At 46.3% G+C, this 288,358-nt stretch overlaps 2 protein-coding genes across 8 annotated transcripts in view; one reads left to right on the top strand and one right to left on the bottom strand.

The window, feature by feature from the left end:
- The first annotated feature begins 5,482 nt into the window (after window positions 1-5,482).
- DENND1C (DENN domain containing 1C) lies at window positions 5,483-243,258 on the top strand. Of its 4 annotated transcripts, XM_086963582.1 has the most exons (23): window positions 5,483-5,640; window positions 49,129-49,193; window positions 77,108-77,151; window positions 78,187-78,236; window positions 78,916-79,035; window positions 102,178-102,247; window positions 105,280-105,360; window positions 131,724-131,807; window positions 144,833-144,886; window positions 148,769-148,879; window positions 154,990-155,090; window positions 158,694-158,739; window positions 160,401-160,502; window positions 161,254-161,379; window positions 171,901-172,002; window positions 172,124-172,214; window positions 196,849-196,889; window positions 197,409-197,480; window positions 205,206-205,262; window positions 207,046-207,174; window positions 214,329-214,396; window positions 215,255-215,462; window positions 241,190-243,258. In XM_086963582.1, the coding sequence occupies exons 1-23, from the start codon at window positions 5,624-5,626 to the stop codon at window positions 241,997-241,999; spliced, it is 2,649 nt and encodes an 882-aa protein (XP_086819708.1). In that variant the 5' UTR covers window positions 5,483-5,623; the 3' UTR covers window positions 242,000-243,258. The 4 variants fall into 4 exon arrangements, with proteins under 4 accessions (XP_086819708.1, XP_086819711.1, XP_086819717.1 ...); XM_086963585.1 differs by lacking the exon at window positions 207,046-207,174 and having other exon boundaries at window positions 5,499-5,640; XM_086963583.1 differs by lacking the exon at window positions 131,724-131,807 and having other exon boundaries at window positions 5,510-5,640.
- A 13,055-nt stretch (window positions 243,259-256,313) lies between these two features.
- Window positions 256,314-288,358, bottom strand: part of CRB3 (crumbs cell polarity complex component 3) — an 80,078-nt gene continuing 48,033 nt past the window's right edge. For 3 of the 4 annotated variants that reach the window (XM_086963597.1, XM_086963601.1, XM_086963598.1), the window contains 4 exons: window positions 261,545-261,594; window positions 259,396-259,536; window positions 257,893-258,215; window positions 256,314-257,800 (listed from right to left, as the gene is read on the bottom strand). In XM_086963597.1, the coding sequence (XP_086819723.1) occupies window positions 258,120-258,215; window positions 259,396-259,536; window positions 261,545-261,594 (287 nt within the window). In that variant the 3' untranslated portion in view covers window positions 256,314-257,800; window positions 257,893-258,119. Of the gene's footprint in view, window positions 257,801-257,892; window positions 258,216-259,200; window positions 259,537-261,544; window positions 261,595-288,358 lie in introns of those variants that run through there. The other variant, XM_086963603.1, reaches the window with a different exon arrangement.

The following is a 288,358-nucleotide window of genomic DNA, read 5'->3' on the forward strand; positions in this document are numbered from 1 at the left end:
GCACACAGCCCCTGAACAGCGCCCTGCACAACACCCCGCACAGCCTCTGCACTGCCCCCTGCACAGCCCCCCACTGCCCCCTGCACTGCCCCCCCGCACAGCCCCCCGCACAGCCGCCTGCCTCTTCGCCCTCCTTTCACCCCGTCCTCCTCCTCCCTCTGCAGGCCGCGCTCTGTCCCTGCAGCTCGCAGGAACTGTCAGCTGGGAGAGTCACTCCGACCCCGCGGACTGTCCTTGGGCTTTCATCTTGTAACTGCTGCTCCTGTAAAGCTCTGCAGTCGCTCCGGGTGAAGTCTGGGCTACATTAAACAGCAAACAAATATATTGCTTTTACTATTCAAAGGTCAAGCAGCTTTTTTTACTGGATGTGGCGTGCATGTTATACCCGCTCAATAAAGCTACCAGCACCACTGTGCTGTCGTGAAATACATTGTTTTTGTCATTTTGCTAACGTTTAATGTGAAACTCTCAGAAAACCTACCTCACCTACTTGTCTCGTCTAAGTGTTAAACTTATTTGCGCTACTCACAATTTTTACTACCTCATCTATTTTGTTTGCTACCTCATGTATTTTTGTTTGCTCACAATTTTTACTACCTCATGTATTTTGTTTGCTCACAATTGTCACTTTACAGTATGTAACGTAGCGTCTGCCTTTGTAATCTGTTCTCGTGTAATGTTCTCATCTTGTATCATTTCTGTTCATATTGTGAAGCCTCCGACGCCTTCGGGTAAAGTCCGCGCTATATAAAAATGCATAAATAAATAAATTAAATAAATAAATTCGTGTGTGTCTTGGCGCGATCAACAAATCCAGCCTCTGCCTCACAGAATGAGCCGTGTTTACAGAATGTTGATCATTGTAACCACCCGCTGAATAACGCACAGCAGGAATTAACACATCTGGGCAAGGCTGGGCAAATCACTTAATCTCCCCGTGCCTTATAAAAATGAATGTGTCTCTTGTAACATTACTGGTGCTTGTGTAAAGCGCTCTGATACTCTATACCTTTGAGTCAAGTTTGCGCTATATAAAACGCAAAAAAAAACCACCAACATTTCCATGAGACCTGTCCCGGTGTGTGCATTATCATGCAGTTAAGGTATAGAAGATGCATGCACAGTACCGCTGTCTGTCGCATGGTTTTCTCTTGTCCATCTTCCCGTTTTGAAATCCGTACCACCTTCTTCATTGCGCTTTATGCACTTTATGTACTTTCGGCAGTGCAAAGATAATACGTCTCCTCTATCACAATGTGTGTGCTGGTGTTAGGATGTGCCACACTGACATTCCAGGCCTATTTTACCCAGTGTGCAAACAACAACTGGTTTAAATATGTTCTCTCAATGTTTCAAGTTTTATTACAAATGTCACAAAAAGATGTTAATATTTCACTTCTGTTCTTGGATTTTCATAGCAATAAAATACACTGAACATAATCTTCACAAAAGTTATTTACAAAAGTTTAAGCTATTGCCATTATGAATTACAATAACTTTTATTTAAGTATTAATTATTTTAAAAAATTAAAAGCCATTGTTATTTGTAATATCAATACATCTAAGTCACGTAAATAAAACACATATTGCATTACAAATGCTATAGGTGCCACATTTGTGAAAGTTATAACTATTGGCATTGTAAATGACAAAGCTATTAATTTTGCTATTTCCAAAACCAACACATACATAAAAAATGTGTCATTTACAATACCAATAGCTCAATCTTTCCTAATGCGAGACCTATTGCATTGCAAATGCTTGTTTGAAAAGGTGCTATAAGTTGCCTGAGCCTCCATCTTCTTTCCACTGTGGCGTGTGCAAAGTCTAGTTTTGCGAAGAAGTAGAAATTCTCCCAATTCCATTTCATGTTGGGTCTGGCCAGATCGTAAATGGCCTATTGGAGCAGAAAATGTCCAAAATAGATTAATATTACATGTGGTTACGACTGACCGCTCGTGGGGCGCTTGGATATTGTTAAGGGAAATCTATGTACCCGTTGGATTTCTTTATCCCAATCCCAGTGTGCTAGGTCTGGCAGAGAGTTTTTCGGCATATTTATTGTGAACTTCCTGATGTTGCTGCCTTCACTGTTCTTTGGTATCCCTATCAGCCTTAGGTTGTTGTGACAATGGCGATTTTCTGCTTCTTCTAGCTTCCACATCACATCCTTTAATGTACTCTCTTGTGAGGTAGCCTGTATTTTCAATGTGTCCACTGTATTTTCTAGCACCTCTGTGCGATTTTCCACCATGCTGAGCCTCTCTGCTATTTGTGTACAGGTTGTTCCAATTTTGCGCATTGAGCCTTGTAGTTTTTTTTAAGTCAGCCGTGCTTGTCGATCTTCCATTTTGACCTCATCTTGGAACGATCTTAAGGATTGGAAGATCAGTGAGAGGGAAGGCTCTACAGACATTTTGTAAGTTTTCTATGGGGCCCTACCCACCGGTTGTTCTATGGAGATCCTCCCTTTCTCATTTGAGCCAATAGGGGGTAATAATTGTGGCTGAGTAGTCCAATCCAAGTTCTCCCTCTTCCTCTCCCAGATTTCTCTTACGGCTGCTCCTTTTTCCTTCAGATATCCGCTTTGTTCTCCTAGGTATCCTTCTCCCCCCTTGTTGGCTTTAGTTGCTCGTGGAAGAATCCCCACAATCATCATCGCTACTACTTGACACCTCAATATCCTACTCGCCGGATTCCTCGTTAAAAAGAGAATAATTTTTCCAGGGGGGGGGGGGGGGGGGGGTGGGGAGAGGTATCCCGCCTCCTGGCTCTTTTTCTGTGCACACCCTTCTGTGGGAGCATGTTGTTTTATCTCGTTTATCAACTCAGGTCTGCTTATCACTTTTGTAGTTATTGCTGGATTACATATACTTTCCTTGGGGGAGCTGTCCTTGTCTGGGATATTTTCCTTAATACTGTCCTCTTTTTGGTGGGCGCTGATTAGTACCTCTGAAGTTCCCAGCACAGTGTTATCGCAGTTTGAGCCCCACGAGACTCGCTCCTCCCGTAGATTTGACATTATATCCTGTGAGATGCTTTGAGGGTTCATTATGTTGGCTGTTTCCTCGCCAGTAAGTATACCGCTTTGGTCAACCAGCTTTCCTCATGCCCCCGTCTCCATCCCCTTTTTTTCAATTTCCGCATATGTCCAAAGGTAAAAACAAGCTTGTTATAGTGACCTGTTTTTTCCTCTGCTCTCCCTATGTTATGCCTCTCTGGACAGTGCTTTTATTAAGCTCCATCTTATCCCTGTCCAGTTTGTTTCCCTTACCGGTGCGCGGTTTACTTTTCTTTGAGTCTGTGTCAGTTTTCGGGTCAGTTTCCCGTTGTGCTGGTGCCGGCTGCGCACTCGAGCGCGCCTTGCCTCGACCTCCTCTTGCTGCTATAGCCTCTGTTGAATGATCTCTGGGATCTCCACCAGTGTCTTTGTCACTAGGCAACCCTAACCAGCAGTCGTCACTGATTCTCCATCCGGAAACTGCAGTCAGCAAAAGCCGGGCAAGGGATTCCAACCGTGCACAGCAGCCCTTACTTTTTCCCCTGGGCCGGTGGTCACCTTGTCTCTGGCCTCCGTCATGCCATCGGGTCCATCGATCACTTTCCACTCGCATAATCTGTTTTATGCTCGGAGGAGAACCCGGTGAGGATCGGAGTGAAGCGGAGGTGAGTGATAGCGATCTCACTCAGACGCCATCGTGCCTCAGACTTACATGGTTCTTCAGATAGAATTGCATTCAACAGTAAGAAAAACATTGCTGAGCTTTTCTGAGAAAGTGTCCTCCACTATTTATATACTACTGACCTTCACATGTATCTTAATACTCTTACACACAACCTGAAAATGACCGGTATTGCTTTTTTACACAAGATACATTTCCCAAGCTCCAGACATCCTGAGTGCTTACTATGACATCGGTAGTAAATGCAAGTAGATTTTTTTATTGGGGTTTTTCCAAATTTTGCCACACGTATTAACGAGACAAACAGGATCCATGTGCAGGTCAGACTCAGAAAGACATACAGAATTTACAGCATCTTCTGTGTTTAAAACCTTTGAGGAAACCATGGATCTTTAAATTCGTTTAGCCAAATCAATGACTTCTAAAAGTGTTGGGGTTCTACAACTCAACTATAGCTCCTGGATTTTCCTTCAATGGCAGGTAAAAACAAATTTGTCTCAAATATAAATATCCAGGTGTGTACCAAATTCACACATTGAAGCTAACACTCTCAACACTGACACATATTCTTCTACACTTTCCTCTGCATGATTTTTACATTTGAAGACGTTGTGTCTGTCAAGCGTAATACCTGGTTCATCTGAATATTGTTTACATAACCTTACAATTGCTTTCTATAAATGTTCCAATTCACATCACCAGATTGACCTTGTGGAACAGGTACCATGGGTAGATTGTCAAAAACCTGCTGAGCAGTCTGACCTAAACTGCCAAATAATAATGCAGATGTACATGCAGGACTATACTCTGTAGAATCTATGGCTACCAGATGGTTCTCAAAATGTCTCAACCGCTGAGACCATTTGATCTGAGGCTTGCCAGGATGTGACAAAAAAGAAGGTGGCTGAGTAATGTGTTGAAAATTCGGTATATCAACTAAGAATTCTCACAGAATATCAAAGGGTTAATCAAAGTAATCACCACAAGGTGATAGTCAAGAAAGTTACTCACAAAATAATATGCAGTCTTTATAGATAGGGTAAATAACTTGTTTCAGTACCAGATTTTCGTGATGTCCTTAGTTGATGCGCACAAATATGTGTGGTTAAATCGTGTTGCATGAATGCAATTCACAAACAAATGTACCAAACCGAAATGGCAGAGGTATAAAGTTTCTGCTTGAAAACACAAGTTATAATGCACTCGTTCATAAACTACCATACATGGAGTGTGCATATGGAATGAGACCCCTCACCACAAACTTATGTGCCACCAAATTGGAAATATAACATTAGAAGCTTTAATTTTAAAAAAACACATCATAAAAACACCATTGTTTATATCCTTAAAAAACATTCAATAATATAAAATGCATATACAGCAAACAATATGCAATGTAAAAACCAATGTGTCCAATGTTAAAAAAACATCACTCTAGATCAAGCCCTAAATCTTGAGACTATACAGAGTAAGTAAGAGGGAAATTTAAATCATGGTCTCCATACACTCCATCCCCGAACTCCACTCAAGCTTCTGAAATAGATGCAGATCTCGGTGTAAAGTCAAGGATGTGGCCCCTGGCCCCATAGAGGCGCGTGGGGTGGGGGTGGGGGGGGCATGGCCTCTTGTTTCCCATGGTGCAGAGTGCGTGAGCCCCCGGATACTGCTTTGCACAGCTATGGTTTTATCGAGCACAGAAGGAGTCAGGCCAGACAGCACTCTGCAGCCTAGCGCCAGATTGGGTACTCACGTCACCTATACTTCCTCTACGAGAAAACCCACACAGGAAGCCCTGAAGCAATAGTGAAAAAAAGTACATTTGAATGCCTAATCTGCCAAAAGCCGATGTTTTCCGACTCTGTTGAAGGTCTGTAGCTGGCTGGAGAGGTGAAAACGGCATCAAGCTGAGGATTTGTAAAGATGTTCTCCTGAAGAAGACCATGGGCTGCCGAATCAAGTAAGTCCAAGTTTGACCCCGCTCCCCTGATCGTGCTGCTGGGCTTTGTGACTTTTTGCTGAGCTGTAGAGCTGCAACGACCACTTCCTTCTTCTGAGAGATGGGGAGTGTAACTGGGCAGACTCCTAGCCCGTGCCTCGCTGAACACGGTGCCTTCGACTGTAGAAAGCTCAGATGCACCATTGCGGGCATGGAAAATTGGGTTTACACTTGGCGTACAGTCATGGAGGGGGTCCTGGCTAGTACTGCATTAGATTTGAAAGCTGGCACTCTGAGGAGTGTTTTTAATGTAGGACACAAGGTTCAGGGCGCTAGTGTCGTGAAGCATTTTGCTACTCAAACCATACCATTTAAATCCATACCCCAAAACATGAGCATCTCACTGTACTTGCAAGTGACCTCTCCAGGTTTCAAGGTCACCGGCTCACCTTGAGGGATACAGACACTATATCCACTCTTTATACTGCATGAAAGTAATATTGCATCCACAGCATCAACATAACCACTTCCACGTTGTTGCCACTGTAACTATCACTTCCATGACCAATATCTTATATAGATCTGTTATTTGTCGCTCGTATCATAACTATCTATATGTATATTATTGCGCAGCTCTCTGATACCCAAAAGGGTCATCTTCACGCTATATAAAACTCTATAAATAAATGCTGTGGTCGATATTATCATCCTTGATATAGTGGCAGTCAACCCCCTGAAATGGCTACTCCAGAACCTGGGATCACAGGGCTCTTAATGCTCACTGTCTCCAAGCCACAGCCCAGGACTACTGACTCACCACGGCCAGGTGTCAGGCTGATTCTTACATTCCCCAATCCTAGCAGACTTGAGCTCAACCGCAGAGGACTGAAAGGTGTATGTTCATGTTAGGGAGCCTAGAGGATTGTAGTCCGGCTTTACCTCTATCTCCTGCACCCCGTTCCTCTCCCTCCGTTGTCGTTGAATATTTCTCCAGCTACAGAAGGGGGTCAAAAGACTTTGCACAGCAAAGATCAGCACTCTGCCCATGGCTCGCAACAGGTCTGTCAGGTTCCAAATCCCCTGGATGTTGAAGTGATATAGGCTTTTTTTGCCTGAGAATTCTTCGTCGCCCTCCACATGGATAAGGTAGTCGATGATACCAAAGGATTGGCTGATTACAAGTTGCATGGTACTGGTGGGGTGGTAAATCTCCATATGAAATTTATCTGGCCATGCAGTAACACGGTGCCATTTACGGTGCAATTTTGATGAGTTGAACCCCTGGATTGGGGAATTATCATGTGGTACCAGATTTACGAATCATAGAACCACACATAAGTCCCAATTCTGTGGGTTTTTATGCATGTATTTACCACCTGTTCCGGGCAGATGGTAAATGTATGTGGAGACCGCTGTGTGGAGTGTGAGGTAGGTGAGGTGGGTGTGAGGAGCAGGATAGGTATGTGGCACTGAATGCTTGTCCCGCCAGGAGCAAAAATCAGGGGACAAGGCTTGACGCTGCTGCCAAAGCCTCATGTGATTTTACTAGCTGAAATTACCCCCTTGCAAAATCAGGTCCAGTGGTCCAACACCCAGGGAAACCGGCAGGAACCAGTGCTAAGTTTGAGCTGGCAGTTGCCATTGGGGCCTGTAAAATTCAGGGGTAAGGCCTAACACGTGGCAATACTATGCATATATATATTGGACACAGACTCTCGTACTCGGTTAGCCGGAAAGACCCCGAGCGGTCTTCCGCATCTTTATTTATACCCCGGCGCGAGCCCGCCCCCGGGTTGTGCGTGCGTGCGTGGGGGAAAGGATACAATGTAGGAGAGAGCCCGGGTGGCTCTCTACATCCCTCCTTTGTTTTAGTTCTTTCTGCTCCCACACACTAGGACCACAGTTCAGGGAGATGTCCATGCAAAGTCTCTTAGCCATTGGCTGGACTTCGGATTGGGCCTCAGGCTGTAGCGATGATTCCGGGTCCCTGACGGTTCGACAACCCCAGCCGGGGTTGTCCTTGGATCTGCGCTCGCCTCTACGGCCCGTGGTTGACTCGGCTCGATGCCGAGGCCGGGTGACATTGGCCTCGGTTGAACATCTCCTCGTGACGGTCCTGGCAAAGAACTCGGGAGACTGTGGTAGTCTAAGTCTTCCAGCACCAGCTCCTCTGGTTCCGTTCCTTCTCCTCGCTGGTGTCCGGCAGCTGTTTCAGTCGCCTTCCTGAAGCACGAGATGTTTCGTGTCACGGTCTGACCGTTTCTCATTGCGGTGACCATTGTCCCTTGGATCTTGTCCACTCTCCACACTTCGGGCTCAAATGGCGTTCGAAACTTCCACCCGGGATGGCGATCCTTGACAACCACGGCATCCCCATCTTTGATATCTGGTTCTTTGGCACGGCGATGCAGGCTCGCTTTGGCGTTGGTGGTCTGCCTCCGGGCTTGGATAGCCTCAGCGTCCCTCTCTTCAGGCACCACGTGCTCGTGGTGGGTATACCGTCCCTGGGAGCCCGCTTGAACAGCACGTGGGCCGGGGCACACTTGGTCGTCGAGTGCGGTGTCTGTCGGTATGCTCCTAGAAATTGGTCCAGGGCCATCTCCAGGTCTTCCCCATTGTCCACCGCTATCCGAAGGGCTCTGTTTATGGTTCGCATCAGTCTCTCCACTTCTCCGTTGGCTTGAGGCCACAGCGGGGTGATCTTTCTGTGTTTGATTCGGAGGGCCTCCAGGTACGACTGGAACTCTCTCCCTTGAAAGGGGGGTCCGTTGTCGGACTTGATTTCCTCGGGGAGCCCCATTGTGGCGAACACACGGTTTAGCACCTTCTTGACTTGTGGGAATGCTGTGGATGCTATGACTTCCACGATTGGGAACTTTGAGAACTAATCTACCAGCACCAACATGTGCCTTCCGTCCGGGAAGCTGCCGAAGTCGATACTGAGTTGAGCCCAGGGAGCTCGAGGTGCTTCTTCCGTGATTACGGGTGCTGGGATGGGTTCACCCCCGGTGATCGGCAGGCGTGGCAGGACCGTATCATCGCTTCCACTTGGCTGTCCATCGCCGGAAACCACAGCTTACTCCTTAGGCGTGCTTTTGTTTTAGCTATGCCTTGATGTCCCACATGGGCGAGGCTCAGAGCTCGTTGTTGGAGGCTTTCTGGCATGACAATGAGGTGCCCTCGCAGGATCACTCCTTCGTCTCCCACACTGAGCTCACTGCGTATTTGCAATAGCTGCTGTCTAGCATGGCTCACTTCTGGTCGGAGGCTAGAGGCGCCGTCGAAGAAACGGGCCCAGCGGTTTTCCTCGAGGGCTTGGCGGACTTTCATCAGAGTCTCATCCTTTGCAGTGGCGTCTCCGATCTCTCTGAGCGACATGTTCTCTGGACACGCGGCCTGCGTGACCATGTGTACAATCTCTTCCACCTCTTCTCCGTCCTCGGCGGGTTTCTGCTGTGAGGTGACATCCGGGTGCCGTGACAGATAGTCGGCGGGGTTGTGAGCCCCAGGCCGGAACATGACCTTGAATCGGTAGCCCTGCAGCTGGACAGCCCACAGCTCGATCCGTGGGGGAGCTAACCGTGAGGTCCCGGCAAAGAGGGGCAGGAGAGGCTTGTGGTCCGTGACCACCGTGAATTCTTGTCCACAGAGGTAGAGATGGAAATGCTGGCATGCCCACTTGATGGCCAGGGCCTCCCTCTCTATCTGTGCATACCTGGTCTCCGTGTCCGTCAGTGCCTTGCTGGCGTAGGCGACTGGTTTCCACTCCTCCGGCCCATACTCTTGCAAGAGAACGGCTCCTAGTCCCACGGGACTGGCGTCCACGATCAGCTCGGTCTTTCTCCGTGGCTGGAAGTAGGCCATTGTGGTGTTGTCCAGAAGACCAGCCTTGACATTCTGGAACGCTTTGTTTGCGGCTGCAGTCCAGTCCCATTTCTGATCAGCTCGGGTGAGGGCCCGGAGGGGTTCCGCGATGGCCGCCAGGTTCAGAATGAACCGGCCACAGTACGTGGCCATGCCCAAGAAACTGCGCACTTCAGTTGGGTTTCGAGGTGTGCTGGCAGCTTTGATCGCCTCCGCTTTCTTAGGGTCCACTTTCAGGCCTTCCCTTGTGAAGGTGTATCCAAAGAAGTCCACCGACTCTTGGTAGAAGGCACACTTGGCTCGGTGCAAGGTCAGTCCACTGTCAGCAAGCCTCTGTAGGGTCGCCCTCAGGTTAACGTGGTGCTCTTCGAGGGTTGTGGAATAAACGAGAATATCATCGCTGAGGTTAATTACTCCTGTCAGACCTGATAGCACCTCGCGAATGGCGTTTTGAAAAACCTCGGCCGCAGATGAGACGCCGAAGCTGAGCCGGGTGTAGCGACGCAGCCCTACGTGCGTCGAAAAGGTGGTGATGTACCTGCTGGCCGGCTCCAACTCCAGCTGGTGGTAGCCTGAGTTAAGGTCCAGCTTTGACAACCATTTTGCCCCCCGGCACGAGCCCGCCCCGGGGTTGTGCGTGCGTGCGTGGGGGAAAGGATACAATGTAGGAGAGAGCCCGGGTGGCTCTCTACAGGGCCCACCCGCACTTATTCTTGGGGACCAGCACTTCATTTTCCTAAGCAGACATTTACCGAGAGCTAGAGAGGAAAACACACAAAAAGGGGAAAAGGAGGTAGACAGCAGAAACCTGCAAGAATGAGGTTAAGAGGCAGGCAGTGTCTGGCAGCGGATGAAAAAGCCCTGAGGTTGATTCCGGACTACGCAGCCTTGATATTCAGCGTGCTGACATTTAATAGCAGCAGCCGGGCTTCTAAGCAGTGCTTTGGGTACCGGCACTCATTATTTCACAAATTAAGCACTGGGAGGAACACTGGCCCACTCTTGATCAGACAGAGACGAATTCAATACAGTAATTCAACTCCGTCTGACTAACAATCAGACCTTGTAGGAATATCTAAGCTGTGTTGTATGTGCAATCGCTGTTCTTTCTAATGTGCTCTGTTGCATGTTCTCTGATGTTACTATGACATCTAATAACCATGCAAAACTTAAGGCCAACTTCAGAGTAATGTAGGTCATGTTATAGAAAATCAGCCCTATACACTTACCTTTCATAAGGAGAATATTTGTCTGTAGTTTTGTGTTCTGTGAGACCTCTCTGAGGCCCGGTGAACTCCCAAATGTGGTGTGCAACACAGAGCTGCATTGAAACAAGATAAAAGGATATATCAGTCAAATTAAACCCTTGCAGACCCTATATATTTATATGTCAGGACTGGCATTATTTGATATCACAACTCAGAATCAGTTTCCTCCAAAGTCGTTCACTGTTTGTGCTACACAATTCCCTTAATTATTCAGCTATGGTAAAGAAGCATTGGCAAAGCCAATCTGTCTCGCATTTGCAAGAGCTCTTGGCTTTGTCAATGTGTTTAGCCATGTTGTATCCCAGTGTGGCTGATGCTCAGCGTGGTTAAAAGGTATTGGTGTAGCAGAGAGTGGGGTGGAGCTTCTAAGAGTGGAGTAGGGTGTCGTAGAGCAGAGTGGAGTGTTATGGAGTGTCGTGGAGCGGAGTGTCGTGGAGTGGAATGTTGTGGAGTGTCATGGAGTAGTACAGTACATTGGAGTACAGTAGCACAGAGTGAAGTGGCGTAGAGTGGAGCGGACTGCCATAGACTGGAGTGGGAAGAGTGTCATAGAGTCGAGTGTCATAAAGTGGAGTTGCGTACAGTGCAGAGGAGTACAGTAGAGTGGAGTAAAGTAGCACAGAGAGAGTTGTGAAGATTGGAGTAGAGTGTCATGGAGTGGCATAGAATAGCGTAGCGTACTGTGAGTAAAGTGTCGTAGAGTGGAGGGGCATAGAGTAAATACAGAGGTGTGGTGTAGAGTAGAGTGTTGTGGAGTGGCATAGAGTGGCGTACAGTGGACTGATGTTGAGTATAGTGTTGTAGAGTGGACTGTCGTAGAGTGTAGTGGGTAAAGTGAAGTGGCATTGAGTGGAGGGGCATAACGTGGAATAGAGTCATGAAGTGGAGTGGCATAAAGTGTAATATTGTGGAGTGGCATAGAGAGGCACATAGTGGTGTGCAGTGGAGTGACATAGAGTACAGTAATGGAGTGGAGTAGAGTGTCAGAGTGGAGTGGCATACGTGTTGTAGAGTGGAATGTTATGGAGTGTCCTAGAGTTGAGTGTCCTAAAGTGGAGTGGTGTAGATTGAAGGGGTGTAGAATTGACTAGAATGTCATAGAGGGGAATGGCATAGTGCAGGGGTCTCCAAACCGGTCCTAGAGGGCCGGATCCATGCCAGATTTTTAAAATAACTACATGTATCTCAATGGGGATATCCAAAAAATCTGGCATGGATCCGGCCCTCCAGGGCCAGTTTGGAGACCCCTGGCATAGTGTGTCAAAGAGTGGAGTGGCATAGAGTGGCGAACAGTGGACTGATGTAGCATGCAGTAGAGTGAAGTAAAATGTGGTAGAGTAGAGTGGCATAGAGTGGAGTATAGTGTTGTAGAGTGGAGTGGAATAGAGTGGGGTGGTGTAGAGTGGAGTGGCATAGAGTGGGGTGGTGTAAAGTGGAGTAAAGTGATATAGAGGGATTTACATAGAGTGGAGTAGAGTGTTGTTGATTCAATCAATCAATCAATCAATCAACCAATCAATCAATCAGGGGTTTGTAAAGCTTAACTACTGACCTGTGAGGTTCTCAAGGCACTGGGAGTGGGAGGGTGGCTCGGTTGAGTGCTAGGATCATTCGAAGAGCCAGGTCTTGAGGTCCTTCCTAAACTGGGGCAGTGTGGGGGTTTACCAGAGGTAGAGGGGGAGGTTGTTCCAGGCCTTGGCTACGAGGTAGCAGAAGGACTTTCTTGTAGATACGTGTGATGGTAGCCAGAGAGAGATCAACTGATCGGAGGTGTGTCTTGGGTGCGTGGAAGGAGATGTGGTCATTTAGGTATGCTGCTCCAATGTTGTGGAGGGCTTGTAAGTGTGAGTGAGTAGCTTTAAGGGTATTCTTCATTCGATGGGGAGCCAGTGGAGATCGCGGAGGTGTTGGGTGATGTGGTGGTGGTGGGGGATGTCTAAGATCAGTCTGGCTGAGGTGTTCTGGATGGTCTGGAGCTTGTGAAGTAGTTTCTTGTTGATTCCGGCATAGAGAGCGTTGCCGTAGTCCAGTCTTCTACTGATGAGGGCGTGCATGACCATTTTCTGGATTCAGGTGGGATTCATCTGAATGTTTTTCGGAGTATGCGGAGGGTGTTGATGCAGGCCGAGGATAGGGTGTTGATCTGGCAGTTTATCATGAGCAGTAAGTCTAGTATGATGCCAAGGTTTCGTGCGTGGTCCGTCGGGAGTGGGGGTTTTCAAGGGCAGGGGGCCACCAGGTGTTGTCCCAGGTTGATGGGGTGGAGCCAGCGATGAGGACTTCTGTTTTCTGGGAGTTGAGTTTTAGCCATGTTTGGTTCTTTTTAGTGAGGGAAAGGATGAGATGGATGTCGTCGGCATTGGAGGCGATGTTGAGCCCATGGTTTCTGACGATGGTTGCGAGGGGGGCCATGTAGACGTTGAAGAGGGTGGGGCTGAGGGAGGTTCCCTGGGGCACTCCACATCTGGTCTCTGATGGTTCCGAGAGGAAGGGTGGGAATCTGACTCGCTGAGTTCTGCCTGTGAGAAATGAGCATATCCAGTCAAGGGCCTTTCCACGGATGTCGGAGTCATGTAGTTTGATGGCTAGTGTGCGGTGGGAGATGGTGTCAAAGGCCACTGAGAGGTCCAGGACGATGAGGACTGCCATATTGCCCTGGTCAATGAGGGAGCAGATTTCGTCGGTGGCTGCGAAGAGGGTGGTCTCAGTGCTGTGGTTGCTGAGGAATCTGGATTAGGAGGTATCTAGGACGTTGCTGGCTTCAATGAAGTTTTCTAACCGGGTGTTGACGGCCTTTTGCTGCGGACTTTGGCTGCGAACTTTGGCTGCGAATGGTAGCAAGGAGATGGGCCTGAAGTTCTTGAGATGTGTTGGGTCTGCAGAGGGTTTCTTCAGGAGGGGGTTGACTTTGGTGTATTTCCAGTCATCAGGGAATGTGGAGGTTTCGAGAGAGCAGTTGAGCTTTTGGCATAGTTCGGGTGCAATGGCCGCGGTGGCTGTGTGGAAGATGTGGGGGGTAGGAATTGAGGCTGCTCTTCACTGTGTTCAAGGTGTCTTCTGTCTTGAGCGGGGTCCAGGAGAGCAGGGTCTGTTGGGTGGTGTCACTGGGGGTAGGAGCTAAGGTGACCTAGAGGTCTTGGTTGTCGAAGTTGTCGTAGATCGTCTTAATCTTGAGGTGGAAAAAGGTGCTGAGTCGGTTGCAGAGGTCTTGGGAGGGTGGGGCGTCTGTTGTTTCACTGCCGAGGTTGGCGAAATCCTTGATGATGTAGAAGAGTTCCTTGGAGTTGTGGGCATTGGCGAGAATTCCATCTCGGAGGAAGTTCTTTTTTGTGGATTTGATGAGGTGGTGATGTGCTGTGTAGGTAGCCCTGTAGGTGGTGCGTGTTTCTGAGGTTTTGTTGTTCCTCCATTTCTTTTTGAGTCGTCGGCAGGAGCGCTTGGTTTCTTGAAGTAAAGGAGTGAACCAGCTTGCTTTCTTGGTGTGTCACCCTGTAGCTTTCTTGAGGGGGTGAGGGCATCGGCGCAGGTTGTGATCCAGCGGTGGAGGGTGCATGCCATGGTGTTGGCTTCTGGCGTCATCAGTGGTGGGGGGCTGGTGAGAGCAGAGGTGAGCTGGTCTTCAGTGACTTTATTACAACTTAAATGGGGGTGACAGTGGGTGTGCTTGTGTACAGTGGGTATTCTGGAGGAGATGTTGATGCAGTGGTGGTCTTTCTTGAGGAGTTCCGTTGTGTAGCTGTAGAAGATTGTGCTTTCTTCTGCGAAGACGGGGTTGAGTGTGTCCCGCTGTGTGTGTGGGGGCAGTGACAAGTTGCTTCAGTCCTATGTTGGTGAGGTTCTCAAGGAGAGCGTGATGTTAGGGTCGTCGTGGTTGGATTCGAGTGGCTTAGAGTGGCGTAAAGTGGCATATAGTGCCATAGAGTGGAATCTAGTGTCATAGAATGGAGGATCCTAGAATAAAGGGTCATAGAGTGGAGGGGCATAGAGTGGAAGGGCGTAGAATATCGTGGAGTGCAGTGTTGTGGAATTTAGTTTCATAGAGAATGTCGTAGAGTGGAGGGTCATAGAGTGGAGTAGTGTGGAGTTCTAGAGTGGAATTAAACTGTCATAGAGTGGTGTAGATTACAGCAAAGTGGAATTTTGTAGAGTGGGGTGTAATGATGGGCATAAAGTGGAGTAGTGTTGAGTGGCCTTGAGTGAAGTAGGTAGAGTGGCATAGAAATGAGTAGAGTGTCATAAGGTGGCGTGGCCTAGAGTGGAGTAGAGTAGACTGTCTTAGAGTGGAGTGCCATAGAGTGGACTGTGGGCAAATGGAGTGGCATAGCATGGCGTAGAGTGGAATAAAGTGGCATGGAGTGTTGTGGAGTGGAGTGGCATAGAGTGTTGTGGAGTGTCATGGAGTGAAATGGCCTAGAGTGAATTGTTGTAGAGTGGAGTGCATAGTGTCGCTGTATGACGCAGAGTGGAGTACAGTGGCCTAGAGTGAAGCGGCATAGAGTGAAGTGGAGTAGAGTAGAGTGTCAGAAAGTGCCATAGAGTTGAGTGTTGTGTCATTGATTTGAGCGTTGTGGAGTGGAGTTTCATAGACCGGAGTGCCATGGAGCGGAGTGCCATAGAGCGAGTGCCATAGAGCGAGTGCCATAGAGCGAGTGCCATAGAGCGAGTGCCATAGAGCAGAGTGGCACAGAGTGGAGTGGCACAGAGTGGAGTATCATAGAGTTTCATAGAGTATAGTGGCGTAGAGTGTTGTTGAGTGGAAGGGCATAGTTGAGTGCAGATTGGATGGGCATAGAATGGAGCAGAGTGTCGTTGAGTGTCATAGAGTGGCATAGAGTGGCATACAGTGGATTGGTGTACAGTGGAGTAAAGTGTCATAGAATGGTGTTGCACAGACTGGTGTAGAGTGCTGCAGACTAGAGTGGAGGGCCGTAGAGTGGAAGGGCATAGAGTGGAGGGGCATAAAGTGATGTAGAGTGGAGTGGCACAGAGTGGAGCAGCATATAGTGTCATAGAGTGGAATGGCATAGAGTGGTGTACAGTGCAGTGGTGTAAGGTGGAGTATTGGAGTAGAATGACATAGAGTGTTGTGGAGTGGCATAGAGTGGAATAAAATGGTATGGACTGGTATAGAGGGAATTGTGTAGAGTGGGGTAGAGTGGGGTAGAGTGTTGTGATATAGAGTTGCATACAGTGGAGTAACGTAAAGTTGAGGAGTGGAGTAAAGTGACGTGGCATAGAGTGGTGTAGAGGATTGTAGAGTGCAGTGGAATGTTGTGGAGTGTCCTAGAGTAGAGTGTGGTAGAGTGGAGTGGAGAAGAAAGTTGTAGAGTGGCATAGGGTGGAGTAGTGTCATGGAGGGTCATAGAGTGGAGGGGTTTAGAGTGGTGTGGAGTGTCATGGAACTGAGTGTTGTAAAATTGAGTCAAGGGTCATAGAGTGGAGGGGTGAAGAGTTGAGTAAAGTGTTGTAGAGTGGTGTGGAGTAGCATAGAGTGGAGTAAAGTGTCATAGAGTAGAGGAGCCTAGAGTGTAGGGGCATACAGTGAAAGGGGTAGAGTAGAGTGGCATGGAGTAGAGTGGAATGCCACAGGGGAGTAGTGTAGCATAGATTGTCAGAGTGAAGTGGCATAGACTGTCATAGAGTGGACTGTTGTAGAGTTAAATAGTGAGAGTGAAGTGCTGGAGAATATGGTAAAGTGTCGTAGAGTGGACTGGCATGGAGTGGAGTAAATGGCCCAGAATGATGTGGCTTAGAGTGGAGTGGCGCAGAGTGACAAAGATTGGAGTGTCACGCCATGGCATGGGATGCCGTAGAGTAAAGTGTTGTTGAGAGAAGTGGGATAGAGTGGGGTGTCGTAGAGTGAAGTAGAGGAGTGGCATAGAGTGAAGTAGAGTGTTGTAGAATGGAGTGGTGTTAAGTGGAGTATGTATGGTGTGGTAGCGCCCACCATTACAGACAACACATTTTCAAATGAAATGGCCATTACATTTGCTGATACAGTTTTACTGACAAAACTATAAAGTGCACAAACGATAATGTGTGGAAATGGCATCACCTAGTGTATTGATTGTTTTGATCATATTAAAATATTTGTTTCCATGATACTTCAGAATTACAAAAAATTGTGCTTCATTTATGCTTCTAATATATTCTGAAATATTTGCACAGTTAATTTACAGTCATTTAAATGTTGTTGTGTGCTAGGAAAGGAACCTTTTCTTTGCCACCACCAGTATCCGGCAAGATTGTCACATAATTGCACTCACTTTGAAGTCAGGGAAAGAAAAGTAAACACTAGGCTACCTTGGAAGACAGAGCCTGACATTTGACTACTGTCTTTGATGCACATTAAATGTGACAAGATAGGATTAACATTTAAAGGCCTGTTTATAGGAAGCGAGCACTCATGGATGAACAGATGAAGCAGTGGTAAACAGGCAATGCTCCACTGAAGGGACAAAGACATGCTGGACTGCCACCCTAAAACAAATAAAGTCAACAGATAGAAAACAAGCAAATGTTAGTTACAAACAACAAAGCCAATGGTAAGCAGTACGTGGAATGCATTCCCAGGGAAGCTTTCAGAATGTCCCCAAGATTTCTTGTCAGAAACTGAAAGCTGTGCTGCCTGGTAGGCTTTGACCTAAAAATGTGCATGTTCTAATCTACACAAGTTCTTCTCCTTATGAAAAGATCCACATCTTTGAATCATTACATCAAAGCACCCTGAAATCTTCTTAAACAAAATCACTCTAATTTGAATTATGTCTCCTAGGGTAGTCATGAAATCCAGTGTTGACTTGTAAAAACCGTCAACAAAGCATTTCAGTCGAAGTTCTAGTTTGAGTGAGGCTCTTAGATGTGGCTAGTTCGTTGGTTTGCCAAGGTGCTCCATCTGACACTCAAGGTGCCTTGCTATATAGTATTACTCAGGAGATTTTAATCACTTACATATTCTCTTTCTATGGAGAGCTGCTTATCATTATGGATTGCAGCATTTTTTTTTTTTTTAGTAAAGCCTCTTCAATGCCACCAGCACTGCGTCCAACGAGCCATTTATCCAATAGCCAGAACCACAATCTCCTGATCTAATACTTTTTCATTGCTAAAATCAGAAAGGAGTGTCTATGAAGGTTATTTGGAACCTCCAACTTTGACACCTATAGTACTTCAATAACAAAACAGGGGCGGCTCTAGGCTCATGGCGGCCCTGAGCAGGGAGCGTAGGTAGGGGGCCCCGAAGAGGGGGTCCGGGTGGGGCGGAGCGGAGCACGGAGGCCAGTGAAGGGGGTGGGGGGGTCAGGGTGTTTCGAAGTGGAACAGAGCCGGAGGCCGCCAAATCCCTGCCAGGGGCCGCTACGCAAATATGTATCCATCCTCAGAGGATTAATATATTAAGGATATATATTGGCGTGGTGGCCCCTGGGGTTTGGTGGCCCTGTGCAGGTGCAGAGCTTGCACATGCCTAAGGCCGCCCCTGAACAAAAGATGTTTCCGATGGCTCATAACACTGTCTCACAGCTACTCTGATTACATTTGCTAAAAGCACAGCATTGTTTTCGCCATGATGTTTGCAGCGGCGGCTGCCATAAAAACAAGCATTTACAATGCAATGGTTTCGCCTTTTGAAAAGTTTGAGCTATTGGCATTGTAAATGACAACATTTGTATTTATGTGTTGGTTTTGAAAACAGATAAATAAATGGCATTGTCATTTACAATGCCAATAGTTTAATCTCTGGCAAATGCCACACAAAAACACACAGACCCACACACACACACAGACCCACACACACAGACCCACACACAGACCCACACACAGAGAGAGCCACACACAGAGAAAGCCACACACAGAGAGAGCCACACACAGAGAGAGCCACGCAGAGAGAGAGACACACACACAGAGCCACACACACACACCCAGAGCCACACACACCCACCCAGAGCCACACACACCCACCCAGAGCCACACACACCCACCCAGAGCCACACACACCCACCCAAAGCCACACACACCCACCCAAAGCCACACACAGACTCAGGAGAGCAAGGACAGCGAGGGGGCAGGGAAGCAAGCACAGCGAGGGGGTAGGGAAGCAAGCACAGCGAGGGGGCAGGGAAGCAAGCACAGCGAGGGGGCAGGGAAGCAAGCACAGCGAGGGGTCAGGGAAGCAAGCACAGCGAGGGGGCAGGGAAGCAAGCACAGCGAGGGGGCAGGGGAGCAAGCACAGCCAGGTGGCAGGGTAGCAAGCACAGCCAGGTGGCAGGGGAGCAAGCACAGCCAGGGGGCAGGGAGGCAAGCACAGCCGTGCACGAGGGCCGCCCTTGGTCCCAGACCCCCTGGGCGCAGGGGTGGCAATGCCAGCACTTGACTGGCTCCTGCCTGCAGCTTCCGCGGCAATGCCCAGCTCACACCCCCAATTCACCAGGACGTCTTTCTAGCTGTCGAAATAAGTCAACTTAACATCTCAAGAAACATGACAGTGATGAACAGCAGCCGGTGAGCTGCATGCTGCAAGAGTCCGAACCCCTTGAGTGTAACTCAGCCTTTCATCGTCCAAGGGGCGATAACATGAGTAACGCCGACTGGCAATAGCAAGCATAATTTAAGCGCCAGGAGAAATACGAGGCTCGGACTCCGGAAGTGCTCCACATTAACATTATGTGTGGTTGTTTACCAAAAGGACACATTTCATTTGCTCGGTGACTAAACCCACGCAACCTGCTGTGGTACGAGCGGAAGCGCGTCATTGGGTGCCTGTCCATGCCATAGGTGCGCGGGCAGAGGTCAACACTCTCCCAAAGTTTGTTCCGCTGCAGCAGGGGCAACAGCTTTCACCACCAAACAATAACCCTGTTAATTAGATTGACTTCTTATAACAGCTGCAAACTATCCCAACTATCCCTGCTTTGCAAAACCTAAAAAATACCTCCCACAGTTTTCAGTCGACCCTCTCTAAAACTAGGACTGTGCCGGCAAATCCGGGACGCCTGGTCACCCTATATAACAAAGGCCAGTCTAGTATACAGGAATACGGGATTGTGAGAGGGCCCAATATGAACGAACCCGTCTGTTCATGAAAAGGTGCTACGGCCCATCCCTAGTTTATCGCTTTCAAGTAACCGGCGCTCAAAATGTATTCGTTTGTGGACCGTCATCATGGTTGCTTCTGACCCGTTAAACTTCCTTTAGCACAATGCAGAATTTCCCCAAGATTGGTAGATATGGGGTTAAAAGGAATGCGCCGAGAAGTCGCTGGCTGCTCACGTGTCCTAACTTCACGCGTATCATTTAGTAGTTGTTTATGACCTAAACTCCAGGTCTGTAAGAAAATAAAAAATAAAAAGTTCAAAAGATTAGAAAATCTGCTTTCACTTTTGACACCGACGTGTTTTTGTTTTTTTTAGCTTTGGGCTTTATTGGCAGACTTCAACTCCCACAATGCAGCGTCTGAGTCCGTAAAACCAAGAGCCTGAAAATGAGGGTTGGAATTCTCGTTGAATGCACCCCCCCTCCTTTTCAGCCATCCGACCCGAGATCATCTTTTAGTATGTGTCCCGAAACTGGGCTAATGTATACATATGTACTAATGGAGACGTGTTGCAATAGGCATGCAGAGGATAATCCGCTCATCCTGTCTCTCATGTTGAGAAGAAACGCTCGAAGTGTAGAAAATGTGTGTGGAAGTATTAAGACAAAGGGGCGGTTGGTTCCAGGAGGCGCGGGCGCAGTGTTGGAGCCGTGACTAAACACACATAGAACAAACGTGCAGCGGGTGAGCAGTGTTTGAATAAGTGTGCACTTTGTGCGTACGTAATGAAAGTGCTGTTACTACGGAGTAGGTAGGCCTTTTATTCACGTAGGAGGCAGTGTATCGTCCTTCGCCTCTAGGCTGGCTCGCCACGGGACCCGCTCAGGGGGAGGGGCCCAGTGTCTGCCCCAGAGAGGTCACATAAATGCATTTGAGGGCAGTGGTGGGCGAGCACACCTGGAGCCGGACCCCTCCCCTCTCAGCCCGCTGGAGCGGGGGCCCAGAGATCAGCGGACGAGCCCACCAAGGACCAGGCTCTGCGTGGGTCACCACGGGATATGTATGCGCAGGTGCACGGGGGAGGGGAGGGTCACTGGAGGCCATCAGGCCAAGTAAACAGGTTCGAGAGCGGGAGCAAGTGAGGCAGATAGCACTTACTGCCGCCGGCCTTGCAGTGCGAGCTACCGCCTTGTTTACAGGCGAATTGTTACTCGTCAGGGGAAGTATAGTCCTTCATTCAGTATAGCGTGGGCGGCTTGTTTGCACTGAGAGCCTGGCTACTTAAGTGCACCATGGATGTCTCCTTAGTGCATTTCCACGACTCCCACGCCTTCAGTCTTTCCCTTGCACTGCGATGTTTGCAGCCCTCGAGGCGAGGGAAGCCACTCAAGCCATGCCGTTGTTATCTGTTTGGATTGGAAGTGATCCAATGAGAGGGTCCTGCCCCACTTTCCTCTTAGGTACTCACGCAAAGATTACAACTTAATTCTAACTGCGAAGGGGCATTAACCGTAAATTCACTGTCGGATGTTCCAATTCTATCTCAGGACGAGAAAGAAGTGATTTTCATGCATCTATGCAAGACATAATCTCTACCGTAAATAAAGACCAAAGAAAATGTGGGCGGGCAGGTAGATTCAGGTGGGCGGCTGGTGGTGGCAGGGATGGAAGGCAAGCAGAGAAAAGCGTGGGTGGCACAAGTTTTATATCGGGTTGTGGTGGCGCGAGAGTTGCTTCCAGAAAGCCAGGAAAGGAGCAGGTAATGAAAGTGTAAATGGGGAGAAAAAATAGGCCAGGCCATCGGGAAGATTTGTAGATATTGAGCATTCAACAGTCAGGGCAGACAGAAAACGGCAGGGGGTGTGCAGAAGAGGCGAGGTAATGTAGGGGATGTTTTAATGGCGCGTTATGGAAACTGTTGGGGGAAGCAGAACGAGAAAGAAACGCGAAGACCGTTTGGAATTAACAGACAGTTTTTTACCCCCTGGTTAGCTCTATAGAATTGGTGTTTAAACTCACAACGAAACATATGGGGCCAGATGTAGGTAAATCCGATTTACCGACTCTTAAATACCGAGTCATACCGATTCGGTATTTAAAAGTCTGTAAATTGGAAGGAGGCAGATGTAGGTAAAAAATTACCGAATCTGTAAGAGTCGGTATTTACCGATTCTGTAAATACCAAATCTGTATTTCCCATTGATTCCTATGGGCCTTGAAGCCCATAGGAATCAATGTGAAATACAGATTCGGTATTTACAGAATCGGTAAATACCGAATCCTGCAAGGGTGCAGGGGGTGTCACATTGACACCCTCTAGCACCCCAATTCTGGACTTGTATGCCATGTGGCACACAGACATGCCCTAAGGGCATGTCTGTGTATCACATTGCACAGGTGTGCATGCACACCTGAATTCGGTATTTTACCACCCAATAGGATTGGGTGATATAATACCGATTTTTAAGGGCCTGTGGCACTCTTAGGAGTGCCACCTACATGTGGTTTTTCCGAATCTGTAAATATACCGATTCAGTATTTTACTGATTCTGTAAATTTACCGATTCGGTAACTTTACAGAATCGGTAAAATGTAGGCCCCCTACATCTGGAAACCCTAATACCGGTCGGTAACGGCCGAATTCGGCTGTTACCGACCGGTATTAGGGCTCCTACATCTGGCCCATGGTGCCCAAATTGTGATTGGTTACGCCACTTGTCAGCAGTACCGTTAGACGCCTCAGTATAGCCTGCTCTCCGGTATGTTTTGACACGAGCGGGGAGTGCTGGCCGTTGTCTGTTTCGTATGGTAATGAAACGCACACAGACGGAAGTTGGGGTAAGCTTAAAAACTGTTGGCTCTGCCAAAGAGTGCCTCGATCTTTTGTTCACTGCCGACCAGTGTTAGTTAGCAAGGCGCAGTAGGAGGGCTTTATGCTAAATCGCACATTCCATTAGGTGGCCTGGAGAGAAAGCGCCCAGAGTCTAGGCTAAGGCATAGACAGAGAAAATCACATGATGCACAGACACAGCAGCACCCGAGCAACCACACATACGCTCGGTATTCTGGAAGCACGTGGTAAACGTTTCGTTTCGTTTTTTTCGTTTCAATGCTTTATTCGGTTTGTATAACACAACCGTACAAGCAAACATTAAAAACAAGCATTTACATGTGGGGCGGGAACGGGCACACGGACAGCGGGAGGGGGGGCGGGAACGGGAACGGGCACACGGACAGCGGGAGGGGAGGGGAGCACTCACCAGGACATCTTCCGGCGGCGGTCGGCCTGGAGGAATGACCCCAAAAAAACAAAAAAAAAAAATACACCGCTCACCGCCGCATGATGATCGCAAGGGGGCGGGATGAGTGAAAGTCGCGGGAACGCCCACGAATCTGCTCCGGCAATAATGGACAGATCGCTCTTCCAATGGCTAGCCTCCATTTATGGAGCTAGCCAATGGAAGAGAAGGCGGGACAAAGTGCCCATACTGTTAAAACATGAGATTTCGCCTGCGCGAACGCTGCTGCGCAGCGGATCGCGGGGCAAAACCTAAAAGGGTAGTCGGGCGGGGCGTGGCCTGACAAGATGGCCTGCTAGTCGCACTTGAGCTGAGCTCCAGCCCCTAGCTGTGAAATCTCTCACTAATCCTGGCGGAATCATCATGAATTTACAAGAAACTGAGCCGCATTGTCCTTAAAGCTTAAACCCTAGAGGGAAGAACAATTGCTGGCCTTGGCTCGACGGAAAATAGAGAAACGACCACCGTGAGCAGAGTGCCTTATGTGCTGATGGTGGTGCCTGACCTTCGTGCAGTTACAGCCTCTAGAGGTTGTGGTCGAATCCACCATGGTGGGTAAGAACAGCGGCCCCCACTGCTGCAAATCCCAGGTCCCGACAAGGCTGGACCTCGTAACTGTCCTGTCTATGATGGTAGATGGAAAGCTGAAGAAATCCCAGTCTTAAGTGGGAGTATCCCAACAGTGCATGTGTGAGATGGGCGGAGCCCGGGTCGTAGACCGGGCCCGACCGAGCAGTGGCGGAAGCGGGAGGGTCCCTGGAAACATCCTACTGGTTGTAATAAAAGGGAAGGAAAACACAAAATCACAGCAGTAGAACATAGAGCTGTAATTCAAAAGGACCACCAGAGCCTACATAACTGGAAAGGGCTTCATAGAAAGCTGTGCATCCAGGGGTCTACATTGATGTTGGCCGTGCCATAGAAAAACCCAGTGTGTGGAGTCTACGCAGTGAAAGGCACAATAGAGTGCAGAGCGCGTCTGGATATCCGTGAAGGTGTAAAAGAGGAGGGTGAGGAGCGGAGCGTCCAGCATGCCAACTTTGCCTCGCTGGAGGCCAATAGATGATTGAACTGGATACTATCGGATGAACACTACCGAGGGGTAATGAAACAACAGACAAGAAGGCCGCTTTTTGAGTCCTCTCCTTTATAGCTGCTGGATGCCAGAGAGGGACACTAAAACCTGCGTTGTGGTGACTAGGCTTAGTAGGGAATAACTAGACTAGTGAGCTAACAAACTAAAAATCCCCCCCCCCCCCCACCCCCCACGGGACTTGTCTTGCCCCAGGAATAATTTTGAATATGTTACCAAATGGGGGTAATTCAGAGAAAATTCGACAGAGAGGTGAACTGTGCCATCATAACAGCGTCACCAATGCACAGCCGGTGAATGGTAAAAGATAAGCCGTCGAGGGGAGGTCAATCCATTAAAATAGCACAATACACAGTATCTAGTCCAGATCCACTGGAACAGCCCGGGAGGGACCCGGAACGTGGGACGGATCAAGGAGGGATGGCTTGAGACAAAGTGGCCATTTTAGAGGCCATCAGAGACTCCCAAGTGGCACTAGAGACGAAGATGGACACAATCGCAATGGATATAAACCACTTACGACTAGATCTGCGGATGGTGTCACAAACACGTAGGAAGAGGTGGTGACACTGCGAGATGCAGTCCAGAGGCTCCGTATAACTGTATCCTCATTGCAGGAACAGTCAAATCGTATGACAGAGTGGAAGATGCGGAAGGGCAATCGAGGAGGAATAACCTCAGATTCTGAGGTTTCTGAGGTTTTCCTGAAAAAGCAGAAGGGCCAGCAGCGGATATATTCTTGAAAGACTGGATAGGAAAGGTCTTTGATGGTATCAGACTCTCCAAATTTTTTGCTATAGAAAGAGTCCATCAGGCCCTCGGGCCCCCTCTGAGCCCTGGTTCGCCACCTAGAGCCCTGATAGCACATCTGTTTAATTATAGAGACAGAGACACAATACTGCAACATATTTGTGCTAAAGGTCTGCCCAAATATGAAGATCGCGACATCCAGATTTACCCAGATTATACTAGAAAAGTGCAAGACCTCAGAAATGGATTTCTAGGAGTCAAATGACGACTGAGAGTCAATAATATTAACTATAGTATTCTATAGAACAAGCAGCTGGGTTTTTAGAGGACTGCACTTCCAGGACTAGTCACAAGATTTAAGGATCTATATTGCCCACCTCAAATGATCTGCTGCCCATAGATCACAAAAATAAGTAATAGAGCTAGGTGACCTATGGGTATAAGTCACATATATACATTCAATCAGACGACATTAGTTTTGTGCTGTTATTGGTCTTTTATTTCCAGATGTTATTGCTATGCAAAGGATGAGACCATCCAACGCATTTCTCCCAAACGTGGGCTTTTTCAGGGCTGTAATGGAATACAATATGAACAAACTTTAGTAAATTTTGAAAAAGATCATAAAGAGATGTTGCATAAAAAACAGCAGTTATATTTAAAAAGAGCTCCACTGGAAAGGTGATGATGAGAGAAGAAAGAAAAAGAGTTTTTTCAGGAATACTAGCGCCAGGAGGCATAGAGTGCTCAGGTAGGTCTAAGAGAGGAATCAAACTTCCCCTAAAAGAAAAGTAGGTGGTGCATGAGCTGTTGTGAGAACCATCCTGTCATGGTTCCACCCCGGAGGACTAGCAGGATGCATGTGGTGGGTTCCGGTACATTTGAAAAAACAACACTGCTAAACAGGTCAGCTGTCTAGCGCTCTAACCAGGCAGCACACCTGAGCGGACAAGAAGCACGTCTGGGTGAGACCGCTTATAGCAGCGGCGCTCATCCCCATCAGTGCTTCTAGTACTGTGCTACGCCTGATGCCTGCCGCTGACTTCGACGACACAGATACCTTGTCTCCACCAGACGCGCTGAAGCGCCTTTTGGACCGTCAGACCCTCCCCTTCAGGAGTACCCTCTCTAGCCGGTAACCTGCGACACGCATTGGGAAGCGTGGTCACTGCATTTTGCTTCTACAGCTCCCGGCTCCTTCGCGGCATTGAAACGCCGACTACCTCTTTACCCGCGACACGCATTGGGAAGCATGATCGTGGCCGCACCTTGTTTTCCTCGGCGCAGGAGCGCCTGTTACTACTGGCATCCTCGACACACATTGGGAAGCGTGATAGCGGCTGCACCTTGTTTTCCTTGGCGCAGGAGCGCCTGTTACTACTGGCACCCGCGACACGTATTGGGAAGCGTGATCGCGGCTGCACCTTGTTTTCCTCGGTGCAGGAGCGCCTGTTACTACTGGCATCCGCGACACGCACAGGGAAGCGGGATTGTCGCTGCACTTTGTTTTCCTCGGCGCAGGAGCGCCTGTTGATTTACTTAACCCGTGACACGCACAGGGAAGCATGCTCACGGTTCTTTCTTTTATACTCTCATTATCGCGCAGGAGCGCCCTTGTTTATTTCACAAACTGCCCAGCTACCACGCAGGAATACGTGTCTTTCCCTTTACCTTCCTGGCACAGATGTCGGGAACACCGATACCACCCTCTTCTGGCGTGGCAGGAACTAAAGCTGGTTCTGCCCGCTTTTCTGTCCTAACAGAGAACCAGTCTTCGTTTTCCAGGTGACTATACAACCTTGTATCGCTTTCGTGTGCTGTATGAATTCTCTATGTGCATGATCGAGTAAGAAGGGAGGGCAGACGCACTAACCACTTGATTGTTCCTTGTCTAGTGAGGCTCCCCACCTGGTCTTCGCAGACGATGTCCCGTCCAAACACCATTGGGCACCTTCCACTGGTCCCATCCTTGCCTTGGTCTGTATAGCCATCTTTGATCGGGTAAGGAGGGGGACGGTGGAGGTTGCTCACGTCGTCCCTGCGAGATAACTCCACAAGTATATCAGGTAAAACTTGTGGGGACACAACACATCCGGGGTCTCATATTATTGCATGGTAGTGGAAAGGTGAACAAACAGCTGATCAAGATCGTGAATGTGGTGAAGAGATATACTATAGAACTGTGTGAGAAACACAGGAAGCAGTGAGTCACACGTGAATGTCTCAAAAGATAAAAAAGTGCTCATAGAATCCAAAGAAGAAAAAGGCTAAAAAGAACAATGACACAATCGTGTCCGACGCGTCAGCACCAAAGCCCATGCCAGGTGCATACCGATAACATCTGGAATTTAAAGACCAATAACGGCACAAAACTATTGTCGTCTGATTAAATGTGTATATGTGACTTATAACCATATGTTGCCTCTCATCCAACTAGCAATATATATATATATTTTTTTAACTTTATTTTCGAGCTTTTTCAGTTACATTACAGAATGACAGCGCAATCAACACATAGAAATCTCAGTACAATATCTGGTACTTTCTCAGCTGACCGTGAGCAGAGTGGTAATTCATCATACATGGTATTTACATACTTATATCGTAATCAGTTCTTACGGGGTCCTTGAATCAGAGACGTGCGGCAAATAGTATCACATTATGCACAATGTATTGGCTCATTCTTTTCCAACATAAAAGATCTTTAGGCATCAGCTCTAGCACTCATCCCTAACTTAAACAATCAGAACGATGATCTGGTACTCTGCAGTGCAAACCATTGGCATCCCCAGCCTCACCTTCCCCTCCCTTTACGTCAACGTGTCTCTGTTGTAATATGTAGGCCTGTAGTGGTCCCCATATGTCATTGGGCCTCGAGGTCACTGGTTGTGTTTCAGCATATATTCTAACCTGTTCCTGACAATGTGTCATATCCCGTAACCATTCCTTTAACTTAGGTGCTCCCCCCTCCCCCATCAGCATGCAATTTTTCGTTTAGCTAATAGTAAAGCGATATCCATGAGTTTCCTGCTGCCTGTTGGTATATGTGCCGTGTAGCCTAGGAGCATAATGAGAGGGTCTTTCTCAAAGCTAACATTCAGCATGTTCGTCAGTGCTTTATGTATCTGCTCCCAGTATTGCCATATCAGTGGACACTCCCAGGCGATAAAATCCAGCCCGCGGTCATTTGCATCTTTCACACTGATCTGTGTCCGATAGCTTGAATCTATACTTCCTGGCTGGCGTGTAATAAACTCTGTGCAAGAATTTATAATGTATAATCTTAAATCGGCTGCTGGAAGTGATACGTACCGTTATTTCACAACAATACTCCCATTGGTCGTCCGTTATCTCTTGCCCCAGGTCTTCACTCCAATGTCACCTGGCCGAACCCGTCACCTCTGGGGTGTGAGTACGGAGACTACCATATATTCCAGAGATTAGGTGCGTGCCGTCAGTGCTACCCAACAGAACGTTTTTGGGGCGGTATACCGCCCGGTTCCCGTGGGTAAACGGAGAGGAGAGTTTTCATGCCCTCCCATAACCGTATGTAAAAGAGGTCTAGGGGACTATGAACAGTATCTCCAAAGAATTGTTCCATAGTCCGAAGCTCTCCATTTACAAACGAGTCTCCCCAAGTTGACCACTGAAGACGTTTGCAAATTTTTTGGAAGCTAGTTTCTTGTATCACAGTCACTTTGGGGTGATACGTCAATGGCATAGGCAGCGCATACAGCAGGGAAATCCGTAACTTGTGCAATATCTTCTGCCAAACCTCGATAGTGCAAGACACAGTTGTTGGCGGTGTCTCAAGAACATTGGCGGGTCCGTGAATGATCCCCCTTAGTGGCAAAGGTTGTACAATCCAGTCTTCAGCTGCTAATTGCGGCATATACCGCGTGGGTTTGACCCAGTGATAGAGATAATGCGCTTGAGTGCTCAGATAATATGCCTCAAAATCAGGGATATCAAAGCCCCCTTTGCTATACGGCTGTGTCATAACTGCCCATTGGAGCCTCAGTTGCTTCCCTCCCCAGACCAGCCTAATCAGTTCTGATTTCATAGTTTTAAAGAAGAAAGGGTGGTACAGTATATTAAGGAAAAAGTACAAGAACCTAGGTAGCACAACCATTTTAATTAGCGAGGCTCTTCCTGCCATAGATAAGGGTAGCGCATTCCAGCGGGTAATGGTGTCCTTAAGCTTCATCATAGCCGTGCCATAGTTCATCCGTAACGTCTCATCCTTGTCTCTTAAAACCCGGATCCCCAGGTATTTAAGGTCGGAATGGCACCATTCGATAGGATAATCTAATGGAAATTCGGACACTGCTGGGGTCAGTGGAAAAATCTGCGATTTGCTCCAATTCACAGTGATGCCTGACAGTCTGCCAAAAGCTAAGAATTCCCTCAATAAGGCGTTTAGTCTGTGTTGCTGGTCAGTGACATACAGCGTCACGTCATCCGCGTAGAGCGAGATCGAGACCTGACGTTGGAGGCATCGGAATGCACTGTCCCTATGTAATTGCCGTATTCTGCAGGCCAATGGTTCTATTGCAATGGCGAAAAGAAGGGGGGATAGTGGACCCCCCTGCCGTGTGCCTCTGGTTATAGACACCGCGGTTGAGAGGCGACCATTCACTAGTATCCTGGCCGTAGGTTTATTATATAATAGTTGGACCCACGCAAGAAATATAGGTGGGAAGCCCATCTTTTGCAACACAGTAAAAAGGTAACACCACTCTACAGAATCAAACGCCTTGGAGGCGTCCAAGAACACAGCAGCAAGAGGAAATTCCGGTGCTTCAGTTTGCGTGAGAGAAAACAGGGTACGGAGGTTATGACTAGTCGCTCTGGTCGGGACAAACCTGATTGATCCGGCAGTACTATTTGAGTCATCAGTAATGACAGTCTTGTAGCCAGTACTTTGGCCAATATCTTTGCATCACAGTTTATTAGGGATAGGGGGTGGTAGGAATCACACTCCGTGGGCTCTTTACCTGGTTTTAGAAGAGAGGTGATCACCACCTCCCGCATGGATTGTGGAAGTGTACCCACCTCCATTGAGTCTTCGAATACTTCGCATAGCACCTGTGCCATAATGTCTATATAACATTTGTAGAATTCCGCCAGTATACCGTCTAGCCCCGGCGCCTTCCCATTTTTTAAGGACATAATCGCCTCTCTGATTTCGTCTAACTCCAGTGGAACACTCAGAAACTGCCTGTGCACATCGCATAGCCAACATAAGGCCACGTCTCCCAGGAAACCATCCAAGTCTAAATCACCTGAGACCTGTGTAGTGCATAATCCTTGGTAATGCCTGGTAAGTACTTCCATTATGCGGGCATTGTCCCTACATATCTCCCCATTACTGTCGGAAAGTTCAAGTATAGTATTGGTGCCTCGCGCATGTCTTATGATTCCAGATAAGGCCTTTCCTGGGCGTTCACCCTCCCCATATTTCCGAGCTACCCAGTATTTACTTCGGAATTTCGATTCCCGGTTCGCTTCCTCCTCATATTCCGACAGCTTGGTTCGAAATTCTGTTTGCGCCTCGGCCTTATCTCCCTTCTGTATTCTTTTCTCTAGTTCTTTTAGGTCAACCTCTATTTTTTGTATTGTGCGTTGGATATCCCGCAGTACTCCAAACCCTTTTGCTATGCACCACCCGCGTACCGTAACCTTAAAGGCCTCCCAGACCATTTCAACACTGTCGACAGTACCCTTATTGCGGGGGGAAAAGTCCTGTATGTCTTCGCGTAGCTCCTCTCTAAAGGCTGCATCAAGCAAGACAGTGGGCTGTAATCGCCAGGTTGGTCAAAACCAGGCACCGTCAGTGTGACTAGTACAGGACAGTGATCAGAGTAAGTGCGGGCTAGATGTTTCGCAGCCGTCACACCAGCCGCTAAGCCCCATGTCATGAAACAATATTCCAGACGTGCCCATGTTCCTGTGTAGGATGTGAAGTGTGTGCCCTCCAGCTTCGTAGGATGTTTATGTCTCCAGCTGTCTACCAATGAGCCTTCCCCCACTATACCCTGCATGACTTCCCTGGCTTTAGGATGATAGTGTGCCAGCCCGTCCGCCCTATCCAGTGAAGGTGTTAATGCCACGTTAAAGTCCCCTCCCCAGATGACGTGAGTGGAGCCAATATCCAGGATCTTAGCCCATAGCATTGTAAAAAATTCGGGAGCATCAACATTGGGAGCATAACAATTCACAATGCTAACCGTCCCGTCACCCAGTCTCCCCCATACTATGACATACCTCCCTGCTGTATCTGTCAGGTGACCAAGGGATGTGAATGGGACAGCTTGTTTAATTAGTATTGCAACACCCCTGGAGTAGGAGGAATAGGCTGAAAAGAATCTACCACCAGCCCATCTGTTGGCAAAGGAAGGACTGGTCTGCTCGGGAATGTGCGTTTCTTGCAGTAATACCACTTGTGCTTGTGCCGATCTAGGTAAGACAATACATTTCTACACTTACGAGTGTCGTTAAGGCCCCTAATGTTCCAGGATATGACCACTAAAGAGTTGTTAGGTAATTCGCCAGTGACAGAGAGTGGCAATAATGTGCAGGCAGTACCACCCATTTCATATATCATCAACTTCAGCCCACATAGCATCCTGTATAGTGTCCTCTTGTGCATCTGCGCTGTCTAGAACTAAGCTAACATTACCCTCCCCCACCCCCTACCCAACCACAATCCAACCCTCCACCCACTTAAGCAGCCCCAACTTCCCAGACCAGTCTACCCACCCACTGCCCCTTTCCAAAACCAGAAACGTAGTCCCTCCCCAACAAACACAATCCAATTCAGGGGAATACCCGTAGGGGGCCATTCTAGAGGGTTACACCGCCACCTTCCCCACCTCAAGCCTCTGGACCTGTGCGACCTCTAGGCTCCAATTGAGGGGGGGGTGGCGGGTCCTGGAATACATTACCATCGGAACATCTGCAGTCCTTCTGGGATACGTATCCACGCTTCGGTTGCAGTTGCAGTCTCTCATCAAGCGTTAGTATTACCAACAGCAATAATTAGGAAGTGAAAACAAGTGGTGGTTGCCACAGTTCAGGCTTCTTCGTCCGTGCCTTGGTCATGTTCCTGTTGGCATGCATTGCGTCCATTTCCTCCCCGCTGCGTCCGTTTCAGCGATCGTAAGTAGTCCTCAGCCTGTTGCGGGTTCGTGAAGAATCGTTGTTTCCCTTGATGAGTCACACGAAGTCGTGCTGGATATGATAAGGCATAATCGATCTGTGCTGCACGCAGTTTATTTTTGACCTCGATGAACTTGCGCCGCTCCGCCTGTACCATCGGAGTAAAGTCCGGAAAGATCAAGAAGGACACCCTATTGTACACCAGATTTTGTTTGGCGCGTGGTGCCCGCAGTGCCACATCGCGGTCGCAGTAATTCAGTATGCGCGCAATGATGGGCCTCGGAGGGGCACCTGGTTTCGGCCTCAGCCCAAGGGAGTGATGCGCACGTTCCACGATAAGATGTGCGGAGAATGCCTCAGCCCCTATGGCAGTTATGAGCAGTTTTTCGATTAAATCTTCCATACGCCCAGTGTCTGTGGATTTCGGAATGCCCGTCACGCGGATGTTGTTGCGTCTACTGCGGGCCTCCAATTCCTCATTCTTCGCAGCGATGATACGTAGCAACTTATCCATTCTCGTCAATTGCGTCTCATGACTAGCGGTGGTGTCATCGTTGTCCGATATTCGCCTCTCGGTCTCCTTTATTCTCTCCTCATGCTTGTCTACCTTATGTACAATAGCGTCCATCCTTGAGGACATGCAATCCACCTTATCGACGATTGTGGCAAAGCCTTGTCGCATTTCCTGCAGTATCTGCCGCATGTCCCGGTCTTGAGATGACGCATTGCCACCTGACATATCCCTATTATATAAGTCAGCATCCGTCATAGTCTGTTTAGCCCCTTTTTTTGCGGCTTCAAGGTTAAGTTTCGGCTGGCGGGTGTCTGGCTTTCCCATACCTCCGTCTGCACCCAGTGATCCGATAGCATGCTGCGCCTCTCGGGGCCGGTAGTGTGTTAATACCTCGTTGTCTGCACCCTGCGTCGTTGGACTGAAGCGATAATGGAGGTGTCCGTCACAAAGGCTCTTATTCCCGGTTTCGATGTTGCCCCCGGGTCACACCACACTGCTAGGCCTTTTCATCAATATGTCCAATGTTGTGCGTTGTGGGCGAGCTCAACTACTGGCTGGTGTTCGATTGCTTACATCTCCGCAACGCCGCCGCAATTCTTGTAAATAGCGCCACCCCTCCTTCGGGTTAATTGCCCTGTAGCTGAGTCATTCAGTGCAAAGCGTCGGATACTGCCGCCCACAACTGCAGCTTGTGTCTCACTGCGGGGGTTTAGCGCCCAAGGCTGCCTGAGTTTCCGAAGGCGCAGTGCGTTTGGCGCCCTGTCCAGCAGTCCGCTCCAAGAAGTACCACCCCCTTCGCAGTTAGCGCGTCGTGTCCCTCGACGCCTCAAGAAGCGCTATATGGTCATAAAATAAGTTTCCCCCTCTGTGGAATGAAGGATAAGGGCCAGAGTCAGAGTGCTGCACCGAGAGGCAGGTCTAGATCCGGTTTTCCATTGCGTCTTGCCGGTGAAAATGTCGACCGTTAGGTCATTTGGGTCCGCACTTCATTAAGCAGGTCGCGTGGGGCTTTACTCTCTAGTTGGAAGCAGCGCGTGCGGAGGCAAATGTTATAGCCCACCTCCTCAAGCTCTTCGGCAGTATTGGCACAGCATCTCGAGTCTCCGGGCGAAGGTCTCAGCAGTTTCGTCCCAGATCACAGAGGCCTGCTCACCTCATGCGATCCCCGGACTTTCCTGCCACCTGACGCCGCCGACGCCGACCCCTCTGTCACCAAGGCAGCTCTCGGCAGGGAAATCAGCACTGCGTTTCTCAGCCTCTGAGACTCGGATCGCCTCTAGATTTTCACAGTGTGTGGAGCTAGTAGTCTTAAGCACGCAGGCTTCAGAAAAGCGATTTTCGTTCCGATTTAGCAGGATAAATACCGGATAATTATTCCGGGTAGCAGGAGCCTCACCACAGGGCAGCCATTCTGCTTGTGCGCCCTCTAGCGCCCCATCCAACTAGTAATATTAAATATAACCTGCTTTTTTCAGCGAAGCTCCAAGTGCAATATGGGGGCAGAGTCCTGTTCTATGAACCTCCTCAAGAGGCAGCAGACTGGATGGATTCAGTAGGATTGATTGGGCAGGATCATAATCGGGGATGGAGAGAACAGCCGAGAAAGAATAGAAGGCAAAGAAGCCCATGTTGAGATTCCGGCGAATGAGGATCCACGTCGCTAGAAGTAACGGATCTCATTCATATCCTGGTTGGAGCCAATGGAACTCTTCAGAACGAAACGTTAATGATAGCGCTTCAGAATCAGTTTTTCCCACTCTGTTTGGTACAAGAGACCCAATCTCAGTCCGAAGATACCCCCGGATGAGGAATAAAGACTCACCAAAGCAGACACGTCAGGCCAGTATGAAGCAGCCAGAAATTGTGAGTACATGGGATGAGGGGAGACACTAGATACCGCAATGACTGATTGAACTGCAAATGTAGCTGTGGGATGAGGGGTGGAGAGGAGGGAGGAAAAAAAGGAAAATATACGGTCTGGGGAATAGGACTACGAAAACTTTGACATTGTGGGATTTCGCCATTTGAACTTAGAGGACACCCCAGCGGCTGTGGGCATGTGCTGCCTTGCAGAGTCCTTGAGGTCCGGCGAGGTAGTGTGCTGAATGGCTGGTCGGCCACATAGTAGATCAGTATACTAAACCCACAACAAAAACTCTTGGTTGTGAAACAATAGGGAGGTAAGTGTATTAGGGAGGTGGGAGGTGATTGTTTTGGGGTGGAGTCCCCGATCCTTAGGCCATTTTGTTGAGCAAGAGGAATGGGGAATTTATGCTTGTGGGTTGGGGGAGGGGGGAACAGGTAAAATTACAGTTTTGATGTTGTGTTCAAAACTGGTGTTAGAAATGGGATCCCTGGCTGGCCAGGGCTTGCGCCAAAGTCAGTCAGAGACCACCACTCCTAAGTCAGGGCAAGGGAGTTACACGCCAAGATAACCCCTGCTCACCCTCTAGGTAACGTGGCGCGAGCAGCAAGGCTAAACTCGGAGGCAATGTGAGTTAAGTGTTTGCGCACGCACCCCAGCAACAACACCCAAGGCCCACCACAAAGGAAACTCCACACAAGGTTATATATAAAAATAGCCTTTGTATTACAGCAAAACACATTAGATAGTACACACACTTTACAATGTGCCAACAGGCATGGGCGGAATTTACAGGGGATATGTACAAGACAGGGCCACATGGACCACTGTCAGGAATATGCACTTTCAGACTTTAGCACTGGGTAGAATTAGCACTTAGAACATAGAATATAAAATTACTGTAGCACAAACTATAAAAATAGAGCACACAACCAGCAACTACTGGTAACAGGTAAGTACCACCTACGCAACCCTAACCACCTTAGGAACAGGTCACGCAGGGAACCAGGACCTCACTAGCACCACCTGTACTAGGGGAAAAACAACCACCTAAGTATCACAATACCTGTAGGGGTATAAGCACATTACACATGATGCATCACAACACATTCAGAGGTGTAGGGAAGGAAAACACATGATGCAGAACCTACATTCTGAGGTGTAAAAACAAGGCACATGACGCATAAAAACACATTCAGAGGTGCAGCAAAAGAACAATTGCGCCAAACTCACATAAGTCACCACCTGTGACTGTCCCTAGGCCCTCTGGCCATGTTGGGGCTAGGACGCCCTGTGTCCCAATGTCCGGGGCCTAAACGTGGCAGCTGCGGAACTACTGGCAGGACAATGCTGGGGCCAACTTTGGAGCCTCACAGGCTCTGAAACGACAACGTGGGTAGGGAGCCTCTCTGGGCTCTGAAATAAAGATGTGCCCCCGGATCCCTCTTAGGGCTTTAAACAATAAAGATGCCGCCTTGAGTCTTTCTGGGCTCTAAACCAATGGGGCCTTTGAGCCTCTCTGGGCTCGGAGTATCAAATATGCCCCTGAGCCTCTCAGGGCTCGAAACCAATAATGCGGGCCGGAAGCCTCTCGGGGCTTCTCAGAGCAAATAGCGCCCTGAGCCTCTCAGGGGCTCGGGCAACAAATGCGGAGCTGTGAGCCTCTCGGGGCTCTGAGAGCAAAGGGTGCCTTGAGGGTGGAGTCCCCCCTCTGGGGGACTTAAGAACAGCGGAGTGCCCTGGAGCCCTCGTGGTTCCGCAACGCTGCGGTAGGAGGGGGTTGGGCACTGGCAATGTGCCCCGACGCCCCCCTCTCTGTAGCACAGCCCCAGGTCCCACTCACCGGGTCTTGTCTCTGGCTCCGGTCCGGTCGAACCTTTCTTCTGGCTCCAGTGCGGGGCTCCGGGGACGCGCTTGAGCAGGTCTCTTCTTCTTCCTGCTTCCACCGGAGCACTTCCGGGTGTCTCGTCGTCCCGCCCCCGGCCTGCCTGACTTCCGGTTCGGCCGGGCGGCGACGGGGACTATCTCGGGGCAATGCTGGGTGGGCACCGGCTTGTAATTATCAATAAAGCGCTCCCAAAGCGCTTGTATAGGAGTACGCAATTTTGCTGGCGATGTCGGGTGTGCACTCAATCAATCAATCAATGACATTTATAGAGCGCGCTACATACCCGTAGGGTCTCAAGGCGCTGGGGTTGGGGGGGGGGTGCCGCTACTGCTCGAACAGCCAGGTCTTCAGCTTCTTCCTGAAGGAGAGGTGGTCTTGGGTCAGGCGCAGGTCGGTCGGGAGGGAGTTCCAGGTCTTGGCGGCCAGGTAGGAGAAGGACCTTCCTCCTGTAGTCGCTCTTCGGATGCGGGGGACGGCTGCGAGGGCGTGGTTGGCTGATCGGAGGTGGCGTTTGGGAGCGTAGAAGTTGATTCGGCTGTTGAGGTAGCTCGGGCCTTGGTCGTGTAGGGCTTTGTGTGTGTGGGTGAGGAGGCGGAAGGTGATTCTTTTGTTGACGGGGAGCCAGTGAAGGTCTCTCAGATGTCCGGAGATGTGGCTGGTTCGTGGGATGTCGAGGATGAGTCTGGCTGAGGCGTTCTGGATCAGCTGGAGTCTCTTCTGGAGCTTGGCGGTGGTACCGGCGTAGAGGGCGTTGCCGTAGTCCAGTCGGCTAGTGACGAGGGCCTGGGTGACGGTCTTCCTGGTCTCGGTGGGGATCCACCAGAAGATCTTCCGTAGCATGCGTAGGATGTTGAAGCATGCCGAGGAGACGTTGTTGACTTGCCTGGTCATGGAGAGGGAGGAGTCCAGGATGAAGCCCAGGTTGCGTGCATGGTCTGTCGGTTTGGGTGCGGTGCCCAGGGCGGGAGGCCACCAGGAGTCGTCCCAGGCGGAGGGTGAGGAGCCCAGGATGAGGACCTCCGTCTTGTCCGAGTTCAGTTTCAGGCGGCTGGTCGTCATCCACTCGGCTACCTCTTTCATCCCCTCGTGTAGGTTGGCTCTGGCGGCGGCGGGGTCGTTGGTCAGGGAGAGGATCAGCTGGGTGTCGTCGGCGTAGGAGATTATGTTGAGGTTGTGTTGGCGTGCGATGGCCGCGAGGGGGCTCATGTAGACGTTGAAGAGGGTGGGGCTCAGAGAGGATCCTTGAGGGACGACCTTCAAGCAGGCCACCCGGAAGCACCACCAGCTGATCCGCGCCGCCAAGAAAACTGCTTTCAAGGACCGGCTGGACAACAACGCACACAACTGCAAGGAACTCTTCAACATCGTGAAAGAGCTATCCAACCCCAGCGCAGGAAACAACGACATCACCCCATCGCAAGACCTCTGCAACTCCCTCGCTTCATACTTCCACAACAAGATCGCGGACATACACAACAGCTTCAACAACCAACCAACGCACACCAAGACCGAACAACCACCCCCCACCACCACCCTCCATGCCTGGACCCCGATCAGCACCGAAGACACCATCCGCACGATGAACTCCATCCACTCCGGATCACCGACCGACCCCTGCCCTCACCACGTCTTCAACAAGGCTGACGCTGTCATCGCACCCCACCTGCGAGACATCATCAACACATCCTTCGACACCGCCACCTTCCCTGAGAGCTGGAAGCATGCCGAACTCAGCGCTCTACTCAAGAAACCCACAGCGGACCCCACCGAACTCAAGAATTACCGCCCCATCTCGCTCCTCCCGTTTCCAGCCAAAGTCATCGAGAAGACAGTCAACAAGCAGATGGCCGCCTTCCTCGAGACGAATGGATCCCTCGACCCCTCACAGTCCGGCTTCCGAGCCAATCACAGCACCGAGACCGCCCTCATCGCCGCCACCGATGACATCCGAGCTCTGATGGACAACGGAGAAACAGCGGCCCTCATCCTCCTAGACCTCTCCGCGGCATTCGACACTGTCTGCCACCGCACCCTAGTACAGCGCCTCAGCAACGTCGGAATCCAGGACAAGGCGCTGGAATGGATCATCTCCTTCCTCGACGGAAGAACACAGAGAGTCCGCCTACCACCGTACAAGTCAGAGGCCACTGAAGTCATCTGCGGCGTCCCTCAAGGATCCTCTCTGAGCCCCACCCTCTTCAACGTCTACATGAGCCCCCTCGCGGCCATCGCACGCCAACACAACCTCAACATAATCTCCTACGCCGACGACACCCAGCTGATCCTCTCCCTGACCAACGACCCCGCCGCCGCCAGAGCCAACCTGCACGAAGGGATGAAAGAGGTAGCCGAGTGGATGACGACCAGCCGCCTGAAACTGAACTCGGACAAGACGGAGGTCCTCATCCTGGGCTCCTCACCCTCCGCCTGGGACGACTCCTGGTGGCCTCCCGCCCTGGGCACCGCACCCAAACCGACAGACCATGCACGCAACCTGGGCTTCATCCTGGACTCCTCCCTCTCCATGACCAGGCAAGTCAACAACGTCTCCTCGGCATGCTTCAACATCCTACGCATGCTACGGAAGATCTTCTGGTGGATCCCCACCGAGACCAGGAAGACCGTCACCCAGGCCCTCGTCGCTAGCCGACTGGACTACGGCAACGCCCTCTACGCCGGTACCACCGCCAAGCTCCAGAAGAGACTCCAGCGGATCCAGAACGCCTCAGCCAGACTCATCCTCGACATCCCACGAACCAGCCACATCTCCGGACATCTGAGAGACCTTCACTGGCTCCCCGTCAACAAAAGAATCACCTTCCGCCTCCTCACCCACGCACACAAAGCCCTACACGACCAAGGCCCGAGCTACCTCAACAGCCGAATCAACTTCTACGCTCCCAAACGCCACCTCCGATCAGCCAACCACGCCCTCGCCGCCGTCCCCCGCATCCGAAGAGCGACTACAGGAGGAAGGTCCTTCTCCTACCTGGCCGCCAAGACCTGGAACTCCCTCCCGACCGACCTGCGCCTGACCCAAGACCACCTCTCCTTCAGGAAGAAGCTGAAGACCTGGCTGTTCGAGCAGTAGCGGCACCCCCCCCACCCCCAGCGCCTTGAGACCCTACGGGTATGTAGCGCGCTCTATAAATGTCATTGATTGATTTATTGATAAGGCATTGACGGAGGAAAAACGAGGTAAATCCCTTAAGAATGAACAGAAGTGACAAGAGGTCAGCGACCAATCGCTAATGCTGACTGACTGGAAAAAAATTCTTGATGAGTTCCGCAGTGTCAATTTGTGCCAGGTTTAAACAATTACAATACAATATTGTTCACATGACATACCTCTACCATATGCGACTACATTCTATAAACGCAGCACCTGACCCGCTGTGTCCCCTGGGTCTATATGTTCAGGCCGACTTTGTACATATGGTCTGGCATTGCCCCAAAATACAAACATATTGGACTGACGTAATAATTCAGCTGAAAAGAGTGATGGAATGGTTGATAGCACTTGAAATACGGACTGACCTGTTTCCTGGGACTGATTCCAAGAAATGCCAAACAATGCTTGGACTGGTGATTGCTAAGAGACGAATAGCTATACACTGGCTAACAATATAAAGAGAAAGAGAGTAACCCTTTTAATACCAAGGGAACAGGGTAAATAATATCAACAAACACAAAGGTTCCCTTGATTTTCTGTACTACAAGTTATTCTGGAATCTAACTTCAATCCAAATATCCAAAGAGATTCAATAGATGTCTAATATGGATTTTAATCATCCAGTTTCTCATTCACTCAAACCTCCCCCATCTCAAGTGGAACCACAAAAGCACTTACAATCTAAAACTATATATTACGTTGCCAAGGCATGTATGCTGTTCAAGTATTTTTATTTATAAAAAGAAATTAAAAATTAAAAAGATCAGATGTATGTATACTTTTTTTGTAGATGTTCACTGTATATTTATACACAATAATCCAAATTGTTTGCAACATATTATTCAAACACTCAAATGAAACCAAATCAATATAGGCTTATACAATACATTATTAAAACATTCAAATGAATCCAAGTTGACGCGTTTCGGTGGATCCTGCTGTGCGCACCACCTTCCTCAGGACAATTAAAAGCAATTCTTGATCTTAGTTACCATTCACCCTAGTTGATTACTGTGAAGGTGATTACGGACAGCTTTTTCTCATTATCTATAAAATCTAAGGTTGTAAATCGACTATAAGGTTTTCTTTTTTCAATTATGGGCAAAAATTACTCCGCTTTGTGGACGTTCCTTCCTGTTCTCTAAGGATATGTGATGGCACCAGTCTATATGTCAGTATTTTTCCGCAGTATTCTCATCTTCACATTAAAGGATTTTCCTTTCTTTTTATCCTTTCTATGGGGAATTCTTCAATTATCCCGATCTAAGTGTGCTGGTGCTTCCTTGCTCGTGTTACCGCAACCGAAGTAAAAACACTGCCTACTCCCACAGGGCCCAGCCATAGATAAGTGGAAAGCAAACCTGACTGAAGGAATGGGTAATGGCAGAATAGACCTATAGAGGAAAACAAGACAGGACAAGAAACTGCCGGAGGTGCTGCAGGCATGGGGGTTGATGATCCAAGAACTAGAGGATCAATCCTCCACTACACAACAAGAACTCCCCGCAGGGGAACCAAGTGAATGGGAGAAGACACATAGTCAGGAAAGGCGAGTCAGTGACAGTTAAGGATATGCAAAAGTTATACATTAAGTGGAAATGGCACACAGGAAGCTGGTAGGGGGAGGGAGGATGGCGCTGGTGATGTTAATAACAATGTTTTATTGCATAGCAACTTTAATACCTGCCTGGAAGTGGAAAATGTTTTATTTCAACTGAAAGAATAAAGAAATATTTTTTTTAAAAAGATTGGTGGGTCAGGGGGAGAGGGTCGCGCACTGGGGGGGTTAGAAATACATTTTAAATATTTTTTTTAAACGTGCCGCCAACCGCTTCCAGTGTCGCGGGCGTCCCAGCAGTCCCTGGGACAGACTTCTATCCAATCCCCGTGCCACAGAGCAGAACAAGGATTAGCCTGAGCGGGCTAGAAAAACGCCCTGCTCAGGTAATGGAGTATGTGAGATTTCTCCAGCCCGACTGCTCAATGCAGCTGGGTTGGAGAAAACCTAAGTGCGCATGTGTGTTTGGGTCCGCCTGTGGTGGCCAGCAAAACACACATGAGCACTTAGGGAGTGGAGTGCATGTAGCACTCCTCCTTCACTCTCCCATTCCTAGGCCCCGCCCCTCCCTACAGCACTGGCTAAGAGCCGGTAAATGCAAAATAGAATGATGTAACAACATAGTTTTATTTTACATTTGCTGGCTCTGAGCCAGGCAGTAGGGCGACGCTCCTCCGCCATTGCGGAGAAGCCACCACTGGATGTTTGTCCCTGTTCCCCAGGGACACAGCACTGCTCCTCTTGGTCAGAGACTAGGGCACACCAATAGGTCAATCCAGGCCTCCTCCAGGGAGGCCCGTCCTACTGTTTGAAGACCTTTGGTCCAGAGCATCTTCCACCCATCCTCAACATCAGTACCACTCTCCTTCTGGGAATTCTCATCCTCAATAAAACTGGTGAGATTCAACCCCTCACAAAAAGCCCCAAGTGAAACTGACAAGATCTTAACCCTTCGCCCAGTTCTGATTACTGTGTAAATGAATAGAGAGGGTTACCACCATCCACCTTCAAGAGCATATTAACCACCACCAGTTGCTGCAGTCCAACCAGCCTATGATCCCCAATACAGCTGTAAAACTGAGACAGCAGCCATTCACTGAGACATAGTACACCAAGGAACAACAGTGGCATAATCAAATCACTATCCCAACGCCCTACACCGTGTAATGTCCAGAAAGAGATGGGTGACTTAAAGTAGTTCACGAGAAGATGTACTGTTTGTGCCAGTAGCTACCAGGCTGCCAACAGCATATAGGAATGATAATCTGGTCACTCTCCCCTCATACACACAACTGTAAACATCTTAGGGAGTAAAGTCAGGACGCTATCATCAGGGCATTAAGTGGGCCGGGTCTCACCGGTGCTGAGCACCGCCAGTTTTTTAAAGGAGGCCTCGAAACGGGTCTCTATTGGGCTCTGTTTTGTGCCCTGGCACAGGCGGTCTGTTTTTTTTCCAGACTGCAGTGACAGCAGGCGCATTGATGTGCGTGTGCTCACAGTGCTCACTTCTCACTAGTGGGGAAGTTACAGCATGACGTCATGCCAGGTGAGCGCTGTAGGGGAAGGGAAATCCTTCAAAGATAGTCATTTTCTCTCTAGATTTCCCTTCCCTTTTTGAAACTCGGGAGCAGGAACATTGTCGTGGTGTCACCAGGGCTTTAAGTGGAAGCTTTTTCAATATTATATACAAGCCATAGTTGCTGCTTATTTATCTTATGCAACTAACAACCATTGACAAAGCCAATAGTCCTGACTTGGTGTAGGAATGAAGGAATGATGTTACTTGATGTATGATATATCTGGATGCAATGACAGAAACAGCAAAATACAAGTCGGGCGGCACACTATGCGAAGCACAGATTTTTAGCACACAGGTTTAAAGACACGAGACACGTCCTTAATTACATTGCCAACTCTCATTTGAGAGGAGACCAACCCGCCCCCCCCCCCCCCCCCCACCCCCCGAGTTTTTTTCATCCCACTTAAAGCCCTGCTGTCATACAGAACTTAAGAGAGACTGGTTTCACCTGAGGAGCCTCATGGCAACCCCTGAACCTGGGTGTGTTTGTCTCACTCTTGAAGGTTCACAACCCAGTGTTGTGGAGGCAGACGACAACCCATTGCTAAAAGAGAGGAACGCCATCTGCCACAGAGTAACTGACCAAGATTGACTTGAAACCTCGTACGTCCCGGCTACAATCAGATAACTTTGATGGGGAAAAAACTTGCCCACATTCAAGGTATCAACAGCATCTCTTGCTGTGAGCTCCAGGAAATGCCCCTCGCCCCATCCATCCAAGTCTTGAGTCCCAGCTTCACAATGGCACACATGGTGGCCTTGTACTTGTACAAGGACCAGTTGACGGGATGTTCCTGGCAGCACAATAGAGCATTTCCCAAAAGATGATTTCAGGGAAGACTTCACCAAGAATAGATGCCAGCCCGCCCCGAATGTCCTTTTCAGAAATGTATCCACATGAACTTTTTCATTTTGTATCAAATCTTCCAATAACCTGCAACCATTCCTCAGAAAAGGGACGCCACGAGAGACTCTCCAAATAAAGGAATGTAATGGCCCCGCTCTTATCGGAATTGTGATAGAATGTCGGTTCGGTTCCCGCTATGCTGCGACCCTCCCGGGGACTTAGAATTTGTTTTACCTAACTCAAGATTCATTTAAATCTTCCCCAACAAAGTCCGAAGAAATGCCCGGAGGTTTGACGTGCTAAGGTGGCCAGTCACAGTTCGCCGGAGAGGGCCGCGGCTCCGAGGAAATAAGCAAAACAAATATTAGCCAGCCAATAGAAGGCGCCAGAGCCAGTGCGGCGGTTGGAGGGTTCGCGAGGATAGATCGAGGCCGCGAGCAGAAAGACAGTGAGATTCAAAAGAAGTTTAAACTCGCACAAAGAGGCGGACCAGTCTAAAACTACTGAAAGCCACTACAGAAGTCAGCAACAGCAAGTAAGAAAAAAAAGAGAGCAAACTGGCAGCAGCGCATGGACCTCAAGCATTGAAAGGCAGGTAACAAAGAACAAAGCTGATTGGTAAAAACACAGACAACCAGAGAGGCGTTCATCTCTAAGCTGAAAGGCAGGTGGGAGACCCAAGAAACAAGACACAACAAAGATGGAGAGCGGACTGGATGCTGCTAGCGACGTAATAATGCGTCATGTGACAGAGCATGAAGGACAGCTGTAACGTAACGTTGGACTCCCTCCGTAGGCAGTAACATAGAAGCTGGTACAGCATTGTGTTGTGGCCTTGCAATCTGAAACGTGCGTTCAACCTTAAATGCGGGTGTCTCTTGCAGTGTGAGAAGGAGTAGGTAGACACTGGCTGAACGTCTCCATATTGAAAAAAATTAAACCTAGAGCCAAACAAGGTGCAGCTGAGCTGCCGTGCTGCCAAAGACTTGCCTTTCTTGACATTTGGGCCTGCCGTTGCATCTCAGAACTCCACGCAGCCAATGGGGAACTACGCACCAGGTCAAATGCCAACTGGGAAACGAGCGCCAGGTAACCTGCCAACAACAAAGGCATGCCAAGTAATCAACAAGAGGAAAACGTATACCAGGTAATTCAACAGGGAAATATGTGTCAGGTAACCTGGCAGCAGGGAGCACACACTAGGTAAAGGCCAGCAGGGAAGTTATCAGGTTCGCCCCGACAATGAAAAGTAAACCAGATAACCATCTCACAGAAAAAGGTGCACTGGGTAACTCGTCAACATTTGAATTTATCCTTGGTGATAGCTAAGTGGAGTTTCAACACCAGGGGCCTTATTACAGGGGGTACTTTGGTATCACAGAAGGGGCCACAGATGCTTTTGCAGTCCCTTCTGTAATACTGATAGCGCTGGCGCACATAAAGTGGCAGCGCTACCTTCAGTGGGCGTACACTCATTTGAATGGGGGCATGTCTCATGCAAATGAGGGAATCCCTTTGTCTCTGTGCCTGCGCCATATTACAGATGCGCGCTCAGAGACAAAGAAGCTCACATGAAGTCCACTGTCAGTGCATCCCCTGGTCAGGGCCGGGGAGCCTGGGAACCAACACTGGCCCTAGCAAAGATATTGGCTGGCCCCGGGGGGAGGGCGGGGAGGGTGTTGGTGGAAAGCTTTGTGCCGCTTTTCGCTTTTGTTGCAGGGACCGATATTGCAGCTATGCTGTAAAACCATCCCCCAGTAACAAAACGGCCCACCAGGGGTCTAAAAAACCGCCCACCCTCGCAGCCCACTGAGGAAACACCCAGTGCCCGCTACAGTCTAGTCCGGACCTGCCCTTGGGCCATAATATAAATGAGGCGCAATCTAGGAAAATGTGTCCCATTATGGAGTATGCGCTGCCCCCAGGGCAGCCGCAAGCTCGGGCAGCAGCAAACAGGCGCTGCCCTGGGGGCAGCGCATTCATGGGAAAAACAAAGGGGCTGCTTTGAAGCTGCTCCGTGTTTTTACAGTGCAGGCAGCAACCCACCTACACTTTTAAAGGGGATTAGAGATCCCCTTGCAGGCGTGGGCAGTCAGTGACGGCACCCACCTACAGGGGATGTCTGGGGGGTCCATGAGACCGCCTTTCCACCCCCACCAAGGGGCTGCTCCCAGTGGGGGCACTGACAGTGTGCCTCCTGAGAGCTTCTGTACCTCTGAGCCCGCGCCTCAGTGGTGGCTAATCCACTGAAGAGGAGGAGCATCGCCCCACTCTTCTACTGCAGCAAAAGAAAGGAACAAATCAAATGATAATAACTAATGTTATCATTTTATGTTGTCCTCCTGCTGCGGCAGCTTCTGTGAGGGGGTGGGGCTGCAGGGGAGGAGTGGTACAACCCTCCTAATTGCGCAATGACTGTTTGGTCGGCCCTCTTGCCTACACAAAACAGTCATGCGCACTGTTCCATGCAGGCTTCATTACAGCCTTAGTGGAGAACATGTACATCCTTCCAGCCCCTGGCTGAGTGTGTGTCACCGTGCTCAGACCAATCACAACGCTGCATTGCAGGGGAGCTTTGTTGTGCTTCCTGTTCATGAATTCGGTCACAGGAGAGCAGGAGCAGAGACATAGGACCCGCCAGCAAAGTAAGTTAAAATATGTTTTTAATTGCGGCCTACGCAGGCCCCCCTCCGCGTGCGCCCACCCCGTCACCCGCGCGACGTGCCGGCTGCCTCTGCAGTGCCTGTAATATGGCGCGGGCGCAAAGGCAGAGGGATTCCCTAATTTGCATGGGGCACACCCCCATGCATATGAGGGAATGCCCACTGAAGATAGCACTAGTGCTTAATGTGCGCCAGCGCTATCAGTATTGCAGAAGGGCCCTTCTGTAGTACCAAAGTGCACAGGGGGTGTGCAAAGCAGGTGCAAATGCCAGTTGTGCCCTCGGGGCACTTTCTGTAATACGCCCCCTTTGGAGCAGCCCTCTGGAGGGGGAAAGGGGTTCGTATGGGCCCCCCAGACATCCCTTTGCAGGCGGATGCAGTCACTGACTGCACCCACCTGCAAGGGAATCTCTAATCCCGCTTCAAAGTGCAGGTGGGTTGCCACCTGCACTGTGAAAATATGGAGCGGCTTTAGAGCAGCCACTCCATTTTTCACCTGAATGCGATGCCCTCGGGGCAGCGTGAGTGTGTGTCTGCCCTGGGGGCAGAGCATTCCATGTAATAGGGTGCAATTTACCTGTTTGTGCTCGGCACACCTGTTTTAAGTTGCACTGGCCGAAAACAGGGAAAGTGCGCCCTTTACATAATAGGGCCCCAGGTGCTCATGCGTACTGTAACTCAACCTGGGTACATTCCCAATGGAAACCCCACAACAGGTAACCAATCAACAGCTCAACACATTCAGGAAACCCACCAATGTGGAAACACTCACTTGGGTCCTAAGTACACAAGGTGCCCCGGGGGCACAGCAGGTGTTGCTCCCACTTTGCTTGCCCGGTGCAATTTTGTTTTACAGAAGGAGCTGCAGATGCATGCAATAATGCTGTAATACCGACAGCGCTGGTGCACATAAAACGCAAGCGCTATCTCCAGGGGGAATTCTCTCATTTGCATGGGGGAATGCCCCATGCAAAGGGGGGAATCCTTTTGAATCTGCTCCTGCACCGTATTACAGAGGCAAAGAAGCTGTCAAGAAGCGCACTGTCAGTGTGTCCCCTGATGGCAGCCCACTGGCGGTGGAAATGGGGTCCCATGGACCCCCCAGACAACCCCTTGCAGGCGAGTGCAGTCAGTGACTGCACCCGCCTGCAAGGAGTTCTCTAATCCCCTTTAAAAGTTCAGGCGGGTTGCCGCCTGCACAGTGAAAACACGGAGCAGCTTTAAAGCAGTCTCTCTCTTTTTCACTTGAATGCATTGCCCCATGTAGCACAACTTCACAGCAGCCCTGGGGGCGCACATTCACTAAAATGAGGCAAATTTTCCTGGACACCATTTGACAAATCGCCCAGAAATTTTCAAAACTACTACAGACCTGAATTCAACTTCTGTCTGGATTGTGTTGGAGTGATATGTCAAGCGGGGACCAAGAAATAGGGGAGGGGGGCAAATGTATTTTTTCCATGCAAATTTCCATTGGTGTTTTTGAACACGACTACAGCCTGAACCCCTAGAGGGAATTACACCGAATTTGGCATAAAGCTAGCTCTTGGTCCAGAAAGAGCCCTTTTCATGATTTGGGGTAAATCTATTCAGTAGTTTTGAAATTTTTAAAGGAAAAAAAACTGTAGAAATTCAGCTGATTTAGAGTTATTTAAAATACCCTACATATTACATAATTCATGACATCTTATAGAGTATTACTGATATTATCACTGCAACATTTACAATAAAATTATTGATAAGAAAATTGTGCATGACGGGGGAGTGAGTTATAGTTACCTTAGGGCACGAGTTTTAGTTACTTGAAATCACTCTAACTGTAATGAATTTATACAGTTTTGTGCGTATACATTCAGAACCTAACTCTAACTTTCCTGTAACCTTTGTATTTTTCAGTGGATTTTTTCATATATATAAATATATATATATACATCATATATATATATATATATATATATATATATATATATATATATATATATATATATATATATATATATATATATATATATATATACATATATCAAAATAATATATATTATATATATATACATATATATATTTACATTTTTATATGTAAAAAAATATATATATATTTTTGGAAATGTAGTTGTTGAAATACATTAATTGGTCTAACGAAATTCTTCCTTTCTATGTTGTATGATATGTGTTTCTATATGTGTGAATGTAATACAATGTAAAAAGCACTACGTGCTTGACATATTTCTACCAATTAAAGACATATATCTTTCTACCACTGTGGCATTCGTGTTTGCTATCTCTTTAGTAAGGGGCTTCATTCTGTAAGTTTATGGTGGCTGAGTGTGGTTTTTAGATTTAGGAGACCATATATTGATCTGGTGTAATAACCCGATCCCCTTTGTCTATGTGGTTCTTCTCTATTTTTTTGGATGTCCCTGGTTAGTCCCAGTCACTTTCCCAGTTACATCAGGTCCTGAAAATGGTTCCATATAGTCCCGGCATTTGTTAGTTTTGGTCATTTTCTTAGTTGTGGTGCTATCCCTAATTTTGGCTAGTATAGTCCATGATTTTGTCTCGACCTTGTTGCTAGATGTAGCCCAGCCATACGGCAAAAGCAGTGTGGTCCTGCTGTGGATTTGATCTGACAGTCCCTTGGGTTAGATCTCAAGTATGGACCAGCTCTAAGTTAGACGTGAGACTGCCCTGGGTTGAGCCTGGCTCTTCTCTGGGTTCGATCTGGTTCTATTGTGGGTTTGGTCTGGCCCTGCCCTGGGTTAGGTCTGGTCTGTTGGATTGTCTACACTGTCCTGGATTACATCTGGCTTTGTCCTTGGTTAGGTCTAGTCCGCAACTATGGCAGATCTATCTTGTCCCTTATTATATCTGGTCCTGCCCCAGGTTTGCCCCAGTTTGTACTTTATCTTGAATGATAACAATAGCAATGATTTTTACCCTTTTCTTTTCATTTGTTTACAGGGAAAATCCTGACAAGATATTTGATTGGTTCTTTGAAGTCACCATTCCCAAATCCTCAGATGATGGTAAGATCATTTTTTAACTGTCACCCAACAGATATGGATTCACCAAAATGTCAGTGATAGTGGAAGTGATGTCACACACCATCTGACACACATGACATCAAGGAGTTGACCTTTAGTCAGTCCTACTTCTTGCTGATGCTCTTGAAAAAAGGCAGCAAGCTAAAACTGAAGAAAGCAAATACCTAGTTTTTCTAAGGATTGTACAGATGCTTGTGTGCAGCTCATGCACGCCAAGTGTCCCAAAAGACAAGTTAAGGGGAGTTGTTTCTATGTGGGAAGAGATGTGGTGCAACGGCCAGGGCGGCTGACCCCGGAACATGGGGGCTCACGGTTTGATCCCCGGCGGAAGCTTTGCGCTCTACAAATGCTGATATTTAATTTATATTTCATTTTATTTCAACTATCAGTAGTATAACAAGTGCTTTAATGGGCAGGTATTGTCTGGTACTGAGTACCTGCACTTTAATAAAAGGGAGAGAACCTGCGCTTCTCAGCACTTATACCATACATTTAATGGGAGAGTACCAGCATTTCTAGGTTTTCCATTTATAGCAAGTATAACTGGTGCAGCGACACCCGGGCCTAAGGATTTGGGGGGCATCCAAGGCACTAATAATGGCTGTCTCTTTCTACCAACACAGGTGACAGGGGTCATTTTTTTCTTTCTTGCATTAGTGCCCCAGGCCAGCTTGCTACCTGGCTGCTTTCATCCTTAATGGACGCCTACTGAATAACTAGCCTCCGTTGTATGCACGTGTCTGTGTGGATCTGCGCACATAAGCCTCAGTTATAGCAACAGGTCTGTGAGGAGCTGTACCGTGGCCTCATTCCTTATCATTGGTCTGTGAGGTGCTGGGCACTGGCCTGTCAGACACTGGTATGAGTTGAGCTGTCCACATTGGGCTGTGAGGATCTGCGAGCAAGCAGTGCTTTAAAAGGGATTTGAGGGATGGTGTGTTCTTTGAAGAGGGCGTGCCCCACTAGGTGTTAAAAATAACCTATAAGAAATGTGGATGCATAAAACCTGCATACCACAGTACTATGTATGAGTGAATCTATAGGTAAGTGATTAGATGTGTGTATAGATCTAGGAATCACTGAGTGGGTTTTTAGAACCTTGTATTGGTGTGTCAATGGATTCAAATATGGTACTCTGTATTTTACAGTGAGTGATGAAAGGTTATACTAGTGTACGATGAGGTGTATCTGATTGTCACGTGGATAATGTCATCACTGATGTCATTTGAGATGTCATAAGTGATGTCAATGACCATGTCATGAATGATGTAATATGTGACATCATCAGCAGTGGATTGCGGGCGCGCGGGATATAGTGAGTACAACTAACTATATCGGAAGGAATTTCAATGGTTTTATATGAGTGAAATGTCCAGCTAACTATAACACCCCTAAAACCTATGGTTTTTTCAGTGAATTGCTAAGGTTTTTCAAATGCTAATTCCTAACTATATCAGGCCTGAAACCTATGTTTTTTTCAGTGAATTTTCAAAGTTTTTTTAAAATGCTAATTCCTAACTCTATCAGGCCTGAAACCTATGCTTTTTGCAGTGAATTTCGAAGGTTTTGTAAATGACATTTTTTAAATGTATTAATTGTTATATTTATTTTTTTGATACTGATTTAAACTATTTATTTTTAGATATTTTATTTTTTTAAACTACATTATAATTACATTATACATTACATTATAAAATATACTTTCTCAGGATGAATTACTTTAGTTAAATACTTTGCAAATAGGCAATAGACTTTTAAGTACAGTAGTTACAGTTGTTGCACTGGGCAACACAATTTTAAACACAATGCAACATTGACCTCACTGTGAATTTCTAGTTTATTGCAATTAGTTACTTTATGGATTACTTTTCTAACCACAGGACTGGATCCTAGATTCAGTCCTTGGACATCTCCTGTAAATGGTTGAGTAAAAGCGTTTTGGTTACAGTCGTGATTTTTAAGGAATATTATTGTATTTTAAAAGTTGACACTTGGAAATGTTTTCACATAGAATCATCAATGTTATCCTACGGCAGGAAATGTAGTGCTATTGTCACTTTTTCTTACTCAGTGGTGGATCCTGGATTCAGCACTGGTGCATCTCCTGTAAACAGTTGAAAGAATGCGTTTAAGTCATACAGGCAATTTTTTAGGAATATTTTTATTTGTGAAAATAAACACTGAAACTTTTCTGGTGAAAACCAGACAATGTATTCCTATTGGAAGGAAATACAAGTTACTGGTAAGTATGGTTAGAATTACTTTTCAGGGTCAGTGCTGGGCTAAAAGATGCAGCACTGGGTTCTTTCCTGATAACAGGTAAGTAAATCGGTATTCGTTGTTCGGATGATTTTAGGTGAATATTTTAAAGTTCCAAAACTCCCCACTTAGTATTTCCAAGTGAAACCAATCAATGTTAGCCTATGGGAGGAAATTCAAGTTACTGGTAAGTATGGTTAGAATTACTTTTCATGATTAGTTCTGGGCTCAAAGATGCAGCACTGAGGTCTCTCCTGATAACAGGTGAGTAAATCCGAATTCGTAGTTCTGCTGATTTTATAGTAATATTTTAAAGTTCCAAAACTCCACACTTCGAAGAATTTCCAAGTGAAACCAGTCATTGTTACCCTATGGAAGGAAATTCACTTAGCAAGTAAGTATTGTTATCGTTACCTTTTCTTACTCAGTGGTGGATCCTGGATCCAGCACTGCTGCATCTCCTGTAAACAGTTGAAAGAATGCGTTTAAGTCATACAGGCAATTTTTAAAGAATATTTCTAGTTTTTGAAAATAAGCACTGGTGAAAACCAGACAATGGATTCCTATGGAAGGAAATACAAGTTACTGATAAGTATGGTTAAAATTACTTTTTTCAGGGTCAGTGCTGGGCTAAAAGATGCAGCACTGGGTTCTCTCCTGATAACAGGTGAGTAAATCGGAATTCGTAGTTCGGCTGATTTTAGTAGAATATTTGTATGTTTCAAAAATCGAATTCCTCTCCAATCCACCGGTCCCCTGGGGGCCAACTAGCCCACCAGGCCCCCTACCTTCACCACTGTGCAAATGTACCCCATGGCGTGTTTAAGTTGGGGGATTAAGTCCCCTTGAATCCTAAGGGTCCCCTGGCGGCCAACTAGCCCACCAGGTACCTCCAGTATGCGCCAGGGAGCTGCATTGCAGAGAGGTGTTCAGAGACCACGCCCCTCTTTACAACACTGCAACGCAGCTCCGTGGCGCTTAGTGGAGGTACCTGGTGGGTTAGTTGGCCCCCAGGGGACCTCTGGATTGAAAAGGATTTAATTCCCCAACTTAAAACGCACCCCAGGGCGTGTTTGCACACATATCACCTCAGGCCCCGCCCCCTTCCTTCACCACTGTGCAAAGATAATTATAAACCTGTGTTTGATAGCACCTTGCTTAAGTGATCCACAGATTCATGCATGATTCCTGGCAAATGAGATTCAGCCTTTCATCTTGCCAGTAAAGTGAAAACCACAACGTTTGATAATAGAATTTGCTTTTATTTAGGTTATTATCTTGGCTAACATCTGCACAGTAGGTGTATATTAGGGAACACATTTGCTAGTTAGTTGAATAGGACATTTCATATGCTTATGTGATATATATATATATATATATATATATATATATATATATATATATATATATATATATATATATATATATATATTACCTACTGGCAGTCGCCAGTAGATAGTTATAGTTAGGACCTAGTTTCCATAGGAAATCCACAACATTCTATTTGGAAAAACTTTGGCGCCGGTTGATGAATCTTCGCGAATTTCTCAAAGAAGATGGCTCGCTCTGCTCCGCTCCTTCCCTGAAAGTTTTGGGGGGATTTGTCAAGTGGGGGCTGAGAAAAAAGGGGGGTCCCAAAACGTGTTTCCCCCATGTTATTTTCCATAAGACGATTAGACACGGCTACAGCCCGAACTGCTGAACGGAATAACAAGAAATTTGGCAAAATGGTAGAGTCTGATTCGCAGATCACGCTTTTGCTTAAATGGTATAAATCCCTCCAGTAGTTCCTGAGAAAATCAAAAGAAAAAATATATATATATCTATAAGCTCGTACGGGTCCGCGTACTGTACGCGTACGTACGCGTACCTTCCCTAGCACAAGCTGCATGCTGATTGGCTGTCAACTGTCTGTCAACACTCCAAACCAGAAATTATTGGCAGCCATCTTGTACCTCGGTAGACTGAGGCACAAGAAAGCAGAAAAACAAACGTTTAGAACTCAAAAAGGGGGCAGGGTAGAAGCACCCTGACACCCTAGGCCTGCTCAGAGGGTCCCACAAGGACCCCCAAGGCCCAAAATGTTTATTTTATTTTTTTCGAAAAATCGCGGGGTGCGCGTACCTTCCAGAGAAAGGTGCATGCTCATTGGCTGTCAACACTTCAAACCAGGAAGTGTTGGCAGCCATCTTGTGCTCGGTAGACCGAGGCACAAGAAAGCAGAAAAACAAACATGTAGAACACAAAAATGGGGCAGGGTAGAAATACCCTGACCCCCTAGGCCTGCCCAAGTGGTCCCACAAGGACCCCCAAGGCCCAATTTTTTTTTATTAAACCCGGTCTGTTTTTTTTCCAATTACCCCATCGGGGGGACCAAATCCCGGGGGCATAGTGATAAAGAAGTGTGGGGGGGCCCAATCCCCCCCACACTGCCCCGGGGACCGCCGCCCCCCGGGGCAAAGCAACGCAGCCCCTGGCGCATACTGGAGGCTCCTGGTGGGCTAGTTGGCCCCCAGGGACCGCCAGTATGCAAGGGGAATTAGTTCCCCCTCTGCAAACGCACCCGGGGGCTGCGTTGCAGAGAGGTATAAAAAAGGGTGTGGCCTCATTACACCTCTCTGCAATGCAGCTCCCTGGCACACACTGGAGGTTCCAGGTGTGCTAGTTGGCCCGCAGGGACCCCCAGTATTCAAGGGGAATTAGTTCCCCCTCTGCAAACGTGCATGGGGGCTGCGTTGCAGAGAGGTGTAAAAAGGGGCAAAGCCTCATTACACCTCTCTGCAATGCAGCCCCCTGGCGCATACTGGATGTTCCAGGTGGGCTAGTTGGCCCCCAGGGACCCCCAGTATGCAAGGGGAATTAGTTCCCCCTCTGCAAACGTGCATGGGGGCTGCGTTGCAGAGAGGTGTAAAAAGGGGCAAAGCCTCATTACACCTCTCTGCAATGCAGCCCCCTGGCACATAATGGAGGTTCCAGGGGGCTAGTTAGCCCCCAGGGACCCCCAGTATGCAAGGGGAATTAGTTCCCCCTCTGCAAACGCGCCAGGAGGCTGCTTTGCAGAGAGGTGTAAAAACATTTTTTTTTTCAATTTATTTTAAAAATATGTAATGTAATTTAGAAAATAAAATATCTAAAAATAAATAATTTAAAATAATGTAGGAAATCAGTATAAAAAATATAACAATTAATACATTTAAAAATTATCCTTAACAAAACCATTGAAATTCACTGAAAAAACCATAGGTTTCAGCCACGTTATAGTTAGGAATTACCATTTAATAAACCTTTGAAATTCACTGAAAAAACCATAGGTTTCAGCCATGTTATAGTTAGGAATTAGCATTTAAAAAACCTTGCAAATTCACTGAAAAAACCATAGGTTTCACACACGTTATAGTTAGGAATTAGCAATTAAAAAACCTTTGAAATTCACAGAAAAACTATAGGTTTCACACCATTTATAGTTAGCTGCTCATTTTACTCATACAAAACCTTTGAAATTCCCCCGTTATAGTTAGTTCAGCTAACTATAACTCGCGCGCCTGCAATGCACTGCTGATGACGTCATATATTACATCACTCATGACATGGTCAGTGACATCACTCATGACATCTCAAATGACATCACTGATGACATCATCCTTGTGAAAGAATGGCAGACCTCCTCTCACTCTTTGATACACACATTCAAAAATAGAAACAATAAATTTCAAGAAAATGGAGATACCAATACCAGTTACAAACAACCTATTCCAACATCTACTTCCACATCCACTCATTCACCAACAGTTCTATATAGTCACTCATACATGTACTCAATCATCATATGTACCAATACACCTATACATCCTGTTACACACCGATACTCATCCATAGAGTTACTTACACACATACTCACACATGCAAATAAACTATCAAACATCCATTTACTTGGTGTGAGAGCGAGGGCTTGATAAACAGGCGTGGAGGCTGCAATATGGGTTTAAAAGTGGGTTTATTGATTTTAGAGGAATGAGGAATTGGAGGGGGTTTAGGAATGTCTTCTTCGTCTGAGGTTTCCCGAGATGAGTTCGATGAGCCCGAAGTCGCTGTAGTTGTTCTCTTGCCTTCGAGGTCGTCTGGACCGGGTTGGGTGTTCCGGAGGCTCATAGAAAAAAGGAAATAGACAAAGGGGAACCGTCAGGTTGGAGTCCTTTTTACAAAATCATAACTTATACCGTCCACCACACCCTTGGTTGTCAGGATTCTCAAAACATGGACGAGTGGTTCTTTTAACTAATAACGGGCACGAAGTGTGCAAAATTAAGCATATAGGCAAGAATTCTGGTATTTACACTTTTTATAATGGTGAATCAATACTCTTGGAGGGATTCGTGTACCAACACTCGCCTACTGAGCAAAACAGCGTGGTACCGTTCCGATTTTCACATTTATGCTATGCAGTGGATTTTCCCGTTTCACAAGACTTTTACCCGCCCTACCCTTAGTGTCCCCGAGCCAGTTCACTCACCGACCCCGCCGTAACTCTCCTCCGAGTTACGGCCGCCTTCCAGCCTCCTCCGGACACCACCAGTCCTCCGACCAGCTTTCTTCTTCAGGGTTGTCAAGGCCGCTACTCTCGATACCGGGTCCCGCGTCTTCTCTCTCGGGTCCCGCGTCTTCTCTCTCGGGTCCCGCGTCTTCTCTCTCGGGTCCCGCGTCTTCTCTCTCGGGTCCCGCGTCTTCTCTCGTCCTCGCCGTCTCCGCGTCTCTCCTCCCTTCCCTCCAGAGCTGCCTGTGCTCGCAAGTTATTGGCTGACGCCACCCACTTCCGGGGTATGAGGGCTGGACTTCCGGGTTGTACGAACGTTCACCAGTCCCCTGCGAAAATATACGAGAGTCAGGCTGGGGAAGTAGTCCACGAGGGGTGTCGCGATACCATGTACGTCCCTGCAAGTTCCGGGTAGGTGTGGGTCCCTTCTCACATCCCCTTTCCCTTGCTGTCCTTCTTCTAGGGGAAATATCCTTAGGATATCGAGACAAATAGTCAGCGTTCCCTTGATCCTTCCCTTTTCTATGCTTAGTGAGAAATCGGTAGGGTTGCAAAGAAAGAAACCACCTCAAAACTCTTTCATTATGACCCTTATTCCTCGCTAGCCACTCTAGAGGGGCGTGATCAGTAAACAGCAAAAACTCCCTACCTTCGAGGTAGTATCTCAAAGTTTCTATCGCCCATTTAATGGCGAGTGCCTCTTTTTCGATGGTAGCATAATTCTTTTCCCTAGGGAAAAGTTTTCGACTTATATACAAGATAGGTTTTTCACCTTGTGATGTCTCCTGGGACAACACAGCTCCCAGACCTAAATCAGAAGCGTCCGTCTGTAAAATAAAGGGACGAGAATAGTCTGGACTGATCAATACTGACTCAGAGGTTAGGGAATTTTTTAAGGACTCGAATGACCGTACCACTGTAGGGGAAGGAGTTTGCAATACCTCTTCTGTTCTGATATTCTTTTGTAATAGATCCGTCAACGGAGCTGCTATTTGTGAAAAATTAGGGATGAACCGCCTGTAATATCCCAGTAACCCCAGGAAAGCTCGTAGATCCTTCTTTGTTCTAGGAAAGGGTATCTGTGCAATCGCGGATATTTTGGAATTTTGGGGTCTGATGACTCCTTCTCCTAAGAGGTATCCGAGATACTTAACGGTCTGGGCCGCCAAATGGCTTTTGGCTGGATTGATTTTTAATCCATGAACCCCGAGCGTCCTGATTACTTGTGAGAGATGGTTCACATGTTGTTCCCAGGAGTCGCTATAGATTATGATATCGTCTATGTATGCTCCAGCGTATTCCTCGTGCGGTCTGAGTACTGTATTCATGACTCGCTGGAATGTCGCAGGTGCTCCATGTAAACCAAAGGGCAACATTTTGAAATGATACAGCCCATCGGGGGTAGAAAATGCTGTTTTCTCTTTGTCCTCGGGTCTCAAAGGGATTTGCCAATATCCTTTACACAAATCTAATGTGCTAATGTATTTGGCCCTCCCTATCCTTTCTACCATCTCGTCTACCCTGGGTAAGGGATATGTATCAAACTCGGAAATTTTGTTTACTTCTCTGAAGTCAATGCAAAACCTTACCGAACCATCAGGTTTCGGAACTAGTACTATAGGTGAATTCCATTCACTTGTGGAGGGTTCTATGACATCTAGTTGTAGCATTTTCTCAACCTCCTCTCGTATAACCTGTCTACGAGACTCTGGGATTCGGTAGGGTCGTAGTCTTACTCGTTTACCCGGTGGAGTCTTTATCGGGTGTTCAACAAGTGTGGTTTTTCCCGGAGTAGTGGAAAATACCGTGGCTAAAGGTTGGAGAACTTGTACCAACTCCTGTGTATGCTCAACAGGCAATTCGCTGTCTATACAAGTTTGAAACAGGGGAGTTTGAGGCTCTACACTGTTTACAGATACAGGAGCAGGTCCCTCCCATTTCTTTAGTAAATTTACATGGTAAATTTGTGTTACCTTCTTCTGGGAGTCGGTTTCGATTTTATAGGTTACAGGAGTTACTTGTTGAAGGACTTTATAGGGACCCTGCCATTGTCCCAATAGTTTTTGGTCTGAAGAGGCCATCATTAGCAATACTAGATCGCCTACCTGAAAGGTCCGGGTCTTTGTTCCTCGGTCATATTGGTTTTTCTGTGCTACCTGTGCATTTTCTAAGTTGTTCCTGACAATACTCCGGATTTGTTTCAAATGAGTCTGAAGATTGGAAACATATTCGGGAAGAGGCCTAGCATCATTCTGTTCTGTTTCCCACTGTTCTTTTGCCATATCTAGCAGGGTACGGGGTTGATGTCCGTATAACAATTCAAAGGGGGAGTGTCCCGTACTCTTTTGCTCTTTACATCTGATGGCAAAGAGAGCTAGGGGAAGAATATCTTCCCATTTACGGGCTTCTAGCTCTAGAAGTTTTTTCAGTGTTGTTTTAATAGTGGCGTTATATCTTTCAACTAGACCATCCGTTTGGGGGTGGTAAGCTGAGGTACGGATTTGTTTCACACCTAACTGCTTGCAGATGTCTCGCATCATTTTAGAAGTAAAGGGAGTTCCCTGATCTGTGAGAATTTCTTTCGGAAATCCGACTCTGGAAAAAACACTAACCATTGCTTTGGCTATATTGGTGGTATCAGGTTTGCGTAGGGGTATGGCTTCTGGGAATCGAGTAGCGTAATCTACCAGAACCAGTACATATCGACACCCGCTTCTAGATGGCAATAAAGGACCAATAATATCCATGCCAACCTGTGAAAAGGGTTCATCTATGACAGGGAGTGGAATCAATGGCGCTCTTGGGGGTTGATAACGACTGTGTTTTTGACACACAGGACATTCCCTACAATATTTCTTCACTTGTTGATAGATACCTGGCCAATAGAAATTCTCTAAGATAGTTTTCTCTGTCTTGTCTGCTCCGAAGTGTCCCCCTAGTAGGTGACTGTGGGCTAAGTATAGAACTTTCTCCCTGAAGGGGCCTGGAACTAATAATTGAGCTTTCTGTTGCGGGGAGTGCTTTCTATACAATAATCCATTTTTCTCAAAGAAATATGAACCTACATGTTGTGGGTCTTCTCCAACAAGAGCCTTGTTCCAGGCTTCCCGAAGAACAGGGTCTTCTCTTTGAGCTGCATGGAAGTTACGATCCGTTTCCCAAGGATTTTCTACCGGAATTACAGGTGTCACTAAGGGCTCTTTGTGTTTCTCAGCCCGTCTTTGACTGCGGCTCTTCCGTTCCTTGGGAGTCGGCCATTCTTTATCAGTCTCTGTAGCAAATGGTGCAGAGGACAACCAGTCCTCGTTAGTCAGAGTCGTTTCTTGCAACAACTGAGGTAGTTTTTCATAATCATTCCCAAGGATCGCTTGTTCAGGGAGTCGAGGAATCAACCCCACAGTTAGTGATGTTCCTGAATCATTCGGGTGCTGTACTAATACCCGAGCAGTGGGGTAGGGTTTCACATCTCCATGAACGCATTTAATCGCTACCATTCCTTCAATGGGTCCAATGCTATTTCCTAAATCCTGGGGCCTAACCACGCTATGTAAACATCCAGTATCAGCCAAGGCAGTAACAGGACGACCATTCATGGATATGTTACACTTGTATGGGGGTAGCCTTTGATTTTCGGGAGAAGAACAAAAATAGTTACGAGCCAACCCTATCTCCATTGGTTCTTCTCTTTGAGGGCAAAATCTAGCTATGTGTCCTATACCTCCACATTGGAAGCATTGTGGTCCTGACATAGGCGATCTCACGATGGGTACACTGGGCAAAGGGTTATTGGGAAGGAGAGTCAACGGCTCAGGCTTTTTAAGGAGGGGCGGACGAGGTGAACGGTTTGGTACATGCCCACCTGTTTTCCCAGTAGATTCATCCCGGGATTTCTGAAAGTCCTGGGCCCGGTTATATGCGCTAGCTATTTCTACAGCCGTTGCTAGAGTAAGATTTGCTTGCTGTCTCACCCATCGTTGAATAGGGGGATGAAGGGATGTTAAATATTGTTCCAGATAGATTTTGGCCATAATACCGTCCTTATCTGTGGTTGCAGGTTTTAGCCAACGATCTGCCATATCCTTCACTCTAAAGTATAACGCCCGAGGAGTTTCCTGTGGCCCTTCTTTCATCTGTCTCAATTTAAGTCTATAAGTTTCGTCATCCACCCCTAGTCTTTCTAGAATACATTTCTTGATGTCCGCATAAGAAATTGTTCCGTTTAAGGTGGCTGCCTGGTAAGCTGCTTGCAGGTCACCGGACAATAAAGGACCTAAGTATTGTCCCCATTTATCGGCCGGCCATGATGCCGCTGTCGCCATCCTTTCAAAATTACTAAAGAAAAAATCGGGGTCCTCTCCTGCAACATAACGCTGTAGCACTACAGACGGCAAGGTAGTAGGACCTTTCTGGTTGCCTAAAGCTTCAGTAAGTTTACCCATTGCGGCTTCATGGGTCTGTCCCTGACCGGTGATAGCTTGTTGGAACTTGCCTCGGTCTTCCTCCACGACCGTTAAGAAACGTTCCATAACCTTGCTCAGATGTTCTTGATTTTCGGCCATTTTAGCAAGGGCAGCCTCCATTTCGCCTTTCTATCCCACTTCTGACACCACTTGTGAGAGCGAGGGCTTGATAAACAGGCGTGGAGGCTGCAATATGGGTTTAAAAGTGGGTTTATTGATTTTAGAGGAATGAGGAATTGGAGGGGGTTTAGGAATGTCTTCTTCGTCTGAGGTTTCCCGAGATGAGTTCGATGAGCCCGAAGTCGCTGTAGTTGTTCTCTTGCCTTCGAGGTCGTCTGGACCGGGTTGGGTGTTCCGGAGGCTCATAGAAAAAAGGAAATAGACAAAGGGGAACCGTCAGGTTGGAGTCCTTTTTACAAAATCATAACTTATACCGTCCACCACACCCTTGGTTGTCAGGATTCTCAAAACATGGACGAGTGGTTCTTTTAACTAATAACGTGGCACGAAGTGTGCAAAATTAAGCATATAGGCAAGAATTCTGGTATTTACACTTTTTATAATGGTGAATCAATACTCTTGGAGGGATTCGTGTACCAACACTCGCCTACTGAGCAAAACAGCGTGGTACCGTTCCGATTTTCACATTTATGCTATGCAGTGGATTTTCCCGTTTCACAAGACTTTTACCCGCCCTACCCTTAGTGTCCCCGAGCCAGTTCACTCACCGACCCCGCCGTAACTCTCCTCCGAGTTACGGCCGCCTTCCAGCCTCCTCCGGACACCACCAGTCCTCCGACCAGCTTTCTTCTTCAGGGTTGTCAAGGCCGCTACTCTCGATACCGGGTCCCGCGTCTTCTCTCTCGGGTCCCGCGTCTTCTCTCTCGGGTCCCGCGTCTTCTCTCTCGGGTCCCGCGTCTTCTCTCTCGGGTCCCGCGTCTTCTCTCGTCCTCGCCGTCTCCGCGTCTCTCCTCCCTTCCCTCCAGAGCTGCCTGTGCTCGCAAGTTATTGGCTGACGCCACCCACTTCCGGGGTATGAGGGCTGGAGTTCCGGGTTGTACGAACGTTCACCAGTCCCCTGCGAAAATATACGAGAGTCAGGCTGGGGAAGTAGTCCACGAGGGGTGTCGCGATACCATGTACGTCCCTGCAAGTTCCGGGTAGGTGTGGGTCCCTTCTCACACTTGGATATATAGCTATACACACAAACATACACATACTGACTTTCTTAAACAATCACTTATAGAAACACATACTTAGTTATACAGGAACTCTTTAAATCTCTAACTCTCATATATACTCACTTATATACACCAATACTCATATATAGTAGTTTAACAAATATGTACTTAGTCATAAAGACAGTATTGAGACAGTCATTCACTCACTAACACACCTATACACACACTCATCCACCCATACAGTCGTGCACACATGCTGTCTTCAAAACGCATACAAACAGTGAGTCACTCATTAATGCATCTATGTGCTAAGTAATATCCTCCACCAAACCATATAAACACTCAGACACTCATACTGATACTCAAAAAACTAACTAATAACCTATATAGACACTCATGTAGCTACTCAACAACCCATGCAGCCACTTATTCAAAAAATGTGTGAGACTGATACAGATATTTAGATATTTAAACATTACTCTCTAATCCATGTATTCACTAAGATACAATTAATCAGTCAGTTATACAATCAATTTTACAAAAAAGTCATCCATTTTGACACTTACTTACCCATTTATTTGACCATCGACCTTTAGATATACATATGTAAAAAATATTTATTTTTCAGAAAGACACACATCCACTGGATGATGTCATCAGTGATGTCATCAGTGATGTCATTTGAGATGTCATCAGTGATGCCATCAGTGATGTCACTGACCATGTCATGAGTGATGTAATATGTGACATCATCAGCCGTGCATTGTGGGCGAGCAAGTTATAGTTAGCTAAACTTACTATAACGGGGGAATTTTAAAGGTTTTGTATGAGTAAAATGATCAGCTAACTATAACTGGTGTGAAACCTATGGTTTTTTCAGTGAATTTCAAAGTTTTTTAAATGCTAATTCCCAACTATAACGTGTGTGAAACCTATGTTTTTTTCCAGTGAATATATATATAAATATAACCTTCTGGCATTCGTCAGTATGTAGGTATAGTTAGGACTTATTATCCATAGGAAATCAGCAACATTCTATTTGGAATAACTTTGCCGCCGATTGACGAATCTTCACGAAATTTTCAAAACTTTTGGCCAGCTCCGGTCTGCTCCTATCCTGAATGTTTTGCGGCGATACGTCAAGCGGGGGGCGAGAAAAAAGGGGGGTCCCCCAAAACGGGGGCAGCGAAACAGCTATGTCCTGGAAGGGGTGCAGGGGTGTAATGAATCAGAGAGGAGTGCCCCATGGCCTATCTCCCTTAAAGTGATCAGCTCTGGTGGAGGGCTCCTCAGGCCTTTATTGTCTTGGGGAGAGGGGTTGCGCGGCTCCACTCCCCATTTTGTTACATTTCATTGCTGGTGGCTGGCTTGATGGGGCCTCTGGAGGCTCAAGGAGGGGGTCATTTGCCCCCCTACCCCATGCGACCAGATTTCAGCCCCAGGGATGGTCCCTCCGGGACCTCTGAAGGCACAGGGATGGCTGTTGTGTGCCCCCCTTCCCATATAAATTGGTTTCAGCCTCAGTGGTGGGATCTCCGGGTCCTCTGAAAGTTCGGCGAGGTATACCATGCAGCCCCCTCCCCTTTATGACTACAACCCCAAAGGGGTCGTAGTCATAAACGGGGCATATGCTCATGAAACGCTCCCCGCCCCCTATTTTTGTTTTTGGTGTCGATCCTGCTCAGTCTCGCAGGGTTGTGGCATTTTTTGCTGATTTCTTTTCCTTTTTGGCCCCAGGGGTACCTTTGGGTCTTCCCCATGGGTCAATGGGTTCAGGGTATCCCTACCCTGTTTCCTTATATATTTGTTTTAATATGTTTAGGACAGGGGACTAAGGGCCATATGTCGGAAAGGATTTAGCATTTCTTAACGGACCAAATAGCAATTTAAGCCATTAAGAAATGCTAAATTGCCTTTCCTAATGTACAAAGGCATATATGTGGTGGCAAAATGTGATTTCTACCCAGTAGGGATTTCCTATTTGCAATTTCCTAAGCACATGTACAGAGCTTTTCCTAAATGCGAAATGGGCATTTAGGAAATGCCATTACCATCTGATCCAATCCAATGGTAACCATGTGCAATTTTGAAAAAGCACCCCGAAATGCTTTTTTTTAAAGTGCCATAAACGCACTTGCCCAAGGGCATTGGAGCGCTTGACATGAGCACCACTTACCTGAACATTATATTTAAGTGGGGGCCTAAGGCCCATGGGTTCAAATGCTTTTTCTTTTCCTAATTCCTAATTTGCAATTTCCTATTAGGAAATTGCAAATTTGGAAATGCAAAACCATTCGTACATTTGGCCCTTTGGCCCAAAGGAAGATTGGGTTTGCATTTCCTAAATAGCAGTTTCATAATAGCGACTCTGACTCTGTAGGAATCACTGTTAGGAAATCGCTAATTTAGTACATTCCACTTTGCATTTCCTAAATATCAATTTCTTAGTATTTGCTATTTAGAAATGCAAAATTGAAGTTTCTTACATATGGCCCGAAGTCGAAGTCCCTGAGTTCTGTAGTGACTGCTGCAAACATTTTTCTCATGTTGCTGGCAGTCAATCAGAGCACTCGCTCCTGAGTGACTCTCACTCCTAGCCTAAGGGAAATAAAGCTCCCGGGGCCAATCAGAATGCTCTATTTTTAAACTGGTGCTCCGGAGAGTCTCTCAAGATATACAATTATTTTTCAACATTAATTTCTCAAAGTATTGAACGTATTTACACCAAATTACAAAAAGCTAAATCTGTGTACCAAGCTCTAGCTTCCTGCCAAATTTGGTGTAATTCCGTTCAGCAGTTTTAGCAATAGCCTGTCTCAAAGAAGACTATGGAAAATGGATGGTGATTTTGTGTTTTGGGACACCCCTTTATTTCATTCCAGGCTTGAAGGATCACCCTACATTCCATGCACAAACAAGGCAAAAAGAGTACTTTTTTGGGAAAGTTTAGTGGAGATTCGTCAAACAATGTCAAAACTATTAGCAGCACAACAATGTACTTCCTCTGGGGCCAAGAAACAATGGGGCAGGGTCTCAAAACTCAAAATATCCATGCATTTTCAATAGACTTCTTTAAGAACTCCTACCACAAACACTATTGAACGAAATTACACCAAATTTGCCACAAAGGTACATCTTGGTCCATAGATTCTGCTTTTTGTGATTTGGTGTAAATTAGTTTGCTAGTTTTTGAAAAATTAAGGTACAAAAATATTTGCATATCTGGACAGTTGGACCCGTGAGAGTCTTGCAGGAGCACCATTTTAAAAATAGAGCGTTCTCATTGGCCAAGGGAGATTTTTTCCCTTGGGCCACCATGTGACTCTAGCTGGAGTGAACACTCTGATTGGCAGCCAACAAAATCAGAAAAAAGTTGCTTGCAACCATTACAGGACTCGGGGACTATGTCCCCTGTCCTGAACTTTAAATAAAAAAATAATATAAGGGGGCAGGGTACAAAACAAAATCTGCAAATTTAGCTGCAATCCCATGAGAGACAGCTGACGCTATTTTATTATATATAAGAAGGGGGCATTAGTAGGGCCCCCTCCCCAGCCCATTTAGGGGCCTGGAACCCCATTCCCCAGGACCCTAATCCATATTTAAGGAGAGGGGGCATGCAGCCACCCTCCCTGGGGCGGTTCCAGCCACTGGGACCCCATCCCTTGGGCCCAATTTAATTATTTAGAGGAAGGGGTGGTCCCATTCGGAGACGTTTTCTGCCCGCGATCATCAATGATATCATCATTGATGTAATTTGAGATGTCATCAGTGATGTCGTAAATAATGTCATAGAACAAATCATGAGTGATGCAATATGTGAGGTCATAAGCAATGCATGCCGGAGTCGAAAGTTATAGTTCGCTCTGCTCACTATAACTGGTGATTTTTTTTTTCTGTTCAATACATTAATGTTGTCTCTGACATAGTCAGCTAACAATAACCTTACTTTAATCTTTTTTTTTTCCAGTAAATATCTATGGTTTAAAAAAAAATATTTTTTTTATCGCATCTAACCATAACGTTACTTTAACCTCAGATTTTTTTCAGTGAATATAAATGTATGTATTTGTTTAGCGTTTTAACTGCTTTAAAAATCAACACCTTGTTTTTTAGATCTGAAGACCTGATAATTCAAGTTTCCTTGCCATAATGCCCGCCATGAAATAAACTCTCTCTCTCTCTTTTTTTTTTTTTTTAGTAATTCGTACAGCATTCCTTCACTGGTTTATGTAACGTACAAACGAACAGATTTGTGTTTCTTCTTTGCTTCTCATTCCCTCTTTCACTTCCTTGTTTTTGTGCCACAAGACAAAAAAGTACACTGGCTGCAAAATCTTAATCACGCGCAGTAAGTGGGCGAGTGCCATTTGAGGCAGAGGAGCTACGCGGCATGTCTATATTGTCCCAGCTCCAAGCTGACTGATGATGTGTGGACCTCACTGTACACTTGTGAACACGCACAGTTACATACAAAGAAGTAGGGACTCTGGAATTGTGTGACTCTGCATAACTATGGATTTGCAGCACTTGCAATCCTCTATGTGCTGCATTTTATGCAGTAATAAAGTATACACAAGGTGTAACCCAGCCCCCTAATCCCCTTCCTCGTATGATGCTAACCAAATTATAACTGGTGAAATTTCACCTCTTGATTTAAATATCTAGGAGTTAGAGAAAAATAGATGTTGCCCAGATTGTGTTAATCAGATGGCCGGGTAATTATGGAACTATGGGATTCTGCATAATTGCATTTGATAAATAATCCTCTACCAGCTGCATGAGCTACAAGTTTCAAAAGAAAAACTGGGGCTCAAAAGATCAATAGTTACTAAAAGTGCTGCACACAGAGTGCAACACAGCTCTCAACACATCCTTCCTCGTGTGAGGTGTTCCAAAAATTAACTGATGATGGAGGTAAAGAAGCATGAATGTTGCAATTGAGAACATTATGGGATTGGCAACTGTGGCCTTGTGAACCCGGCTTTAGCAGCTTGAGTGTGGGTAACGACTAAAAGTTGATTCGTTTTACATTGGCCTCTGCAGGTCTGCAGACAAAGCTCATGAAATGCGCCAAGGGCACGCAGGAGTAAGAGGTGGGGATGGAGCGCTGCTATGTGAGCCAAGTTTAGTAAAAGAGATAGAGAAATAAATGATACAAACAAAGAAAACGTGAAGAGAGGGAAGAAAATATTGTTGGAGAGAGAAGAGAAAGTCAGTAAGAAAAAAGTATGTGAGAAAAAGAAAGAATTGGCCTAGAAAGGAACCTGGACAGGAGAAAGGGGAGAAAGAAGAAAGGGTGAAATTAATGAAAGGCACAAAGAGGAAATATGGAAGCGGGGAAAGATAAAAGGAATGTTGGGTGAAGAGAAAAAGAAAGCGAGTGCAAGGATGGGCGGTTGAAAGGATTGATAAAAGGGTTGAAAGATCAGTTGGTGTAAGGATGGAAGAAAAGGGGAAGGATTGATGGGGATGGATAGGAAGGAGGGTGCAGAGATTACAAAAATGGATGGCTGGAAGAGTGAAAGGATGATAGATCTATGTGTGAAGTGAATGGCCATTGGATGGATGGCTGGATGGAAAAATGGAATGGTGATGGGTACAATGTTTAAAGGATATATGAAGAGATGGATGGGCGGAATGTCAACCGATGGTCAGGATAATGAGATGATGGTTGGAAAGATGGAAACGTGAAAGAATGATGAATGGGGAAAGAGTGACAGGATGGATGGACAGATTAGTGGGCTTAAAGGTGAAGGGAACTATGATAGGATGGGTGAGGCTCAATTTCTTTGCTCTATCGGTGTCATTAGAGGTTTGGTTCAAAGTGTGGGGTATTTGAATTTTCTAGCTACTCCCTTGATCCACACAATTATGGATCTGCAGCACGTGTAACATAACCCCCTATGAGCTGCATGCCCTGCAGGTGTCAAAGGAAAAGGTTGCAGCTCATAAAGACCAATAGTTGCTAAAAACCCTTCCTCACACAGAGTGTAAAACAGCTCTACTAACCCCGGGAAGTTTTGCAAAAAGTACATGGTGAAGTTTCACCTTTTGATGGCAGTATTTAAGAGCAACAGAAGCACACTTGTTGTCCAGACGGTGTTAATGTTAGGGATTTGCATAATAAAACCTTCACTTGTGAAGTCCAAAACCTTCTCCCTTTATGTAATTCCAGTTCTCAACTTGACCACAGAAAGGTTTATCTTCACTTGACTCACTGCTCTCTGTAATCAGACTCTTCTCCAAAATGTAAGGGACATCTCACTGCAGGGAATTGTCTGGTGGCCCTCAGTCTTCCCCACTTATTCTCAGGGTCGACCCCTTGCAGACAGCGGAGGGGGGGGGAGCAGTATGGGATGAGAGGGAACAACAGTTGCTGCTCAACAGTAGAGTAAGAATTCCTGGCCAATCACAAATGGGCTTTTTTTTTTTAAAAAAAAAACTTCGCCAGCTTTGCACCTCAAGAAATTGCAATTTAAAAAAAAATATATGTGAAAAATTTGAAGTGTTTGGCTTTGCATCTATACAGACCTTTAGTTAACAACAACACTTTCTTTTAGCGCTGGGACGCTCTAGGGCAGCCATGCGCTCTACAAATCAATTTTCATTTCATTTCATTTCATTTCATTCATTTCATTTCATTCATTTCACTTGGTGTACTGGAGTCCGTGTCTTCACAGCCGGAGAAAAACCTCTCTGCATGTTTCATAGTGGAAAGAATGATTCGTTGTATGTCATGAACTTGCAAATCATGCTTAATTCGCAGTGTTCTCAAAACAACAATTATTTTAAAAGGGCGCAAAAGTTTAGATAAATCAAAAATACTTTACTTTTTTTTAAAGTCCAGTCTTGAATGTTAGCTGCCCTATAGTGCAACACTTATGTAATAAATACGTACGGCACAATACTCTTTTTCAGAGTTGCTGTAAAGAGCTGTTTACATAATTTATATAGTAAGACCGAGTAAACTTGAAAATGAAAGCAATATTTTGTTGGAATTTTCTGAGATTCTTCGAGAAACCTAACTAAAAAAAGCTAAACCAATATTCTCCAGGAAGTTGGATAATTAATAACAGCAACACAATTACTACTAGAAGATTCAATTTTCAAACATTACAATAATGTTTCTACAAAAGAAAAAGTTATATTTTAGTATATAATAGCATGAGACTAAGAAACATCCCTGCCGCGTCAGGATTGCAGTACTATTTGTGAACTAAGAGACAAGTCAGGTTTTATGTGTACCCTATATGTGGCATAGATTCTTATTATAGATGGAGCAACACAGTTGTGGAACTAATGTTATTATCATTTTATTTTGTCCTCATGCTGAGGCAGCTTGCGTGAGGGGGCGGGCGGGGCTGAAGAGCAGGGGAGGAGTGGGTGCAACCCTCCTAAGTGCGCAATGACTGTTTGGTCGGCCCTCTCGGGCCGCCCAAACCAGCCATGCGCACTTTCCTCCTCCTCCATGCAGGCTCCATTACAGCCTGAATGGAGAACATGCCCACCCCTACAGCCTCAGACCAATCACAGCCCTGCATTACAGCGTTGTGATTGGCTGAGGGAGCGTGGGAGCCCTGGTGCTCCCTGTTTCTCACAAGAAGCCAGAGAGAGGATGCAGGAGAGGCGGCAGCAGCCAGTGAGCCTACCAGCCTTGCGGTAAGTGATTTATTTTTATAGTGATCACAGAGGGAGAGAGAGCAAGGGAGGGAGGGAGAGGGAGGGCGAGCAAGGGAGGGAGGTAAAGGGAGAGAGAGCATGGGAGGTAGGGAAAGGGAGGGAGGAAGGGAAAGGAAGGGAGAGCAAGGGAGGGAGGGAGAGCAAGGGAGGGAGGGAGGGAAAGGGAGGGAGAGCAAGGGAGGGAGGGAGGGAAAGGGAGGAGAGCAGTGGAGGGAGAGCAAGGGAGGGAGGGAAAGGGAGGGAGAGCAAGGGAGGGAGGGAAAGGGGGAGAGGGAGACCGAGGGAGGGGGGAGAGAGAGACAGAGAGGGAGGGAAAGGGAGGGAGGTAAAGGGAGGGAGAGGGAGACCGAGGGAGGGGGGAGAGGGAGACAGAGAGGGAGGGAGGGGGAGGGGGAGAGGTAGACAGAGGGAGGGAGGGGGAGGGGGGAGAGGGAGACAGAGTGAGGGAGACAGGGTGAGGGAGACCTCAGAGTGAGGGAGACAGAGTGAGGGAGACCTCAGAGTGAGGGATACCTCAGAGTGAGGGAGAGGGAAGGAGAGAGCGGGAGACAGAGGGAAGGAGGGAGAGGGAAGGAGAGAGAGGGAGACAGAGGGAAGGAGGGAAGGGGAAGGAGAGAGGGAGACAGAGGGAAGTAGGGAGAGGGAAGGAGAGAGAGGGAGACAGAGGGAAAGAGGGAAGGAGAGGGAGACAGAGGGAAGGAGGGAGAAGGAGACAGAGGGAAGGAGGGAGACAGAAAGAAGGAGGGAGAGGGAAATAGAGTGAGGGAGAGGGAAATAGAGTAAGGGAGAGGGAAATAGAGTGAGGGAGAGGGAAATAGAGTGGGGGAGAGGGAGACAGAGAGAGAGAAGGAAACAGAGAGTGAGGGAGACAGAGAGGAGAGAGAGTGAGACAGTCAGAGTGAGTGAGACAGAGGAAGAGAGGGAGAGAGACAGAGTGAGTGAGACTGTGGGAGAGATGGAGAGAGGGAGTGAGAGAGTCAGAGTGAGTGAGAGAGGGAGAGAGAGGGAGGGAGAGAGAGGGAGGGGGAGAGAGGGAGGGAGAGGGAGAAAGAGAGGGAAGGAGACAGAGACAGAGAGAGAGAGAGAGAGAGAGAGAGAGAGAGAGAGAAGTGTGTATGCCAGATCTGGTGGCTCAGTGGACGAAGGCGTCCGCTGCAGGGACCTGTGATCAACCTCATGGTCACAGTTTTTTTTGTTGCTCTAGCCCCGCCCCTCCCCCACCCCCACTGACACCGCCCCCACCGATGCGGGCCTCTAACACAAACCACACTGTTAATTTGGCGCCCGATAGAAAGTTTGTGAGTACCCACGTTATAGACTATAAGATCAAAAACAGTCATGGCTCATCCTAAACTCATGTATTTTGAAGGTGCTCTCATGTGATAATGAACAGACAGGAGGCTCAGTGAAATAAATAATTTGCCTATGATCACACAATTTGATCAAGCAGGGAAGATGAGATTGAGTACAGATTTTCTAGTTTCACACAGTGTAATTCAGTCACTAAATATATATTTAATTCTGACAAAGGTCAATGCTTTGTCTTTAACTATTGGAAGATAAGATTAGGGCTGTGTTCAACAGGCAGAATCCACAATTTATTTTTGGCAGTTTTATATTGTAGAATCCTTAGTTAGGGATATAAGAGCGCTTCACAACAAAGACACTGCATTACACCTTTTATTTTTGTTGCAAGAGTGAGATTTGCCAGTATTCACAGGAGAATGAGCTTATGTAGAGATTTAAACCTGGTTCCCCATGTTGCATGATTGACGGCTGTAGCCACATCGCCTCCCTTGAAAGCTTGGCTTGGCTTGAGCTTGAGATTCCAAGTGGATCTCGACCTGAGCCAGAGCCAGGCTTGCAGCTCGAGCTCGGTTCGAGCTTTCAGTGGCTCACCCACCTCTAAGAAAAGCATAGTAATGAGGACAGAGCAGCAAAACCACAATTCCAACCATAAAAGACAAAATGATGAAAGAATAAGGCTATCAGAGATAAACACTGAATGCCCTATACATATTGCAAAAGATACATTAAGATAAAATATATATTCGTTTCTGATCAGTCCATGAATGTTGACGTTTCAGTACCTTAGCATGTTTACAAAAGGAACATATTCAGGGCAACATGTGCATGTTTAATTCATTAGCACATCATTGCATTTCAGTTGTAAATGAGAAAAAAATCAGTCCCTTACTTTGGATTATATGAAGAATGTCAGGTCATAAATGTTTTAGCCTAATCTAGCTTTTGTAAATATGTATATGGTACCTGGGCCCCTTTCACAAATATAAATTAATAAATATATATGTCTAGAAATACTCATGTGTAGACCTACTCCTACAACGAGTTGTAACTCAGTACTTTTTTGACTATTCATCAGTTTCCAATTGGAGATTTCCACTAATGTGTAGATTTACATGTCTCCACCTTCTCAGATGAAGCGGTGAAGCTTCGTACAAAAGAATTTACAGTTGTAAAGTGACTGCTAATCACATTTCACCTGTTGGAGGGATCTCTGCCACAAGGGAAAGTATAGGGAAATGTCATCATGCTTATTATTGGTTATAATATCAAAATAAATTAATTTTTTATTATTCACCAGGAGCTAATAAAACGAAACTGTTACAGCACAACTCATCATATTAAATGTGCATTAAATAATAAAACAATTAAAAAATATAGATGTATATTATAAATATTTACTTTCTATTTTATTTTAGTTATCTACCCTCACATACATTTTTATCTAACTTTTAGTAAACTTGGTTACAAGTTATATATTTATGTACATTAAATAATTTTGGGGCCTGACTACGACCGCCATTTTCACGGGGGTGAGGTGGTGGCGGTCCAGCCACCACTGCACCGGTGATTAGACCGAGACTGCCCCATTACGAGTTGGGCAGTCGGACCGCCATTGCACCACTACAACTGCCAGTGATCAGAGATCCCTGGCAGTGGCACCGCAGTTCTGAGCTCGCATTATGCTTGGCGGGACCACCAAGGTCCCGCCAAACATATTACGAGTTTCCACTCTGCCACAGTTTTCACAGTGCTTCCTACTCCATGAAAACCATGGCAGAGTTGAAACAAAGAGGGCCCCAAAGGGCCCCCTCTTGCTTTGGGCCATTGGGTGCATGCAGAGGGGCACATGGTGTGCCCCCCTGTGTGCATTCACTCAGTACCTGCACGGTACTGCCTTTGATGTTCCCAATGTGGTACCTATTTTCCGAGGCACTATCATGGGACTGCAAAAGAAATGCCTGTCAGACAAGAGAAACACTCGTAATGTGGTGGGCGATGCACACGTGGCTTTGGCGGTGCAAGAGCGTGGGAGTGGCGTACAGCCAGCTCCCACACCGTCAAAAGTCACAATCAGGTCCTATGTAAGGCTCAGTTGGGATACATTTACACTAAGGGTAGGCAGAATGGTGGAGTTTGATTCCACAGAATCAAGCAGAATCACATTAATATGTTGCCATATTCCATGTTCGCAATCCTGCGAGGGGGTGGAGTGGGCATTTGCCGCTGTGTTCATAGTACAAAATGCACCCTCACTTCCAAAAAATAGATGGGAGGGTGCATTTTGTGCTATGAAAATAGCATGGCCAAATACCACTCTGTACCCTTGCATAGTCTGCAGTGATTCAAGGTTTTAATCACTGCAGACTATGTAAGGGCTCCAAGTGTTTGGTATGCCATGGTTTCTAAATTTAGAAACACCTGCATGTCACTTGGCGCCTACCCCTTACATACTTTGCAGTGATTAAAAGTTTGAATCACTGCAAAGTATGCCAGGATGCTAGTGAGTGGTATATGCAGTGGTTTCTAATCTTTAGAAACCACTGCATAGTTCAATTCTGCTGGCGGAGAGGCAGAATTCTAATTGATCAGTAATTCCATGTTACAGGAGTAACAAGGAATTACCAAAGTTCCTCGAATTGCGACCAGCGGAATTGAAACTTTCACTTGGGCCTAATTTTACATCTCTTTTGACAGCTTCAGGACCATAGTATCTTTAAAGGAGTATATAGTGAATTGCAATTGGCTTACTCATTTGTGGGTGTGTGTTTTGTATTAGTGTGTCCCTCCCAAACCTCTCTCAAATTTCTATTAACCCTATCCATTTTTTGAGTAATTGTTCACCATTTTTCCACCACTCCTCCAGTCCCTCATTTACTATAAAGAAATAAACTTATATATGTGGCTATTTCTGACATAGTGGAGGCGATCACCGCACGGAGAATATAGGAGAGGTTCAAATAGAGGTCTCCAGCCATAGGGTTGTGATTTTAATTTTGTAGTACTTGAGGGCTATGACTGTAGTACTACTTTACATACTGTAAAATGCAGATTATGAATTAGTCCTTCTATTTTTATGTCTGATAATCTTTTTATTTTATAAACATTTTGTCTTTTATTGTTGAAATGTTGCAATATTATTCATGTAATGTTCTATCCTAATTGTCATTTCTTTATTCAAACTGAGATTCGTGTGAGTAAAATTATTTTTTGTAATAACCATTATTGCACCATTCTATGACATACTAACAAATAATTGTTTAAGAAATTTTGCTGTAATCTTGGAAAATTGAAATGGACTCCGGCATGAGTGCCCTTGTTGATGAGTCCCCAAAATGCTAGGGTACTGGAAGTGACATCAAATACGCTTTGACCACTGATAGCATTTCAGGATTGACCCTGGTCGCACCCCTAACCCCATCAATGAGTTTCTTTCTCCTGCCTTCCAGCTAAGGGAAGGGACATTAGTGGAAATTGTATAAACAGCACTCTTATAGACGTTTTACTTTCTGCCTCCACCTCTACTTTTTGACTTTTATTGTAATGTAATTGCATTTATATATCGCTTACTACCCCTGATGTGACGTTAAAGTGCTTTTTCGGCGAGCAGCACACTACTCCAGAACCAAAAAAGGATAAGGGGTGAAATAGTTTAGGAAAATATGAAACTAATTTGAGCGGTGAACATATTAGTCTGTTATTTGGATTGAAAAGGATAGTGGAGGGATTGTAGAGTGACTGTGAGACCAGTGGTACCAGTCCAGAGGCAGTTCCATTGGTCCCCAAACAAAGGTTGCCGACACCCAGCTCATCCTCTCCTTCACCAAGGAACCAGACATCACCAGTCACAGTTTCCAGGAAGGAATGAAGGACGTTGCATCCTGGATGAGCAGCAGCTGTCTGAAGCTCAATTCGGAGAAGACAGAGGTCCTCGTCCTCAGATCCACCCCCACCGCGTGGGATGACACCTGGTGGCCCCCACCCTCGGCAACCCTCCCACCCCCTTGGACCATGCCTGCAACCTCGGCATCATACTCTACTTTTCCCTCAGCATGAACTGGCTGATCAACACTGTATCTTCCACGTGCTTCAACACCCTCCGTATACTCCACAAGACCTTCAAGTGGATCCCCCCAAATCCAGATAGACCATCACCCTCGCACTCATAACCAGCAGACTGGACTATGGGAACGCCCTCTGCGCCGTAATCAACACATTTATTCTGAACAAACTCCAGACCATCCAGAACACTGCAGCCAGACTCGTCCTCAGCATACCACGACAAGAACACCTACCAGACCGCCACTGGCTCCTCGTCGAAAAGAGAGTAACTTTCAAGCTGCTCACACACGTCTAAAAATCCCTCCACAACACCATACCCCAATACTTCAATGAAAGAATCTCCTCCCATGCCCCCAAGAGAAACCGCCGCTCTGCCGACCTCGCCCTGGCTGACATCCCTTCAATCCGGAGCACCAGAATGGGAGGAAGAGGCTTCTACTACATCGCAGCCAAGACTTGGAACAAACGCCCCCTCAGCATCAGATGAACCCCAACACTGCAAGTATTCAGGAAGAGCCTCAAGACCTGGCTTTTCGGATGAGTCATAGCTGCCCGATATCCGCCCAGTGCCTTGAGACCCTCACGAGTGAGTAGTGCGCTTTAGAAATCCCTGATTGATTGATTGACTGATTGATTCAGGGTTTGTGTTGGGAGTGCATTATGGCAATCGTAGTGTCCTCCAACATCTAACAGTGAAATCCAGTTAAAAGCAGGTCCTGTACCCACAAAAACTCAGAGGCAAAATTCTGATAGAACAAAGCTGAGTTTTCCAGCAACCACACAGTGGATACTCAAAAACAAGAATTTTGACACCCTGTCCTCGCCCTTTAAAGTGTGCCCCATGGGTTATATGTAGAAAACCCCAGCAAACTGTCAAGCAGGTTTTGGTTTTGAAACACCGACAGCCTTTGCCACAAATGTCAAAAAGATGCCCAGAATGATTAGAGTCTGCCTGGCTGGGAGGGAGGAACAGGAGAAGGGGGCAGGCCTAGGTGTTAGCTACATCTGCTTGTGACAGGGTAGCCCTCTTTGAAGTTAAACAAGTTCCTGCGATTAGCCATCCTGTCAAGGAAGCACTTGTCCCCCCACCCCCCTCCGCCACCCAACTGCCTTTGTCCCTGTCCTGCTAGCATCTTCACCCTCAACAAAGGGGCTATTTAGCTGCCAGGTGACAGTTGCAGCTCATGGAAATGGGCCTTGGGAAGCTTTAGGCAGGGTATATGTGACATTCTTAAAGTACTTTTTTTCTTAAAAGCAATTCAAAATTCGATTTTACCATTACATTAGATTTTGATGATCTATTAAAAAGAATCTTTAAAATATGTTTCTAGCTGCTTCCAAACCAAAATTAGCATTATTAAATGTAGTAAAGTATCCCAGTTTTTTCCTATGAAGCAGCCAGCCTTGTTACAGTGGCGTTGGGGCTTTTTACTCTAAGTACAAGTTTAACATTACATTCTTACATCCCATTCTTTTAGATACCATGCACCCTGCCTTATAGGAAATAAGGCCTACTTAGGTTGACTTATTAATATTTCAAAGGAAGGTTATAACCAGTCAAAGGGGTTTATTTTGACAGGTAAAAATCACAGTTTTGAACCGCAACAGCAAAGCCACACATGGTAGGCCTGCAGTCATGTTTGCATTGTCGCTGGAGTGGATGGCACAATGGGTGCTGCAGTCCACAAGTGAATATATTTTACTGATAGGCCCGGGGTACACTTTGTACCTTATACTAGGGATTTATAGGTCAGTCAAATATTCTAATTAGGGATATCCCAATTTCATCACGTTGAAAGGGGAAACACTGGCGCTTTACCAAACATTAGGGGTGTAAAGTGTACAGAGTTCTACAACCAGCAAAAATAGGGTTCAGCAAAATATCCAGGGTGACCCTGCAGAAAGGGCAAATTTCCAATAGCACTGAATTCTGAGGCAACAGGGATGACCTTAATAAAAGTACCTTCTCAGTGCAAAGCTCATTAACAGTAGATATCAGAGAGCTCAGGTGTCATTAGGAGCACCAGGTATCTGGGAAGAACATGACCTTAAAAAACGTGTTGAAAGGAATTACACAACCATGTGCATGTAAATATTAACAACTCGAGAAGTCCTTCTGGATTTCAACATTTGTCTGGCCAGTGGCTGAAAATCTCAGTTTTGTGTTGGGAAATCTATTTTTCAATAAGTCCTGCTATGGCCTTATTCATTAGGGTGCTCAGAGAGGTTTTGGGCACATCATTTATAGGTCCTAGAGCATTTGTGCAGACTCAGCAGAGGCTGTTGCTCAAGTTAAAGGATCATTAGAGCTGAGAGCCACCTTCACAAGATGCAAGTTAAGAGGCATGGGATGGCGCTGTAACTGAAAATGCTGTTTATGTCCTAAGTGCTTTCCTCCTCTCTTTTTCCTTACAGATCCCAAGGTCACGAGACAGTTCCCAGAGGAGTTCAATGACCAGGTATGACACCATCTTTCCATGCTAAAGTTAACAGAACCATACAGAGGTCAATAGAGACTGGTTAGAATAACCCACTTTTCTAACAATAGAGTCTTCTCCTGGGAAGAGGGAGGAGTATCCATGTTCTTGGATATAGACTTTGTGCATTCGCTTAACATCATGGTACACGTAGAACTGCTCACTCATTGACCTCTATAACCAATGGTCTTCTACTCCATTGCCCTTTACTGCCAATGGCCTGCTCCTTCATTGGCTTCTGTAATCAATTGCCTGAACCTTCATTGGCCTCTACAAATAATGACAACAACATGCTCCTCCAATGATCTTAGCAACCAGTGACCTGCACCTCCAATGATCTTTGCAATCAGCGTCTTGTTCCTCCATTGGTCTCCACAATCAATGACCTTACTTTTCATTTGCCTTTACGATAAAGGACCTGCTCCTCTGTTGGTCATTATGACAAACGGTTTGTTCACTCATTGCCCTCTACAGTCAATTGCCTGCTCCCCCATTGGCCTCTGCTATCAATGACCTGTTCATCCATTGAACAAAACTTCAGAGTTCTACTCACCCAATGACTTCTGCCGTCTGTTTCCTACCCTCCCATTGGGGCTGTTGTCATAAACCTCTCCACAACTGATTACCATGATCAATTAACTGGTTTCCCTCATGTCATTGATAAATGAAGTGCCTGCCTAAAGGCAAGATCAATTAATTCATTTCCATGTGGCTAGTTATAAATAAGATGCTACTGACTAGACACAATGATCAAATACCTCCCCCCCAGTAAGTCAATAAACTGCTCCCCCATTCAACACTGTGTTCAAGTTATTGCTTCCCATTTAAGTGCTAAAATTGAAGTCCTAAAATTGAAACATTGTTGCCTCCTTGGCCCTCAAGATCAGTGAAATGAACCTCAATTGAGCCAACGACCAATTACCTCTTCCCATTGGACCAACAACCAAGTACCTACTTCCCATTGGACAGAACTGATTCTAGCTTCTGAAAAGTAACATTTTCATTTTCCACCCCTAGGACTCTATTCAGAAGTTTCCGAAGTTCTGCTTCCCATTTGACAGAGACAGGTAAACATTTTAGGAACATTTTCTTCATTTTGTCTTGAAAGTTACAGGAATAACCTGCTCCTGAAGAGATGGCATGAGCTTAACCAGAGCATAGCTTTGCAGTCAGAGACCAGGGAGGTTAGTGTATCTAGAGAACACGAGATACCGGTCAGACAGAAAAATCTGTGCAAATAGAGTAACAGATCTGCTCTTAGCATTTGCAATATCCATGCATGTGGAAGGATAGCTCTGCAGTCCTAGGCCAGTAAGATAATTGTAAACTCAGACACAGTCCTACTTTATGAGCTCTGTAACATGAAGATTAAGTGCCTGGTGAAGCAAAATAAGTGTAACCTGAATGAAATCTCTGCAGTCTGGTCCCTTAATATATGTGTAGTCTAAGGAATGTTTCTGCTTTCTCTAGTCAATGATACATGTGTTGTGTTGCCTGAGAGATAACTCGGTTGTGGGAGGTAGGAAATCTATGGGCCTGATTTATAGATTGCCTTATGTGATCCTCTATCACAAACGTGGCAGAGTACCGAATCCATCGTATTACAAATGTCATAGGACATTATGCACTTACAGTACAGGGATAGGATATCTGTCATGTGTGTGGGTTGCTCAGCTTTCTTTGCCTTGAACCAAAAAATGTAATCATACTTTTTTGTAACATTTTGTTCCTATTCTTGTTTCTTAGGGTGAAGGAAAGCACGGTGGTCCAGAACTTCACCTTTGTATTGACTGACTTAGATGGGAACCAGCGATTTGGCTTCTGTCGCCTTTCTGTGGGATATAAGACCTGTATCTGCATCCTTAGGTGAGCGTTCCTGTTGTCAGCAGAAGTACCAAGACAAAGTGTAGCATGTAAAGGCCTGTTGCAGACTGATGCACTACCATCCTCTCCAAGATACAATTGCAAAACGTTTTGTGATTGATTCCTACTCTAAGTCACAACAAAACAATAGCACTCATATTCTCCAAAAAGTCACACAAGGTCACTCTCCTTGCTCAAATTACAAGAATTATAAAGGGTGTGCATGGGCTAAAGATTATTTAGTGGTAAACTAGGCCTACAGACGCGTCAAACTTGTCACCTGTAATTTCACCTACAAAAGAGCGAACAATAGCCAATAAACATAGTATATGGCAGAGGGTGCAGGAATGCTCAGTGGTGGAAATTCTTCTACCACTGTGCAAAACTAGCTCCTTGTTAGACACACACTTTTTCTCTAAGACTGCCTCATATAGCCCTTGGTGGTGCACAGCAGAGATGGAAGGTTACTTAAGAGAATATGTGTTAAGGGTTAGCCATACACTGGATGTTGAGTATCCATGCCGAGACTCGAACCAGTTTCCCCAGCTTCGAGGTCGACCGATCTAGCCGTTAGGCCACATCATCTCCCTTGGATAGGCAAAACTCTCTGTGAAGTTCTAGAACCAATTTCGTCAAATGAGAAAGTATTTCATGAATAATATAAGGTCAAAATAACAAAAAAGGAGTCACTGCAAAGTTCTAGCGATTTTAAAGCAACAGTTCAATTTCACATGGCTTCTCTGTTCAGAATAAACATCTGTTATTCAGTGCCAAGATGACCACTGGTGAACGTGCGCTTTACAAATGCAAGTTATGTTATATTTATGTTATGTTTAGAATGGCTAATCATTTAAAGTTCCTGTGCAGTACTTGGATGTGGCCACTGGAGTAGGGGTGAGTGGAATGTTTCATTCTGCCTGAGGAATTGGCAGCTATTTGTTCACTTCAAGTTACTCTTCAACACCAGCCAAATTCCGTCAATCGGAATTTGGCTGGTGAATTTTTGTCCCTCAGAGCGACAAAAATGTCGAGGGTCTCCTAGCGTGGTTTGCTAATGCAGGTGATCATGAGTGGTCGCAGTCAGAGGGATGCCGCTCAAGTAAATTTGCTGCAGCTCGAGTAGATTTTCTTCCTCAGTGACAGCAAAATCAACTCAAATGGTGGCATGCTCTGGTGCAATGCAAGGTGCCATTCGGGCTGATGTTTCACCGCGGCTCACGCTACCATTGATAAATTCCAGCACGAGTAACACTGGCTGAATATTTTCCACCCGTTAGTGGAACACGCAGTTTTTATGTAACTCTGTGAGTTCCACTGACCCCCTACACTGGAGGCTACTACCCTCTCCAGTCACACAGCATGACTCCTAGCCCTTTGTGCCTCTTTTCCTTCTGTCAAGCTAGAGGAGCTGGGTGAGAATATATAGGACCTCAAACATTCGCATATCCAGGCATGGATATGCGAATGATGGCTCAAATATGGTGCCATACCCATATCCCAGCAAACTGGAGCATCATAGTGCCCAATATCCAAGCTGTAACAGCCCTCATTTCTATTTTTAATCTTGTGGTCGTGCGTTTGAGCTATTCTGGAGAGGATGGCTCATACACCATCATGACCCCAATGGGGAAATGAATTACACATGATTCTAGCCACAACACTTTAAGTCTAACACTGTTGAAAATCTCACATAACACTCCCACTAACTATATGGTGGATTAAATTGTGGAATATACCATGGAAACGTTCACAGTTTATTCATAACATAATTGATCAATTTGAGAGGGTGTGGACCCCATTTCTTGACTATGTAAGGAACGAACCAGTGCTTGACGCAGCAGACTTGTCTGTACCCAAAATGAAAACGTGGTCAAGACTGGCCAAGATGCCCCTAATTTCTGACCTATCTGTACCACCATCAGATATGGCATAGTCTCTTCCCTCAGTGGCGGCTGCTGTGGCATTTAAGTGGTGAGGCAGAGCAGGGGAGGGCAGCACAGGGGGGCAGCGCGGGGGAGAAGAATAAAAAAATAATGCTTACCTGCATTCTGCAGTGTTGGTGCTCTTTTGGCCTCTTCTTCTCGACTCCCGGCATGCCACAGGGTCCCTTATGCCAATCCAGATGCTGCTCTCATGCTGGTATTACCTCGCATGAGAGAAGCGCTGTGATTGCTGTGAGAACCCGAGTTAGGCACTCACTAACGGACTATGACCATCTGCTTGTTCCGCACCCGGCTGTAAAGCACAGCTTGGGTGGAGAGATCTAAGTGCACATGACAGTTTGCCCATCCTAAGATGGTCGGCCAAACCATCATCCGCACTTGAAGCACTGCCACTACGCCTCCTCCTTCCTGCGGCTGTGTCGATATGTCAGAATAGATGGCCCCTCCCTCTGCTTGGCTGCAGGAAGTAAAGGAGGAAAAATAAAATGATAATAACCTTTATTATTATAATTTTATTTTTCACTACTCAATAGCAGTGGGGCGACGCTCCTCCGCCTAAGCAGAGGAGCCACCGCTGTCTTACCTTACAGTGAAAACTCTGCTTAGTGGGAGTCAGTTTAAAGCATTCAAAATGCTACAACAGTAATGAATAAGAAATAGGCCGTCCTTGCATAGGCCATTTACATGGATTCTCTTCGATTGGAGCGAGGAGGGGAAAGCATGATCTCGGTGCGTTAACCTTGCCCATGAGCTCACATGACCGGCAATCATCAACTGGATATTGTGTCAGTCAGATGGCTTCATTTCACCTGCAGACTTCAAAAAGTCCAAGGCAGAAGTGGCAATCTCTTTTCAGGCGAGATGGCGCAGAATAAACAAGCCAAAAGGCATCTTTAGTAGGACAACTTTCCACTGAACTTTCTAAACAATATTGTAACATTAAACAAACCCACCTCATTACTACAATGAGTCAGTCATTCTAGCCCCTCTCACCCTTAAACCTCCCCTAATGAGTACAAACTCCCACCCAAGGATCCCAGCATTCAACTTGCTCTCCCTTTGATTCCATTCACCGTACTTTCACACCTGACCCCAGCATCACTTTCCTGACCTCCTGTCAAGGACCCCCCCCCATTACGGCCCCATCCCTTCTGGCCTAGTGTGTGAGCCCTTGATAAATCAGTGGTCATAAATCATGGTCATAAATCATCGGAATGTCATAAATCATTCAGTCACAAATCTGTCATTATTTTGTTGTCATAAATCATTCTGCATGGGCATCATAAATCATTAGCCATAAATCATCAGCTGGCCATAAATCACTGGTTTGTCTTTTGCTCATTTGCATCTCCTATGGTCGTAAATCACCCTGACAGCTCGTAGATTGTTCTTTGTTGTTTTCCATGCCCCTTGCGTGTGGAGGTAGCCTTTCCCCGGAGTTAGGCCTCAACTTGCTACCTTGCTGGTCTCTTTTGTTCCTTGCCACTGGCTTGGGCTGGGCTGCGAGTAGCGGCTTCGTTTGCTAACCCGATTTTTGTCAGGCGTACTCACCCAGCTGTGAAGCATCCCAGAGTGAGTAGCCCTCCTTGTACACACCGCCCTGTTGGTAACCAAACCAATACAACTTTTGTTTCTGCCCCTCTTTGGTTGGATTTACACTATCTTCATGTGGAGGTAGCTTCTTCCTGGAGTTAGGCCCCAGCTCGCTACCTTGTTGGACTTTTGTGCCCTGCCGTCAGGCAGGGGCTGGGCTGCGAGTGCTGTCTCCGTTTGCTGCCCCCTTTTGCTAGACCAATTCACTTAGCCATGAGGCCTCCCAAAGTAACTGGCCTTACTCCTACACACCGCCCTGTGTGTCTCCATCGCCAACCATTGTACCATTAGTTCCTTTCGTCCCTGTCAGCGGTGCGATGCTGCTGTTGTAGGTGTGGGTGGGTGTGACTCGAAAATCTCTGGCGCCGCTCCCTCAGCTCCCTGATGTAAAGGTGAACTACCAAGGGGGAGCGTCTCCTTATATCCCCTCCCCCTTTCCTCTCTTCCCTTTGTTCTTGGAAGGGTGGGGAGAGAGCCTCTGCCGTGTTTCCCCGGGTGGCGCAAACTAGCGCAAACCGGATCAGTTCCTTGTGGGCTCTAGCGGCCGTTATGGCACCACTCAGGAAAAATCCTGCACAGTATTTTTTCCTGCCCCAGCACGTCCATATTTCTCGTGGCATTGGGTGTCGCTCAAACAAACCTTTTTTCCCTTTCTTTCTACAATAGGCTGTCTCCCAACAGCCTCATATTTGTTCTTGTGTGGCTGTTGCCTAACAGCCAACTTTCACTCACCACCACCGTTTTACTACCAGCATTTTTGCCAGTTGGTCACGTATCGCAAGTAAATAAAATGAATTCCCTTAAACGGATAAATGAATCCTGTTGTGGCAAAACAAGGCAAAAATCTTTTTTATGACAAAAACGCTGCACTTCCTTTGCATCTGCCTTTCTTAATTGTAGTATACTTGATCGCCCCGTTGCCCAACCTTTCTCGCCACCAGCGCTGTCCAAAACACAAAAAAACTAGACCTGAACTGTCCAATCACCTGCAGCTCTGCTTTCATTAACATGATAAGACCTAAACCTAACAGCTGTACTAAATCGTTCTCGCCTGGGTGAATTATCAACACATCTGGACAGGGTCTCATTCTCACTAACTCAGGTAGCCATGGAAGCAGTTGCCCCATTTCTTGCCCCCTTTTCCCCACCATTCTATTTTAAATTCAGTTGAAAGAAAGCCCAAATTCTTTCCACAAGGTCGACTCTCAGACTGCTTCGCTGCCCATTTAATAAAAGAATGCCATACTGGGACCAGAAACACAACCAGAAACAAAAAGGGGTAACATGTCAATCAATGCTTCCCTGATTCTCTCTTTGTGCCTAATGTATCGCAGGCAACAGTCGAAAGACCAACTTCCCAATCGTATACCATGTTTCAGAGAGAAACCCAATTTGTTAGCTTCCAAGGTAACCCCTCTTCTAAATGAGTGTGTGGCAAAATGTTCTACTTTTTCACCCTCTTTTGCCAATATTTTCCTCATTACACTCAACATCTGCGGCCTTTAAAGCTGTTCCATCCAAATGACAAAATATTCTGCCACCCCCTGCCCCCATTTCCCCACCTGCTGATCTGAAAACCTCCCACTGGGTACAACTCACACCCTATTCCATGCAACACAATGTGGGCACCTCTCCACATCAGATCTGTTTAGATTTGCGCAAAGTTCAAATCAATTAAGTTCCTTGCCACTCCAATTCACTGGTTTCCATCCCTTGTTCCCCTCCCTTGTTCCCCACCAACCTCCAAAACCTCAGAAATTCTAAAAGCTCCAAAACACAACCATAACATACACAGCTTCCTTGGCAGAACCTTCAAAACGACGAATACACATTGCTGGGAAACCACAAACCAACAACAATGACCTGGATATCATAATAGGTTCCCTTGGCCTGCTTCTCTTTAGCTCCTTAGCACAGCCCTGCAAAATTCTCCTGCCCATTGCTCCTGCAGTGGGTTTGTAACCCCAAAAGAATTTGCAATAAAAGGCAATACCTGACAATTTGCCTGCTAAGGTAGCTTCTGACATCCACTTCTCAATGTTAGACATAATTACATGGATAACATCCTCTCTCCTTCCTTCAACACTCATGTTATCCCAACCTCTTTACACAGCACCACAGCCTAGAAACTCATCCCAAGCCTGTCTGTAAGTTGACTAGGTATTCTGTGCAAATGAATTTTCTACCACGCCTTGAATCCTCAGTCTCTCAAGTACCAAATTTCTGCTGGTACCCTGATCTTCAGTGCGCCGCTCCAGGTGCCACACAACGGAATTTCTGCCACTGTGAGACAATGCATCTGTGATGTTATTAATGTATGGCACATGTTTAGCTCTAAAACCAATGTTGTTCATGAAGCAACCAAGAATAAAACATTGCATCAGCTTCAAAAGTCCTTTATCTCTAGCCTTCGGACCATTCACCAATACTACAACTGTTTCATTATCCATATTAAAAGCTACTGTCTTGTTCACTAAGTCTTTGTCCCACAGACCAAGGACCAAGAGTAGAGGAGAAAAAATTCCAAAAATGCAATGCTGCTGCTTTCTTCCATCCACTTCTGAGGCCACCTCTCAGAGCAGCCCCCCAACCCTCCATCTCACCTCTTCTTATGGCCTTGGAATTTTCATGCCATGCTGGAATCTCCCCCTCTTCTAGCTCTTCTTCCTCAGTGTTTTAGTCCAGTTCACTTATCTCACCATTGTCCCATAAACATCTTTCATCACTCACCCCTGGACATTCGTCATGATCAACACCACCATCAAATGTCCTCCATTCTATTGCTGTTTCAGATTCTCACCACCAGGGGTGTAGGTTCAGGGGAGGGTTTGGGGTGTAACACCTCCCTAATAAATGTATTTTTGGATCAATAGTTGGGTATAGGTGTTTTCAGTCAGGTATTGTGAGATGTCAGTCGAATTTCACCAGGGATGTTTACATTCACACAGACACAAATGCACACACATTCTGTTTGGAAAGTCCTCAAAATGTTAGTTATTTTACAAAATATTTTTAATCTCTCTTAGTGCCCCTACCAATCTGCATTTCTCTCCCTGTCTATTGTCCTTTTGGCCCCTCTCATGCATTCTGATTGTCATTTGATATATTTAAGCATTATAAAAGTCTGATTGTAAGCATATCTGAAGCTCACACACCCCCCCACTCTTACTGACCAAGCTATGCCCCTGCTCTCCACGCCTCTTCTTCTTGTTTATTTTCAGGATGGTTGTACTAAGGCTCTCCCTCTCTTCACTCCAGCACCTACAGGTTGTTCCCAACCCAACCAGTTTCTGCTCAGTTTGCCTCTCAGTCACCAGGGTTTTCGCCAACGTTGTCGCTCAGGTCATGACAACCTGAGAGAGCTGTGGTACTGTTCCCTAAAGTTACTTATTCCCTGCCTGTAGAAATACCTGACCTTCCATCCAGAATCCACACCCACTGACCTCATGCTACATCAGACTGACTATGCACTTGTTTTGTCCCGATGACAGAACAAACCAAATGCACACTTTTCCCTGGCAACACTGTAACACTGTAACTGGAGCTATGGTTATGCTGTCCTTCATTAAAACTGTCTTCATCCTCCTACTCTTCTTAAAGCTGTCCATCAAGTGTTCTTTCCTGAAAACAAAAGGTATATTCTTCCTCTGTCCCTGCAGAGTCCCAGAAACATTATTTTTGTGTGCTGGATTATGCAGTGTCTAGCGATTTAGAATAATGGAACTCTTTTGGCTCCTGATGGACTCCCTAAAACTGTGATGTAAGTGTTAGAGTGGAATGCACTGAAGGCTGGTTTAGAATGTTGAGTTTCAGTTACACGCAGGGGAATAAAGACGTTTAATATTAAGCTCCGTGTATGGCATAGTCATTGGTGGGTAAGCAGGCTGGGGAGGACGCAACAAATGGTGACGAGTTAGGGGATAAGTAACCCGAAACTCAACAGTGCTATCCCAGAGAGTTTGCTGAGGTCCAAGAAAACTGCTTGTGCGTGCCACATGTGTTGTAGTAGAAGTACAGAACCAATACATAATGCATATGGAGTCAAAGCGAACATCCAGCCGCTGTAAAGAAGTTGGAAACAATGAAAGCATTGAAAGGAAATCTACATATCACTGACCGAGAACCTGCTGGTCAGACTTTACAAAAAGGTACTGGGCTGCTATGCAATATACAGTTATACGTAACCTATAGCATTAATTCTGAAGGCAGATTACAACCAGGTTTTCAAAGAGCAGCAATTGATAATCATGAATTGCAAAATGAAGTTACTATTCAGTAAAGTGAGCCAGTACAACCTCAACCTTAGGGTCCGCTACCCAGACCAAGTACAGGGGTTGTGTTTGACAGCTGCGCAACAATCACCAAAGACTCCGATATCTTTGGAATAGTTAAATGCTGCTTTTCCAATGGAGGCAAAGACCAAGGCTGTCCTTCCAAAAGTCATCAAGGATGATCCAGAGGCCAGCACGTCCTTAGGCCTTAGAGACAGCTCCCACAAACAGGTTCAAGATGAACAACCTCGGGCGCTCCACCCTTAACATCAGTCACTTCCATAAATAGTTACAATGCTGCTGCTTTCGTAAAACAACCACCATCGTTTGATACTACCAAAAGCAAACTATTGGCGATAGATGGACTGCTTTGATATAATCATTTGATGATTTCACTGATGCACTTAAAGAGAATGATACCAAAAAGATATGAGTATCTAAAAATCGTGCTGGAGATGGTGTAAAAGAAGCAATAACGGAAATGCAGCGAACTAATGAAGGTGACACATATCATCAGATTAAAGAAGTGTTGAATTTCATATTTAATCCAATGGTAAATATCGATTACCAACTGTACATTTTAAACCAAGAACATCAGAGAGTTGGTGAAACCATTGATTAATTTGTGGAGAGACTCGACACATTCATCAGACATTGTAAAATCAATTAATTTAATGATGAAGAAGCTGTGCATCTGAGAGTTATTGATGGATGCCTGTCAGATTCATTCAGACGACGAATGCTGAGAGAAACTTTTAGTCTAGATGTTAATGGCTGCCAGAGCTGAAGTGCGTGCTGATAGACAAGCTGCTGACATGGAGGCCAGAGGTGCCCAGAAAAAATCCATCATGAGTGTGAAAAGTAAGCCAAAACAAAAGACAAGGACAGAAAGTGATATCTGTATATAAAAATAAGTAATGTTTTAGATGTGAAATTTTGTTTCCACACGAAGGTAAATGTCCTGATCTTGGACAAATATGTAAAGGCTGTGGGATGGAGAAACTCAAGAAAATGAAATTGCAAGCACCTATCCATGTGCTTCAAGGCACAGCATCAATTGCCTGTCTACTCAGTTTCAGCATAGCTGCTGATATGGGACTGATTTCCTTAAATTGCAACATGAATGCTCACCATGAAATAGTAAGTCAGTTCCCTCCATTATTTCATGGTTTGGGAAAGCGTAAGGCTAGGAATTTAAAGTGGCATATTGATGAGGATATATGTCCTGTTACTCAGAGATAAAGATGGATTGCTTTTCATTTGCAAGAAGTGGTTGAAAAAGAACTTGAAGCATTACTTAAGCATGATAATTTTGAGTGTTCAATGGTCCAATGCCATAGGCTACTCCCATAGTAGTAGTGCCTAAAAAGTAGAGTGAAGGAGTTGCATATGCATTGACATGCATCAGGCAAACAAGGTAAATTAACAAGAATGGCATCCAGGTCCACACATTGCAGACATGATAACACAATTAAATGGTGCAAAGGTCTTCTCTCGCCTTCATTTAAATAAAGGTTATCATCAGTTAGAACTTGTAGAAGATTGCAGGTACAGAATGACCTTTTCAACACATGTTGGTATATTTCGATACAAAAGACTGTGTTTTTGTGTGTCACCTCTTAGAACTGTTTCAAAATGTCGTTTGGCGATCTTACAGCCTGTTTTCAATGCGTTCAGTTACAGTGATGACAAATTGGTTTACTGAGTGACACAAAAACAACACAATCAAGCTCTTACACAAGTATGTTCTTTACTTGCTGAAGCAGGTTTGGCTCTGAATGCAGACAAATGTGACCTTCATAAGACAAAGCTAAAATATTTTGGCCATATCTTTTCTGATTTGGGTATTACACCAGATCTTGCTAAAGTACAAGTGCTGTCAAATGATGATCCCCCTAAGATGTTTCTATGGTGCATTCATTTCTCGGCATGGCCAGTTACTGTTCCAGATACTAACAAGACTTAGCCACTGTAAGTGCTCCGTTGTGAGACTTAACGAAAAAAAACTTTAATTTTATTGGTCATGTGAATGTGATAAAAGCTTTAAGAAAAACAAACAGGCTATTGAGAATGCTACTGAAATGGCATACTTCAATCCAAAACTTCATACAGAGGTTGTTGATGCTAGCCTAGTCGGGTTGGGTGCTATCCTTGCACAGCACCGTGGAAACCCCAAATGCTAGAAGGCAAATTGTGGCATATGCAAGTAGAAGTTTGTCCCAAACAAAGCGTGCTTACTCACAACCTGAAAAAGAAAGTTTAGCTGTGGTATGGGCTTTTGAACATTTCAATGTATTCCTTACTGAAAACGTTTAGGTTAGTAACTGATCGTCAAGCTTTACTGACTATATTTGTCAATCCAAAGGTCAAAATGCCTCCTCACATTAAACAATGGGCACTAAGGTTACAAGAGTACAATTATAGCATTGTTCATCATACAGGGAAGGATCAGAACCCTGCTGACTACTTTTCCAGAGTGCCTATACAAGGTCGTGGTACTCCATCCAAGACGGCTGAGGCCTATATCAATTAAACTGTAAAATCAAACACACCAGCTGCCATTTCATTAGCCCAGATTAGCACTGCCACAAGCCATGATAATGACATGCTAAAGTTGAAGGATATAATTACACATCACTCATGGAACCAACACACTCGACTGCTCACCAGTGATGGTGAATATCAAAAATACAAAAACGTTAAACATGAACCATCCATAAATCAAGAAGGAGTTATCCTAAGAAGGTCGAGAATTCTGATTCTAGAGCAGAGTTATTCAAACTGTGGGGCGCGCCCCCCTGGGGGGGCGCGACGCCATCTCAGGGGGGGCGCGCACTCCACCATAACATTTCACCTTTCATTGTTTCCCACGGCGGAGAGGCCGACTGCCACCTGATTGGAACTTGCTCTATATGCAGCTCCCTTCATTACTGAAGCCCGAAGTCTAGATACATATATTTGCATTCCATTCCACATGGAGTTTTTGTTAAGGCTCTGCTCGTTGCTGCAGATCTCCGATGATTTGCACAGTGACACACTCTGCTCGCGCCCCCCGTGTTTCTCAGACGTCCATTCCACGTCTGTCTCCGGAGGGCAGGGCATGTCAAAGATGAAATCCACGGTGCCCTGGTGCAAGGAGGCACAGCTGGACTCCGAGCATCTGTAATGGGCCACATTCTTCCAGCCCCCGCGGATACAGGTCTCAAAGCCCTTTCCCTGCTGGAGAGCGGTCTGTGTTGGGGGATGTCACGCATAAGACCTCTCACAAGGGATGTCTCGGTTTTCGTGTTCTTGGAAGCCCTTGGTGCAGAGAGAGAGAGCTGGGCTCTGAGACAGAGCGCTGCTCCGGCCCAAAGCGCTTTTTTGAGTTTAACACTCTCAGGAATCCTTCCCTCGTGCAATGAGTGGACCTGCCCAGAAGTGTAACTCCAGACGGCGCTACTTGTGCATGGGGACAGAGCTGGGCTCCGAAGTGTGAGGACTGAGCTCAGCCTGGAAGTGCCTATTTGAGAGGACATCTGCAGGCTGGCACTTAGGAGCCCTTCCCTGGTGCAGGAGAGTCACCAGCCATGGAGTTCCCCGCGTGGAGGCCATCTCCAGGCTGTCGCTCATAGAGGTCCTCACCTGGTGCAAGGTGACAGAGATCGGCTCCGAGGCTGGAGGACAGTGCACGAGCCCTGAAGTGGCCTCTTTCCGAGGGCAGCTCCAGGCTGGCGCTTCCTGGAGCCCTTGCCTGGCGCAGGATTTCCGAGCAGGGCTCCTATACGGTGGACATGGGCTGCCTAGAGGACGGGGGCGGCTCTCCTGCCCTTTCAATGCACAGTGGACGGGGCGACTGCTGCGTTGCAACTTGTGTGTGCACAGAGGATGAGTGCTGTCTGCACGTGTGTAGAGAAAAGTGTGAATTTGCTGTGCTGCACATGTACAAAGGAAAGATAGCTCCAGTACACCTCTCATGCATGGAAGGCGCGGCTCGTGGTACAGCACTGCACGTGAACACTGTTGTGCGTCGTTCTGCAGCGCTTCATATGCAGAAAGGACGCGGGGTTCCTCTTCGGCGCTGCGCATGCACAGATGAAGGATGGCTTTATTGCGCTGCTCGTGCACACAGAGACCGCTCGCAGTACCGTGCGCTGCGCACTTTGCTGCATGCACAGTTGGGCAGTGCTTCTCAGTAGAGACCATGGTCTTTGAATGGTACTCATTTTATTGGCCACAGAAGTTTCTTTGAGAATGCTTTGCAAGAATTAAGTGGAGAACCCGTAACAATTTGCACACATTTTATCTTGAAAAATGTAGTTTTGGACTGTGTAGTAAGCCACCAACTCGCAAACCTGCAGTTTTCTAAACACTCTTACTGTGTTTAACATTATTAGCCAGATATGGACTGGGAATTGCGGATACGGTCGATTTATGTAGAATACCAGGTTCCAGAATTTGTTGTCAAGTGGTGGGGGGGCCCGACATCTAAATAAATTCAGCTGGGGGGGCTCAACCTAAAAAAGTTTGAAGACCTCTGTTCTAGAGAGTCTGTGACAGAATGTAATTTGCAACATGTGGTGTTCCAGCCATAGGGAAGTCTGTCAATGGCCCACCATTAAACAGTTGAGAATTTAAAGATTTCTTTGAGCATTTAAATAGAAAGCATCACAAGAGCCCACCTTTGTGGCCGCAGGCCAACAGGCTTGTTGAGAGTTTTATGAGCATGTTAAAGGAAGTAGTGCTGTGTTCTACTCTTGAGAAACCCAATTTGAAAACTGTGTTGAATTCTACGTTGAGAGTTTATTGTTGAACACCCCACTTGACCACAGGTGAAAGTCCTGCCACATTGATGTTCTGTAGAGTAATGAACTGTGAACACCAAGTTACCTCAATGGACCAATCAGAGAAAGAAAGATGAGAAAGACTTCATGAACACACAAAAGATGAAAACATATGCTGACCAAAGACGATGTGCGATGAACGTTGTCTTTATGAAAGGAGATCGAGTGCTCGCACGACAGCTACGGAGAAGAAAATCTTGTGCTCCATTTGATGCAGGACCTTTTCAAGTGGTGTGCACCACGGGACACATGGTGACTGCCAAGCTTCTTGGGAAGTCTATTACCAAAGACTTTTCTCACTTCAGGCACCTAACTAATTGTTCATCAGATCTAACTGTTGAAGAGACTGGGTCTCAAACATCAGCAACTGCTGTCATGGCCAGACTGGGAACCAAAACCGGTCCTGGCAAAGTGCTCGGCCGACCCCCCTCCCCACTGGAGGGGGGGGATGGAGGTGCCGCCGAGCGCTTTGCTAGGGCCGGTTTTCGGCCGATTTTGTTGCAGGGCCGATTTTGCAGCTATGCTGCACAATCGGCCCTGTAACAAAATCGCCCCCCACCCTTGCGGCACACCAGGGGATTGCACGGTGCCCGCTATGGCCAGTCCGGGCCTGACTGCTGTTACTTCTACAACGCTGATGCAGATCCTAGGCATTGGTGATGATGGTTCTCAGTTTCCGAGAACAATATCAGGTCGAACAATTAAAGCGCCAAAAAGACTGTTTGAAGACATTTAATTGTATATGTCTATCTATATATATATTTTGTAAAAAGTTGTGATCTTTATTTAACAGAGTGGGAGATGTAGGGCCTGATTTAGTTCTTGGAGGATGGGTTACTCCATCACAACAGTGACGGATATCCTGTCTGCTGAAATATAAATCCCATTAAATCCTATGAGATTTATATTTTGGCAGATGGGATATTTGTCACCGTTGTGATGGAGTAACCCATTCGCCAAGATCTACATCAGACCCGTAGTGTCTTGCAAGTTAGAAAGGATGGAACCGTTTTGACTCCTGATGGACTCCATAAAACTGTGACATAATTATTAGAGTGGAATGCACTGAAGGCTGGTTTAGAACGCTGAGTTTGCAGTTACACACAGAGGAATAAAGACGTGTAATACTAAGCTCCGTGTGTAGCATAATCATTGGCGGGTAACCAGGTTGGGCAGCATGCTTAATCTCCAATGAATTTTCTCCTATCTGACTAACAGCACTTTCCACATAACTTACAGTGCACAGAGCCACCTGGTGCTCCTCATAGGCTTCTGCTGCCTCGTGCTCATTCAACTAGTTAGGCACCACCTGCTGGCCGCAAGGCCTAATCGTCTCCACACTTGGTGGGGGCCAACTCAGTCCTCATGTGAGATGACGGTGTATTCCCACCCCTGCCTGTATCTACTACATTTGTCGGCCTCCTCCCTTGCGAGGACAGCAGCTGCTCTCTACCCCACGCCAATGCCCAGGACTCACCCTCCTCATTCCGGCCCACCGGTAAGCTCTCGTTCACTCCGGTAGCCAAAGTTATTGTCTCCATTTTCTTCATGGTTGCCTGCCCATTCTTCAATTTGCCGCTCTTCCCTTTAGTGCATGGTGGTGAGCAAACCAAAACTGCGGCTGCCACCCCACTTGTTGCCTTACATCTCGGCCTATCAAAGCCAACCCACACCTTCTCTAGCACCCGGGCCTTATTAAATCATCCCTCCTGGCCAGATACATAGTTCTAAGCGCCTTCCTGACCGTTGCACTCTCCTCAGCCATTGTTCCTCCTTCCAATCAACTCAATAAGGCTTTATATATAGCCTAACTACGAAATACTATTGTACAAATTGCACTAACCATAAAACCAACAAGGAAACCTACCCTATCCTGATTGCAGGACCACAGCGCACCTAGAACTGCTCTCTCAGACTTGGAGAGACCTACATGCTGCCAAAGCCCACCCTGCCTATAGATTGTCCAATCCTTGACTTCCCTGGTACTGGAAATGCTACACTCACCCGAAAATCGCGGGGGCGGCCACCCTTCTGGGAGCCACCCACAGTACCCCAGTATCCTGCGATGTGCTGCCATGAAAGGAGGTGGTGTACACAAGTGAAAAACAAAGGGAAGCAGGCCCTCTGCAGCCCACTAACTCAAACAACAGGCAGAGCAACTAAATATTCTGAACAAATATGTTATAATGGAAACACATGCACTGGAAAGCCAGTGAGTGGGCTCTTCCATTCACAGAGTCAACATACTAGTAGTATCTAGAACACAAAAAGACGGGAACCACACATAAAGGTGGATTTTTTACATATGCAAGACAGGCAAAGACAAAGAAATGTTTAGTTGTCTGTGGACTTTGCTGAAGAGAGGGGTGGATTATTTGTTTCCCTGACAATTTGGTGCGTTACCTTTTGGGCTGTTTCACAAACTTGGTAAGGGGTTTCCCAAGTCCAATAGGTAACGCACCAAATTGTCGGAAAAAAGAAGTAATCTGGAGAGTTGCAGAGCTTTGTGCAGAAGACTTCGGCCTCAAACCCAATAGAAATCTCCTCATGGCGCACATTATAAAGGACAGAGGTGGAAGTGGTCTACAGTACTGTATATCCACCTTGTTGCATTTCCGGTAGGAGGTTGGGCTAAGGTAGTGAAAGTCCAGGGTTCAGTTTCTAGAAATAATAAAGTGAATATTAGAGCCGGCCCGTGCTGCTCTCCTCAAGTCACCATACAGAAAAAGGATAAGAGAAAAATAGGCAGTTAAAATTGACAAAAAAAAATGCATGGCGGAAAGAAAAGGCAGCGTGACCAATCAATGACCCGCGCTGTGAATGTATTAGAGGGCTCGGTAAGCGTTGCCTAATCAGCGCGGCTCTTCCCTTTAAATAGCAGGAACTCCTCACACCCTCGAATGTCATTCCCAGGGGGAAGGAGGGCATCGAGCAGTCTTTATCAATAATGCATACATGAGAATTGCAGGCTGAATTATTTACAGGCTCTGCTTACCGAAGCCAGCTTTGTCAGCCCAGGAATTACCTTGCAGTTTCAGCCTAACTGTTATGTAGCACGTGTTCCTGCTCAAAAAGACCCTCTACCCCCACAACATGGCACACGCCACATGTGTTGGGCCTCAATCCCCAGAGTCCTATGCTTTAAAGACCTTAAACTGGAGACACTCTTTCTAAACAAAAGAGTTTTCTTAGTGGCTAGAGGGGAAACTGAGCCCCACTACTTTTCCTCTCTACTTAGGGAGACCAACTGGCATAGGTGCAAATTCAGGACAGTGAGTGTAAGAACCTCTGTAGTGCACAACGCTCTTGCTGTCCTGACGCCGTTTTGAACTGTTGAGCCATCCGGATACTGGTGCTTGCCCTCCCGCCTCCCGCTGCCCGACTCCCCTGCCATCTCGGAGTACGGTGGTAGCCGAGAGGAGTGCGGTTGAGGGGGTAAAAAAACTTCAATACCCAGAATCCCAAGCGGCGCACGACGCGTCACCTGCTCGCCTGGAGGCGCTGAAATAGCGCGTCACCCCGGTCGAGGGGGGAACCTCTGTAGTGCACAACGCTCTTGCTGTCCTGACGCCGTTTTGAACTGTTGAGTCATCCGGATAATGGTGCTTGCCCCCCCGCCTCCCGCTGCCCGACTCCCCTGCCATCTCGGAGTACGGTGGTAGCCGAGAGGAGTGCGGTTGAGGGGGTAAAAAAACTTCAATACCCAGAATCCCAAGCGGCGCACGCCGCGTCACCTGCGCGCCTGGAGGCGCTGAAATAGCGTGTCACCCCGGTCGAGGGGGGAACCTCTGTAGTGCACAACGCTCTTGCTGTCCTGACGCCGTTTTGAACTGTTGAGCCATCCGGATACTGGTGCTTGCCCTCCCGCCTCCCGCTGCCCGACTCCCCTGCCATCTCGGAGTACGGTGGTAGCCGAGAGGAGTGCGGTTGAGGGGGTAAAAAAACTTCAATACCCAGAATCCCAAGCGGCGCACGCCGCGTCACCTGCGCGCCTGGAGGCGCTGAAATAGCGCGTCACCCCGGTCAAGGGGGGAACCTCTGTAGTGCACAACGCTCTTGCTGTCCTGACGCCGTTTTGAACTGTTGAGCCATCCGGATACTGGTGCTTGCCCTCCCGCCTCCCGCTGCCCGACTCCCCTGCCATCTCGGAGTACGGTGGTAGCCGAGAGGAGTGCGGTTGAGGGGGTAAAAAAACTTCAATACCCAGAATCCCAAGCGGCGCACGCCGCGTCACCTGCGCGCCTGGAGGCGCTGAAATAGCGCGTCACCCCCGTCTCGCGGGACGCCGGGCGAAGCCCGGGCCAAGGGCGGGCCCGTTTTAGCCCGTTCTAGACTGTGCAAGACTGGACTGGGCCACCCCCCTTGGCCCCCGTGCCCAAGTGAGACTGTGGTAAGGCGACATATATATCTTTGGGCTCCATATAAGTTTGTATATTACTCCTGCTTCATCTCAATTTAGCTGCTGTATTGAGCTTGATTGGTTAACATGTCGAGACAGAAAACCCCCGTCACTCCGGCCAATACCATGGACAATTATTTAGTCCAGGTGGTGGCTAAAATTAATTGCGATCGGAGGTCTTCATTGGGACTTATGGACTCTCCACCTTGTGCCCAACCTGAACCACTAGGTGTAACCCAATCTGTCTGTGATGATACAAACACTATTGACCTTATTGAGGAAAGTAATGATTGTTCAATGACAAATGTTTCTACGGCATCTATTGCTCTACAACCCGATACTATTGCCGACTCATTAACAGTGGAAGAGTTAAATATTTCTGGTAACGGTGTAGAGTTGGATACTGAGAGTAATGCCCCTCCTACTCCTGTCCCCGCACCAAGAGCTAAAAGAGGGACCACTAAGGCTCCTCCTAAAAGAGATGGATTGCGGTCCAGTAAGAACAAACCAGCAACCCCTCCTAGAAGAACACATAGAAGGGCTGTAGAAGGAACAAGGGAGGAAGGGAATGGAAGTATAGATTGGGAGGATATGATATCAAATAAGCTTATGGGTATGTTGGAGTCTAAGATATCTGGGTTATTAAAACCTCTTATATCCAAAATTGACCATCTTACTAATAAAGTCAATAAATTAGAGACCCTCCTGAACAAAACAAATGATGGTGTGGGGGAAATTCCAAATCGAATAATAAACAAACTTCAGGAAAAGCAAGATACAGGAGATATACTACGGGGGAATACGAATGAAGGTGCAGATGACATACTAGCCCCAAGTCAGCTAATTAGCTTCAGACCTGGTGAAAATCCCAATAACCCCCCAACCACAGAACCTGTGCAAATTTTAGGTAACACCCCAACCGTCGACTTTAACATAGAAACTAGTCCTGTCGAACTAATTGTAGAGGCCTCTCCACTGATTTTAGTACTTGCTAATGTTCCACCTCTGAAGCTAGGGCAGATCGAGTCTCCAGACTCGCTACTAAACAAGGCACTGCAGTGGCTGAGTAATAATATGCTTAAATCTCCCTGGGGCAAAGAAAAGCTATCAGATGATCTGCTAACAGCTAGACGGGTAAAGTGGATAGGGACTAAAATAAAGAAATTTCAAGGGGATTGTGTGGTTTTAAACTTCAAGGGCCCTGAAGTATTACCAGATGTTTTGCGAAATATTTTTCCTCCTCAGCACAGAACAGCGGAAATTATACCACTAACGTTGGACTTCTTTTATAGTAGAAGAGGACTTGTAGCAAAACCAAGTATATTGAGAACTAAGTGGACAGTCGTGGGAAACAGAAGGGCTAGGAATGGTGCCACATGTGAGTGGGGCTTAAACTTGGAAAATCATTATTCTGCCCTATCTGACCTAAACGAATGCGACTGACTCGCAAGCTGTGATCCTGCCCCTCTTGAAAGGCAGTTGCCCCTTAAGTGTGGAAGGACAGGAAACTCAAATGAGCACTTAGCAGGAAAGCAGACTATAGGTCCTGGGGAATTCCAATCTCCCGCTTCTGAAGACACAAATACAGAGATAGAGGGTCCAAATAGAGCAACAGAGGTGACCGATAGGATCTCAATATTGAGGGATGGTGAAATAGTAAATGTAGAAACTGAAGATGTTGCAAATGCTCCTGAGAAGGGCCAGACGCAACATCAACAAGAGACATTATTAATGTCCCTTGTCTCTTGGAATATAGCTGGCATAGTAAACAAGATAAATACTCCGGAATGGGTAGATTTCATTGATCAATACGATATTATTATGCTGCAAGAAACTTGGTCACTGACCCCAACCTTCCGGCAGGGGTATCTGAATTTCCATATGCCTGCAATTAGAAATCGAGTGGGTCGTCCCTCTGGGGGCCTGTTAATTTGGATACGTCAGACATTGAATTGCACAATTAAACAAAGGTCCATACCTTCCAACGACATCATAGCCCTCGATATCATTTGGGAAAATGGCCAACAACTTGCCCTGTTTAATGTCTATGCCAGGGGAGTTGGGGGGGTAAATCCTCAGATGTCTTAACAACTCTAGAGCAACACATCGAAATGTTATCACTAACACCTCATGTAATAGTAGGCGGGGATTTTAATACCACCTTCGAACCCTTGGGTGAAGAGGATAGGACCCTGGCCGAAGAGGAGGATGCTAAATGGGGAATACCTCACCTGGAGGTGCCTGCTATCAGGAAATGGAGTACAGTGGCAATTCAGCTAAAGAGTCTCTGTCTTTCAAGAGGGTTGAGAGCAGTAAATGGACGGTCACCCTCTGATCTAATAGGGAAAAATACATTTGATAATGGCCGAGCAGCTAGCAGAATTGACTACTTCTTGTTGGATGTAAGGGCTTGGAGCAAACTGGTAGATATGGTAGTGAAAGATAAAATAGAAAGTGACCATAATCCCCTATGCCTGACCCTTCACTCCTACCAAGAAGTCTTGGAGCTCCCTAGCAAAAATGAAATGGTGACGCAAGATGTTGTGTGCTCAAACAACTATCGCCACCTGAAGTGGAGTATGTTATTAGAAGATGTATCCAAATTGGAGGTCCTCAAACAACTAATAGCGGATGAAGTTAATAAGATTAAGTCCCACTGTGGGAAGTCTGACTTCAAACACTATATGATGGAGGCCCATGAGAAGTTATTCTGTAAAATCCAAAGTTTCTTTATTAAAACTGTAGTATCCAATAAAAAGAAAAAAGATCAAAATAGACAAGGATGGTACGACAAGAGTTGTAGGATAGCACGACATAACCTAAGTACGGAATTGAGAACTGGAAATGCAATAGCAGTGAGGTTGGCAAGAAATCATTATAGACAGACCCAAAAACAGGCCAAGAAACGCTGGGATGAGGATTGCTGGCATGAACTAAAGGAGGCCTGTGCCGCCAAGGACTCTAAACGTTTTTGGGCCTCAGTAAAATGGGAGAAGGGCGGGATAGCTGCCCAGCCTTTGAACCATGTTGCGAAAAATGACTGGATAGAGTTTTTCCGACCACAGTATGCCCGAAATCCAGCCTTCATACATGACCAACCCCCTCCACATGTGTATTTCAAAAATCCAATATTTGTTGAAAAGGATGTAAGTAATGTATTGGATTGTGTAGCAGGGGGAAAAGCGCCGGGCATGGATGGAATTCCGGCTGACATATTTCTATCGGACCGGAATTCATGGTGTAGTTACTTTACAATGTTGGCCAATGCTGTGGCAATGGGAGGGGAGGTTCCTGCTTCATGGAAGGGAGCTGAAATTATCCCTATATTCAAAAAAGGTGATAAAACTCTGGCTAAAAACTATAGACCCATTAGTCTGATTGACGCAGCCCAAAAACTGATGGGTCGCCTAGTCCAAAACAAACTGCAGCAATGGATCGATGAAAAGAACATACTTTCATCATACCAGGCAGGGTTTCGCCCCTTAACCAGTAGCGTAGACCAAGTCTTACACTTCTTAACCATCTATTGGAGAAACGTTACACTAAAGAAGGGGACATTGTATGCAGTTTTCGTGGATTTAAAAGCAGCTTTCGACCTGGTTCCCAGAGAAAAACTGTGGCAAACCCTGGCTGAAGCAGGCCTAAGTCAGGAACTCCTTACTCTCCTTGTTCGTCTCCATGAAAATAATTTCGCTAAAATCAGATGGGGCAAACAAGGAGAAGTAACAGATCCCTTTCCAGTAGAGCGTGGGGTGAGACAAGGGTGCGTCCTAGCGCCGACACTATTTTCAATTTACATAAACGGCATCGTTGAATACCTCCAGAAAACCCCTAGTGACGCCCCATTTATAGCAGGTTCCCGCGTCCCCGTTCTGATGTTCGCGGACGACACGCTCTTACTTTCACGCACCCCTAGCGGTCTTCAAAAAGTGGTTGATGCCTTTGGAGAATTTTGTGATGGCCGGGGCCTTGAATTGAATACTACTAAAACCAAATTCATGTGCCTTAATCAACAGTCCACCTTCAAAGGTGTAATAAAATATAAAGGTATTCCCTTAGAAAGGGTGGACTCTTTTTCCTACTTAGGCATCATCCTACAGGAAAATATGAATTGGAAATCGCACATTAATACAACAGTACTGAAGTTTAGACAGCTAGCAGGCGCAATTGCTTTAAAACATCGAGCCTCGCAAACTAAGCCGGTAAATTGTGTGCTTGAAATTTATAACATGAAAGTATTGGGGGCCTGTTTATATGGATCCGAACTATGGGGGTTCTCAAATCTGGGAGAACTGGGACGTGCAGAAAATAGATTTTTGAGAGGGCTTGTAATGGTCCCACAAAGCACACCCATATCTCCTTTAAAATTGGATCTTGGTAGGAAAAGTATAGAGGACATAGCTAGGCTACGGCCTCTTTTATACTGGAGACGTCTTATGGTGACCCCTGAACTAAGCCACTATGCTGCAGCCCTGAAGGATGTTGTTAAGTTCGATTGTTTTCATTGCATCCCATGGCTAAAGGAACTTCGGGGACTTCTTATAAACTTGAAATTGGAACATCTGTGGGATACTAATGATGTGGCTACTTTCCCCTTGAAGGCAAAGGTAAAAGAACTGTATTGGGAAATGGTGTATTTTACAATGATTTGTAATGGATCCAGGTCAAAACTAACAAATCACTTTCTGGATATATAATTGTACCCCTCATGCGAACTATTTTGGGACGTAATTGAACGACCGTACGATAGAAAACTATATTTCCAATTTCGCATAGGTACATTACCAGTGAATGCTTTTAAGAAACACTGGTCCCCAGCTTGGGATGAACATTGTCACCATTGTAAAGAGCAAACCGAGCACATATCCCATTTGTTGTTCTGTTGCCCACTGTATTCGAGTCCAAGACGCAAATGGATAAAGCCAGTGTGCCTAAACATGGGCACTCGTAGCCAATCGGTAGCCCTCAGGATACTTGAATCCGATTCTTCCACTCTGTTTGTGGTTGGTGTAGCAAAATTTTTGGCTTGGGCATGGTCAATCCGCACTCGTTCGCTAATGTCAATCACTCCATAATGAATTATGTCTATTACTATTCCCCCATTTCGTCATATGAATTATTATATTTTCTAAGAAAAATATCTTATATGAATTGTGGAAATGTTTTTGTATTTTAATATGTATTTTATTCGACTAGTTATGTTTAATATGTATTTTAGAAAGTATTTTATCTGTAGTATTTATTGTAATAGGGTTAGGTGAATGCTTTTATGACAAATGTCGAATAAAGCTTTGAAACTTGAACTTGAGTGTAAAAATTCAGGACAAAGGGTCAAAATTCACGACAAAAATTCAGGGCATAAGGTCAAAATTTAGGACAGAAATTCAGGGCATAAGGTCAAAATTTAGGACAGAAATTCGGGACAAAAGGTACTTTTTACAGACACATCAGAGGAGGTCGCTAAATAGTACATAAGTAAGTAAATAGACAACCAACATAAGTGCGTCAAAATAAGTTTATATTATGTTGAGACAATCGTGCACTTCACTTTCTGTCGCTGCTTTTAGCTACTTTGATACCCCTTAGCCCCCTCCCCACAGCTGCCTCAGGGTGATTATTCTGCTGTGTTTGTTTGTTATTCAGTCTTTTGCTGACCTGAGAGCCCCAGATCAAAGTCAGAAAGGGCCAAGAAACACCCTTATCTGACCCCGTGACACCCCCACTTAAGCAGATATAGTGGGTGCTTCACTACGCCTTTGGCCCATTGCCATTCTTTATGTGATAATCATCCACAGTCAGACAAAAGATTGTCGCACCGGCCGCCACCAGAGCTAAAGCCGGCCCTGATGGCATCAGTCTTAAAAGGGTATCAGCATCTACCGAACAAAAGTGATGCTCTCATAAACACCCTGTCTAAACAAGAGAAGCAGTACTCCCAATTTGAATAAAGACACATCAGTCTTACGTAAATCAAGAATGAAGATATTTAATTGAATTAGTACCGAATATGAAATACATTACTTGTTGTGTTTGTTCACTTCATTGGGCATCAGTAATGCGGTCCTTGATGCTCGCATGGCCACTGCTCTAACCCTCCTTTATACCTTTCCTTTCAGCTACCTGCCCTGGTTTGAGGTGTTTTACAAACTTCTGAACAACATCGCGGATCATTTGGCAAAGGATCAGGTGAGCATGCAACATGACCATGACTCCTGGTGCATGGGCCTGTGGCCGCTGAGGCTCCTGCTTTTACTATGGCGGTAACGCAGTCTTCGCACCTGTGCCGAAGGTGCTCACGGAGCACTTATCCACGATTGGACAGGTTGTAACTGAGAAGCCTTCCAGACTGTTCAAACGAGTTCAGATTTTGTTGCCGTGAGCCTTAAAGGACGTGGAACGTACAATAGACCTCATAAAGTAGTCTAGCAGGTATGGAGGCCTTCAAGCCTCCTTTTTGGTCAGCTCCCTCTGCTGGGGTTTTTTCAGACATTTATTGCACCCAGTACCACAACATTCCCTGATTTCCTAATAGACTGCAAGCCTTGAGCCTGCTTTTATGGCTAATAGTCTTCAATAATCCAGCTCTGAAAGCGTTTCACGAATTATGATGGGATATGCACCATTTGAATACATTTTTCTAATATTTTCTTTGGATGGAGTTTTTCCCTTCCTTCTCTCTTACCAACCCGCTGGATATGGTGAGGTTTGCTCCCCGTGCTCTGTTGTAAAGTGTAGTGCCTATTGTGAAGACCCGCTCATGTGTGTGAACGAGGTGACAGAGAAATGTTAATGGGAACCGCGGGATATTGTCTCCCTATCTAGAATCTGTGTTACGGAAGAGTATCCTACCACCTCTTTTTCTGTGCCTTAATGTAGATTTATCATCCTGCCCTTGAGAGGAGCATTTATGCTTATCATTTATGGACCTCTCACACACCCTGTGGTGTCATGCTACATCATCAGGTCACACCCTGGTCCATAAAACTAGTGTGGGCTCAACCATATTGTGGAAGCACTTTGCTTCCTAGATCCAACGGGGATTTCAAATATTATAAAATATCTATCTGGCACCCAGGTTTTCCTTTATTATGATTGTCGCCAGCTTGAGTAAAAACTATTGGTTAGGAGATTTTTAGGGAAGCTTTACTACCTCTGTACCCTAATACTGTGTCGACATGTTTCAGTCCTTCTAAACATCCATATATAGGTCCTGGGCTTTTAGCAGGTCTACTCCTATTTAATGCCCCATGTTTGTATGCAGAATGTCTACCGTCCCATCTATTGTGTCAAGTCAGTCGACTGTCTTTGTGAAGTAACACAGACCCACTTATACAATCACAATCATTGAAGTGTGAGCAGTCCTACTTGCCTGTTCCTCAGCTGGAAAGTCTTATATTAGTGCCCACCTCGTGCATAATGACATTTTGACCTGCAGGAGTGAACAGTGGCATTCTTAGATAAATACCAGCACACAACCCTTGGAGTGAGTGTAGCAACAGGGACGAGGCCCACCAACCAGTGTGATTACAACCTGGCGGTGCCCAAGTAAGTAAAGTGGTGTCAGTTGGAAAGGTAGGAGGAGAACCAGTGAAAGAAAATTGCCAGTGAATCCCATTCGAGACTCCAGGGTACATAAGAGGATGGGATGGTCAACTGTGTGCATGACTGTCTTTCTTGTGCATGCTCTCCTACGGTCAGTCATCCATTATGCACTTTCTTATTCACCAGACATTCTTTGTTGGGTATTCCTTTCCATTCACGTTCTATTATTCCTGGGAATTTTTTCTTACGTAATATCTGTCTTGTTCATGGTCTCCAAGTAGTTATTCACTCTTGCATGTTCTCTTTCTCTTGTATCTCTTGTGCTGTGTTATTCCTTGGGCATTTTAAGATCTGGCCAATCCCTTTTGATTTTACTAAATATATTACACTTTAGGGGCTTTCAGTCAGCCCTCTTCAACATTCAATTGTGTCATTCACACTTTTCTTCTACCCCCTAAAACATGCAACATGGGTTAATAGCTCATCCCACTTCAGTCATTGGCTAACGTCACAGCATTGTTCTGTGTTACAAGAGTACATCTACACACCTAGTTTCAGTGCCAGTGAGTGCAATGACAATGTGTGCTTTTTGACAGCAAAAAATATATAGTTGCCATTAGCGAATGCTTTTCTTTTTTATCTTGGCGAGGGCTTGGGGCGCTCCCAACAATACATTTCTAAAACATAGCAAAACAAAACGTCAATGACAAAGCCAGATGGCTGGCAGCCAGTCAGATCCGTTGTATTTGCTAATACTTGTTTTTTATTTATCAGTGTTCTGTCCACTATGTTCATTCCTCAGTAGTTCTTTCTTGTATGATCGTTATCTCGTGCGTTCGCTTATCCATCAGGTGCTCTTCCTTGTGTTTCCTTTTCTGTATGAGTTGTATTATTTCTTGGGCATTCTTCCTTGTTCATTATCTTTCTTATGCATGCACTCCTATTCCTCAGACTTACTTTCTTGTCTGCACCCTTTATGCGCTTTCTTATTCACCAGGCTTTCTTTGCGGGTGTTCTCTTTCTTATGCGTTCTATTCTTTCTTGGGCATTTTTTGTCTTGTGCATGCTCTCCTGCTGCGCTCTTCTATTTCGTAGGCATTCCCTTACTTCTTGTGATTTCTCTTGCTTGTGTTGTCTTCCTTATGAATTCTGGTACCACTTGGCCTTTCTCCCTTGTTCATTACATTTATCACACATGCCTCCTATTGGTCAGCCCTGTTTTATGCGTTCTCCTCATGTGCTTTCTCGTGGACCAGGCGTTCTTTCACGTATTTTCTTACTTATGAGGTATATCAGTCCGTGTTTTTTTCTTATTTATTATCTGAGATTTGTATGGTCGCATATATCTCTTCTCGGCTTTCTTTCCTGTGTGCTCTCTTCTGTATGCATTCTCTAATTCCTCGGGGACTCTGCCGTGTTAATTATCTTTCTTGTGTACTCTCCAAGTCTCAGTCGTTCTTTCTTGTGTGACTTCTCTTTTTGTGCGTGTTTTTATTCCTCGCGACAGCTTTCTTTTTCAAGCAATCTCTGTTGTGACACGTGTTTTTGTTCTTTTTTCCACAATGTTCAAGATTTCGTGGGCTCTCCCTCTGTCTCGTGCCCTCACTCCTCGGGCCACGCACTCTCTCTCTCCTCAGTGACTCTCAGTGACAGTCGTTTCTTGTGCTTATTTTCAGCTCAGTGACTTGGGCGAGCTCTTGACGTCTCTTTATCGCCATCCAGTGCCACAGCTGAACAGTGCAGTCAGCCTGGAGTTTGTAAGTACAGCAGAGCTGCCCCTCGCTGTGGGTATAGATATAAAATATATATATTTATATAGCGTGACGTCGCCAGAGACCATCCCTGGTGATGATGCGTTCTGCTTTACCGAGCCTTGTACCGATATCTCAGTGTCGGTACAGTGCCACCTAGCGGCCTCTTCTGCATTCCTCAGCTCTTGGTATCAATCCATAGGTGGGAATCTGTAAAACGCCGCCTAAGGGGCTCTTGCACAGTGTGTCCTGTTAATGCTGCCATGTCTGCGTATATGCAGGGGCGGATTGGCAAGGCGGGCATTCGGGAATGGGCCGAAGGGCCGGTGCCTCAGTGCCCTCTGTGGGCCGTTTTTTTTCTCCCCTGTCCCAGTCCACAGAGAGTGGACTAGGAAAGGGGAGAAAAAAAACGGCCCACAGAGTGCAGAGACTGAGAAAATGCAAGCAGCCTCCCTGTGCGGCCAGACAGCGATTGTTAGCTGTGTGGCCTCTCCTTCACCCCTGCCCTGCCAAGCAATCAAGCTGAGGCTGGGCTGGGGAGGGGTGATTGTTTGCAATAATCGGCCTCCCTGGGTGCCAGGTGTTTCTCAGGCCTTTGAGTCATTTGCACCTCGGCCCCCTGGCGCCCATGCAGCCCAGAAACGGTGTTAGTCTTAACACCTCGCCCACAGCCCTTCACATTCAGGGCAGAGTGGGCGAGGAAGAATGGGTCTTGCTGTGGGGGGCCTGGTGATGTTTGGAATTTTTTTGTTTTATTTATTTATTTATGCAATTTTATATAGCGCGGACTTTACCCGAAGGTGTCAGAGCGCTTCACACTAGGAACAGCAATAATACATGAGGAGAAAATTATAAGTGGACAAATTACAAAAGCAAACGTTAAGTTACATGAATCAAAAGTGACAATAGTGAGCAACCAAAATACAAGAGGAGCAAACGATAGAGATATGTGTGCAGGTTACAAAAGCGTACAAAATACAAGTAGAGGTATAAACCTGCAATTAATGGCAGACACTCCAGCACAAGAACAAACGTTATGTAGGCAATGGTGGCACTTGTGCAAGTATCTAAAGCAAACAAAAGTGAGAGGTAGCAAACAGTGTGTAACAAGAGAAAAGTGACTTGTGCAAGTTACAAAAGGGTACCATACACAGGTACAAGGGTAATACTACAGTAAATGGTAAATACTTAAACTGCCAGAACACACTGGGAAGGCACTTCCCATGCACCAGCTTCACCTCAGCCTCCCCCCTGGCTACCTGGCTACCTTGGATACCCAGAAAGCTGTGTTTTGTGCTCCCCTGCCAGGACATTTTCCCAAGGCCTGGAGGGTTGATTAATTTACTAATTGCAGGGGCCTTACCTCTGTTCATGTTCTCCTGAGCTGATTAGACCCCCCAGGATATAGCGGCATGGAATAGCAAATTTAGCGGCACAAAAATGGAAATTTGGCGGCACAAATATGGAAATTTAGCGGCAATTTTGCGGCATTTTATGTGGCCATTTTTCCTACAACAAACACAGATATCTTAGTTTTTTTTAGTTATTTAACAACGTGAAGCTATGTATATTTGGTTTCTTTACAATGTAGACACTTTGGGGCAGATTTACAAGCCCCTTGCGCTGCTTTTTTGCGCTTGGTGCCACTGTACCTGCTGCACTAATGATGGCTATACCTATCGCCCCTTTTATTAGTAAGCACGTTAAATAGTACAGTGTATTTTGAACACAACTTGATATCCCACCGGATGCCCGTTCCATCCATCTACCCACCCACTCTTCATCCATCCATCCTTCCCCTCATCATCCATCCATCCTTCCCCTCATCATCCATCCATCCTTTCACCCACCCCCTCATCATCCATCCATTCCCTCATCATCCATCCATCCATCCATCCACCCTTCCCCTCATCATCCATCCTTTCACCCACCCCCTCATCAAACATCCATCCATCCATCCCCTCATCATCCATCCATCCATCCCCTCATCATCCATCGTTCCCCTCATCATCCATCCATCCATCCTTTCAACCACCCATCCATCCATCCTTCCCCTCTATCCATCCCCTCATCCATCCATCCTTCCTCTCATCCATCCTTCCCTTCATCCATCCATCCTTCCCCTCATCCATCCTTCCTTTCATCCATCATCCATCCTTCCCCTCATTCATCTTTCCCCTCATCCATCATCCAGCTACCCTTCCACCCATACATCCAGCTATTTAAATTTTCTCTCCATCCTTCCCCTCTCATCAATCCATCCATCCTCTCTCATTATCCATTTATTCAATCTTTCATTCATCCATTCAGCCCATATCCTGGAGTACAGAAAGGTACCATTGCTTCTTTGCCTTCTATGGCCTGTAGTCCTTTTTTTAAATCGGAAAATTGATACTCTGCTAATTCTTTAATCTATAGAATAAAACCATGATTTCATAGTATGCTCATAGAGAGCCCAGCGTTTTTGCACTAAACTTCAGCTTTAAGGAGAAGCTTGCTACGATCCAATGCTAAAAATCGTACATGGATGGAGCACTTAGTGCAACATCTTTAAAGCAAGGTCAGACATTTTGCTAATACAATTCACATTAGAGTAGAAGTGCAAGCACATAGACAGTTCCGGGTGTGCATGCTGCAGATAATCTCTCAGCAATGCAAGATTCGAGTTAAAAAAAATATATTAACAGATTTAAGGTAGCGTGTCTTTTGTTTTCAATTTAAATTGTTCTCCGTTTCTTTCCCAAATTGACTTGCTGACTGTGTTTAAATTTGCCAGGTCAGTAAATGAGCCTTCTCACAGGCCTAAGACTCGAAGTTCCTATTCCTGTCACTGCAAACCCTTTCACATTACACTCGAAGGAGAACTGCTCTGTCCGATTCCTGCTCCATCCTCTGTGACAACAACCCATCCCCCCCTCCCCTTCTGTTGAAGTGCAAGGTGAGGGCTCCCATTGTCATTCTTGTGGGCCAGGAAGAGGTGCGAACGAGCGCAGTCCCGGGCAGCTCTGAATGACAAAGAGCCTAGACCTTCACACTGCCAGCTGCAGCCGAGCTGCTTTAACCCTCTGACCCCAGTGTCTGTAGATCATCTACAGGTGTGGGGCAACCGGTGCATGTCTTTGGATAAAGCAGACCCCCCCCAGGATATAGCGAAAAATGCCGCGATTTCTACAAAAATGCCGATTTCGCTGGCATTTTTGTAAAAATCGCGGCATTTTAAAAAAAGTGCCGATTTCGCGGCAAATTGCAAAATCGCAAAATCGCGATATCCTGGAGGGTCTGGCTGAAGGTCTGGGGAGGGCTGAGTAGGTTAGTAATAGCAGGGGCTTTGCTGTTTTTCAGGTGCTCCTGTGCTGGAGGGCTGGAATAATTTTGTGACAAAAAGGGGCCTTGCTATTTTTTTTAGTTGCTCAGCATGTAGGCCATTGTCACCTTGGCCCTGTGTCGTGTGCATCCTCCCACTTTCAATCCTTGTCTGTGCAATTGGTGTTTCATGAAAGGGCACACCCCTTGAATGTGGGCCACGCCCCTTAAATATGGGCCACGCCTCTTGAATGTGGGCCACTTTTTCGTCAGTGCCCGGGCCGAATTGTGATCCCAATCCGACCCTGCGTATATGTAGGTATCTTTCTAATGCCCCGAGCCTGCAACCAGCAGATAGACAGACAGCTTTGCAAGGCAGGTAGAAGTGCGCATGCAGGGGTGGTAGAAAGTGGGACTTAAAACAAAGGGCAATCCACAAATGCATGGCGTGGCTCAGAGAATTCCCTAACCACCTACCGGTCAGCTTCAGAGGCCGGTGGGGCTGGAATCGGCTCGATTACACCTTTGCTTTTAGTGCGAAGCGTGGCGTTCTGCTGAGCTGTGGTGAAAAGCTTAACAGGTGTGACGTCATGTGCTACCGCACCACAACAATTAAAGCTGAGTCATAATGAGGGCCACTGGAATGACGCGGCAGTAGAGGCATTCATTATGCTGACTAAATTACGAGGCAAGAAAAGGCAAATTATGCTGCGTCATTCGGCATATTTTGTGAGAGGATTACTTCATAATTTTCTATTTTTTTACCCTTGTAAGCTCTGTTTTAGCAACGTTTTCAGCTTATTAGTAGCACTTTCAAATTCAAATACAAAAATAAGTTCTGAAATGTAACCAGTGAATCTTAGTGCAGGACCTTTCACTGCGCGACAAATGTGCATTTTTACTAACTTTTGATCCATTTCAGCAAGAAACAATTTTTTGGTGTTAAAATCTGCAAATTATGCGGATATGAGGATTATGTGACAAATGTAGCAGATCCACAGTTAGGCGAAAATTGCAGCCGCTGCAGAATCTCATAATTCCAGTGGCTCTGTTCATAATCAAGCTCGTTTTGGGGTCGCAGAGCTGCAGACAAAGCTGTGGCCCAGCTTGTGACTTTACAGTCCTGCCTGAACCTCTGATCACACAGTACACTGCAGTGACATCACAAGACCCACGACTGACCGCACATCATTCTATTATGACATCACAGATCCTACCTACTAACAGCACACTGCAGTGACATCACAAGCCCCACCGACTGACACCACTTTTCTTTATCACAAGCTCCACTCTCTGACAACTCTTCATACTGTAATGTCATCTCACAATGTAAAACATCTCTTGGTTCATAGAGCATTTTATGCAAAGGCTTCAATATATTCTTTGTTTTTGGATAAGATGGGGCAAAAGCATTGGACCCCCCCCCCCGCTTCAGAGGGCATGTTCAGCTAGGGTAGCAGTAGTCAAGGTTTCTTCATCTCAGGTCACATACAAATCAGGCAGCAGCAAAGCAAGCTTTGCTCTCTTACAGTAGCAAAGCAAGCTTCACTTACTCACCAGTGACAGCTACCAATAAAAAAATGTGGCGGGCTCGGTGGCCCCAAACTCACCAGTACTGCTCCCTCTGGTGCAGCTCTTCTATGTCTATGTCCACGAGCTGGAAAGGAAAGGACTTCCTTCCTGCTTGTGGAACATAAATCCAACTAACCCTGGAGCAGCTGTCATGCTAAGAGCAGCTCCAGGATTGGTGGGAGCAGGCTAACTCAGTGCTCATTTTGAGGCTGGGGGTTGTGCCAGCAATCCCCTGGCTAATCCCCTGGCTGTTTTGCAGCCAGGTGATTGCTGGGTCTACAGTGCACATGTCAAGCTGGCCGCAGCAAGAGAGCGGGCCAGCCTAACATGCGCTGTTCAGGGGCAGCTGAAATCCTAGAATGCAGGATTCAGCCCTGCCCCTTGCCTTCACATTCGTGTGAGCCATTAGAAAACTAAAATGTATGCCATTTTATTTATTTGTGTGTTCCTGCTGTGCTGCAGCAGGCAGGGCAATGCTCCTCTGCTCCTGGGGAGGAGCTGTTCCCAGGGCCGGACTGGGAACAAAAACCGGCCCTGGCAAAGTGCTCGGCCGGCCCCCCCTCCCCACTCGGGAGGGGGGGTTGGAGGTGCCGCCGAGTGCTTTGCTAGGGCCGGTTTTCGGCCGATTTTGTTGCAGGGCCGATTTTACAGATATGCTGCAAATAGGTCCCTGTAACAAAATCGGCCCCCAGGGGCGCAAAACCGGCCCCGCCCTTTCGGCGCACCGGGGGATTGCCCGGTGCCCGCCCCCGGTGCGCCGCTATGGCCAGTCCGGGCCTGGCTGTTCCTGTTTCTCACAGAAGGTATCAAGTGCAATCTTACATTCCTCAGAGGCCAGTTTCAGCAGGGCAGACTAGTACTCACATTCAAGTACTCACAAAATGTGTACAGTCGAGGTACGCAACAAACTCCTCCTAGGAGTGGGAGCTTAACAAACAAAGAAGAATGTGCAGATGGATGAGTGAGTGAATATGTGAGTTCTGTACCTAAAGTGCACCTAAAGTGAGGCAGCTGGGTAACAAGGCATACTCTAAAGGCAAGCTCTCAATATCCCCAGAATCAAATACACCTACCTGCCTGCACTACTTCTGATCCTGCAGAATAGAAGCTGGCGAGCCACCAAAGCTTGAGCCTGAAGCCTGGTTCTTGCTCAGCTCCATGTCCTGTTTGAACCTCGAGCCCATAACGAGCCGAGCTTTCGAGTGCCTTCCACCTTGCTCCCTTCCTCTATCCGAGATGTGGTGTTACGGCAAGAGCTGAACTGGGGAACCAGGTTTGAGTCTCTGTATCATATCAGCATCCTGTGGTTTTGTGCAAATCACTTAATCTCCCCATGCTTATCAAGAATGCATGTGACGCTGTGTAATATAGCTGGTGTTCATATAAAGGGTTCCAATACCTTCGGGTCAAGTTTGAACTGTTTTCAAAAGCTGCAGAAAAATGTGCAAAGGAGTAAAAGCAAAGCCTTAACATAAGGGAAGAGAGACAGATACTCATTTACTGGATGATTTGCACAAAATGAATCAGAAAACCTGGAAAAATTGCGTTTTCCTGCTTAAATTGTGTGATCTTAGGAAAATATCTTATTTCAAGAAAACTCAATTTTCTTCATTATCGTCTATGAAAGTACTCTCAAATATGTAAGTTATGGGGGGGCGTGGCTAGCAGCCAAGCATGGCGGCCGCATAGTGTGAGAGCTCCCGAGGGCACTGCAGCCTTCCAACATATCCGTCACATTTATCCGCCACCAAGCACGCCTGAAGCGGCGGCGTTCGAGTCCGGGACCCAAGCGGTGTCACCGGTCCGAGTTTCAAAGAAATCGATGCACCGGAGCCTGAGCTACATCGTGTGGCGAGTTGGGGCCTACAGCCGGTGAAGAAGCACCGACCTTGCGTGACATCCGGACCCCGGCGGAAGTGCAGCGGAGCCGGCCTAAGGAAGAGATCGCACCCCGGTGCCTGCCGGAAAATTCTGAACAAGCCTGAAACTCCTGGCGGCGTCCTCCGGTGGCAAACGGGCTGCTACGACCACCAAGCGGGACCTGAACAACGCAGAGGTCAGTGCAACCCCAGCCTGGGCCGCGCGGAACGGGGACAACATCCTGCAACACCCCCCCCCCCGCGAGAACTTAACTGGCGGCACAACACTACGGGGGGCGATATCAGTCACCGCATGGGAGCGGGGGAGCAGTGGGCCCGCACAACATACCAGAACTGAAGCCAGTTAGACGGTGCCCCAGGGGGACGACGCCCTGCCGGACAGAAACACGGGAGCACAGGGGGACCCCCCGGGCCCACGCCCTACTGGACGCCACCGGCAGCGTCGACACAACGGCAGTGACCCAACACGCCGCGGCCTGTCCAGTGCACGAGAGAGGGCAGCAACCCGGGCCCGACATCTATATTAGCCGCTGTGATAGAGAGAGACGGTGCGGTGCAGAAGAGCGAGGGGGGATCACAGTGACCGCTCCATCCCGGAGAGAGACTACCGGGGGCAACGACACGAAACGCACCAGCGGCTCATCGACTCCCACGCTAACGACCAGTGAGACCTACTACTATCTGGCTGATACCGCCTACCAGAGACTTCAATCGACTCGCAGGCCACGGTCGCCTGGGACATATCTCTGGCACTCGCAGACCCCAACACCATGGCGGGAAAAGGCCTCAGGAGCGGATCCACGCAAGCCAAGCTGGATAAATTCGCCTATGGACACCAGGGACAACAGCAAACTACAGGGCGACCCTCCACAGGCCATGCCCAGGAAGCAGACAAGACGACGAAAATAACGCTAGAAGACATCATGAAAACACTCTCAGAAGTGAAAACTACAGTGGGCGCCATCTCCTCAGAAGTATCACTGCTGCGAGCGGACTTTCACAAAATGGCGGAGAGGGTGTCGCAGGTGGAAGTGGTCACGGAATCACTCGTGGAAGACACCTCAGAGCTCCAATTGGCCATGGAAAAGATGCAAAAAGTCACCAAACTCCTGCACGACAAGCTGGACGACCAGGAAGGGCGTTCACGCCGTAACAACGTACGTATCCTTGGGCTTCCAGAGACGGAGGGGAAGGGGGCCATGGACCTCTATGTAGAAGACCTCATCAAGAACAAACTCCAGCCCAAGGGCCTGTCGCACTTCTTTTCGGTGGAGAGAGCGCACAGAGTCCCGGGGGGCCCACCCAAGACGGGGGCGGCTCCGAGACCGGTGCTAGCCCGGCTCTTCAACTTCAGGGACAGGGACGCAATATTGCAGGCGGCGAGGAATTCACCACCAGTACGGATTCAAAATGCAACCTTAGCGTTCTTCCCAGACTACACGGCAGAGGTGGCCAGGCGACGTAAGTCCTTCACGGAGGTTAAGAAAGCACTGCGCGACAGGGAACTGCCGTATTCCATGATGTTCCCTGCTAAACTGCGGATAGTGGCCGAGGGGAAGACCTGGTTTTTTGACACGCCGGAGGTGGCTCAAGAATGGCTGGAGGGCTGGAGACCAGCGGGGCAACGGCACCGCTCACAGCGAGACCGACCGCGACACCGTACTGAACAGACACCACCCAGTCAGTCCTCCCACCTGCCACACCAGGGAGGCGAAACAGAAATAGAATCAGACCTTGAGAGAGATCCACTAGACTCTGGGCAATTGGCTCCGGTGTAACATTTAACTGTATTATTTTTCGAGACTGTGTGGGCCGCGGGACCGTGGCTCGGACGTGGCTGAGTAGGGTGGGCACAGGCAGTGCCCAGAGGGGACTCACCAACCCTACGAGCAAGTAAGATGAATAGGGGAGGGCTGAAGCACTCTGCACAGTTGGGGATGCGGGCGGGAGTTTGTCCGTGGAGCAGGGTAGCAGGGAGGGGGGATGGGATTGAAGTTTATATGTTGGAATGTTTACTCTTGTTTGTAGTCATCGTTCACCACCTACACTGTAGTATCACCCTGACATCTGCATGTCTCCTACACAGCACGACACTAGTCGACGCATGGGTTAAGCCACAGCACACGTTGTGTGCAAGACTCCCTCATCAGCCTAATGGCCAGGCCACTTAATCACACGCCCGCCGAGGGCCCCTCCACGGCCGGGAGGATTCCCCCACTACGCATACTGACATGGAATGTCCGGGGCCTGGGTGACAAAATCAAGAGAGGCTTGGTCCTCCAGGCCATAAAGTGGCAAAACCCAGATGTGGTCCTCCTACAAGAAACCCACCTCACGGGATCCACCTGCAAAGCACTAGACAGACGTGGGTACACAATGGCGGTCCACGCCGACTTCACTACTGGCTCCCGGGGAACAGGCATACTGATGAGAAGATCTTCCCCCCTTATGGTATCCCGCCGTGTGGCGGACGACCAAGGTCGCTTTGCCGCGATCCATGGGCAGTGGGAGGGCAGGGCCCTAAATGTGATTTCAGTATATATTCCCCCAGCCCTACACTCTGTGGCCCTACCAGCACTGGGCAAATTCCTTCTTGATCTCCCTGATGGCGACACGATTGTTGGGGGGGACTTTAACGCAGTCATGGATCCACTTAAGGACACTTTTCCCTCCAGAACCCGACCACGAGGTACTGCACCACTGTCAGACTTTGCGGAAGCACTAGGCCTTGTAGACCTCGGGCGGCAACTGCACGCTGAGACCACCCACTACACTTACTACTCAGCGGTACATAATAGCTTATCTCGCATAGACTACTTCATGACACTGGGTTTGGGACTTGATATGGTAGAAACAGTGGACACACTACCCAGGGGGGTCTCGGATCACTCTCCAATTGTCCTATCGCTGACCACCGGAGGGAAACGGAATGCTCGACTCTACCCAATCTACCCCAATTTCTTGAAAATCCCCAAGATTCGAAAGAAACTCAAACTGGTGACGTCGCTGTATTTTGCTGAAAACACAGGCACAGTAGAGTCGCCCTCCACCCTATGGGAGGCGTACAAAACTGTCCTCAGGGGGGCGGCCATTGCGGCGATTACGGGACACAAACGGGACTCACGAAAGGAACTCATAGACCTGGAACTTGCACTTGACACGGCCAATAACGCTCATATGACAGACCCCTCCCCGTCCGCGACACACACACTCATGCTCCGGCAGCAACAATACCTAGCCCACCTCAAAACGACAGAAAAGGGATACATCGCAAACACTAGACATAGAATCTACGATGTGGGCGACAAGGCGGGTCGTATGCTAGCATGGCTGGATAAGAGAGGGAATGGAGTGCGAGGTATTCATAGGCTCAACACAGAGGATGGGCGGACACTGGTACACCCAGAAGAAATAGTTGGCGAATTAGCACGACACTATCAGGCAATCTATACACCGGAACGGAGGGTCACACGACAAATGGCGACGGCAACACTCGCAGACATTACCATCCCCAGCATTACACAAGAGGATAGTGACACCCTAGAACTAGACCCGACGGGGGAAGAAATCCAGCTGGCGATCCAGGCGTTACAGTCAGGTAAAGCACTGGGCCCTAATGGGATACCGGTAGAGTGGTACAAGACCGTGGCTGCAGACCTCAGTGCCCCATTACTGGCCATGTATTTAGAGAGTAGGGACAGACTAGAGCTGCCGCTGGATCAACGCACGGCCACGATTGTAGCAATACCCAAGCCGGGGAAACCACCAACGGCGTGCACCTCGTACCACCCGATATCATTACTGAACATCGAGGCCAAAATACTACTAGACCCCTCCCCGTCGCGGACGGGGAGGGGTCTGTCATATGAGCGTTATTGGCCGTGTCAAGTGCAAGTTCCAGGTCTATGAGTTCCTTTCGTGAGTCCCGTTTGCTGCCCCATCTCAGTACCCTAATCCACCCTGATCAGTCGGGCTTTATGCCCCACCGGAGCACTGCGTTGAATCTCAGAAGAGTCCACGGAGTGCTGGCCCGTACACACCTCCTCACGGAACAGGCGGTAATCCTCTCTCTCGACGCCAAAATGGCGTTCGACTTAGTAGAGTGGGAATACCTCTTCGTGGTACTGGGACGCATGGGTTTTGGCCTGAAATACATATCGTGGATACGGCTGCTCTATACGAAACCCGTTGCACAAGTGGTGGCCAATGGCCACACGTCGCCAAGATTCCCACTGGGCAGGGGGACCAGGCAGGGCTGCCCCCTGTCCCCCCTGCTCTTCGCGCTGGTGCTTGAACCCTTGGCCATCCAAATCAGATCAACACCACTGTTCGCAGGCATCAAATGGGAGGAGGGATGGGAGGACAAAGTCTCGCTATACGCAGACGATATGCTCATATACATGACTGCACCCGAGACCGGCATCCCAGCCCTACTAGACCTCTGTGACACGCATGGGCGCACATCGGGTTACACTCTCAACTGGTCGAAATCCACCATATACACATTAAAAGGCCCAGAGCCAAGACTGCAGGGGAACTGTCATATGCTTACGACGTCAGCCTCTTTCAAGTACCTAGGTATTGTCATCTCGAGCGGGGAAGCAGACTTTTTTGTGAACAATCTAAAACCGCCCATAGATCGCCTGCGAGCAGATGTTAAGCACTGGGCGGCCCTCCCCCTGACCCTACTGGGCAGGGCGGCATTGTACAAGATGATGGCCCTCCCAAGACTCCTCTACGTCCTGGAAAATACTCCACACCTGGTACCACAGCGTTACTTCCAACAGATTGTGGCGCTGGTCACTGTCCTGCTCTGGAACACAGGCCCGGCGCGCATAGCGTATGACAAGCTGGTAAAGAGCTGGTACGAGGGAGGCATAGCGCTCCCCAACATTCAGCTATATTACTGGGCGGCCCAACTCAAGATTATAAACTACTGGATCCACACCCCGAAGGACGACCCGGCCTATCGGGCAGACTGGTCACAACTTGGGACGGACTGTATGCTGTCCGTGCTCTACAACAAATCGCAACTGAAGGCCCTAATCGGTCCGACCAAACACACAGCGGCGCTATGGCACGTGGCACAGGCCCGTCTGGGGTGGGTAGGCCGACTCACTAAAATGACGCCCTTGTGGGACACGAAGGCGTTGGGGAACCTGAGAGGCTGTAAGGGGTTTGAGCGGTGGGACTCAATAGGCATCTCTACAATAGGAGACCTCTGGGACAATGAATCAGTAATACCATTTCCACAGCTGCAACAGCAATATAACCTCGGACCCACAGAAACGTTTCGGTATGTCCAGATTAGGCATGCATTACTACAGGCAATCCCTGCCGGCACCACACTACCGGACTCCTCTCCTTTGGAAGATAGATTGCTAACAGATTTCATGCTCCAAAGCGCCACCTCCCTTACTTACAAAAAGCTGATCAACAATCTCAAAGACCCGACGCTAAAGCTTAAGGGAAAATGGGAAGGGGAACTTGGTGAGACAGACGAATTTGAATGGAATGAGGCCCTGGCCTCCCCGAAGGAGGTGGGAATCTCTAGTAAGCTCAGACTGGTACAACTTAAAATCTTGCACCGCATCTATTACACCAGGACACTGCTGCACAAAATACAAAGAGCAACACACCCCTTCTGTTTGCGAGGCTGCGGGGAGGAAGGGACACTGTTCCACACACTATGGGAATGCCTACAAATACGCGAATTCTGGAGACAGGTGCTCCGATCCATCTCCCAGGCCCTCAAACTTTCCATTTTACCCGAACCACGTAAGTGCCTTCTAAACATCTGGGACCCAAACGATCTGGGTAGATATGAGCTGATTTGGGCGTCACTGGCAATGACAGTGGCTAAACGGGATATAGCACAGAAATGGGGGGCGCCGGAAGTGCCCACCGCCAGTAGATGGGCTAAAAACATGGACATCCTAATGGTGACAGAGAGAGCGGTTTATGTGCTTCGAGCAGCGCCCCGGAAATGGAACAAAGTCTGGGCGGCATGGAACATGTACAGAGGGGAACTTTGTGAGCCCTTACCAGAGGGAGAGGAATCAGACTCAGAGGGGGAGGAGGAGTAACTGAACGGTTGCGGGGCGATGGCCTCGGGAACATGTCAAGGTTACATGGGCGGCAATGACCTGGCCTTTTACTGCAATACGAATAGCAACGCAGGCTATTGCGAGCTGTGGGAGACATCAAAGGGTTATGATGACACATGGTTGGGGGGGTATGTTGGGAAGTTTGTTCCTAATGGTTTAAATGGAAAGAGATGTAGCCATCACTGATGTTGGGGGGAGGGGTTATCAAGGGAATACACTTTGGGGGGAAAAATATCATACATTGGGTGCATAGACGAGACCCGTGACGCAGCAGAAACTCTGTCTTAATTACGAGAATGTAGCCCGTAAGTTACTGTGAAGATAACTTGTACGAAATGTAACGATTACCGATTGGATGTATGCAACTGATTAACCACTATTCCTTCCTAACAATAAAGTTTAAAAAAAAAAAAATATGTAAGTTCATAACGCCAGTTGTACAAAACTATCACTTTAATAAGTATTTTTGACAGCAATGCTATAATGTGCTTTAATAATGTCAAAGCTTCCACATATTCAAGAAACAGGGTGGTTCCTCTATTTGACCAGAGGAGTGTCACCCCACAAGCCCCAGAGCTAAAAAATAAAATGGTAATACATTTTATTTATTAACATCTTATTTTTCAGCAACCTATCCCGAACTGAGTGTCAGGATGGGGCGGGCCAGTGCAGCGGAGTGGCAGCAGTAGGGAGCTGGGTGCTTTAAAATGCACATGTCTTTTTTTCCAGCCATCTTGGGACGGCCAGCAAGACATGCACATTTTAAACTTCTCTAACCTAGCTTTCTTAGACAGCTTGGTTAGAGAAAGCGCAGAACTCCAGTGCTTTTAGGAGTGCTGAGAGAACCTGTACTATCCAATCCTGGCACTGCTCTCATGCTGTGAGAGCAGCGCCAGGATTGGGTAGTGCAGTTTCCTGCATCCGAAGCTTCCAGAAGACACCAGAGGTAGAAAGAAGAAGTGCTGCTAGTTAGGAAAGTTTATTTATTTTTGGTGGCCCTCGCCTCACCTGCCTCAGTACATGGCAGCCGCCACTGTAAAGAAATACACTTTTTTTAATTTTGAAAGAGACTTTATCATATTTTCGATTCTATTCTATTCTTTTCTATAGTCCTCTTGTATAACACATGGCTATCCGAAGGCCTCCCAGCGCTGTCAGTGCAAGGAAGCTATTCCGATACTTCAGAGGGGGCTGTTTCGAAATAGCCAGGTTTCAAGTAGTTTGTTGAATGGAAGTTCCTGCATGGTTAATGTCAGGGGAAGAGAGTTGCACAGTTTAGCAACATTAAACTGAAAAGGCCGTCTTTCTTATCTAGATCTTTTGATAGAGGAGCATTTGGCAAGGAAGGCAGTAGAAGAGCAAAGGGTTCACCCAGAGACATAAGGGGATAAGGCCCACAAATTAATCAGTTCTATAGTGAAGGATAGTTTGGTAGATATTATCTTCATCCTTTAAAATAGCGCTGAACATGAGAAGGTTTTAATCTCTTTCCTTGGTATTAATAATTCTATCGATGCCAGGTTCACCAAACATAATAGTGGACAGCATAGGAACGGACAGGGTTGGTTCGATCACTTATGTACTACCTCATTAACTGAACTTAAACAGGTGCTTGCAAAAAAAGCCCAGGGACACCACTTCCATTATTAAACTAAGAGTGGATTATAAGCTTGCACTGAAACAGAGGAAGAGTGAGTTACAGCAGCAGGCTTGGGACTCCCTTAATCAAGCAGAGGAGTTATCCAATAGTACTCTGTTTTGGGCCACAGTCAATTCTCCTTTCCTTAAAGATGAAAAGATACCAGAGTTTACCTCCAATATCCCGAGTGAAGGATGGGTCGCTCATTTTTCTAACATCTTTGATACTAATGGAAGTGTAGATATCGACCCTTGCAGGTGGATCGTTTTACCGTTGGATATAACAGTTGGTGAGGTTGAACTTGGCATATGTGCAAGTAAGGGGGCAAAGCCCAAGTCCCTGACGGGGTGCCAATTGATGTATATAAGGCAGCACCTGATATGTGGGGACCTCTTCTGGCCACTGTCTTTAATGCAGCTGTGTGTACCGAGGCCCCCAAAACCTGGGGAGAATCTATTATTGTCCCGATTTATAAAAAGGGCAGTAGGTCTGATGTGAAAAATTATCGTCCCATTTCTCTTCTTGACTCCTCAGTTAAGATCATGAGTAGAGTCATGCTTGTTAGGTTAGAGGAATGGGTCGAGCGAGAGGGCATTCTGGCTGACAGCCAGTATGGTTTTAGGAAGGGCAGGGGTACACTCGATCAGTGCATCAATCTTGATTTACTGATCGGGAAATACACTGAAGCAAAACCTGGCTCACTTTACCTCTGCTTTGCAGACCTAAGTAGTGCCTTTGACATGGTAGACCACTCTATTTTATGGCCAACCTTGTTACAGTTAGGAGCTCCTGAGGGCATAATCTTTTTTCTCGCCAGGTTGTATGGGAACCTACAAACATGTGTGCGCTTTGGCACCAAAGGAGAAGGCACCCCAAAATTCAGTGTTAAAAGAGGGATTAGGCAGGGCTGTGTATTGACCCCCTCCTTTTTATATTATTTATTAATGGAATCAACGCCATTTTGAAAAAGGTTAATGCAGATGCCCCCCAGATCAAAGGCGTCCCTGTACCGGTGTTATTATACGCCGATGACGCTGTTCTACTTTCTAGAACCCCCTTGGGATTACAGCGCTTGATTGACAGTTTTTCTTCCTTTATTAAGGATAGAAAACTAGTTATCAACAAGGGGAAAACAACACTATGACCTGTGGGGTAAAAAAAACATTTTTAAATGCCTTTTTTATTGATAGTGAAAAGGTGCAGCAGGTAGACAAATTCTGTTACCTTGGTATTACCTTCTCTAAAGACAGGAAATGGACCGAAGAATTTAATAATATCCGGAATAAAATGGCTAAAAATGCCCATGGAGTCTTTAGATTTGCTGCTAAGGTTGGGGACCGACGAACTAGGGATATGCTTAAGATCTATCAAGCAAGATGTGTTTCCATCGCATTATATGGGGCGGGTGTATGGGGCCACAGATGCGATCATAACTTGCAAATAGAGGAAAATTCTTTCCTAAAAAAGCTCCTGTCTCTACCAACTTCCGCTCCAACTGAGCTAATCCACCGAGAATTAGATACAAATTATTTAATTGATCTGTAATCCTTAAGGCCACTTATGATTTGGCGTTTCAATTTGGCTTAAGGCTGAAAAGTCTTTTAACAGGTCTATAATCGAGGATTGCTTATCGCTGGATAAACATCTAAAGATACCCGGGGTAAAATATGTTGTTGGTTGTTTTTCCGAGATATTTAACTTGAATCTTTTGCTTGATCCAAGTGCAGCATCTAGGATACCCAAAGCTGAGTTGAAAAGTAATTTCTTGACCTTTAGGGTGAGGAAGCGGGCATTAGCCTACGGATCCTTGACCACTGTCATGCTCTAAACCAGATATAGTATGGTAGAAGGTTTTCCTTTGTATTTAGCCATGGTGACTAGGCCATCTCATAAGTTTGTGCTCATTAGACTCAGGTTCGGTATGGCACACCATTTGGTGGCCCTTCCGACCCTCAAGAAACACCAGTCAGGGCCATGCATGTGTGATGGCGTTTCTATTCAGAGCACTTTGCACATTTTATTGTTTTGTAAACTGTACTCTAATTTATGTACTGCCTGTTTGAAACCGATGTTCGTAAAATATGGTGTACGTACAGTTAAGCAGGCAATGACTTTAATTTTTAATCTGCAAGCGGCCGATATTTGTTTTTATACAGCCACGTTTTTAAATCACTGTATTAATGCCAGGAAAAGTATGTGCTTTTAATGAATCATGTCTGTAATATTTCTCTGTAAACTTTTGGGGTATTGATGTATTTGTTATCATTATGTTTTTTCTTTGTGCTTTTATGGCCATTTTATATGTGCCAAATAAAGCTTCATGAATTGAGTTGACCCAGAGACATAAGGGGAAATCAAGGAATGGGTAATCAGAGGCCTGGTGTTTTAAAATGCCAGGTGGCAACGCAGAGGTCTTTGAACTTAATACGTTCCACTTCTGTGAGCTAATGAAGAGATCTGAGACTTTATGGCCGGTGGAGTGATGGTTATTAGGGACACTGTAGGGAATGCAAACAGCTGCATTCTGCACAACTTGCAGTTTCCTTAGGATAATTTTGGAGTCCCCTAAGTAGAGGGAATTCCTATAATCCAGGTGAGCGAGTATGACGGCCTGGACCACCAGCTTCCTGGAAAGTGGTGGAAGCAAAAGAAGGACATTTCTGAGCATCCCAATAATGCCAGAGCACAGTGCTGCAAGTTTTGTTGCCTGAGCCTCCAGATTTAATGAGGAGTCCAGCCATATATTCAGGATTTTTATGGCAGGTTTGGAAATAGGTGCAGGTCCAGGCAGTTTGCCCAACCCAAACCCTTCAGAGAGTTGGGGTTATTGCCAAGAACCAGGAGCTCAGTTTTGTTTCCATTCGATTTCAAACAGGAGTTATTGATCCAGGAGGCAACCGTCTCGAGGCAGGAGCCTAGAAAGGCAGAGTGAAGTTTGTGGTTCTGAGTGAGAGAAAAGGCCAATTGGGTGTCATTTGCATAGGTCCCAATTGAAATCCCGAAGGATTGAATGACATCTGCCAATGGTCTCATATATAAGTTAAAAAGTGTAGGGCTCAACGAAGAGCCCTGTGGAACATCGCATTTAAGAGGGACAGTGATAGAGGTACAGACACCCTCAAAGATCTGGAAGGATCTGTCCTCCAGAAAGGATTTGAGCCATGCAAGAGCGAGACCCAACATTCCAGCGCTATTCACTCACTTAATGAGGGTTTCGTGGTTAACAGTGTCAAATGCTGCACTGAGATCGAAGAGGATGATAACTACCATCCCTCCTTGATCCATAAGTCCTCCACCATTGCCAAAAGGGCAGTCTCAGTGCCATGGTGCGGGTGAAATTCGGTTTGAGTATGATGAAGAATGTCATGAATTTCTAGGATATCAACTAGCACAGAGTTGACATGCTTCTCCAAGAGCTTACTCAGGGCCAGGTGAAGAGAGATGGGTCTATCGTTTCCCAAGTCAAGGGCGTCTGAATTGTCTTCTTTCAGCACAGGATCCACGGGTGAGCCTAATTTTACTGTGGATAAAATGTCCCAGAGGTTGTCTAGCTTAAGGGTAGGAAATGCAGTAAGAGAGTTGGGAGGGGGGGGGGGTTGTTGTTTAATCCTCCAATGTCAAAACTTACTTGAGAGGTCGCTGAATAGATGGCATGAACTTTCTTCTGAAAGTATTCAGTGGGGTCATTACAACTCGGGGGGTAAAGGAGAAGTACCTTTGAAGGAGGGCTCTAATATTGTTTAACGTGATGTTTGTTGTATGATTTACTTAGCAAATATTTTCAGGGCTCGGCTCATGCTTGGGCTCAAAGATCCGAGGCAGACCCTTGACTCACCTCTTCCTCGGCTCTCCTTGTAAATTTGTTGCCCCGCCCACCAGAACTACAGTTTAGCAATCAGTAAAAGAACATTTTGAAATTTGTTTATTAGAGCGCCAGCCGCTCCATTAGAGCGGAGGAGCGCCGCCCCGCCACCACCAGCAAATAAAATAGTAATAAAAAGGGTTTTAAACCCATTGTATTATTGTTTTATTTTAATCCCCAGACCTGCCCCCAGGACTCTGACAAGTCTTGGGGCGGGTCCAGGGGATGACACTGCTGATGGGGGAGTGGTGGGCACTCCCTTCACTGTACATGAGGTGTATAGCGGGCAGTCTCAGGCCGGCCAAACACCTCATGCGCAGTGAAGCTCTCTCCATCCCCAGCTGCATTGCTGGTGCTAGAGAGAGCATGCACAGACTTCAAGTCTGCCTGGAATCACAAGTTGCCGGCGCTCAGGCTAATCGGGCTTTCCTGCAGCATCAGGATTGGCCGCAGTGCATTCTTGGATCATGTGGCCAGAACCAGAAAGAATGAAATGGGGCTGGAGACGGCAGCAGCGTGAAGGTAAGTTTTATTCTTTTTTTTTTTTTGTCCTCTGACTCACCCCTTCCTTTTCCCTCCTCTTGACAAGCCCGCCCGCCACTTTGGCAGGGGAGGAGCCGCTACTGGCGTATTACATTTTCAAGGAAAACTTGAAAGTCCCCTCACTCTACATTAATCCTCTGCTTCATTCTGCAGTTCTCCCTCCACGTATCTTGCATGGATAGGCAGCTTGCAGGCTTTTGCTTACTGTCCAACCCAGTCAACACCTCTACTGTCCGTGCACTCGCAGATGTCCAGTTGACCTGAGCTCCTCACAGCAATGTTTGTTTCTGTCTTAGACCAATACTCCACCTTGTTGTACAGACAGGCTGTCTGCGCTGCACCGCAAGACTCCGTTCTCAAGCAGTTTATTTCATGTTTACCTGGTCCCATGCAAGATTGTTGGTTGTCCCTAAAAATCAATTATACAGATGTGAGCCATCATTGACGTAGTTACGGTGGGCCACCCCTGATCCTCCAGTGGAAGACAGTTTAGACCGTGGGCAACGACTGAAACGGGGAGTCACTGGCACTGCACAGAAGAGTTCTATGCTACATTAATGCACTAACTGCATACTAGAAATCACATGTGCAACGCTCATGAGGCTAAACGGGGTTCAACCCCCCACCCCCACATCCCTAACAGCTTTTTGAGGAACACTGCAACCAAATTATTCTCACGAGTTGTTGTTACTTGTATCCAGTCTGTACTTTGGAGCGTCGTTAGATTTGGTGCTCCTCATTTTGTTGTTGGGGGGAAAAAAGGATGTGTGTTTGTGCTGGGATTCAAGCTTGTGATGCGGCGGCTACACACCAGATCGATGCGACATGCGCTCAACCCGCAGAGGCTTAACACATGGAAGCATGAGCCCACAGTGGTTGTAATTTGCTCTTTCATTGTGAGTTTCTAGTCCAGACGTATGCCTAGGTTCTTAACCACAGTTTTTGGGACAGGGCTGATGCCTAATTCAGGTGGCCACCACTCTGGGGACCAGAGCAGAGGGGATTCTCCGAACAGCATGATCTCAGTCTTCCCAACATTTAACTGTAGGAAATTATTCCTCATCCAGGTAGTGATGACAGACATGCCTTCCGAGAAAGTGGTCTGAGTGTTGTTGGAGTTTTTATCAAATGACAGTGGAAGCTGGATGATGCCACGGGTACCTGCCCCCAGTGTCTGCTGAGTGGGACAGACAGTGGCTCCATGGACGGGTGGTACTTGCAAGTGATGCTGTTGCAAAGCAGATCGTGGCCTCATTTCCAGTGAGTGGCTTTGAGGTAGTGGTACCCTGGCAAGTCCTTGCAAGAGATGCTGATGTGAAGCAGAACAAGCCCCCCTTATATGCTGAGTGTCCCCGGCCAGTGGTGCCACAGGTGGGGGCGGCCCCTGCCTGTGACGTCGATTGAAGCATATGGGGACCATTTCTAATACATCCAGTCAAGGGGTAGGTTGGTCTTTCTAAAGTAGCCTGCAGGACTGTAACGACAGATGATGTCCGCATATGTCTACCACGTCTTAAGTTTGGATCAGTAGTATGTGTACTGCAGACAGGTTCCTAAGTTGATTCATGGATTTTTAGTTTATTTTCACATTTTACTTCGATTAATCAACTATCTCAATAAAGACAGATAAAACCTGCCAATCTTAAACATTCACTGTGCTGTAATTCATTTGTTACACCATCATAAGGCACATTTTAAGATGCCTCTTGCAAGTAACTAGTAGTTCTTTGTGCTTTGTAGGAAAATATATTGAAGTGGGCTTTTAATTCAATTTTCAGTATGCTCTGTCCCTTTTTCATAGGACAATAGCATATAAATGCATGAACTTAACAAAAATGTGTGCTCTAATTGTTGTCCAGTTTCAAATGCAGAATTTGCCTCTTCTTTTTCTCAGCTTGGCCTGAGCATTACCCGATCTGCCATTTTAGCCCCTCCCCCATAGATTAACATGTTATCCACGCCCCTTTGTTTGCCATGTTACCCTCCCCCCTCCAGAGTTAAGACCTAGTTGCGCCCCTGCTAGGGATTAACGGCACGCTGAGAACTTCTTGAAAAGTTAACAGGAAATGGCAGCATGATTCAAGACTGACATCATATTCTATCACCACCTCTTCAGGGTAAGATGCGGAGAGGTGGGAAGGAAGGAAGGCTTCCAAGGCGGGGCGTGACTCAGTCCACTATCGTGACACAGAGCGAGGAAGGCAGTGGATGGGAAGCCTCTCACATGTAAGGCGGGCACATTTATCTGCCAAAAAGGAACCTTAAATTCCAACCTGCACAGTGATTAACCCTACTAGATGTTCTTGATTTAAAAAATGCAAGTCACTGAGGTCAGGTCTGGTTCGGAGACCATAGCAGGATTTGTGCCAGTGCAAGCATCTATAAATAATGTGTTTCAAAGTGCCAAAATACTAACCGAGGTCCTGAGGATACCCCCCCCCCCCCCACCCAGTCCTGGGATCGAAGGGGTGGTCTTCTGGGAGGGCAGGTAACAGCACCTCGAGGTCTGTGGTGGCTTGAGGTATATCCCTGATATATAAGGGTGTTCAGGATAAGATGCATACAATGATAGAATGTAACTGACGATCATGTGCAGGAGTGAATTATTCAAATTCTGTTGACTGTGGCTGGAAAGAAACAATGGTGTCTTGGTTATTCATGTCTGCATTGTCTTGAGACAGGATACTCTTTGAAAGATGCCCAAAATTGTCACTGACAAACAACAAGGCTTACATTAAACCACAATTATTTGCTGAGTTAGGCATTATGGTAGTCCCATCTTTTGAATAAGAATAGAGAGATTATGACCAAAGATGGCGGCCAAAAAATCCACTGGCTGAAGTCCATTCGGTCCCTACTATATAGGTTGGGATTGAGAGAACTATGGGACGACCTGATAAAAGCTGCCTTCCCATCCAAGAAAATTCTGAAAGAAAGCTATTGGAAGATGGTAAATGCCGAAGCATGTATAAGGGGTTCTTCATCACACCTAACAGGCCGTTTCCTAGAGTTTAACCCCTTCGATGCTCATGACGAGCTCAGCTCGTCATGAGGCACAGTTGAGCTGTGCTGATGACGAGCTGAGCTCGCCATGAACAATGATAAATCTGAGAATCCAGCGCTGGAGAAAAATATCCCTAGCAGCCAAGGTGTTAAGGCCCAACCGAAACTGGAAATATACTGGGATGCTATTGAAAAAAATCAGGATCGCAAACTCTACTTTCAATTTAGAGTAGGCTCCCTTCCAGTTAGGTGCTTTACAGCTAAATGGGCAGGGGAAAACGGAAAGGATAAATGCCCTAAGTGCGGGGAAGAACGAGAGACAATAAGCCATCTCCTCTTCTTTTGTCCCTTATACTCCGCACCTAGAGCTTTGTGGGTTAAGCCTATTTGCAGAGCAATTGGCATACGCAGGCATGCAGAGGCCTTAAGAATTTTATGTACTGACCCCAGCCCTTTAATTGCCATAGCTATGGCTAAATTCTTGAAATGGGCTTGGGTAATCCGTATGCGTCTTGTTGCGGCAGGGCTATGATTATTAATTAATTGTTACTGTTGATTAGGTGTAAATACGTGGGCTTATTCATTTTATATAACCTATGTGCAATACCCCCTCTTCTGTTTAAAAAATGATGGACTTTGTCTTATGATTTTAGATTTTATGAAATTGAAATAATTGATATTCGGCAATAGTCTAAATTAGTTTAATCTATTCTTAGATATTTATTGAACTGTTTTATTGGATTTTATATAGAAAAACTGCGGTTTTTTATGTATGTTTTATGAATGCTTTTATGACTTAATTGTCGAATAAAGTTAAGAAAAAAAAAAGAATAAGAATAGCATAAACAGTTTGCCATTGAAGTTAAATTGAGTGGGGGAACTGAAAATTAATTATAAGGAGAAATGGTAAGAAAAATATGTAGTGTTGTAGATGTAACTAAAGTAAATTAGCACCTACCTCTTCTAGTGTTACCTTTGTAGGAAGACGGCCCTGTATATACTATACTAAAAAAGGGTATAGTGTGCACAGAGTCCATTGAGTTCCCAAATGTACAATAGAGTATAAAGTAGATAATAACTTATTCTCAATTTAGTAGTAGCTGGGCTGAGCAGTTAGGCTTATCAGAGGGTAGTGTGAGTGCATTTGGTGTGCATACTCAGGCAGGAACACACACTCAATAACTGACTCCAGGCCAATGTTTATAAAGAAAATATTACTTTACTCACTTTTATTTCTAGGAATCAAGTTGAACTCAGTTACAGGTAGGTAATACTTTTAAAAAGGCAGTAGAAATACTTTATGGTCTTGGAGGTACTTTGATATTGCTGATTCAAAACAGTAACATTCAGTACTGGAACAAGATAGAAAGTTGCAAGTAATCAATGGACTGCAATGAAATCCTAAGGAAGGAAAACAGTGTTATGCATCAGCGGGTAAGTACATGACTTATGTTACCAGTCTTCGAAGATTAGTCTGACCCTCGACAAGGGTCAGTTTGAGCTGGGCACTGTACCACCAGCAGCACTGGGGTGGCCGGGTGCAGAGTTCAGTATCTACACTATGGCGGTCGATATCGGCACTGGGATTCCGCTCTCGTGGTCAGCGGAGAACAATGGGGGTGAAAGCGGCTCAGTAGGCCGCCAACACCAGGACCATTGTGGACGTCATCAGCAAGTTACTGTAGATCGAAGGGAGGCACCACCTGCCCAGCAGTCACGTTTGTGGGGATGGAGATGCGCAGGGGATGGAAGAGTCCAGCTGAGGTTGGGCCATCTCAGACAGGCCGCGGATGAGCAGGAGGGGTAGGAGGAAGCCAACAGGGCCGCTTGGAGGAGGATATAGGCTCTCAGGAACAGAGCTGTGAACAGCTTGGGATGTTCAGCCAAGAGGATCCCTCTAGGTCGTGGAGGCCGTCCAGCTGTGGAGCTTTCTTCTGGCAGGGCGGAGTCACGTTGACACATGTGTCAGGCTCTAATGCTGCAGTCTTGAGGTTCTTTTTGCAGTAGTGAGTCCCGTCGACACAAGTGTGGGTCCTCAACTATTGTGGTTCTTTTACAGGCGGACGCCGGGTAGTAGAGCCTCTAGCCCAAAGGGAGTTTTTGGGAGATTCTGTGAAGGCTGGAAGGTCTCCTGGGTTTCTTGGAGGCCTGTCTGGGTTTCTGGAAGGACAGCTGGTCCAGTTGTCAAACCAGCTACAGGTGGCAGGGTTCTTGACAGGTTCTGTCTGCAGCTGTTCAGTTCCTGGTCCGGCAGCATTTTTCTTCCGTCTTCTTCTTTGGTCCGTCGTATCTGAGGAACAAGGTTCAGGGAAGACCTTAAATACTAAATTTAAGGGTGTTACTGAGGTTGTGGGGCAGTAGCCATTGGCTACTGTCTCCTTGGGTGTTTACGCCCTTTGGGTGCCCCCTCCCTTTGGGGAGAGGGGCACATCCCTGTTCCTATTGGGCCTAATTCTCCAATTCAAGATGAATTGATAAGAGAGGTGTTCACCTCAACTCCTGATGACCGTAGGGGTGTGCCAGACAGAGGTGGTCACTCCCACTCTCCTTACTAGTTTTCCTGCCTGTCCTGCCACCAAAGTTGGGCCTGGACATGGGGGGTGGGTATCTACACTAGTTGGAGCTGCCCCAAATCAGCACATCCCAAGGTGACAGCCTTTAAAGCTCACTGCCAAGTGTTGCTATTCCTCCCAGGGGGAGGTGTGAAGCACGTCCACCCAGAGCAGGCTTTGTTCCTGAGCTCCGAGGACACAAAGGCTCTCACCCTATGAGGTCATAAACCTGTCTGGAGGTGCCTGGCTGGCAGAGACCAGTCAGCCAATACACTAGAACTTGGTCGTTTTTCAGGGGTCATCTCTACGATGCCCTCTGAGTGCATTTTACACGAAATCCAATACAGGCATCAGTGTGGGTTTATTATGCTGAAAAATTTGGTACCAAAATTCCCAGTTTTCAGTAAAGTCATCATGGAGCTATGACATTCATAATGACAAACTCCCAGCTCATATGCTCAAAATGGCGTCACAGCACTTACAATGTCTGTGAATGGCACAGACGCTGCGGGGGCCTATTGCTCGTGCAGCTATGCCCTCACCATGGTATAGTGCACCCTGCCTTAGGGCTGTAACACCTGCTAGAGGGGTGACTTACCCATGCCACAGACAGTGTTGGGGGACAGGGCACACAGAGAGGTGTGCCATGTCGTTCCTTCAATTTGATCTGCACCAAAGCATGCAACCGGCAGTGGCCCATGTGTGGGTGTTAAGGCGAGGTGTCTCTGAGGGTGGCATAATACATACTGCAGCCCTCAGAGGCCCTCTCTGGTCACAAAGCCCTTGGTAAAAGAGGTACCTTAAACAGGGGACTTACATGTGGTGCACAGTTGTGCCAATTGTGGAAGCAAAGGTACAGTTTTGTGAAAGAACACAGGTGCTGGGGCCTGGTTATTAGGGTCCCAGCACACACTCAGTCAAGCTGGCATCAGGTATCTGGCAAATGTTAGGGGGGCAACCTAGCAAAAAGGGGCATTTTTCTACAATGTTAAAGCCAGTTTTCCTTTTTTCACTATTTCATCCACAGTCACACAGACATGCCGAGAGAATTAATAAAACCAACAGTAGTGCAATATTTAAGACGTTTTACTAATTTACATCAGGTAATTGTACACAGCTCAGAATTTGCTGAGTTTGCATGTAATAGTACACAACACTCCTCAGTGGCTGCTTTACTATTTTACTGGGTAAGGCACACAGCCTACATTATTTTATGGTGGTGTCCCCTTAAAGTCCTGTTTGAAGAGCAAGAAAATATTGAAACCGTTTCAACACAATCATCTTGGTGGAGGAGAGCATAAATTTCAAGCAAGAACGACGTTCAAAAAGTATGTGTAGGTTAACAGAAATTGCTATGTGGTCACCCTCTCCAGATTGCAGAAGTACTTCACCTCGCAATGTCTTCTTCCTAGACATTGGAAGATTCAGCTTCCATTTGACGTGCTGTTGAAATCTGCTACATCTACAGGTGATGTGGAATCTGAGGGCTGAATGCTAGCTCTGAGTAAGAGATTTATCTCAGACTGAATAAACTGAATACGTTCGGGAGATAATCCCTTGACAATTGTATGTCACAGAACTGTCATGGCACAGAAAGCCATTCTTGAAGTTTGCTGAGACCACATCGGGATCATCGGATAAAGCAATTTTTCATCTGTTTTAAGAGAAACACTATTTGCAGTCCCACATTACTCCCAGAACTCCTACCAATAATTTCACAGTTTTTCAAATAAAGTCTAACCCTGTGGCCTCATAAAACATATCAATCCCTTTCTCTGGATTGACTGATGCACCCTTTGATCTGTAATCTCTAGAACCGTCAGACATTACAAGGCTTTGCTGCTTTCTAAATATGGGTTTATTTTGTGTCTGGTTAAACGTGGTTTTTACTTCCTGTTGCCCCCAAAGGACCAGAAGTTTACAAAGCTGTCGATTACCACGAGGCGTCGACACAGAGACACAAGTAAGGACCCCCGAGGTGCCAATGAGTCGGTGAGTCGACGTGTCACAAGAAAATCAGATCTGCACCCCGTGCAAAGTGTACTAACCTGTAACAGCATGGAGACGGGCACTGACAGAGTGACCGGGCACAGAGCGCAAATGTGTGTGAAATCCTACAGCATTAACCCTTCACATAACTGTACGGTGCATCATTAACCCTGCACTGGAGCAAAATCTTTCATTAACCTTTCACAGAACTGCACAGGGCATTATTAACCCAACACTGGAGCAAAATCTGTCATTACCTCCTCGTTAGTCTTCCTCACCACATGCCTAACAAAGTGAGCTTCAGCTCCACACCAGAACCCTCCAAAGCAAAAAGTCAGCCTCCCATCCCTTCCCAATATGGCCGACCCATTGCACCCATGACCTCTATAAGAGGCGGGCCGGCCCAACCCATCAGCCTGTTTTTTTAGTTCTACGCTTATTTGCTCTCCGGATGCTTTGTCAGGTAAGTGGTGCCGGCTGTAGCGGGTACGTGTGTCTGGGATTGTAGATCCTGCTCTAGCGGACCAGGGGATCTTGGACCTTCCCCCCCTTCCTTCCCCCGGTGTGTTTGGGCCGGTTAGACTCTGCTCCAGCGAGCCAAGGGTTAACAGGGGGAGGGGTGTGGATGGTATACGGAAGGTGGGGGTCGGCACTCTGCCGCGCCGCGCTAGCTTGGCTCTCTGTGCCTGGTCCTGCCCTTTGCCCAATTGTTTCCACCCGCCTGCCAATCGTGGCTCTTCAGCTGCAGTGCTTCGTGACGTTTGTGTGCCTGCTGTTGGCCGCACTTGTTTCACACCACCCGCCCGTCTGCCCTGCGAGGCGCTGCGGCGGGTGGCGGCTGTACTTCACAGCTGTTCCTTTCTCAATGGTGCCCGGGACTTCCATTCGATCCTCTGAATTGTGTGGATCTCGCAGCCCTGTCTTTTGAACTGCCAGCAGGCCGCATTTTTAGGAGTTGCAACTCTGCTTTTCCCTTTGGTTCTCACTGCCCGCCTGCCCCTCGAGGCGCTGCGGCAGGCGGCGGCTGTTCTGCGCGGCATTCTCCCGGTGTCCTTTGGTTCTCGCCGCCCGCTTACCCCTCGAGGCGCTGTGGCAGGCGGCAGCTGTGCTGCGCGGCGTATCTGTTTCGGTGCTCTTTTTGCGGGCTTCCATTCCTTACACCTCATGCCGGCCCACTGCTACCTATTGTCACGCCGCCAGCCTGTCCATTGGGACAAGGCGGTTTGTGGTCCTGACACTTACCGGGTCTCCACGGTGTTCGCGGTTCGGCAGTGTGTGGGCCTGTTGTCGGGCTCGTCCTCCTGGGGCGGGGTCGGTTGAGTGTTCCCGATCTGTCAGGTGTTGCCGGTCATTTTCGACTGCAATGGATTGTGTCACAGTAGGGTTTCTGCAAAATTTGCTGTCACTCTCGTGGCTACCTGCATGTGTTCCACTTCTGTGTGTCTCCTTTTACGGGCTATGCTTCGCCACAGGCGTGTTAGCCTACTATTGGCCCGGGTAGTTACATGCTGAGCGCCTGGCTGCACGTTGCTCCTGGCTGGTGAGTTTAGCTGCGGTTTTTGGCTTTGCAGCTTTACCATTCTTCTTGCTGTCTTCGTACTGTTGCCTTTGTTCATGGTTCCTAGTCATTTGTCGGCTGGACCGTGTCCTGTGGGCTTGCGACTGTGTGTAATTGCGTTTCTCACACTGTCCTCCTTGTGGCTGTGCGGGTGTTGGTCTTTGTTTCTATGTCCCGCACGTATGCACCCCATGATTTCCTCATGCTACGTGACTATGAACCTGGGTTTGGACTGTGGGTGTCTGTGGAGCATGTTTTGTTTGTGCTCTCGCTATACTGTTACGTTCCTGTTTCTCCCTTCTCGGGCGTTCGCTAATTCTCCTGGGTTTCTGGTTGTTCTGCTTCTTGCTACTTTGGGGCATGGTGTGTTTTGCTGGTGCACTACTTGTCCCAGCTTTCGCCCTTCCTGGATTTCCGTGGGGGGGGGGGGGCAGGGGGGGGGGGGGGGTTCCCTTGGGGTACTGGTCCAACGTTGGTGCTTTTGCTCACTGGTTGGTCTTGTGTCTCTGGTGGCTCAGGCTCACTCTTGGGCTCTGGGCCTGCAGTCCTTCCATACTGTGGACTCCTGTTCCCCCTAACTCTCCGTTGTTGTGCAGGGTCTGTCCCGGTCGGTGCCTTGTTGGGCTTCCTCTGGGGGTTTCCGGGGGCTGTGGGCTCCGGCGTGTCTGCTGGGGGTGTGCTGCGGTTGGCTCTTGTCCTTCCATCGCTGGACTGCGTTGGTGGTCACCTGGTGGTCTCTTGCTTTTGTTTCTGCTCCTGGAGGGCTCGCCCTGTCTTGTCCGGGTCTGCAGCTTTGCTGCTCCCTCCTCCCCTGTCTCGGCAGGTGGTTCCTGCACCCCCTTCCTACCGGGTTCCTGCTGTCACCATGCTTCTCCTCCAGGGGTGGCTGGTGACATTTCAAAGTGGTGAGGCGTAAGATAGGGCTTAATTTTAAGTAGCAAGCACATTACCCAATTCCTTAGTAAACAATCATGAATGCCATAAAATTAGTAGTGCGCAGCACACATTTAGATCAATTTAACCAACTAATGACTTTGGCTAATAACAATGTAAACACTTAGAATTTCCGACACTAAAATAGTAGAGCGGCTAAAAGTAACCATGCAGTGTACTGTGTTAGAATGACCCAATAACTAGCGGTTATTATCAAACCTCCTCCTCGTCTTTTTTGTAACCTGGTTTCAAACGGTACCACACATTATTTAATACTCTTCCATGTACTGCTCTAGCTTGAGATGCTCTTCGGACATAAAATTCCACATGCTAAGCTCTTCACACCTCTTTTGGAGTTAGATTCATACTATATAAAATATTACAACATAAAGTAAAAAATTAACCCTGTTACAGTCACATCCACACAAACATGCGTCCAATGTGTTCATCCACCAATTTAGTTAATTGAGAATGACCTGCAGATTACAATTACAGCAGCAGATACTTGTTCCCTTAAGTTAGCTTGTTCGAACCGGAGGATACAACCATCAGGTGACAATATTTCCCTGGCAAGCTTTCAATTCACCGTTTCCAAAGATCTGTACAACTCGCAGAGACCTCAAAGCGTGAATACATTCGAAGAGCTTCAATGACGTTTACTTTTCAGAAAATCGTCCTTTCCCACCCATACTCTCCCAAGCACACCATCTCTAGTATGGTACACTGTGAATAGTGTCAGGAAATCTGCCCCTCAAGGCAGTTACCCCGGTACGGACAGACAATTGCGGCATGCGGGCGGGGGGGATTTGTCACGCGGGGGGAGCAGGGAGTTAAATATAAAAAAAGGGAAACTTACCTCACAGCCAGTCCGCGCCACCTCTGCTCCCCTTGGCTCCTTCATTGTCGGCACTGGAATGGACTGGCAGTCCCTCTCAGCCAATCCAGCGCCAGAATTGGCTTAGGGCACGGCTTTTCTTCGCCCGCCGCCTGCCCATTAGGACACCGAAGGGCTCCTAATGGGCATGCGCAAACAAGTGAAACCAAGTGCGCATGACTGGGCACGGGCAAAACATTTGCCCTCCGTTCCCACTCATGCGCACTTGTGTTGTGCTGCTGCCTGTTGGTCCCCACTGGTCTGACAATCATGTCAGTCAACATGACGCCAGACCGCCCACCCCCTTCAGACTCTGAAGGGGTGGGTGGTTCGACATCATGCTGACTGGCATGATTGTCAGTTCTCCCTCTGCGTCTTTGAACTTAGGTAAACTGATTCAGTTTACTTAAGTTCAAAGACGCAGAGGGAGCTGCGGGTGGGGGGGCTATGCCCCCACGCCCCAATGGACGCACCACGCCTGTTCTCCTCGCCTACTGGGGGTCAGGGCTTTGTTGTGATCCTTTCTGTTGCCTCTCCTCTCGCCCTGGATGGCACGTTTCCTTGGGTCCTGCCCTCTACCCGGCCTCTCTGGTTGTCGGTTATTGGTCTCCCCTGCTCCTGTCCATGGAGCTGTGGCTCTTTGGTTGCTCTGCTGCCTTTGGGTGGTGCCTGCTTGGTCGGGCCGGGGTTTGACGCCCGCCTCTACTGGGGTGTGCGATCTGGACTTTTCTTGCGGGGTCGCTTTTTGGCATTGTCACTGGTCCTTATAGGGTGGGTCCTGTTCATCGGGTTTCGTTTGGCCCCCCGGCTGTTCCGGTTGGGGTTGTCTGCCTTGATAGGGGCCTTCCTCAGGACGTGTTTTGGGTATTGTTGATTGGCAGTGTTTCCCCTGTCTGTCATTTGTGGTTCCTCTCCTTACTGTTGGTCTCGGGGCCTCTGGCCCTCCCTTGGTTCCTTTCTATTGCCCCGGTGACTCCTTGCCCTTCCTGTCTCCTGGTGCGGCCGGTAGTCTTTCTGTTCTGGTACCTCCTTCCCGAGTGTTGGTGGTTTTTTTGCCATCCTGTGGGGCGTGCTTGGGTTCCTGTTCTGTCCTGTGTTGGTGGGTTCCCCTGATTACGGGTTTCCTCTCTGACTGCTGTTTGCTGTTGCTTGGCTTCTCTGGAGTTTTCCCCTGCTTTACTGGGGCTTCTTTGTTGCTATTCTCTGCCTCGTGCTCCGGGGTGTTTGCGGGGTTAGCCCCTGTTGATTTTTGGCACAATGGTGCTGTCCTTGCCTTGGTCGCTTTGGCTCCGGCCTTGCCGCCATGATTGCTCATGTTCTCATCGGTATGGGTCTGGTGGCTCAGTGGACTGTTGCGTCTACTGCAGGGGCCTGAATTCGGCCTCGGGGTCAAAGGTTTGGATCCCGGCGGGTTCACTCGGCCTTTCGTCCATCTGAGGTTGCTTAATTGTGTACCTTGGTGTTGGTTAACAACTTACTTCTGATATTCAGTGCCTGGCTGGGGCTTTTGTCCTGTTGGTGGTTCTCACCTGGGTGCGTCCCCGTTGGCGTCTGCTGCTGCCGTGGTTGCCTTGGGAACTGTTGCTCATTGTTCCATGTTTTGCCTATTGGAGCGCAGGTTTTGTGTCCTGTCCCTGCTTTCTAGCTTCTCCTGCTGGTTTTGTTGTTTCCAGAGGTGCTGTTGGGTGTCCGGGGTGCTGGTGCTTCCGGTTCTCCTCTCATTGGTGGGGCCCTGCGCTTCCAGTGTGGATTTGTATCCTCGTCTTTTGTCCCTGATCTTGGGGTCCCGGGGCCTGTTGGCTCGGGAGGCTCCCTGGAGGTCTTGTCATTGCTCAGGCTCATTTCGACCTGCCCTTCTGTCCTTCTCGCCTTTGGTGTGTTTCTGCCTGTGGTTTTTTTCCCCTGTGTGCTCCTGGGAACACAGGAGCGCTCCCTGGTTGTTGGCTGGCTGTGTGGCCGCCTGGGTGCTCGATTTGGAGGCTCACTTCCTTCTTATGGTACGTTCCTGGGTCGGGTTGCTTGGTCCCCGTGCGGTCTCTGGAACCCGCGTTGCATTTCCCTTCCTTCCGTACATGGGCGGCCCTATGGGCTTGCCGCTTTTTGCCTTTGACTGGTTGGGTTCCCTTGTTGGCCGGGTCTCTCCAGTGTCATTTCCGGTGCCTTTCCTGGGTCCTTTTTGCCTTGTGCCTGCCTGGGTTCTCTCCTTGGTGTCACGGTCCCTTCTGGGGGGGGTCCCATGTGTGACTGGGGTCTGTGTCCCACCTGTTTCTCTTCTTACTGGTGTGGTTGTGGTGACCCTCGTGCTTTTGGTTGTTTGGTTGGCGTGCTGGTTTCCTTTGCAGCCCTTTCCATTCTTGCGGCTCTTACCAGTCTGTTTGTTTGCGTCTGGTTCTGCTGCCCCGTTTCTCTGGTGGTATTGGCTCTCTTGCGGTTGGTGATCAAACTTGCGGTGTGGCTGTGTTTGTTGGACTGTGTCTCGCTCCTCTCTCTGGGCTTTAGCTCCCCTCTCACTTTTGGCTCTCCGTTGGGCAGTCTTGGTGTGTTTGATCTGGCTTGCTGCTTTCTGTTCTGGGCCCTGTTTGCTGTTGCTTTTGGCTCTGTGCGGTCTGGTTCCATACCTTCTCTGTCCTCCTTCGGCTTTTGCTTGAGGCGGATTTTCTGGCGGCACTTCGTGTCTCTGGGGTCCGGGTTTTTTTGGTCTTCCTGGTATCTTTCTGTCCCGGGTTGGTTCTTCCTACTCGTGGTTGCCTCTCTCTTGGGTGGTCCTTCCAGTCATTCTGGTCTGTTGGGTTTGCCCTCTTTTCGTGGGCTTCCCATTCTGGTCTTTTGGTTTCTTGTGAGTTTCCATGATTCCGCTTGGCTTTGGTATGTGCTCACTTTGTTAGTCATGTGGCGAGGAAGACGAACGAGGAGGTAATTCCCTGGTTACTTACCGGTACTCTTCATTACTCCGAGTATAGTCTTCCTCGCCACAAGAGTTCCCATCCCTCCCTCCCTGTCTGGCTATCGGCTTCATGTTTTGGCTTGGTAGTTTCAGGCTGATGGGTTGGGCCGGCCCACCTCTTATAGAGGTCATGGGTGCAATGGGTCGGCCATATTGGGAAGGGATGGGAGGCATGTGAGGCTGACATTTTTCTTTGGAGTGTTCTGGTGTGGAGCTGAAGCTCACTTTGTTAGTCATGTGGAGAGGAAGACTATACTCGGAGTAATGAAAATTACTGGTAAGTAACCAGGGCATTAACCCTTCATAGAACTGCATGGGGCATCATTAACCCACACTGGAGCAAAATCTGTCATTAACCCTTCACAGAACTGCACGGGGCACCATAAACCTTTCACAGAACGGCACGGGCATCATTAACCCTGCACTGGAACAAAATCTGTCATTAACCCTGCACAGAACTGCACGGGGCACCTTAAACATTTCACAGAACTGCACTGGGCATCATTAAGCCTGCACTCGAACAAAATCTGTTGTTACACCTTCACAGAACTGCACGGGGCACCATAAACCTTTCTCAGAACTGCACAGGGCATCATTAACCCTGCACTGGAGCAAAATCTGTCATTAACCCTTCACAGAACTGCACATGGCATCAGTAACCCTGCACTGGAGCAAAATCTCTCATTAACCCTTCACAGAACAGCACAGGGCACTATTAATTCTGCGCTGGAGCAAAATCTGTTATTAAAACTTCCCTGAACTGCAGGGGGCACCATAAACCTTTCTCAGAACTGCATGGGGCATCATTAACCCTGCATGGAGCAAAATCTGTCATTAACCCTGCACAAAACTGCACGGGGCACCATTAACCCTGTACTGGAGCAAAATCTGTCATTAACCCTTCACAGAACTGCACGGGGCACCATTAACCTTTCACACAACTGCATGGGCATCATTAACCCTGTACTGGAGCAAAATCTGTCATTAACCCTTCCCAGAACTGCATGTGGCACCATAAACCCTGCACTGGAGCAAAATCTGTCATTAACCCGTCACATTACTGTATCATTAACGCTTCTTTGGAACAAAAACAGATTAATGTTTCCTTAAAATGCACAGTGTAGCACTAACCTTTCAGGGTTAACTATTCAGTTAAACGGAGTGTGTTATTAACCCTGCCGAGAAAATCATGGCTCACAGTAAGTGCATCTGGAGTTGCACAGCAAACAGATAACATGTTGACGTCAGCTTAACACGCGCCCAGGGCTGCAATGCAAAGAAACTCATAGGAAAATGATTACTCAACAGTCTAAGTGAGCAATGTCTACTGTGATAGAAAATATTGGCAAATAAAAAAAAACACGTCATAGGTTAAAATTGTCGCGGTTTCACTTTTCATACAAATGTTCAAAGTAAAGCCCTTCCTGGCAAAGGTCACAAGTATGCCTTGATAGGAATTTGCAGAGAGTTAAGGTAAAAAAAAAAAACTGAACATGACTGCACAGTTTGTTCAAGTTAAAGTTCGCCAGAATAAAGATGACAATGCAGGATTTATAAATCAATGTCAGCATAAGTAGAGCGTGTTCCCTACTCTAGATAACAAGAACAAACAGTTTGCAACCGCTCGGAAAGAATGAACCTTCTATTTGATCATTCTGAACAGAACACTAGAACACACGGTTGGATTTACAAAGGGACAGGGTTTCCCAGGTGTAACATTTTTACTCGTGAAGAATGTCTACCTGGTGAAAAAATCAATACTCGTCAGTATCAATTTAGTGCGTGTTTGGACAGTTGCCTGTTTCTTTGTTTCACCGCGCCAGAAATATTTTCGCCTTGGAGATATCAAATCAAAGAAACTTTATTCGATCCATTTGTAATACAGATCATAAAACTACAAACCATCTTAAAAACCGTAACAGTTTGCCCAGTTTCCCTTTAGCTTTTAACACCAACATGTACAAAAGGTTACCCTGGAGATAATAAAATGCTTATACACCAGCCCTAGACAGGACTAAACCTGCCTGTGTTTCCTGCTGGAAAACTATATGCTAAGTGTATGTGAACGCCCACAAACCAGCCTGGCGCATACATTTGTGATTGCAGAAATTCCAACATACTGAGGGAATGTACTCATTTGCAAGTGTAACATTCCACCAATCTCGATTTTTTCAAATCAGGGTACCTCATTCGCTAGGCTGCGAACTACCCCTGAACATGCAGGCGTAAAACATGTCTACTCATGGAGAAAAATATGGTGAATCAAACCCAGACATTCAGGAGTGGATCTTGTATATATAGTACAGAGTAGTTGTGATATCAGCAAAAACACACTCCTAGCATAGTCCCTCCTGTACCTTTGGAACCAGAAAGAGATTGGTGCTTGACCCAGACCCCCTCCCGGCATTAGAGGGCTTTAAGAACATTCCAACCCATGCAAAGAGGGAAGGACAGTGTAAACAATTCTTTACAATAATGGAACAGCACACTATAGACTATTCAAGTTAAATGGTTGAGTGGTCAAATTCATCAACACTCAGTTATCAGAATGAAGGACAATTTTTAACAACACAATATTACTCATTATGTTTGCATTATGTGCCCGAAGGGTAGAATGACAGCACAAAAGTTATTCACAGCCGTTAACCGATATGTGCATAGTCCCGAATCAGTAGTCTCTATTTTGGGATGAATAACTGTAAAGAAAATTCACATCAGGTCCACCTTGTAGTAAAGCAAAGGACTTAAGTGACATTTTTAATCTAAAATATTCTTCTTATCACAATGGACATTAAATCCACCTGGCACCTATATGAAGAGTGCACTCACTGTTCAATGAGGAGCCAAGAAACACCCGTCAGCAACGGTTCTGTCAAAGATTTCAACAAACTGAACAAAAGTATTGGCAACCATTTGACCCTATTGTAATTGGATAGTGGGTACATATTGCTGGCAGAGCATACAGCCCCATGGGCTCGGGGAAGAGAGTTGTAGGCCTGACTGATCCATAAGGAAGTTCTCCAATTGCTCAATGCTGCTTAGATTCCCAACAGGGGCACCCAGTTGTAGAACACCATATTTAATATTCCTATGTTAATTATTTAAGTTATTGAGCACGCTAATAAGGGGTTGGCGGATGTGGGACATCTCCCCAAAATTGGCAAATGTTAAATCTGCTCTCTTTAGAGGGAACAGCCAAGTATTCAATCTAAATATCTGCCAATTTTTTATGTTTGTTGTACATGCTCCAAACTCTAAATAACCTCCTAAATCTTGACACCTGGGTCAAAACGCAAAATAGATTAATACAACACAAAGTCATGCTAATAACTTTTTAAAAAACTACTCTGATAATTCAAAACTGTTTTTACGAAAGACCTTTAGAAAGGGTAACATTATAGAAACTTGCTGCCCACTGATTGCAAGTTTATCAAAACTGAGAACCCTTTAAGCAGCACGCTAAGCCATATGCTGCTGATGAAAGAGAAGAAAGACCCCTCACAATCAGAAAAATCTCTTCTAAACCTAGTGAACATCGGAATCGGTGATTAGGTTTAACATATGATTTACAAAACATTTCAATCAAACCAATTGGTTTCAGAAGCAGTTTGTGGGCGAATAAACAGTGAGAAAGTCTAAGGAAAGATCAAAACTAGAATGAAGGATAGGATTAGGGATATAGAATGGTTTAATGTTAGAGATGGAAATAGAGCGAGGGATAGTGATAGGATTTAAAGTTAGCATCAGGGTTAAGGCGAGGATTAAGAATGAAGGAAGCCAAAGCAAAAAAGTTCGAATTCAAACCAAATAAATCAAAACACTGTCCATTTCAATGGAAATGGTAATTTTCGAACTATTTGCCAATTTGTTTTTAGTTTTTTTTAGAACTAGGGGTAATTTAGAGTTTGGCAAAAATGGTGCATCTTGCAAAAAATGCTGAAAGATCTGCCTATGACAACCGCAGCGCTCTCACCCCATTCTGAGGAAGGAACCACCCAATTTCCGTCAGGGGAGCCTTAGATGGCTCTGCCTTTGTAACACCTTGACCTGACAGGCACCAACAATGGACCGTAAGATCCCAGTGACGGTCACTCTTCCCTCATTAGGATAGGCCAACCATTACTACATTTCTCTGCCCAGCACCTTGAGGCATGGCTGTCCAAGACAGGGAATCATTTAATGACCACACTGCACAGGGGGAAATCTCTGTGAACACCAGGTCCATTGATATTTCGTTTTTTTTTCAATAACAAACTCCCACTTTGAATTTTTCTTATTAGGAAACTAAAAACGTTTCCTAGCAGGCAAAACAAATGTGGCACCCCCTTGGCAATGTTTTCAGCCTTCAATTCAACCATTGCGCCAGCAATTCCCATGGGGCCTGAGACATTCTGCCAAGCAGCTGGGGGATCTCTGAATCAGGTGGGCGATCTTTCAAAGGGGAGACCATAGCCCCTGCTGACCTGACAGACCGGTGGGGCAGCCATTCCTTAAATGACCCCCTAAATGCATTGCTCACTAATTCTCTCAAACACTTAACTTGCTGAACATTTATAATACAAACGTATCTAAAGGCTGTTGTTGGTGATATTGGGATATCACCCAAGGGTTAAATCCACAAATGACCCAAAACAGAAAACTTGTATTCTATTTTAAGAGGATCAATTCTGACAATACTTGCCAAAAACTAGCAAGTGCACAATGACAATACCAGCGGAAGGGATACTGTACCAAATGTACAGCTTCCCAGTCATGTGGACAATTGATTGAAAATCATGCAAATATTTTCCGAGCAAGAAAAAAAATCTTAATTTGACTTGAGGACATTTTAAAGTATCATGGTGGACTTTTTTTTAAGTGAAAGGACTGCAGAGAAATATCATAACACACTGATGAATATCATGGAACACCTAGTTGTGGCTTCAGTCAGCAAGTTCTGGTTATGATTTTTCTACTTACACATTTTTGACTTAATAAACAGGAGTCAAAAACACAATTTGGAAAAATAATTCAATTTTGAAATACATGCATAGTGGATGGCACAGATGAGCTAAACTCTTTGGTTTATAATACTCTACCATATAATGATTATTTTTATACTTCTTTTTATGCTACCCTAGAACAGCCTCCACATTGTTTTGATCCCCCTTACTGTAACAGAATGTGTTTTCAAGATGCTTTGAAGGATCTGTTCTAATAAGAAAAAAAACATGGAGGGGCAAAATAAAATAAAAGTAAACATTTAGACAGGTCAAATGAAAAGTTCTGGTGCTAACAAAATATATTTTGGAAAATTCTGCATGGTTTGTGTTTTTTAATCAAATAATGTTTCAATTCTGCTATAATAGTATTAATTTAAACATCAACAAATACTGTGTTACACTTTTCACACTTGTCCTTAAAGCTCACAGTGACACCTTTTCAATAAATAGCCACACCTAATCCAACCACCTCCTTTTTATCCCAGGCCGAGAATAGATTACATCAATACCATCAGACTTAAACATGGCCCTAGAAAATCTATAACGTCAGAGATGTGAAGTGAATATCCAGGAGGGCGGGATCTGGGAAAGGTTATCTAGATAATCACGCCTGTGTGCAAGATTTGCATTTCGATGTATATATGTAAATAAGTATATCCTGCAAATCTTACATAAAGCTAACACATTCAGGAATCCATTCTGATAAGGATCCACCAAGGGCTAAAAACAGATACAAAGATAAGTGCCCAGTTAAGTCAAATCATAATCCACCTGCATAATTTATTAATTAGTTATCAAAGAATGTGTTTAAGATAGGAAGAACAAAGTATGAGAGCTATATTGCCACGGGACTTAAACACGTCTAAAGGTTAGCAACGAGAACACAAATATATTGTACAAAATCTGATTAACAATGTTAATGAAAGCAAAGACGTGGTAGACTTATACACAGAAAGGGACAATAACTCTTGCTTTTTGTCTCTATGCTAGCAGAAAACTCAACAACACAAACAGAAATATTAGTCATATTGGTAAATGTAAGTGAATACATTCAATGTGTCTGACATTCACCCTATATCCCTGCTGACAGAATCAGGGAAGGGATCAAGGCAAGGGCAGAGCACATTTCAAGAAGGCAAAAAGCTCTTACAAGATATGTGCAAAGCCCTCTCTAAATAAAAGAACGCACATGCATGGAAAACTATCGAGACCTCAGTGGTGCAACCGGTGGATTAAAGATTCACTGCTCTTGATGGCTTTACCATCATTTGTGGGTTTAAGAATAACTTCTGGGACAGTTTAGAACATTAGCATAATGTCGAAGAATCTTTAGCATATTTGAAATCCACTGGGAGCAGAGCGTCCCAGAATTAAACCTTTAAGACAGCAAAGTACATTATTTACCCTGCTGTCAACTCATGTCATGGATGCCTCATAATTAACCCTTGGTGGGCAGCACTGCGCAATATTGATATTCATCTTTCAGAGAGCACACAGCGCACCATTAACGCTTCAGTGACTGCTTTGTACGAACTTTAAGGCTATCAGAACTCATTGTTAACCCCTCGAGGTCAGCAAGCGACCTGAATCTGTATTTTTGCTTTGATTCTGCTTGTGAAATGTAACCCACTTCCATGGTTTAGTTCCAGTTTGGTTCGTTGTACTGCAACTGGATGTCTCCTGACAGCATTGTTCAGTGTCCTCCAGAAGTTTAACTCTCGTGTGCCACTTTTTCAGCTCTCCTATTTCATAGCACCGGACAGCGGAGGCCTCCCCACCATCCCGGAGAGCGTAAGTGCCCCCACACCCTTCAAGCACTGCCTTGCATCCCCTGCAGAAGGCGCGAGGGAAGGAGGGAAGAGGAGGGATAGAACTCATCTGAGTGTAAGGGCAGAGGAGGGAGAGAACTCATCTGAGTGTAAGGGCAGAGGAGGGATAGAACTCATCTGAGTGTAAGGGAAGAGGAGGGATAGAACTCGTGACCCCTGGTAGTTTCAGTGGCGTAGCAAGGTCAGGTGGTAGCTGTTGCAGAACATCTTTTGTCACCCCTGGCTTGACAAAATGGCAAAAATATGGGTTTAAAACACATATTTTGCCATTTTGTCGCCCCCCTCAGTGATGACACCCGGGGCATCCCGCACCCATTGCACCCACTACCTACCCCATTGGATAGTTTGAGGGAAGAGGAGGGTTATAACTAAGGCTCCCTGTATTCCGTTTTTGCTGTTTTTACAGATAAATACATATAGAAAACATTTATTTTCTTGTCTATATTTATTTTTAAATGTGGATAAAAATGGAAATTGGGTTACTTTTTGAGTAATTCTAAATACTGTCTGTCATGACTGCCAGGCCAACGGTTGTGAAGATTGATAGGTAGGGGGGCTAAAAAAGAAAGGAATTTTAGTATAGAGGCTTTAACAGCAGTAGATATGCACAAGGTTAGTACTGAAAATAGCATATTTTCTTTAAAGTGCATTCATTTATCTTCTGCATGTGTTTTACAGCATTGAAACCTAGTAGGCATTCTAGCATGAGTGCATATTTACCGGTTAAATAAATATGGAAATATACTAATTTCAGCTTCATTTTTCCACAAAACCCAAAATAAATATGAATAAAACAGATAAAATTAGAATAAGCAAAAAATAAATATGGATAAATACAGACAAAAATGTAAAAAAAAATACCATAAAACCGGGAGCCCTAGTTATAACTCGTGATCTCCAGTAGTTTGCGGGGAGGAGGCAAAAGGATGGATTTAACTTATTAGTGTTCAGGAAAGAACGAAGAGGAGAAATATGACTCATGACCCCAAGTAACTTGAGTGAAGAGACAAAGAGAAGCTCAATAACTCATTGTCTCAAGTAGTGTGAGGGAAGGAGTGACGATGAGGGTTATAACTGATTGTCTTAGGAAGTTTGAAGGAAGGAGAGATTTAACTCATGATCCCTGATAGTTTGAAGGATGCAGGAACGAGGACGTATCTAACTCATTGTCTCAGGTAGTTTGGGGGAAGGCAGGAAGAGAAAGGATATAACTCATTATCTTAGTGTGAAGTAAAGAAGGCAGAGGAGGGATATAACTCATGACCTAATGTAGTTTGAGTGAAGGAAGGAAGAGGAGGACTATAACTCATTGTCTCAAGTAGTGTGAAGAAAGAAGAGGGTTATGACTCATTGTCTCAATTAGTATGAGGGAATAAGAGGGATATAACTCACTGAGGTCGTTTAATGGAAAGAGGTAATAGGAAAAGTACAACTCATGATCTCAGGTAGTTTCAGGGAAGGATGAAAAAGGAGGGCTAAAACTAATTGTCTTAGGTAGTGTGAGGGAAGAAGGGAAAAGAAGGGCTAAGTCATTGCCTCCGGTAGTTTAAGTGAAGCAGGCATATAACTCATGATCTACACTAATCTGAGGGAAGGAGGGAAGAGGAATGACATAACTCATTATCTTAGTGTGAGGGAGGGAGAGGATAGAAGGGATAGGTAGTTTGAGTGAATGAAGGAAGAGGAGGCTATAACTCATTGTCTCAGGTAGTGAGAGGGAAGGAGGAAATAGGAGGGATATAACTCATTGTTTCTCAGTGAGAAAGAAGGAGGCAAGAGGAAAGATATAACTCATGACCTCATGTAGTTTGAGTGGAGGGAGGAAGAGGAGGTTGATAACTCACTGTCTAAGGTAGTGTAAGCGAAGAGGAAGGATATAACTCACTATCTTAGTGTGAGGGAAGAAAGACCTCATGCAGTTTGAGTGAAGAGAGGAAGAGGAGGTCTAGAACTCATTGTCTCAGGTAGTATGAGGGAAGGAGGGAAGAGAAATGATATAACTCATTATCAAAGTGTGAGGGAAGAAGGGGATAGGAGGGATAGGTAGTTTGACTGAAAGAAGGAAGGAAGAGGAGGGCTGTAACTCATTGTCTCAGGTAGTGAGAGGGAAGGAGGAAATATAACTCATTGTCTTAGGTAGTCTGAGGGAAGAGGATGAAAATAACTCATTGTATCAGGTAGTGTAGGTGATGAAGGGAAGAGGAGGGTTAGTCTGAAGGAAGAGGATGAAAATAACTCATTGTATCAGGTAGTTTAGGTGATGGAGAGAAGAGGAGGGATATAGCTCATTGTCTCAGGTAGTTTGAGGGAAGTGGAGCGATATATTCCATGATCTTGGTAATTTGAGGGAAGGAGTGAAGAGGAGGAATATAACTTGTTATCTTAGTTTGAGGGAAGAAGGGAAAAGGAGGGATATAACTCATGACCTCGGGTAGTTTGAGTGAAGGAGGGAAAAGGAAGGATATAACTCATAACCTCCAATAGCACGAAGGAAGGGAGGAAGAGGAGGGATTTAACTCATGATCACCAGTAGTTTGCTGGAAGAGGAGGTATATAATTCATGACCTCAGGTAGCATGAGGGATGGAAGTAGGGGGAGGGGTATAACTCATTGTCTCACGTAGTGTGAGGGAAGGGTAGAGAAATAATGCATTGTCTCAGGTAATTTAGGTGAAGGAGGGCAGAGAAGGGTTATAACTCATGATCGTAGGTCGTGTGAGGGAAGAAGGGACGAAGCAGGATATCACTCATGATCTCAAGTGGTCTGAGGGAAAGAGGTAAGAGGTGGGATATAACTTATTGTCCCAGGTAGTGTGAAGAAAGGAGGGAAAAGGAGGGATATAACTCATTTATCAGGTATTTTGAGGGAAGGGTGAAGAGGAGGGATACAACTCATGATCTCCAGTAGTTTAGGGGAATGAGGGAAGAGGAGGGATATAACTCATGACATCAGGTAGTTTGAGTGAAGGAATGAAGAGGAGAGACATCACTCGTGATCTCAGGTAGTGTGAGGAAAGGATGGAAGTGGAAAGATATAGCTCATGGTTTGAGAGAAGGAGGGATATCACTTGTGATCTCAAGTTCTTTGAGGGAACGAGGAGGGATATAACTCAAGATCTCGCATAGTGTGAGGGAAGGAGGGAACAGAAAGGATATCACTCATTGTCTTATGTAGTGTGAGGGAAGGAGGGAAGAAGAAGGATATCACCCATTGTCTCATGTAGTTTGAGTGAAGGGAGGAAGAGGGGGCTATAACTCATTGTCTCATGTAGTGTGAGGGAAGAGGAAGGATATCACTCATTATATCAGGCAGTTTCAGTGAGGACACCAACTTCACTCTGAGGCTCCATGTTCCGGAGAATGGGAGTTTTTGGAGTTGTGCAGCCTCATGAACTCCTTTCTGTCTTCCGGGAATGGTGGACTCCACCTATTGTGGGTGGGAGGAGTGCCTATTGTGGATGGGAGGAGTGGTCCCTTGCCCCTGGATTGGTGGGCACCATCTAGTGCAAACCCAAAACTAGAAGTCATCCCAGGCCCCTAGCTTGGTTGGCGCTACATAGCACAGAGTGGAGGAATTTGTTCTCTGCCCCCAGATCAGTGGGCACCAAAACAGTATGGGTCAACATGCGTTACTCCTTTTTCGAATTGGGTCAGAACCACATTCTTAAGTATGGAGCTCTCACAGCAGGGCCGTGGTTGTCAGAATAGTGGTGCCACCGTTTTTTTATGTGTGTGTGCCTAGAGCTGAATTAAGGCTCCTTACAGCCTGGGCGGGAAGGAGGCAGCTTAGGAGCATTACCTGGCTCGCAGTAAGGATCTCATTCTCTTGGTTTCTTTCCTTGCAGAGGAATTTAACAGAGTTTGTCCTGGCCGTGGACGTGAATAACATGTTGCAGCTCTACGCCAGCATCCTGCATGAGAGACGCATCCTCATCACGTCCAGCAAGCTCAGCACGGTGAGGGCCTTGGAACGCGCCACCATGCTAAAACGTGCTACTCCATACCATGCATCTATACATTGGCACAGTAAGAAAGCATTCAGGATCACATGGCGGGAGCATGCTAAAACCAGTTCCCAAAGCACATGCATGTACACCTCAGGGGTAAAGCATGCTCCGGCTTCCATGACATCAACATGCATGTACACATGAACACACAAATCTCTCCCATTTCTTCACCATATGCCCTCTCCAGGGCATGTTCATGCCATCAAAGGGATGGTCTTCCATGCTCGTTATGTATGAAGATGTTAAAACATGCACCAGTTACATATTCATTCATTCCTTCGGCCATACGACAAGGATGGACTCATGCATTAACATGCTGGAGTGTTCACATTTCTTTGCATGATCGGCGAGATCGAGTTTTTTGCTTCGATTATTAGGGAATATTCGCCCTTGTTCATTAGTTAGTTATTTATTTATTTATTTATTTATTTATTTAATGCGGTTTTATATAGTGCGAACTTTACCCGAAGGGGTCAGAGCGCTTTACATAAGAACCAGTTGCAAAACATAAGGATTTAGGATTACATGCGTTACATAAAAGATACAAACAGAAAAAAATGCAAATGTTCAAGATGTAAAGTTACACAAGGAGGAGATACAAACAGAAAGAAAAATTGCAAATGTACAAGATGTAAAGTCACACAAGGAGGAGATACAAACAGAAAGAAAAAATGCAAATGTACAAGTAGTAAAGTCACTCAAGGAAGAGATACAAATGGATATACTCTAAGAGTCACATTGGAATGGTAGAGAGTACATATACAAGTGATTAGAGTTATCTCTATATACATATATATCAGCCGCGGTCGGCGGTAGGAGTTCCTGCAGGGCATTTGGTGATGCAGTGCACGCAACAAAATTTGTTTAATTTATTTATATGTTTACTTACCTGTTAAACGCCGTAATCTATACATTACTACCCCCCACCCTGCCCCTCCCCCTCCCCACGTCACCACCCTGCAGGAACTCCTACTGCTGACGGTGGCTGATATATATATACAAATAGTAGATTTTCTCAGGTCAAGACCCAAAAAAAACCAGGAAAGCAGAGTTCAATTAGGTGGAGTCGGAGGGGAGACGCAGTCACAGCACCAAGGGAGGGTGGGAGGGATACAAGGGTATGGAGAAAAGGCAGAACAGAAAAGGGAAGAAACATTTGAGGATCAAATGGACAAGATGGCGGGTCAGGGTCCAGAGAAAAGCGGCCGAAACCAGCAGCAAAATGGCGGCCAGGACAAAGGAAAAAGTAAAGAGGTCCATGAGAGTCCTTGCTGGTTTGTTGACTGTTGGCTGGCGGTCACTGGCGCTTTCCTGCACACATTGGCTTCCGCGGAAATTTGTATTGCGGTAGGGAATTACATATAGGGCTCCTTTGTTATTAGAAAGCGATATGGGTGAAACCATACAGAATCACTAGTGCAGTATTTTCTCGATTAAAATGACTCCCGTATTCAAATAACAAGTTGCTGCTGTAATTTTATGAATTGTTTTTAACTTTTTTAAGTGATTGTTTTATGAACTGAAAATTTTTATTGGCTTTGTGAAACTTTCATGGTTCTCTGAAGCGAAATAAAGTTACTCTTGATTTGGCATGTACACATGCGCACATTAAGGCTTAGCCTAAATTCACGGGGGTCAAACATGCAAACACACGAACATATTATAGGTATTAACATATGTGTAGAAGAAAGAGTGGTGCATGGTTGCACGTGCTAACACATGCACTTTTTATAGACTTCTACTTATGAAAGAATAGCCCCTACACTTACCATGATGACATGCTGGCCAATGCCTGAGGCATGTGCAGTTCCGGAAAAGAATACCTTTTCCAAGCTGCATTGTCATACTAATGTCTACACCCGCCCCAAATGCCTCCACACAGAAAGGCATCCCCCCTGGTGAGATCATGCTAATGACATGTTGCGGCAATCACACAGTAGGCATGCACAGAGGGTCACATCAATATATTCTGTCACTGTGCTCGGGGTGTCAAGGGCTGCCTGTGTTTCATGTGCAGGGAGGTCACGAGTACCTTTTCCTCTCCATCGCCAAAACTAAAGGCAATGCCCATGTGCCGAGCTATAGTGTCACACACACACAGGCGTAACAAAGGCACCCGCAGCCCCTGCAGTACGGGGAGAGGGAGGGGGCCCCCTCAGCGCAGTACTTGGCCTGAGACCTCTGGAGTAAGCCCGGAAGGGGGCCCCTCCATAAACTTTGCAGAGGGGCCCGCTCATGTTTTGTTACGCCACCCAGTACCAAGTACGTTAGATGCACCGCACCCACACACCTATTAATGGTTCCTCCTTCAGACACAGGGACGACTCCTCCATGTGGGCAGAGGAGCGTCACCCCACAGCTTTCTCGTATAAATACCATTTTATGTTACTGCTTCTTGCACTGCGAGAAAGCAGAAGGGTTTGGTTAGGGGGGGGCGGTCCTGCAACAGGGCAGGAGAGGAGTGGCTAGCTCAATGTTGCGGGCCCTGACTGTTTGGTCGGCCCTCTGGGGCCCTCTGCAGCCTACATGGAGTAAATGGCCTCCCCATAGGCGCCTGGCTGGGCGCCGTCCACACCAATCACAATGCTGCCATTGCAGCGTTGTGATTGGCTTAGGGGAGTGGAGGGAGGCTGCCTGATTCCTGCAGGAGCAGAGAAGCAGAGACAACGGGGGAGCGGATCGGGGGAGCGGATCGGGCCGGCTAAGGTAAGTTATTTATATATATTTTTAATTTAAATTAACCCCCCCTCTCCTCTCCCTTGCAAGTCATACCAGCCGCAACTGTCCCACTAAGCCTAACACACACACAGTTGTGATTCACTGATCAGTAAACTCTGGCACCGCAAAAGAGCCAAGGAGCGTGACTTATTTTCATAGCACAGAGGCACACCACATAGGGAAATGTGCACACACTGCACACCTATATGCGGACAGCAAAACACGTCGATACATCCTTAGCAGAAATGCAAGCATTAGTAGAGTTCATTCCTCAAAAATGAAGAGCAAACAACTGACGTTTCAGATATTCAAAATTCTTCAAAACGGTTAATGATTAATGGTTCTGTGACTGTGGCAACAACCAGGGTTAAATAGCAAACTCGGCAAAGAACAAATCAGCTTAATGTGAGAGCGTGGGGAGATAACAGTTTTCAAACCTCTTTGGAGGGAAGGAGGCCTCTGGCAGCCATTATTTGCGTTACTCAAAACATTTCTGTTTTTCTGTTAAACTGCTGCATTTACACACAGGCCTTCGCAGCAAACGTCTTGGCTTACTACCGCACTGTGAATCAGTGGCGTAATAAAACTTGAGCACCCCCACCTTGGAAAGTACATGGAGGGGCCCCCATTCTGGACTATGTGCCAAAGACAGGGCCACTGGAATTATGAGGCAGGGGAGGACCAATTTATGTGGCATGGTTGACTAAATTATGCTGCAAGAAAAGCCAAATGTTGCGACGTAATCTGGCACATTTTGCGGTGGCATTACTACATAATGTTGTCATGTTTACACATGGTAACACTGGACAAAAATCTCACCTCATTAGTACCAGTTTAACATTAACACCCAAATACAGGAATAAGCAAATGGAAGATGACCAGTCAACCTTTGCAAAGGGCCTTCCACTGCGCTTGAACTTATGTCACTGCATTTTTAGTAACTTTCGGTTCGTTTGAGCTAGTAACAAAATATTTTTGGGTTAAAAACTGCAGATTGTGCAGCAGATGATAGAATATGTGACAAATAAGGCAAATCCATAATAATGTTGAAAATACAGTGGTCACAGAATCACATAATCCAGTGGCCATAGCTATAGAGTAAGAATAGAGCAAAAGTGCTAAAATGGCTGACCCTTCAAAGGAAGCACAAGACTGTACATCCCAATTTAGGGAAGCGTAGGTATAGATATACTATAGGTAAAGACATTCATAGCATATATGGGAGAACAGCTCTGATTATCTGTAGTCACCTGGAGCTTAGAGGGCTGCCATGGATATCACAAGAGGACCTCGCACTGAGATCTCCATGGGTGTCTGAAGCAGGGTAGAGGGATTTGTGTCCTATGGATCTTTGGGGTCTATTTTAGAGTCCCTCAAAGAACTGAGCCTCCTTCAGCAAACTCGTCCCACCTCTCTTTCAGATCTATGAGGCAAAGGCACTGGGCTCTGCTCTTTACGGGGCGGAGCTCTGGGGCTTTACTAACATCAGTGAACTGATTAGATAAAAGAATACATTTCTGGAAACTGTTGCCCCCCATCACTCCAGCACTCCAGCTTACCCTTTGACATTGGCCATGGGTGTAAAAAAGGTAGAAGGTAAAATAAGAATGCCACCAGTGCTGTATTGGAGGAGATTAGGTCTACCCCAGAGCCAGCTCATTATGCAACTGTCTTGCAGGATGTCATTAAGTCAGACCGCTTCAACAAAATCGACTGGCTCCAACACATCAAAAAGACACTTTTCTCCATTGGCTTGGTCGACTTATGGATTAACCAGTTGGGTGGTCTTATCTCTTCAGAAGAGTTTCTAAAAAAATCTCTACTGGACACAAACCATGTCTGATGATGCCCATAAAGCTGCCAGTGCTTCAGGCGAGTTTCTTGAATGTAAGTCCTCTTGTGTCTTTGAGCAGTTTTGGGTAATTCTCACTGTGCTTATGGATAGAAGTTGTACTTTCAGTTCAGAGTAGGAACTTTACAGTTGAAATCATTTCCCTCCAAATATCTGGCAGCGGAATCTCTAGTTTGCCCAGCGTGCAACTTCCCTAGGGAAACTGTTCCCCACGCCCTTTTTGCTTGCCATGGGTACGCCTGAGTTTACTCTTGATGGATATCACGTATTTGTAGGCAGCTAGGCAGGCGAAAGCATAGTACTGCCCTTCGCATACTCAGAACTGACTGCCGGCCGCCATACGCCTGCATGGTTGCTAAATTTATGTGCGCAATGTGACTGATCTGAAGGAAGGCCCTTTCCCCTTACTCATGACAGCTTGTTCCTTCATATCCTCTTTATTGCACTGTTCAGTATACCCTGCTGCTATGGCTTGTGATCGATGGGCTTTTCCGAAAGCGTACACTGAATTTTATCTCAACTGCTACTTTTATGAACTATTGTATTTATATACGAATTGTGTTGTAATATGAATATTATTGTTTTAGTTATTTATAATGAATTTTAATGTATCTCGGCTGCCGAAATAAAGTTATTTTGACTTGACTTGTGTGAACCTGGTGTTACCTGGAGCTCAGGGAACTCGCAGACAACAATGAATTCCATTTTAACTAGATTTCTAGGGCATTCTTCATACCCCTGGGATGCTTTTATGGTATGTTACTTGACATTGTGGACTTTCCCAGGTCATCGTTGGAAGATTGAGCTGCTTGTATTTACTGGAGCTTTGGGGTCTCTCTTGGTGTCTTTGGAAACCTGAAAGATCAAGATAAAGTTGCAGGAAGTTCTGGTAGTGGATTAAAGAGGCGTGAGGTGAATTCAAGACTATGTAGCCTTGGTATTTGGCACTGACTGTGGGTTTCTGAGCAGAGCTTTGGGCACCGGCACTCATTATTTTACAAATTAAGAACTGGTGTCTCGTATGATTTCACCTGTATCCTCAGGTTCTGTGATTACCCTAGAAGGGTTGTGTTTCGTGTATTTTCTCGAGCCTTGAGGTATCTCCCCATCTCCATTGGAAGATTTTGATGCTAGCACTACCTTGAGTTCTGGGAGGGGAGGACCGGGCCCAGGATTCTCAGGGTTCTAGAGTTTCTCCGAGTGCCCCTTGGAATAATCAGCTTGTGTGTTATCTCTATTGGTGGTGGCTCCTTCTGGGTCTCTGGCAGGATGCACAGCTGTGTCTTCTGTACTCCTGCCTGGAAGGGCTCGGCTATGTGTGTTGGCTAAAACAATGGTGTCTCCTCATATCTCTATAGGAGAACTAAGCACCCTGGGCCTTCAGTGGGACTCTTGGATCTCTGGGGTATATTCAGCTTTGTGGTTTTTCTGAGGCTCTCCATCTCCCAGCGTCCCTGGGAGCACTGATCTCTGTACCTTTGTCTTACAGTTGACGGCCTGCGTCCATGCCTCCACCGCGATGCTCTACCCCATGTACTGGCAAAACATCTACATACCCATCCTGCCACCACACCTGCTGGACTACTGCTGGTGAGACAGCCCACCTTGTTGCGGGTGCCCTTGCACAAGTGTGTGACGGTGTGCATACACATAACACGTGCGCATTTTGTTTCTGTGTGAGAAGTGCGTGTATTTTTGTGTAATGTACAGAAAAATATTTTTATATATCATTCCATCTTATGTAAAAATATGTATTTATTTGTATATATGGACACATACGGTTGTGCTTATTTACTGTGTATTGTGTGCATATCATTGTGTACGTGAGCAAATAGTTGTTTGCATGATTCACTGTGGCTGGGCATATGTGTACCATGCCTGATATGTAACGTTAATTGTATGTGTGTAGTTTTTTTGTTATTGTCTCTGTTTATTGTTGAATGTGTGTGTGTCCTTGTCAATGTTCCTTTTAACCTGATAGTATTTCTCTCCGTGGCTGGGTATCTTTGCATTCGGGTCTCAAACTCCTCTTTCCCTGCTTAGACTGCTTCATTTTCAGCTGCCCATAGCAGTTTTCAAAAAACAATGGATTTAGGCCCAGATCTCTGTACTGGGGTGAATGTATGACATTGTTCTGCATTCTGTCCATCACCTGTTGTTTTTGCATTTGTCACCCCGAGTGGGACGGGTTTGCTCAGACGTGAGTCCTGTGCTCTCCATGCCACTGGAATCAAGCTATCCAGGCTGATGAGGGCTGAAAGTCCGAAACCGGTCCTTGGATGCTTGTTTCCAGTTCAGGAAGGACCTGGCTTGGCAGTTCGGGCTGGACTGTACCCATGGGGCACAGGGTCAAGACTGATTTGCATATGACTGGGTTCAAACTGGAATGGCATGGTGAGCAAAAAAACGATGGATTTAGGCCCAGATCTCTGTACTGGGGTGAATGTATGACATTGTTCTGAATTCTGTCCATCACCTGTTGTTTTTGAATAGCAGTTTTCAGGGCTGGGGGTGGGGGTCGGAGTAGTCTTTAGGGCTGGGGTATTTTTTTAAATTAGGGGTTAGGGTATTAGGCCTCAGGGTAGGGGGAGGTGAATGGGAACTCGGGGTACTTTTTAGGGCTCAGGAGTTTTTTTAAAATAGGGGTTTGCCTAATGGCAGTGGAAGGGATTGGGGTTATTGTAGGGGGTTGAGGTAGTGTTTAAGGGTTAGGGACAGTGTAAGGGTTGGGAGGATTGCAAAAAACACAGTTGATGGACAGAATGCAGAACAATGTCTTACATTCACCCCAGTACAAAGATCTGGGCCTAAATCCATCGTTTTTTTGCACTCCACACCACCCTAGGTCAGACAATGGCTATATGCAAATCAGCCTTGACCCTGTGCCTCATGGGAACAGTCCAGCCCGAACTACCAAGCCATGTCTATCCTAGACCGGAATCAAGCATCCAAGGACCGGTTTCTGGCTATCAGCCTTCTTCAGCCTGGATAGCTTGACTCCAGTGATGTGGAGAGCCTGGGACTCACGTCTGAGCATACCCAGCCCACTCGGGGTGAAAATTGCAAAAAACACAGTTGATGGACAGAATGCAGACCAATGTCTTACATTCACCCCAGTACAAAGATCTGGGCCTAAATCCATCGTTTTTTGGCACTCCACACCACCCTAGGTCAGACAATGGCTATATGCAAATTAGCCTTGACCCTGTGCCTCATGGGAACAGTCCAGCCCGAACTACCAAGCCATGTCTTTCCTAGACCGGAATCAAGCATCCTAGGACCGGTTTCTGGCTATCAGCCTTCTTCAGCCTGGATAGCTTGACTCCAGTGATGTGGAGAGCCTGGGACTCACGTCTGAGCATACCCAGCCCATCGGGTGAAAATTGCAAAAAACACATTTGATGGACAGAATGCAGAACAATATCTTACATTCACCCCAGTACAAAGATCTGGGCCTAAATCCATCGTTTTCTTGCACTCCAGGGTTGGGAGGATGCCACGGTATTTGGATCCCAGGGAGGGGAGGGGCACGGGAGAAGTTTGTAGCTTAGGGCAGGGGGATTGCGACCTCACCCATGCATACCCCTTTACCACGAAATTACGTGGTAGAAGCATACATGGTAAAGGAATGCGTGGTTAAAACGCATTCGTGGTAGAGGCACACATCCAGTCTTACCTCTATCACACAACCCATAAACTCTGATGCTTGCTGTCTTACTTACGCCAAGGCATTTCCTAAACATACAAAAGACTCCCTGAGTAACGTGTAATCTCACCACCTACAACTAACCCTTCTCATGGTCACCTGCACCCAAAACCAGTTCAAACAGCCCCCTGTCAATAACACCCAGGTCTACCTGTAATCAGCAACAAACAAAACTAACCATTAACCCTGCAAAGTCACCCGGTTTCAGTTCAAACATGGACGACAACGCACTTCCTGAAAGTCAATGGCGGTAAAACAAAACGGATCTGCCTTGACTCGGACCCTCCATTCACACACCTCCACCTCTGTGGCAGGAGTTCCCATACATTTGTTGAAAATCAGATAGGCTGGAGGGTGCTAATACCTGAGGTGTTCAACATGTAGGAATCGAGAGGATTTACTGAGACAATCAGGTTTCCAGAGAGATCTCTGCAATGCTCAACCAGACCCATACAAAATGCAGTTTCTTTGAACTGTGTGGCTTAAAAGACCAAAGTTTTAGGTCTGGCATGCCAGAGTAGCTGTCCGAATGCCATATTGTTACCCATTCTTTAAAAATATAGGTAGTGTGGAATTTGGCTCCACTCCGATGAGTATTGGTCTCTCAACTCAAGCTGTTGGCTCTGTGATGAACCTGTCTGCTTACGATGGAGCGCTTGCATTTCAATGCACGAGAGACTATTTCACATCTCAAACGTTCTCTAAATAATCACACCGTAAGTTTTTTATTTCATAGATGTGTGGAATACATAAAACAATTGTTTGTTTACTTTTATCCTGCAGCAGTTTGTTGATGTTTTTTGAGGACTCAAAATGAAATCCAAGCCTATTGGCTTTGTGGCTGCTTTTTTTCTATGGCTTTTATGTTTTTTTAACGTGGATTGGTCTACCTTCTTAAAATCTCTTTCAGAAACTGTGCATTGACTAATTAAATTCAAGCCCTCTGTTTCTAAGACAGATATCTAAGAGCATACCAGAGACCTTCTTCCTTCCCAGGGCCATCATTTTCATCACTGTTCGAGCTGAAAACCAGTGTTAGGTGCAGACCTCTGACAGAGGTCATGACAAAAGGAGGTAATGTCTTGGGATCAGGTAGAGCACCTTTACGCAGCACTGTATGGTGCAAGAAGCCACCAGAAAGAAAGAAATGGCATAAAAACGGTCTTGCTTCTAGGGGAGTGGGAGCACCCGAATATCAAAATGTCATTTCCTCTGAGGCACTGACCATACTATCATCTGAGATGTTGATAGGATTAATGTGTAAATTTTTTCGCAAGCTGATAAAGTGGAACTGTCTGCCTTCTTTCAAGAACTAGAGAACAAAGACAGACACCCCAATAACACACCACACCCAAGGCATGGTGCCCTTTCGCAGATGGAATGTGTGAAGTAAAGGAGATTCTTTTGTAGCTCCAGCTCAGCACTGGTGTGAGGGTATGTTTTTCCATTCAGCGCTTTCTCAGTGTCCTCCTCTCTCTGTCCTACAGCGCTCCGATGCCGTACCTCGTTGGAGTCCACAGCAGCTTGATGGAGGTAAGTCTGGACAATGTTCATCATTCGCCACATTCTGCTGCCCTTAGAGTTCCTGTGGTCTCTTGTGAAGGTTTCTGCATGTGGTATCTCATGGAATTGTGCACTTACCGGGCCCCACTGCTGTCTTTCAGGGGCTCATAGGTGTGTACTTACAGAGCCGCACAGATGTCTTACCATGTTTGGGTACAGAGATGCAGACATGTGTCTTGTGCTGATCTACGGATTCAGAGGTGTTAGGTTATGTTATGTTAGTAGTGTTTTGTAAAGCGCTTGTTCACCGGTTGGTTTCTTGGCGCTGGATCTAGAGAGTGCCGGAGAGTTTAACAGTTCAATTGTAAGCCTGAATGTACAGCCAAGTCTTGAGCAATTTTCTGAATTTCAGTAGATGAGTTGTGGACCTAATTTCCAAAGGAATTGAATTCCATAATTTAGGGGCCAGGGTTGCAAACCTGTCTCCTCCTTGTCGCTTTAACTTAAAAGTAGGTATTGACAGTAGCTGGATATGGGCCGAGTGAAGGTTCTGTGAAGGCGAGTATCTGGAGATAAGACGGTCTATAAATCTGGGGCCCTCACCGTGCAATGACTTGAATACTAGGCAGCCAATCTTAAATACACAGCATTGGGGTATGGGGAGACAGTGCAATTCCCTCAAGAGAGGGGAGACATGATGCCACCTAGCTTGCCAGTAGATCAGTCTAGCCGCCTGGTTTTGGACTATCTGCAGCCATTTCATGAGACCAGCTGGTAGCCCAAGGTAGATTGCATTGGAATAGCCTAGGCATGATAAAACCATAGCCATTACAACCTGTACTAGCGCGGTTTGGGTCAACAATCTACTTATCTTTCTGATTTGGTGTATATGTGTAGCCGATTATTCCACATAGAAAAATCCCACGAGGCTTTGGCTGACACCTGTTCCCCTTTCTTTATAGGAAAAAACCTTTCCCTTACCTTGCCTATTCCTCCCCATCTCTCCTTCTCCCCCACCCCTCTCTCAGATCCCCATATACACTGACCACCACCTCAGAGCAATTGGTAAATGTATGTGTTAAAATCCCATGGAACTGAGAATTCATTGTGGTTTTACAACAGTAATAATTGGTCCCACACGATAATACCTCTTTCCTGGGGTTTGACTCATATTTGCATGGTACTGGTGTAGATTTATTGCACCATAACAGTAAAACAACATGTGTTTTTTCCATTACTCCAGTATCGTCTAACTTGTATTCAGGCGCATGGAGTGCGTTGGAGCCAGGGTCTGGCATGCATACGCAAGTTTACTGTACCTCCCTTTCAGGAACCTCCACTCAGCCAATACAATGACTACAGTCAACCAAAATTGAGAGGTTCAAAACACAGGCGTAGACCCCTGTGACGACAGGGCCTGAAGCTATGCAAGCCCTCTTTCCAGCTTTTAATGTACAACTGAGGTACCAGCCTTTTTTAACAACACACAGAACCTCCAATGGTCCCCTCAATCTTATAACTGTGGAGGTATAGCAACACAGAGAGAATGGTATTTCTCCACCTGTCGAGGTGTGTCATGCTGCTTGATTCTGCACCTTCTTTGCCGTTTGGTGGCAGGGTTTATTGGGTTGTACACATGCAACTTATAGTGCTGTCTAGGTTGCTCTACCATCTTGTTTCCTGATCTGCAGCATGTAAGACAAAGACCCCTGGAGGATGTGGTGCTACTCAATGTAGATTCAAACACTCTGGAGACGCCATTCCAAGACCTGGAGAGCCTGCCTGCGGATGTGGTGAGCACTCGCTGAAACCCCTACTTAGGAGTCAACCCCTGGGGGGATCTTGGGGTCTTTTTCATCTAGGGGACCTCTTCTTGGCTCTTTTATTGTCTGTCTGTGCAGCCAACTCTTCCTCTCCCATCAGGTGCCTTGGACTCTCTCCCTGTATCCATGACCTCTTTCTTCTCCGCTGTCACTGCCCACTCCGTTGAAACAGACGACTCTATCCCATCAGATGTGTTGGACTGTCCCTCTTTAGCTCTCTGTCCCAACTCATTTGCTCTCACTCCTTGACAAACCTTGGTCTTTCTCTCCAATCCTCTCTCTCCCCCTCCCACCCTAAAGTGTCTCGAAATGTGCCCCTCGGCTGACCCTGTCCCTCATTTCTTGTAATTTCAGTTGGTGTCCTCTCTCTTCATAGTAGTGTATAGGAATTTTTTTCTCTTGGTTGTCTCTGATATATTGCTGCAGTCCATTCTGTCTCCTCAGGTGGCTTGGAATGCCTCTCTTTGCTGTACCTGATATCTAAAACTCTCGGCGGGTGCATTATTTCATCTTTCTATCTCTGTCTCTCCCTCATGTTTCCTGGAATGTCTATGTTTGGGTGTCCCTGGTATATTGCATACTCAGTTTGGTGCCTTTTGCCTCCTCCACACGACCTCTTTCTCTCTCACTCCCCAGATGTCTTGTAATGTCTCTCCTTTGCTGCCCCTAGTGCCCCCTACTTCAAGTTGGTTCAGGCTGTCCTCTCTCTTCCTCTCCTCAGGTGTCCTTGCTGAAGCTGAGGTTGAAGAAGCAGTCTGCGGTGACCGGGGATGGCGTTGCCCGGGCCTTCCTCAGGGCTCAGGCGTTGCTCTTTGGGTCCTACCGAGATGCCTTGATCTGCACCCCGGTAAGGTTGGGGCCACCTGCACCCACTCTCTGCTTTCCTCTCCTCGCGCTTGGTACTTCCTACCCCTGTATTACCCTGCGTCCTGTTATTCCCCTTCCAATCCATACACGCTACCCAGTCCATCAATCCTGGCACTCTCAGCTCCACTTTACCAATGACTCTCCACCTGTCTCCTCAGTGGCGTAACACAAAATGCCCCACACCCTCCGAGAATGTGATTAGGGCTCGCATAGAGTTATTAATTGGTGTTTGGATGAATAAGGAGGCCACCTGGTGGGTTGTGTCCCCTCCCCACGCGCCACAAGTGCTCTTGCGTTAACACATGGTTGTATTCTTAATCATTTTGAACCTATCTCACTAGAGGATTTAAGTCTCCAACTTCAAGCATCAAAATCAGGGTCCCCGAGGGATATATATGCCCTCCCAATACTATGGCGCTGCTTGCATCCATTTGTGCCCTTCCAATTCGGGAGATTTTTAACTCCTCTTCTAAAGGCCTTATTCCAATAGCATGGATGGAAGCCCATGTCCGCCCAATCCTTAAAAAACAAACAGCAGACCCTAAGGTCTTGAGTAACTACAGACCGATATCGCTGTTACCTTTGTTGGGGAAGATACTGGAAACCCACATAAATAAACAACTGAGCCACTATTTAGAGTCCAATAATACCCTGGATCTCGCGCAGTCAGGCTTCGGCCGGGCTTTACTACCGAGTTTGCCTTATTGGCAGTTACAGATTCAATAAGATTGACCCTTGATAAAGGAGGAACCGCAATGCTCATCCTTTTAGACCTCTCCGCAGCATTCAATACTGTCTCCCATCGACTGCTTGTGGAGAGGCTTCAGGACTGTGGTGTTGGGGACCTTGCTCTGAAATGGCTAACAAGCTTTTTGGTTGATAGGAAGCAATTGGTCATGTTAGGCCCTTTTAGGTAAAAAAGATTCCAGCTTGACAAGGGAGTCCCACAGGGCTCATGTTTAAGCCCAGCTCTCTTTAATGTTTACATGGCCCCATTGGCCAAGATCGTTCGACACTATGGGTTTGAGGTTGTCTCATATGCGGACGATACTCAACCGGTCTTCCCCATCAGGTCAAATCTAGAAGTGGAGAAAGTGCGCTTCTCAGCGGTAATGTTGGCTATTTCAAACTGGATGGCAGAATCCTGCCTCCAACTTAATCCAGAAAAAACAGAGCTGATGTTTCTGGGAAAAGCGCAGGATCTGACTCTGGCTGATTGGTGGCCTGCTCAGTTAGGGATGGCTCCCATTCCTTCAACATCAGTAAAGAGCCTAGAAATACAATTGGATGACAAACTTACCATGAAGGATAATGTCAGAAACAGCATGAGTTTGTGCTTTTATAGTCTCTGACTACTTCGTAGAATTATTCCATATCTACCTGTGAAACATCGTAGAACGATGGTCCAGGCGATGGTGGCGAGCCATTTGGATTAAGGAAACGCTCTACTGGCCGAAGTAGGTGAGACCCTGATAGCAAAACTCCATGTCATCCAAAACACGGCAGCTCGGATGGTTTTGAACCATCCCCCGAGCTCGCCGTCCCTTCCCCTGCTGAAAGAGTTTCACTGGCTCCCAGTGAAAAAGAGGTATTTTTTTAAGAATTGCTGCTTCACCTTTAAAGCTACTAACAGAATAGGCCCTGAATATCTGCAAAACAAACTTTGTAAGCATACCTCCTGCCGCAACCTGAGATGGAATGAAAAGGCTCTGCTGATGATTCCACGTATTTGGCGGGCGTGTTTAGGGGGCAAAGTTTTCTCTTATATTGCCCTTAAATATTGGAACTCCCTGCCAGAAGCCTTGCGTAAGTCCACATCGTACCTTGTTTTTAGGGAACTATTGAAGGCTTTCTTATTCTAATACATCTCTGCAGCTCTGGTATCCAATTTTTTCCCCTTCAGGTGTTTTCCTAGTTTAGCGCTGAGATGCCCCTGGGTGAGTCATGCTCGTTATAAGAGGCCCTTAACATAACATAACATAACATAACGCCTCTTTCTCTCCTGATCCATCAGCTGAGTTTTCGCTTCTCCCTGTCTTCGCGCGCTTCCCTTGTTCCTCTGAGGCCTAATGTACTTCTGAAGTAAGTGGGAGAACTGTCAGGATTGGCAAAGTCGTCTCCTGATACTTTCCACCTTATTTATCAAGCTACTAATGCCACACGTCAGACAGACGCTGAGCGTGGGCACACGCTCGGATGCCGCCACGTTGTAATGCTGCGTCTGACTACACTTACCCAAATGTAAACACCCAACCGCTCCACATACCTTTATCATTAGACAAATAGAAATTCACACTTTTTCAGCTCTGCGTGTAGCATAGGCAAAGGCGTGTTCAGTTCTACAGTGTTTATGACAGTCAGGCCTTCATTATGAGTCAGCCTAACTCATAGCTGCCAAGGTTTCAGATTGCTATGTGTGACATTTTCATGAACTCAGTGTAATTATGTGTGACATTTCAACAACTATGAGTGACACTTTGTTGCAACCAAAATCAAGCAATGAAAACCAGGAAAACATATAAATATAAGTAATTACACCCATTTGAGCAACAAGACATTCTAAGAAGATGTTAAAACTGCTGGAAAGCACCAGAAACTAAAGCATCTAGGGCCTTATTTATGAAGGCCTTCCGCTGCCAGTGCGTCACTGTTTCCCATTTTAAAAGTGACGTACCGGCTGCGCAAGGCCTTCTTAAATTAGGCCCCTAGTTCTTTTCTAAGCTGATCGTACTGTTAAACAAAACAAGGACTCAGATCTGCACTACTCTCATTGACAGTGCGCGCCACACCACTGCAAACAAAATAATTTTTCTGTAAATTTGAGCAAAGCTAGTTATTGTAATAGGGTTACCTCAAGTACAGAGAATAACATAATGACTGCTGTAGTGGGGGGTAAAAAGAGAAGGAGGCCGTTTAGGACGGTTTTCAAGAATGGGTCTCCTCTCTTGAAAGCACATATCATCGGTCGCTGGGGTATGGAATGTAGCCACGGTGCAGACTCCACTTCTTAAATTTTGAGCAGGTGTTCTTCTTTAATTTCTTCTGCTCTGACACACTTATAATAACAAGCTTTACCTAATTTCTTTTTTGACTGCCCGGCCGCTATAAATCTGGCCAATCAAATGAGTAAAGGGACATCAGTTCAGAGCACTGGTAGTTTTATGAGTTCAGAGTTTTCACTCACTTCAATTTGAGGCAGGAGACGAGCGAAGATGGCACCATGTCAACAGGTAACCCCCCTCCACCCGGGCTGGGACATGCTCTCACAGCTGCAGACAGCAGCCACCAAGCGGAGTCAGTCGGGCCCGAGTTGGTTGACTGGGCAATCATGATTTTACCACTACGCACACCGCACAGAGGAGGCAGCGGACCAAAAGTTGCGTGCAGCTGCTATCTCTGCTACAGAGCAGCAGCAGGCTCACAAGAGTCCGCAGCCGCCAACGCTGGTGGGGCCGGGTGAGCCTCAGAGAGGCAGAGGCAAGCCTCCGGTGGCGCGAACGGTCAGGGTGGCATGCGCATAACCTCAGCTGCCTCTGCCAAGACTCTGCGACCCATCTCACTGTCCAGTGAACGTTGGTGAGCATTATGGAGGTGTCACCAAAATAATGATAATGATTGCGGCGAGGCGGGCAGCGGCGGCAAACTAAAAAAACACAACTGCTGCTCGCCCTGCTGCACACTCAGAGAGAGTTATGGATATATTGTTGCAATCACGTGACCACGTCACATGAATGCCATGCCCCTGGCTAGCCCACAGCAGCCGTGCTATAATGAATGCTCATTGGTGCAGCCAACGCAGCAATGAACCACCGGGTCAGCGCAACACTTCTGACCTGGCATTCTAGCACACTTGAGACTATTGCAAGACACTCTGCCAGAGCAGCATGCGGTCCCGCTGTGTGTTCATCAGGAGTGTTTGGCTAAGGCGGCAATTTCATGCTTATCTCTTCCTCTCCACCCGCGGCGGTGTCAAGGAGGCACTACAAATGTTGATCTGGCATTTTATTGCTGTGATGTGGACCACTGCACAAAAATGCATTAGTATCACACCTGATGCGTGGTACTTGGCAGGGCTGCTAACTTTAGTGCGAAGATATCAGGTGGCTTGAATAGGGATATTACAAGTTCCCACCGTCCCCGAAACGGGAAATAACTTCCCCAATTGCGATGAAAAAAACACATTTTGCTCCTGCTCTGAGCGCGTGGAAAGTGACGGTAGGGGGGAATGAACTGCAGGGTACGCTGGCGCCTTTCCGAGATTAGCATGCACCTGGTCTGGGAGGGGGCCAGGCAATGCCGTTACCGGCAACACCTACCTTGCCACAAATTTTATAGGCCTGGTATCTCCAGGCCAGAAATTATCGGGCCCACAGGTTTTGCCTTCATTATTCCAGGACCATACATACTTGGCCAAAGTTATTGCTCTGGGTGAAATTCCTCAACTTGTAATGAGGGCTTCAGTATTTATTTTGTAAAACAAAATACATAACTAAGAACAGGGCTCCAAGGTTTTTCCTATTAGCCAGCAAAGGATTCTGCCAAACGCCACTGTAGCCAAATACCAAAAATGCCTAATTTTTATTGTAACCACATGCCTCTGTCTTACACAACCTTCAACTTCCTGTCTCTTCATGTCTTTCACCCCTGCGTTCTCTCTTTGGGGTTGATTATGATGGCGATCTGTCGGCCATGGCAACCCGATTTACCCCCGCCATATTATAATGGCTGGGGTATCGCGGCAGACACCAAGTGCATCTGCCACTTTTCCGCCTGTCGGCAATCATTCAGATTGTCGGCCGGGCGGAATTGGGCCTCAATATGGAGGCTGTGCCTAGCAGGTATGGCCGTACACATTAGGATGTCTGGCTCTCAAGGCCTTTCCATGGTGTTTTGGGTTATTTATTTTACCCTTCGTTCACTATTTTAAGAATTTATTTTATGGAAATTCTCTTTTTTCAGAGAAACACATATATTCAACAAAAAAATCAACGTTCAACATTTATGACATCATTATATTCAGACGGTATACAACATTAATACTTTCACATAAACTCAAGGCCCACAACATGTACATTACATGGTAAATAACGAATCGGTAATGGCCTGTGGCACTGTTTGAAGTGCCACCTACATCTGGATTTACCGATTCGGTAAATTTACCGATTCTGTAAATATAAGGCCCCCTACATGTCAAACACCAAATACCGGTCGGTAACGGTCGAAATCGGCCGTTACCGACCGGTATTTGGTGTTCTACATCTGGCCCCTAGACTCTGTAGATCATAAGTGAAAGCGAAAGTGTGAAGGGGAGAACACATATAGAAACGGTGGGTGGAGGGGAAAGCAGTAACACTGGTCAGCTGCTTTGCAACATTTCCAGAACAGGAGGCAGACAATCAGAAGAAATAGTGCACGAAATGAACTGAAATGGACAGAAGCGAAATGAGCTCTGTAATAGGGCCAGTCACTATGGAAGGGAATGACAGACCGAAAGGAGGGACAAATGTGCTCGATTTACCATTCAAAAGTTAGGATTTGTTTTTTAAAAAGGCACCCGGAACAACTAATGAAAAATGATGGGCCGGCTTGAAGCTCATCTACTGAATACACCAAGCTTCGTAGAGCAGCAGATGCAAGCTGCTAGGCTTGACCTAATCAAAAATGACTAATAGCTGCTGCCCAAGCCATTCCTATAGCTTTGGGTGGCCTGGTTTAGTCTTAACTGTCATTCTTGTAGAAGTGTAATGATTAGTAGTTGTGTTGGGACTGTCAATGGCAGCACTGGCAGGGGCAATGGGTGGTGCATGGTGCAATAGCCTATTGACAACGGCCCTGGAATTGTGTATATTTATTGGTCGTCCTATTTACTTTATTTCTGTATGAAGTAACCTGCTACAAGCATGTTATTAGTTACCCATAAATAAATATATCCTCTACTTTTTTCTTCTTTATCTCTCCTTCCTCGCCTGTTAGCTTCACCTTTTTCGCTCTAGTTTTTTCAGCTCTACCCACAAATTATTTTCCATCTAATTACTTTTCTCTCTGATTTCCAACGTTGTCTTCTCCCTGTGGAACAGATACACTTTAAAATGAAAGTGTTGTGAAAATAATGCTTTACTTTATATTAGGCAATCCAGGCTATGTACAGGTGCATGTGCTCTGAAGATAATCATTGACCACTTGCCTTCTGAGAGATCTCGTAAGTCGCACAGAACCCGACATAGTTTCACCATCACGTGATCAGAGGACTTCACCCCTACTTTTCCCCTCATAGTTTATTGCTACCAGAGCCACAGTGCACTGTGGCTCATAATGGTTTCTAGAAGGCCATGGGAGTAGTCAAAACAGCCTTACACCATCCCTCCCATTTATTAAGTGGATTTTTGAAATTGCTTGTGGCAAGCCTACTTTGCTCTGTTTGCTCACTGGAAATATTTAGGCAAGAATATACAACCAATCTCCTTCGGCCCTCCCCAAATCCCAACACTCTGATTAGGAGTGGGCGTAACTTGGTAATTCCGTGTAGCGCAATCATGCAGAATTTCCTAAGAATTCTATGAGATTACACTTGAATTATACAAGAAGAGAAATTCTGTGTGTAACAGAATAGATGCGAGGATGCATTTTGTGCTATGAAATAGCGCTAAATTCAACAGAACACGAATAGAAAGCACTGCTCGCTCTCACTAAATGTTCTGTTTGAGTAGGGTTTTCCCCAAATTTACTACCAGCATTTAGTGATATTTTCATAGTGCAAAATGCACCCTTGCATCAAAAATGGTTTGAGGATGCATTTTGCGGTAAGGAAAAGCACAAAGTTCTGCAGAACATGAATGGCGAGTGCAAGTGGTTACTCGCACGAACTAACTGTGCTTTCCCTGTAGGATTTTTCCCGCCCAATTACTCTTAAATACACAAGAAGGAATAATTGCGTAATTATTGGAATTCTGCGCCAAAGAGTAACGCAGAATTACCGAAATTACTTTGATTACTCCGGCGTAACCGAAATTCTACCCAGGCCTATGTCTGATACCAAAATAAGGCTTTGTACAGCCTCAAGAGACACTATTTGCACTCATTGTGCGAGTCAATCTGGAAGGCCTACCAGATCTTTTTATAGTCAAATCTTAGAGACTGGTTAAACTGAGAAATAGCCTGTTAGAACCGTTATACTTGATCCAGATTACCCAGTCATTGCACTGTACTCTTAATTTAGGGTCCTTCCTTTTCCTGACGTAATATATGTTGTGATAGATCCGTTTTTCACGTGAAGCCCTGTTTTATTTCTATTTTTTGCTGTGCTGAGCTAAGGCCTCCCCTGAAATCCTAATTAATTAAAGTACCAGCTTTTTCGCATTTGCACTCCCTGCAATTCACTAAATTGTCTGTTTGTGACTGCCAAAAAGTTTTTCCCTATGTACTGAAGTCATTGAGCAACTCACAAAATTTGCAGATTCGGTAAATGAGTTTAAAAATGGATAACGGATAGCTATTTTGAAAGGGCGTGTTATGGTGGTCCCTACCAACATACCTAACCTGTCCTCCCAGAGCAATCCTCCTGCGCGCCCAGGTGGAGGGTGGAAATGTTAAGGGTATCTTCTCTGTTTGGGCGTAGAAGGAAAAATGCGAACTCCTTCCCCTCAGCCCTCTTTTCCAACCTTCTTCCCATGATTCCCCTTCTTGTCTCCCTAAACGAATCATATTTCCATGCAGGGGTTTCCATCTGATTTTGTTGACAAATAAGTAATATCTACTCTAAGACCACCATTCCTAGATGGAGCCACTGACCTACGCATGATTGGTGCCTGTTGTTCCTTTGTGGGCTATGCTATTGTTACTCCCACAGGCAGTCATGACCTATGTTCTCTGCTTGCATATACCCTAACAGCATATTAGCTGCGCATCCATGGATGTGAGCCTCACACTTGTTGAACTCCATATACTTCACTCTGTGATTGCCTCACAGTTTGTCCGCGGCCTCTGCCGCTCCAGGTAGGTTCAATGTAATTCACCCACTGATTGCTTAGCAGCGCTTTCAGTGGTTGGGGCTTCAGTCATTCTTCATTGAGCCCCGTATTTTTAGGTCCATTCCAATGGGTTGCTCTTCTCTTGCTCCTGGGTGTATCTTACAGCCAAAGGCGGCGGCTCCTCCTCTATGGCGGAGGAGCGTCGCCCACTGCTTCACGGCAGTGCCAACTTTAGAAACATAAAATGATAATAACTTAGTTATTATCATTTTATGGTTTGTGTCACTCTGCCTTGCGGGCGGGCGGGTGGGCGGTGCTGTTCTGCTCTGGGAGCAGGGGAGGAAAGGTTTGCACTCTCCTGAGTGCACAGTGACTGTTTGGTCGGGCCTCTTGGGCCACCAAAAACAGTCATGCGCACTTCCCTGTTCTCCATGCAGGCTGCAATACAGCTTGTATGGAGAACATGTCAACCCCTCCAGCTCCTGGCTGAGCACGTGTCATGGTGCTCAGACCAATCACAATGCTGCATTGCAGCATTGTGAGTGGCTTAGGGGAGGGAGCCTGGCTGCCTGCTTCCTGTTCTTGTATGAGGCAGGAGAGCAGGAGCAGAGAAGACGCGGGACCTGGTCTCAAGGTAAGTTGAAGTTTTTATGTTATTCCCACGTCCCCCTGCGCGACACTCCCCGCAACACTCCCCCCACCCACGACACCCCCTCGCGACCCCAGCGCCAGCCTGCCCCACCCGTGAGCCCTGATGGCCGCCCCTGCTTGCAGCCATATTGTGTGGCTGGTTATATGGTTCCCACTCCTATTCTCCAATGATGCAGTGTATACTTTTCAGCCAATATAGCATGAATGATTGTTTGATGCAGATTCCTATAGGTGGCTCCTCTGATGCTCCTGAGTGGACTCCTGAAACTATGATCTTTGGCTGGTTTACATCTGTACTGCGGTACAGAGCCATTCAAAATGGATATGCATGCACATGCATTCTCAACAGCGTCTTCTAATATTTGTTTTCTACCCAGAGGCAGAGGCTCTATGTCTTTGTGGCGTTGTTTCATCAGTCTCTACCACAAACAACCAAAACACTTCCTATGTAGGCCACACTGCACTCTCACTCTTTCAATCTATCCATCTGAAGCATCTTATGCTCAAGTGTCCTGTCCCACACTCCTTTTCACTTCAAATTGGCACATAGGCGTAGGGCAAAAACATGATAAAAGCTCGACTCTTGTCCTCACTCACATCAAAGCCCTTCCCTAGGCCACATGACGACACTCATGCTTCCACCCTAGCACTACCATGGTGCACCGTGCTACAGATGCACTTCATTGCCTCGACGGGTGTATGAAACGCAGTATCTAAATGCTACTACACAATGTCAATCTATTATTTTGGGTCTTTTTCTTGTGACAATTAACACCAGGTTTGCCCTGGAGGATTTGTCGCGCAGTATCCACTGCTCTATTAAGGCATGCAATAATACTACAAGACATATAGTGGCGAATGGAAATTACGGCGATGAGGGGTGGGAAAACGGGAAATACTTAAAAAAATACATAAAATGAAATACATAAAATAAATAAATAAAAAGGTACTTACCATGCTTTCCGGAGACACGTCCTCCTTGCTGCTGTCGTCTTCTTCTTCTGACGCCACGTCCAGCTGGGCTTAACGAACTCTGGTGCTGCTCTCATGCTGTTGAAAGCTGTGCCACCACTCCCAAGGAAACTGGAGGCTTGTGTAAGCTCTCAACCCGGCTGTCTAAGACAGCTGGGTTGAAAGGTTTATATTGCGCACGTCAGGTTGGTTGTCACAAGATGGCCAGCCAAAGGGACATGCGCACTATCAACTAGGGCACAGGCAGCGTTCTGCCCACCGCTCCTCCCTGCTCCCACTCAGCAGGCCCCGCCCCCTCCTGACCTTGGTTCAGGATGGGTTGCCGGAAAATAAAATGGTAATGAATTAACTTAATTACTATTCATTTCTCTGATTTTATTTAGTCTCAGAGGCATTTCTGGGGCAATTAAGTGGCGCGACGCTCCTCCACTCAGACAGAGGAGCGGCCCCTGCACCAGGGCCGGACAGGGAACAGCAACCAGTCCTGGCAGGTTGCCTCTCCACCGGCACTGGGAACGGGAGGGGAGGGGGTTGTTAGCCGCTAAGCACTGCTCCCGCTTTTCTTACAGAGAGCCGATTTTGCAGCACTGCTGCAAAACCGGCAACCTGTGAAAAAAGCAGCCCCCCGCGGCCACAAAACCGATCACCACCCCTCCGGCACACCGGGGAAATGCCTGGTGCCCGCTACGGCCTGTCCGGCCCTGCCCTGCACATGGTACTGAATTGGCGGGAACTCCAGTTTCTGTCCAAATCGGTATTAACTTTTCTCTCATAATGAGGGCCTAAATGAGCACTTCTGTAACCCCGAGAAATATAGATAACAGCATGAAGGTCACACATACAATAGAGTTTGCGAGGTCATAGGCCCAGAATGTCACACCATCCCTCACTCTCTTTCTGCCACACCACAGGGCGAGCCCATCACCTTCTGTGAAGAGTCGTTCCTAGACCACAAGTCCAACCCCATGAAGCAGTTCCTGCAGAACGCGGTGCACCTGCAGCTCTTCAAGGAGGTACGTGTGGGGCGTCTGTACCTTGCTGTCTGCCCTCTCCCATTCTGCTGCTGTCTCATATTTATTTCTCCTCCTCTCCACACCACACACTAACCTTGTCATTCTCTGAACCTTCAACCAGTTCATCGACGGACGCCTCCTGAAGCTAAACAGCGGGGCCGGGTTTTCTGACGCATTTGAACAGGAAATAGACAGCTGTGGACTTGGCTCAGGTGAGGTGATTTCATTAATGCTGGGTTTGGTGTGGGTGAGACTGCAACACTGTGTGTGGTTCCCGGAAGTAGCTGGGCTCTGCACACACCTTACAATCAACTACCCACACTTAGGGCTGGAATCTTAACAGATAATGTGTTAAGTATAGCATAAGCAAGCACTTGGAAATGTAGCTGTTCTCCTTTCTGAGAAAAGCCTTAGCCTGCTCATCCTGAAAGTAAGGGGGTGTTTGAGGGTCTTCCTTATTCAATTTTCAACTTCAACCATTTTCAGCATGGGTGAATGGGGAGGGACAAATCTTTTCGAAAGTTATGACAATGCTGGACACCATCGCAGGAATGTCAGTTTTTCAGCCTCTTTACAAATGTACTACTGTGGAAAATTGTGTTTTCTTGATGACTTTTCTGCAGTATTGATTACAACTTCTGGGGCAATTACAACTAGAACTACTGCTGGAAATTCTACTTTTTGTGGCTGTAAGTTACACATACATCCATAAACAGTTTTGTGAACCGCGCAATTAACGTCTGCACACATGTTCATGTATAGCCATCTCCTGATTCTGGTGACAAGTCAGTGAATATCTTGGCATCAAATACACTGACACACTCGAAATAGTGTCACACTTGTGTATAGTGACTGCACCCACCCTGATATTTGCACCTCCAGTGGACTTGACATCAACAAGACTTTTATGCACACACAGCCTCCTCCTCAAGAAAGCATGCACGGCTGAATTAACCTATGTCTGACACAAGTCATGCCAAACCTGAAATACAAATCAATGTCAGTTAAAACTCGTAGGTGCTTTTAAAAAAATAATAAACACTGACTTTATAACAATGCAGTACCTCATAGACGTCAATTCACTAAAATGCTAGGGGTAGGGGAAGTGACATCACACACCCTTGGACCCCGACTTCGACCCTGATGACATCACAGGAAGTGACAACACTAGTGTTGTTTTAAAAATACACAATACGTTAAAGATTAATAATATAGCAAGAAAGTTTCTAACAAAGATAAAATCTTGTTTATTTACCACCTATCTATTAACTAAGGAGCTGCTATATGTTTTGGTGTATGCGTGTGGGTGTGTGTGTGTGTACGTATGTATGTATGTGTATCTATATAGATATAGATACACATACATATATGTATATAGATACACATATTTATATAATATATGTATATATATATATATATATATATATATATATATATATATACACTGTGAAATTAGCTATCCAAATTACCCTGTCCCGGTAATCCCGTTCTCTCGGGACGCGGTAATTCGGACAAGTCATGAACTTGTGATTTCTTTATTACGGATTACATACTTTTACCCGTTTTTTTATACAATTTTTATTGTTGAGAAAAATAAACAATGGGCATTTTCAAGGTTTACATTGTACATATCAATTGAGCACGATTAGCAAGGTGAAACATAGTGGACGCAGCATAATATCTCAAGGAAACAGCAACATTGCAATCATGACATTTATACAATACAAATACCCCTTTCCATGATTTTCGCGTCTCCCGTCTTTGTCATTCCGAATCAGTATCACTATCCATCTGAGGTGGTTCACATATAAATCCTCTATATTCATTCCAGGCTCCCCAAATTTTGGCCCACTTTTGCGGACTCTTCCGACTTAGGTATACCGCCTTTTCGGCAACCATCGCTGAGTCCATATCTGTACTCCAGGCACTAAGCGCCGGTAACACGGGGGACCCCCAGGCCTAGCCACATTTTGTTTAGCGTACATAATACCAAGCGTTGCCCAATCTTGCAGGGAGTTACTCAAATCACTAGGCTCCCAAATGTTCAACAAACAACGGCGTGGTTCAGGGAGTAGCGAAACATGAACCACTTGTGATATAGTCCGCATAACCTTGGACCAAAAACACACAATCAATGGGCAATCCCAGATAGTATGGTAGAATGTTCCCACCTCCCCGCAGCCTCTCAAACAGTACTGATGTGTGATTCTACCTATCCTATGTAGTGTGAACCTAGTGTAATATACTCGGTGTAAGACTTTCAATTGTATCAGTCTGAGCCGCGACGGCACAGCGACCTCCTGAGGAAAGGAGAGCGCGTTACCCGTTTTTAATGAGACGTTTGCTGATGAAATATTGTTCTTATTCAGTGACCCATTACATTGTATTACAGCAAACAAATGATGGATGGAATGCTGACAAAGCCAACATTCTCCCCTAGTCAAAAGAACTGGGTTAAATCCATTGTTCTTTTGTCCACTACGCCTCCCCAGTTTAGACCCAGCCATATGCAAATCAGTCTTGACCCGGTGCCCCATGGGAACAGTCCAGACCGAACTGCTTGGCCAGGTCCTCCCTGGACCGGAAACGAGCATCCTAGGACCGGTTTCAGGGTATGTTGCCCTTCTTCAGCCAGGCTAGCTTGAATCCAGTGGCATAGTGAGCAAACTGGAGTGCCGTAGTGGGCAAAAGAACAATGGATTTAACTCAGATCTTTTGACTGGGGAGAATGTTTGCATTGTCAGCATTCCGACCATCATTTGTTTGCTGTAACACTTTTCGCCCTAAGTGGGATGAGTATGCCCAGATATGGCTCCCTTGCTCACTGTGCCACTAAATTCAAGCTATTAGTAAGTAACAACGGTCCTTACAAGGGGGAGGTGAAATGTTAAATAATTATAGGCCACAATCTGCGCTATAATAGAAAAGAGGTTCAGTCGAACCTCAATTTTAATTAATAAGGTAATGAAAATTATATCAAACACACATATACAGTGGGACACAGTCCTGTATCCAACAAGGCTAGACAAAACAATATACAATGTACAAGGGAGTTTCTCAGGCAATTTTAAACAACGTGAGCAGCTAGAGATTAGATGGGGTTAGTTAAGCTTCACTCATGTAGAAAAAACACAATTCTGGCACATAATAGTGAACTAATGTTTAGACTACATTTACTGTCGACGCCTGGCTGAAGAAGGGTGACATACCCTGAACCGGACCCAGGATGCTTGTTTCCCGTTCAGGGAGGACCTGGCCTGGCAGTCCCATGGGGCACAGGGTCAAGATTGATTTGCATATGGCTGGGTCCAAACTGGGGTGGCGTAGTTGACAAAAGACCGATGGATTTAACCCAGATCTTTTGACTGGGGGAGAATGTTTGCATTGTCAGCATTCTGTCCATCATTTGTTTGCTGTAACACCATTACATTATAGCTACAGGATATTTGATTTAGGGAGAATCTATGTACATATGGTACATTTTATCAGAAGTGGAAGCACTTGCAAAGAAGGATTTAGCAAGACTACAAAGACTTTGATGTTCATTTTTTTTCTGCAACTCGGGCAACTTATCTTCTTGATTTGACAAAAGGACTTTCTAGCAGCCCTAAAGAAAATCAATTGTGCATTACATTGCACGACAAAACACGTGTTGGCTGTTTTTTTGCTGTGACTAGACCTTGAGATCAAGCTGTGTCTTGGAAATACTGCCTGGCTACATTGGCTGTTTTTTTGCTGTGACTAGCACGTGAGATCAAGCTGTGTCTTGGAATTACTGCCTGGTTACATTTTGAGAATTGCTAAATTCGAATAAATCCCTTGAACTTGGATCAAGAGTTTTTGGACTTTTTCTACATAATAAGGACTATTAAGTTTACTTTGTGTGCTCAGGGTGACCTTTATGCGTATTATAGTTAATATTAGTTAATCAGTATTCAGTTAATCAGTAATAACTGCCCAGTTACCACTGATTGCCTCAGGAACTGAATAAGAAACCAGGTCCAAACAGCCAGCCGTCCTACAGCACCCATTGTAACTCAGCAGTGGGACTCACACAGTGCACACCTTGAACTTAAATCCTGAATTATAACATCTCTGATTTCTAAACACTGAGAGCACATAACTCACAAATGCATCTCTAGAGTTAAAATATGATTCTTTGCAAAAAAAGACAACTTGACCAGGTTTACAAACACTTTCACTGTAAGTGGGGTGTGAAGTGATAGGTAGTCTTCACACTCTTCTTTTTTATACTTTGTCTTACTGTTCGCAACAAAGAAGGGAATATAAGTAAAGTTTAAAGCCCGTGTTGCACAGTATCTTATATGTTTACATGTTTAAATGTCTGTGAGTTTCGTTACATGTAAGTTGTGTTCACTGCATCACGCACTGTTACTTTTGGGTTGAGACACGTTTCCTTTAACGCTTGATGGCACCAATGATGATAACAGGGCCATCCTGGTGAGTACCAGCCAGGGGTCCCATTGGTGGTGCGCCCGTGAGGTGCCATCTTGCTCTTCACACATTTTTTGTCCGTCCTAAGTGTTCGTGAGTTCTGTGTTGTCTTGTAATGTCAAGATCAGAGTGAGGCTGCTTTTTATCTAAGCAATAGATTGAGATGTTATGAGTATCCCTAGATTAAGGAACTCCCTGGTGTTATTTATTAGCGACCAGTGACGTCTATGTATCACTAAGTAGTATTGCAGTGAGATCTAGGACTTGTTGCGTTCAATGATTACAAACACTTTGAACCTGGTTTGGTCACAAAAGAGAGACAAACCTAGAGCAAAGTGTTGTGATGGGATTTACGTTCCAAAAAAATCATGATTTGCTGTAAAATGTTGCCCAAAATTAGCATTTAGTAGTGCAATACGCTGCTTAACGATAAGGGGGCATAATATGGGTTGTACATGGGCATTCCCATACAACCATCCCATGGGGTTTAAGCATACCCCTATCTACTAACATTTGTAGATAGGGATTTGTGTAAAAAAAATTATGTCTCCTGGAGACTGATATAACAAAGATGCAACTTTAAATATCTCCACATTTTTCCAAATTTGCCTGTATTCTGCACTGTACAGCACACATAAAAGGAGGGAAAGTATTAAACCATAGGTTTTGTACAGGAAGGTTTCCCTTCCAGTACAAAATCTATGCTTGACATCAAGGTCTTGCCACTCTCCCAGGGTCTGGGACCGTCCAGCCATGGTTTTGACTTTAGAGATTCCACCACAGACCGGAATCTGGTCCGGTTAGGAGCAGTATCACCAGTGTTGTATTTGTAGTTCTGTTATTGATTACAGTAGGTGTGTTTTATTTGCTGTTAGCTCAGTAGGTTATAGCTTTAGACTGCATTGGGCAGGAGTCTATCAAAAATTGCATTTCAATTGGAATCCAATATTTATATTTACAAACCTAAAAATCCCTGAAATCAATGACATTGTTTTAGGTGTAAAGTACAGGAAGACGTCTGGTGCTTGTGCCTTTTTAAATCAGAAATGTTATACAATGTAAAAAAAGAGTCTCAAACTCATCCCACCAGAGCCTGGGAAACTGCTTTTCTTCAGTTCACCTGAAAAGCAGAACGAGGTCATGGCTGGGGCCTACCCTGTTCACTTTCTGTTTTTTTTAATTATCCACAGCTTCCTCTTAGCTCTCCAGGTCAAAACCATACTGTTGCTGCTCACCATGAGTGGAAGATTGCCTCGCTGACATTCACAAGGAGGAGTCTGAGTGGACAGAGTCAACAGCTCTGAAAGCCCTGTTTTCCCTCTACTCCTAGTGCTGCTCCTGCAACCTCTAAGGCTACGGGTCTCAAGGAAAGTGCCAGGGGTAGCAAGGGGCATGCCAGGGGTCGCAGCTGTAACCCCTGGCCGCCCCTATATGAAGTCCATGTAGCACCCAAAAACAGCTTCCAAATCACTGAACTAAATCTAATATTACATCACTATCTTCTTCCTCTGTTTGAATGCACATAATGACAGTCCACTTTAGCCTCAATCAAATTTCTGCTAGATATTCATCCTTAGACTCAGCGATATGTAAAGCATGTGCAGATTTTCTAATACTGAAAATGTATCAAATAGGTTGGATGCATATTTCGATAGGGAATAAAGTAAACAGGGCCACTCCGGGTTTGCTGCACAATAATCACAAACGTCTACTTCTAATAGTGGTTAACTAAGTATATTTGTATAGAAAGCAAGGTGCTAGGGGTATTAGAAATTAGCAAGACAGAGCATGTTACAAATGCTCATTACCAATAACAATAATATTTTAGGTCTAGCAATCCGTGTGTAGATTAATTTTTTTAATGAGTTATATGGGGCAAAAACCAGGTACCAGTTTTTACTCTTATCTGCATAATATTTTCTTTTAAAATACTTACAATACACACTAAGAAAAAAAGTTAGCTCATTTGGGGTCAGATGTACCAATATGCAACCAGTATTTTTGAAAAAACTACACTATTTTATGGGCTGACCTAATTACTAATAGGTCAGTTCCTAGTTTAGATTCTCTATTGGTCTTAATCTGACCCACCTCATGAATAATAATGAGATAGGTTACAAATTGTGACCCACTCCAAGTGGAAGCCATCATTGGATGGTGAGAACATAGCATCAACAGACCACCTTGTCTGTGGTCGCCTTTTAATAAATAAAGCATTTTTTTCTTTTGGATGCAGTCCTTTTTTTCTTTAAAGTAAACCGGGCTGCATTAAAAAAAATTACTTTAAATGAAAAGTTTGTTTGAGAGTTGGCAGTAGACTTGTATTATGTAATCTTCAATGCCATCAACTTCAGGGAACCTTCCAGGACCAGTGGATGCGGGTCCCCTTGACAATACGTTAGGATCAAGCTACCGGAAATACCACAATAGCTCTAACATTGCCAGAAACCAGTCCTTTTACCTCCGGATCAGAGTCACCGGAATCAGATCCACTGCCTGACACCTCGTATATGTCGGGGCTCTGGCTATCATGGTAAATGGGGGGGGGGGAAGGGGGTGTATCCGTGAGCTGCCATCCAGATCTGCAAAAATTAATTTACTGTCTTCACCAATGGATCCAGTTGCCAGTTGAAATAGTCCGGTATGCGATTGTTTCATCTGGATGTTCAAAAGCCTGCTTTACAAGGACCCAATTTTTGCATGTTTGATGAGAACACTCTGCGGTCCAGCATCCAGTTGTTCCCATTCTGGATGAAGCTGGAGTTCCAATCCACCATCACTTTCAGACATCCTGGAAGGTACTCTACCATCACCGCAATCAGATGCTCCAGGCAAAAATGGCAGAATTGTTTTGCCAACTCTGCCAATCTCCTGGACCACACGTCTACCAGCGGGTTGAAATGCTGGACGGTAAACACATTGCCCATCTCCAGAAGTATACATTATGAAATTCACAACCAGATTGTGAACAATCCGACTAGAAGCTCCAAACAAGCAATATGGTGTCCCATCTCGGCTGTTCATCTACTGCCAAAAGAAATATCTACTCTTCTGTCTGCTCAACCCCACCGACTGCCACCTGATGTGATCACCAAATCCGGGGCTGAACCACATTTTGACCTTCCATTCCAGGCATCCATGTGATCCAGCCATGTCATCATATCCAAGTATGTAACTTCTTTTTGACCCCGGCATTCTTCCTTCTTCACCAGAAGACTCTGAGTGGCTGCCACTGAGTCTATTATAACATCCACAAAAGAGCACTAAATAGGTCAGAAATAGTTCCAACTTCTGATACAAAACGCCTCCGAATTTCTGAAGCAATGCAATAGTTGTGCTCAGATTGCACTTCAGTTGCCACGGGCACTGGTTCATCAGCAGAATGTCATCCAAGTAAAGAATGAGTCGGATACCCGGAACTCTTAGGTGTGCTACCATAGGGCACAATAGCTTGGTGAAACACCATGGGGCAACAATAGTTCGAAGGACAGACCCCCAAATTCATACAGCAGTCTGCTCTAACTAAATTAAGCAAACCTCCTTAGGGAGCGAAAATGGGAGCCATCAGGTAGATTTCTTTTTGGTCTAATCTGACTATCTAATCTCCTGTAAGAAGTACACACATTAATTGAAGACATCTTGAAGTGGTGATAAAGAAGCTACTCATTAAACTTCCTAAAATGTAGAAGAGGTCTGTGCCCTTTGAGACCCCATGGGTGGAATGGCGATCCATGAATGACACCCCTGCTTTCCATCTCTGCAACCTTAGTATTTGCAAGAGCTGTTTCTGACTTCCAAAATCTCAAGGGTTTTCACAATGGAACCATAGAACATTAGAAAGCAACTATAAACAGTCTGCAGGACCCACAAATCTCTTGTAATGTCCATCAATTTCCTTCAGACGTACACCAACTCCCCTCCTAACTTTAGAATGTAAAAAGAGATCATTTTGACAGGAATAACCTCATAGGGAATTTGCACCTCCCATGGGCCTCTTCTGCTTCTGGCCTATATTCTTGTTCGGAAATAGGCAATAAACTGTATTCCATCATGCCAACTGTATTTGTGTGAATTCTGGTCTCTCTCGAATGAAGGATGAAGTGGCCTCCCCAAAGCCTGCAAGATGTTTGTTAACAAAAAAAGGAAGGGAGTTAGTAAGATACCAACACAAATATGTCTAGAAGAATCGCAATACTTTTGTACATTTTCCTCACATGGGTAAAGAATAAGTCATACGGTTAAGGGTGAAACTGCAGAGAACAGGAGCTAAGACTGGTGCTCCTTGTTCTCATGAGAAACTGATTGAAAGCACCTTGAATTTAAAGGGCTAGTGTGATCAGTATTTCTGCAAGAAAGATAACCCTCCTGCGTGCAATCTCAACTCTTCCTGGGTAGTCTGGAACTCCTTTAACTCTATGCTCTGGATGCTAAGAAGAGTGTTAGGGATAAAAGAGCAACATTTGGAGCCGGGAATAGAAAAAGCGCCTCGCTTGGCCTGTACAGCTTCTACCCATGGGACACTGGAATAGGTAATGAGGGGTTCGGGGATGTTATGTCATTTCCCGCTTTATACAATTTATGCCCAATATTTGAAGTTTCACATACTGTATGATTTGATGTGCAGGTCTTGTGAAGTTGCTTCTGAAGTGATATTGAAATGTTATTAAAAACACATATATTTTGCATTAAATAAGTATTGCACAAGTAATTGGAGTCTGTACCCGAGTTTGATTCTATTGGCTGAACGGGATATTCTTCTTGTAGATGCGGATATTGACTCAGGCAGGGGGTTCCGTCTTAAATCCCTGCTGTTACCCCACATGTTCGATGAGGTGTCTCCTCCTCGAGTGGTCCCCTTCTTTCGGGGAGGTGCAAAACCCCGCGGCAGGATGGCCGCGTTATATGCAAGCTCCAGGAAGTGTCCATCAGTTTGGTTTCGCACTCGACCAACAGCAGCAGAGAGTGGGACTCTCTTAACGGTACAGGCGGTTGCCGCTTGAATCACTCCGTGCAGGTATGCCTGACGCGTTTCGAAAGCTCCTCAGCTTTCTCTTCAGAGGCTTTCACGGAGATTCACGCTCCCAATTTCAACAATGCACGCCCTCCAATAGGATGATGATGTCGGCTGAGCATTGTGGGAGCGTTAGTTCTTGTAGATGCGGATATTGACTCAGGCAGGGGGTTCCGTCTTAAATCCCTGCTGTTACCCCACATGTTCGATGAGGCGTCTCCTCCTCGAGTGGTCCCCTTCTTTCGGGGAGGTGCAAAACCCCGCGGCAGGACGGCCGCGTTATATGCAAGCTCCAGGAAGTGTCCATCAGTTTGGTTTCGCACTCGACCAACAGCAGCAGAGAGTGGGACTCTCTTAACGGTACAGGCGGTTGCCGCTTGAATCACTCCGTGCAGGTATGCCTGACGCGTTTCGAAAGCTCCTCAGCTTTCTCTTCAGAGGCTTTCACGGAGATTCACGCTCCCAATTTCAACAATGCACGCCCTCCAATAGGATGATGATGTCGGCTGAGCATTGTGGGAGCGGTAGTTCTTGTAGATGCGGATATTGACTCAGGCAGGGGGTTCTGTCTTAAATCCCTGCTGTTACCCCACATGTTCGATGAGGTGTCTCCTCCTCGAGTGGTCCCCTTCTTTCGGGGAGGTGCAAAACCCCGCGGCAGGACGGCCGCGTTATATGCAAGCTCCAGGAAGTGTCCATCAGTTTGGTTTCGCACTCGACCAACAGCAGCAGAGAGTGGGACTCTCTTAACGGTACAGGCGGTTGCCGCTTGAATCACTCCGTGCAGGTATGCCTGACGCGTTTCGAAAGCTCCTCAGCTTTCTCTTCAGAGGCTTTCACGGAGATTCACGCTCCCAATTTCAACAATGCACGCCCTCCAATAGGATGATGATGTCGGCTGAGCATTGTGGGAGCGGTAGTTCTTGTAGATGCGGATATTGACTCAGGCAGGGGGTTCCGTCTTAAATCCCTGCTGTTACCCCACATGTTCGATGAGGTGTCTCCTCCTCGAGTGGTCCCCTTCTTTCGGGGAGGTGCAAAACCCCGCGGCAGGACGGCCGCGTTATATGCAAGCTCCAGGAAGTGTCCATCAGTTTGTTTTCGCACTCGACCAACAGCAGCAGAGAGTGGGACTCTCTTAACGGTACAGGCGGTTGCCGCTTGAATCACTCCGTGCAGGTATGCCTGACGCGTTTCGAAAGCTCCTCAGCTTTCTCTTCAGAGGCTTTCACGGAGATTCACGCTCCCAATTTCAACAATGCACGCCCTCCAATAGGATGATGATGTCGGCTGAGCATTGTGGGAGCGGTAGTTCTTGTAGATGCGGATATTGACTCAGGCAGGGGGTTCTGTCTTAAATCCCTGCTGTTACCCCACATGTTCGATGAGGTGTCTCCTCCTCGAGTGGTCCCCTTCTTTCGGGGAGGTGCAAAACCCTGCGGCAGGACGGCCGCGTTATATGCAAGCTCCAGGAAGTGTCCATCAGTTTGGTTTCGCACTCGACCAACAGCAGCAGAGAGTGGGACTCTCTTAACGGTACAGGCGGTTGCCGCTTGAATCACTCCGTGCAGGTATGCCTGACGCGTTTCGAAAGCTCCTCAGCTTTCTCTTCAGAGGCTTTCACGGAGATTCACGCTCCCAATTTCAACAATGCACGCCCTCCAATAGGATGATGATGTCGGCTGAGCATTGTGGGAGCGGTAGTTCTTGTAGATGCGGATATTGACTCAGGCAGGGGGTTCCGTCTTAAATCCCTGCTGTTACCCCACATGTTCGATGAGGTGTCTCCTCCTCGAGTGGTCCCCTTCTTTCGGGGAGGTGCAAAACCCCGCGGCAGGACGGCCGCGTTATATGCAAGCTCCAGGAAGTGTCCATCAGTTTGGTTTCGCACTCGACCAACAGCAGCAGAGAGTGGGACTCTCTTAATGGTACAGGCGGTTGCCGCTTGAATCACTCCGTGCAGGTATGCCTGACGTGTTTCGAAAGCTCCTCAGCTTTCTCTTCAGAGGCTTTCACGGAGATTCACGCTCCCAATTTCAACAATGCACGCCCTCCAATAGGATGATGATGTCGGCTGAGCATTGTGGGAGCGGTAGTTCTTGTAGATGCGGATATTGACTCAGGCAGGGGGTTCCGTCTTAAATCCCTGCTGTTACCCCACATGTTCGATGAGGTGTCTCCTCCTCGAGTGGTCCCCTTCTTTCGGGGAGGTGCAAAACCCCGCGGCAGGACGGCCGCGTTATATGCAAGTTCCAGGAAGTGTCCATCAGTTTGGTTTCGCACTCGACCAACAGCAGCAGAGAGTGGAACTCTCTTAACGGTACAGGCGGTTGCCGCTTGAATCACTCCGTGCAGGTATGCCTGACGCGTTTCGAAAGCGCCTCAGCTTTCTCTTCAGAGGCTTTCACGGAGATTCACGCTCCCAATTTCAACAATGCACGCCCTCCAATAGGATGATGATGTCGGCTGAGCATTGTGGGAGCGGTAGTTCTTGTAGATGCGGATATTGACTCAGGCAGGGGGTTCCGTCTTAAATCCCTGCTGTTACCCCACATGTTCGATGAGGTGTCTCCTCCTCGAGTGGTCATCTTCTTTCGGGGAGGTGCAAAACCCCGCGGCAGGACGGCCTCGTTATATGCAAGCTCCAGGAAGTGTCCATCAGTTTGGTTTCGCACTCGACCAACAGCAGCAGAGAGTGGGACTCTCTCAACGGTACAGGCGGTTGCCGCTTGAATCACTCCGTGCAGGTATGCCTGACGCGTTTCGAAAGCTCCTCAGCTTTCTCTTCAGAGGCTTTCACGGAGATTCACGCTCCCAATTTCAACAATGCACGCCCTCCAATAGGATGATGATGTCGGCTGAGCATTGTGGGAGCGGTAGTTCTTGTAGATGCGGATATTGACTCAGGCAGGGGGTTCCGTCTTAAATCCCTGCTGTTACCCCACATGTTCGATGAGGTGTCTCCTCCTCGAGTGGTCCCCTTCTTTTGGGGAGGTGCAAAACGCCGCGGCAGGACGGCCGCGTTATATGCAAGCTCCAGGAAGTGTCCATCAGTTTGGTTTCGCACTCGACCAACAGCAGCAGAGAGTGGGACTCTCTTAACGGTACAGGCGGTTGCCGCTTGAATCACTCCGTGCAGGTATGCCTGACGCGTTTCGAAAGCTCCTCAGCTTTCTCTTCAGAGGCTTTCACGGAGATTCACGCTCCCAATTTCAACAATGCACGCCCTCCAATAGGATGATGATGTCGGCTGAGCATTGTGGGAGCGGTAGTTCTTGTAGATGCGGATATTGACTCAGGCAGGGGGTTCCGTCTTAAATCCCTGCTGTTACCCCACATGTTCGATGAGGTGTCTCCCCCTCGAGTGGTCCCCTTCTTTCGGGGAGGTGCAAAACCCCGCGGCAGGACGGCCGCGTTATATGCAAGCTCCAGGAAGTGTCCATCAGTTTGGTTTCGCACTCGACCAACAGCAGCAGAGAGTGGGACTCTCTTAACGGTACAGGCGGTTGCCGCTTGAATCACTCCGTGCAGGTATGCCTGACGCGTTTCGAAAGCTCCTCAGCTTTCTCTTCAGAGGCTTTCACGGAGATTCACGCTCCCAATTTCAACAATGCACGCCCTCCAATAGGATGATGATGTCGGCTGAGCATTGTGGGAGCGGTAGTTCTTGTAGATGCGGATATTGACTCAGGCAGGGGGTTCCGTCTTAAATCCCTGCTGTTACCCCACATGTTCGATGAGGTGTCTCCTCCTCGAGTGGTCCCCTTCTTTCGGGGAGGTGCAAAACCCAGCGGCAGGACGGCCGCGTTATATGCAAGCTCCAGGAAGTGTCCATCAGTTTGGTTTCGCACTCGACCAACAGCAGCAGAGAGTGGGACTCTCTTAACGGTACAGGCTGTTGCCGCTTGAATCACTCCGTGCAGGTATGCCTGACGCGTTTCGAAAGCTCCTCAGCTTTCTCTTCAGAGGCTTTCACGGAGATTCACGCTCCCAATTTCAACAATGCATGCCCTCCAATAGGATGATGATGTCGGCTGAGCATTGTGGGAGCGGTAGTTCTTGTAGATGCGGATATTGACTCAGGCAGGGGGTTCCGTCTTAAATCCCTGCTGTTACCCCACATGTTCGATGAGGTGTCTCCTCCTCGAGTGGTCCCCTTCTTTCGGGGAGGTGCAAAACCCCGCGGCAGGACGGCCGCGTTATATGCAAGCTCCAGGAAGTGTCCATCAGTTTGGTTTCGCACTCGACCAACAGCAGCAGAGAGTGGGACTCTCTTAACGGTACAGGCGGTTGCCGCTTGAATCACTCCGTGCAGGTATGCCTGACGCGTTTCGAAAGCTCCTCAGCTTTCTCTTCAGAGGCTTTCACGGAGATTCACGCTCCCAATTTCAACAATGCACGCCCTCCAATAGGATGATGATGTCGGCTGAGCATTGTGGGAGCGGTAGTTCTTGTAGATGCGGATATTGACTCAGGCAGGGGGTTCCGTCTTAAATCCCTGCTGTTACCCCACATGTTCGATGAGGTGTCTCCTCCTCGAGTGGTCCCCTTCTTTCGGGGAGGTGCAAAACCCCGCGGCAGGACGGCCGCGTTATATGCAAGCTCCAGGAAGTGTCCATCAGTTTGGTTTCGCACCGTCATCGGTGAGAGTTGGAGTGCATTTTCAAAGTTTGGGACAAACTGGGAGCGTACACATATTGCGGTCGTCCAGCCGCAGAAAATGCACCGCCTCGCTAAAGTGGGGGCCATGGGACTCTAGATGTTACTGAGCCTCATATGGGAACTTTCACCAAAAAGGGATCGTGAGTAGTACAACATGCCGCAACAAACCACATGTCCCAGAATTCCATCTGGGCTCAACCGAGCCGCTCATTGGACGTTTGGCATTGAAATGGATGGGCATGGGAAGACCACGCCTCTGAAGAAGTGCGGAGGCACTGAAACGCGTCAGGCGTCAAGAATTAAGCAGACAGGAAGATTATAATGCCGCTGCAACCTGCGGTATGCTGTCACTGCTTTCACCCGTCATCGGTGAGAGTTGGAGTGCATTTTCAAAGTTTGGGACAAACTGGGAGCGTACATATATATATATATATATAGCATAAGTCGCATACATGGCTTTAGGCAACTGTTGGATCAGAGGAAAACAAATGTATTGTGCAGAAAATTATGCGATGTCCTCAATGCCAACTAATCCACATTACACAACTATTGAGGTATTTTAACTAGGAACATTTTTAAAATTACTTAATAATGTTTGTGGATTACAAATGTTAACAACCAATGAGTCTGTTTTTACCTACTACGAAAATATATTTAGTATGTTTTTGCTGTTTATGAAAAACTGCTTTTTCAGCTTTGCACGTGTCACTTTAAAAAGGAAAAAAATCAGAGCAGCAATTGTCATGTGATCAAAGTCCGGACGGACCGAAACGTGTAATGGCTAACAAAAAAATAATTACATCTACTGCACACATCATTTGGTCCATGTCTGTTTTCGCCAAGAATTGGCAACAAATGAAACAGAGGATCAAGATATATACACAGGTTGATAAAGGCTGCGACAGCCAAAACACGTTCCTGTTTTAACGTGCGCTGCCAGTGATTAAATGGCATTTTAAATGAATTGAGTGTAAGCTTTCTTTTGGAAATGGAGAGAAGCGTATATGTATATATATATATATATATATATATACAAATAACTCCTTCCCAGCAAAGAAAAGGTGAAGGCCAGAGGGGGTTCAGCAGGAAAACACCTTTATTCAAAAATGCATTCAGTGACTGGCGGCTAATGCATTTCGGCAGTCTTAGCCTTCGTCAGCACCCTTCACTCACGATAGTCCAGTCAAAATTCAAGATGTGATGCTCCACCTATGTAGTGGTGACGACACTCAGCTCCTCCCCTGGCAATCGGCTCACCTGTTGAAGACCATTGTGAATGTCCGAACTTCAACTCCCACCATGCATTATGTTTATGCTGGTCGGTCAGTGGTGTGGGGGGTGGTTGGAAAATCCAGAGTTTCAGTGTCTATGAGCAGGCTGGGGGCGGCTTACTGTAGTCCCACGCATTCATAAACAACAGCGTCTCTTCCAGTCCCCTCGGGCCGCTACAACCTTGTGAATCGATCAGACTGTAGGTGCAGGGACAGCCACGATGCACACAACGTCCTGGAGCATGGCATTTTAAATGAATTGAGTGTAACCTTTCTTTTGGAAATGGAGAGAAGCGTATATGTATATATATATATATATATATAAATATATATATATATATATATATATCACGTACACACTGCTGCTCGAACGACCCTCAACCAGACAACGCTGATGCCGTCGGTAGCAGCAGCCGCTACCTTAATGTCTGTAGGTACTGGATCCCACCAATTAGAAGGAAGCAGAGACGGCACACCAGGAAACCTTGCACAAACCCTTTATTGTGCACTCGTTAACCCAAGACGACGCGTTTCGGCGTAAGCCTTTATCAAGTTACATCAGTGATGTCATTTGAGATGTCATCAGTGATGTCACTGACCATGTCATGAATGATGTAATATGTGACATCATCAGCAGTGGATTGCGGGTGCGCGATATATAGTTATTGCAACTAACTATATATGCGAATTTCTATGGTTTTGTGCGAGTAAATTAAGGTTTTGTAAATGCTAATCCCTAACTATATATGGTCTATAACCAATGGTTTTTTCAGTGAATTTTCAAGGTTTTGTAAATGCAAATTCCTAACTATATATGGTCTATAGCCTATGTTTTTTTCAGTGAATATATATATATATATATAAGCTCCAATTTGCACCACAGAGCAGTGCACTCACGGACGGGTGCTGTTAACGCGATAGTGCATTCGCGTAAATATCCGCACTCACTCCTTTCTCCTTCTAGATACCAGGAAAGCACTCCTCAGGGACTTTAATTGCCATAAATTACTTTAATCCATGATTCACAGAGATAAGTATAACATGACATGTTTCGGCGATGCCTTAATCGTATGTTCACATTGTATCATCCGAGAAGCAGTAATTTTAAAACCAGGGAGATGCAGATCACATGGTCAAACATTCATAAAAATAAAAAGCAGACTATCTATTGCCGATTTTCGGCGCCATTTTGAAGTGTCTCAATATAACTTTATCGAGTGCAAATCGCATTGTTGCTCACGAACTGTCTAAAACATGGTAATGTATTCATACATTACTTATTTCATTAAAGACAGCGTCAGTATTGACCGTATCGATATAACAATTGTCAATTACATTATTACTTATGCTGTGTTTTAAACATTCGTGAAACAAAAGCATGATTTTGTCAACCAATTACGCCATGTATCGGCAAAGAAAACACATTTTTATATAAAGAATAACGCCGTGTATCGGCTATTGGCAACACATTTTATACAGTTAATATCAGAGGCACAAAATAAATAAGTCCGTAAATACATAAAATAAACTTTTTCCAAAAGATCAGCCCCATTTACACTTTAGCACCATCACAAAGTTCCAGTATAGCACAATATGAATAACGAGAGCCCTCGAATATTCAGTCCCCCAAATGTACTGATAGTTCTTCCCCTACGTTCATCCCCTTCGGGGTATTAGTTTCAAGGTCTATAATATATCTAGATTCAAGCCTGCAGAGCTTTCTGATCCTGTCACCTCCTCTAACACTAAGATATTGACTAATGTAGAAAAACAAGTGCTGAGACTCGGCTTGACCTTCTGCCCTTTTAGCAGATTTGAATACACCCAAATGCGCATCGATCTTTTCAAGTTGACCCACAAATTTAAATTGCATAAATATTTCCAGACCAAACCTAACTTCCTTAAACAAAGAAAACAACTAAGTAAAACTACAGTTACTGATGCTTTGACAGGGGAACATTTGGCTGCCCTTGAAGTTATGAAATCGCTTCGTGTGGATAACACTACTATGTCGCAGGATGAAAGAATACAAGGGGACGATCTGGTGTTACGAAGCAAACAATTGGGCTTTGATCAAGTCAAGGATGACAGCGAATTTAAACCGACATCACAATTTCTACCTCAGTTACCTATGGACGCTATTGATGTGTTTGCAGGGGATGAACGTAGGGGAGGAACTATCAGTACATTTGGGGGACTGAATATTCGAGGGCTCTCGTTATTCATATTGTGCTATTCTGGAACTTTGCACAAATAAAATATTTGCACCTTTAAAATTTGGGTCCGCTGTCGTCCTTCTAAGTACTCAAGGCGTCGACTTTCCTGTATATATATACAAGCTCTCTCGCAGAGTGAAACGCGTCATCCTTCTTCATTAAAACGTCTTCCCTGTTTTCCATTATTGGATCTGATATTTTTTAGAGGCTGCGATGGTTTGCTGGGCGCAAGGCTTCTGAGGTCCCGACCTCTGGCTCCGTTCCATTTTTACGGAACCTGGACTGCTTCTTTCATATATCCATTCTATTTTGCAAAGCCCCCACACCATACAAAGTAAACATAAAGGAGAAGAATTAATATGTCTTGGACAATTCACTGTGCCTTCGTTGCCATTGAGGGGGTGTTCAGCAAACTGTCTTAGGGCAGGGACCACATAATTACAGTAACAAATCACTGTCCACTTTTGAGGTAACCATGGGTAAGCGTACTTGCCACCACTGAAATAGGCGTACTCTTCTCGGAAAAGAATCTTATGGAATAACTGGCCAATAGGCTAGTGGAGTTAAAAAAAGGATTATGAAGCCAAATAGTCTCCAGAACACTGTCAATATGGCCCACAAAGATGCTCTAGTTACTTGGATCTGAATGTTTACAAAACAATCCACTCTCTGAGTAAGCAAGATGATTATTATCTGCCAATACGTAACCTTTGTGGTTTGCGGTTATAGAAGTCATCCATATCATGTGCAAGTTCCAGAGGAGATTCTGCACACTCTGTTTGACAGAGCTCATAGTAGTACAGATAAAGGCATGTTTCGTCTTTGCTAAGAAGCACACCCATCAAATGCACACCTCTCCCCGAGATGCTAGTGGTCTAGTAAGTGCAAATCCAGCAGATTTGCTGTCTGACAATTTTTTTATAGCAACACCAATTAGGAGGTATTTTGATACACAGATCAGTGGCTCTTCTCGAGGACAGAGACAGTGCAGTTTGGCTTTACACTGGCACCCCATCAGTTTCTATAATGTACCCCAGAAAGAGTCAGTTAATGAGAAGGGCAGCAGAGAGAACCAACCAGACCCACAGTAAGATCTGATGTCAGGAAGCTGGTTGTTCACCTCAAATGGAGGAAGTAACACCAAAAAGGATGAGAGGCTTCCTACGGAACTCCCTCAACCACAGCCAAGAAGACATTGCTCTCAAAGGGCCAGGTCTAGGATCAGGTCTGGAAACAGGAGCAGTTGCTGGAGCACCATGAGCATTGGCCAGCAGGTAAGGTGCATGCTTGAAGTGCAATTAGAGGATCATGGTGGGCAGCCCACAACACTTGATGGCAGTGCTGGTGATCAGCAGGTCTTGGTAGGGGTTCTTCCACCACGGCTGCGAAGAAGTCTTCCATTTATGGCCTTCATGTACACCCAGAAGTCTGGCTCCAAGTTGTGGCAAGGATCGCATGGGTACTCTGGTAGGACAGCTCGGGCCTGAGAATGTAAACTATTTAGATAACAAATCAATTGCTTGCAGTACTGCAAGATCACATCGTCATTTAACGGTAAGATCGGCGCTGACGATGAGACAGGCGGGCTGGAGGGCAGTGTCATTGGTCAGCCCATGATTATTTCAAATGGGCTCAATCTTATTTTCTGGGGAGGAATAGCATTGCTTGACCAAAAAGCCAATGGTAAGGTGGCAGATAACTTGAGGCAAGTCTCAGGACATCATTTCACTCATTTGTTTTTTAGGTAGATTTTTGAGTTCTACTGTGCCTGCAGATTCTGGATGGTATGCAAAGTGTTAGCTTATTCTTAAGGCTTTTCAGACCCCCTGAAGTACATATGCAAAGTGTTAGCTTATTCTTAAGGCTTTTCAGACCCCCTGAAGTACAAAGGAAATTAAGCCTGGGCCCGCTTACTGGATAGCCACAAAGGAACTCTCCAAAACAGTGATTGAAGTCTCACAAAATCTTCTAGGTAACTGTAATGGCATCCCGCTCAAGTCCAGGAACCAAACTGAGAACATACCACCAATCCCTAGCATATGTGAGTAAGACTCGCATCTGGGCATTTGAATAAAGTCCTGCTGCAGATAGACAAAGGGTCCGCATGGATGTGGGTATTCACTGGGGACATTCGTAATCCCTTTTCCAACATTATGTGCTAGACATGTATCACATGTATACAGTAATTCTACTTGATGAAGGGGAAGAAAGGTGCAAACTAATGGGTAGCAGCAGACCATAGCAAACCATCATTCCCAACATGGGCAAAGCAATGATATAGTCTAGTGAGGTTGGTGAGCAGAAATTCAGAGGTTATCGCTCTACCGCTGCCATCTCTCAACAATCCTTTCATGTCCCTTTTACAATACAACTTGATCCAATTTTGTTTCCCAGCATCAGGAGCTTGCTATTATAATAGAGCCAAGTCTTGAATAATGGATCCAGGGAAAGCATTCGACCTTAAAAGATGCATGTAGACTCATAGTGAGCTGATCTGTGGGGGCATTCTTTCGGGGCACTTCATCTAGGACAGGTTAGTGGCAGTACATTTAACGTCAATAATTCTGGTAGGTAGCAGAAGGGCATTCTGCAAATTTTTCACATATGCTCATTTTTAAGAGGGCGTCCATGTGGATGTCACGGATCCTCACTTAACACCAGCCCAAAATCTTAAGCCACTTAACCACGGCACTATGGCTGGGATGGTGGCGGTGTAAAGGACTATATGGAAATTGGGAATCACCACACCATTGATAGCACAGAGGTCTTGCACAAACAGCATACATTGGCCTTTCTCTGCCTTTGTGATAAGGCAAATAGGTGTGTCACAGTGGCTAACAGCAGGCATGAGAATTTCCTTTTTCATGAGGCTGGAAATTGCTGGTCAAATTCCTTTTTCAGCTTCAAGACGGAGAAGGTATTGTGGTTTGCAAGGTAGCTTCTTCCAAGGGATCTATCTGTTTAATCTAGATGAGTCCAAAGTGTTGCAATTTAACCGACATCAGATGCACCTATGGATCACAACTTGGAATGTGCCTGCTCAAGAATTTTATTAAGTTCATCAAAGCAGTGGCTTATCCAGAACTTAATTGGGGGGGGTCACACATTTGGCCACCGATATAACTGGTGGGGCCACCTACAAAGGTCGTTTGTAAAGTGTGTTTATGTTTGTTCATGTGAGGTGAGTATATATGTGTCTATACAAATATAAATACATATACATCCACACACCTGTACATTTGTTTTAGTTGTTTAAAGTTGACTTTGTATGTATGTGGGTATATAGATGTAGATATATACTCGCATACCTACAAAGTCAGATTTAAACATTTTAAGCTATCATGTAGGCTGCTATGTAAAAACAAAAATCACTACTTTGCAGCAAAAGGTAGTTTGTCAAAGGATGGTGCTAAGCAGGGTGCAAGATCTGCTTTTTGTTTTTGCTCTCTTATATTCCAGCACATTCAACAGCTCTGGTGGTGGGGGCATGGACCACACCAGGCCCCCTCTAGAGGCGACAATGTATCAGAGGTTTTGAAACTACATTCAATAGGAGATGCATTTGATTCTCAAAGGTCGGCCAAACACTCGTCTTTGGAAAATATAAGAAAACACCATCATTAGTAAAAAAAACAGTACAGTTCAATTTCCAGAGCAGTTCTCTTCCTCAGAGGGCATGTGGTGCTTAAGGTGATAATGTGTTTGTAAATAATCACACATAAACACATTTTCACCTTACGCTCTGCATACCCTCTGCTTGCCCCTACATTTTGGAATTCACACACATTTTAATATGTGCACCGGAAAAGCACATATTAAAGGTTTCCAGACTTTCTGCTGGAGATGTCACTTGACATATTCACTGAGCTTCCATATCCACAAATTGTTATTGTACATAGTGTATGATTACTCACTGGGGAAGAGAGGCCCATCGTTTCCCCTAGGGGGAAACATTGTTTCCTTTGGAGAAAGCCTTTCCCCATACCCCCACCACATCTAAGCAGGATATGCTCCCCTTCCCATTGTTGTAGTAAATCCCTGACCATTTCCTGGGTAGGAAAGGGCCAGATTTCAGTTTGTGAATGCCCACCAATGTATGAGCTTGTTGATGTTTACAATTGTGCAAGGCTAACCACGCCTTGTTCTGTCCACTTTCACCCCTTGCATGAGATTTAGTACTGAAGATTTCTCCACACTCGTGGTGGAGACATCTGGCGTAATCAAATTATTTGCATCTGCCATGGTTATTTTTAGGTCTCGCATGCGCTGCATAGGAGGGCCTTTAGCTGTCGCTCTGCTCATTTTCAAGCACACACTTGTGCTTGTGGCAGCATCCACCTTGCGGGAGCGAGCAGCGGCGCGCCACAAGCACGAGTGCAGTGCTTGAAAATAGGCAGACTGCTCTCCCAAGCGTGCACGCGCACCACTCGCGGGCTTACCTCTTGCTCCCCCTCTCTCTCAGGCGCGCACCACTCGTACTTGTGTTCTTTTGCATGGGCCATCGGCGCACTGGTGAAAGATCAGTGCTTCTCCAAGAGGTTTGATTGCAACACATGTTTTATTTGCACGCTGTACTTTAAAGACATGACTGGTGTTAATGCATGTCTGCATTATTCAGTCGTAGATGTCGGACTCTTCGCGTGTGTAAGAGGATGATTGCTATCACCTTTGATGTGCCATGGTAATCAGAAGCATGACATATTACTGAATAAGCAACTCCAAAACGTACGGGCTTTAGTCACAAACTAGGAGTGCTGGAAGCCCTCGTGCTGGTTCCTCATCGCAACATATTGACTTTTGCTTTGTTTTAAGGGTCAGCGTGGTTAAGTTTCTTTGAGATTAGGTCAGCAGGCTCTACAAAAAAAGAATCTCTTCCACTTGGCACCCATTTGAAATTCTCTGAAGACAAGCCCGTTCCACTTAACTAACTGCAATAGGAGTACCATACCTTAACATAGGTCACGGCACCCTGACACACTAACTTAAAATGTGTTTTAGGTAAAGAAACACAAATGTAAAATAATTTGGCCTCTTTTGGGAGTCGCATTTTAAAGTAGTCCTGGCACACCACTGGCATATATTTGCGGAGCCCTGAAGACAGCGCTGGCGCTACTTCACAAGTAAGCACTATTTTGATTAGGAAGCGTATAAAACATGTGATGAGCAAACGGTTGGTGCTGGTCATAAGATTGAGGATTAGCTCAGTTATGTGGCACGTACCAGAGGAATTTTGTTTTTATCTCCGCTCCTACTTTGTAGTCAAGTTTCTGAAGGAAATACACTGACCTTAGAAACGTAGGTATTCTGCACTTCTCCATAGATTCATTGACAGACGTTTCTCCACATCCTTCTAGGTTTTGCAAGTGAGCATCATATGTTGTCACATATGACACATTATGGTCTTCCTCCTAGGCCTGGATTTTGCTTCTTAGGATTCTATTGGACTCATTTAAGCTTTTCAGAAGTAATTGTAGTCAAGCAGTCAAGGCTTCCTCATAAAAGTTCATGAGAACATTGGTACCCAATAAAATCTAATGTTTAATAATTAATTACCACAATCAATAAAGGTTGAAATGAATATCTACTGTGAAAAAACAAACGTTGTTAGAACACGTGAGTCACAGTTTATAACATCAGACGTGTTTCCCTAGCATAAAGTTATTTTGCAAAAGTGGGAGCTACTGCGCACGGCCAAGGCAGGCTTTGCAAGGTCTGAAAAACACTTTGTCCCACAATCTTTTGCATAGCATTTCACTTCTTCATCAAAGTCGATTGGGCAGTGTTACCACCAGATACTACACTGTTGCTTAAATGTAGCACAAAATGTTCCTAGACATAAGCAGAGATTTACACAACTCGGTGAATGTATCACTGGGCGAATTACAGTTTGTTGGAAATCTACTCTGATCTATTGGGGTTGTGGATGGGGTTTATGTAAGCAGCTGTCTTTTCAGATAAATAATACTTGTGGATCTGAAAGCTTTTTTTCATCGTTAATAGACTGTAAGTTGTGTGTTTTCTTCTGCTTATTAATCCATCAAAGTCTCCATTGAGCTGCATTTATAGTTTAGGACTACTAAGAGGCAATTGAGGGTGGTATTTTGACACATTTTGGTCAAAGGTCTTTTCTGGTACCCAGCGGTGTCTTTGATATCTGGTACCTCCCGGTCAGAAGCTCCAGATATTCAAACACGTGCATATCCTGAAATCCACTAGTTAGGTTTTGACTTTTCTGGGCCACTGTGGGCCTTGGGGGCACTTTGAGTGTTTGGAACATTGGGACCCAAGATTGATACATGGATTTGGATTTTGAGATTTTATTCCGCAAGAGAGCTCCTCTTTCTTCTTTACCACTCCATTTTGAGTTCACATAACCTATACATTTAGCATAGCCAACAGGTCTCGCCTTTGGGACCTTATAAGTATTTATTTATGCAGCACAAAATCCTTGGTGAAAAAACATCAACTGCTGCATGGCTAAACACTTATAAGGTCCCAAAGGCGAGACCTATTGGCTATGCCAAAGCTTGTTGTGAATTCCTGGCTGGCATGAATTAAGACATTTTCCACGTAAAAGTAGGCTTATAGCCAAGAATGGCTGTTTGAATCAGGCCTTATATTTAATAATATGATAACCCACACACTAGTGGCCTTGTTTTTGGAGGTTACCCGGGGGATTGGCATGCCATATGATAGTCTGAAGTGTTTGATGCCAACATACAGAGAATTAGCAATGCTGTTAAATTGGGCTGCTATTTTAGTCCTACCCTTTTGTATGGGCAATGATCCATCTCTCTCAGGTCGTTTGTTCATGAGATCCATAAGTGTATGTCTCATCATTTTGCAGGTGACTACTAGTATGCTCTATCTCGTGTTTTTACCTTCCAAGCTATCAGACACAAATAAAAGGAAGAGCGTCAAGTGGTTTATGGACCTGAAATCATTCTACTAGTTATCTGGAGCCAAAATCACACAATCCTTTGGTCCCTCATTCACCAAAAATATGTAAATTACAAAAATGACCCCAGCGTACACTTCAATCAAACATCAGCTAATTCACCCTAGCCATTTTGGGGATTTACAAACATCTGTGCAAGGATGACGGGGCCTCTAGGCATGGGGAAGATTCTCCAGAATACTCCCACTGCCCTCCATCATCTCTCAATCCTTTTTGTCATCTGTCTGGTCAAATCTCACTCTTCATCACTTGTGTTCTTTCTTTCTATTGCAGGGCACTCAAAATCCTACCAGCTGTGGGTGGAAAGCCTGAAGGTGAGCTAAATCCCACCCCAGGAGTGTTACATTGAGGAATACTGATTTATTATTAATTTCTATTGATTGAAGGCAGAGTTGGCAAGGTCGTTATATTGCATACAATATATCGCATGACATCAATCTCACATCTGATAGATAGACTGCGTCAATATCGTTGAGGCAAGTAAATGCGGGGTTGAGAAAAGGAAATCAATACATCCCTGCATGTACGCACCATGACGAAATGCGAGATAGTAGTAGGCAATTTTATGGATGCAATACTTTGTAGGATGAATCTGTTGATGTCGATATATTAGACATACATCTGTGTGCAGTACACAAGTCTTGAACATACAGCTGTGCTGATACACCTGTATGTACACCTGCTTAGGCACACAGACCTAAAACATTGTTTTTCACTCTTTCACACATCCATTTCTCAAACCACCATCAACTCTCTACAGATACGCCTCTGAAAAAACTCTGCACTAGCTTCTGCTCGTATGGAGTTTGGTAACCTCCATTTTGTCATTCCAGAAAGGCGGTGGTGCCCTGATACACACTGTGAAGAATAAGACGAATCCTGCTGTGAAGAACATGTACAAAAAAGTAAGACACTAACATTTTACCTTGTCTAACTTGTTCCCACCCTGATGTCTGCTCACTCGATTTACCTTTTTTTCTAGAAAAGTCACAAAACCTGAAAGTCAAAAGGTTCTGCAGTACCCCCTTGAACATTATGTTTTTTTACATAAGGGCTCTGATAAAGTTGGATTATGCGAACTGATTGATAATCGGTTTTATCTCTTTTCCTAGTGTCTGGTGATTGTAGTACGTATGTGCAGATAGGTTGTCCTTGAACTCTGAATTGTCAGAGCATTGGTGATTTTAGTATGAGGTACGATATTGTCATCATGATCTGTGCAGGGTTTTTATTTTGGTGAAACTGGGTAGCGTTAAGTTGCATCTTCTCAGGAATTGTGCAGTGCTTCCATATTGTATTGTATTGTATTGTAATTGCATCTATATAGCGCTTACTACCCCTGACGAGGCGTCGAAGTGCTTTTTAGGAGAGTAGCACGCTACTCCGGGACCCATAGAGGATTAGTTTTGAATTAGTATAGTGAAACATGCAAGTACATTTTAAGTGGTGGATAGGTTAGTCAGTTATTTGTATTTGGAATGATAGCAGAAGGATAGAGGAGGACAAAGGTTTTTATTTATATAGCGCGTGTTGACACACGCTATTCGGGAAGCCTACAAAGGATTAGTGGTGAATTAATATGGTGAAATATGAAGTAATTTCACTGGTGGATATTAGTCAGTTATTTGGAGTGAGAAGGATAGCGGAGGGATAAAAGGGGAAGAAAGATTTGCATTCACATAACACTTGTTACCCCTGGTGGGCGTTGAATCGCTTTTCTGGCGAGTAGCACGCCACTCCGGAACCCTTAAAGGATTACTGTTGAAAATTAGTATAGTAAACAAAAATATGAAGTAATATGAGTAGTGGATATGTTATTCAGTTATTTGGGTAGTATATTAGTATAGTTTAATATGGAATTTAATAAGTGAAAATGTTAGTCTGTTAATTTCGATTGAAAAGGATAGTGGAGGGATAAAAGAGTGAAAGATTTTTTTTAAAAACATTTTTGTTAGGTCTTAGCAATAGGAGGAGGCTTTTGGATGAGTAAAAAGGAGTTTTGGAGGGGAGGACTCAGAGGAAAGAGTTTAGAAAGCTTTGTTTTAGGGGATCACTATAGTAAAAGAGGTGTCAGATGATGCAAGGAGGGGTAGAGTAAACGAGAGTCTATCAAGGGTTATTTTGGCAATCATAGTAGTGGTATGGGGTTTGGAATGAATGAGAGAGTGGATGTAGAGTATATATTGATAGATGTATAGGATGAGAGATAGGGTAGTGCATTGGAAGGAGTAGTAGAAGAAGTTTGAGATGAGTCAGAAGGTTGGGCTAGAAGATATATTGAGCGAGGTATAGGCTGAGAAATAGGGTAGTGCATTGGAAATGCTAAATTAGAAGAAAGTGATAAATATATGGATCCATAATTACATTGAAAGTATATAGATACATAAATGAGGTAATTATATGTAGATTAAAGACATTGATAGAGGCACAGGATGAGAAATAGGGTAGGGCATTGGATATGCTTTTTCAGGAGAAAAGTAACAGACACACAGATCCAAGTACATGGAAGTTACATAGATGCACAATCTGGCAGGACCCAAGGTTAAGGGTAATTTTCTCATAAAGAAGTAGTTGACTGTTACAATCGTCCACCTGTTTCAATCATGATTAGGGCTCCCGGTTTTATGGTATTTTATTTTGACTTTTTCGTCTGTATTTATCCATATTTATATTTTGGCCATCTTATTGGTTTTTATCCATATTTATTTTTGTTTTGTGATGAGGTGATATCTCATCTGCATTTATTTAACAGATAAACATGCACACATACTTTGATGCCTGTCAGGTTTTAACACATTACACAGCCCAAAATAATGAAATAATAAACCCACATGAAGAAATAGCATAAAAGCACAAACACATGTTGATATGCAGTAATTTAGCCAAATCTCATACAGCTCTGTAACTCCCCCTGCCATCAATATGCACAGTTATTGGCCTGAAATTCATTAATCTCAGCATGGGGAATCGCTCACTCAAAGGAAGCCAAATGATCTGTACGTTTCTGCTTTTAAAAGTAAATACAGACAGGAGACAATGTTTTCTGTCTGTATTTATCTGTAAAAATCTGTAAAACCAGAATATAGGGAGCACTAATCATGATACTTATACACTAGTTAGGGACTTTAGGAAAAATAGTGAAGGGAAAAGTGACCAGAGCCTCTGGTTCAGAATGGCACCAACCGCAGCCTGGAATTGCCTTAAAATCACTGCTTGGTAATCTTCACAAAGAGAAGCAAATAAGCAATTGGTATAAACAAAATATACATACAATGTCTAATATCCCTAATATAGTATTGGTTGAAGTTGGGATGGCGGTAGGTTGAGTGTCTTTGTGAGTTTTGCAGTGATTCCTCTTTTAAATGGAATGGCATTGACGTGCTTGTGAAATGTCTTATGATGTTTGGTTGGGTTTGCAGTGGCATCTGAGGCATGTATCTCTGTGCATTGGGTTGAATGCCAGCATGCATGGTTTCTGCTAGGGTGAGTTTAGGGTTTGTCTACTTATGACTACTGCACTTGGCTCAGTTTCTCACTTTCTCGCTTAAGATCAGAGCAACCACCACTCAGCCTATAAGCATGCAGCAGTGGCCGCCCGTGAAGGTAAGAGCGGTGGGGTTTCGACAATGATCTTGAGGGAAAATACAATAAATAAATAATTTTCGCTCCTTATCGTCTGTCAAAATCCCCCCCCCCCCTCCCTCCTCCAATCCGGCCCGCCGCCCTACTGCTCTTACCTGCACGGGCTGCTGCTGCGCAAGACTAAATCAAGCTCACAGCATAATACTACTGAGGGTTTTTAGCAACCAAAGTTTTTTAAAAGAGATATTATGGTGACCCCTTTACTTACAGGATTGTAGCAGCACAATAAAGTTAAAAAAAGGCATAATAATAAATATTTCTCAATACTTCATAGACACCATTAGGTGACATGTGGAACGGCAATAGAAAATAATGCCAGACGAATATGAAACCACTTATATGTCCTCCTCATGTAGCATTAAAATGTCATTTCTCAAACATTAAATAAAAATTCCAAACAAGATCCTGGTTAAATGTGTCATAATGTACATCCATTGTCATTATTTTTTCTCCTGCGAAATGTGGCAAGGTGCATGATGATCAAAAGAGGATGAATTATTCATAACATTAATTTGGAGTATCGGAATAAATCTTCCTACTGTAGATGTGTATGGCAAGTTTGGCAGACGGGAAGTCAGTTACACATGTGATTGCCATTCCGTCCGCCTTATTACACGTGCATTGTGTTCTAATGCACTTGTAATAAGGTGGACGGGATACCCATCATGTTTGTAGCAGAGTATCCATAAGCTAAACTCTAAATTAGGCCCCAGATGTTTAAAAAGAATAACTAAGGCCTACTACTTTGAAAAATGAAAAAATATTTATATATATATATATATATATATATATATATATATATACATACATATATATATATATATATATACATACATACATACATATATATATATATATATATATATATATATATATATATATATATATAAACATACATATATATATTTCACCATCCTGACATCGTACGCAAAACAGGCACAGACTCCGGGATTCTTTATGGCACAGGTAGCTTTTTATTCCATTTAGCAAGGTCAGACGTGTTTCGGCAGTACAACCGCCTTCTTCACTGCATTCCGAGCACTGTTACATTACTTCAACATACATACTAGTGAATTCTCCCTCGGTTGCCATAGCAACCGAAAGTCAGCCATAGACATAGAAAAATGATGTATGGCTGTACTCAATGACATTGCAGTTTCTAATCTAATTTGGTAAAACCAAAATGAAAATAAAATACAAATTATAATTATACGGGTGAGTTAAAACATGGCACTCATAATTGTAGCTTAAAAAAAACGAAACATTTGTTTTTCCCCAACTAATGCGCTTTCAAAGTGAAGTGTAAGCACATGGTACACTAGGCAATCATTCCCATTGTATTCTGTTCTCTCTATTATATTCTATGGCCCCTCTAAATATGATAAAGTGATCCTTCAGTGAGCTATTACCCAGTCACTGCGTTTGTTACAATGCGCGGGGAACTGGTGTCCCTATTTACAGTTGGATAATCCTATGCTGTAAAATAGCAGACTAGTGCCTATTAGCACATATATATATATATATATATATATATATATATATTAAGCATGGGCGAATTTTGCGAATCTCGCGTTCGCGAATTTTGCGGATTTGCGAACTCGCAATCCGCAAAATCTGCGAATTCTCGCGATTTTTTTTTTTTGTGTTCGCGCGGGTTTCTGCCAGTTCGCGAGGGTTATGTACAATTTCGCAAACGCGAACTTACCTGTCGGGTCGCAAGTTTTGCGAACTTGTTGTTTCTACGTGTCCAGCCTGTTTGGGACACTCTTCTTCATCACTGCCACTCTCTGTCACCACTGCCACTCTCTGACTACTCATGCCACCCTCTGGCCCACCCATGCCACCCTCTGTTTCATCACAGCACCCTCTGGTTGTCCAGTCAGTGTACATTATTGTGGCAAAGCAAAGCACACCTTCCCTGCCTCAAGTGACCTGAATTAATTTGGGGCTGATTAATGTGTCACAGAATATTTTTTTAGCTGGCACCTGCTTCCTTAGTGCTTCCTGATTAGTGATCTTTTGCACTTGCTAAGTGCTTTCATTGTTGCAAAATTAGTTACAACACCTGCCCTGCCCCAACTGACAATAATGAATTAGGGGCTGATTAATGGATTTGAACTTCCAGCCTGGCTCCTGCTTGTCTCCCTTAGCTGTAATTCAGGACCTTTGTGGCATATGTGTAACTATTCTGAGGTTCAGAGCAGGGTCACATAATAGTTGCAACTGGCAACTGAACTCTGGAGGGGGCCCTCAGGAAGCACTACAGGAAATGGCTACTAATGATGAGCCTGAACTTTTGAACCTGGTAAGTAGTTTCAGTTTTGCTAAGATCGTATTTCTGCAATTTAGTGCTTATTCGCTGGGCGCAGAGTTGTACCGGGAAGCCGCGAACTCACGCGAACAGTGCGAGCAAGCCATAAAATCCGCTGCTCGCGGATTTTGCGGGAGATTCGCGAATCTCGCGGATTGCGAATGTACCGAAAATCCGCAAAATCCGCGAGCGAAACGGATTTTCCGCCCATGCTTAATATATATATATATATATATATGTATATATATATATATATATATATATATATATATATATATGTGTGTGTAGGATTCTGTAAACATCACACACCGATAGGGTAATCTCACACAAGAAACATTTGTAGCTTTTCACTATTACGGAGGATAATTGGACTGCAAACACCTGAGGAGCAATGTACATTGAATACTCATATGGGATTCTCAAACATAAAATACAACTGGGAAAGGATGTGCTACGCACATTCAAATGATATCCTCACACAGACAACATCTGGTGCAGATGTGCCTCACATACTCACAGGGAGTCCTTAGAGAACAAACAATTGGTGACGAGCATCCTTGCACACGCCAACGGAATCCTAATAGAGTAACCACATGGTGACAGACGTGCAGAATACACTCCCAGGGGAACCTCACATATCAAGTACTTGAGGATGGATGCACATGCTCTGAGGACTTCACTGGTCCTTCTGATAATGGTAGAGGTTATGGGGATACAGGAGAGTTCTTGCTTTACATGATGGAATATGTATGGAACATGTTAAAAACACTCCTATATAAATATATACACACAACCAATATAATTTACCATATAGTAGAGAGGATCAACAAAAATATCCGCATGCGTGTGGTGGCTTTACCTAGTAAGTGTGCTGCTTTCTATTATTTCTATGCATCACAATAGCCCACAGTCTCATCCTAAGATTTACCAGGGATAGTATTTGAATCCCAAGAGTGTGGTTTCATTTCCTCCCTGGCCTCCACTGGGACAAAAAGTGCGATCACCTCTCTTGCTCAGAACTACAAATTCATGCACCTCCAATCGGTTCCAGTGGAGAAGTCTGGGTCTTCTAATGCCTCCAACCTCATACAAACCCCAACATGGCAGTGCGGTTCCAGCACCTACATTAACTGTAACAAATGTATCATCATATTACCCACAGAGAGCACAAGCATGTACTATCGGACAACTTGCTCCTTATTCAGATTAAACCAACTATTTCCTGTGTTTACAGAACCTCCTGAACATTCCTAATGTGGATTTTTTACATGCATGAGGTTTACTTGCTTCTAATTACCCTCATGCTGATCCCAGGTGACACTCGATAATCATCAGGAGCCAAAAGGAATTCTCCTACATGTGATCAACTATTAATTATCAATGTGGGTTTTAATCAATCTTTTTCCCTGGAAGGTTTTTAAAAGTAACAGGGATGACTATACTAATTAGAGGACGTTACAGCCCCACAGGTACCCTAGTTGTTGCTTCATTGACGTTGTGGAAATTAAAACCTCATACTCCACTCCACCCCATCTCTGTCTCCAATATCGGTCCAGGCTGGCCGGATTCATATGATATTTTCATGATATCAAGTTAGGATTCATTTATGTACAATTATTTAAATCCCAATCAGTTCCATAGTGGGTGGTTACAACTAAAAACTGGCATGGATCCATGTCTCTGTAACCTACATTAGAAAACTCTGATTTAGCTACAATGTTCACTAGAGCAGTATATTTCTTATAGAGCAAAGTATAGCAACTTTCAGCACAACATAAATGTATACCCACCGACCGATCACATGACGGCACACAAGGAGAAGAAAGAAGATAGTTTGCCTCCTGAATATCCACACTGGACATATATCTATGCCCATATGAATGACTAGAGATCAAAAGTTACTGGCTGGAACACTGCTACCGGTGATGTTTTTGTGAAAGCTGAAATGGATAGGGTCCTGGAAGTCACTGGTACTATCAAAGTCTAACAACAAATTGAGAGAGAGGGATTTGTAAAGGACACTCTCGGTCCCCCTGGTCAATCTTTTCAAACAACAAAAGAGTGTTGTGGAAAACAAATGTATGAGCACAGAAAGCAGAGAAGGAAACTTCAACCTGAATGAGTCACATTGGAAATCATTAGGGATTTCTAAATATGCCCTCACTCACCACCCTGGGTGGTGACATGCTTCATAATCGGGACCACCAGGAGAAGCCGAATGCCTCCCTGGTGTGCTACAACGCCAGATTACTGCGGAGCTGGTGAGCTAGTTATTCGTGGCAATAGTGTCAAAAAGAATGTGATTTAAAAATGTCAAAGGCTTGTTTTTCACGACTATCAAAGTGTAGTAATGTATGTGCGATTCATCGGTGTTGGTAAAAGTTTAGTCCCGATTGTGAAGAGCAGTTGGTCTTGTGGGAGTATTTATTAAAGTTAAAATGGACAGCCAGATCAGGGTTGTGTTGTTCTACATGGTGTTTAGGTTGGTCATTGAATTGAGTTCCTACAGATTTTATGCAAATAAAGTTATGGGGTGCATGGGCTTTCTTGCTGTTAGGATGGACAAGAACTAGACAAAAACACTCATATTTCAGCACGTTCGTTATTTAGATTAGAAGTTGTGTGTCTAACATACTATCAAAGTTTTCTCATACACCACCTCTTCTCTTATCTTTAGGCCAAGGGACAGGCAAAGATGGGTCTGAAGGATTTAAGGTTTCGCCTGAGGCAGAAGGTGAGTTTCCTGTTCGGAAGCTGCGTGTCCTGCTGTGATGGGGGGATTTGTGGCGGTTAAGGATGTAAAGGGGCGTGAGAGGGGGCCACAGGGGTTATACATCAACACACTCCACAAAGTCCTCCACTTCCGACATAAACTTAGTATTCATCTCTAGGATTTAGGGAACTATTTTCTTATAACAGATTCCTTTGCATCAACATTTCTACTTTAATGAGGCCATCTGTGCACATAGGGCCATATGTATCATTCCAAATTGCGATTGCAAACGCCGAAATTTGCAGAATTTTGGCATTTGCGATCGCAATTGGGCTCAGTGGTATGTATGAAAGAAAAACTGCCTCGTAAAAATAAGGAATCGCAAAATTTGCGATTCCCTATTTTGCGATTGCATTTAAGGAATTGCAATTTGCTATTCCTTAAATGCAATGTGAGAAGCACAGAAAAAGTGCTATTTGGCCATCAGGAATCACAAATTACCACCAACTCAATTTGCGATTTCTCTGAAAAATGCACGTTTTTGCATTTTTCAACGTGCCATGTGGCGCACATACATGCCTTAAGGCATGTATGTGTGTCACATGTGCATTCAGGGGTGCAACAGGGTGTCCTTTTGACACCCTGGCACCCTTGAAATTGCATTCTCAATTTGCCATTCTCTAATTGAGAATTGAAATTGAGAATGTCTTCCCATTCATTCCTATGGGCCTCTAGGCCCGTAGGAATGAATGGGGAGGTATTCCTTAATTGCAATCGCAATTTGCAATTTGCGATTAAGGAATATGTAGGATTCTCATAATTATTTGCAAATCCTACATACATAGCGTTTTGGGAATCTCAAATAGCGATTCACAAAAAAAATCACAATTCGAGAATCGCAAAATCAGAGTTTGATACATATGGCCCTATAACTGCAACCATTCGAGCAGCCCTCACATCCAACAGAGTAGTAGATGTCATCCTCCATGGCACCTAGTAACATTGTCCTACTGTCTCGATTGATAAGATGGCCTATTGATAAAGCAGTACAATCAGTTCTAAGAAGGTTGCATTTGAAATATTCTAAGGTAGTCTACTTCCACTGTCCAGAGGGTGCAACAGGCGTACCTAAAAGAGCAGCAGGTCCCAAAATGGCAGCGGTTTATGTCGTCTTAAGTCAGCTACTTTTTTAACAATCCTACTATTGCAACTAATTGCACCAATTAAAGACTGTAGCTTAATACCCCAACATGGCACTATGACCATCTTCCTTAGATAATGGATGTTCGCATCACCTTCAGATGGCAGCTGTTTGAGACACCCTAAGATGGCCGCTGTTTACACCATCTAAGAAGGTGTTATTTCAGTATGTCATTGTCAGAAATATCATCCGACATAAATATGGTGTTTTAAATATAGTTTGCAAAAATATTGCCCTATTGGGCTTAGCTTTCTTTATATTTAAGTTCATTGAGGCAGTACTTCTAAATGATAATAGTACCCAATATTAATGCCAGGTGATATTCTGTAGCTTCCTAAGGATTCTTTCATCCCAGAAGTTAATACATTATTTGAGGCTACATTAGGTGGTGTATTCTTTCTTTGATCAAGCCACAGACCCACCCTCCAGGCCCCCAACAGTTCAGGCTAAATAAAATAGCTCCCCCAGTGCCAACATACCTTTGCCACCCCCTGAAGAGCTCTTTGTGCATTGATAGTCGGGATTTTCCATAGGTGGGTATACATGTTACTCATGCACCTGTGCGCTGATATAGGTCAACTTCTATAGTTGGTTTGTTCCCAGGATATGACAACCAATCAGCTACTTCGACGTGGGGGTTCACTCCGCAACGAGCACTTTACAGACAGCCAGCCCAGGACAGCGCACGACTGCTTACAGAACCGACTGCCAATAACACAACATTTTGGGCAGGTAAGTACCAGTAGAATTCAGTGGACATCACAGATTGGTAGGGGAATCTCACACAAGAAACATTTGTAGCTGTGCACTTTTGGACAGCAAACACCTGGGGTCCAGCGTACACTACATACTTGCATGACATTCTAAAAAAAACTGGGAAAGGATGTGCTTCACACACAGAATATCCTCACACAGCCAACATCTGGTGCTGATGTGCCTCACATACTCACAGGGAGTCCTTAGAGGACAAACAATTGGTGATAAACATCCATGCACATTCCCATGGAATCCTAATACAATAACCACATGGTGACAGACGTGCTGAATACACTCCCAGGGGAGCCTCACACATAAAATGTTTGAGGATGGACGTGCCTGATGTAAGGATTTCACATGCTCTTCTGATAAAGGCAGAGGTTATGGGGACATAGGAGATAAATTCTTGCACAACATGATGGAATATGTTAAAAACACCCAACATGTCTAAGAGTTACACAATTTAATGAGGCAAAATGGAAATTCAAACAAGCATTGGCAAACCAATGGATCGTGCCTTTGTGACCTATTGGCCTTGCCAATGATTTTTAACGTTATATAGCACCCATGCCTATGCAGGATGGCTAAAGGGGAGAAAAATAGTCTGTGATGCACTTGGCCATGTGATTTTGTAGGCACACTCACAACACATTTTTAAAAGCCTTTTGGGGGAAGCATCACTTAGGGTGGGGGTGGAAGTCAGCAATATGGAGCGCGGGGGCGAAGAGAAGCACACGGATGAGAGAGTGCAATATGGAGCTGTAGGGAGAAGCACATTGGTGCGAAAACCAAAGAGGGGAGAAGCACAAGAGGTGAGTGAAACACAAACGGGGACGGGGAGAAGTACATGGGTGACCGATAGCAACACGGAACGTGGAGGAGAGAAGAGAATACACAGGGGAAACTGCTGGAAAACACCTGTACTCTCATGGGGTTTTTAACCAAAAAGAAGCAAGTAGTTTCTGGCAATTAAACAGTGGAAGGTCACAAATAATGAAGACACGCTCCAGGGCAGGGACAACCACAAGAAGAGGAAGGGAGCCCACACACTCTAACGAATAAAATCAAGCAAATCAGAGTGAGAATAAAGCCAACCAATGGTAAACAATGGCAGGGCTCTATGCCCACTGTAAGCAGACAGTAGGTCTTTTCGCAATCAAACACCTTGCACTGTCTAGTGGGTGAGACTGTACAAGAATATGGAGCAAAAACATCTATTATGGACGATGGATTAAACCCAGATCTTTGGAACTGGAAGTGAATGTTCGAATTGTTCAGCATTCTGTCCATCATTTGTTACTTTTGCTCTTGTCGCCCTAAGTGGGAAGGGTATGTCCATCCGTGGGTCCCGTGCTCACTGTGCCACTGGATTCAAGCTAGCCTGGCTGATGCCGGACTGCAACATACTACCACCATCGAGATGCTCAACCCGAAAAGTAATTTGCTTATGTCTCACTGATTGAAAAACAAGCATTGGCAAAGCTACGCCTCAAATTTAAAAGGCAAATTCTGATCTATTGGTTTTGCCAATTATTTTTTGCATTGGGGCCTCCAAGCTGCCTTCCACCCCCACACAGTGGCCATTTTGTAATGGTAAGAAAAACATTCCAAGATGACTGCCAAATGGCCCACATTCAATATGATTCAAGTGCATACATGCGTTTTGACGTACAAGCAGGAATGTTAGCCTTTTTTTACTTCACTGTTCCAACATGGCCGACCGCGTTAGAGAACGGTAAAATAAACATAAAAAGGAGCTCAGGAGTGTACAGAACAAAAGCTAGTAGAATTTTACAGCTGTTGGGCCCGATAATATATATATATTTTTTTAATTCAGAGCGATTCGGCAATAGGCAGAGAAGCATTAAAGCCGGATGGGTTGGAGGGCACCAGAGTTGGGAAAGAAACTCATCGACCAGTGAAAAATTAATTATCAATTATAATCTGAGCCCAATGGCTTTCCCAACAGAATTCAGGGAATGTGCCCCAGAAAGCCTTATGCATGATGCTTGGAACTCTGGATGTTATTCCGTACTCGGTCAGAGCAATATATTTGAAGTCGGTTTCATTTTCTGTATGGACTGATGTCCCTTTCTTACAGTTACAAATCAAAAGTTAATTCCCGTATTTAAATAGGATTCTGCTTGCATGCTTGATTGAGCCTTTGCATGTTTTTCTCACCAAAACAAACCGATGTGAGTTTGAAAGGTTTAAACAGACAGTTTCCAGCACTAAAGCACTTTAGATATATGTCCATGTGGATTATACACCTTTCATCTGGCAGTCTGATTTCCAGGGCCCTGCGTAGGATAGGACATCCTTCAGAAATTAATAGCCAAGGGAAAAAGAACGCAGGACGATCCAGCATTTGACCCCATTTAGTGGTAGTAGCCATGTTATAGCAGCTTTGTAGTTAAATCTCTAAATTAAATGTGTCAGAACGAACTCAGGATCCACAAAACGTGTGGGCCTGGGGAGTAATGATCCCCTTCTCCCCATAATCTGACAAGACTGCTCTAATTTCACATTGTAGTTCAACAGATTTGACTGACAAAAAGCTAACTTCATAATGGTATTACACTGATTACATGCTATTGATACAGATAGGGTTTGAAATTCAGTGGGGGTGGATTTTAGGATCCCCCACCATACACACCTCTACCACCTAACACAAAAGATTATTATATTTGGAGCACAGTCTTAACCCGTCACAAAATGTTATTTCTAAAAGCTGTTCGGAATCCGTTTTAAATCTCTGTGGAGGTTATAAATAAATAAATTAAAAAAATTAAAAAAGGAGAGAGAGACACACACAAAAAGTGTTTGTCTGAGTCGGTGCTGGAACAATTTTCTGAGTGGGGGTGCTGCCATCAATGTTACATCACTGAAGTCACAGACATGTAGTTTTACTGATAAAGCTATGTAGTGCACAAATGATACTAAATGGAAATCAGGTTTCAGCAAATATTTATAATTTGCAAAGAGTAAGAAGTAAAGTGTCTTGATATATTTTGATCCCATTAAAAACCTGCTTTCCATCACACTTAAAAATGACAAAACAAAATGTGCTTTATGTGTGCTTTCCTAACTGCTGATATGTTTTGAAATGTTTCTACAGTTCACTTACAGGTATTTAATTGCTGTTGTGCGTTAGAAAGAAAACGGACATACTACAGCCTTTCCTTTCACACTTCATATACCCCAGCAAGATTGTCAGATAGTTCACTTTACAAAATTCTCTAAATTCACATTTGCAGAAAGAAAAGTAAATACCAGTCTACATGTCAAACTAATGACGTAGGGGTGAGCAGAACTCACAGATTTTAACTCCGCAGAATTCCATGGAGTTAAACAAAAAGTCCATGAAACTCTGTGAAGTTCAACAAATGGGAGAAAAATAGTGCAGCAAACATTGTAATATAACGCGAGTGGTGCGATCTCGGCATACGGCTGTATACTGCGCTCTCGTTTGAGGAGCATGCTAACTCTGTGGCAGGGACCTGCTTCGGTATTTTGCATGGATTTAAACCCATCTTGGGTCTGTTTGACCTCACCCGCGTCAGCTGGTTGTGCAAGCCACGAAAAGCTTGGTTGAATTACTGTAACAGCTTTCTGTTAAGTGCTAACAAATCTGTGACCAATAGGCTCCAACGCACCATGAATGCGGCAGCTCACATTTTATGTGCACTGCCTAAATATAGTCCGGTCTCAGGAGGTTCTGCGCCAACTCCACAGGCTTCCCGTCGGAGCAAAGAGTCAGGTTCAAAGCACTTTGTGCTATTCATAAACCACTCCAGTGATTCTCAGAAACCTTGGCCACCACTATGTTCCCTCTGGTGCCCTGCGGATCTACATCTGATGCGGGTGCCTCGTTTCCATAGAGCCAGAGACTGTTCTTTCAAGGTGTTAGCTCCTATTTTATGGAACTCAATGCCTCTCGCTATCAGGAACATTTCTAATTTCTTGGTGTTCAGAAAGGAAGTAAAGACATGGTTATTTCAGTAGCTTAATCATCTCATTAATCTCTTTCCCTGTTCTTTAGCTCTAGGACGTCCCTTTGCTATAAATCACATAACATAACAAGCAGCATTAAAAATAAGAGCAAACGGTGCCATGCATTGTGCAAGAGCACAAGGCCATTCCAGTGGATTTTGCTGCTGCTCAAGTAGAATATCTACTCAAGCAACAGCAAATTTATTCAAACAGCAGCCCTTTATCACACTCGGAGACGCCAAATATCACCCGCACTCATCAGCTCACATTTTCTGGAGCCCCGCGGGGAGTTTAATTCCACCATGCAGCGATTGGCGAAATTCCACCAGAACTCCACATGAAATGCGGAGTGACCAAAATTCCGCTAGTTCCGCAGGCGTAACAAAACATTCCGCCCATCCCTAAGAATAAGCAGCATTTTGTCAGAAGATCTAGCTTGACATTTGACCTCTGTCTTTGAACACATTGCAAATGCTAAAAAATACACAAATGTGGTAGTCCCGCCCCCCCACGGACCTTTACTTCCAGTGCCTATGTTATGTGAGAAAGAGAAACCATGATTCTGTGATCGTATTTGACATATATTTGCGTATGTGTATGAGTGCAATTGTGTGTCTCCTTGTGTGTACGACAATCAGAAAGATTGGTTTATGCAGACATCGAACCTATACAGTGCATGCAATATTGCACCTAGGACAACAATGCATTATTCTATGGATTATACGTATGGCAAAATATTGAGGAAGTATTTACTCCACCTCCTCAAGCCCCATGTCACTGGTGGTGAACTGATGACGTGGTCAGTCAAGCCTAGTTACGTGTGCTATCTGGTTTTCCTGTATATACTGTTTTTAGACCCTTTGGGAATTGCTGAAATCATGGGGATGGTGGCATGCTGGGGTCAGCAGACCACCATTTCCGTGATTGCTTTTAAATAAAGCAATCTTTTTTTTTTTAAATGCAGCCAGTTTTCTTTGAAGGAAAAATGAAGTTTTCTTTTATGTTTTTTTAAGCGCAGGCAGTGGCCTGTGGGACCACTGCCTGCTCTGAAAAAAATGTTTTTGCTACCATTGCCAAAGGGGAAGGGGTCCTACATTCCACTGCGATTCAATATTAGGTAGGGACGCCCTGAACACGCCCTTTCCTAATACCAAATTGGTATGTATTCGCAATGCCAAATTTGTGATTTGGTAACTTGCTACCAAATTACAAAGTGGAATTCATACATATAAAAATGCACTTTATCGGTCGCAAAGGGCCCGATTCTGCAAATCGGGTTGTTTGCAACCAGTAAAATGCATGATAGATGTGCCCCCTAATGAAGTAACTTGGGCATCAATTGAAAGAGAAGGTCTTGTGAATTGTGCAGAAGTTCCTCAACTCAATGCCAAGTGCTTCTTGCAAGACAACCAGGCAGGATGCTGGCACAAAGCCCATGCCACCTGGTTTCTCTCTTAAGAAGGGTTCATCATCATTGCAGACACATCTCCAAAGTTTCTCCCAAAATTCCTATGGGTACCTGTCTGGAGAAAAGCACTCTAGTCCCAAACTCTTCTTTGATCTGAAAAAAGTGAATGTCACTCCCAGAAGGCTCGGGAGAGTGAACACCAGGCTTTGTTACTTATAGATGGAGCCCTGCCATTGGTGTAACTGTCAAATGACTTCAAGATCCAGTCAGGAACTTCCCATCTGCTCCAGACCTTGAGCTAGAAAAGGAGGCAGTGGGCGGTTAAAGTTTAATTTTAAAGTTACTACCAGCTAACTTCCAGCTTTAATCCTGCCCCTGCGAGCCAGAATGCAGTTTTTGAGGATTGAATTTACCTCACGTTGGAACCAAAGGTTACCCAAGAGACAAAGTGGCTCAAATATAATGACTGCTCTGCTTAGAGAGCTCCTCTCCTTTTTTAGTAAGTATAATACTATTGTCTCTGTGGAAATAGGAGAATGCCCCATTTCGCACTCTTTCTCATCTCCGCTTGCCTACCACCTATCTCCTGTAAATGTTGTCTGGTAGCATGACACTTTGGCAAACACATGCAAGACTCACAAACAATACAAGGCAACTCCAGCATCTTCAGAAGGCAACTGAACTGGTCAGCATTCTATCCCAAGAGTGCTCCATGTTTCACCTATCTTTCTTCATCACAACCTTTCTTATGGCCTTTCTGGTGGTTGGCCATGAAGAACTGGGGATTGGATGCCCCATGGTTTATACCTTTTCACTGGGCAAGACAGGTACTCTTTGCAGTCTTATGAGAAGCAGGAGAGACTCACCAATCGAGCCTTAACAGTTCATTGGCACGGCTTGCCCATTTGTCGATAATACTATAGTTCGACTTCTCTTGGAAAGCAGAAGAACTATATGAATACGACGTGCGGAGAAACAGAATTACCTTTCCATGCGGGAGGGATGATGAGATGTACCCTGCTGCAATTCAGTTCTTGACTCTCCTGCAACTAACAACAGATTAGGTTTTCGGTGGAGAATTTGGTTCTACTGGTCAGAGGTAGGTTGCATGTATGTATTAGTTTTCTTTTGTCCATAGCATCTCGGTTGCACAAAGTACGAATATGAACCTTCTGCACCAAGACGATGAATTTCATTACAAAAAAACTGTAAAATGTAACATAAAATGTAGGGTAGTGAGAGACAGCTGGGTTCATGCATTCGCTCACTCTCAGGAACTCCCTATGCAGCAAACCTCTAGTGGCAGAAAGGCCTTGTACTCTCACAGAATCATCAACAGACCCCACCCCCCCTCAGGGTCACAGGCCTTGCTTAGCCGTGTAACAAGTGAATCATACTACTTTGGGAAATTTGTGACAAAGTGCAAGTGTGAGTATTACCCATGATAAGATTTTGCACTAGGAGTTACACCAGAAATAGACAACATATTCCATGACAGGCCACACCAGCCAGGTAAAACAGGACTGCACCACACGCACAGGGACATCAGATACTCAAAAACAGTAGAAGAGACTTCACTTTTCAAACTCAGAGATGGCAGACACTGCACCATTCATGACAAGAATGATCAAACACTGCATGATAAAATGGGGAGACCGTAGAGACTGCACCATACATGTCCAGAAATCACCACATGTTTAACATGGATTCTCTTTCTTCCCTCCTGTAGTCTCGTCCTAGGAGGCCAAGTAAAACAAATCCCTTGTACGAGGAGAACTTATCATGGGCATCGGAGAGGTAAGAGGCCCATGTCTTACAACAGGGTGTCCAAATGTGGTCCCGAGGATGGACTTTCTGACAGATGTTCAGGATAACCATTGCCTTTGTCAAAGGAGTGCCAATAGCAATGGTCTGATTGGGTGTGAGGTCCAGGAGAGCTCTGAAATCTACCTACATACTAGAAGAGCTAATGTGCGTTTGCAAGCATTACATTTGTGCAGGGGACTGTAGGCAACGAGTACCAGCACTCCTACTTGGAGACAAGGACTTATGTTTCATCATCAGCCTTTGACTCAAAGGGGGAGATGGAAAGGGAAGACTAAAAAAGGAAGGAAAAGAGAGAAAAACGGTGACAAAAGGAGAACACAAGGATGAAAGAGAACCTGCAAGAGTGAGGAAAGAGGAAGTTTAGGGTGGTGTAAGAGAGGCACAAGGTGGCATCAAGGCTAGGCAGTTTGGGTATTTGGCAACCCTGGCAAATCGGCTCTGCTGGTGGGCTCCTAAAAGTTTAAGCCTTTTTTTTTAACACAAATTAAACAGTGGCATTTGGTCACAAGACCGCTCTGGAAGCAAGCTCAGGGTACGGTCGGCAGAAAAGCTGCCCAAATCAGTTCTAGCGAGAGAAGGCATGAGGGTCATCCTCTGTCAACTCAAGACTAGACCACTGTGGAGAAGGCAGCGCTAGGGAACTTATTAGAAGTTTTGGGAGACCAAGGGTAAAGAAAGAACACACACCTGTCAGATTCTGGAATATCCCATTGGACAATGTATACACATTTTTGGGTTGGTATGCGGAGATAAGATTTGGTGATATGGGTGGTGGCTGGGTGCAAACATTGTAAAAGCAATTGATACACATGAACTGTTTGGGCCTAGTGATGTTTCTGTGACGTTGGACGATGAGCCGCAGCCCGTGGAGGAGATGCTGGAGCTGGATGACCACTTTCTGAAGACAGGCGAGATCGACCTGCTAGGAGAGATCTTCGACACACTGAGTACACAGGCGAGCAGTGAGAAGGGACTTATCTACGGGACGCAGAGCCTGGACTTCTTCAGCCTCGAGGACTCCAGCTTCATCAAAACGGTGAGTCTGGTCGCAACCTAATCCAAAGCAGGTGGCAGCAGTATGACATCAGCACCAAGGGTCACACATAGACAGGACAGTCATACCTGGGGCTCTGATGCAATCCAGAAAGAGAGGAATATGGTATGTGCATTTCTGTATGCATGAAGCCTTACAAAATGGCTGCTTAGCTAATGCACCTGGTGATACAATGGAGTCCAATAGAGAAAACAAGGCAATATAATGCCATACTATTCTTGCATTTGCAACAGAACCATACTGCACTACCTTGAATCAAAATTCATTTTTAGGACACGATTCGCAAAGGCAGTCTGGAAATAGAAGTCTGCTCCTATAGCGTTGTTCCTACCTTTGCTGTAGGTGCCTGCCTTTATAGGGGATTCCTCATGATTAAATGGTGTGTTGAAGAGCATATTCACTTACAACTGTTTCCTTTTCCTTTTTATAAAGTTTTTCTCTCTGAGAAACACCTACATCTGCCGGAAACATGAAGGGTGGTCGCTTTCCTTTCGCCTCTTGAATGGGCTTTTGCTTCTGCTTTGCAAAGGATTACCTTTTCATGCCTCCCTAGCAGTAGTAAAACTACATGAAACATGTAGGCGAGTATCGAATATAGATAGGAAGCCGCGTTCTCATGGACTGGAATCCCACAAGAGCTGCCAATGTCAGAATGATATATATGGTATATATATAATGGTATATAGTGCTCCACACTGCACTTCTGTCACGTCCGTCCAAGCACTGAACATAAAAGGTGTTGCTATTAACAATTTAAAGGTACTCAGTTTCCGCACCTGGGAGCGAGTGAAGGCTAAATTGTCCTGAGATCACCATTAAGATGACATGTTTCTTCTCCCCCTCGCCTTGCCTTCTACATCATCAGTTCAATGATGGGCATTTAACGGCAGTGAGATCACAAAAGGTGTCGTTTTCTTTATTGTCTTTATTTAAAATGACGCTCAATACGCCCATAAAAACTGCTTTGAAGCAGTTATAGGCATAGTGGAAGCCAACCCAGAGGATGGGGGAAGGGTTGTTGGGCGAGGCTGCAAAACGCGGGACAATAATAGAGCAGGGGTTTTCCGATGGAAGAAGAGGGGCATCTGTTAAAGTATTATTTGTATTTTCCCAAACGGTTGGGTCTAATGGGAGGGTCGTAGAGTCCAACAATTGACTGAAATATAGTAGAAAAGATTCAAACAGCGGGTCAGAATGCGCTTCCTTCACATTTTGGCCTTTTCTTTACAGAAAGGCACAGAAACAGCCTGCCATAGAAACACCTTTCACTCTCCGACATAGTGTGCTGTGAGGCCTCGTTTAAAATGTTGTGGCAGTGCTAATGAGTCAAAATGCCCTCTTCACTACCCCGTGGACAGTGGCGTGGCAAGGTCAGGTGGTACCCGCTGCGGAAAATTTCTCTGCACCCCCGGCTTGACAAAATGGCAAAATATTTGTGTTTAAAACACATATTTTTGCCATTTTGTCGCCCCACCTCAGTGATGACACCTGGGGCGGGCCGAACCCACCCTTTCTACGTCACTGCCTGTCGAGTAATAGAATGTAATACCTATGTCCGTCCTTACAACATGGCAGCGACATATGTAGCAAATCTGTCCCTTTCACTACCCCACTCCGTCATAAGTGTCATTCTAGGCTCGGTTCATTTATTTGGCAATGGCAAGGATACACGGTTCGATGTAGCCACTGTAGCCCTTGACTTCTGGTCGTTGCACTGCTCCCCCTGCCCATCTGCATGAGACTGGGACTCTGTTCCTAGTCACCTAAGCCTCCTGTTCGGTCATGCTGTCGGAGGACCACTCACCCAGCAAGATTGTCATGACAGCTGCCATATAGCCTTTCCTGATAAACCTAATTTGTTTTCTTAGTGGTTATTGGTTCTTCCTTTGGTACTTTTATATGGCACATTTTATTTTACCCTTGTCTTTTGGGTTGCGGTTTTCCTCACCGTACTGCTTTTCCCGCCATTTTCCCCAATCCTGCTGTTCTCCCCCTCCCACTGATTTACTACTCCCCGCCTCCCTGACAGCTCCTCCCACCTCTCAGCACTACTTATGGAGGCCGCTGTGCAGCGGGCGAGCCAAGAGTGTAACAGGGATTCTGTGCAAACACAGAACTGTGCACAGAGACTTAGGACATCAGTGAATTAGGGCATGCCAAAACTCACCTTAGTACCCAAAATCCCCAACCAGACTAGCAATCAGTGTCACATTAGCTCTTCGTCCTACAGCAAAGAAACCAATGATTAGACAACCTAGAACATGCGACTTAGGACCGTCTCAGGAATGGTGTGAAGTGAGAATACTCTTTTGTTATACACTCATACCAGTCCACAACAGGAGTAAAATAGAGACACAGTAAGGTTAAAATGTTTATTTTAACAACGTGTTCTCAAGCGCAGTATTTTAATCAACATCAGCTTACATATTGATAATAATAATATGGACAGCATGGTTACAATTCCATAAAATACAAAAGGAGGAATCATGTTACAATGATAGTGCAAACAGGTGATAAAAACGCCCTTTTATAACACCCTCCCTAATTAGGAACTATGTATTACAAAACTATAGAAGGTCTCTTGAGCTTTCTTAGGGGGACCCCATTTACCTGTCCGCTCAGTAAGTGTAAATTACATCAGGACCGGTAAGTCTCTCTGCATGCCGGGAATCTTCCAAGTGTGTGCATTTCTGGCAAGTGTGCTATGATAAAGGCGCCAGAATCCTACTCGACTTGCAGCTGCCAAATTGTTGTGTCTAGAATGTGTTACACGGACAAGCCAATAAACAGGCTCGCGTTATGATAACCTTGACGGCTTAGCACTCACTGTACAGACTGGGAATACGATGTAGGTCTAGAGATGTCGAAAAACAACCCTTTTCCCATGTGTAGACCTTCATCCAAGCTAATTCAGCAAAAACAGCTAAGCAGTGTTGTGCGCAAAAGTAGCAAAAGGGAAAAATGGTGTTTAAAATTCGAATGAGCCATGCTAGCTTAACACACAAGCAAAAGAGGCCCATAAACCATACGACAAGGGCAAGCCCATTACACCATCCATGCCTGGAATGAGCCCAGCGCCAGGTCCCCTGGTCGTCCCACCATCCACTGCTACACCACCAAGGAGCTCCTGGCCCTGGACCCTGCAACAATTGCTGCTTCAAGTCCTGTTAGCAATCATCCAAAGGACCCTTCACCTGCCGCTTCTCCTGCTATACAGGGCCACCTGCCCACACTGGATCCCACGCGCATCCACTCAGAAGATTACGAACAACTGCTCCAATGCATTCTGCTCAATGCCCTCTCCATCTGCAAACATGCCCGGAATTTTGGGACACCATCACCATCCTCTCCACTGATGTTGCCTTCATCACAAAAACGTGACTCGACCCTTCTTTGAATCCTGATGGCTAGAAGGTGATACAGCAAGACCATACTAACAAACACAGCAGGGCATCACACTCATCTCCAAAGAAACCATCTGATGCACCGTCACCAACGACGACCCAACGCCTATCATGGAACACTCAACTTCCATCTACAGACCGAAGCTAAGACCACGATAAGAGACACTCTCACCTACAGACCAACAGGACCCCAACCAGCTTTCTGCAATGCCATCTCCACCCTCATCACCTCCCTAGTCATCAACACCCACCATTACATCCTACTTGGCGATCTCAATTTCCATACCAACGACCCCCAACTCCTTCACCCTTCTGGAGAACCTGAACAACATTGGCCTCACCCAAGTGGTCATCAAACCCATGCACAAAGCCAGACACACGTTTAACCCCAGAATCAAATTCACCAACGTCACAGAACTCATCTGGACCGACCACACAATTGTTCATTTCACCATCTCCGACACCCAGCATACCATCGCCAAGCCCCACAGCTCCTCCCACCGCAGCTAGGGCAATGTAACTGAGAATCTGTGGACGCAATCGCTCAGCACCACACCACCCAAAATGTCAGCAGCCCTTAACCAGGCCATTCAGAACTCCTACGCCTGGATCTCTAAATGCACGGACAGTCACCCTGATGAAACCAGCAAAAGCTAACAAAACCTCAAAGCAAGCCAGCCGGTACACTGCAGAACTCAGAACCACAAAGCACAACTGCTACTGATTCGAGAAGCGATGGCGCATCACTAAGAACCCCTCCGATAGAGCCTCTCAGAAAGCAGCCCTAAGCAACTACTACCTGTGCATCAAGGAAGCAAAGAGAGCAGCTATCACTGCCCGCATGAATACTGTGGCCAACCACATGAAGGAGCTCTTCAAAATAGTCAAGGAATTCTCCAACACCACAACCACAGAGATTATCATTTACCCATCCCAAGAACTCTGCGACACCCTCTTGGACTCCGTCCACAGCAAGGCTGCCACCATCTACAACAACTCCGACCCCCAATCCACCACTCTCAGCCTCAACAATGTCAACCAACCAGTGAACACTAGTCGAACGATCACCACCTGATCTCAGCTTACCACTCAGACCACCACAACTGCATTCATCCATCCACTCAGTGGCACCCACCAACCCCTGTTATCACCACCTCTTCAATCTCAGAACCAACCCAATCGGCACAGTTCTCAACAGCATCCTCAACACCTCCATCTCCACTGCAACCACTCCTAAAGAAACACTCTGACGACGCCATTGACTTCAAAAAGTACCAACCAATCTTCCCGCTACTCTACCCAGCAAAAGTACTTGAGAAAGTAATCAACCAACAGCTCACCAAATACCTGGAAAATACCCACCTACTTGATGCCTCACAATAGAGATTCGATGCCAACCACAGCACTGCGACATGTTGATTGCTGCCACAGATAGCATCAGAACTCTCCTTGACTGCAGACAAACTGTAGCCCTGATCCACCTCCACCTCTCCGCTGCATTTGACACCATCTCCCACCTCACCCTCATCAACAGACTTTACAACATCTGCATACAGCAAAATGCCCTCAAGTGGAATGCTTCTTTCCTTACAGGATGAACACAGAGCATCAAACTGCCTCCCTTCACCTCTGCACCCAAGTACATCATATGTGGAGTAACCAAAGGATCATCTCTCAGCCCCACCCTGTTCAACATCTACATGACCCCCCCCCCAGCAGACGTCGTCAGATCCCATGAACTCAATATAATCTCCTACGTAGACCTCTCTTAACTAATCCTCTCACACACCAAAGACCCCTCCAATGCCAGAACAAACTTCTGCAAATCCCATGAGCAACGTAGCCAAATGGATGAGAGACAACTGCCTCAAACTCAATTCTGAAAAAACAAAAAGCACTGATCTTCAGAAAGAACACCTCCATATGGAACCACAGCTGGTAGCCAGAAAAATTCCACAACAACAGACCATGCACGCAATCTTGCCATCATCCTCGACAGCCAACTGACCATGAAACGACAAGACAATCTAGTTGCCTCCTCCTGCTTCCATACCCTTTGCATGGTCCACAGAATCTTCAGATGGATCCCAATCAACACCAGAAAGACCATCACCCAGCCCTTGTCACCAGCTGCTTAGACTACGGCAACACTCTACGCCGGAATTTCCACCCAGCTCCTCCGAAGACTCCAGACCATACAGAACACTGCAGCCAGATTAACCCTGGACCACCCCAAATGGACCCACAGCATCCCCCACCTCAGATGCCTCCACTGGCTCCCCATTCAGAAGAGATGCCAGTTCAAAATCCTCATGGATGCCTACAAAGCCCTACACAATCAAGGATCATCTTATGACAACCATCGACTAAACTTCCATCTGTCCGCAAGACACCTGAACTCTGCCTCACTCACCCTTGCACACACACCCCTACACCCACCGCAGTGGGGGCCACTCCTTCTCCAACATCACCACCAAGACCCGGAATGACCTGCTTCTTCACCTCCAAACAGCACCCACCCTGGTGGCCTTCAGAACGAAACTCAAGACCTGCCTTTTCAATGGAAACATGGCACCTTCAGCACCAAGAAACCCCTAGGGGTGACAGCGCTGCGCTATGCAAATGCTGATTGATTGATGTGCGTCTTGTTTCTTACTTCCTGCAGTAATAGTGATATGAAGCCAAATTCTTTACTGATAGTACTGATAATTACAATTCATTACCCCCCAACCCTAATAATACAGTGCAATGCAAGCCATGCTTCGTCACCACAAGACAGTGTTAGCATGGTTCAAAAAGAGATTTAAACTCTTATTTACCACAAACAGTGGCAATGATGCAATGTAAAGGCTGTTTTTACCCCACGGAGTGAAAGGCTATCCGTTAGGATCGGCTCACTCGTGATTTCTAGTTATGCCTACCTCCACTCTATTATCCCCCCTGCCTTCCCCTCTAACCATCATTAAACTACTCCAGAGGCACTACTTTATCGTGCACTAATTTTCACCTGCAGGTTTAAGCAAACATGTCTTACAGAAAAAAGTCTGGCCAAAGGGCATTTTTTCTTGGACCAGTTTCCTGTCACTATTGCACATTACTTTGGTACCCGAATTCTGCCCTTGTATACAAAAACAGTCACAATAGTTACAAGCAAACCACTCTTCGCTTAATGTTCATGAACCAAAGAAAAGGTGCAGTTCCACCCTCCTCCCACCACACACACACACAGAACTCTGCAATATGGCCATTTAGTATAGTGCTTCAATGCTCCCACCTTGATCACATCATGGCCAATCTCAAAGGGGCCAAGTGCTTCTTGAAACAGAAACTGAACGTAGAATACCATCGCTCCCTCTACAGGAAGGGTGTAGGTGCCTCACCACCTTTTCCACACATTTTGATATGCATTAGTGCAAGCATCTAAGCTTTGGGGTTATATCTGCAACACAAGTCTTCCAGAACACTATGTAGTCGAGCTGCCAGTTTTACTGAACATCAGCAATAGCATCTAAGTATGTGGCAAATACGCTTAACAGAGAGAAAAAGGCAATTCTGGAAAGCGAGCTCCCTTTCCACTTAAGAGAAATGAAAGATTTAGAAGCTTAACTTTATATTGTTCAGCTAGAACTCTCTCTGGCCAAACGTGGGCATCAAGAGAGCTGCTACTTCAAGAACTTTAACAAAAGTAAGCAGCCTTCTGGTCTGGTAACTTACTGTGGAAGTTTAACTCCAAGTCTAGCAACACTCACTGAACCCCAACCAGGCTCAGACAGAGTGGATATGGACAGGTCAACAAGATCTCAGACAAAAAAAGAACACCCTCTTAGTTACCACCACAATGGTCTACTTTGACCAAAGACAAATAACAGAGATGGAGTTTGACGCATAGGCTATAAGTTACGCTAATGCATTTACTACCTGCAGCTTGTCCCCTCAGGTACCTGGTTACTATGAAAGGAAACAAAATCCCAGATTAAGAGTGAATTCGTGATGATACTGTGGGCTACAAATACACTTTCGTTTACTTGTAACGACAATCTGTCAACGTGGCCGTGGCCCACAAACTACTGATGCCACTATTCCAAGGCTCAGCACTCTACGCCTTCCTAGACCAGGAAACTGGATCCTGCATCCGAATAAGTATCAATTGACACTTCTGACAGCAGATGTGGTCTGTATCCCCCATGCCTTCCTACCCTTGATAAGGTAAGGACACAAAGGTACTTGAGAAGAACAGTCAGAGGTGACCATCCCAAAGCTATCACGATCAGGGGGTGGCTCCTCCCTTTGTTCGGAAGAGCATCGCCCCACAAACAAAAACCCCAGGCCAGAGCTGAAAAATAAAATGGCAATAAAGTTTATTTATTTCCACTTTATTTTTCAGCAACCGACCCATCCCGAAGTGAGCATCAGGACGGGGCGGGGCATTGGCTGCTGAGTGCCAACAGGAAGCTTTGTGCTCTCAAGCTTAAAATGTGCATGTCTCCTTGGCCAGCCGTCTTGCTATGGCCAGCCAGGTATGCACATTTTAAACCTCTCTAACCCAGCTGTCTTAAGACGGCTGGGATAGAGAAAGCAAAGACCTCCAGTGCTCTTGTGAGTGGATAGAGGCCACTCTCACCAATCCTGGTGCTGCTCTCATGCTGCATGAGAGTCACACCAGGTTTGGCGTGGGAGTCAGGAGCCTGTGAGGAGAGAAGGATCGAGAAGGACCTTGTGCTGCTAGAAGAGGTAAGTGCCTCTTATTTTTAGGTCTCAGCCTGACGTAAGTAGCGCATGTGATGCGCTCGTCATACGGGGCTTCTTGGAATCGATACGATTCCAGAAGCTGTGTCCCAGCTCCGCCTTCAGTTTTCCTTTGTGAACATTGTTTGGCGTCACAAATTATGCCAAAGGCAGTGCAATGATTGCACCGAAGGCATGTCAATCGCTGCTTGTTTCCACCCTGTCTCCTTTTAGCCACGCCCAGCGGGATGGGATCTCTTACCGATGTCAATTACACAGTAGGTTTATTATTAGCTTGCAGCACTTTTTTGATACGCTGGTTTATTCTCCGACATGTCAGTGGAGTACAATGAAGCAGCTCAGTGTCACCTAATTTGACACACACCATGTTAGTTTTAGTTAGATTACTACATCTGCCTCATATGTCATTCTGTCGTTCGCCGAGTCCCGGGGATGTGATTTTTAATGACACTTGACTCCTTTTTCTGCCTTTTTATTAGATTGTCTTGTTTTGTTTCACTGGAGTCTCTCGCTGCCATGAGTAATGCCCCGAACGAGCCCGTAGCAGTCTGCTCAGTAATGCTCTTAATGCACGTCTTTCTAAAAGGATGGTGGCGTGTGTGACTTTTAAAAGGTTGCTCCTGAATAACTGAAGCCCTGCGAGCCCACTCTGTTATACTGTGCTTGCCTGGTTGGTGTAAGGAAAGTTCAGCAGAGTGAACGGCTTGACTGTTGTCAAGGGTTCGAAGTTTAACAATTGATCATCAGCCAAGAAGTTGGGTTTTATTTAGTAAAGGATGCTTATCACGACTTTGACTCTTATCGCATATAAAAAACACACACGCAAAAACAGAGCCCTGCACCCGAGGGCAAAATCGTACCTCCCAAAGTGTTGTAAATAGTGGCTAATTTTAAAAGCAGCACCAAGCGCAGAAGTGTGGCACAGGCTCTGTCCCACAGACGAAAAGTACGTGGAGGGATTCTCTAACATATGCTAATGCACTATAATAATGCACACAAAGACTGGCACATAGAAACAGGCAATGTCCGGCACGCTCATTCAATCCATGTACAGGCACGTGCTTTTGCATGAATGCGTAAACTCTTACATACACACATAATCTGTCATTCATTTGAGAGAGGTGAACAATTTTTCACCAATCCACTTCTACTCTTTGACTGCTATGCATCTCTGTGGTGATGGGGTGGACCACAGTATAGAGCTTTCATGACATAACGACAAAGAAACTCTGCTGGGCCCAGGCAAGAAGCTGTAGGGCTTCGGTGGACAAGCCGCCTATTTCACCGGGCATTTCCCTGGTGGACTGGAGTCCTTGGAGGCTGAAAATGAAAGCCCAGGCAGCTCCTGGTGCCTCTGTCACTTTTCCCAGCTACCTGAGATTAATTGCGGCATGCACTGGAAGATTTCAGTAGAGAGAGAAAGAGAGGAAGGGTAGAAAAAGTTCGAGAGAAAGCTATCAGAGTGGCAGTGGAGGGGCAGAATACACGGATGAAAAGGGAAAGATAGTAGGAGGACACAAAGAGAGCGTGGCTGATTTGAGCATTTTTGTCAAAACTGCTTTTGTGTCCTCTATCCAGTCCTGGCTAGGGCCCACCAGAACCCATACAAGTACAAGGTATCGTCATTAAGCTCAAAGCACAGTCACAAGCAAACATTCAGTGAAACAAGCATTGGCATAGCCAATGGGTCTCGTTTTTGGGACTTTATAAGTGTTCAGCCATGCAGAACATTATCCTGTGCCAGCAATCTGAGTAAGCCCCAAGCTAATAACTTTAAAGCTTTTATGCACTTTTAAGCCCTCAAAAGATCCCACAACTCCTGTTTATTCTGTGTCACTTAAATGCAAATGAATGCCACAGACCCACAAAAAACCTAATGGCAAGAGGCCTCAACAACGAACAGAGGAATTCCAATTTCTATTAACCAGTGGAAGAATTTGGCAGACCACAACTAGCAACTAGCAACCGCTGCGGTTTTTGACTGCTGACGCTGCCACTTTTGACCGAGGGAAGCATCACTCCTCGCCGGCCGAGCAATAAGACCTTTTGCCGAAATTCTCAAGCTTCAAAACGTGAGAACAACAACTCGAATCCACAGACAAACGCATATCGTTGTTCATACAATTAGAAGAACTGCTCTTCTCCCTAAAGTATTGTCGCCCAGAATGGTTGATTTTTAACTGCCTGCGCTACCGTTTTTCTAGCCTCACAAGATAGCCTACAACAATTTGGCTACAAAGGGTCTCCAACCTAATGCTTTTTAAAAACCTTTGTCCTGAAGATGGTCTTATGAATTTATAAGAAAGACCGAAACGTCGACAACACTGTCTCAATTTTGCTGTTGTTTCATTCAGTACCATTGACTTTCATGTTATTTTTGTCTGAAGTCAAAGTTATTATTTATCAGCAGTTTAAACTTGTTTTAGATATACCATGTGAATGAACAACACTGCTTTAGTATATCTCACTCGCATTTTTATGTACCCTTGATTATGCACAAGAGATAAATTCTCTCTTTGATAATAAAATACAAAGAAATACTTTTGATAACAATAACCTGGTTTTTGCATTATTACTGCTTCATTTCATATAATGTTAGTGTGGTAACATTATTGATTTATAGTGACAATTGAGCTCTCCAGTTACAACCAAAGAATAGTGTGAGCACACAATTAAATTGAGTTTTACACTTACTGGTCCCTAACCATAGTAATAAAATCCCTTGCTGGCCCAATCTATTACCTGCTCTAGGGCAGCACTCAGTGAAAGGCAGACTGGCTGTTTGAACCTGCCGGTCCACCTTTCACAGTACAGGAAGCAACTCTGCCTGCGTTTGAAAGGGTTTTGCACCAGGCAGAAGACAGGTCTGGTTATACAAAAGGACACCAAGGGTTGAGGTAAAACAAATTGCACCTGCTTTCACCTGTGGCTTGTAATTCAAATTGATGGTGCTTGTGATTCCAAGGCACACAACCCCGTTTGTTCCGTCAAGGGCAAAGCCCAAAATTGTAGTATATAATAAGAAATCAGCACCCATCCAGAAAGTATTGTCTTTACAGTCTCAAATGTCCACAGAACATATAGAAATGCACAATCTTGTAAAAAAGGGATCCAAATTCTTGCAGAGTTTCTTGTTCAAGTTCTTTATTATAGTATTTCAGCACAAGAAAAATCCAAGAACACAAATGGATTTACTTCTTAGCCAGCCAACGCGTTTCGTCTCTTACAATGAGACTTCTTCAGGGCTAAGGATAAAACATACCATAATTAGACACCATACACCATTTACATATATAATTGAATTAAGGATAAAAAATCTACAAAAAACACCTAAAATTGTGTTGTCTCCATTTGATTTACCCAAGTTGGCCAATGAATTAAATTCAAAAGAAATTTTATGCAGAAAAAGAGGGAGGATTAATTGAACAAATAGAACAGAAGGAAGCACTGTTCTTTAAGAGAACCCTACTTATTCCACTATGGTGCTCACAAATGTTTTATCCTTAGCCCTGAAGAAGTCTCATTGTAAGAGACGAAACGCGTTGGCTGGCTAAGAAGTAAATCCTTTTGTGTTCTTGGATTTTTCTTGTGCTGAAATACTATAATAAAGAACTTGAACAAGAAACTCTGCAAGAATTTGGATCCCTTTTTTACAAGATTGTGCATTTCTATATGTTCTGTGGACATTTGAGACTATAAAGACAATACTTTCTGGATGGGGGCTGATTTCTTATTATATAATAGAAGACAGGTCTGGCATAGGGAGCAAGATTATCCAGCACCCTTTAGAGGCCAGGATGCCTAGAGAGGAGACTCTTGGTGGCTAGACCTTGCCATCAGGAGCAAAATGGCATCTCCCTGCAGCTAATCGGCCCTACAGGGCTCAGATTCATCCCAAAACCCATGGGAGGACTGGGCTCAGAATGAAGCATATGATGTTTTGCCAGCCTATTCTGAAAATACCCGAGAGAGGACCACGCCCCTAGGGGTCAGCGCAACAAGTTTAATTTATCTTGATGGACAGGGGGCATGTGTAAGACCCAGTGCCCGAGACAACGTTCGGCTCCAGGGCCAGACACAAGGATTTGTGCTCTGGGGACCCCATTCCCCCAGGATACGTTGCATGCTCCCTTGCCCATGATTGTGGGCGGCAGCATGCACAGGTCTCTTCTCTTCCTGACTCTGCTACCCATGGGCAGTTAACTGTACCAACCCCACCTACTATGCAGAACAAAGATGGGCCAACTGCTGAGTGCGGGTAGCCGGCTGGGGCCACAGCACCCCTCCCCCAGCAGGCACCAATGAGCTCCAACCCCCACGACCCAGATGCCCGCTGCGCATAGGCACTGGGAAAAAACTTGAATGAAAGGGCCACTGTGCAAGGATGCAAAAAAAAAAGAAAGCTGCTGATTAAGTATTCACCTGTTCTGACATGGATCGCCCCATAATCCCCTGCGTTGTGAATAGGATTTACATATTGATCTCTGTGGCCTCAAATAGGGGCAGCCGCAAAATCAATAATTCTAACTCATGTTTGAGTGGCTGCAGACGGGCAGCACCCCCTCCCCTGACTGACAAGTTTTGCATAGAAATGCTCTATTCAAAAGCAATGTTTACCATTATAATGAATACATTAGGTACTGCGCACTTTGATTTGATTGGTGGTGCAATGTTAAATTAGAACATGCGGCTGCTTTTACTAATGAGGTGACACCATTACAAAGCCAGTAGGCCTGTCTTCTTAATAAAGGAGCCCTCCCTATATTGTGATGTTGTGTCTGGTATTGCTGTTATAGTGTTCAGGACCCACTAGGGGAGTAATGCAATATAAGGGTGTTACTAAAGACATGTACATCTACCCGATGTACATATTTGTAATTTCTTGCATAGTATTTTGTAGTGGGTGTGTGCATGATGAATGTACTTTTCCTTTCTAAAATAAAAGGCACTGACTGGATAATAATTTACTGAGTGTTGTTGTGCACCAGTGAATTGGGGTTACTAGCCCTCATCAACTCTTCCGATTAGGTCTTTGGCTGCATTGCTACCCTGAGAGACTCAAGTGCTAAAGTGGGGTACTTGATTCCCAGTAAAAAAGAAATTGCTTACGTATTACTTGTGAAGGAAGCATACCCTGCATAAATAATATACCGATTTCTTACATTCATTTTTTGATAGAAGTTATAGACTATTTTACATGCTTTAAGATACGAACAGCTATTACTTTTTTAGATGCAGAAAAGATGTTTAACCTCTTTTGTACAATATATCTCAGGAAATGGGCTTTCCCTCCCAGATTGCTTTTCTATATCAGGGTGATATCATGTCTTTAATATTACATACAATATTAGACCAATTAGATACTGAGTGACACGGGGTACCAGGCATAGCTTCCCTCTGTCACCTATTTTATTCGCAATTTTGTTGAACTGTTGGCAGTTGCAGTAAAAGCAACATACTCTGTTAAGCCAGCCGGGACAGGGTCCCTGAAGCTTTATGTACATGAAATTATGCTATTAATACACAGTAAGAAAGAATGTAGAAAAAAACAACTTCGAGGTAATCACTGCTTTTGTTCATGTAGGAATGTAGAAGGTAGATAAGGCTAAAACAGAAAAAAACGTCTTTTTAACTCCACGCCACAAGATCGTCCGCACCTTTTAGGCCTTAACTCTAAAAAAGAGGCAAATAAATATCAATGTATTTGAGTTTCTAAAAATTAGTATCACTTGTATAAATTAAACTATGATTCGCTGTTCCAAAATAACATGAAACCGATTAGAAAGATGGAGTAATCTTCCTGCATTGATCACTGGCAGAGTTTTGATTATCAAAATTAATATCATCCCTTAATTAAGTTTCATTTCTCTATGCATTTTTGTATTTTATAGGCGATTTGCTCTTTAAATCATTAAGACAATAATTAGTAGATTTATTTGGATCAAAGGCCAACCTAGATAAGTTTGAGAAAAACTACAGCTTCAAAGAGAGGGAGGATTTGCCCTTCCACATTTTGGGAATTATTATCTGGCTGCTTATTTAATTGTTCACTCCCCACCTTTATCATTTTTCCAATATTAAAGATTTTGTTAACTTTTTTTTAGATTTAATAAAAGGAGATCAATATTCCTATGCACCTTTGAAAAATGGAAGATCCGAAATCCCAAATTAGTATGCGATTGGATTTTAGACTCATATAATATAAGACAATTATGTCGCTGTTTACAGATACCCATTATACATGAAGGGTCAGCTTAAATCAACATTTCTACAGAATTATCTTGTAGAGAGATAAAATGATGGAAAACAGTAGGCATAGGCAAAGTAGGGGATTGGTTTATTAATGGCAGAGCTATATCTTGGCAATCTATAAATAAAAGAGTACCTTTAAAGAGGAGTGGTTTTAATTCTCCTACTGTCAAAATATGTAGTAAACTACAAATAAAAGAAATTGAAAAATCTAAAGATATAGGAACATTCCTTCTAGCTTGTGACCAGCAATTGGGCCTGGTATTTGGGAAACAAAACAAATCTTTATGACGCTGCTTGTGCAAATATTTAGAAAGTGGCAGGATAAAACTTTAGTAGCAATAAAATCTACAATGTGGAGAGAGGCATGTGAGAAGATTTAAATATTTTACGGAGCAAATTATAGAGGAATGCAACTATAAACACCACACTGTGGCTATTCTGTTATGCTCTGACCTAGTTGAATAATTGAAATCAAAATTTAGTGGACCACTGCCCTAAGAGTGTGAAGAAAAAGGAAACTGCGCACGTGATATGGTTTTATGCTCTGCTAAAAGGTTTTTGGAATCAAATTCTGATGTTTAAAATGAGTGGTTTAAAAAGTCAGGTTAGACCAAATGACATTTCTACATTATTAAGTTGCTCTAGCCACCTGTGAATTACATCAAAAGCAGCTAGACTGTTGTGGTTCCTAGCAATAGTTAGAGCAAAATCAATAATAGATACAAGCAATATAAAGATCCTCTCGATTGAGGTAAAGTTTATAGTAGGGAAAAAATACATGCATAGCGGATTGGTTCTCTGAATAAAATTACAAATATTTGGGTGAGGTCTGAGAAATGTATACACATAAATTAATTGCTGTTTTTATATTTCTATCAGTGTTTTCTTCTTGATGTCTATTGTTATGAACATTTTGATGTGTTTGACAGATGAAATTTGTACTTGATTACATCGATCAGAAACCTAATTATTACAAGTAAAAAAAATAAAAAGGCCAGTACCATCGCCCCCTTCAAAGGCAGGTTTATGTGGCAGACCTTGGCATCAAGCATTCCCAGTTGTCTGCAGGCTGACTGTGAAGCCAAAAGGCACATATGCATGCTCTCAAACACACCACCTGTACAAGCAGTTTCTTTGGGAGTATCAACTTACTTCCTACACCTTGTCCAATCACTACCTTGCTGCAACGTTGATGTTTGTGTGATCCCATGTCATGCATGATGAACAACTACTCTGTCATAACCTTTAGAACTAAAGGACAGTAAATAAAAAGATGGATTGTACAGATGGCACAGTGCCCACCACTTCAGTATCCAGGTTGTGGACTTCATAGCCCTTACAGATCTTTCAGAAGAAATGCAAGGGTGCTTGAGCCTCAACCATCGGATGGGATATGGAAATGCCCATTGTGACAGCAAGAGAAACGGACACCCAGTTCACTCAAAAGTTACCATCATTCAAGAGGTTTTATGGAGACTTGACTTCACCCTGTCCATGGCCAGACCTAATATTAAACGGCAGATGAATGTTTCCAACAAATACTTCGCTGGCACTGGAGAATTATGAGGTCTAAGACCTGCATGCATTGGTCATGAAAACAAGTCACCAAAACAATAAAAAGTCTAAATATCAAACGGAAGAGGGGGGCGTGGCCAAGATGGCGGCGAGGTAGGACACGTCTATCGGAGCTCCTTCTCGCCGTCGACTGAATTTAGCTTCTTCCAGCTACTGCGGGAGTCCTGCATCCAGTTCACCGCCCGGTACTTCCCGTTGCCACCCTCGCTCTGCATCCGGTGCCGGCTGGCCGGGGTATACCCCAGCGTCTGCGGCCAGTGAGGAGTGCGGCCTAACTGAAGTCCACCACATTGTGGCACCAGCCTTGCTTGAGGGGCGGCCCCTGCTAGGGGTTGCCGAGGCAGGCTCCCGGCATAGAGGCCTGTGCCGCGCAACCCGGAGGCCACGCGGGTCGCCCACCGCCACCCCTGTAGTCAATGCCCGCTTGCCCAGGAATCTTCAGGGAGCGACTGCTTGGGGCGGCACGACCTCACCAGCGTGGAAAGCGAAGGGCATCCGAGAGCCTGTGGAGTGGGGGGCTGGGCCGCTGCAGACGGCGTAGATGGAGGTGAGCTCCCCTCCCCCCTTTTGTCGGCCTGCGGATTGCGGCTGTTATTGACGTTTGAATATCCAGAGGGTCAGAGTCGGTGGATCCCCTGATGGACTAGCAGCCTAGGGAGGATCGAGGAGGTAGTGGGCCACCCGAGAAGCTGTGCAGCACCAGTGCTCTTGCACCCACACACAGCGGAGAGTAGGGAGCACACGCAAATGGACAGAGCTTAAAGGGAGGCCTGGGAGCAGATATTATGCCGGTGAGGCACGGGGCCCACATCTACCCTTCCCCGCAGCGTACCTCCAGCCTCCTTTTTGTATTGCGATATAAAAGGGGATAATGAACGGGCGGGCGTTCGAGCAAATCAAACACTCACCCCCAGTCAACTGATCTGGGTTTAATCAATCACCATCCCCTTTTGTAATCCTTTTTGTATTGGGCAGCCGGCGTTTTCTCCAGTGGATTTGGGAGTGATAGAGTCGACGCGGACTGTGGTGGTGGTGCCTGCTGGCGATGGTGGTTGTGGGGCCGGCGGGAGCTGTAGCCAAGGTCCATAGCTCCTCATTGTGTCCATCTTTTCCATCAGGGCTCGGGATCCAACAAGCATTGCTGCCCTGACACTCCGGGAGGTGCACCACGTGAATTGAGGGAGTGAAGCCGTGATCCGGCCCGGCCTTCCTGTGGTGCGTGGGCTCGCCATCGGAGGGGCCCAGCGACGAGGTCCCCTGCCCAGCGCCTACCCTCAGCGAGCTGACCTGTGCCCTAGACTGACTGAGCGAGCCGCCTAGCGGCGGGCCTTCTCCAGGGGTGGGGAGCGGCGGACGTCTGTGGGTCACATTGGCCGGGGATGCCCGAGTGTGACTCTGGAGTGACAAGGAAGCCTGCATCAATCGGCGGCGAGCCCCACTTGCACCCGGACGTGGGCCTTTGTGGTGGTGGCTGTTCCTTGTGGGTGGTGGCTGTTCCTTGTGGGGGCAACAGGAAGACAACTGTGTACCCAAGGCCATATACTTGAACCAAGGAGACCCCCACAGAGGCACCTGGGAGCGGTGGTGGATCCCCGGTAGGGGACGCAGGAGACCCTCCTGGATTAGGACGTTCAAACAGGGATCATCTGACCCCACACAGCTGAAGAGAGGGACCAACTACCCTCGTGGAGCATGGGGAGCTCCCAGAGGTGACCACACTTTGTAGCACACATGAGTATGTCCTCATCCAGAACGCGTAAGCAGAAAGGCCTGACGGACATCTTTGGAAGAGCTCCCTCTGTACACAGCCTGGTAACTGCTGCACCTAAGATGGCGTCCCAGCAACAATCCTCTGGAGCAAGTGACGAACCCATTACCAGGGCCTTCCTGGAGTCCCTCTTTAACACCCTTCGGGCTGACATCCAGACTGTGAAAACGGACCAGACCACCGAAATAAAGGAGATCTGCAAAGATGTTGATGAGGTGGGAGAAAGAGTGGCCACGCTGGAACACAAAAGTGACAGTACAGCGACCGAGATAGCCATGTTGCAACAAGAAACCCTCCGCCTCCTTGGACCAACATTTGGACACCCAAGTGCACCTCGAAGATTTGGAAAACAGATCGCGATGGCACAACATCAGAGTCTGAGTAGTCAAGACCACATATGACACTAAGGATCTCTTCGCTTTCACTGCGGTCCTATTCCGATATATATCCTGGCGGTCCCCGACAGCACGGAAATTGTTCTCAACAGAGCGCACCGAGTGGGCCCTCCGCGTGCGCCCAATGCACCCCCGGCGGATATCTTAGTATGCCTTCAAGACTGTAAGACTAAAGAAGCCATCCTTTCGAAGGCAAGATCTCTTCATCCTATTTCCTACAATTGGCACACCCCGCTCCTTTACCAAGATCTAGCCTTGATCACCCTGCAACGCCGTCGCCAGTTCCGCCCTGTGACGGAGCACCTCAGACAGCAGGGTATTCCGTATTCATGGGCATCCATTCCACCTCATATTCCGCTTCAATGGTAAACTCCACCAGATGCGCTCACTTATCGACTCTTGCCGCCTTCTGGGCCTAACAGTCCCTAGTGGGGATGACGATGACCAGAGCACCAACTCGGGGCCCCAGACCACACCCTCAGGATGGCAGCGCCAGGGTTGACGCCAACAAATTCTGAAGCCGAACAAAGCGGACATAGCAAAGAGCCAGCAAGATGCCCTAGCTTCTGCAACCGAAGCCCTAGACGGGGCGAGCCAGACAGCTGACTGACTGACGGCTGCTGTGTACACCCGGACATGGTTCCCTGATGAGAGGTGGATGGCGGAGGGAGGAAGATCCCTTCATTTGGTCACACCGTGGGCGCCGCTAGAACAACCTCCTGGTTTATTTGGGAACTTACTCTTTTTCCTTGTTTCCCCTCCCTTTGTTGCATTTGTGATTTTATTTGGGAATGTGCCCTTTTAAGGGGATTGGTTTTGGTTGCGGGTTCCCTTGTCCACCTCTTTTTGTTACCTGTTCGCTCCCCTTCAGCTTAGGCGCTGGTTGATTATCTTGTCGACACTCATTCGTCCCCCTCAGCAGCAATGTACCTTGCACTTTAGTCCACTCGCACCCTCCTGATGCCACAAGACCCAATTAAAATCCTTACGCTTAATGTAAGGGGATTGAATAACCCTATTAAGCGCAGAGCGATCCTTAACTATCTTGAACAATCCAAGGCAGACATATGCCTATTACAGGAGACACACCTTCTCTCTAAAGACCACTTTAGGTTGAAATCCCGGGCTTTTCCCATACAGCTGTTCAACACTACAATGTCCAAGTCAGCCGGGGTGGCCATACTGGTTTCCTGTTCCTTTCTGGGTAGGGTCCTCCAGAAGGAGGAGGAAATTAAGGGGCGCCTACTCACATATCGGTTCTCCTTGGGAGGGGTGACGTTTGTAGTGGGTTCTATATATGCGTTTAATGAGGGGCAAGTCAAATTTCTTCTCCAAGCCCTTCAAGACACCGCTGCTACGGCGGATCGCCACTTATTGCTAGGGGGAGACCTCAACATTGTTTATGACAATGACCTAGACCATTCCTGCCAAAGAACGCATCAAGCAAGGTCGCTCACTTCCCCGGGGCGGGCCTGCCTTCAGGATCTGGGGCTACTTGATCTTTGGCGCCATTTTCACCCGCGCACTCGTAGCTACACGTTCTACTCTGGAGCACACAAAACGTATGCACGGCTGGACTACTTTCTCTTCTCCTCCCCATTTTGGGCCCATGCGCAAAGCTCCGACATCCTGACAGCTTCCCTTTCTGACCATTCCCCCGTCCTGGACTCCCTTCCTCTTGCCGGCTTCGAAGCGACCCCTTAGACACTGGCGCTTGCGTGATACGCTGCTACACCGCACCTCTGTGAAAGAGCAGGTCCAGAAAGCGATCTCAGGTTTTATTGCCCTAAACGCTAATCCTGATACCTCGTTAGCCACACATGCAGTCACTCCTACTACACGGGGGAACAGATGCGGCCGTCTATTGGCCAACAAACTGCGAGAAACCAGGCAGAGACAGGGGTCCATGCAATCCTCACTCTGAAGGGTGGGTTGGTTTCTGATGACGTGGCAATAGCCGAAAGATTCCGGGATTTTTATGCTAATCTATACACCGGGGACCCCCTAGATATCCAAGTCAGCGCAGACTATATAGCTCAAGCCTGCATGCCCACACTGACGCGAGCTCAAGCTGATCACCTTGACAGGCCGATACAAACGGAGGAGGTCGTCTCCGCAATTTCCCGCCTTAAGCTGGGCAAGTCTCTAGGCCCGGATAGCTACACAGCAGCCTTTTATAAGGTGTTTTGCAGCTAGCTGGACCCTGTTTTGACGGCTTTGTTTAACACCTTTGAACAGACGGGAGCCATCCCAGGGGAGATGCTAGAGGCAGCGATTGTGGTTATCCCCAAACTAGGAAAGGATAGAACGGTCTGCAGTGCCTATAGGCCTATCTCCCTTTTAAACATCTACATCAAACTATACACCAGCATCATAGCAACCCGCCTGGCTCCATTTATGGCCAAACTAATCGAGCCAGACCAGGCAGGATTTATCCTGCAGAGGCAGACCAGCGACAATACTAAGCGCATCCTACACTTGACTGAACGGGAGTCTTGCACACAGGGGGAATATATGCTCCTGGCCATAGATGCTGAGAAGGCCTTTGATAGCGTACTCTGGGCCTATTTAGAGATGGTCCTGCTAGTGGCAGGCTTTGGTGAGAAGCTACGGACCCGAATTTTAAATTGCTATCGTTCCCCATGGACGGCAATCCGAGTTAATGGTCATACATCCTCTTGGTTCCCTATCGGGAGAGGCACTAGGCAGGGGTGCCCTTTGTCGCCCCTCCTTTTTGCACTCTACATTGAGTCCTTGGCCCTTAGACTCTGACAGCCCCCCCTCATAACTGGGATCAAATTTAGGGCAGATGTTCATACCGTTAGCCTCTATGCAGACGATATGCTCCTCTCTCTCTCCAACCCGGTCACGGCTATGCGCACCCTGTTTGTTAAACTAGGCTGCTTTGCTCAAGGGTCAGGGTTTAAGATCAATATGGACAAATCCATAGCCCTTAATATCTCCCTCTCCCCGCACACTCTCGCCCACCTGCAAGATGAACACTCGTGGTATGGGCCTCGACCGTGGTTCCCTACCTGGGAATCCATCTGGCTCCGACTATACTGGCTAGCGCGGATATCAACTACTCCAATCTTTGCGCACATATTCGTACGGCACTCAATAGATGGAAACACTGCACAATGTCCTGGCTAGGATGGATTGCGGCTGTCAAGATGACATTTCTCCCTCAAATCTTGTACCTCTTTCAGACCCTCCACCTTCGGCCCCCTCGAGACTGGATTCAACAAACACAGGCAGACTTGTCGCGCTTTATATGGCATGGGCGTAAGCCGCTTTTCCGACATCAAATTGCAGCTCTGCAACCCGAGAAAGGGGGGGTGGGAGTCCCCGACATTCAGCTTTATTTCCACGCTGCCCAACTTAGATACTTGGTAGATTGACACCACCTGGAATCAGAAAAGCACTGGCTGTTCCAGGACCAGGCCGTAGCAGGCAGGCCATTACAAGGGGTGCCCTTTCTCAACTCCTTCGACGCTCATGACGAGCTCAGCTCGTCATGATGTACACCTCCATACACTCATGACGAGCTGAGCTCGTCATGAACAATAGAAGAACCAAAATGTCAGCACAGGAGGAAAATAGCACTAGCATCGATGGTGTTAATAGGACCCACAGACCTCCAAACTTATATGCCTCATATATCACAAGCACAATCATGGAATCCTGGGACCATACGAACGTCTCCAACCAGCTGACCACCTTCCCGTCACCCCTTACACCGCTATTTGATAATCCTGAGTTTCATCCCGGGACAGTTGCTTCTGCCTTTGGGGCATGGAGCTTCTCTCCCTGCAGATCACTGGGTCATCTCTTTGTCATGGATGGCATCATCCCTTCTCACAGCTCAGGGTGGATTAGGGCCTCTCGGAGCTGGTGTGGTTACCATATTTGCAAGTCCGGTACTGGGCACTGCATCCAACGGTTAGGCAACAGGCACAGCGTCTATTGGCACCATACAAAAAATGGCTAGTAACGCCCACCTCCGATAAGAAAATTGTCTCTGACATCTACAAAATGCTGCTGGACACTACCACACATACATACAATGCGGGTCGCTCCAGGTGGGAAAGGGACCTGGGGAGAACGCTGAGCCATAAAGAATGGGGGGGCATTACTACAGGGCGAGGCACTCAGCATACCATATGGGGCTCACAGAGACCCTGATCAAGGTTGCCTCTTATTGGTACTACACACCTGAGCGTATCCACCACTTTGACCAGCGCCGGAGTGACCGGTGCTGGAGGGAGTGCGGGAGGCAGGAACATTGGAACACATCCTCTGGAGCTGTCAAGTTATACAACCATACTGGACCCAAGTCCGCTACGAAGTAGACCTACACCTAGACACACAGCTCCCGAGTTTTCCCTCATACATTCTCCTGGGCCTGCCCAATCCACTGACATATCCTCTTAACTCGCGGAAGGGCCGATTGATTGCTATTGCTTTAGGATCAGCAATACAAAACATCCTGATTCATTGGCGCTCTACCCAGCCCCCGCCATTTTAACGCTAGCTGGCAGGGGGACTGAATTCCCTGAGTTGTGGCAACCTTTCCTCACTTTGCTGGTGTCTGAATTCCGAGAACTAACATGTCCTTGATACCTACGACTCCTTCACCTTCCAGATACACAGATTCCAGACACCCCCCTTAAGTGGACATGTAAACCCAGACGATAAGCACTATCCTTTTCCCCTTTCTTTTCCCCCTTTTCCTTTGATGGTTTATGGTGGACGAGGGGGGGGGGGGGGTGGATTGGGATGGGATGGGGGGTTTTCTGAATGTTCTTGTTTCTAATTCCGTTTGAGGGCCCGTATCATGCTTATTACCTTTGGTAACGATACTTATTGCGACCCAGTAGTCTCATATGCACTGACTTTACTAAGCCAAGAGCCTTGTCTTTTCTACCTGTATGTTTTTTTAATCAATAAAAAAGATTTAAACCTAAATATCAAACGGAAAACCATCTGCCAAGATACATGCGGCAGAGAGATTCGCTATTTTTTCAGTGTTTCTCTCGTTCCTTTTTTTCTTATTTGGAAAGCATGCTGTGTATGCAGCAGTCCCTTAAAGAGATTCTAATCTACACAAGCACACTATTGTGGCATCGAACTTGGAGTCATGGTCTGAACAAAAAGAAAACCCTGCACTCAAGCAGTCATTCCAAAGTGACCATCCATGTCTGTCTGACCAGTCTTAGCACTGCCCCAGCACCCCTCCTAAGGATGGGAGGAGCCGGGAGCCGAGCGGACATGGATCGCCTCGGCTCCCGGGTCACGAGCTGCACGAACCCGGCTCTGGGCTGATCTGGCCCTTCTTCGGATCCCCCCTTGTTACTCACATGTGGAGGAGCAATTGGGGCATTTGCTGGGCTGCGGCAGTCGCTCCTGGCTTGGCGGACGGGTCCGGTCTCCCGAGGAAAAGGAGGAGAGGTGCGGCGGCGCTCAAAATGGCGGACGGCATCTCGCCGTGGACTCCGCCGTCTGCGGCCGCCGCTGGGAGGTAGGATTGCGACCTGCGCTCCCCCGGCGTGCCCAGTCTCGCACCAATTGTCGCAGCAGCCGACAGGTCCTGGCTCCGTCTAGCCCCAACTCGGCGGTGTCCCCCAGCGAGGGAATCCTCCCAGCGCCTGCCTGACTTCAAGATGGCGGCCGGCGGCGACCCTCGGATGGCGATCGCCGCTTCTTCTGGCTCGCCCCAACTTCCCCCAGCCTCTTGCCTCTCCTGCGGCCCTCTTCCTGGCTGTCGGGCCTGCCACCCGTCCCGCTGTTGCTTTGGGGGCCTCTGCCACTTCCGTTTTGCCCCGTGGTCCTGCAGCAGGAGCTGGATCTCCTGGATCGCTCACCCCTCCCCCCCTGCAGCATGGCACCAATGGCTCCGGTGTTGAATGGGCTGCTCGTGTCTCCCGGAGGCCACACATCTTCCAGGGCGGTTGTATCCACGCACGGCCCACCAGCTGCCGTGGCAGCGCCTCACGGACAACGCGTGATCGCACCTGCACCTTCGCCACCTTGCGCTCTCTCACGCCCACCGAGCCGGATGGCTGCAGGCTCTCCAGGATGGCGACGTGCCTGCGGCTGGCCTCCGGCGTCATCCCTCACCTGGGCTCCCACCTTCTCTGCTGGACTTCTTGACTTTTGCTCTGTTCTGACCGACACTTTGCTGCTGTTCTCGGACAGTTTCTCTGGGCTCTTGCCCCCTACCATGCTCCTGGCCTCAGCCCTTCTCACTGTGGATGACCCTCAAATGTTTCCTCCCTGTTGTGCTTCCCCTTCTCTCCATGCCCTTGCATCCCTCCCACCCTCCCTTTGTGCTGTGGCTGCATCCACACTTATGGAACTCTGCTTTGTCTTGTGTAGTGACTCTAGTTAATGGTATCTGCTTTAGACCTAGCACCATATACCATGCCTATGTGACTCTTGGAGTTTATCCAGTCATATCCCCTCCCTATGTGTGTAGAGATGACTCTAATCATTAGTATATGCAGTAGACCTTTGACCGATTGCAATAATGTTAAGCTTTGGTATTCGCTGAAGTCCTTACACCATATTCCACCCCTATGCGTCTTCTAGAGTTTGGCCAGTCATATCCCTTCCTATGTGTACGTAATTGACCCTTATCACTAGTGTTTGCATGACCTCAAACAAATTAGTTGTAAAGGGGCAGCTGAAATTCCAGGAGCCTAGTCCCGACAGCTCGACGACTTCGGAGGGCTGGAAGAGGTCCCCCGCTACTCGGCGGAGGAGGGCACTGGACATCGAAGGCTGTCCTATGTAAAGCGCTTTGATAACCTAATCGGTTCAAGATCCTGAAATGTGCAACGTAACTGATTCTATGTAAACTGCTGTGATAACTTGTAACGGAACTGGTGCTATGTAAAGCGCTCTGATAACCTAATCGGTTCAAGTTCGCGCTATAGATAACTCTAAAAATAAAATAAAATAAGTAGACAGAGCTTCAAGATACTCTCCAATCCTCCACACCCAAATTCCTTTCTGGATCATGTTTACACATTTGTCTTTTGGTCTTGTTCTTTTTAAAAATCTAAACCTGGTGTACAAAGCCGTGGCGCTTTATGAATAGAGTGGGCAGTAACAAATCTACCTGCTTGGCCGCAGCGGTTGATCTTTCTGCCCTCTACACTGGCTCAACAACAAAAAAAGCACACAAAAAACAGCCAGACTACAGCTTACCACAGTCATCATTTGCAACAGTTTTTCTTCCTAAATTAATTTTCTCCTGCACCGGATCCAGATTAAATTAGCTTAAATTAGCTTTCGGTTAGCTCCAGCACCAGGAGTTAAACTGGAGAGAATCATAAATCCAGTATTTTTGAAGTACCGACAAGACATTGTCTTGAATGCAAAGTGAAGGGGCCCTGTATTGCTAGAAAAGTTTTGCTGGTGCACCGTGGTGGGTGAGTGTGAAGGAATGATCCAGTTCCTTAGACCTTGAAGTTGGAGGGATAGGATGTACATATTTGTGTGTCCCCGTTGACTCCTTATCCCTCATCCTGCATATAACCAACATTTAATTAATTCTCTTTTCAGATTAAATCTATGAACCCTCCCAGTGATGACAGCCTGAACCTCACCAGCAGGAGAGACTCTGAGCCCTTTGGAAGCGGTCACTGGTACCCGGATGGAGAGCCCTTACTAGACCATCCCTTGCCTTCATCTGATGAGCTTTCCATTTCTGAAGAACCAGAAGATGTGTGCATTCAGGAGGGACAAGATGTCGCCTCACACAGTCTTGTGGTGCCACTGGTTGCCACTGTTCCTGAATGGAAGTGCCACAGTTCAAAGGGCAGTGGAATGTGGGACCGTGGCATTAGCGAGCAAGACGAGCTTGATGTCCGGGCAGATGAAAGCATTGACACACCCTCCTGTCAAATGATGGCACAAGGATTGAGCACGGGCATCACAAAGCCACAAATAGAAGAGGGAAAAGGCTGTACAGAAAGAGATGATCAATCAGAGGGGTGTGAGCAAAACCCAAGGAGCCCCAAAAAGAAACGTCAGCCTGAAGGAATTCAAGAGACACGTGAAAAGGCCGATGTTTCCAGTGTCCTATCCAGTGTGGCTCATTTCCAAACCAGGGCCCGGCAAAAGGCTTACAGCTGGGCCGGAGACAGAGACACTGCACATCTTGAGAGCCTCAGGCCGCACAGCAGACTTGAGGTATGTGAAGAGTGCCCAGCGAGGCTAGGGGTAGAGGAGATGGAGTCCGACCGCACATCTCACTACACGCCTGGAGATGCTGGTGGGTCACTAAGCCCCTCCTGGAAAAAGAAAGCGTTCAAAGTCAATTCTCCAGGCCTGACCAAGGTGTCTGAACTCAAAAAGATCTTTGAGGTCTAAAAGTCTGAACAGTCATCTAAAGCTCATTCAGCAACACCAAATCATGAACGGTGGCAATTGGCACATTGTCACATGGACAGGTGCAACAAGTTGAAAGCCCTGGGAAGCAGACCTGTCAAGCTATATATCCCTCCAAACAACACTATGGGATTGTGAGTACTGTTCCAAAGCGCTAGACCTGTAGCGCCCAGAGCTCTTCAGGCCCCCCCCTTTACATACTCCCAAAGTGTTGAACACTCTGGATCCCATGCCTATATGCCACTAACCAGGAGAGCTCTTTGCCAACACAACACCACGGAACAAGTAGCAGCATGTACAGGTCTAGTCCTGAGTGGCAAACCGGTTCCATGAAAACTCTCTAGACATCCCGTTAAGGTATTTATCAACATAGTTGTATGTTTCTACATACCTCCAAGTGCCCTGTCTATAGCCACCCCATCACAGGACCCTGAATGGGATAATCGTGGGCAGTTGTATATGCCCATGTCTCCAGGGTGCCACCTTTCCATGATCCTACTAAGAGGTCATTTGTAACATGACCAAAGTTACTGTTTAACCATACACCTTCAAAAGCCCCTCTCTACAGAAAAGGACTATATTTATCATGATGCGGTGGCCAGACCTGAATAACAATACTATCAGGGAATCCTCACTGCCAACACCACACAATGGGATCTATAATAAAATGCATGGTGGGTTATGCCTGTGTACCTACATCCCTTTCTTTACGAGGTCCCCTATAAAGACAATCTCCATCTCAATCTCTCTCTCACTTACTTACTGGCCCCCTCTCCTATCGTGAGGCCATTTGTTTAATTGGATCACCCGAGCCTAGTCATATGATGCCCTATCCCTCTAACATAAATATCCGGGTAACAGACCGCCAGAAACCTGCTTGAAACTACTTGACAGTAGTCCAAATTTTGCCACAGTTGTGTCTTGTTTTAAGGTCTTGGCGGATATAGAAGGTTGCATGGCTTTTTCTTTTTTTTATTAAGTTGGAATCTTGATTGTAAACAGCATACAACAAACTTATTTAAAGGCATGTTTTCTTATTTAGTTCCATCTATTTGGCTTTCCACGAGTGGTATTTTGGAGAAATTTTTTAAAGGTTCTCAAAGCTTTTGAGAGAGAGTTCTTGACCAAGATGAGACACTGGAAAAGGGGCATCAAACCAAGACGACATAGCTTCACAGTATTGCCATTTTGCCTCAATGCTCCAATACTATTACCTGAATAAATCCGATTCTGCAACCAAACTGGCTGAACTCTACCTCAACTTTCCTTTTATTTCAGAATCTAGTAACACCTGCATAAACAAAGCCATTTTTAGATTGAACATCAACATACAGTTGCATAACCGGATAACTTTATAAGCAGCTCTGATTTATTGGAAAACTGAATTGAAAAATATCTTCCTTACAAGGGGACGTTCCGTTAGTCATGCAATACATAAGAATCATGTCTTTCCTGTGATTATTAATGGTTTTCCATTGATCTATCCTCGTTCTTTTGCTTGACCAAACAGCGAATCCATCCATCCCATCAAGTCATCCTTGCATATCCAGATCCAGACTGGGCACAAATTTGCAGATGGAAGCCGCCTTGTTTACTTGGTTCAACAGTGAAACAAAAAGGAAACCATCTTGTTTTCTTAGTTCACCCAGGAAAATTGTAAGCCATTTGCGTTCTTATTTCCACCATAAAAGACAACATCAGTAACATACCTACTATAAGGTTATTTGATACAAATTACCAGGTCTAACCTCAGGGTAACAGGCATCCTAACGACCTAATACAACCATAAGAAAATTGTAAAATTATTTTGCAACACTTCACATACATTTAAATCACACACCCACTAATCAATGATGAAGACAAAGTCTACTGTGACAATTTATGGTCCTCCTGCCTACGACCCAAATGCTCAACCATGCCACATCAGACATTAGATACAACAGAGTATTTTGGACTGCCAAAACACACAAACCTAACCCAATCACTACATACAGTCTCAGGCTAAATCTGATGAAATAGCGTAGGACAAGTCAGCCAACACGGATTCCAATCTGCAAAAAAAAAAAACCCAAGTTGGAAAACAGACAGCAGGCTGTCCAAACCAATACTAGAAATTAACGTAACTAATGTTAGAAAGTATTAAAATACATTTCTTCTTTACTTTTTCCCTTTATTCCTGGTCTCTCCTTGACTGCTTACCTTTACAAACACTTTCACTGAGTTATTTTAAGATTACTCAAAGGAACATTGTAAAACTTTTTTTCGAGCTATTACACAGTCAGACAACTGCTTATATATGAATAATTGCCAATATTTTGCATTGCTCCAGCTTCCTCTTAACCTCATACCTGGCAATTTGGGTCGCCCAACTGCTTTCATACAAATATCTCTAGGTGATTAAATTGCATGTCTTCCTATCACAAAAGGTGCATCTCTGTGTAAACACGAACACGTGTGTACACACACACACACACCCACACCCACACACCCCCCCACACACACTCCCCCCCCTCCACAAACACAAACACACACACACACACACACACCCACTCCCCCCTCCCCCCTGAACAACATTGAAGCATCACATTTTTCCACGGAAAACTGGCACTTGTTTTGCAAAGTGGGTAGCTGTGTCTTTTAGGACCTAGCTCAGGCGGCACCTAGGGAAACTTAGCACATTTTTAAAAACTAGACACCTGGGGAAATCCAGGGTGCAGTGACTTATATAGTGCTCACCAGGTTTCTTTACCCAGAATCCCTTGCAAACCTCGAACTTTCCAAAAAAAACCACACATTTTCCTCACATTTCTGTGATGAAACGTTCTAGAAACAAGGGACTTATGTGCCTTTCCAGGGATAGCCAATGGCTGACAGATGCACCGAGGAGGTAGTGCTGGTGTCAACCACTGCCCGGCACCCCCACTTAAGGGGCTAGGAGGAATTTAATAATAACAGCTTACCCCCCCCATTTTGAGGAGGACCATCTTCTATTTGTCACCTTTTGGGTGAGCCAAACATGGTATATTCCATGAACGGAGAGCAAATGAGAGGGCACAACATGTGCATAGTACTTAAGACTTGGCTCCATTAAGTGCGTACAACTGTGTTTTTTTTATCAGCCTTTTGTCTAAACTTCAAGAAGTTTAAGCTTGCTTAAGTTTCGTACCCTCTGGCACCCTCTGGCTCCTCATCCTTGGACCATCACCCTCCGCCTGGAGCGACTCCTGGTGGCCCCCAGCCCTGGGCACCGCCCCCAAGCCGACAGACCACGCACGCAACCTGGGCTTCATCCATGACTCCTCCCTCTCGATGACCAGACAAGTCAACGCCGTCGCCTCTTCATGCTTCCACACCCTCCGCATGCTCCGCAAGATCTTCCGATGGATCCCGATCGAAACCAGGAAGACAGTCACCCAGGCCCTCGTCACCAGCCGGCTGGACTACGGAAACACCCTCTACGCCGGAACCACAGCCAAGCTACAGGAAAGACTACAACGCATCCAGAACGCCGCCGCCCGACTCATCCTGGACATCCCTCGACGCAGCCACATCTCCGGCCACCTGAGGAACCTGCACTGGCTCCCCGTCAACAAGAGGATCACGTTCAGGCTCCTCACCCACGCACACAAGTCTCTCCACAGCCTGGGCCCCAAGTACCTCAACGACCGCCTGACCTTCCACACGCCCACCCGCCAGCTACGGTCCGCTAGCCTCGCCTTCGCCGCCGTACCACGCATCCGAAGAGCCACCGCTGGAGGCAGATCCTTCTCCAACCTGGCGGCCAAGACATGGAACTCCCTCCCCATCCACCTTCGGCTGACCCAGGACCACCTCGCCTTCAGGAGACAACTCAAGACCTGGCTGTTCGAGCAGTAGCGGCCCCCTTCCCCTAAGCGCCTTGAGACCCTTCCGGGTGAGTAGCGCGCTATACAAGTATTATGATTGATTGATTGGCTTAAAATACTGTCTACATGAAAAAACCTCCTTTCTTGCAAACAATGGACAGTCCCACTGAGGAGAGCAATGTTGTTCGATATAAGATCCTAGATGACTTGTCCATACAAATTCTAGATGTTAAACATTTTTGTTTCTAAAATAATATCTTATCATATTACATATATATCAATGTTAATTTTTTTATCTTTGCCTATTCAGTGTTGTGTTTCCATATTGTACAATATCTTCATTCCATTTTTATCTCCTAACACAGAGTGTTATAACATTCTCCAATGCAATATTTGAGTTAGACCAATAGGTTGACTCAGGGTTGCTTACTGACTTACATTATGGTGGGCATTTTTTTTTCTGAAGTATTGTGGTTGCTATGAGGTTTTTTGTTTTTTTTAAACATAGTGAAAATGACTATTTGATACTAAGCAGATCACAACAACATGTCCGAGTTGTTTTCACGTATAGCATAGACCTTTTACATATTAACTTGTCCTCCTTTGTTTCAATGCTTGGTTAACAAATAAGCATGTTCACAAGCAAACAGATTGGTTCAATGCCTGATTTCAGACACCGAAAACATTAGGCATTCCAAAGAATCTTTTACCAGTAGGGTAAAAGGTACAGACTACGACCAATAGGGTAAAAGGAACAGACTCAACCAGTAACTAATCTACATCTATTTTTCTTCAGCAGCAAGGTAAGTCGAATCGTTATATTTTGTGTTTTAACCAAACACTGGCTTACTAGCTACATGCAAATAAAATAACATGACATGGGGGAGGAGCCGCAACAGCGACCAAGATGGCCGCTTGAACACCGGCTCCGGCCGACTCCTTCCGCCCGACTCGCCATCCTGCTCTCCATCCTGTCCCCCGACCCGTCCTCTGGGTGGGGGAACTTGTGTGGCGCCTGTTGGGACAACTCCGGTCCTCCGGAGGGCTCCGGTGACCGCGCTTTTGTGATCGGTGGTCTGCGCGGTGGAAGCTGGGGCCTCGAGTTCCTGCGGCCCGCCCGGCCGCGATTCATCAACAGCGGCCGCCGGGAGAGTCCCGGGTCGGCCGGACGGAGGTTGCGGGGGCCGCGGGATGCTTTGCCCCCTGTGCCTGGCGCTTGACTGTGGGCCCCCCCACCCCTGTACGTTGGGGGTGCAGGAAACGGGGCTTGTGGGGTCTGGCCCTCTTCTTGGTGCCCTGGTGTGCCCACTGCTGAGAGTGACAACCGGCTCCCCAGCTGGATCCCCGACGACTGGGCCTGGGCGCTGCTCCGAGCGGGGGCCTGCTTTGGAGGCCAGCGGCGAGGCTCCGGCGTGGTGCCCCACCCCGAATAAGCAGCGGCAGCACTGCGGGATGGTCGGTCCCCTGAAAGGAGCGGAGGACCACTGCTAGGGACAGAGACTTTGTGTGGCGCCTCCTTGTTGCCTGGTTGGGGCCTGGTGCCGGTTGCAGTTTTGGCCGGATACCACCTTGGGTAAACCTTGGCGAGGCCCCAACGCGGTGACCCGCCCGGATCTTGCGGGGGCAGCATTTGGAGATGGTCGGTCTCCCCATCTGTGCGGGGAGTCACTGCGGAGGGCGAAGATCTTGGGGGCGCTTCCTGGCTTTTGTGGACCACGCTGGGCTTGGGTGTATGCGCCGGAGCCAGGGTTTGGCGCATCCTCCTGTTCTGCTTGACCCTGCCCTCTGGATCTTCCCTTCTTTCCTTGGTGGATAGCGGCTGGAGTCGTGTGGAGTATTGTGCAGGCCTGAGGGGTTACCAGGACTGGTGGCTGTGGCGACAGTGAGTCCGGGTCCCGACCTGGTCTGCGGTGGCCTGGGCGAGGGCGGCGGTCCAGTTGTTCAGCAATCGGCCCCTGTGTGGTAGCGGATACCCCCGTTGACTATTCCTGTGTGCGGTGGTGGAGGCCATTTGGGGGGGTATTATGGCGACTAAGACGGACTCAGAGTGGCAGGCGCCCAAGACCACCCGGGGTGCTAGGCAGGTGCAATCTAATAAGGGCGGAAGCACTGACGACCACCCCGCGGAAGAGGAACCATCCTTACGAGACTTCATGGCGGCCATCACCGGGTTCCGGACGTCCCTGGGCCAGAAGATGGAGACTCTCGACACCAAACTGGATACTGTCTAGATAGAAATAGGGTTGCTTCGGGCGGACATCTCAAAGGCAAACAAGAAAGTCAAAGCGCTGGAAGTAAAAACGACAAGCATCATGGACGACGTGAACCAGCTGCAGCAGGAGGTGCGTGATCTTAGGTCCTCAAGGGAGTCTACTGACCGTCGTCTGGATGAGTATGAAGGGCGGGCCCGACGCAACAATGTTCGCATCCCGGGAGTCCCGGAGAAGGCGGAGGGGCAGGCAACGGATCTGTTCATCGAGAACCTCGTCCTTAACCATCTCAAACCAAAGGGCCTCAGCAAGTCCTTCACGGTGGAACACGCTCACAGGGTCCAAGGTGGTAGGCCCCGGGTTGGGGCGAATCCTAGACCGATCATTGCGCGAGTTCTCAATTTCCGTGACCGGGACGCTATCCTGCAGGCGGCTCGAGCGGCGGACCCTTTGGAATTTGAGAATGCTACTCTTCTGTTCTTTCCAGACTTCACTCAGGCAGTCCAGAAAAAAAGGCAGCAGTTTTTGTCGATTAAGAAGAAGCTGAGGGACAAGGGCATGAGGTATGCAATGTTTCCAGCCCGCCTACGCGTGGAATTGGATGGAAAGACATGGTTTTTCGATAATCCTGAAGTAGCAGCGGACTGGTCTGATACTATTCAACAGCCGGACCAGGAGTCCCGTGAGCAAGGGGAAGCTGAGGAACAATGACTTGGTGGAACGCAAGGCCAACAGGGGGTTATTTATTATTTGTTCTGGGGTTGTTTCAGTGGGTGCGGTAGTTAGGATGGCCAGCGGATTTGTGTTTATATGTTCTTGAGTTATCTTAGGGCACAGGTATATCCATACAGAGTTTGGGGGGGGGGGCAAGTCTGTAGGCCCTCCTCTATTTTCTACTTTCAGATTTTTGTAGTCGTAGGGGGAGACAGGCACACTGCTAGTTGGGGATGAGCGAAAGCTGTATGCAGTGGTGCAGGGAGGGGGGGATGGTGGGGGGTGTTTGGGGTGTCTTATTTATTTATTTTCCTTTTTTCACACTGGGTGCCGTCAATCGATTCTGTGTTCTTTTGGTGCAAGGATTTCCTCCGATAAAAGGGTGGTTGGGATCTCCGCATTGAGTTGGAATGTGAACAGGCTTGGGGACAAGATCAAGAGGGGAATGGTTAGCCAACTGATTCGGAGACACTCCCCGGATGTGGTATTGCTGCAGGAGCCTCACCTCATGGGAAAGCGATGCATGGCACTTCACAGAGGGGGATATAAATTGGTCGCTCATTCTGGTTTTACTTCTGGGTCGAGAGGGGTTGGGATCTTTGTTAAGAACTCCTTCCCGCTGGCCATTCAGGCCACATGGTCCGACAACAGGGGTAGATCTGCTGGGATTTCTGGTCTGTGGGAGGGGCGGACAGTAACCTTTTTATCTGTGTATGTTCCACCAACCCTTCAGACGGATACTTTTCACGACCTGGGAAAGATATTTTTGACGTTGCCTCTTGGACTGTTGCTTGTTGGGGGTGACTTTAATGCAGTTATGAGTGGTGAGGTTGATAGGTGTCCGGCCCGGGCTCTGTTACCGTCCCGGAGATGGCTGGCTGACTTTGTGAAGACGACTGGTCTAATTGATGGTTGGAGACTCAAGAATCCTAATGAAATTCAATACAGACATGCTTCGGCAGCACATAAGTCTCTTTCCCGGATAGACTATGTATTGGTACCAGCGGCGCAGTCGGCTTGGATCAGGGAGGTGAGGCATTTGGCGAGGGGGGTCTCGGATCACGCGCCGGTTTGGGTCTGCCTAGACCTGGGCGGGTACGATGTGGCTAGGGTGGCACCTATTAGTGCCTGGCGATTGCGAGACCCTGCAGCAAAAAAGGAGATTATGCGCGTTGCGGACAGTTATTTTCAAGAGAATGTAGGAACAGTAGACTAAGTGCACCCTGTGGGAAGCTTACAAAACGGTTCTTAGAGGGGAGTTGTTCTTGTTTATTGCCGGGAAGAAGAGAAAGGGCCGCGCGGAGATGGACAGAGTGGAATCGGATCTGCAGGGGTTGGAGCGGGAGGTGTCACTGGACTCCACCCCGGAGGAACTGCATCGCCTACGCCTCCTTAGAGACGAGTATAAGAGTTTGGCGTGCGACGGGTCAAGGGCGCAACTGGCAGATACCCAGAGCAGAGTGTACGAGCATGGAGATGAGGCTAGGAAGCCGATAGCCTGGTTGGAAAAGGGGGAGTGGGTGTTGCACTCCGACAAATCGGGTACCATAACGAATCCACAGGAGATTGCAGATACGTTAGCTTGTTATTACAAGGCGGTGTATGCTGCCGAATGTCATTACTCAGAGTCCGACAATGCAGATATGATGCGGGATATTCTGATGCCCACCCTCTCGGATGAAGACGGGGACTTCCTAGACTTGCCATTTACTAATGATGAAGTGGCCCAGGCCATTAGGGGGGTTCGTTCAGGAAAAGCCTCAGGCCCCAATGGGCTCCCCATAGAGCTTTTTAAAGTAAATGCAACTAGATTGGCTCCCTTTGTCAAAGATGTGTTTAGCGAAAGCAGGGAGAGTGGCCAGCTTCCCTACGACCAGCGGGTTGCGAATATTGAAGTCATATACAAGGAGGGTAAACCAAAAACGTAATGTTCTTCGTATAGGCCGATCTCCTTATTGAACGCTGAGCCGAAGGTCTTGGCGAAGCTGCTTGCAACTCGGTTGTTCAAGGTCATCACGCCGTTGATTCACCCGGATCAGTCCGGTTTCATGCCTCGCCGTAATACGGCTCTTAACCTGCGCAGGCTACATGGGATTCTGGGCAGGGCTTCTCAAATACACGAGCAGACAGTCTTGCTGTCATTAGATGCCACCATGGCATTTGATAAGGTGGAATGGCCCTATCTTTTTACCGTCCTGGATAAGTTAGGCTTTGGTCTGGAGTTCGCTTCCTGGGTCCGACTCCTGTATTCTGACCCTCTAGCCCGGGTGGTCGTGAATAATTATAAGTCTGCTGATTTTGCTTTAGAGAGGGGCACCCGGCAAAGGGTGTCCCCTCTCCCCATTGCTCTTTGCTCTGGCGCTGGAACCGCTCGCGGCGTGGGTTCGTTGGGACAGATCGATCAGGGGCCTTAGGTGGACGTCCGAGTGGGAGGATAAGATATCTCTTTATGCTGATGACATATTATTGTATTTGACTTCCCCCCGGACTTCACTTATAGCGTTTCTAGATGCCTGGGCGGTGTTCGGGAGGTATTCCGGATTCTCCATTAACTGGGCGAACTCAGTCCTTTTCGTCTTAAGTGGTGATCCTCCGACTGTTCCTGCGGGCTGTCCGGTCAGGGTGGAAGAGGGGGGATTCAAGTATCTTGGTATTTTTGTATCCCAGGATCCGCAGAGTAGGTATGTTAATAACTTGTTGCCGCCTTTGGACAGACTCCGGAGGGATGCAGTGCGGTGGAAGTCTCTTCCACTGTCCATGCTGGGGCGTGCGGTGTTGTTTAAGATGATGGCGCTTCACCGCTTCCTGTACGCGCTCCAGAATTCCATGGATCTGGTCCCCATATCATACTTCAAGGAGATCGAATCTCTTCAGAGACTACTCCTATGGGAAGGCAGGCCCTGAATTGCGTTTGCTAAACTGACGTTGCCTTGGTATGACAGGGGATTGGCCTACCGAATATCCGGAAGTATTACTGGGCGTCTCAGCTGGCGGCAGTTAATCATGCTATTTATGGTTCGCCGCATGATCCCGGGTATGCTAGGGACCGTGGCCAGATACCCGGCGGTGAGTTCTCAAGGGCACTGTATGTCAGAAGGGAGCTTTTTCCAATGGTGGGGCCTACGGCGGTGGCTGTTCAGGTGTGGCATGACGTTACTCGTTCCCTTAATTGGGAGGGGAAGATAACTATGGCCACGCCGTTATGGAATGCAGAATGCTTGGGTAGCCTATGGAAGACCAAAGGATTCGACAAATGGGACCTTATTGGGATCTCCAGAGTAGGGGATATGTGGGGTAAGGATAGGATACTTACGTTTGAGACTTTGCAGGAGCGGTATCAATTGCAGGGGAGTGAGCGGTTTCGCTACTTGCAGATCAGGCATGCGTTGCTGGCCGGTATTCCCCGGGGGGTGACTCCCCTGGAGGCCTCCCCGTTGGAGGATCGTGTGCTAGAGGGTTACACATTGCGATTGGTGCACATGGGATTGGCTGTCAGTGGTGAGTGCAGAAGGGGATGTGGTGAGGTTGGAACGTTCCTACATGTGCCGTGGGACTGTACCCTTATCCGGGGGTATTGGTTGGCTGTTCACGACAAAATTCGCGAGGTGTTGGGAGTTGGCTTTGAGTTGGAGGCACGGCGATGTCTCTTGAATGTCTGGGAACCAACTGATCTTACGCCCCACGGAAAGGTGTGGGCCACACTCGCATGCGCTATTGCCAAGCGTAATTTTGCTCAATTGTGGGGGGTTACTCAACCGCCTACGATCGGGAAGTGGATGGAAGACATGGATTGGTGTATGTTTAGAGAGCGTGCTGTGTATGTGGCTAGGTGGAGGCCCAGGAAGTGGGGAAAAGTCTGGGGTGCCTGGAATGTATATAGGGGGGATATTTGCGCTCCCCCGGTCGTGTTAGATGACCCGCCAATGTCAGAGGAGCCCTGAGCCCATGGATCATTAATTGTGCTTTATCTTTTGTGACCAAACGGATGTGACATCTTCAATGTTTTTGCCTGACCGTACCCAGTGTACTTTATTGTTTGTATTTATGATTTATTTTGTGTTTTAATAAAAATAATTATTTTTTTTTAAAAACAACATGACATTTTCATTATAGTAGTATTTCTATTGGATTTTAAATGTACCATATTTCTAAACCTTTACCTGTGGTATCATGGCAGGCGGTCGTTTTTAGGTCTCGGCCTAATCCAGCGCATGCGCTGGTCTGGTCGAGACATTTAGTAACTGTTTTGAAAAGTGCTACTTTCCCGGCGACCAGCTTACCATCACGGGCCTAAGAGCGTGCGCATGCGCGTAATAGCAAGCTAGTGACCGGCGAGATAGCACATGCGGTGACGGGAGCGCACCGCTCGCGTTTTTTTTCATTTTGTGGCAGCGCAGCTTTACTTTTACGGACAATGCTTGTTTGTACCCGGGGTGGTGCCGGGGGAGGTGAGGGGGGGGGGGGGCGGGGACATTCAAGAAAGTTCTTATTCTGTTGCAAGCCCTGGGTCGCCACTAACCCCGTGAATTCGAACGCAGGCCCAGTGTCGTCTCTTGGAATGTGTTTTAGTTGTGTGCTGCCATTGAGCTACATTGCTGCCATGGAAGGCTATCTGGGGGCTTTACACCAATGCAATTACCGTTTTTACTGTACATTAAACATCACAAGTTCATCCCCAAATGGCCACACTTCGAATCTCATGCAATTAACCTCTGGTCCACTGTGTACCTGCTCAATAGTCTTTCACGGACGTCCTTGGAAATGGAATAAAGCTCTAGTCCACTGTGTACCTGCTAAATATACTTGAGTAATTTGAAGTAAATCAGGACTTCAGCTCCACTGAGAAAGGCAAGAGGCTATAGCAGCAATGCAAATGCTCCCTAGTTGTACTATTGACATCCTCGACAGTACTTGTCTGAAATGCACCAACTTGGCATCACTAGATAGGCATGATTCCCATTAGCCCATGTAATCAAATCCCAGGGCGGAAAGAAGGTGTTTTGACGGAAAAGGGCAGGACCAACTCCGGCCTAAACAGCGCCAAGCACCAATCATTGCTGCTTGATGCACTCATATAGTTGTTGTATGAAGTGGCCAATCTTCCCATCTCGAACTTGCAAGACATGCTATAAACTGATCTTCAGGTTCCAAATCTCTAAAAGCACAGTTCAGCGCCTTGTTTGCAGGCTGAAACCAGCCTCGCTGCTCTCGACTATACCCCATGGAAAACTCCCAGCGTCCGTTTTATTTCTGCTGTAACATCAGCCAGCGGGTGCTCTCCACCAAGATAGGAGACCACTTGGCATGCAGCCAATTCTGGATATCGGCTGTAAAACTTAAGGGAAAAAAATCGTAAAAGGTGAATTTTATGTACACATCTGATAGGTCAAGCATTGTTGTAAAAATAAATATACAAACGTACAAGTCAGCGTTGCTTTATTCTCTTTGGTCTGTTTAATACAAGAGTACTATTCAGCAAATATTCATATATAACTGGACTTATTTCAAGAATGAAAAATAAACAGACGTTTACTCAGTATCCAAGGTTTGACAGCCAACTAAGAGCAGCAGTCACATGAATTTGCCTCCTTATATTGAATGATCGCACCGGAAGCAATTCTTTGTGAATGAACAATAAACTTACAGCTCATAAGCAATTTTCCTTTTCTGGCTACAGAAAGGGAGAGAAATGTAGAATATGTGGTGAGAGAGCTTTGCTCCAATTGTTCTGACAAAAGTAGTGGATGTTTTAGCCAACCTCCTCTTAATGCAATTTGCACTACTTCCATTAAACAAAAAAAAAACTAACTCTTGGGTAGTATCTTCAAGGTCTAGTACTGAAAGAAACACACAATTACAGCATGGTAATACATAAACATATCATAAACTACTTGTCATTCCTCTTCCATAGTTGTCCCTTCCCTACTGCTCAGCCAGGTTGAATGCTGGAATGTGTGATGATGGAACCAAGCCTGAATAAAGTTACCTTGTTTGTACACCGGGTCTATGGATCTTCCATTTGCGACAACATGCACTGAAAAAGCAAATATGTTTGACACTCACTGTCAAAAGCAATAAATGTCTGCTTCAGTGTAAAAAAAAATTAAAGTAGGATTGCTTAGTGTATAGGTAATTTAATGTGTAATAAGTGACTACTTTTGCGTAGTAAAACAGTCACTCATGCATTTTAACGGAAATGGTAGGGTATACCCAAACACCATATAAAACTGTGAAGGTAAAATACGCCGGTAGGCAGATCAAAGATTGTGGTGGCATCCACCTTCGGGAGCGAGCAGGGGCGTGCCACAAGCACGAGTGCAGTGCTTGAAAATGAGCGCGAAGCACTCGCGCTCCACTCTCTTTCGCCTCTTTGTGCCTTCTCACTCCCTGTCCGGCTCTAAACCACAGCACCCTGCTTACTCCCTGTCTCTACTCTTTGTCCCGCTCTCACCCCTTGCTTCCGGCGCCTTCTGCCTGTCCGGCTCTATGCCACAGCACCCTGCTTGCTCCCTGTCTCTACTCTCTGCCCCTAGCCCCTGCTCTCACCCCGAGCTTCTGGTGCCCTCTGCCTCTCCAGCTCTACGCCACTGCACCCTGCTCGCTGTCTCTACTCTCTGCCCCCTCGCTCTCACCCAGTGTTTCCAGTACCTTCTGCCTGCTTAGCTCTATGCCACAGCACCCTGCCTCTACTCCCGGCGCCACCCCCCGCTCTCAAGTTTTAGTTATGTTTTATATTATTGTATGTGAAAGTTTTAGCAAATGTTTTAGAACTTTCACATACAATAATATAAAACAATTAAAAACTTAAAAGATCCCGAAGGCGAGACCTATTGGCTATGCCAATGCTTGTTTTCATTGTTGCATATGTGATATATTTCAGAACAAATTTCACTATCATTACAGAGAGGATAACCATACGCATACTGACATAGACACATTACCACATGGGATATAGATTAATTGTTCATATCATGCACATCCAGTAATTCATCGGGTCATCCCATAGTCATCTATATTAAGGATGTGGCAATCCGGCTGCTCTAATGCATTACTCAAGAGAACGAAATACACAGAATGGGTCCACCTAATGACAAAAAATCATGTAAGCAAGCTTCCTTTCTGAATATGAAATATGCAGTTTTCAGAAACTGCTTGCTACATACCCCCTGAAGAAGGAACTATGTAAAGCCTGAAATACATTGGATATTCACAAAAAAATGTAATAGCTAAACATGGAAAGAACATATTGTGCAATATGCAAGTACAGTATGGATAAGCATGATGAATAATTAACAATAATGTATACTTAAAGGAAGATTTGATTTTATTAACAAAAAGGTCATGTTAACGTCTGGAATTTAACTAAAAAAAGCCACCGAAGATCTTGTATCCAGCAACATAGCAGTGGTCACTGGGACTATCCCAGTTTCCAAGCGAGCAGTTTTTTTTCCCCACAAGATGTGCAAAGGAATTTTTCCTACCAGTATTTACTGTGTACATCCAATAAAAGATACTCATTCAACCATGTGTGTTAAAATAGATTTATTGCTTTTAAGAACACGATAAAATCTCATCTTGCGTTCTAGCAAGGCTCAAAGTCTGTACAATGCTTGTTGTGTCCAAAGACAGGCAAAGATGCGCAGCATAGGTGAAAAATCTAAAGTAAGGTAGGAAGCAGAAAGCCAAAGCAGGAACATACCAGGACCAATCCGGAACTACAAAAGAGGGTACAGCCGAAGGGACAGCCAAGAAGCCATCAAACGCTACTGCTGAAGGCCTTCCTAAGGCAATGATTCAGGTCCTTTCTGAGGCTATGGTTCAGGCCCCATCCACAGTGACAAGTCAGACTCCATTGGTGGAAAAGGACCAGGACCCATACATGGCTGCAGGTCAGCTTAGAGCCCATCCACAGCTACGGGTGAGCTCAGGACCCATACCAAGTTATGGACGAAGACTCATGTCAAAGCTACAGATCAGGCCCAATCCATAGCTATAAATGATACAAAGACTCTCGGAAGTGAGCCCTATGGAATAGAAATCTTTGCAGAAAAGCAGGAAGCCCCATTAAAAATAGAATAGCACCTGCCCAGATCAAAAAAATTAAAAAAAAATGGCAAGAGAGCTTTAGCAGAGTTGGACTGAGCAAGCAGGTTTGTAAAGCAGAGAAACCGCATAATGACATCCACACAGGCACTTCTGTGAACAAAGGTAGAGGGTCCCGGTTGATCACTATAGCATCAATGTGTTCCATGGAGATGAGAGGAAAACATTTGGTAGATACATAGCAGCATCTTTGCGGTGGGGGCAAGGGTGAAGAGTCTCAAAACCTACAACTAGGCTGTGGGTTTTTAGAACATCAGAGAAAGCCAAGATCCAGACTCCTGTCTTCGCTATAAGAAACGACCTGAGGTTTTTAACTCAAACCTTCGGCCAATTGAGAATCAGGTGCAATGTCTTACCTCCCAGACCAGGTTAGTGTGTCATTGTGTGCGGGGAACAAGTAGGATACATTTTAGGATCTGAATTTCCTCTCGAGGTTGAGATAGATAATGTGCATTGTGTTAAGAGAGTCAGACTCATGAGTGAGGTAAGTGGAGGTGAGTCAAGATTCATCATTGAGTTTCTGTTAATTAACAGAAAGGTTCTGAAAAGATGCATTAAATTAAGACAGTCATAAACATGAAACTACTTCACCACAGCAGGGAACCTATGTTGTGTTGTCCTTCTGTGTGTTACCAGACAAGATAGCATAGAGGATTCCATGAGGTCCAACTCCCTTTAACTGGCTTAAGGACACTGTTACTTGTTTTTTTTTTGTTCATTTTGATTGGAAGTGGTTGGTTTGATAATGCCAGTTCAGTGGCACGGGTAAAGTTTGCGGACTGATCACAAAAAAGGATGGTGTTAAGGAGGCCATGTTTGTACTCAGCAGACATCCCAGTGTCAAAAAACCTAATTTTGCAATCTTGCCTTTGGCACAGCAGAAAAGACTTAGTTAGGGGTATGGTGAGCTACTAATTTAATAATTTTTGATGTAATATCACATTGTGATTTCTTCTGAATATACGAAGTTGAATCAGATTGCTCGGCAGGAATCTAGAATTACTAATTTAAGGACATGGTAATTTTCTAATAAAACATATAGAGAAATGGGAATAAACACCTTGGCCTAAGCACAGAAGGCAAAGCATCAGCAATGCAATTTCCAGCGAGTGCCCCAATCGTGCACAGCATAGTGGCAGTGAAGCAGATGTGAGCTCCAGAGCACAACAAAATATCCTGGGGTCATAGTGGGACCTCAGCCGTCTCTTGGAAGGTCCATCCTTGATGTCACTAGACAGCAGATCCCTGCGTGTGTGATGCCCTCTCGTCTTCCCACGTCGCTGCCAGGTTGTCCTTGCAGTAGTTTCCTAGCTCCTTGCCAGACGGCTGAAAGAGACACACAGCCCATCTCAAGGTGGGAAGGGAAATGGGGACAGTGGGCATTCAAGTTAAGGGGTAAGGGTGCAATGAAGGAAGTCATACACACAACACAGGGTTAGTCTTCAACTCCTCTCCAACTATCCTAGATCCCCGCTATTCACAGGCAATGACATTCCTCTGCACTCTTAGAGGAGACTTTTACCCGCCCTCCTTACTTCTTTATGGAGCATCACAGTACTGGGGGACACAACAAGTTAACGACGTCAAGGCCCAGGTACAAGTCACCATAGAAAATTACATCATGGCCCAGGGACAAGCCAACATAGGTAGTGACATCACAGCTCACCAACCAGGTACTGTCGGTGATGACATCACAAGCTGATGTCTTCGCCTAGGAGCAGAGTAGCAGACTACGTCAGAGGGTAAACACAATCAATGACTTGGGGATGCAATTCTGAGATATGTGTTAAATGGAAGGTCATGGAATACTCAAAATATGTACTGGTGATTAAATATAGATGGAAAAAGTAATTTATCCAGAAATGGAAGCCCTTGATCACGGTCAGTGGGTGGCCAACAGTAACAAGTTTCAAAGCACTAGGGAGAGGAGTGAAGTGTGCAAAACAGGGGATACCTTACATTCATGTACGTTCAGTCAAAGGCTATAGGTTCACATGTTAGAGCTTGAATAAGTATAATAAATATAGGCACATGATACTGCATAGGCAATGATGGGCCAATAAAGGTAGGGTTAAGAGACAGAGCTCACAGAAACTATGCAGCTCTCCTTTCCGAGATGTTCTTTTGCCCCTTTGCCCACTGGCAGCCCCCTTCTTAGTATCAACCTGACCCACCCTACAAAGAGAAGTCTTTACTACCATCAAGCCCAGCACATATATATTACGGGATTAGGCCCAAGTCTCCAGATGCCTACTGCCCAAATCTGTCAACAGTAATGTGATCATGTTATTCCTCTAATAAATGTATAGTCTCTCGCATCACAGCTGCAGGTGACCTCAGGACTTGAGGCATAAACGCGTAGCCTGGTCCTCTGCGGTATGGACCGGGTGGAGATTGGCTTCCAAAATGGCAGGAAAGTTTAGCACACTCTCCCTCACAAAGGTCAGATGAGCCGCTCCTCAGGAGGCAGTTTCAAGGCGTTGCTCGTATCCACGCGGGAACCCACCTGCTCCTCACTGCTCGGGCGATAGGTGCCCTCTGTCTGGCGCTTTTCACGCACTTTGAGGATAACAAAGACGAGGATTCCGATGAGGACTAGCCCTCCTACCACACAGGGGACAGTGATGGCAGCAATGCGCTGAGATTCCTGTGGGAGAATAAAGAGAATAACCTTGTAAGCAATTAATCTGTGCATCACCCCAATGTGCAGGTATTGCATTACTCAGCCATGCAGGAAGTCTGGTGCGCCTAACTTAAACTGCTGCTGTACTAGCAAGTGAATGACCCTGGCTCTAGGATTCGGTGTAAGATCAACTAGGGTTTAATCAACACATGCCTTTTCCCTATCAGAGAGCTGAGTGAGAGACCCAAGACTCTGGAACAGCAGGCAGTCATTCGGACTGTCATAGGTGGGTTCCAGCCCACTGGACTGCCTAGGGTATGTGAATTTCCGCCCCACTGCATGAGAGGACTCCGCCCCACTGCATGAGAGGACTCCTGTCAGGCCCTGTGGAACAGCCGTGGGCACTGCCCTTTCGCCAGGAAGTCTTGTAGCTGAACCACTGCTGTCTTGAGCAGTTGTGGCTTGGCCGTATGGACACCTGTGGGTGCACTTTCCTCCCTTTCTCTGGGATAGTAGTGGGTGGGCCAAAGCTCTGTTCTGAAGGGCAGTACGAGGGGGCACCCTCTAGGAGAGCAGTGGGTGGCCCCCCTTCTCTGGCATATGAAACACTGCAAGATAGGGTTTGGCTCCAAGTGCCAGTCCTCAAGTGAGTCCTTGCTCTTGTCTGTGGCAGCTGTGGTGGGTAGTGATGGGCTCCCAGGGGTAGGCATGTAGGTGGGTCGACACTCTACTCTTTGACACAGTCCAGGGAGGGCCCTGTCCTGAGATTCTAGGATCAATAGTTTGTCAGTTTCATGGTTGACCACATTTAGGAAATTAAAATGTTATTCAGGAATTATTAACTAGAAAATCTTTCTGAGAGGTTATTTTTACTGGTACTCTTCAAAAACACCTAAACAAAACACAGGTGCACTGGTCTTTTTTTTTAATAACCCTAGAGCCAAATGCGAGACCTTCAATGCGAATTGTGTGTATAATCTGGGGGATGGGTGAATGTGCCTTCAAGGGATTTTTCAAATGAATGATTAGTTTATTTTAAGCTAACATTTGGGAGCAAGATGGATGATATGCTTGCTAATTGATTTCTTTCAACTCGTCAATTATTTTAGGCAATTTCTTGTATACGGGTACAACTCCATTCAAGAGCGAACAATCATATGGAGCAAATCTCAAAGAGGTGTATAGAACAGACAAAAACGGGTGTATATATGAAAGTATTACATTTTATATATTAGAATTTTTCAGGGTACTTGTATACAATACATACAATGAAACAAGAAGGTAATTAATATGCACTCGAAAACCTTCACTGTAACAATTGCAACACTTTCTTAAAATAAACCACAAATCAATATCAAAGAAAAAAGTGTATAAGTCGACGTTTCGGACTCTAGTTTTGCATTAGTGAGACCATCTTCAGGACTGTTTAGTATTGAGGTTGTAGACCTCGAGACAATCAGACCAACTTGACTCAATTTCTTCAAAATCGTGGCGCTGGAGATGTGCAACTCCTACTGGCCCTTGCGGCAGTGTGTTCAGATTTTATTGCGTGTCGATGAAAACTTCCTCAGACTAGAGGGAAACTCGGGACTCATACGAGTGTAGAACTAGAGATGGACTTATCTATCAGAATTACGTCGGAGCACGCGTATTCAAACTTTATGGCGTGTTAGTTGCAACTTTGAGCCAGCACAAGGTATCACGTATTGAAATCGTGGATGCCCCGTTATTTTAACGGTCTTATTTAGAGCGACCAGCACTTTATGGGTGACATAAGATAAGGAATTCAAGACTGCAAATCTGACACCCCACCAGGATTTGTTCCAGCTGAACTCGGGACTCACACTCTGCATGTGCTATCACATATCACTGCATATGCTGGTACCTCTCTGTGCATTGATCAACTCCCCTTTACCTCTGCGTGTGATGGTCAACTCTTATCACTTATCTCTGCACGCTCTGGCATTCACTTTCACCTCTGCCTGCGCTGGTACACACTTTCACCACTGTGCGCACAGGTGCACTCCCTTACCGTCAGTCCTGTGCCAGGTGCTTCTGTACTGTTCGTAGCGCTGGGTGTATCTGGTGAGGAAAGAACACATCTGTAACAACCCTCAAATGTATTCCTACTAGATCTCGTTAATACCTGCATTTGAAACAAGGAGCATCTACAATACTCCTACCTCAACTCAACCCCACCTCCCACACATACATTTACTATGCTTTACCACCTATGTCCATTAGGCATTCTCCCGCCTACTACACAAAATATGTCTGGCACCAGCTCCCTGGGAGGAAGAAAACCAAGCGCTGGCAAAGCCAATAGGTTTGGCCAGTTAAATGCAGGTGCACAGCCTTTGACTTTGCTAATGTGGTTTGGCATAGTTTATGGCGAAAACCATTCAAACAGATGCCTATGAACATTTATGCAAGCATGTGCAATGGCAGTCATCTTGGAATTGTATTTTTATTTTTTAGAACCAGCTAACCCAAGATGCCTTTCCATGCATTCTCACACAGTCAGCCATATTGGACTGATTTATGTTGTACTTAGAGAAAAAAATCCAAGATGGCTAGCTCATGTGTAAACATGCACAGACAAAGGTGGTGTGATTATTTTTATTCTGGGGAAAAAAATCCAGGGGCGTGGCCAAGATGGCGGGCAGCTAGGACGTGCTTTCTCGATCGCTCCTGAGCCACTGGCAACAAAAGCCTCACCAGCGTAACACAGAGGTGTGTGGAGGACATTGGGGCGAGAAATTCACCCCCAATCCCCCTGCATATGATTTTGCCTGGGGCGGGCTGGTTTCACAGCCCCATCGCGAAAGAGGGGGTCCCACATGGAGTGACGGCTGAGACATGCTACTAGCGAAATCCAGAGCACCGGACAGCGCATCAAGCCCCCTAGGCGCAACAAGTGAGAAGGGGATGATCCCCAACCTGGTGCACCGCATCTAAGGGACATACCCAAGCACAGTAAAGAGAAGACCTTGACAGGATCTGGGTGCAATTGAGGATAGCCCTGCTAACCTACATAGCTTGACATTCCCCCCCATCAAGATCCTCCTTTGCTGGCACGCTGCTCTGCCCCCGACACAGCCATAGTTCCAAAAGTGGAGGAGCACTGGCGTGGAGGGTACAGCACTCAACCCCATCGGCCCCACGTGGTTGAAGGCCAGGCAGGGGATCCCTGGCGGATTGTCTGGAGTTGCACGCTCATAAAAGGGGCCCATTCTCAGGCCATACGAACATTTGGGAGAGCAGGGTGTGAGCAACACGAGATACCCCTCTGGCTTGATGGGCCAGGCCTGATGGGATGAGTGTTGGCCACAAGTAACCTGAAGGAATATAGGGTTCTTGAGACACAGAATATGCCAAATTTTTTATGGCCAAATTCGAAAATGACCACATACTGCACAATCCTGATTGGAACACTGGTATCGGACAATATGCACGATACATAGATGATATTTTTGTGCTTTGGACTAAGTCAAAGGAAAAATTGGAAGCATTGATTAAACAACTTAACACACGGGATGCTCGCATCAAATTTACCCGTACAATCAGTCAAACTCAAATGAACTATTTGGACGTTTTAGTCAAAAAAGGTATAAATCAAAGGGGATTCCAGACGGAAGTCTATACTAAACCAACTGATAGAAATAACTTGTTGCACTTTAACAGTTTTCATCCTCGGAGTCTTATTCACAACTTGCCATATTCGCAGTTCATTAGAATAAAAAGGATCTGTTCAAACCCTGAAACTGCGAAGTCTAAAACACTTGAATTAAAAAAAAGTTTATGGACAGAGGTTATCCAGAGAAAATCGTACAAGAAAATTTGGACAGAGTGACGATTAGAATGCGTTCATCATTATTTGTCAAGCACCAATCACCAAAATCGAAAACCCCCACATATGTATCCAAGTATTCCACAAGCTCCAAACAAATTCAACGTATTATCAGAAAACAATGGAAATTACTGGAGGCAGAACCGGATTTCAAAGATCTATTTTCAGATAAACCAACCTTTGGATACACTCGTGGGAAGAACCTACAAGAATTAATTTCACCATCCAAACTGAAATCCCAGGTACAACACAAAGGCATGGCACGACGCCATAACTGCATCCATTGCAACAACATGATACTTGGTGAATACCTCACTCATCCCCATTTGGGAAAACAGATAAAACTACGACACTCGGCGGACTGCAACACAACTAATGTTGTGTATTGTTTGAAATGTCCTTGCAGGCTAATTTACGTTGGAAAAACAGAACGCAAATTCAAGTTAAGACTAACGGAACACAAAAGTACGATTCGTACACATAGCACAACTTCGAGTGTAGCCACACATTGGCATGAGGCCAAACACAGCATCTCGCAAATACGCAGTCAAATCATTGAGGTATTATTACCTTTAGAGGGAGTAGACAACCACAATAGACTGTTACAAATAGAAATCTATTGGATAGACAGCCTGGGCACAATATTTCCAAAGGGATTAAATGAACGGGTTGATTATAGCTGTTTTTTATGAGATAGATAGTGTAGCATCAACTTGAGGATACATATTCAACATACTTTGATGTTATCATTTCTGTAGATTACTTAAGGTTATGTTCACAACTGCATTATGCAATATGGCATTTCTTATGATGTTTCATCTGATCTCAGCACACCTGTATATGTATACAGACGGGTTGCCTTTGTATTTCTTATCATTGAATTGGATGTGTACAGGTTTTAGATTCACTATGAATTCATAAATACTGACATGACAATTTTGTAAGTTCAACATGTGGATTAAACTATGCTGGATATTTTTATTACATTTTGTTCATATTAGTGGCTTGCAATTTGGGTATTTGTTCATATTATTTGCAAAACATTGTCGCAACTGTAGAGTACAACACACATGGCATATCATATATGCACAACACACCGTGTTTTTTCTGCACTATATTCTCCAATGGTTCCCTTCACACCGAGTTCACAAATATATATAACTTTTGCACTTTTGGTATCACTTTATTTAAAGTATGGACCTTTATTCTCCACAATAGGTATCGGCACAAGGTGTTCTGTCAGTCCGTGCGCATATATCAGTCCTCTTTCTATTTTCATCATATCTTGGTGCCCCCGGCACGTTAGTCCGTTCCTCACTTTTTGTGCACTAGTCCTATTTCTATTGCGCCCTTGTACGCGCTGCCCGAGTTCTCACTAAGGTCTCCACTGGCTTGATGGTTGGATCACTGTTGTTCCGTGGCGTTCACATTCCGTAAGTTATCACTGTCCTTTTCGTGTAGTCAGTACAGCATCCGACTAGATCATTGAGCGTTGCTATAATTTTATGCACCATTATCATTTTAGATAACGACATCTCCACTGGGTAGTCGCATTACCTGTAATCCGACAGGTAAGCGCATATTTTTGCAACACTTCCCTCTCTCCTTTTTTTAGCAACTTCTAGCCCGTATGGTATAGACAGCTATTGTTTATGCTTATGTATATTTTCACAGGGTTCGTCTTCTCTCTGGACATCCAGATTACTTTTTGGTAAGCTCTCTATGTGATTTCACCTAGGTACGATTCATATATATTTTGAATAAGGGTTTTCAGTAACACAAAGGCATTCGCTATTTCTTTCAGTGAGTCACCATTTGTGACATTCTAGTATTCGGACTGGTCTATACTACATTACAAGCAGGTACGCAGGTATGATGCGTATCTCATGTAGTGCTTTGATTACCATCACACGGCCACATTTCCTGTATTCGGTGCACTGTTATGAGTTGTTCCGCACTATGGCCACCGTGCGTATTGTTCGTGCATATTCACCTTAATTTCATCTTTTGATTAGTCACGGTTGGTTTCCATCTTTATTTTTCAGCTTTCTTTCTCAGAGTTTGCATGTACTTACTGTTGTGCATGATAGGTGCTATACACACATAACCTTTAACACAGAACATTCTTACAGGATTTGTTCACCAGCATGTTGGGTCCGCTTGATTAACAGCATTTACAACACACACCTCAGTAAGGTTTCACCACGTGTTAAAAATGTGTTTACAATTTTGTTGTGGAGACAAACCTCCCATGTATGAATAATATATACCAGTGTGTCATTTGTTTGTTTTCAGATTTACCCCTGAAGAAGGGACCATGGGGTCCCGAAATGCATAGGGCTAATTCCTTACAGATCTGCTCACTTTGGAATTTATGTTTATAAGACCACTGTTTATTTTAATAAGATTTTGAAAAATGTGTAAATATGAGTGGAGATGGTATCCACATACAATTTATGTTTGTAACTAATGTTCATGTATTTCACTGTATACAACATACTGTTAATCCAATTTTGAATACAATTTTGAAAAGAGTTCACATGGTTTAATTAGTGTTATTATAATACATTGATTGGAAAATTGTTCTATTTATTTTGGCAACTGCTAAGGGTACTGTGCTACCCACTCAGGGACTATTTCCTGTTTTCTACTTGGTATTTTTATGCCTGTGAGGTCACAACAGGTAGTGGGTACGCACCCGTAAAACTAAATACTTGAATAGATTAATCACACAGTTAGAATTGGCGGTGCATCTCCTGACTCTATTTTTCAGAGCACCGATTAGTGACATCTTCTGCGCTAAGGCATGACAGCATGGCAGCGAACAGAAGAAAGAAGGAGCGCTCCCTTAAAGATATGTTTGGTAAAGCCGGCGGAGGCACCAGTGTGGAAGACAAGAATCTAAATGCAGGGGGAGATACCAAATCAGATACCAGTGACAGGGAGGGTCCGATGACTGTGAGAAGTTGGCCTGATAGGTAGTGTTTCCAATTCTGGAACCACTGGTTATCAGTCCAAACAAACCCCAAAGATGTCAGGTTGTAAGTCAACCTTGTAGACAAGCTATCCTAGTGGTAGCATGGACTAAGCAGCCTTAAAGGCTTAACTTAAGAGGTCGTGTTAAGCGAGCTGTTTTACCACATACAATCCTGTAATCAAATGAAAGGACACCACACAAGTATATATTATAAAAATATATGTATTTATTTCTAAATTACTCCCCAGTACTCTTTATGAGGAAAGGGGCACAAGCGTTAAATCAAAAGCACTGTTACACATATAAAGTTGCACGTTTATGGATGAGGGCGGGTGGCCACTCAGACCATATATCAAAAAAGTGGTATAAGTAACACTTTACGAACAATGGTTAGGCCTAGGGCCTAGAGATTCGCTGGGAGCAGTCAGGACAAGCAATGAAGGAGTCGGGAGTAGCCCACAGGAGACGGGTGCAGCACGGAAAGTGCGGCGCGCACCAATGCACTGTCAATGGTGCGTAAAAGTCAATTAAAGTGAATAAAAAGATACTTCCGCTGAACCTAGGAACACAAAACTTTAGACACAGACCCTAGAGGTGTGTACCAGTGTAAAGACACCGGCGTTGCAAAGTTACCTCACCCACAGGCCGTGGGTGCACAGGGTCGAAGTGGCGTCGGGTTCTGTCACGCAGGTTCTGGGTGCTTGGAGCTGTTGCAGCTGCAGGCGCTGTGAAGCAGAAGTGTCCGGTGCGATCCAAGGGTGGATCGATGTAGAAAAGTACCTGAAAGCAGAGGGGACAGAGTCTGGGTCACTCAGCAGTGACCAGGGTGGAACCAGGACGGAACCAGGCAATGTCGGGCGCAATCAGGCGGTTGTCGATAGGCTTCTCTCCGCTGTCACGTGGGCTCTGGGGCATCTGCGACGTCCAGGAGCAGGTCACGATCTGTCCCACGTAGGCTCTCGCCGTCAGCACCGTCGGCTTGAAGATTGTAGCAAACAGCACTTGGCAAAAGCAATCCACGCGGAACCGGGAGATTGCTTATCACTCGAACCAGGAGGGTCAGAGTGGGTGCTCCTTTTCACAGGAGCTGGTGCAGATCTGGAGCAACCAGAAAAGCAAGTCGGATTTCAAAGTTCGTCGGCACAGGGGTCACAAGCCAGCTGGCAAGTGACCGGGCCAACGCGTCGAGCGCACACAAGCAGAAGGGCCCCACGCAGCACTCAGCGAGTGTGGAGGGGTGAGCTTTGGTGCAAGTGGAGCTCGGGGCTGGGGCTTCTCAAACCCCGGTGTACAGCTTCGAGGGTCGCTCGTGGGCCGCACGGTCAGCGTCTCGTGGCCTTTTCAAGATGGCGTGCCCCACGCTTCCGGTCGCCTCCACGGGTCCCAGCTCTGCAGGGACTGTGGATCGGGCAGGTAGAAGGCAGGCAAGCTTGATCTCGTCGATCTCTGTCGCTCGAGTTCCGGCGGGAACTGCAACAAAGCAAGGGTCGAGGGCTGGATGGTGCCTGTTTGCACAGGGTGGTCACTCCTTGACCACAAGGGAGATTCTTCAGTCTTCTCACGTCGTGTAGAAAGTCGAAGGGTCCAGATTTCGTTTCTTATGTTTCTTCAGGATGATCTGAGGTCCGTTGGGACTGCTCCCCCTCTTATTCGAATCTAGGGGGTTGGACATCCTGCTAGGTCCCCTCCTATGGGTGGGACCCAGGAAGGGGGTGGTTACACCCCTCTCCTTTGATCCTGGCCGCGCTGGGACAGGGGCTGGGAGGCCCCAGAACCGGTTTGGCCGGATCCTGCAAGGGGCAGCCTTGTGCTCCCCAGGCAGTGTCTGGTTTCATTGAAACCTCCCTACTCCAATCCACTATCTCCTGTCTGGGGTGGTTTGACACCGCCCTGTGACAGGAAACTCTTTGTCCAGGCCTCCTCTGCCGGGTTTCGGTCAGCAGCAGGAGGTCAGACCCGTGTCTGTGGCAGGGGCATCCATTTTGTGGATCTGAGGCTCATTTTAAATCAACCGCGTTTCAGTAAAGTAACATGTCTTCCCCCTCTAGAAGGGTGGAATGCTACCCCCGTCGCCAGAACTGGCGAGGGGGTAGTATTCCAATTCGTATGACACCTTACACGACATGTTTTGATAAAGCCCAACCAAAGTTGCTATATAACCGCGAGGATTATAATGCGCTTAAGAGTATATGGTATGGCGTTATCCCGGATCAGCTTAGGGAGTTGTTCCTGACAGCTGCAGACAGGCTCAGCTCATGCCAGAGCACCATCTCACATAAAACCACGCACTCTGCCTCCAGGATTGATGAGGCCTTCCATAGGAGTGGCTTACAGGCTATATATGTGTCCAGATATAGGTTTAGATATAGGTATACTATATCTAAGCAAGGGGTGATTACACCCACTTGCCCCAGCTGAGGGATCAGCCAGTTGTGTCAATTTAAGAACCAGCCAGGGGTGGCAAAAGCTATGCTTCAGCCCCTGGTAGGCCTTGGTGGCACCTATGCCCTGGGCACCTATAGTGCATGGTACAGGGGCTGACAAGGAGTCCATTTCCAATTGTGGTATGTACCTATAGCACATGTATTACAAATTTAGAGAGAGAACAGCAGGCTGGGGGTCTGATTAGCAGGCCCACAGCCTCAGTAAGTCGAAAACCAGTGAAGCAAAAAGCAAAAATTGGGGTGACCATAGGATAGCAGACCCTACTCTCCTACATAACCCCCCCCCAAACGCAGGGACATTAAACTTAACCTTGACCAGATAAGTCTTCATGTTCTAAGTGGAAGTACCGGGAGAGACCATCTGCATTACCATGGTCAGTCCCTGGGCGGTGCTCCACTGTAAAGTCCATCCCCTGTAGGGAAATGGACCACCTGAGCAGTTTGGGATTTTCACCCTTCATCTGATTTAGCCACAAGAGGGGCTTATGGTCTGTCTGAATTAGGAAGTGAGTACCAAACAAGTATGGCCTCAGCTTCTTCAGGGCCCAAACCACAGCAAAGGCCTCCCTCTCAATAGCTGACCAACGTTTCTCCCTGGGGGTCAGCCTTCTGCTAATAAAAGCAATGGGCTGGTCTTGACCATCTTGATTAAGTTGTGAAAGCACAGCTCCCACCCCCAACTCAGAAGCATCTGTCTGTACAATGAACTGTTTGGAGTAGTCAGGACTCTTCAGGATAGGTGCAGAGCACCTGGCCTTCTTCAGGTCATCAAATGCCTTTTGACAGCTAACTGTCCACTGAACCTTTTTGGGCATCTTCTTGGATGTCAAGTCATTCAATGGTGTCACAATGGACCCATAGTTCTTTACAAATTTTCTGTAATACCCAGTCAGGCCCAGGAAGGCTCTGACTTGTGTCTGGGTAGTTGGAGGAGTCCAGTCCTGTATGGTCTGGATCTTGCTCTCCAGTGGTTGAACTTGACCCCCACCTACTAGGTGGCCCAAGTACACAACCTTGCTCTGCCCTATCTGGCACTTAGTAGCCTTGATAGTCAGGCCTGCCTTTTGCAGGGCCTCCAGAACCTTCTTCAGGTGGATCAGGTGATCCTCCCAGGTGGAGCTAAAGACAGTAATATCATCTAGATATGCTGCGCAAAAGTCATCCAACCCAGCAAGGACTTGGTTCACCAACCTTTGGAAAGTGGCAGGTGCATTCTTCAAACCAAAGGGCATTACCACAAACTGATAATGTCCACTAGGGGTAGAGAATGCTGTTTTGGCTTTTGACTCTTCAGCTAGGCTGATTTGCCAGTAGCCAGCTGTCAAATCAAATGTGCTCAGAAACTTGGCAGAAGCCAATTTATCAATGAGCTCATCTGCTCTTGGAATGGGATGAACATCTGTCCTAGTGACAGCATTGAGACCTCTGTAGTCCACACAAAACCTCATTTCTCTCTTCCCATCTTTGGTATGAGGTTTTGGCACAAGGACCACTGGGCTAGCCCATGGGCTCTCTGATGGCTCAATCACTCCAAGCTCCAACATCTTTTGCACCTCAGCCTTTATACAATCCCTGACATGGTCAGGTTGCCTGTAGATCTTATTCTTCACAGGCAGATTGTCACCAGTATCCACCTCATGGGTGCACCAGTTAGTCTGACTGGGTGTGAGTGAAAACAAGTGTCTGTGGGCCTGCAACACCTGTCTGCAGTCCACCTGTTGCTGCTCAGTGAGGCTGCCTGCCAAGGCTACTCCATCAACTGAACCATCATCAGGGTTCTGGGAAAGCAGGTCTGGGAGAGGGTCACTCTCTTCCTCCTGTTCCCCATCTGTGGCCATGAGGAGACTCATGTCCTCCCTGTCAACAAATGCTTTCAAACGATTGACATGGAGCACCCTGTGGGGGCTCCTAGGGGTGCCAAAGTCAACCAGGTAGGTGACTTCTCCCTTCTTTTCAATGATAGGGTAGGGTCCAGTCCATTGGTCCTGGAGAGCTGCTGGCCCCACTGGGTCCAACACCCACACCTTCTGCCCTGGCTGGTACTCAACCAGAACAGCCTTTTGGTCATGCCAGGCTTTCTGTAATTCCTGACTGGCCTCAAGGTTTTTGGATGCTCTCTCCATGTATTCAGCCATCCTGGAGCGGAGACCAAGTACATAATCCACAATGTCTAGTTTAGGCTTTTTGAGAGGTAACTCCCATCCTTCCTTCACCAAACTCAATGGACCTCTTACAGGGTGGCCAAACAAAAGTTCAAAAGGGCTGTAGCCAACCCCCTTCTGTGGGACCTCTCTGTAAGCAAAGAGCAAGCAGGGTAAAAGGATGTCCCATTTCCGCCTGAGCTTCTCTGGTAAACCTTTTATCATTCCCTTTAGGGTCTTGTTGAACCTTTCCACAAGCCCATTGCACTGTGGATGGTAGGGTGTGGTAAACTTATAGTTTACTCCACACTCTTTCCACATTGCTTTTAAGTATCCAGACATGAAGTTAGTACCTCTGTCTGAAAGAACCTCCTTTGGAAAGCCCACTCTTGAGAAAACTGCAATGAGGGCTTTTGCCACCACAGGAGCTGTGGTGGTCCTCAGGGGAATTGCTTCTGGGTACCTGGTGGCATGATCCACTACCACCAGTATAAATCTGTGCCCAGATGCTGTTTGAGGATCCATGGGACCCACAATGTCTATTCCAACCCTTTCAAAGGGTACCCCCACCACAGGTAGTGGTATCAGGGGGGCCTTTGTTGTGCCACCTGACTTACCACTGGCTTGGCAAGTGACACAGGAGCGACAAAACTCCTTGACATTTTCTGACATGTGAGGCCAGTGAAAGTGTGGAACAAGCCTGTCCCAAGTCTTATTCTGGCCTAAGTGTCCTGCAAGGGGAATATCATGGGCCAAGGTAAGAAGGAAGCCCCTAAACTTCAAAGGTATAACCAACCTCCTGGTTGTGCCAGGCTTGGGGTCTCTAGCCTCTGAATAAAGGAGTCCTTCATCCCAATACACTTTATGGGTACCTTGAGCATTCCCTGCAGCCTCAGCAGCAGCTTGCTGTCTGAGGGGTTCAAGTGAAGGGCAATCTAATTGGGCCTGCCCCAGGTCTGCCCTTGAGGGTCCCCCTGTCCCCAGAAACTCAACCTGATCAGGTTCAAGCTCCTCTGAGACAGTCTCCTCTTGGACTGCAGAATCAGTTTCCTGTGAAACCTGATCCTCAACCTGGGGCAAGTGGGAAGGCACAGCCTTAACCCTCTTGCTCCTTCTCTTGGGTTGTGGTTGGTCTATTGTTTCAAGATCCACCACTGGTTCAGGAAGGCACTTCTTAGCCTGAGACCTTGTCACTGCAAGGACATGAGCTGAAATCCCTAGCATTTCTGCATGAGTCCTGTACTCCACTTCTGACCAAACTGAGCTTTCAAGATCATTGCCTAACAGACAGTCTACTGGGAGGTCTGCACTCACAACAACTTTCTTTAGGCCATCTACCCCTCCCCAGGAGAAGTTCACAACAGCCACACTATGGGAGGTAGTGGAGTTGCTTGCATTGGTCACTAGGTAACTTTCACCTAGTACAATTTGTCCAGGGTCCACAAAGCCAGGTGCCACCATTGTGACACTGGCACAAGTGTCCCTGTAGGCCTGAGCCAGTCTCTCATTAATTAAGGGAGTCTGCCTATATTTGCCCAGGTTACTGGGGCTTACTGCAGTGGGCAAAGATATGTCCACATCATATAGGAGAACTGCCTGCGTGGGGATTCTGACTAGGCCAGATTCCACCTCAGTACCCAGGGTCAACCCTACTAAACCCTTTGGCTGTGTACCACCACTGCTGACTGTACTAGGGGGTGCAGTTGCTTTAGGAGCTGCAGTGGTGGGGACTGGATTTTTCTTAGTGCATTCACTGCCCCAGTGTGAAACTGATGTGCAGGTATTACACCAAGGTTTCTTTGGGCCATCATTCTTCTTTTTCTTGTTTCCATTTTGGGAACCCCCCTCCTTATTGCTAGTTTGGGGGCCTGAAGACTTCTGGTCCTTTTCTTTATCTTTCTGATTCCCACCCTTCTGGTCTGTTTTCTTCTGGTCACCTTGGTTCTGGTTTTTCTGCTTAATCCTTGTTCTGACCCATTTGTCTGCCTTCTTTCCCAATTCTTGGGGAGAGGTCAAATCAGAGTCAACAAGGTATTGATGCAACAGCTGGTTCTGACAGTTATTAAGGATCTGTTCTCTCATCATAAGATTGTACAATCCTGTATAGTCTGAAACTTTACTTCCCTGCAGCCAACCCTCCAGAGCCTTAGTGGCACAATCTACAAAATCAGTCCAGTCCTGAGTCTGTGCTTTTTGGGTGTCTCTGAACAACAACCTGTATTGCTCAGTGGTTAGGCCAAACCCTTCAATAAGAGCACTCTTCAGAACAGAGTAGTTTTTGGCATCCTCAGGTCTAACAGTGAGGAGCCTGTCCCTCCCTTTCTCAGAAAAGGAGTACCATAAAATTGCTGCCCACTGATCCTCAGGGACCTGCTGTACCATGCAGGCCCTCTCAAGAGCAGTCATCCATTTGTGGATATCATCCCCTTCCTTGTAGGGGGGCACAATTTTTGTCAGGTTTCTATTGTCATAGGCCCTGTCTTTTTCTTTAGGAACTTTGCTGCCACCAGTGGCATCTAAGCCACACAATTTTCTCTCTCTTGCTAAAGCAAGTTTAGCTTGAGCCAAGGCTACCTCTTCCCTTTCTATTTGGAGTTGGACAGCCCTCATCCTGGCCCTATGCTCTTTTCTCTGGGAGGAAGTCATTCCTCTTTGAGATTCTCTTGAGGCACTAGAAAGGTGAGAGTCCCTTGACAGAGATCTCTCCCTTCTATTACCTGGGAGAATTTGGTTATGAGATCTGGAGTGGTGCTGGCCCCCTCCATTCCCATGTAGGTCCAAGTTGGCCTGGTTAAGCCTGGCAACCTGTACCTGGTTTCCCACCTGATCCTGATCTTCAGGCTCTTCTACATCAGAGCCTTCCTCTTCTTCTTCCTCCTCCACTACATCATCTTGAAGATCCTCATTCTCAGGGGAGTTTATCCCTTCACCTGAATCTAAGGGAGCCTGACTCACCTTATCTAGATCATCCCTTTCTAGGAGAGCTATTAGGGAAGGAATGGTAGGGCCTCTGCCCTTTTTTAGCCCCCTGGCTGTGCACAAGGCACTCAGGTCTTTGTGGCTAAGGTTGTCATATCTGGATGTTGTCCCTATAGGATCAACTTCTACAGGAGCAGAGCCTGAGGCTCTACCTGTATCAGACATGACTGCTAGTGAGGTGTAAGTGGTGCACTTACCTACACTAAGTGGTTTCCTACTGTACCTTGCTAGTGAGTTGTAGTCAGGGTGTGCTAATCCCTTTAATCTACAACTACTAAGTTCAGTAGAACTTAATATGCTAAGCTTTTGATTTATATGTACCTAGAGGTACTTGATGTGATCTTTCAATTTGATAAAGATTGCAATGGTAAAACAAACAGCAAGCTCAAATCCGCACCGCTGCACACCAATGTGAGAAGTTGGCCTGATAGGTAGTGTTTCCAATTCTGGAACCACTGGTTATCAGTCCAAACAAACCCCAAAGATGTCAGGTTGTAAGTCAACCTTGTAGACAAGCTATCCTAGTGGTAGCATGGACTAAGCAGCCTTAAAGGCTTAACTTAAGAGGTCGTGTTAAGCGAGCTGTTTTACCACATACAATCCTGTAATCAAATGAAAGGACACCACACAAGTATATATTATAAAAATATATGTATTTATTTCTAAATTACTCCCCAGTACTCTTTATGAGGAAAGGGGCACAAGCGTTAAATCAAAAGCACTGTTACACATATAAAGTTGCACGTTTATGGATGAGGGCGGGTGGCCACTCAGACCATATATCAAAAAAGTGGTATAAGTAACACTTTACGAACAATGGTTAGGCCTAGGGCCTAGAGATTCGCTGGGAGCAGTCAGGACAAGCAATGAAGGAGTCGGGAGTAGCCCACAGGAGACGGGTGCAGCACGGAAAGTGCGGCGCGCACCAATGCACTGTCAATGGTGCGTAAAAGTCAATTAAAGTGAATAAAAAGATACTTCCGCTGAACCTAGGAACACAAAACTTTAGACACAGACCCTAGAGGTGTGTACCAGTGTAAAGACACCGGCGTTGCAAAGTTACCTCACCCACAGGCCGTGGGTGCACAGGGTCGAAGTGGCGTCGGGTTCTGTCACGCAGGTTCTGGGTGCTTGGAGCTGTTGCAGCTGCAGGCGCTGTGAAGCAGAAGTGTCCGGTGCGATCCAAGGGTGGATCGATGTAGAAAAGTACCTGAAAGCAGAGGGGACAGAGTCTGGGTCACTCAGCAGTGACCAGGGTGGAACCAGGACGGAACCAGGCAATGTCGGGCGCAATCAGGCGGTTGTCGATAGGCTTCTCTCCGCTGTCACGTGGGCTCTGGGGCATCTGCGACGTCCAGGAGCAGGTCACGATCTGTCCCACGTAGGCTCTCGCCGTCAGCACCGTCGGCTTGAAGATTGTAGCAAACAGCACTTGGCAAAAGCAATCCACGCGGAACCGGGAGATTGCTTATCACTCGAACCAGGAGGGTCAGAGTGGGTGCTCCTTTTCACAGGAGCTGGTGCAGATCTGGAGCAACCAGAAAAGCAAGTCGGATTTCAAAGTTCGTCGGCACAGGGGTCACAAGCCAGCTGGCAAGTGACCGGGCCAACGCGTCGAGCGCACACAAGCAGAAGGGCCCCACGCAGCACTCAGCGAGTGTGGAGGGGTGAGCTTTGGTGCAAGTGGAGCTCGGGGCTGGGGCTTCTCAAACCCCGGTGTACAGCTTCGAGGGTCGCTCGTGGGCCGCACGGTCAGCGTCTCGTGGCCTTTTCAAGATGGCGTGCCCCACGCTTCCGGTCGCCTCCACGGGTCCCAGCTCTGCAGGGACTGTGGATCGGGCAGGTAGAAGGCAGGCAAGCTTGATCTCGTCGATCTCTGTCGCTCGAGTTCCGGCGGGAACTGCAACAAAGCAAGGGTCGAGGGCTGGATGGTGCCTGTTTGCACAGGGTGGTCACTCCTTGACCACAAGGGAGATTCTTCAGTCTTCTCACGTCGTGTAGAAAGTCGAAGGGTCCAGATTTCGTTTCTTATGTTTCTTCAGGATGATCTGAGGTCCGTTGGGACTGCTCCCCCTCTTATTCGAATCTAGGGGGTTGGACATCCTGCTAGGTCCCCTCCTATGGGTGGGACCCAGGAAGGGGGTGGTTACACCCCTCTCCTTTGATCCTGGCCGCGCTGGGACAGGGGCTGGGAGGCCCCAGAACCGGTTTGGCCGGATCCTGCAAGGGGCAGCCTTGTGCTCCCCAGGCAGTGTCTGGTTTCATTGAAACCTCCCTACTCCAATCCACTATCTCCTGTCTGGGGTGGTTTGACACCGCCCTGTGACAGGAAACTCTTTGTCCAGGCCTCCTCTGCCGGGTTTCGGTCAGCAGCAGGAGGTCAGACCCGTGTCTGTGGCAGGGGCATCCATTTTGTGGATCTGAGGCTCATTTTAAATCAACCGTGTTTCAGTAAAGTAACATGTCTTCCCCCTCTAGAAGGGTGGAATGCTACCCCCGTCGCCAGAACTGGCGAGGGGGTAGTATTCCAATTCGTATGACACCTTACACGACATGTTTTGATAAAGCCCAACCAAAGTTGCTATATAACCGCGAGGATTATAATGCGCTTAAGAGTATATGGTATGGCGTTATCCCGGATCAGCTTAGGGAGTTGTTCCTGACAGCTGCAGACAGGCTCAGCTCATGCCAGAGCACCATCTCACATAAAACCACGCACTCTGCCTCCAGGATTGATGAGGCCTTCCATAGGAGTGGCTTACAGGCTATATATGTGTCCAGATATAGGTTTAGATATAGGTATACTATATCTAAGCAAGGGGTGATTACACCCACTTGCCCCAGCTGAGGGATCAGCCAGTTGTGTCAATTTAAGAACCAGCCAGGGGTGGCAAAAGCTATGCTTCAGCCCCTGGTAGGCCTTGGTGGCACCTATGCCCTGGGCACCTATAGTGCATGGTACAGGGGCTGACAAGGAGTCCATTTCCAATTGTGGTATGTACCTATAGCACATGTATTACAAATTTAGAGAGAGAACAGCAGGCTGGGGGTCTGATTAGCAGGCCCACAGCCTCAGTAAGTCGAAAACCAGTGAAGCAAAAAGCAAAAATTGGGGTGACCATAGGATAGCAGACCCTACTCTCCTACAATGACCAAGTCATTTCTTGACCTCCCTATGTGCGGATTTGCAGGTCATGAGGTCGGAAATTGTGACGGATCTCCAAGAGATGCGTTGAGGCATCAACGAGGTGGGTGAGAGAGTGGCAGGGTTGGAAGATACAGAATCCGGGAGGGTGGAGGAAGTCACTTGGCTGCAACAAGAGGTCCTCAGGCTTAAAGAGCAACAGTTAGATCTGCAGGCACACAACAAGGACTTCGAGAACCGTTCCTGGAGAAATAACATACAAATTAGAGGTGTGCCATCCAAAGGAGAAGGTTCCAACCTGCATGAATTTGTCACGGACCTCTTTAGACATGTCCTGGGCCTTGCAGAAGATTCCTCAATTCAGATAGATCGTGTCCACACGGTAGGGCCTGATAGAACCAGGAAGGGGCCACCGGCTGCCACACAAATGTGCTTGCATGGTTTCCAAGTAAAAGAGGAAATAATTAAGAAAGCCAGAGACTCTCACCCGGTCCAGTTTAAAGGACACTTCCCGACCTTTTACCAAGATCTCTCACAGATCACTATGCAAAAACGCATGGACTTCCGCCCCGTCACGGAGCACTTGAGAAAACTAACATTCCCTACACCTGGGGCCATCCCTTTCGCAATATTTTTCATCATGAGAGAGTGCTCCACCAAATCAGATCCCTCAGGGAGGCCTTCGCCCTGCTGCACATCGAAGTCCAGGAGGGCGCTGGGGAGAGCCTTCTTCTCCCGGGCGGTTGCAATCACCGTGGCAGAGGATTACAACCAATCGCTGTCAGTCTAAACCTGACCCACAAACCATTGACACAGAAAGGCAGGCTGTGCTGCAGGCCCTTTTGGCGGAGTACACACTTTTAGTGGAGTCCTGAACTGATTGTGGCTGTGCCCCTAGGTCATGAGGGGATCAACTCAATGGTGGCGGCAGAGGGACGGGATGATGAAGGAGACCAAGGTCGCCGCGCCCGCCGTTTGTCAGCTGGATGTCTCCGCCCGCAATTTGTCAGCTGGATGTCTCCGCACTTCCATAGGAGACACTATGAAGGAACGATCCTCCAACGGATAGCCATATCCCTGCCTCCCCCCACCCCCTATTGACAGAATTTGACAAACATTGTTTGGTTGGTGTTATGTATATTTTGTTTCTTACATTTGTTGTGGGGTTCTTTCTGTCTTCTTTTTTTTCTCTCTCCGCCGCTCCAACTGAGACACTTTATAGATGGCAAGAGCATTGAGGGAAATAGGTTATTAATCAACTCGTTCTTCCATTCTGGCCCCTTGAGTCATGATAAACTAGCCCCTACTGGGTACCCTGAAGACGCATGACAAACATTATGCGTATTGTGAGCATTAATGTTCAAGGCCTTAATAGCCCTGTGAAATGCAAAGCGATTTGGTCTTTCTTGAAACATTCGGGGGTGGGCGGGAAATCTGTCTGTTGCAAGAGACACACTTGTTAACCAGGGATACCCAGCGCATGCGCTCAGTTAAGTTTCCAGACAATTCTGGACATCAGACACAACTAAAAAGAATAGGGTTGCCATACTCCTTGCTCATAAGTTCTGGGGCAAGGTCATTGGCCTGGATGCTGAAATCAAAGGCAGAGCACTAGGAATTACGCTACAATGGGGCCATCTACAGTTTACAGTAGTGTCTGCGTATGCGCCAAACGAACACCAAGAACACACTGCCTAGTCAAGTCCCTCAAGCAAATCCTAGCACTCCTGATAGAGCGGTGTTATTAGGGGGGGGGCCGGGGGGGGGAGCGATCTCAACCTTGTAATGAATACAGACTTTGACCGCTCTGCCAAGGGGACTTCTCAGACCGGGGCTTTCTTGCAGAATGGGCTCCAATGGCTCGCAAAAACTTCTCTCTTAATGATATTTGGAGACAAACACACCCCACTACTAGGGATTACACGTTTTTTTCGGCTGCCCACAAATCCTATGCGCGCATAGATCACTTCTTAATCACCGATGCCCTAAAGGATTGCGTAGTTGAAGCGACAATCAACCTCGCTCAGTCCACGTTCCGATCACTGGGACGCTGAATCTTGGCGCTTGCCAACTGCGTTTATCACACTGGCAGCTACCAGACGCTATGCTCCAATCGGAACAAACGGTTAAGACAGTACATACAGCAATTAAACCTTATCTTAGCATCAATGAGACGGGGAAGTTTGCCTTGCCTCTGTCTGGGAAGCATTAAAATTGGTGATACGCTGGGAACTAATAGCAATTTTGGCGAATGAGAATAAATTACAGAAGGAAATATGCAGCCAGGCAGCATTCGCAGAAGCAGAATTAGAATCAATTCACAAATGCACTGGTGCTCCCCGCCTATGGAGAGCACTGGAAAAGAAATGCTTAATTCTGCACCGCCTCGATCTAGATAGAGCAGAATATACCTTACTACACCTCCGGCATATATGTTTTCTTAGTGGGGATCGCTCAGGCCGCATGCTGGCGCATATATTGTGACAGCTGGAGGTCTCTGGCTCAGTTTCAGAGATTCAAACAGCAGTTGGGTCAATAGTACAATAATCTGCGTGCTTGACTTTACAAGGGTATTGAGGAAGTGTAGTCAAGACTTGCACTCTGGGGATGTACAGTATTTGGAACTCTGATATGGTGTGACAGAAATAATTACACTTGATAGTCTCTATGTACAGCCAGGGCTGTATCTTTGAAAAAGGGTAGGGATTTTATTTACAGGTAGTAAAGTCCTGCAGTTAAAATAACTTCACAAAATCAACAGTTAGTAAAACACAATAATATCACTTATCTGGTACATTTATCACCTGAGCACCAAAGCTAATATCTTCATATGAGTGTGTCAGCTTTTCTTGGAAACTCAATTTTTTGCTGCAGTCTGTGTTTCTACAACTGTTCATAGGGGGCATAGGTGGGTGCTTCAATGTATGATTTTGACAATAAAATATCATGTTTCCTGTCCCAGAACATTACCTCGGCTTTATAGACCAGTCTGAAGTTGGATCATCAGTTCTGGGTGGCAAGTACACTGTGGGATGGCTCATTTATTTGTGACAATCTCATGCAAGCTGCAGTCCACAAACCTTCCTTTCTGGCTCTTGGCAGATAGGGCCCTCTGTTTCTTCGCACTGGTCCATAGCGCTACCTCCTTCAAGGTTACTGTAGAGGCGATTTTTCCAGTATTTATGTCTGGTCCTTGCAGATAAAATGCCTTTGAAACATCTCTCTGGGCACAGCTTTCTCCTAAGTCCAGATGAAGTACATCTATTGGCTGGATGGGGCTTTGGGAAACTGGTTGGATCTTGGGGCCAGGCAGTCTTTAAAATATGTACACTTTCCTTATCTGGGCCCAGTGCATGTTTCTTGGCTTGCTTCCAAGACTCTCTGGAAGGCAGGTTGTGAGGCTGGTATTGATTCCTAAGGTTACGTGAGTTAGATTGACCTAAACCGGATACTCTCAGCCATGGACTCTGGTTGCTAGATTTCGGCAAACACTAAACTAAGTGGGTGGGGCAGTGCACAGACTTTGTTTGGTGCAGTAACAGAGATGCTTCTGTGCAGGGTCTGGATTGTATTTGCACTTAGCTCAACAAAGACAAGGTCCCAGAGCTCAGATTTCGTGGACTGTTTGGTAAGCAATTTGTTATGTTAGCAAGATTAATAAAGATATCCTGAAAGGGAACATGATTTTTGTGCTGCTTCATCCGGTTTTCCATAGTACACCTATCATCTTGTATACACAGTCTTCCTGCAGTATCTCAACACTCGTATGAGATCACTGATTTTATTCTCACTGACATGAATAAAAATGAATGTGTGTCCTCATGTAACGTAACTGGTGCTAGGTAAACCGCTCTGATACCCAATTCGGGTCAAGTTCGCACTATATAAAACTCTGCAAAAAAAAAAAAAAGATGTAGACATTGCAGAGGCCTTTAGAGCCTTCTACTCTAGGCTCTACGCCAGGGAAGACTCACCCGCTGGGGAGATAGACTCCGATCTCCAAGAAGCATGGTTTACTAGGCTCCAGAGCTTGAGTGTCAGAAAGGACATGGAACATACACCCCAATGTGATAGCAATGCTTGCAGCACACCACTTATCATAACAATATTACTCGTTTCACAAAAAGACATAGGACTTTGCGAAAGAAGCCCATAATCCATTGCCCGTTTTTTTAAAGAAATTGGAAGAAATAAACAGGTGCTATCTGGATTGGTCGGAGTATCTATCAAAACCAAGTATTGAGTGAAGAAAAGGGAACTTACTACTGAGGCGTCAAGAAATACCATAAGGATTGAGCCCTGATGAAGCCGGTTGGTTAGTGTTAACCTCAGCGAAACGCGCTGGCATGACAGAAGGGGATTGGAGTGTGAAAGAATAAAAAGAAAAAGAAATCTTCAAGAGCCCAACTAACTGTCCTATGTCTTTTTCTGAAACAAGTAATATTGTTATGATAAGTGGTGTGCTGCAAACATTGCTATATTATTGTGTTCAATCCTTGGATTGCGTAGTGAGAAGGGTGTTCTCTTCTCCCACTAATATTGCAAGCACCCAAGAGAATAAGGAGTTTTTGTTTATATCTAGGAGTGTATTGTCACATGAGCGCTGAAATTCTCCCATACACACAAAAAAAATGTTTATACACCCCAATGTGATTTCCTAATCCTGGGGACCGTTAGTAGGTGGGCAGAAGCTGATATAAGATGCCTACTGGGAGCATGGGGGAGGCCAGTGAGCATAGTAGTGGGGGTCTGCTATTTATCGCCCTGTAAATAATGCAAAGGGACTTATAAACTGCACTCTGCGCTCCACTGGAAGCCAGTACACATCCTTGAGAGCTTGGGTGGCTGCCTGGTATCTAGGTGTAGAGTAGTCGAGCCACTGCGTTCTGCACAGTCTGCAACCTCTTTGACACATAAGATGGTGAACCGAGGTATAAGGCATTGCAATAATCTAGGCGTCCTAGTACCAAAGCATGGACAATAATTTCTCCTGGATGAGAAAGGAAGGAGCATAAGAACTTTCCTCAGTAACCTTAAGGTGCCATAACAGCAAGCTAAAGTTTTCCTGGCCTGGTGTTCCATCGTACGTTTAGGGTCTAGCCATACTCCCCGGCTCTTTATTGGGCCTGTGGGCTGTCAGTAGCTGACTTCGGTGGTGTGGGATGGACCTCAGGAGATTGCCCCGATGGTTATTGTCCAATACCATGACTTCTGTTTTGTCTTTATTGAGTTTTAGTTTGCAGATGGCTATCCAATTGGCTACTGCTTGAAGGCAGGAGGTAAGGGATGGATGGTTGACCGTCCGATCTGGTGAAATAGACATGACCAGCTGGGTGTCATCAGCAGAGGACACCAGAGACAGTCCAAATGATTGCATCAGATTGGCCTGGGAGAGCATATGCAAATTAAAGAGAGTGGGACTCAGGGAGGAACCCTGAGGCACTACAGAGCTGAGGGGAAGAGTAGTTGAATAGTACGATTGATCTAGAACCTGAAAGGTCCGATCCTTTAGGAACGAGGAAATCCATTCCTGTGTTCTACCCTTGACACCTACGTTGGGGACTCTCTTAATTTGGATTGTGTGTTCGACTGTATCAAAGGCAGCACTTAACCCCTTTGACGCTTGTGACGGAACGGTTCCGTCACGAGCGTCGGTTGGGCTGTGCTGGTGACGGAACCGTTCCGTCACGACCACGCCCGTTTTGGAATCTTCAGCACAACACGAAAATTTGCGCCGTGCTGAAGCAGTTAAGCCAAGGAGGACAATGGATGCAGGGCCACCCCAATCCAGGAGTTTTCTTAATTCTTAGACCCCTGCCAACAGAGCACATTCTGTGCTGTGTTGTGCGCGGAACCCTATCTGGGTAGGGTGGAGTACAGCCTGTGATTCCAGAAAAGCTGAGAGATTTCTGTTTTTCATGGACCTTAGTGACTCCTGGAAGCAGAGAAATGGGACTGTAGTTATTCAGACAGAGGGGGTCGAGGACGGGCTTCTTCAGGAGTGGTCTGACTGTAGCATGCTTCCAAGGCTGCTGAGAGAGAGGTTTAACAGTTTTGTCAGCAGAGGGACAATGCAGTCTGCTCCTTTCTGAAGGATACTATGTGGGTTTGGATCCATGGGGAGCCTGATTTTACCAAACCTAACAATTCCCTAACCAGGTCCCTTGTGAGTTGAGGAAATGTTGATAGGTGGCCCCTGGTCGGCAGAGATGGGGATGTATTGAGAGAGTGGTCCCTCGTGTTGATCTTACCAGAGGGGTTGGGATGGTCTTTTCCAGGAAAGAGGAATATATGTCGACTATTTTTCCCTGAAAGAAATGTGCCAGATCAATACTATGCTTGACAGAGTCATTATCCTTAGGACAGGCTGTGGGTGGTACTGTAATATCTTTGAGGATCCTTAAGATTTCTCGCGGGGGGGGGGGGGGGCTTGGCAGAATTTGTGATTTTGGGGTCAAAGAAGAGGGCGATTTAGGTGTCAAAGAAGAGAGCTTGAGCCCTTTTCATTTCGGAGTGGTATAACCTAATGACTTTCCTATAGTTTGCTTTACTTAAATCATCAAAGGACTTTCTCCACTTTCTTTCCATCCGTTTGCATTCTTTTTTCAGGGACAGTAAATGAGCGTTGAACCTGGGGGATTTATGTGCCCGATTTGCATCTTCCCTCAGACTACTTGGGAGAACTTTATCAAGTGAGTCAGTAATCCATTTATTGAACTGCGTGGCTGCCGTTTTGATGTGTAATTAGCTATTACAAGCTAGTAGTATACATTTTCGTGTTATGGCATCATAATGCGCCTGTAATAAGAAGATAACATCTGTCACATTGTGCGCCTGTAAGACTCTCCCACTGATTATATTTCAACATGTTCCTTCCTGGGAAGATATGGAAGGTCACAGAGGGCTGCCGGGGGAAGGCAATGCCTTAGGTGCGTTATATACTATTTGACGATGGATTTCTCGAAGAGTATAAATGTGTGACATCACAGGAGTTGGTGCTCCAGGTGGGATATCGGCTATAACAGGATGGCTTGCCGCAGGGACCTGGCTGGATATTCTAGCACTGGGTGTCCCAGAAGCGATGGATGAGAGCACAAGGTTAGAATCTGCAGAAGTAGTGCGAGACATCTTGGCTGTACTGTGGACATCTGCTGGAGGCAAACGTGGGGCGCGCCTCACTCCCGGAAGATGTAAGATGTAAGAAATCTAAGACAGGCTTCTCCTGTATGTGGGCGCCAGGAGGGCGGGGGTGGGGGGGCGGGGGTGATTTGAAGGACTCCTGCTGAAATTGGAGAAAGGGTGGGGGTCACCCATGAAGGGATGGACAGTTCCTACCGGCGCTATCCCAGCACGAATGTACGATATTTGGTACATACCCTTCGCGGAAATGGGTACATGGTGTGGGTCACTGCTGGAGGTATGCTTGATACCCGGCAGGCTGGCGTCACTCTCGGAGGGATGTGTGATACATGGGAAGGGTTCCTGCTGCAGGTGGTTGCGGTGTGTGGACACTCAGAGGAGGATGCGACACTCCACCATATGTCGCTCCCATAAGGGAGAGGAACCTGACTGGCTCTAACTCCCGTGGAGCTCATCACTCCTGGAGGGGTGTGTTACACATAGGCTGTGCACCTGCTGGAAGTGGGCACGAGTGTGTGATATTCCCTTGAGCTGTGTGATATCTGGTACAGAATGCTGCTGGAGGTGGACGCTGGGTGTCAGTCGGCCCTGGAGGGATGCACTGACACAGGCCCCTGCTGGACCGTGTCTCTCTAGGATTTATGTGGGATACCCGGCTGACCCAGGCTCCTGCCGGAGCGTGTCACTCACTCTTGGGGGTGATGTGGGATACCTGGTGCAAGCTCTTGCCGAAGGCGGCCGTGGAGTGTTCCCTTGACGAGTATTTACGATGACGCACCGCGTCCTTCCTTCTGCCTCCAGTCACCAGCTCGCGCAGCACCAGACGCATGAGACAAACTCCAGACGGCTTTTACCTAATGGAGCGCGTGGGCCAAAGACCAGTTACTGCAGCCTATGTTACGGCTCCCGGCGGCACCTGGACTCGGTCCCGGAGTCGGTGCCAAGCATATGAAGTCACCGTCCTTACCCGCCTCTCCTGCAAGTCTCTGCAATGTTGGAAATTCAAACACAGGCCCAGACCCGGGGGTGAGCCAGGGCCCAGCAGACCGACTGCTGGAGGGACGTGGGGACAGTCTAGGAGCAGAGCGTGGGAGATTCCCACCAAGCAGACGGTGGGTTGCATTTCCCTGTACTTTCGCCGGGCGCTATATTTCCCTGTGCAAGGGACTGGATGTGAGGCAGCTCTTTGCTGGATGTCGAGACTGGGTGTTGGCTGCACTTCTTGATGTACAGGCCCTGGGATGGGGCTGTATTCTCCTGTACATTTGGCCTGTGTGTGGGCAGCACTAACCTGTATAGCAGGTCAGGCTGTGACTGCACTTAATCATATGTCAGGATTCGGTGGGGACGGAACTTAGCTGTATGTCAGGCCTGAGTTTGGGGAGAAACCTATTGTGCGCTTCGCCTCTCACACTTCCAACTGCAGGATCACCTCTAGCTAGGGTAAAGCCTCATGCTGTTGAAAGCATGAGGCTTGAGGCCTTAAGTCCCTGCTCCAAAATTTGGTCTATTTCAGCCTAGCAGAAGTACGTGAAATCTGGGCTTTATTAAAGATGGTGCCTGGAAGGAGGGAAGCGGGGTGCTGCAGCATCCCCAAAATGATCATACTGGAGTTCAGAAGATGAATGGGCAATAAAGATCCCTTTAAATTGTGTTTCCATCTTGTCACATCTGCTGTGCGTTCAAAGACAGAGACCAACTGTGAGATTATGTCTTCAGGGCCGGACTGGTCAGTCCGTGCACCGGGCAATCCCGCGGTAGGCTAGATGGGGTGGGGGCCGGTTCTGTTGTTGGGGCCGATTTGGACCATGGTCAGTCAGTCCAAATCGGCCCAAACAACAGAACACAGTGCTTACAGCAGTACATTAAGCACAATGAGGCCGCCTGGCTGTCTGGGAGGCCTGGTGTGAGCTGCGCCCCCGCGCCAATTTCAAATAAATTATTATTTCATTTTGATCAGGCGGCAGCCTGCTCAGCTCTGGGTGAATCTAGTGCAAAAATGTTACAATTGAATCTGCCCTGAGGGATGGGCCTGCCTGCGTTGAAATCTGCGCCCGTGAGAAACTGACTCACTGCCCAATACCGAGACCCCGGGCGGGGCCTGGCCCGAGTAGGTCGCTGAGTTAATGGCTGTGCCTACAGTGCCTGAGTCGCCGTGGGGGGATGTGACCTGGTCACCTCACGTCCTGAACAGTTAACAGGAAGGAAGTCATTGGTAAGAAGCAGCGGGACTCAGCTGGAGTGTTGTGCTGTATCGACGTCCTGGTCCACGTCGCAGTCTGAGAGAGAGTGCGCTGCTGAGTGCGTATTTATCACCTGGTGAGGGACCACGGGCGCGGCGGCACAGCATTGGCCTCACCCGACTCACTCTCCGAGTCTCATCATGATCAATGTGCAAACATTGACTCTTCTGACCAGACGAGTGGTCCACAACAAGCTATGCTCATGAATGGTCGATCAGGTGTAGACTTTTACAGAAAACGCACTTAACCATATAAAGTAGTCTTTTCATCTTACTGTGCTTTGACCAATTTTACACCATCAGTGTCCTTACCAATGTAAGGTTTCCACTAAAGTTCAGAGAAAACAAACCTAATCTCATTCCCTGTAGAGTTCTGTAATGAAACTACAAAGTTTTGATATAACTTGCCTAATGTTATATGCACCCTTTGAAACTATAGCGGTTCTTTCCTTGCCTTGAGGTTCCGTGATTCTGAACCCGTTCAATAAAGGTCGTCGGATAATGACGATTTTGGTATTAGCGGACCGCAAATTACGAGTGCGGCATGTATAGGTGTTTGTCATAATCGATCAATGGAAACACTACGTATTCAGGGATTTCGTTCGAAGCTTCGGGTTCCATTTTGTGTACGGCAGCCATTTTGTGGTTGCCCTCACATAGGCCGATGACTACGGCCAAACGAGTCCTTGGGACACGTACACCTTTAGCTGACTTTTGTGTGACCTGAACGAGCTAACTCCCTTGCCCGAGGCTGACCTCGTTGAGCCAGTTCCTTGTTAGGCAGCTGGTCAGATAGAGATCAAAGAGCAGGACATTGCTGAGTTTATGGTACATGCACACAACTTATCTTGCTTCTCATCTGTTTCTGTTCCTTCCTTTATGGCTTAATTTCTGATATGGGTTGTGGTCCTTTTATTATGGGTCTGTCCGGCCTGTCCGAGAAGGAATGTTGGATTTTGCCTAGTCATTTCTGGTGGGCTGGACAACGGAAAGTGGGTTTGTCGTCATGCGATATGTTTGAAATGTCATCATCTGATTGGTCAGTTTGTATGTAACTGATGCTAGCCAGAAATGTGAATTTTAGCATAAAAGACGATGCTCCGCTCTATGAATTTGTGTAGTCTCTAGCGAACCACCCGTGTTGTGCTTCGTAGACCTCTGTTCCTGGTTGCAGCCAATAAATTTGGTCTTTGACGTCACCGAGAAGTCTCCTGTGTCTCTTTATTCTAAGACAGGTGAACCCAAAGACATCGGGCGTTTCCCCTGGTGCCGCTGGGTTCTAAAACCCGGTTCTTCAGTTGGCGCCCAACGTGGGGTGACTTCAGCGGTACCGGTCCAAGCCTGGAGATCGTGAGGAGCTTCATGTGAAAATTCTGGAGGAAGGCCTGCCACTTCATCGACCGCTGTATGTCGTCGTGGTCCAAAAGTCTTTGCTGCGAGGTTCCCCGCTTTCCGACGGCTACGAAGGACTGCTGCCCTGACTGTCGCCCTGTCTTGGAGCCATTAGACTATTTGTAAAGCGAGACGATAGACGGGTCTTCTGGCGACGCCATCGGCATTTCAGTTAAGTATGAGTAGAGCGTCTACCAGTCCTTAGTTTTGTTTTGGTATCCCCTTTGATTTGAGACCTGCAGGCCTCAAAGCCGAGGGACTCGTGTATTCGCGAGACTATCGTCTTTGATATTCCCTTGAAGTTTGAAGCTAGACTAGTGAGCGAAGATGCCTGGTCTTAGCAGACTTGGAAAGATATTTTGTTGTGGTTATAGGGATTCCCGATTGGAGGACTCGTGTCCGGTTCCTCCGATTGGAACTCCGACCTATGAGCTCTATATAAAACATGGAGTGGGCCCTATCACGTATAATGAAGTATGGATTAGGTATACCAGGAAGGACGGTGTCCTACAGCAGTGGCCCTGTTATGGTAGCTT

This window comes from Lissotriton vulgaris, chromosome 1_1, assembly GCF_964263255.1.
Source record: "Lissotriton vulgaris chromosome 1_1, aLisVul1.2, whole genome shotgun sequence".
Classification (NCBI taxonomy): Eukaryota; Metazoa; Chordata; class Amphibia; order Caudata; family Salamandridae; genus Lissotriton; species Lissotriton vulgaris.

Excerpts from the sequence above, each read along its gene's own strand:
- DENND1C (XM_086963582.1), top strand. Across the intron at positions 155,091-158,693 it reads CACCTGCTGGACTACTGCTG|CGCTCCGATGCCGTACCTCG; the intron begins GTGAGACAGCCC and ends TCTGTCCTACAG. Across the intron at positions 197,481-205,205 it reads TGAAGAACATGTACAAAAAA|GCCAAGGGACAGGCAAAGAT; the intron begins GTAAGACACTAA and ends TCTTATCTTTAG.